At 43.2% G+C, this 286,467-nt stretch overlaps 11 protein-coding genes and 1 pseudogene across 17 annotated transcripts; 6 read left to right on the top strand and 6 right to left on the bottom strand.

Moving 5' to 3' along the window:
• Window positions 1-14,636: 14,636 nt before the first annotated feature.
• Window positions 14,637-25,639, top strand: PARP16 (poly(ADP-ribose) polymerase family member 16). Of its 2 annotated transcripts, none has more exons than XM_063314095.1 (7): window positions 14,637-14,738; window positions 15,232-15,441; window positions 17,285-17,422; window positions 19,694-19,900; window positions 20,152-20,323; window positions 21,035-21,176; window positions 23,148-25,639. In XM_063314095.1, exons 2-7 carry the CDS (start codon window positions 15,247-15,249, stop codon window positions 23,287-23,289), a joined length of 996 nt encoding a protein of 331 aa, XP_063170165.1. In that variant the 5' UTR covers window positions 14,637-14,738; window positions 15,232-15,246; the 3' UTR covers window positions 23,290-25,639. The 2 variants fall into 2 exon arrangements, with proteins under 2 accessions (XP_063170165.1, XP_063170167.1); XM_063314097.1 differs by lacking the exon at window positions 14,637-14,738 and adding an exon at window positions 14,750-14,915.
• An 8,994-nt stretch (window positions 25,640-34,633) lies between these two features.
• Window positions 34,634-63,789, top strand: CILP (cartilage intermediate layer protein). The gene is made up of 8 exons (XM_063314376.1): window positions 34,634-34,724; window positions 51,679-51,762; window positions 53,461-53,730; window positions 55,325-55,510; window positions 56,407-56,721; window positions 58,226-58,334; window positions 59,215-59,372; window positions 61,263-63,789. The coding sequence occupies exons 1-8, from the start codon at window positions 34,634-34,636 to the stop codon at window positions 63,569-63,571; spliced, it is 3,522 nt and encodes a 1,173-aa protein (XP_063170446.1). The 3' UTR covers window positions 63,572-63,789.
• A 3,721-nt stretch (window positions 63,790-67,510) lies between these two features.
• On the bottom strand, window positions 67,511-78,694 carry MTFMT (mitochondrial methionyl-tRNA formyltransferase). Its single transcript, XM_063314330.1, has 9 exons — window positions 78,487-78,694; window positions 76,928-77,140; window positions 73,829-73,951; window positions 71,569-71,671; window positions 69,878-69,953; window positions 69,453-69,544; window positions 68,789-68,870; window positions 68,266-68,348; window positions 67,511-67,869 (listed from the first exon to the last, which is right to left on the bottom strand). The coding sequence occupies exons 1-9, from the start codon at window positions 78,657-78,659 to the stop codon at window positions 67,678-67,680; spliced, it is 1,137 nt and encodes a 378-aa protein (XP_063170400.1). The 5' UTR covers window positions 78,660-78,694; the 3' UTR covers window positions 67,511-67,677.
• A 9,219-nt stretch (window positions 78,695-87,913) lies between these two features.
• Window positions 87,914-99,912, top strand: SLC51B (SLC51 subunit beta). 2 transcript variants are annotated; one of them, XM_063314408.1, is made up of 5 exons: window positions 87,914-88,090; window positions 91,725-91,823; window positions 95,610-95,750; window positions 98,077-98,167; window positions 99,038-99,912. In XM_063314408.1, the coding sequence occupies exons 2-5, from the start codon at window positions 91,784-91,786 to the stop codon at window positions 99,255-99,257; spliced, it is 492 nt and encodes a 163-aa protein (XP_063170478.1). In that variant the 5' UTR covers window positions 87,914-88,090; window positions 91,725-91,783; the 3' UTR covers window positions 99,258-99,912. The 2 variants fall into 2 exon arrangements, with proteins under 2 accessions (XP_063170478.1, XP_063170479.1); XM_063314409.1 differs by lacking the exon at window positions 87,914-88,090 and adding an exon at window positions 88,455-88,474.
• Window positions 99,913-100,625: 713 nt separating this feature from the next.
• On the bottom strand, window positions 100,626-123,365 carry RASL12 (RAS like family 12). Its single transcript, XM_063314410.1, has 6 exons — window positions 123,102-123,365; window positions 117,499-117,625; window positions 115,066-115,122; window positions 110,332-110,405; window positions 106,349-106,539; window positions 100,626-103,355 (listed from the first exon to the last, which is right to left on the bottom strand). The coding sequence occupies exons 2-6, from the start codon at window positions 117,614-117,616 to the stop codon at window positions 102,992-102,994; spliced, it is 804 nt and encodes a 267-aa protein (XP_063170480.1). The 5' UTR covers window positions 117,617-117,625; window positions 123,102-123,365; the 3' UTR covers window positions 100,626-102,991.
• Window positions 123,366-127,487: 4,122 nt separating this feature from the next.
• KBTBD13 (kelch repeat and BTB domain containing 13) lies at window positions 127,488-129,682 on the top strand. The gene has a single exon (XM_063314375.1). It carries the CDS (start codon window positions 127,488-127,490, stop codon window positions 128,829-128,831), a length of 1,344 nt encoding a protein of 447 aa, XP_063170445.1. The 3' UTR covers window positions 128,832-129,682.
• A 3,169-nt stretch (window positions 129,683-132,851) lies between these two features.
• On the bottom strand, window positions 132,852-148,743 carry UBAP1L (ubiquitin associated protein 1 like). Its single transcript, XM_063314225.1, has 5 exons — window positions 148,593-148,743; window positions 144,311-145,108; window positions 139,709-139,918; window positions 135,849-135,950; window positions 132,852-133,466 (listed from the first exon to the last, which is right to left on the bottom strand). The coding sequence occupies exons 1-5, from the start codon at window positions 148,722-148,724 to the stop codon at window positions 133,332-133,334; spliced, it is 1,377 nt and encodes a 458-aa protein (XP_063170295.1). The 5' UTR covers window positions 148,725-148,743; the 3' UTR covers window positions 132,852-133,331.
• A 3,291-nt stretch (window positions 148,744-152,034) lies between these two features.
• On the bottom strand, window positions 152,035-161,543 carry PDCD7 (programmed cell death 7). Its single transcript, XM_063313985.1, has 5 exons — window positions 160,733-161,543; window positions 156,541-156,679; window positions 155,491-155,727; window positions 155,056-155,143; window positions 152,035-154,111 (listed from the first exon to the last, which is right to left on the bottom strand). The coding sequence occupies exons 1-5, from the start codon at window positions 161,486-161,488 to the stop codon at window positions 153,994-153,996; spliced, it is 1,338 nt and encodes a 445-aa protein (XP_063170055.1). The 5' UTR covers window positions 161,489-161,543; the 3' UTR covers window positions 152,035-153,993.
• A 1,294-nt stretch (window positions 161,544-162,837) lies between these two features.
• On the bottom strand, window positions 162,838-189,925 carry CLPX (caseinolytic mitochondrial matrix peptidase chaperone subunit X). 5 transcript variants are annotated; one of them, XM_063314436.1, is made up of 15 exons: window positions 189,737-189,923; window positions 188,539-188,565; window positions 185,089-185,249; window positions 183,741-183,855; window positions 177,536-177,690; window positions 176,515-176,674; window positions 175,060-175,101; window positions 173,404-173,580; window positions 172,234-172,398; window positions 171,884-171,972; window positions 169,612-169,776; window positions 166,704-167,003; window positions 166,184-166,276; window positions 165,290-165,396; window positions 162,838-164,402 (listed from the first exon to the last, which is right to left on the bottom strand). In XM_063314436.1, the coding sequence occupies exons 1-15, from the start codon at window positions 189,804-189,806 to the stop codon at window positions 164,312-164,314; spliced, it is 1,917 nt and encodes a 638-aa protein (XP_063170506.1). In that variant the 5' UTR covers window positions 189,807-189,923; the 3' UTR covers window positions 162,838-164,311. The 5 variants fall into 5 exon arrangements, with proteins under 5 accessions (XP_063170506.1, XP_063170508.1, XP_063170507.1 ...); XM_063314438.1 differs by lacking the exon at window positions 175,060-175,101; XM_063314437.1 differs by lacking the exon at window positions 188,539-188,565.
• Window positions 189,926-195,703: 5,778 nt separating this feature from the next.
• Window positions 195,704-219,779, top strand: SPG21 (SPG21 abhydrolase domain containing, maspardin). Its single transcript, XM_063314054.1, has 9 exons — window positions 195,704-195,824; window positions 202,457-202,548; window positions 211,031-211,192; window positions 213,572-213,652; window positions 214,817-214,962; window positions 216,576-216,684; window positions 216,948-217,055; window positions 217,857-217,997; window positions 219,426-219,779. Exons 2-9 carry the CDS (start codon window positions 202,486-202,488, stop codon window positions 219,546-219,548), a joined length of 933 nt encoding a protein of 310 aa, XP_063170124.1. The 5' UTR covers window positions 195,704-195,824; window positions 202,457-202,485; the 3' UTR covers window positions 219,549-219,779.
• Window positions 205,773-205,858, top strand: LOC134505044 (U6 spliceosomal RNA; annotated as a pseudogene).
• A 2,503-nt stretch (window positions 219,780-222,282) lies between the features above and the next one.
• ANKDD1A (ankyrin repeat and death domain containing 1A) lies at window positions 222,283-258,009 on the bottom strand. The gene is made up of 15 exons (XM_063314242.1): window positions 257,908-258,009; window positions 254,134-254,237; window positions 253,051-253,149; window positions 251,545-251,643; window positions 249,322-249,426; window positions 246,984-247,082; window positions 244,667-244,765; window positions 244,034-244,132; window positions 235,398-235,496; window positions 233,232-233,330; window positions 230,067-230,165; window positions 227,643-227,738; window positions 225,148-225,349; window positions 222,980-223,111; window positions 222,283-222,869 (listed from the first exon to the last, which is right to left on the bottom strand). The coding sequence occupies exons 1-15, from the start codon at window positions 257,939-257,941 to the stop codon at window positions 222,805-222,807; spliced, it is 1,530 nt and encodes a 509-aa protein (XP_063170312.1). The 5' UTR covers window positions 257,942-258,009; the 3' UTR covers window positions 222,283-222,804.
• Window positions 258,010-286,467: the final 28,458 nt, after the last annotated feature.

The following is a 286,467-nucleotide window of genomic DNA, read 5'->3' as shown; positions in this document are numbered from 1 at the left end:
CCAATCAGAATCTGGCTTCCTATAACTAGTCCATTATTTTGTGTCCTGCCCTCTGGAACAAGAGACATCGGGTCTTGTGTAGCATCCTTTCAGGTACTTGAGAAATGCTATTACAGGTAGTCCTTGACTTACAACCACAATTGGGACTGGAACTTCCATTGCTAAGTGAGGTGGTTGTTAAGTGAGTCACACCTGATTTTACGACCTTTTTTGCCATGGCCATTAAGCGAATCACTGTGGTCATTACGTGCCTCCAGCTTCCCCCATTGACTTTGCTTGTAGGAAGCTGGCTGGGAAGGTTTCAAGTGGCGATCATGTGACTCCAGAACGCTGCAACTGTCGTAAGTGCGAGGCAGTTGCCAAGCACCTGAATTTTGATCATGTGATCGCAGGGACACTGCGATGGTCATAAGTGCAAGGACCAGCTGTAAATCACTTTTTTTTGGTGCTGTAATAACTTTGGTCGCTAAATGAATGGTCGTAAGTCGAGGACTGCCTGTATATGCCTTCTTAGCCTTTTCCTAAGATTAAACAGTCTGAATTTCTTCAGTCCCTCTTCGAAAGATTTAGCTCCTAACCTTCTGATTGCACTGGTTACTCTGGTTTCTGATTCAGAACTGGAGGGAGGGTCTCACCAGCACAGATTCCAATGGAACCGCTTTTTGTGATTTGAAAACAGTATTTCTGTGGATGCAGCCCACAGACGCATTTACCTTTGTGGCATCACAACACACTGCTGATTCACATTCAGCTTGGGGTCAACTATGATTCCAATATAACCATTCCCCCCACCACCACCATGTTTGATGGCCCAGATTGGAAATTGGTGGCGTCTTTAGAAAGCTGAAGCTTTCAAAAGAAAATTTAGTTCTCTCTCTTAAGTGGAAACACAGCTAGATTTAACTGTTCAGATTTAACTCACACTGTCAACTGCTACAAATGGCTTAGTTTACACTGTGTAGCTGAGAAACAAAAAGAAAGAAATGTGCATTTAGTTTGATTGTACATCTCTTCATGATGTTAAGATGCCTTTTTGTCATGGCAATCTCATTCTGTCACAGCTTGTTTTAACAGAATCGTAAAGCAATGTGAATACTTAGATATAAATAAAAAAACTTTGGCCAAAGCAAAACTACATAATTTTTAGATTAGCTTCAGCTCCAAATCCCCAGGGCTGTATGAACCTGCTTTTAATTTAATATGTTGTGCTACTGTAAACAAATATTCTTCACTGTTTCCTTTGATTAAAAGGGAAAATAATTGTGCCATTTGATTAATGAGATTACAATAGCCCATCACAGAGAAATGGTGTCCTTCCTCCCTCCTTCCCTTCCTGGTAAATGTATAGATTTCCTGTTGATATGAGACAACTGACATGAACCTCTAAGATTATTATAAGTATTATTGTACGTGTTATATTTTTATTCATTGCTTTTAGGTGATTAGCTTTTCCTTGGTTGGGAGGGGGTGGTCTCTCTCTGTTTTGAAAAATTCTGTGACCATAGAAATTTCTAGCAGACCAAACCTCAAAATGAGTTTTTTTTTTCCTGAATGTATCCTTGATCTTGACCCAAGGAAGTGTTTGTTTTCAGTCTTTTTGGAGATGGTAAATTCCGCTGCCAATTCCATTTATACTCCAAGGTCAGGTAAACAGAACAAAACTAGGCGAATAAATAATTAAGATTCTGGTGGAATGTTCCTTCCTGTGTTTTAGAAAGGAAGGGAGCAAGATTCTGCAAAGGAAACTGTAAGTCTTCACTAGAGACCAGGCAAGATAGTTGGGTGGCTTCATATTTAACCACACAGTGCTTTATTAGAGTAAAGAATGCAGAGGAATCTCATTGTGGTGCTGAAAAGTCACCTTTCAAACCTTACTTTGATTTGGCTGCCACTAGCTAGATCTAGGTCCATTTCTGATAACATTGTCCTCTATATCAGGCTGTTGTGGGATGTTGTGAAAAGTAAATTGGACACTTTAGAACTTCAACTCCCATGCTGGCTGGGGAGTTCTGGGAGTTGAAGTCCACACATCTTAAAGTTGCCAAGGTTGAGAAACACTGCTTTAGAAGGTGCTATAATATTGCAGTCAGTTCCTACCGTTGCCTTTCATTTTCCATCCAACGGTGTTTTATTTGCTTGATAATAAGTCTGACCAGTTTACTTTCAACAGAGATGGTTGATATCTGAGATGGAAAAGGAGGAGAAAAGCCTACTTTGGCCATAATTTTTCCACCTAAGCTTTTTGAAATGAGAGTCCCACCATCCACATAACACCATGTGCTTTTTAAAAAGGTCTGGCTCGTTAGGGGTTGGGGCAGCATTATGGTTGCCAGCTCTGATCCAACTGAACATCCAGCACACTAAGTCTCACTTCATATATCTGGGACAAGTTAGTTCAAGTCTAACTTACAGACTTCAGTTCAACAGGAAGTGACTTTCCAATGTTGCAACAGTGTCTTTTCATGCCATCAGGACGAAACCTTTTCTTTTGCAGGACACAATCGGCATGACTTTTCCTCTTCTTTTTGTACAGGCGACGGGATTTGTTAAAAGCATTGGGGTGCAAAAGGTTTGCATTCTGAGCCAGCAATAATAAGGAACAAAAAGCAGATAAGGACCCAAATGATATTAATCAGGTCTTTAGACCTGATCCAATTTGACGTATTTTGCAAATGTAAGGAATTGACAGAAACCAAATATCACTTAGTCACAAAAACTAAGTTGAGTTCCAGAAAAGTGGGCCAGATGTTCTCAGGCAGCTACCATCTCTCCTTTGTGGCTTGTCCTCAGCATCATATGGTTCTCCTCCCCTGTATGGAAATGGAACTTTGCTTAGTTAATGTAGCTAACAAACCTGCAAGAACTTGGTCCTCCTTCAGTACCACTGCCTCTTGTGGTAATGCACCCTGTAACTGGATTCGGCTGGCACTGCCTTCTTTGATCTGTCCCAAACACACCACTGATTGGTTCCATTGCTTGATACCAAGTTATAGTCTAATTACTTGGTATTATGCAGTGAAATCCATCAGTGGTGTGTTTGGGACAGATCAAAGAAGGCAGTGCCAGCCAAATCCAGTTACGGTCATCTTGCATACATAGAGATAGACGTGGAGAGAGAGAGAGATTTAACACTTTCAGAAACTTAGACCATGTCCACCTGCATGAAAGGAGAAGGTTCCAAAACTGACATATTGTCCTAATAACATTATTACTGTTATATCTCCTTGGGCCCTTTTTCATGTGTCTTACCACCTGTCTGAGATGAATCTTCATCTGCCATATCTTCCTGATTGAAACAACAATTAAGAACACAGCTGAAGGATTCCCACCAACGCAAGCTTGCTGATGGACTTCCCTGGTACCCACTCCATGCTTTGGATTTGTGCCAGCTGAATCCATTTCTGCTGTGTTCTCAGAACCCTTTGGGCACGTTGCACTTCCTGGCATGGAAAATTCCTGCCGGCCTCCTATTGTTCTTGTGTTCACAACAGACCTACCAAGAGATGGTATTTGGGAGGATTAATATGGAGGGAGGCCATTTGTGGAAAGGAGGTGGGAATTTGGACAAAAGTTATGGGTGTAAAGCTTATTGAGTCCACTGAGTGGCAGCACATGGGAAATTTTGGCTGATTTCAAAAGCACTAACCTGGTTAGTATGTGGATGGGAGACCACCAGGAAATTCTTGGGCTGCAGGGCATCCTGCTGAGTACCTCTTATGTAAGAAGATTGGGCAAAGAAGTAGCTGTGTGAACTAAGCCGAGCCACTTGATGAACTTTCCATTCCTAAAACCTTGACTCTCCTTTCCACACACGTCAACATTAAAGATAATTATTTGGGTCTTCTTCAGAATAATGCTGACCACCGAGCACTTTTCCCCCCTTTATTTTCTATCTTCCCTTTCTTGCCCTTTGAAATCTCACTGACCCTATGATTGTTAGTTCTGTACTTACAAACAAACAAATAAGAGGAGTTTCTAGATTTCTTTTATCTTTTTTCTTTGATAGGATGTTCTGTTTAGTGTTTTAGCTTATGGTTATTCATACAAAGAAAAAGAAATAAAAGCTAGAATAAATTAGATCTACTTCTCTGTGTGACCCTTTCTTTCTCTGGCGTGCGTTCAAAATGTCTGTTTGCCATTAATGACACCAGTGGAAAATAGATGCCGTTTCTAAATACTCTGTCCTTACTTTAAGACAGCAGGCAGCAAATCACCAGGTAAGTCCTAGCTCTGCTCTAGTGGCCCCATTGCCTGTCCATGGCTATTTTTCTCAATTGCCATCTTCTCTGGGGTGGGTCATTGTGAAGCCTATAATGTGTTGAGCTAAGAAACCAAGTTTGTTTTAAGCTTCAGTTGGCTGGGTTCACACACTTTGCTAAGCCATCAGTTGACTTCCTGCAAGACCTACAGATTGCGAGGGAGTTAGCCTATTAAGGGAAACATGTAAATCATATGGCTTAGGCCAATGTGTGAACCCATGAATTAGCACCATATGATTTGTGGATTTTTAAAATGATGATATTGTTGCTATTGTGCAGCAGCAGCAGCAGCAGCCACAACAGAAACACCATCATTTCATTTCATTTCATTTATTTGATAATACAGCAGTAGGAATATCAGTGAAAGCCAGTCTGGTCTAGTGGTATAAAGCACCGGGCTAGAAACCAGGAGATTGTGAGTTCTGGTCCCGCCTTAGGCACAAAGCCAGCTGGGTGACCTTGGGCCAGTCCCCCTCTCTCGGCCCTAGGAAGGAGACAGTGGCACACCACTCTGAAAAACCTTCTCAAGAAAACTGCAGGGGCTTGTCCAGGCATTCGCCAGGAGTCAAGACTGACTCAGAGGCACAAAAGAGTGAATAATACCACCATCTTAGCTTGTGCTTTTGGCTCAAGAATCCCCCCCCCCCAATCAGTTTCTGCCATGGTACATAAACTTGGGTCTGGCCAGAAGATCTCAGAAAGCCTACAAAGCTATATGTGTGTAGTACATGGATGGGAAGCTACCAGGGAATTCCAGGGCAGTAGGCTGGACTGAGAACTTGAAAAAAGTTAGTGATAATCCACTTTTTATCATTGCCAAAAAAAACCCACTATATGGACGTCTATGCAGTCACTGGGAATCCAGCTTGACTCAGAGGAGATTTTATTGTCCTGCAAAGAAGTGCACTACTGTTGATTCTGTGCCAATGCCTCATTTTTCCCCATCAATCTCCCTTTTCCCCCCCACACCACATCACTTGCACTATAGTCCACCCCTTTCTTCTGTTGAATTCAAGCACTGTCACACTGTAGATGACCTTCAGGTGAGGGATCTGTTCACAGCACACCAAAGCACCAGGCCCAGTGATGGAGATGTTTAAATATTTATTAGGAGGGGTAACAAGTGGGCCAGCTGTGAGACCTCTGATACACTCATTCTGGAATTTCTTCCCCTGGAAGATTTGCCTGGTTTTATCCCTTTTAAGTGAAGAAAATTCCCATCTATCCAAAGCTGCATGCCCTCCTCCATTCTGTTAATCTTTGGATATCTGTATCTCTGTGTGTGTGCATGTGCATGTGTTTGAGTGTGTGTGTATGTGTATGTGAGAAAGAGAGAGAGAGAGAGACTAAAATAAACTGAATCCTGACAGCAGAAAAAGAAGAAATATCCTTGAGAGGGTATTTTCCTTACACTGAGCCAGTTGGTGCTAAGATTCACATTTTCAAAATGGTTGTTTTAAAACCTAATAAAATGTTCAAAAACAAATGTGTTTCAAGAATATATTACATCCTAACAAAAATCCAAGGGAACTGTGGCCTTCTCATTCTGCTCTAATATATAACCTAGAGAATATCACAGTTTCACAGCTATTTATAATTGTTTTTAAAGGAACAAAATTTGGAGCAGGCAGGATATTGTGAAATCAAAGCTGGAAAGGTGTTGAAAAGTGCCAACAGGGGAAGTGTGAAAATCCATTCATTTAGTTGCCAAAAATAACCACTCTCCTTTTCTTAAGTGCCTATTTTCTTGGTTACCCCTGTAGGAAACATGGAAACTTGAGATGACAAATTTAAGTGGGAAAGATGAAAACCTCCAAAGATAGAACTACTTGCTTTTAAAAGGTGGGGGTCTCTGTAAAATGAAGGTGGGGAGAATTCAAACATGGAGAAGCATCTTAGACATCAGAGAGGGTAGCATTTGGGTACCAAAAGACAGCCTTAAAATTGAGAGAAAAAGGATGGACCATGAGAGTGGGGCTGACTAACATTTTTGGATGGTGCTGGGGGTTTCCTATTTTGGGGTGGAAAACCTGAATGGTTTCATTTTTTCTCTCCCTCCCTGTATTTCTTTCATATGGTTCCCCTTCTTGCAAACGCAACTCTGGGCAATGGACAACAATTTAAAACCCATAGAAACTAAACCATACCCAGAGACGAGAACCAACTTTCTATGGCAACCGAACAAACCAGCAACTAACTCACCTGGGCTCACCTGCCCTCCTGATCCCCCTACCTGGGCAAAGCACCAGGCCTTAAGGGAGTTTGGAACAGCCCACAGGTTGGGGCTAACCTGATGTCACAGGATACGGTGCTCCAGAGGACAGGCAGCGGATAGAAAAGGGGGCTTAACGGGGCAGTTTTAAAGATGCTCAGCCTAATGTAGGGCTTATGCTGCTACTGTCATGGGTTTCCCATCTCAAAGCTGCAGGAACCCACTTCGCTGATTCACACATCCCACTGTTCCCCGGAATGAGTCAAGCAGGAACTGGAATGGACTTTCCCATCACTGGTGTGGAGAACAAATTAGGTCTGCCTGTACAGTGAGGTTCTGGTCATGGAAGGGGACATCCTGATTTGGGGCTGCAGCTCAGGTTTCTGATTTGCCAGGAGACCACAGAAGACAAGAGGAAGAGGAGGAGGAGGAGGAGGAGGAGGAGGAGGAGGAGGAGGAGGAGGAGGAGGAGGAGGAGGAGGAGAAACAGTAGATAATATACTCAGCTCATGCAAGAAGATCGCACAAACTGACTATAAACAACAACATCACACAGACACCAATATGATTCACTGGAACATCTGTAAAAAGTATCATTTGCCAGCAATGAAAAATTGGTGGGAACGTATAGTCGAAAAAGTAGTCCAAAATGAGCAGGTGAAAATATCGTGGGATTCCTGAATGCAAACTGATAAAGTCTTGGCGCACAACACACCAGATTAACTGTGGTTGAAAAGAAGAAAGTGTGGATAATTGATGTGGCAATGCCAGGGGATAGGAGAATAGAAGACAAAGAATTGGAGAAGATCATAAAGTATCAAGATCTGAAAATCGTTGAAAGATTATGGCATAGACCAGCTGTGGTGGTCCCAGTGGTTATTGGCACACTGGGTGCCATACTAAAAAAAACCTCGGACAGTGCTTAGAAAATCTGCGCATTGACAAAATTTCCATCTGCCCATTACAAAAGGCCTCATGGCTTGGATCCTCACATATACTGCACCAATACATTATGACATCCTAGGCTGTAAAAAAAATCACTACTGGGCTGCTCCTAAGGCAAAATCTGGACACTACCTTCAAAAGTAGGGGGGAAAAAATCAAACTGGGATATTTTTTTGTCTCCACTGTGAAACTGACAAAATTGGGTTCTCTGATAGTTATGAAATTGGCTAGAAAGTGGGTAATATGTAAAGGATGCTGGAAGGACAAGGTTTTCCTGGCGTTCAGCTTTCCTCAAGGGATTCATAGACAGTTCTTACAACTGCAGGAACAAAGGTGTATGCTTGTGCATGGTTGCAGTCAGAAATCTGCATAAAAAAAACCCTAATTGTAAACACTAATTTCTCACCCAAAACGCATTGTCTTTCTAACACCTCCCCCTTGTCCCACTATTATGAGATGTTGCTAGCATGCATGGCTTAAACAGAGCAGATTTTGCCCCACTGTACTGTTTTGTTTGCCATGTGCTATTGCTATTCAAACAACATGAGTTTGCCAGCTGGGAAATCTACTTCTATAGCATGCCAAATGCATGCATTGATTTCTCCCAATCATATCTGCCTCTTTTGCTAGTTATTGCTAACTAAGAAATCAATCAAGGGTGGAAGATATTGAAGCAGGCTTTCTCAACCTGGCCCCCCCTGCTATATAGGTTCCACAGCCCCCAGAATTCCCAGCCATCATGGAGGGTGCCAGGTTGGGAAAGTCCCTGCTACACCCTTGAGTGCAGCAGGCATCAACGCCACAAAGGTTGTCAGTAGATAGCCACCAGCGATGCAATGTTTCATAACTGGCGTAAAAGTTGAGCAATCTGAACAGTAGTTTGGGCATCTTCAGGGTTGCACAGGGGTTTCAGACTAATGTACGGACACATTTATGAATCCGTACTTAATTTCAACTGGGAGGCTATAAACCCATTTTATATGATGTTTGCCACGCTGAAAAACGACTGGTAAAAATCAAGAGATGGAACATCTTCATCAGTTGCACAATGTTGATTTCCCAGTTGAGATCACTTATTTCTCCACTCCTCCGTGCTTGGCACCGAAGGCAAGAAGGAAAACAATCCCTCCCCCCCCAATTATGCCTGGCATTGTTCCCTGAACAATAGGAAGGCTGCCTCCATGCCAAACTTGTAACCTGGGGACGGAATTAACCCATGTTCTGCGTTCACAAAATATGACCTATCCAATAATCAAAGAGGCTGGGTTTACCCAACCAGCTTAACCACACACAAACATACAATTAATCAAATTTAGTGTGTTGTACAAATGAATCTTCCAAGTTTTAACCTGATCTGGTTGTGCACGTTATGTGAACAGAGTGGAAATCTAATAGAACAACTAGCACATTTCTAGCCCTCTGCTATTCCCCCCTTTAATTTCTGAGGCCTTCTGAAAAGTGCATCTGGCACTTGAGAACATCATTACGTACATTGCAGCTAAGTATTTGCTTTATTTATTTGTTTGTTTTATGAATCATATTTATATGGCCACCCATCTCACACAAAACGACTCTGGGGGATGTCCAACAATTGAATAAAACAACAAGTAAATAAAAACGATCATTAGAAAAGAAGTTATTAAAATAAAAACATTATCAAAAATTCTAAGTACGCTGTTCTTGATGGACTGGAAGGGATTGGCGTAGGGTGGTCAGTAGCAACATCATTCTGTTTATTTAGTCTGGGCTTTGCGTGTTGTGTGAATCCAGCCACTGTAATTGCAAGCCGTGGTTTATAGGTTAGTGCCAGGTATGAAGGCTAGAAACAGGGAGACCGTGGGTTCTAGTCCCGCCTTAGGCACAAAGCCAGCTGGGTGACCTTGGGCCAGTCACTTTCTCTCAGCCCTGGGAAGGAGGCAATGGCACACCACTTCTGAAAACCCTTGCCAAGAAAATTGCAGGGGCTTGTCCAGGCAGTCTCCGAGAATCAGACATGATAGAATGGATTTTAAAAAAAAAACACCACTCAGGGCAACGTATGAACTCAGCTAATTCTGGTAGAATTTAAGAGGAAGGGGATGTGAAGAGATAGTGTAGGGCTGGGAACATGATTTCTCAGAATCCTCCGTCATTTATGTTTTCAGTCCCCCTTTCGGTCCTACAGCATCAGCTGTCCTTTTTCCTGGCAAGCAGTCAAGAATTAGCAACAAAAATATCTCCAAAGGAGCCCAAAATGCGGCTGTTCGCCTTTGTTAGCTGCAGTCCTCAGCCAGCATCACCTTCAAAGACACCAAAGTCGCACAGCCCAAGGTTTTGGGGTTTGTTTGCAAAACTGCTGGGGAGAACTGAGAATGACTGACGTCTGTGCCAGACAGAAGGCCCAGAGAATAAAACTCTTATTCTCTCGCACCTATCTATTAAGCAATCCCTGTTTATGGGTGGAAAAGCCTTCCAGGCACGCTTGGCTTAGCAGCAAAAATAAAAACGGTGCCCTGTTTATTGGACTATAAATATAAAGATACAGTCACTTAATTAATCAATTCCTAAACGTAGCCACTGGGAGTGACAGCTTCCAATATCCAATTGAAAATAACATGAATTTTTCACAGGCTTTGCTTTCCCTCAGGCTTCGTTTAGCTTTCCAGCCAGTTTTCTTTCCCCTTTTCTTTCTTTTCAGCCTTGGGATGTATTCTTAGGGGGGGGGTGCAGCCTGTTCTAATTTCGACCTGAAAAAATTGCACTCAGCTTTGCAGGGGCCCATTTGTATTGCCAGCCACCCCACCCCTATAAATCACGGTAGGACTTGTCATCATCCAAAAATGCTTTCCAGAATGTCTCCTTAACAGCCCAGAACCTACCCAAGGCTACTGGGGGGCTACAGATTCCTAATCCTACGGGGGTCTCTAATATACATGAGGTGGAAGCTATGGAAATGTGGCTGTTTCAACAATTGCCGTTTAATGGAGCTTTAATTATATGCCCTCCTTTTTCTTAGCTCAGGGAACGAAAGGACTGCCCCAGAGGATGGTGCCACTGAAATTTAGCAGCAAATCCTGTTTTTACAGCAGAACAATTTACTTTGGTTTTGTTTAAAATCAAAATATGGCTGAAAATAGCTAGGCTAGGTCTCTTGTCAGCCTAACATCTGTTCTGAGTAAAAGCACCCATTTCCAAAAAGGCTGAAAACCCTCTCTCACCCGGGATGGGTCAGCACATCGTGACATCCCACCCCCCCACCCCGCTTTGCTTTTATAAAACATAGCATGGATAGTGGTGAGTGGTGAGTTTTTAATGCAAGATTTTTATCAGCCTTTGTGATCAAAATGTTAGCCAATTAGGAGTTTCTGCAAGGGGAGGGTCGAAAAAGTCAAGATGGCAGCCTGCAACCAGGCAAGAGATGTCCCGCCCTTTTCTATGCGCATTGCAAATGTAATGCATGTAAAAAAAAGGGTGGGGCTTCAATCTCACCGTGGCAGGTACCATCTTGACTTTTTCAACACTACCTGCAGATGTCCCTCTAAATAAGGAATTGCCACGAATGCTATTCAATGGATTCAGTGAATGAAGGGTAGAATATTCAGGGGGTAAAAAAGGAATGGGGGCTTCAATCGTAGGGCTGAGGCCACCATCTTGACATTTTTGAATGCCTCCCTCTGGACACCCCTGGATAGGTAAAGTATAGCTTGACCTGACCCAGTGGGACAGGACAACAAATTGTAATTAATGGAAACTGGGAGGCAGGGAGAAAATGCTAATTGATTCCCCCAATGCTAAACTTTGGTTTCACAGTACATTTGAACCAACCGGTTTACAGGATTCTCTGTTCTTCCCCCAAATCTCTGCCTGCAGGTCTTGATTCCTCTGAGGCCAGTACAGTCTAGGCCCATTGGAAAGATCCAGTAACACACTCTCATTGGCATTCCCAGAAAGATCCTCTGCCAGCATTCTAGCACCAAGTCTACCCACATTCACACATGACACTATGCTCAGCAGGTTGAGTCCACACCCAAAGGTTCGAATGCATTTGGTTTGGTGTAATGAACTTTCGAATGCCAACAGCTTTCTTTATGGCTTTGCACTATCGGTCGACCAGGCAACCCAGAGAACCGTTGCTTGGAGGTCTGGGTTGCATCTGGATTTTAAAAATGGCATTCCGCATTCCCCATGCCCAAAGCCAGCTTCAGTCTCCTCTCAAGAGAGGCAGGCCGTGCAGTTGTTTTTCTTGCTTGCCTGTTTCCTGCCTCATTTTCTCACTTTTAACCCCATGTGACCCAGCCTTACTATAATGGAAAGCAGCTGTTTTTTTTGTTTTGTTTTGCACTGGTCTGCTTCCCGCACATGATTCCTCCCTCCTGCTACTGGTCAAGCCTAAATCTCTTCCCGCTCCTAAGCCATGGGCGCCATCGGCTTTGAAAGATTCACTTAGCTTGGAGTCCCTTCCAGGGTGTTCCAGTCAATTCTTCCGTTAATCACCGCCTCCAGAGCCACATAAGTAGGCTGACCATACGTCCCGTTTTGAATGGGACAGTCCCGTTTTTTTAACATTTCCAGACTGTCCCATAATTTTAATATACATGTCCGTTTTGCCCCGTTTTCTTAAAAACCTTACTTAAAAATTTGAAAGTTCCCGCAAACCTGTCAGAATGCAGTCTGACTTTGAGTGGAAGGGGGGGGGGAGCTCAGCAGAAACGGAGGGAAAAAAGCCGCAGAGCTCAACCCAGTGGGAAACCTAAAAAGAAAAAAGCAGGATTGGCTGATAGGCGGTGATCAAAAGGCGAGCTGATTGGCTCCTGCCTTGAAACGGCGGGAAGAAAGGAACGTAAAATCATGGCCAGAAGAGGAACGGCTTGTTGGGGACAACCGTTCACTAGGCTCTCCAGCCCAGCCTTGCCTCTCACAAACGAAGGAATCCGAAGATTCCCAGCCCAAGAAAACCGGAGAACTTCCTGCCTGCTGATCCAGCCCGTCGCCCAGCCCGGCCCCATTTTGCCATCCCAATGCCCTGTTTTTAACCCTGTCCCGTTTTGCCATCCCAATGTCCCGTTTTTGTCTCAAGGAAATATGGTCAGCCTACACATAAGCTTCTATTGTGGGACCCAGTAGATTGTGGTGCTTAACTCTGCTGGCTGCCATTTCCTATTCATTCCTTAAATTATTATTTTGTTTTAAAAATGGAAATAATGTCCTCCTCCTGGAACTCACTTCCTGGTTTCCTAGATGTTCCTTGGGGTGCATTCCAGCTCCATCATTTGGTGACTCTATGATCTGCACACTAGCCATCTTTATGGGGAGAACACCTACAACTTCTCCATGCAAAAATGCACAGCAGGAACAGGCTTCCTCCAAGGACCTGTCTTAGGAAAGCAAGTGATCCCAGTCCATTGAGAGCCTACACATTTAAGACTTCCCCCCTTCCATCTCCAAATTAACTCAATTCATCACCAAGAAGATGGCCCCAATTTTTACTGCAAATTCCTGACCTCTTGCACAAATCTCTCCTAAGGTTTTCAGTCCTGAAATATAATGGAAATGATTGAGAAAGAAAGAGAAACACAGAGAGAGAGAGAGAGAGAGAGAATTTAATGACAAGAACAGCTATCCAAATAGCTTAGTGGTCCTGAGAAGATTCCACACAATTATCAGGGCAATTGGGGGCCACATTCCATTGCTGTGACAACTGCAATCTGGAGATGGTTATGCTGAGAACACACACGGGACTGTGACAAAGGGCATATTAGGATCCTCTAAAAATAATCACCCGTGATGTTCATCACCCCCAAGCAGTTCAGACCAAAATGGTCACAGCAATTCCTTCTGCCTTGTCCAGAACCTTGACTGATTGATTGATTGATTGATTAAATAGGTGGCCCAGCTCCTAAACAACTCTGGGTGACTTACAACTAACAAATCAACATATTAAAAGAAATGCAGTTGACCAGAAAAGAAAAAGAAAAAAGAAAAAAAAATCAAAGCCAAACAAAAAACAAGAAGGGGGGCTCCACAACTACCTCAACCCCAAGTCCTGGGAGAACTATGAGGTCCTCAATTAGTTCCTGAATGACAGAAGGATGGGAGTTAAACAAATCTCTGGGGGGGATGCAATTCCAGACAGCAGGAATTGCAACAGAGTAGGTGCATTTCCTGGGTCCTGCAAGATGACATTCTTTAAATGATGGGACCTGGAATGAATCCACTGTGCTGGATTGACTTGGATGGGCAGAGACAACTGGAGATAAGGGGTCCCTTATTCTTTCAGTCCTTCTTAAAGGAGTCTCAAGTTGCAATCCTAACGTGCCCAGAGGCTCCCTTGAGGCATACTAGGGTGGCATCCACTGCCAAAGAAAGGAGGTGTGAATGCCCTGGCAAAAGGGGTTCAGAAGTTCTGATTCTTCCTATTCAGTGCAAACAGGAAATAAAATAAATAGTTTGATCCCAGCCAGAATTCTGGGAGTTGAAATCCACTCATCTTGAACACTCCTTTATGTTATGTGCATTTGCCTGGTTAAAAGAAAAGAAACCAAAATCTGGAAAGAAAACCAAAATCTGGAAAGTTCCTACGAGGGGGATGTCGACCCACCAAGCCGCGGTTCCACAAAGGCTGAAACCTATCTCTTATGCACTCAAGTGAAGTCACTGTATCAAGAGGGGACCCCCGCAGGTGTGGCAAGAGAGGAAGAGAGCTGAGGGCAGGACGAGGAGATAAGGAGGGCAACAGGAGAACAATTGAACCAGGAGAGTCTTTTCTTAGATACCAACTTCTTCTAGCTCAGATACACCTTGCACTCAACGATAAGGCTAAGCCACACACTATGGTGTTGCCTTTGCATTATGTGTGAGCCTGGCAGTTGGGATTCATTCAGCAAACCATGGTTAAAATAATCTATGGTTTAATGCAGTGCAGCGGCTGGAATTGGGAACCGAAAGCCAGCACAGCCGGGCGCCGCTAGATCGAGCTGCGGTTCCACGTGGAAGAAAAACGGCAAGAGCAAACCTACACTTGCTGCCACTGAGCATGCTCCAAATAAGGTGGCCTTCATCTCCTTTGTGCTTCAGTTGCTGCTATTGCGCATGTCCAAGAATGCCTGCCATCGGTCAGGCTCGCAATGAAACGGAGGCTAGTAGGGGCACTCTGGGGGCTTCAATTGGCAGTACTACGCATGCTCCTAAGGGAAGGGGGCAGAGCGTGTGGCTTCGGTGGCTGCTACTGAGCATGGCTGAATTTTACTGCGCATGCTCAGTAGGGACCTGGGACGATCCTGGAGGGGCAGAGCTCTGCCTCTTCCAACTCGGAGCAAGTTCCTGCCCCCCGGGCAGGGGCCGAGGTAGGCCGGAGTGTTGGGGTTGGAGGAGACGAGACCCCGGTCCTCAGCAAGGGGACGGGGAGCCAAGCAGACAGCCTGTGAGCTCAGCCACCGACAGGCAGAAGTTCGGCGGGGGGAAGACGTGTCGGTGGAGACTTGACCGATTGGATTTCTTCCTGTAACGCGGTTATCAAGGATGTAGGTCTTGCAGAGCTGTGGGGTGGGAGAGGGGAACCTTAAGATACTGATAGCCCCACCCAGTAATGGATGGGAGGGTGGGCGCAACCTTACCTGTTGAATGTCTACCTGTCAGTTGGCTTTCTTTTAGAAAGAGAAGGAGCCTCTGCCAGGCAGTGCTAATGGGGCGATAGAAACTCTCTTGGTCAGAGTGTGATGACCAGGAGGGGCTTTTCGTGGGCCCAGGAACTCTGAAAAGTGCGCCCCCCAGTGCTGGGGGGGGCTACTGAACGCAGCCTGCCTTCTGTGCTGACCCCCTTCTCCTCCCCCTCCTTAGCAAGGCCTCCTGGGGATGCCAGCACCAAGCGCCCACGATGTTGCCCCCACCGGAGAGGGGGTGTGCGAGACCATCCAGAGGGACCTCTTGGCCGCCGACCTGAAATGCAGCTTTTTTGCTTCCGCTCTGCAGAGCTACAAGCGGGACTCCATCCTCCGGCCCTTCCCAGGACACTACACTTCCAAGGAGAGCAAGGATTTTGAGGCTCTGGTGAGTTGGCACTGGCGGGCACTGGGGCGGTCCTGAAGGGTAGGAAGTGGCGGATCAGGCCTGGTGGAGTGGATGGTCTGCTGAGCAAGGACGGCTGCAAGTTGTGGTCCCACCAGCCTGGGCTGGGCTGGCAGGAGGCAGAGGCTGAATGAACAAGGGTTGCGGGGCAGGTGTCGGGGGTGGGGGGAGGCAAGGAACTTTTTTTCTCTCCCCGTATCAGACTGTTGTCAGGCATGGGCATCAAGTAGAGTCATGGGCATATTATGCATTCATTCGTCCTGTGGTGCTAGCAGAAATTAGCTTAATCTATCTGTGTGCATCTATCTGGCAGAAAAATCCATGAAAATTATGCACTCAACCCCATTCCCACCCATCCACCCAAATTATGTCTTTCATAGCTGTTCTGTTTGGATGCCTGGAAGTACAGTAGTTATCAAATTGCCACAAATAAACGGCTTGCTAGTTCGTCCGGGGTCTGGTTTTACCTAGTGATCAGAGGCCAGAGTTTTCAGCTTTTGGGTTGAGAATTTGGATCATCCGGTGTCAGAACCTGCTGCTTTGCTGAGACCAAACAGGGTCCACTGCAGTAACAGCGCAAGATGTCAGCAGCTCTTCCCACTGAGAATCGGCTGGCCTGGAAGCCTTTGTCAAGTGCACAAGTGGGGCGAAAGATGCAAGATTTGAACCTGGGGGCTGACATATGAGGCCATAAAAGGCTTGAAACTTATAGTTGGCTCTCTCTATTCTAATTACAGCTTTTTTAGCACATGGCACCAAACTAGTTTAGGAAACTGGTGTGTCCTTGAGCCTGTGCCAGCCAACCTTCATGTTCAAGTAATGATTTGGATGGCCTTCCAAGCAAATTGTTGAGCCTGCTGCTTGGAAGAGAGCCAAGGAGTTCTTTGCCCCTTTTTTGTCATAAAGTTCTTAGTCCGGTTAGATGACGCAGAATTTTAGAATTCCCTTTCGGCTACAGATGTTAGTTTAATTGGCACTGGGCACACTTCAGCCGCAGAGTCGACTTGTTCCCTATTGACAGATGGGAAGAGAATTAGGAGCTGCGTTCACACAACACTCTGAACTCTAAACGGGGATTAACAAAACACAATCTGTGTGCTTCCCCCAGTAAATTATATAATGGCTTAACAGTACAGCCTGATTCACTGTGCTAAAGCAGGGGCTGGTTTCCTGCAGGATGTTAAATCTCATGCACAGCCCAATTTTAGCTAGGTTATGCTGAATAAGCCCAACCAGTGTGTTGTGCAGAAAACCAGGTTTTCTAGTGATGCTCGATAAACTTCTCTCTGGAAGGGCGAAGTTCCTGTGGAAAGTCTTTCCCAGAATAGTTGGCTGTATTATTAGGAGATATTTGTTCATGATAAAAATGGAGTCCTATTTTTATTATCGTTTTCCTGTTGGGAGAGATTTGCCTAATTTTTGAGTGGGAAATTCTCAAGTCTTTCATCATTAGTATGTAACCCTGCCAACCAAATCATAACAGTGGCAGGCGATTCTGCAAAAGCTGAGCAGGATCAACCATGGTTACTTTTTGGATGGGAAACAGCCACAGAACACCAGGGTTTTGATTGGGAATTTGAAACAAATGCCTTGGAAGATGACAATGGCAACCCCCTTCCATATTTTTGTCAAGAGAGCTGCCTGGATGTGTCCATGAAGCTCCGGCAGCTCAGCTTGACTCACAGAGACTTTATTTTTTAAAGCTGCATGCTGTTGGGCAGTTAGAAATATTTTTTGCTTTCTTGTCTTAACCACTGGAGGGCTCTTGGCATGCAAGAACATAAAGAAAATCTCAACCTGTCCCTTCTCTGTGTTCTTCTTTCAGCTTGCAGATGCAGATGCACTGGGGAGCCTGCAGGAACTTCTGGATTCTCCTCAAAATCCTGACCAAAGAACCTTGCAGCTGCTCCACTGGATCTTGACCCCCAGGGCTTGGTGCATCCACACCACCCACAAAAACGAGGTGAGGATTTCCTAGGTGGGGGGAGGAGTCCCAACTCTGAGAATTCAAATGAAAGGCTGCCTTGAGAGCTGAAATTCATCTGGGGAGAGTTGAGTTGTTCCCCCCTCCTTTTTTTTTCATTTTAGGAAGAACAACAACAACAACAACAAAACCATTTCTTTTGGCTTTAGGATTTAGTTAAAAATTAAGCCCTAGCAGTGGGCTATAGTCATCTGTGCCAGTTACAGAGACAAGAGTGAAAGCCAATGAAAAGGACTGGCATCACATTGATTTAAAAAAGGGAAATTGGATGTTCTCTCAGAATCTGAGGCAAGGAAGAAAGGGCTTTGCAAAAATTCAGTGGGAAGGGGCAAAGGTGTGTTTTTAGAAGGCCAGGCTGACAACGTTTTCCCTTGGGATCCAGTATTTGGAGGAGCTGGAAATACTGCGGGGCAGCTGAAACAAATGCTGGGTGTGTCCAGCTCCAGAATGCCCTTCATCAAGGCTCCTTCTTTGATCCATTAAACAAACACGCTCTAAATCCTTGCAGCAGTTTTTCCCCATTTGCCTTGTGTTGTGGCCAAAGCCAGGCTCACTTAAAGCGATCAAATCACTTTATTTATTTATTTATTAAATTTATATCACCGCCCATCTCCCCCAATGGGAGACTCTGAAGATACAGGTAGCCCTCGCAAATTCCAGTAATCAGGACTGGAATTTCCATCGCTCAGCTAGGCGGTTGTAAAGCACGACATCACATGACTTCATCGCTTAGCAACAGCAATCCCGGGAGTCCCTGTTGCTGTCGTTAAGCTAGGATTGCAGGTCGTTAAGTGAGGACCTCACATGATTGCAACTTGCAGGTTCCTGCCGGCTTCCCACAAGCAAAGTTGATGTGGAAGCCAGCTGGAAGTTGCAAGTCCCGGGCAGCTTGCAAGCAGACCAGAGGGTGGGTGAGTACTAGGAGTGAAGTGGGGAGGATGCTGCGGTGAGTGTGTGCAGGCTGGGGTGGGGTTGCTGCGGCATGAGCGCTCCCTATGGGGTAGCAGGGCTTCTCGAGAGAAAAAGCAGCGGAAGCAACTTGTGACCTTCCCTGCCAGCTTCCCCATCAACTTTGCTTGTGGGAAGCCGGCAGGGAAGGAAGGTTGAAAATGGCGATCATGTGACAACAGGATGCTGGAACCGTCGTAAGTGTGAGCCGGTTGCCAAGCACCTGCGTCACAATCGGGTGACCATGGGAGCGGTGTGACAACCGGAACTTTGAGGACTGGTTGTAAGTACCAGTTGTTCAGCACTGCTGGAACTTCAAACGGTCGCTGAACGAGTGGTTGTTAACTGAGGACTACCTGTGCAGCATAAATTTATTTAAGCATGCAAACAGCTGAGGTGTACACCGGGCTCCCAGCAAAGCATTGGCAGCTTGCTGAGCAGCCTTGAGCAAAGCAGAACCACAGCTTATCTACCTTTGGCCTATTACATTTGAAAGACAAGACAAAGAAAAAGGGGGAGATGGTGTAAATTAAAGCATGACATTGGAAAGTTTTTGATAAGCCCATCTGGGTGACCTTATTGCTTGTCCCTTCCTACTAGGTCAGCATGCTAGCTATACCAGGGTTCCTCAATCTTGGCAACTCTAAGCTGTGCAGACTTCAACTCCCAGAATTCCCCAGCCAGCAAAGCTGGCTGGGGAATTCTGGGAGTTGAAGTCTGCACAGCTTAGAGTTGCCAAGGTTGAGGAACCCTGAGCTATACTATCTTGGAGATATGATCAGTGAATATAAACAATCTGGTTTACTGGGCCTGACTCAGTCTTCTCCCTGTTGCCACTCAGGGTCAATTCAGCTTGCTGTGAATGTTTTCTTACAAGGGCACTCCCAGCAATTCACATTCACTGGGTGGGAAGTGGGGAGGCATCTCATAGGTTTAGTAAGGAATGCAGCTGAAATCTATGGGGGGGGTGTCTTTTACCACCACGCTTGTAACTCCTCTTGTTTCATCACTGTCCAGTTCATGGAACCCAGGAAGGTTGGAGAAAGGCAATGGGGAATTCTACCACCCCACAGGGTGTCAAGGCACCCCAAAAAGGATGCCACTGTCGTTCGTGGCAATTATGTCATTGACATGCTCCCCACAGGGGCCCCAGTAACCGTTGCCCCCCCAGTTCCTGGGAGAGGATGCAGATCTGTGGCTGCTTCCTTGACGTGCAATCTCAAGACATTGACGCTCAAAGGGCTTAAAAGAGAGACAGATGTTCTGTGTCAGTAACTTTCCTATGTTTTGGTATCCTTCAAGTATGAGAAGATCCAGGAACTGACTGGAGCTCCCAGCATGCCCGTCCCTGTGCCTGACTTCCTCTTTGAAATCACCTACTGCGAAAAATTGAATGCCAAATTTGAGGAAACTCAGGCGGGGAGAGACCTCATCTATGCCTTCCATGGAAGCCGCTTGGAGAACTTCCATTCCATAATGCACAACGGGTTGCAGTGCCATTTGAACAAGGTAAGGGATGAGCTGGGTTTGCACCCAAGGAAGAGAGAAAGAAAGGCTGATCTCTCTCTGTCCAGATGTCTCTGGGCCAGCATCCTCTCTGCTAGGTTAGCTTTCTGAAATAAAGGACTGTCCTGTATAATAAAGGATGTGTGGTCACTGTAATTATCATTGTCATATACAGATCCAAGAATAAAGTATAGAAAAAGTCCTAGAATTCCTTTTAGGGTAAGGAGAAAGCAATCTTTCTGGCTTTTTTTCAGACCTCCTTGTTTGGGGAAGGCACCTATCTGACCAGTGACTTAAGCCTGGCCCTGCTCTACAGCCCGCACAGTCTGGGCTGGCAGCGAAGCATGATGGGCCCAATTCTCAGCTGTGTTGCAGTTTGCGAGGTCATTGACCATCCAGATGTCAAGTGCCAAGTGAAGAAAAAAGGTGAGTCTCAGGAAGCAGTTTTCTTCCCAACTTGGAGCCCTCTTGATTGTACAGGTAGTCCTCGTTCAGTGACCACTTGTTCAGCAACTGTTCAAAGTTACGATGGTGCTGAACGAGGGGGGCTTACCCTTTCAACTTTCCTTGAAGTTGCAGCCGTTGCAGCATCCCCACGGTCACATGATCGTGACCCAGGCGCTTGGCAACTGACTCACAATTCAACAGTTGCAGCATCCCGCAGTCAAGTGATCACCATTTCCCTCCTTTCCTCCCTCCCTCCAGCTCTCTTACTTTCTCTCTCCCTCTCGTTTACACCATCCCTCAATTTCCTCCCTCCCTCCCTCCCACAATACAGCAGTGACTGAGAATGTGGTGTTTCAGTGTGTTGGCCAAACTGGGCTATTGTTTTAGCATGGCTCTCCGCCTAACCCATGTTGGTTTATTTTTTTGAGCATAGCATGTTGCATGAATATAGCCATAGTGACTTGCTCATCTGGATTTAGGGGTTTGTGTGCCGAGTGTCCATGTGCCAGGATCTGTCCTGCCCCTTCCCCTTGCAAGGCACTGCCCCCCCCCCCGGGGCCTCATGCTGGGCCCTCCATGGCCAAAGAGCCACAGCGGTGTTGGTCCTTCTGTCCTCACACGCACGGCTTGATCAACCCACCTAGGCTTGCCTTTTTCTCAGTTTTGAAGAGAACCTTCTTTTTTTGGCAGACTCTAAAGGAATTGATAGGAAGAGAGCCAGGGTGAAGAACAGCGAAGGGGGTGATGTCCCTCAGAAATATTTTGTGGTTACAAACAATCAGCTGATACGGGTGAAATATTTACTGGTATATTCTCAGAGGCAGCATCGAAGGTGAGTGTCCCTTCCTGCTCCCTTGCAGAGTCCACCATCCCTGGAGGGAAGATGCTTCAGTGGATGGTCTGAAGCTGTTCCTGCTCCCCGTGGTTCAAAGATTCAGAAAACCAGGGAAGAGCCACCATAAGGGCGACAGCAGAAGGGACGGGTGAAACCGTAATGGTGATAGAGTTTTCATGCAGCTGCAGAAAACCTGCAGAATTGAGCTTTCAAGGAATCGGGTTTCCCCCTCCCCATTTTAAATCAAGCTGCTAGTCCTTATGGCTGCAAAGGTGAAAGTGTGCCTCCAAGGAAGCAGCATCAGTTGGTGGAGCAGAATAGGGCTTGTGCATGATGGCTAAATAGGATCCAGTGATGAAACGTGCATTGTAACATCAAGATGCAGACTCTGCCCCTTTTATCCTCATGTTGGAAGAACGTAAAGGTGAATTCTTGTGTAGTGGTGTTGCAATAATCGTCTTGTAACGTCTTTCCATCAGCAGTTCTTGAGGGCAGATACAAGAAGGTCCCCCATGCAGAGAGACCATGCCCAGGTGGCTCAGGGGCCATTGAATCTTTGACCCACACCCTCTTCTTTTTAGTTACTATTGAGAATTTGGATGGAATCCCTACTCAAGATATTCCCTGGTCATCCAGATGAATTGCGTGTTCTATTAGATAAAGACCCCAAACAGCACACCCAGTTCCTAAATTTGCATTACTGGCATTAAAGGCCCTTTCCTTCTGGCTGGAGGCAAGATAAACGGGATGGAGGGCAGGGACGCACCCTCACACGCACTCGAGGGCACATGGAGAGGCCACCCAAATGGCTTGTCCAAAGTTGGATAAGAAGGGGGGCACTGCAGGACGAGGCCAGAGGGGCCGGGGATAAAGCAGCAGGAGGTTCCAGCAGTGGCTGGGGAGCAGTGAGAGGCTGTTGTGGGAAACAAAATGGAGAAGGGGGGCACCAGGGCTGAGGGGTGCTCAGCTCAGGACCGTTCCTCTTCCTCCTCTGCATCCAAGAAAGGAAGGGCAGGACTAGAGATCTCTCCCCATCCTTTCCCTCTCCCTTTAGGCGGTGAACAAGAAGACGAGTGGACTAACACATGTGCAGGCAGAAAAACCTCACCTGCAAAACACACAGCTGTTAGTTACAGAATGAGCTATGGCAGGGAGAATGCTTTAAATCTCACCTTTCATTTACATGGTTAGCCCTTCAAGGTAGTCCAGACCAGAAGCACCACTCTGAGTACTAACTCTGTGTTTATCATAAGGTTGCACTAACAGAATCTTGCGAGGCCGGAAGTATTTGTAATGGTGTGTGGGAAAGACCTTGGGAGACAGGAGGAGGAGCCGCATCCTAGGCAATGGTCCAATAAATGAAATTTGAGTCCGAAGGAGGAATGGGGGTCGTGAAAGTGTCTCAGAAGGGACCCTCCCTAGTTTTCAGGAGAGTAAAAGTGAGGGACGGGCGGGGTGCTTTCAGACTTGCAAGATTCTGTTAATGTAATGTTACAATAAAGATAGGGTGAGTATGGCTATGCTTGTCTGGACTACCTCGCAAAGCTAACAGTATTTCTCCCCTCCTCTTCTTTTACTCTCCCGAAAACTAAGGAGGGTCCCTTCTGAAATGCTTCCCACATCACCTCTCCTTCTGGGGCTGAGTCATCTTTTACATGCCGGTTGTCCAGTCGGTGGCTCTTCCTCCCGTCTCCCAAGGTCATTCCCACACACCATTACATAATATGCATACAACACTCCTGCCTCCTCTTTTTCTCCGCAGCAACCACCATCTCTAGTAGACTGAGCTGAGAACGTTGCATCAACTGAAGTTTTAGTGTATTGACATTAAAATCAGCCAAGGGTATCTTTTAAAAAATCCACCCCCCTATTGTTCATACGGGATTGGGAACAGAACTTTTGGCCTGCAAAAGATTCACCCTTGAGGTGGAAGGGTGTGGTGACCATCTGTGCATTTTCTCCCTGTAGCCTTCCAGGCCAGTCGTGGCTCTCCAAGCATCGTTTTGCGGTGATGATGAGTCTCTACCTGCTGCTGCTGGTTGTCATAGGGACTAGCAACTCGCCAGCCTTCCTCTACTACTGGAACCGGATTTTTGACTTCAAGCAATGACATCTTGGGGGTCTTGGGGCTGGGGGGGGCGGGGGGGCAGGGCTGCTGACCTTCACCAGGTGCCTTAACAGGGAGAGATGTCCAGCTTTTGTGAATCCCATCGCCCTGGAGAGCAGAGCAGGGTAGGGAGGGGGGTGGAATGGGGATGTTTCAGATGCCTTAATTTTCCTGGTACGTTGGACCTCATTAAAAGGTCTCAGTGACATCTTCAGAGGGAAAGGATGGCAGAACAGGGACTGTCGGCCGTCAAGGAAGAAACTTCATCATGACACAGACATGTCTCCTACAGTGTGGCTGGTTCTAAACCCCAAGGAGATTTTGTAAGCCGCCTCTGACCCAGACCTTGGAAAACCACGGTGGCCCATCCATGTGTTTAATGCAAGTGGCGAAAGAGAAAGAAGGAAGAACTTGCTCTCATTTAAAGTGCATTTCTGTGTGTGTGTGTGGAAATGACCAAGCTGGATGTGGACACCCCTGGGTAAAATAAAGGCTGCCAAGCACTTTATCCATGAACACCATCTGCGGGAAGGAAGTGGTTTTTCTTTTGCCCAAGATGGAACTGACGGCAAGTGAAAAGGCTGTGATGATACCATGAACTATCTGATGAAGTCCCTCTGTTTTTTCTTGTTCCTCTGCATTGGTTCCTCTCCAGTCCATGTTTCCCAGCAGCTAGGTTAAAAAAAAGCTAGGATAAAAGTCTCTAATAGCATGTGGGAAAGACTTGGGAGACAGGGTGAAGAGATGCTGCCTAGGGAACGGTCAGATAAAAGGCAACTTGGCCCGCAACTGGACAGTGGGCAGGGCAAGAGGCTCAGGAGGGATCTCCCTAGTTTCTCAGGCTGTAAAGGAGACAGCAGGAGATTGGTACTTTCAGACTTGCAAGATTCTGCCAATGTAGCTTTACAATGAAGTAGAAATAGCTCATCTGATCGTGTTTCCTGTCTGGTCTATCTGGTAAAGCTGAAAGTCTCTAGGAAGATTGAAAGCCTGTTTTGCTCTTTGCATGATGGATGTCAGCCCTTCAGGGTAGACCAGATCAAGAAACACACACACCAGGAAGACCAGAACTTTGCTTTACTGAGATAGACTATAGTAACAGCATCTTGAAAGCCTGATTGTGTTTTACTTCCCCTCCCCTTTAAACCCCCATTGAGCCAGGGAGGAGCCAGCCTGTCCCTTCATAATACTGTCTCCCTTCCCAGGACTTAAGGAATGATTCCGTCTTGTTTGTTCACAATGGTTTCTGAATGTTTGCTTCAAGGCTGTCTTCCTGGCTCTCCACAATTGACTTCTTCTGGACCATTTGTGCTTGCTGGTTGGCTTCACTAGCTCAAAATGTCTGGGCTATTTCCAGGGGCATTTATTGGTGTGGGGGGCAAAAAGTCAAAATGGCAGCCTCAACTACATGGCTGAAGCCCCAGGGTGGGGCTTTGATGGCATTGGAGCTACTGCCATTTTGACTTTTTGACCCTCCCTGTGGACACCCCTGCTTAAGCCTCTGATACATTCACGGAGCACACTTAACCAGGTCACTGGAAGACTAGCAGATGGACTTGCACGACGGTGGTTTGATTTCTGGGCCTTGGCACACTATGCAAACCCAGAAAATAGGTTCATTCAGTAATTGAGTTAAATGTGTTCGTTCCATGTGCCTCACCACAAACAGTTAAGTACCTTGCAGTAACCTTGGTTGGGGCTTTGTTTGGGTTTTGTGGGGGTTAGTAGGTTACGCAAATCCCATTTGGCTAGTTCATCATCCCTGCAGGGTATTGTGCCAAGCCAGAAAATGGATTAATTGGGTAACCAGGCTCGGTATAGTTGAATGCAGGCTTCAGTCACATGGTTGCAGCTGCCATCTTGACTTTTTTGACCCTCTCCCCAGCATCCCTGGGTCTGTGCAAGTTGGCAGTAACAGGAGGGGGTTGACTCCTTCCAGCATTCCACTGATCAAGTCTAGTTAGCACGTTCCATTAACTGCAAACAAGTGTTCTGAGATCATCAAATCCCTTTGCACAACGAGTAACAGGAGATGGGTAATTTTACAGCATGGGGAACTCAACCCCTATCTTAGCATACTGTCTGAACCAAGCCAGCATGATACACTATGTGAGCAGACCAGCATGTTATGTGAGCCCAACCATGTACTTCATTTTTTTTTAAAAAAAAGTTTTTACTAAGTTTTTTGTTTTTTAAATGTTTCCTTTTGTTTATTTGAACAGAAGATGAAGAGAACAACATAAAAAGAAAAGGCAGGACAAGAACAAAATTATAGATGTAAGGGCTTCTCAAATGTGTATATATGTGTATAAAATTTTACACAATGGTTTCAATAAAGGATAACCATAATCTACATCTCTAAGTAACTTTCATGACTAAATACTTCATGAAAGTGACTGGGGTGGAAGACGATTAGAAAAAAAAAATTGTTTGCTTCCAAGAGCTGCAAGGGACATGGTGGGGATGAAACGGTGATAGTTAGGGGCAAAAAAATATCCCCCCCCCTTCCATTCATGGGGATGTATTTTTAAAAGGACGAAACAGGTGCATTTAGACTACCGCAGTTATTCATTTAACTATTGCTCATTGTGAGTGAGTGCGGCATTTGCCTAAAATGTTCATTCTGATTATCAAATCAATCCATTTTCTGGGGTTGTGCAAGACCTTTTAAATTTAAGAATAGTAAAATTAACAGATAAAAATAAAAACAATATAAACAATAATCTGGGGGAAAAAGAAGAGGATCCATATAATGGGTTCCAACGGGGAATATTAATGTACAGCTAGCTCAACCCTTCAACATAGTATTGAATTTAGACCATAAATAAACAATGCTCCATCTATAATAGGTGGACTTTTCAAAGATAGACAACACATCTCTAGAATCTACACTTTAACCTCTAAAGTTTTTCTTTCTTTCCAGCTGGTTATGTGCCATCAAGTTGGTATTCACCCTTAGTGACTGTATAGATAGATTTTCTCCTGGACAATCTGTCTCTAACCTGATCTTTTAGTTCTTCCAAAGGTGCACCCATCACCATTGTACGGTAACTTGAGTCTACCCAACTGATATCCTCTTTTTTTCTTCCACCTCTTCCATCATTAGACCCTTTTCCAGAAAGCTGGGTCTTTGCAAAATGTGTTCAAAGTAGGATAATTTGAGCCTGGTCATTTGTGCCTTGAGCAAGATTCTTTCCACCTTCGTAAGATTATTCTTTTAGCCAATCTCCCTTCTCAGTAGAGCCAACGTTCTTCATAAAATGTATTTATTGGAATGTAGCTCAATATCATATTTACATCTTTAACAACAATGTTCTTGCCCAAAATTGTGTTACCGTATGTAGAAATTTGGGACCAAAAAGGATCCATGAAGAGCCATGACTAAATTATAAGAGTCAAAGAACCCTCAAATTTATTAGAACATCAGTAGAAAAAGTCTGATAGCCATACTTTTTAAAACATCCTTTGGGGAAACCAATAAATGTAAACAGAATTTTGGGGTGGACTAACGTCATTAAATCATGAGAAGTATTTAAAATTTCTTAAACTTGGGCCCATTGATTTTCCAAAATCAGATATTTTAATTGATCAGTATTACCAATGTTAACTTCATATTCTATAATTCCTTATTTAAATGAATGGTCAGTTTTACTTCATATACAGCTTCTCTTAAACCTTAAGCCAAACAAATGGAATACTTCAGTTTGGGTTCTTCAACTGAAACATCGGTGTCTCAAGCTCCCTCCCAATTCTGTGATTTTATGTATTATGGAGAGTGCCCCTTCAAAATTCTGGGACAATCCGCTCACCCCCTCGGTGTCTGACAGAGACAAGAAAGTTGTTGAATTGCTTCATTTTGCATTGCTCCAAGTCCCTCCTTTAGCACATCCAGTGGCCCAAGTAGGCACGCACAAGGCAAGTCAACTCTTCAAAGTCTTGGATGTCTTTTCCCAGTTACTGGAACCACCTGGATGTGGCATTGGAACAATGCAATGTTCCTTGTTGAGTGTCAGCCTTCCCAAGTAGAGCAGACAAGAAACACAACCAGATGAGCTAATTCTACTTTATTGTAAGGCTACCCTAACAGAATCTTGCATGTCTGAAAGTACAAATCTCCCGTCTCTTTTATAGCTTGTTAAGTTAGGGAAGTTCCTTTCTGAGTTTCTTTCTCTGCCCATTATGCAGCTGTGGGCTATGCCCACTCTTATCTGATCATTCCCTTGGCTGCATCTCTTCCCCCATCTCCCAAGGTTATTCCACATACCATTAGAGGTAAAGGTAAAGGTTTCCCTTGACGTAAAGTCCAGTCGAATCCGACTCTAGGGGGCGGTGCTCATCTCCGTTTCTAAGCCTTGGAGCCGGCGTTGTCCATAGGACACTTCCGGGTCATGTGGCCAGCATGACGACTCGGAACGCCGTTACCTTCCTGCCGAAGCGGTACCAATTCATCTACTCACATTTGCATGTTTTCGAACTGCTTGGTGAGCAGGAGCTGGGACGAGCAACGGGAGCTCACCCCGCCGCGCGGTTTCGAACCGCCGACCTTCCGATCGACAGCTCAGCGGTTTAACCCGCAGCGCCACCGCGTCCCTTCCACATACCATTACAGTGAGTCAAATGTGAAGGAATTTTGGAAAAATTCTCCTGGGTGAAGTTCTCAGGTGTCTGGATGTTGTCTCCTTCATGGTACAATTCTCTCTGAGAGGCTATCAACTCCCTTCCCATGTTTCAATTCATCCCAAACAAAGCCTAACAGAATTTTTTTATAGCTTTCCCTGGAATCGACTGGAGAAGTTACTCCCCAATCTGTTTGCCCACAAATGATGGAGAAGAGAAAGCCCAGCTTTAGCTTATGAGACTTGAAACAAGCTGAATCAACAAATCAGGTTAGCAGTTGTAATGACCAAAAGTGGTTGTGATAAATAGTTTTGGGGAGGCAGTTCTTGGATTTGGGGTCCTGATCATGGGCTTCCCAGAGCATCTATGTGGCTAACTCTGGGAAATGAGATGTTGGATCAAGTAGACGTTCTGATCCAGCAAAGTATACTTTCTTAAGTTAATTACAGAAATTGTGCATGGAGCCAGGTAGGGTGTAAACAGTCATGAGTACAGCCTGGGAAGATGTGCCTGTTGCTTTTTTGAATACTGTTACTAAATGGAAACATCTACTAAAGATGCAGCATTCCTATCCATTGGCCCAGGAAACAATCTTTGAAACTTGGTGGTACATCAAATCCAGGTAAAAGAAACCAGGATAGAAGCATCTTTAGTCAGGGTTAGGGTTAAATTAGTCCCAAGTCAATAGTCAAAGGCAAGCAAGACATCTCTGCTACTTTTCCAAAATGGCTTTTTTGGAAGAGCTGTCTGTTGGAATAGTTGACAAATTCCTGGTTCATTTCAAAATTAAGCAAAGTATATAATGATGTTTGCTAAAACTTTTGGGAAACTCCCAATTCTGCTGAAGACAACATGCCTATAATAACAGTAGTAATCCAGGAAAAATTGACATAAAGGTTGCTTGCTTCCAGATGAGGTCTATCAAAACATGGCTATTCTAAGATTGTAGTTGAAAGTAGAACTAAAATTGATTCAATTCAGAGTAATTGAATCAAACTGATTCAGTTCAGGGCACATGACTAAATTAGTGCTGAATCACCCAAGAATGCCTACCTCCATGGTCAAGTTCCTTCTATAAGTATTTATCTCCTTTAACAATTATTTCTAATTTAATTAAAATTTCACATTCGAAAATTCTTTATGGTTGATCACAGCTGTAGATATTTTAATTGCCCCCTGGATAATAGAGCTATGTAGATATTCCAATCAAACACCATTCTGTTGAATCTCCTAATCACATCAACTTCCCAAACTGAATCAATTTATTTCAAATTAAGTTTACTCAATTGTTCCTGGGCATACAAAGAACCACAATTTTCTTCACCAATTTTACAAAAAATGGCATTGACTATTTGAATGGTGTTTCCAGTCGAACTGATGTTTAAAATCAAAATTACAATCAGACCCTGTTGAAAGTTCTTTTGAGCTGCTCTATCTGTTGCATTCCCCTATAAATTTGGTTAAAAGCTTCCTTTCTGAAGTTTCTGCTTTTGATTGCTCTATTTGCCCTGGCATCAACACCTTGGACAGAGGGTGACTTTGGGACAATCGCCATTCACCCAGCCTACCTCAAGTTTTGTTGTGGTGTGGCAAGAAATTAGAGGGTGGAAAAAACGGTGTGTCTGCTTCACTGGAGGAAAAAATGTTAGTTGTAACACTAAGACATAAATACTTCAGGAGCCCTTTGCAGATGCTTTCCTTCTTTTTCTGCATTCACACAACACATTTAGCCAAGTAGTTAAATGATTTAAGAAACTGGCTCCTGCATTCATGCAACATGCTAAATTTGGTTAGATTTAAGCTTGGTTGGGTTTTTATATTTGTCTGTGTCTTAGTAGGTTGTGTGAACACAGCCTGTTTAGTTAGTTTACAGTTTTGTATATTGGGCAAATCCAAAACATGGGCTAATTCAGTGAATACATGAAGCTTGCTATGTGAATGTGGCTTAGCCTTCACTGGAGCACGGGAGGTGTCTGTAAAACTAAAATTTTCAACTCTTCTTCCAAACTTTTGCTTCAGATAAACTTTTAGATAAACCTGGTTTGCGGGACACTTTCTCTCGCCATCAAATGCCTGCGTACATGCAAAAGTGTACACGCCCCCACGCACACACGGTCCAGTTTCTTTGGAGGAAGTATTTTAAATCAGCCTTTTCATTGACTTGATGGTTTTTCTGTCTAGAAAAGCTTTCAGACGTTTGACTCCCCCCTTTCTCCCACTTGATATCTGGCAATACCTAGATCATCCCTCCTTAGCTGGTGGCCTTCAAGGGCACTGGATTACAGCTCCCATAATTCCTAGCCAGGGAAACCTCAGCAGGAAGGAAAGTGCTTACTACAGACCTAAAGCAGAGAAAACTAAAATCAAGTCCTGTTTTGTCTCATCCAGAGAGCAGGGCATGGAAGAAAAGCTTAAATTACAGAAAGGTGGGTTTTAGTTGAACGTTAGGAGGTGTTTGATGGCTGAACCAATGTTCTAGAGCAGGGTTTCTCAACCAGGGTTCCGTGGCACCCTCAGGTTCTGCGAGAAGCCACTAGGGGTTCCCTGGGAGATCACGATTTATTTAAAAAATTATTTCAAATTCAGGCAATTTCACATTAAAGAGGTAAGTTTCATTCTTTATTTTTAGCTTAAGAACACTGTTAATGCAGATATACAAGCCCACCCATAAAACAAATAGAATAATTTTGTAACTTCTGGCCTATATTTGAGCCTGAATGTGCAAGGGTTCCCCGAGGCCTGAAAAATATCTCAAGGGTTCCTCCAGGGTCAGAAGATTGAGAAAGGCTAACCTAGAGAGATGGAGGCAGGGTTATTCATGGTATAAATAAATTTTAAAAATTGGTGGTCAAAACCATGCAATTGAAGCCTCCCTCCCTTTTTAAATGCGCATTGCAACATGTGTAAAAAAAGAGCAGGGCCTGCAGCCTCCATCTTGACTTTTCTGATGCACATACAAAAGTATGGGGCTTTGATTCAGTGTTGTGGCTACCATCCTGATTTTTTTGAACCCCCTCCTTGAAGACATCCCTGGGTGGAGGGTTTCTCTTCATTGGATGTGTTCAAGCAGAGATTGGGGAGCCCTGCTTTAATTTGGATTCCTGCACTGTGCACAGTGGTGCTGGTGGTGGTGCTGGAGGCCTTCCAGTTCTGCAATTCTGTGATTCCAAAAGCTCAGATAGACATTTGTTTTAATGCATGGGTAGGAGTTACATCTATCTATTTCTATGAAAACAGTTCCTGGGAGTTACCCATTTGTCTCCTTCCACAAGTTTTGGACTAGATGTCCCACAAGCCGTGATGGCTAATGCTGTTGAGAGGGGTAATCCAAAACATCTTCCTTGCACTTAGCAGCAGATGAAGCAAAGAATACGTGGCCGGAGGAGTCTAAGGGGGAAACATAGGAAGCATTCTCCTGGGGAATTCAAAGTGTCTTCTCTGGGTCATATGTTTTACATGCTTAAAAAGACTTTCCAGAACAAGTAACCCTGGGAGAATATTTCTTGACAGCATATATTTTTTCAAGCCAGATTACTTTGTTGTGGAAGGTGATCGGGCAAGTAGAACATCTGCTTACAATGAAGAGTCTTTGGGGATCTGCAAGAAGTTTTGGAACAGCCAAATCTAATAATCCAGAGAGAGAGAGAGAGAGAGATGCTAGATCATGGCTTGACAAGCTGGAAACAGATGAACGCTGTCTGTATTCACCATCTCTGCCCCTACCATTTAAGTCTGGCTCAATTTAAGGAGTGGGAAGTACAAATATACTCCTGGAAGAAGGCAATGGCCAACCTTCTCCCCACTGCTGCTAAGACTGCTTGATGGACGAGTCCAGGATGTCACTCAGAGTAAAGTTTGACTTGAAGGAACCTTTAGCTTTTCATAGGTGTTAGCTTTTATGTCAGCTAAAATGGAACCCATCTCCGAAGCACAAATTCTGAGGACCAGTAACAGTTGGAGCCATTTCTTGAAGGCAACCATGGTTTAGATCAGTTTTTGCCAAGCTGGTTCTCTTCAGCTCTGTTGCACTACAAATCCCAGAGATTCCAGGAGTCAAAGCATTATGTAGAGCTTGGTGTGTGCCAGGAAAAGATATTTAACTGTTTATTGAGCTATACATTATAGCAATAGGCTTTCCTCAGCAGGTGACAAGTGCAGGTATGAGGACCAACATGTTAGTTCAGCTCAGTCTCATGATGAAATTACACACATTCCTTCTAGTATACCAGCCAAAATTTCTCTCCATAGAAGTCTGCTCATTATAGTTTGGTGACAATGCTGAAATCATTAGTAATCCTTCTCAAACTATAATATCCATGGTTTGGTGGGCGAAAAATCACAGCTCCAAAAAGCCCTTACATCTACAAGGTGAATAGAAGGCAAAACCTCCCCCCGCCCCCTAAAGAGACAGGATTATCACTGCTGACATTTTAGTTTTGCCATTACTTTCATGTTGATGTTACATTTGAGCTCGCCATCTTTTAAATCCTTTTTCTTTTCAGGTAATTGTCAAAAACAAAAACCCTCAACACACAAAACCTAATGAATGTGTTAACTGGATATCCTGCAATTTAGTTAAGTGATTTATGTTTTATAAGGCAGGTGGATTTCTTGTATAGGGCGGAGTTGATATATAACCAAGATCCACTGTCTAATCTGTTTTTGTGCTAAGTTTTGGTGGCCTGAGAACCAGCAGTTCTGAGGACAGATAGAACTATTATGAGGAAAGAAAGAAAGAAAGAAAAAGAAAGAAAGAAAGAAAGAGGGAGGGAGGGATTTTGATCAATTTTTTTAAAGACAATGGAAACAGGAATTTGCTTCCTTTGGCATAAAGGCTTTACCTCCAGAGGTTGATAAAGATCTGTGATATTTTACACGCAGCACTTGCTTTCCTTTTTCCTGAAGCGTTGTAACTGTGCTCATTACTTACTTCAAATTAAATGAGTTTTATTGTTTGTTTCTTGCTCTCTGGGTGGAAACGATTTTCTTTCTTTATGCTTGCCAAGCCAAGCCCTGCAAACAAAGACAGTTGTGTTATTGTCATCTGAACTTCTTCATTCTTGCCTGAGCATTTGTGAGAAGAAAGCATCCTTTTATTTACAGTGGAGAGGCATCCCATTTTCTCTTTAAAGAACAGATGGCATACAAGTCATCTTAATTTGGAAAATTCCTCCTAATCTGCCAGAAAGCAAGAAGGATTAAATAAACATTCAACGGTCACAGGCATTTTCCAAGTTTCATTTGAAAAGATGGGCAAATGTGAAATCAGTAATCTGTTTATTCCCCAAAGAAGCCCCTCTGACTCCTGCTGCCTTTCAAATGCGCTGGATTACAGCTTCCATCACTCCCAGCCACCCAGCAGAGGTCCCAGGCAAGATCAATGCCTAAAGGCAACCTCGAGAATCTTTTTCCCCTGCCTGTTGATCTTTCAAATAATGGTTCTCTTCCCCACCTCGTTGGAGCCAAGAGAAATGAATGTAACAAATTAGGAAAGTCTCTTTGGAGGCTCAAATAACCTCATTCTACATGGATGGGGAGAGATGGTGGTGATAAACAAAATAATGAATTAGTTAATTTGTTTGCGAGCTGGACCTAGCTCTCTCATGCGTGGGCAAATTCTCTCCACCTCAACCTGCTGCTGGTGGCAAAATGTCACTCTTCCAAGGACATTCCAGTGAAGGGTGTGTTGTTTTATGGAATTTAATCTCGCAAGCCGCCCAGAGTCACTGTGTGTGGGTTGGGCGGTCATATAAATTTGTCTAATAAATAAATAAATAACCCTGTTTCCATCAAATGGATCTACCACCTTATGCTTCCTTCAGCCTTGACGCCTTTTTTCATCCACTTGCATCCCATGAGTATGGAAAAAACTCTTTGAAAAGGCCGTTGGAGGGGAGTCTGTTGTTCTGGAATGTCTGTTAAATACAGAAGTACACAGCATCATCCGCAGGAAGCTATGGGTCAAAATCGGCAAGATGGCGGGCAAAGCGCTGTGATACAAGCCCCGCCCCTTAGTTACATGCACTGACATGGACCACACGTTCAAAAGAGAAGAGGCTGGCATTGTGACACTTCATCTGCCACCATCCCCAACCTTGCAGGCAACCTCTGAAAGTATGTCATTGTGGTGATTTCTGCAGTCTGCATCTATGTCACTTGTGTCAGGTTGCCATTATGCACATGATGCCTAATATCACGAAGCAAATGATATAAATTGAGGCTGGCCAGGGATGATGGGGGCTGTAATATAAAACATCTGGAGGGCATAAGCTGGCAAAAGTTGCATTACAGCATGCTAAGTTATCCAAACAGTTTTTGTTTTTTGCCAGAATGAATGAAAAACATTCCAACTGTATATTTTGGTGGAGAGAAAAAGGTATTTATTATCTTTGTTTATTGTCCCATAATGGTTCCTTTGGCTGGCACTGGGTTGGTTTAGCAACACAAGACAAGGTAAATTACTTTGCATGGAAGGGAACACAAGGTCCCAGTTTCCACCCCCACTGAACTCACATCTGCCAATGTGTTTCCCAGCTGTCCTGAACATAGTTGACAGATGTGAACATCCACATTGATCAACAACTTAGCCCCGAAAGCTGCTTTCAGTGATTCAATTATTCACTTGCACAGGAGACTAGATAGGAAAGCAAAGCAGAGCAACAGGACCAGGCTGAAATGCCATAACTGTTAGCCAAGCAAATGTTGGGGGAGTAGCTGGTGCGGGCCAACGATGAGCAAGACGGAGTGTCTGAAAAGCATCGGTCTCTTTGCAAACTGCCCAGATGGCTTGCTCGAACCCTTGCCAAAAAGGATACAATGCTGTAATCATCCAGAAGTCTGCCTCCAAAGCACCTTCTTAAATGTCTTTCCTGACTTTCCACTTTCCATGCTGAACTAAAGAGTGTGGCAGCGTGGCAGAAATGTGGCACTCAAGGTGCCTGAAATTCATTACACTTGGGCAGAAACTGTAGATCATCACCATATTTTTTATGGATGTTTTGACTTTTCGCATGAGGTCTTGTACCATTTCAAAACCAATTTTGCACAGTTTCTAAAACCCTTAACAGCCCCCAGATCCTGCTCTAAAAGCATTTAGAGATTTTCCTACAGAACAATTTTCAACATCTGCTCTGGCCTTGTCGTTATTCTCAGGCTGAGGATATTATTATGATTATGACTGTGACTGTGATTGTAATTGATTGCACAGTCAGCCAGATGTTTAGGCTGGATTTGGCATTTTTGTCCACCTATTGAGTCCTTCCCAAGGCCCTGGGATAGGCAGATGTTGTTGTTTAACAATATTAAAGGTATCGTTGCAGGATGTGAGCTGTTCCAAATAAAAGCTACCTTTTGCAATTTGACTGATGATGATTTTGTCAGTGCCGATGGTATATTATTATTATTATTATTATTATTATTATTATTATTATTATTATTATTATTATTTCCCACCTTTTAAATATATATTTACTGCATTATCCTTTACACCATCAATTATATTTATTGGTCCATCAGAAAGAAATTGAAAAACTTGGACAATCTCTCTGTTCTGTCCAGATGAAGAAAAAATATATGCTCCCCTTTGCTTGTTTTAAGCTGTGTCACAGTGTGCAGCTTTGTTCATCTAAATCATATAGAAACAGTAGGAGGTGTGCAGCTGGCATGAATTAAGGTATCTTGATTTAATTGTATTTTATTTTATTTTTAAATGAACTGCTTTCATTGATTTTTAACGTTAATTAGTGAAATGTCAAGAGCTGAGCAGAAAAATGGACTGTGATTTCTCTTGCCAAACTCCACCATCCCAACTACTAGACTGCACCACCTCCCAGCTGACCCAGAGCTTGTATCCAGGATTGCCTGCAGGTGCTAAACCCACAATAAGCAGTTGCTAACAGACCAGAGTTCATGTTAGCAAAGCTGCTGTTGGAGGCTTCTCACTTGGAAATCAGTGCTTTTGGATTCACAGACATTTCTGGCCTCACTGTCCACTTGATCCCATCTGGGGTTCTCCTGAACTTTTGCACCAGGGAGAAAAATAGCTTGGAGTTGCTGAGTATAGCAGGAATGAATGAAAAAGGACACACCATACTTTGGGGGCAGGAGAATTGTCACTTCCGTTACAAAGGAAAACAAAACATAGATCAAGCAAATCTTAAACAGAAGATGGGCTTCCAGATTTTCTTGAGAATATTCCATTTCCTTAAGCAACTTCGGCACACAATTGCAGGAGGCTGCTGGACCTCACAAGGATTTCCCAGCAAGAAAAAGCAGCATGAACACAGAACCGTTATGCCATATGATTAAAAAAAAAAATTATCAATGAAGTTTACACACACACACACACACACACACACACACTAGTTCCTCCATTTCTGTTGATGAACACCTCCCCAGAACTACAACTGACTCCGTGCAATATGGAAATATGGCCTTTGTTTCAGCCTCTTTCAACAAAATGTTGTACCTGCCAGTTAATCAACAAGAGCTTCATTGATTTATCTACTGGCCAGATTGAGAATTAAGGGAGCCTTGCAAATGAGAGGTTTCCTGGTGGGAAAAAATGGAATATCCCGCTTGTAATTTGCAGACTTGGTAAACCTGTTGCAGAAAATATTAGGTAATTGATTCTGAAACTGAAGACTTTGTGACTGGCTCTTCCCTCCCCTTCATTGGGATACATACAATATATGTGTGTTTATTACCATCGTTGACTTGCACTACAAGCAAAAGGAAGAAAATAAATTGCTGCAAGAAACCCATTACCAAGGAGATTATCATAGAACAATAAAACATCACAAAACATCACATCTGAACTAGAGCTTTGCACAGTTGTGTGGCTCAGTAGAAATCTTTTGCTGTCTGGAATATAAATGAGGAGTTAACTTAAGCACATACCATGGTCAGTTGGCGTTAGGGTGTATAATTATGATTGAATGAATATACCAACTTTTCCTTGGTGTTCCCCTTGTTATAAAAGTTGAATCTGGAGAAACAGGATTTCTGCCTTCTATTCATTCTGGATATCAGGGCATGGGCAACCTCTTGTCCCAGAAATCTTGGAACACAAGACGCATAAAACTAGGATTTCTAGTCCAAACATCTGAAAGGCATCACAAGACTGTAGGAAAGGAATGCCTAAAATAGCCATACTCAAGCAAGTATCCACTAGCTACAGTAAATGGGACTACAGATCTCATAATCTCTAACTACACTGGAGGTTCCTGCTGACAGGATAATGGGAGTTATAGTCCAATGCCTCTGGAGGTCTTCTAGCTCTGGAAGGCTACGCTGAAGCTTACTTAACTGCCGCATGATGTGAAGGAAGAAAGAACAGCTCCCATTTCCTTTTGGAGATCCTTCTGCAGGAAATGGTAGGTAGGTTCCATTCATGCTTTTGTAACTTGAATGTAAACCATTCCCAACAGCAGAAATGTGCCAGATGAGTACTTGGCCTGAGAAAAGAACATTTCTTCCTAAGCAAAATTAGGTTAAATTTGCTTTGCTCTATTTAAGAGGGAACCACAGACTACCAACGTTGCTCAAACAGGGGGGCAAAGAGATTATTAGAGAAACCTGATGATTCCATGCATGCAGGGGTCACAGGTCATGGGTCTGCACAGACAGCATGAGTCTAATTTTCTCTTATGTAAAGGGGGAAGAAGTGACTCACTCTTGGCTGGGGTGGTTCCTTCTAATTTGGCTGAGGAGCAGAGACTGACCTATAGATGCCAAAGTAGCATGGAGAAGCTTGCCCGGTTGTGCACTTTGAGTAATGGATTCTTCTGTTGAGAAGAAGAAGGAGCTGGATGTATAAGGAGAAGACCGATATTGTACATGATCAACCAAGGAAGGTGCCGGCCACCCTTCCCCAAACTGGATACCCTCCTGATGTGGGAATTCCACAGCCAGCATGGCCACTTCTAAGAATTCTGGGAGTTGAAGTCCACCCATCTAGGAGACAGCTAGATTGGGAAGGCTACTGTCATGTTCACCGTTTCAATGTGCTTGGTACATCGTAACGTTTCGCATGTCATTAGCTTGATGCGTGTTTCATCTTTGCAGGGAGGACGGTTCCTGTTGGGAGTATGTTTATCTCTTGGCTCTGAGCTCGGAATGTATTTGGGTTATCTCATGTGTTCAAGGTTGCTTTCCCAGGCTAGAAGGGATGACGGTTGCCAGCACCTGGGACGGGTGGCTCGGCTGGTAGGGAGGCAGGGTTACGTTTGCAGCGAGGGTTTTTAGTTTGTATTTGGCGCGCTTTCTGTCATTCTCAGCTTTCTCTGTACTTGTCATAAGTTTCCTAATAAATCAGATTTCATTTAGCAACCTCTTGTGAGTCTGAGTATTTGGACTAGGCAACCATTACAGCTACAAACAGATCTATATGAAACACATGGTGCATACTCCAATTCATTCTTTCTGGGGCTACTTTCCCTCAAAAATCAATTTGTTTCCATAGGCATTTTTATGACAAGTCTTTTGGTCTAAGACCCCTTTCACATACAGAAAAGATTTCAGAGTTTCAATTTTATTGGTGGGATGATGCTAGGAGAAGATTCCTGCTATTTGTCTAAGCAGGAAAAATCAAGCTGGGGAAGCTTCCTCTAAGCATTAGGATCAAGCTTACTGAAAGATTTGGGCTATGAAACTGATTTGAACATGAGCAACTTGATGGAGTTTTTAAAGGTTAATAAAAGAACTCCAAGCGGCAAACAGCAATCTTGCAGAGTAGAAGCATGAACCAAAAAAGGAATTTGCACATTAAGCTTAATTATGTTCAGAAATAAATTCAGTCTTCACACTGTAGTTAGATGAAGAAAAACAATAGAGATAGCTTACTTTTATTCAGTAGATCTGGATACAGGTAGATTCATAGTAGAGAGCACTTAATCATCACTGGTTCTTTGTAAACACTTTATATGTGGAATAGAAAGTCTGCGTGCAAGCGAGATGGTAGGGGGAGGGCTGCATTCCTGCAACACCTCCTGCTTGCAGGTCTGCCAGAAGGGTAATCAAGACTGTTAATCCCCAAGCCCAAGAAGAAGGAGGAAGTGGAAATCAGGTGACCCATGTGACATCCCACAAGCACAATAAAGATGTGATTTGCTAGAGCGACCCCCTTATGCTTATGAGACAATGTTGAGTTGATCCCTGATAATTCCAATACAACTCATCAAGGGAAGAAAGAGATGGAGTGGGGGGGGGGTGGCAGGAGAGAGAAAATACCCTTCTTTCCTTAAGGGGATACTGGTCATTAATAGACTGGTTATATCTTATGCTAAATGGTTAGGTTTGGGGTCCATTTGCAAACAGAAATTTGGAGTAAAAGAAAAAGATTGTAACCAGGAGCAACTGTGATGCAGTGGATCATTCAAACCATGCGACCTTTCTAGTAGCCAAATTTCTCCTACAATTGCATCTGTACTCACACTCAAGTTGTCCAGAGCTGACCATTCACTGTTTCCCATATGGCTACTGTAGAACAACTGGCATCATGATATCACATGCATGAAGGGGTTCCTACCTCCACTTTCTCTCCTTCTGTTTCTAGACCAGTGTTTCTCAACCTTGGCAACTTTAAGATGTGTGGACTTCAATTCCCAGAATTCCCCAGCCAGTGCTGGCTGGGGAATTCTGGGAGTTGAAGTCCACACATCTTAAAGTTGCCAAGGTTGAGAAACACTGGTCTAGGCCATTCCAAGGGTGAGCAGAGTGTGTGTGTTCTCAGCCATGAAGCTCACAGTCTCTCTGCTTTAAGTACCTAGTAATTAGTTTCTCGCAGGCTATATCCTACTCAAAATCATGCACGTAGACTTTCTCTCTACAAGGCATGTAGAGGGAATAAAAACACCTCAGTACAGAAGGTGGGCAGTGTTTGAAAATGTCTGAGCAATACAGCTTCAGCAGAACATTTCACAGTCACCTTTAGTGCTGCTTGGAGAAATTAAAATGTAAGGAAGTTGCTTAAGACACATTTGTTTCCTGTACAGCAGCCAGCCTGCCTTTCTGGCCATGGGATAACTTTTTTAATGCGAAAGAAGCCAACACGTTTCTTTTTGTTATTTCAGTAAAATCCAATGATCTCATCTGTTTTTGTTCTTCTACTGTGCAAATATATGCAATCAGAGGCTAGCTATTATATATCTGTGTCAACTTTGCAAACAATTTTCCCTTTGTCTTGGCTCACCTTGTTGCAGAGTTGGAAAGCTTAAAAGCAGGAGTAGCTCTGAATTTGATATGCTTCCCAAATTGTATTCCTTTCTCCAACTCATGCTGAAACACTACCAAGAGGGACTACTGGCTGCTCTTGTTTTCATAAAGTGAGGTCTTAATCCTACGGAGGAAGGCAATGATAACTTTAGACAAGATCAGGAAGGACATTTCAATGGAAGCAAAGACTGGAAAAGTTAAAGCAATGGTTTTTACAGCTGGGAAATCTGGACACTGAGAAAGAGTGAAAGAAGGGAAGAGTCCTTCAAAATATAAATCTGGAGATGTTCTTAAGAATACCATAGACTGCCAGAAGAACCTAATCCAAATAAAGGCTGAGAAGCAAGCAAGAACTCACATACTTAGGCATGTTGTGTGAATGGATGATTGTCAGCCCCACCGGGTAGATCAAAGCTGGAAATCAACTTCCATCAGAAGGCTAAAACTACTTTTACTTTTACCAAGACTGGCTTTAATAACAGAATCTTGCAAGTCTAATTGTGCTGGACCTCCTCCTCCTCTTATACTTCTGTGAATCAGGGAGGCCTCTGCCTGAGCCACTTCCAAATGTTATCTTCCTTCCCAGGACTTAAAGAATGTTTCAGCCCCTTTTGTCTAGAGAAAAAGGTCCTTGCATATTTCTGTCAAGGTCATCCCCCATACTATGATGGACTAGGGAAAACAATTTGGTTTAGCAAGGTTGAAGAAAATAAATGGAGAAGGTAATGGATGAGGGTGGATAGATGGGATCAGGCAGATTAATGGAAAGCCCTTGGTTGTAGGGGTGTCTTCAGGGTGTGGTCAAAAAAGTCAAGATGGCAGCTGCAGTGCTATGATTGAGACTCTGCCTGGATTTTTTATGTGTGTTGCATTTGTGATGTGCATAAAAAACAAGTGGAGCTTCAGTTGCTTCATTGTAGCCATCTTGACTTTTTAGACCACCCTCTGTGGACACCTCTGCTTAATAGAGTGGCAAGTTATTTCTAAAGCCAGGTTGAGATGGCAAGTGTTTGCCCTGCAGGGAACTCAGCGGCACCCAACTAATTAACTACCAGGAATTGAAAAGAGTTTACAATAGAGGAATATCTACTGCAAATCATAAAGATGGATTTCTGCTATAAAAAGAACCAATAAGGCTGCACCCACTGCTATGAAAGGTTGCAGATGGATTTTCTATTTGTGTGGGGCAGTGTTTCTCAACCCTGATAGCTTAAGATGTGCTATGCTGGCTGGGGAATTCTGGGAGTTGAAGTCCACACATCTTAAAGCCACCATGGTTGAGAAACACATGTGGGGGTAGCCCTGTTTTTCAGGCCTGCCACCGCCTTGTGCCTTTGTCCAAGCTGCACCTGAAACCCAGGAAGGTTTGTCAATTTCAGCTTGAAACCTTACAGTGCAGAAATCCATGAAGTGCCCCTGAAATCACCAATCTCTCACCAAAGGTGGCATTCTCCAGTAAGACTAGCCATTTCTTTAAACATGGCATTCATTTAATTTTACAATTTGGGAGTGCTAATGAGCAACACCTCCAGGAATTTTGTTGCTGGTCCTAGGGTTGGGGACCATTATCTTCTGCCCTGAAGGCTTTTCTAGGCCTTCCCTAAGGGGCAACAGAGAAGAAACATCAGCAGCAGATGATGGACATGAATTTTTGGACCTCAGCCTAGTGTTTAGGTGCCATGTGAGCCAACTGGGAAAGAGCTGGGCCTTTGAAAGCACAAACAGCTTTGTTCGATGATTTGATTTTTAAAGTCCCAAAAACTCAAGGGCTGTGCTTGCCCAACATACATAAACTGGTTGCCGAATTAACCCATTTTTGGTTTTGTACAATATTTCAAATTATAAACTAACCCAATGACCCAGCATCACAAAACAGGCTAAGCATCCCACCCCCTCAAAAGTTAACTTATATGAAGTTAACTAAGTTTAGCAGGTTATGCAAATGCATATAATCTGGTTAAGCACATTATGCAAATCGTGCCAACATGGGGGCCCTCGGGGGGATCAAAAAAGTCAAGATGGAGGTTGCAATGGCACCACCAAGGCCTCGCCCTTTCTTCACACGAATCATCTTGCAGTGCCATCTTGACTTTTTTGAGCCCCCTCCCACCAGAAAGCCCCTGGATGCTGCACAGGAGAAGGCAAAGCCTGTTCTCTGTTGTCCCAGAGGGCAGAGCATGGAATAAGGTGATTTAAGTTTCAGGAAGGAGATTCTGATTGAATGTTAGAAAAAAATTCCTGAGCGGAAGGGCAATCTGACAATGAAACCAATGGCCCAGAGAAGTACTGGACTCCTGTTCCCTGGATGTGGTCAAAAAAGGCTGGAAAGGCATCTGGTAGACCTTCATTGGTGTCAGACCATCTCCCTCTCTCTCCCTCTCTCTCTCTCTCTCTCTCTCTCTCTCACACACACACACACAGGGGATGCTTTAATCCAGATTCCTGCACTGAGCAGGTCCAGGTGGCTGGTTGGATGCCCTCATGGGTTCCTACCAGCCTCTAAATCAGCGTTTCTCAACTTTGACAACTTTAAGATGTGTGGATTTCAACTCCCAGAATTCCCCAACCAGCAAAACTGGCTGGGGAATTCTGGGAGTTGAATTCCACACATCTTCAAGTTGCCAAGGTTGGGAAACGCTGCTCTAGATCCTCTGTTTCTTCCATTCTGAGATCCCCAGCCCTCACCTTTTAAGAGCCCTAAAAGAAAGTTGTTCTGTTGATGGACTTGCTTGCAGACTGAGAGCACTGACCTCCTGCTCGTGACAAGGTGTGAACAGCAGAACGATTGAAACTGTGGGCCTGGGGTCATTAATGCAGCCGCAGCCCCACCCTGATGCTGCCCCCAGCTTTGGAAAACTTCCAAGTGGTCCCCTGAACATGGAGGATTCCCCCCCCCCCCCCAGAACTTGGACATCAGATGACGATTTTAGAATCTTTCCAACTTGGGGATCAGCCTGAGAGCCAACGGACACAGTTGTCTGGACTGTGCAAAAAAGCCTGACTCCACATTCTCTCCATTACAGGCATTTATAAAGGCTCTCGTTTCCTCGCTGTCAGAGCAGGTTTTCCATCTGTGTGGCTCTGTGCCACCCCCTGAACTCCACACAGAGCTATATAAGGGACCCCCGGCCGTTAGAAAATGCTGAAAACGGATGCCTTGGGCAGGACTTCAGAAAAGACAGAAAAAGCTGGGTAAGCTCAAACACTTTCTTTCCCTTGGAACTGTAAAATTTCCTAGATTTTGACTGAATGGAACAACATCGGCACCACAACTCACAACCACGAGTAATATGATTTCCAGTATTACTTGGTTTAGATAATGGTATAGTATAACATTATTTTTATTTTGCAAACGAAGACGTAGTATAACAGTATTGTTAACCCAGCATTTATTTAAGGAAGATGTTTTGGGCTCTGCATACGTATTTTGACATGCAACGTAGAACAAAATATGGCACTTTGCATGGTGCTCTATCAGCCTGACCAGTGTGTTAGGATTGCAGAATTATTTTAAATGGGAAGCAGCTGAAGGCATCTCAAGGCAGGAGGTCAATAGGTTTCATACTCATGAAATTTTTGCAATATGATGAATGGGGAAAGTTATGGGGTTGCTAACCAGGATAGAACAATTGTTTCTAACTTGTTCATGTAGTGAAGGCAGCTTTAGTTCTGTTCTTCCCACTAAGTTTGGCTTACCGCATATTTTTCATGGTACACATGCTAAATAAAAAAATTGTTAAATCTGGTCTGCCGTTCTGTAAAGACACACCTAGGAATAAATGCCCCTGAAGTCCCTGATTCTTATTTCTGAGTAGGGATATGCTGTCGGGGTGCAAAAACCAATATAAAGATTGGTCAAAGGAAAGCAAACGGCACACTGAAGAAAAATTCGACAATATGTTTAATTCAGTACTTTGAAGTCCAGCTGTTTCTCCTTGGCGCGATTCTCTAGTTCTAGACATATTCCAGTCCAGACTTTTGACCCATAGTATGGCAATGTATAATCGTATGGAAAATTTACAAACATATTCTCTTCTTTGCATCATGTTGCTGACCTGTTTTTTCCCCCCAGCACGATCAAACTGTAGACAGTGTGTGTGTGAGTGTGTGTTTAAACGTCCTCACCTTGGCAAGTTACATTTTGCCCATATATTTATTTATTTCCAAGTACTTTTGTGCCCCTTCAATCTTCCTTAAATTTACCTGTAAGATTTTAAAATAACAGCCTCAAAAGTCTCCTTCAAAAATTATCTAGCTCTGAACAAGTCTTGGTTTTATTCCAGTTCATGGGTTGATTCACACAACATGCCTACTCAGGTCAGAGAAAGCAATGATATTGTACATTTTAAGTTTTGGGGGTCTGGTAGTTTTAACACAGCATAAGAATATGGCTGTTTGGTTAGTTTATGATTAAGTGCAAATCCCCCCAAGTTAATTCAATAACTAAGTGAACCCTGTTCTTCAAACCCACTTTTTACGTATCATCTTTTCCAATCTGACACTGGGGATAGAAGATAGCATCCTAGGAATTATGCCATCCTTTTTGTAAAATAAAAACTTTCTAGTATTCATGGCTATGATGTGAGGCTTAAAACCATGCAGACAATGCTGTGTGAAATCCAACAATGCCAGTGCTTGTGAGATGCCATTGTAGCTCTTCCAGCTTCATATGTCCTTCTTTTATAAAGCTTAGTAACAGTTCTTTACTCAGTGACTAATTATTAAAAAGACCAAATGAGGACTAGACATTTATTTCAAAATTAAATGGAAGTTTGTGTTTATCAATCATACGGTATGCGGAGATGCATCTGTATCTTGAGAACTGAAGTGAGAACAGAGTTGGGACCTTGGACATTTTTATTATAATGCCAATTTTTGGCTAGTTTCCTATCTGATTGTGAATAATATTGGTTATGGGGGGGAAGGCTGTATTTTTCTTAGCATAAGCCTCAAAGCAAGTCCCATCTTAACAGGATAGCTATGAAACAGTCCAGTTTGTTCAACATTCTTGAATCGTCCTGGTTCTGGAGGCATTTCATCCTTCTCCAGAGGGACCTCCTATAAGATTGCAGAAGGGACCATCTGCAGAAGAGATTAAGGACTGGAGCTGAAGCAGGTAGACAGAGAGAGCTACCAACGACAATGCGTCTGCTGCAAGCTTCTCTGTTGTCATACTTATGCAGTTAATGCCAGGAGTTTGGGGAAAACATTTCCCCTTGTTCCTGTAAGTTATAACAGGGCTGGACGACTAACTCCCTAACTTTAGAGGTGGTACCATCTCCAACTGAGATACCCAAGGAGCAGATTCCCTGGTCATGATACCACTGTTCAATTTGCCTACTGCCAAGACGGTAGTTAAAATAAGGTGGGAACAGTGTCTTTCTAGATCAGGTCCATATTGATGTAAATGTTTCTTGTTTTCTTCTTCCCAGGTTCTTCTTCCATTTGGAAGCCCAAGGAGACTCTAAAACCAGAGTGTGGGATGATCCAAATGCATTTGTACTGCTTGGAAATTAGTGTCTGAGAATCCCGTTCTGGAGCCAAAGGATGACTGAACAACAGCGACAGCTTCTTCCTTCCTTCCTTCTTCTTGCAACTGTGTGCATTTCTGGTGAGCATGGCTGACCGTTCTCAAGTTCAAAATGGTGGGGTTGCTACACACCTTGTCTTGTGTTGCAGAACCATGTTTAGAGGGGAAAGAAATCCATTTCATTCAAACTGGAGCACAAACATGCCAAGAGAATGATGGGTTTCCTACAACATGTTCAACCCAACCCTGTTGAGCCTCTCTAGTGTTATGTGTGAATCCTACCTATGTTTTTTCAGACTGACCTTTAAACCCACATTCCTGTGTGGTTGTTGAACTGATTCCCCACAGTTGGGAGCATAAAGAATATCACACTTTTCATGCAATACACTTAATCTATTTTCTGGATTTGCACAATGCAAAGAACCATGAATGAACCAGAAATGCTGAGTTCACACAATATACTAAGTCACCAAAAGACAAGACAAGATGTTTCTATATATTTTATTATAGATTGTGGTGAGATGAACAAACAAAAATAAAAAATAAGCAGTAGATAATACAATAAAAATCATACATACTGGTAATTAAAATGAACTAAAACCTAAAAAAGAAGGAAAGGAAGGAAAAGAAAAAATCATTAAAGTATTAATGTAGTACTAATATACAACTAGCTCAGTTCTTTAATGTATTCTTAAATCTAGACCATCTGGGAACTTATTTTTCCATCTTCTAATTTTTACAATATAAAGACAACCCAAGAGGAAAACTAACCAAGTTTAATATCTTGGGTGAATGTAGTGCCTAAAGATTTCACTGATTTGGTTAAGTTGTCTGAATACAACTTATGTCTCCTTAGTCGAAAGAATTAGGAAATCTTGGACTGGGAGGAGAGATGGTAGGGTTGACTCAAGAAGAAGTTTTTGCCTTTGAATAAACATTTTAAGTTGGAAAAGGTGCTTCCAGAGTCCTGATTCCGCCCCCCCCCCGTACACAATACAGCTTTCTTCCTACTAAATCCAATTCATACTTTTGTAGGAGACGTAAAAGACTGCCTGCTGCATCATTCATCCCTCCAATTCCTTGCAATGAATAAATAAATGCAAAGATCATAAAAGAGCCACATACATCCCTCACCCAAAGGGAACCAAATCAGAATGTTGGTTTTTACACTGTATCTATCTATCATCCATCCATCCATCCATCCATCCATCTCCCTATCATCTATTATCCATCCATCCATCTCCCTATCATCTATCATCCATCCATCCATCTCCCTATCATCTATCATCCATCCATCCATCCATCTCCCTATCATCTATCATCCATCCATCCATCCATCTTCCTATCATCTATCATCCTTCCATCCATCTTCTATTCTATCATCTACCTACCTACCTACCTACCTACCTACCTACCTACCTACCATCTATCTATATCTATCTATCATCAGTTATACTTTTGATATATAGTTGGCTTGTCTGTTGTTCAAATGAAAACAAATGACCTCAGTTTTATTGATGTTGGGTTTTAGCCTCCAAATTTCAAAAAACTTATCCAATTCCTTTAAGTCATTTTCAAGGGCTTTTTCAGAGGTGTTGAAATCTTCAGATCGTTTAATCAACCCAATATCATCAGCGTATATAAACTTTATATATATAAATATATATACAAATAGTCCTATATTTTATATACTCTTACATATTGTTTTTGTGATTTTTATGCAACAATGCTGCATTCTGCTATGCCATACAAAACAAGTAAATAAATAAATCAGTTATACTGCACCGCCCTTAGCTTTTATGCAACTTTTTTTACTTCTATTGTCAGTTGCGGTTGGGGGCATCTTGGTACGAAATATGTCCTTATTGCAACACGTGCAAGCAATATCTTTTTGAACATTTTAATTTACATTTTCTCAGAGTCAACTATACTTACAGTGACATTACATCCTTTATTATAAAAGACAGTCCTTTATTTCAGAAAGCTGTCCTTTAGATTTCATTATTTTTCAAAAACCTTTGTCCTTTATTTTGGTCATTTAACATTTACCGTACAAATGGTACCACTTAATGCACACTCTTTCATATTTATGTGAAAAATAGGGAAATTGAATTGTCATTTTAAAATAAATTGACATATGCTGTTTGATTTTAGATATTTTTATTAGAATATGCGTTTTTGTGAATTTTTCTTGGTTTTGCGCTTGCATTTCCCTTTGTACAACAAAGCTATAAACAATTAAATCTTTTTATCCTTATGAACCTCTTTCAAATTTGCCCCTTTTCCAGGTTTGCCATTTTATCCAAGGAAATATGGTCACCTTAACTATCCTCTCCCAGCCTGTATCAGTTGCCTGCCTTTCTGCTTTGATTAGGTTCAGTTGATTATTATTATAATTAATTATTAATCATCATCGTTATTATAATCACTAGCTGAAACCCATCTTCTCAGACATTTTGCAGGGTTTGGGAGAGGTGAGCATGAATCTGACCTGTGGGTTTACTCCCCAGTTTTGATTCCTTTGGGATTGGTGAGGGCCAAAGCAAGTCTTAGCCAACAGTTGCATGACACTTGTCCAAAAACATTAATCCGCGTGTGTTTTTGCACACTTCATAGCTGCAGGACTTGCAACTGGACCTGTTCCAGCCATCAGGACTACTGGAACAAAACACTCCTACCTATTTGGAGAGGATAAGATAAACAGACAGGACCATACCCCTTTTGGTCCACTCTGGTTTTATACAATGCCTCTTTTAGCCCAAATGATGAAAGAGGTTTGTAACTGAGTTCTTCCCAGAGAAAATAATGCCGAACCACTTCCATCCTACTGTCAAGAAAACTGTATAGATATGTCTGATAATTGTTAGGAGCACGAGTATCTGCAGGGATAGGTCAAAATCTGCCAAATGGTGGGCACAGCACTGCAACTGAAACCCACCTGCACATATAAAATGTGAGAGGCTTCCATCGTGATGCGATGCCCACCATCTTGCAGAATTTGACCCACCTACAGATGCTGCTGACTTGGAGCCAAGATCAACTCGAAGGAGATCATTTTATTAGATATACAATGCCTGTTCCTGTCAACAAAGATGGACAGGAACAAAAGGCAGCTAGAAAAGGGATGGCAATTTTTAAAAAAATCCTGTTAAGCCCAGTGGGAACTTTGCCCCTGGTTTTGCTAAATCCTTGTAGCTGGGTTGGGGCAGTTCTTGAATTTTAGACTTGCTTGGCTTCCTGGGGTTGGAGAAAACAGCAATGCCAACCCTGTTCTGTGCTGCGGCAAGCGTGCAAAACCTCCACTTGGGAGGAGATGGAGCTGTGTCAACTAATTTTCTCCTCTTCTCCCATCTGGATTTTGAGTTTGTGTTTTTGTCTCCTTTGTCAGCTGCTTCGAAAGTTGAGCCTGATGTCTGGTCCAACTCAGAAGGATGAGGAAGGTCTTTAAAACCTTATTTGGTCGTCACTTTTCCAAGTGCTGATCTCTGCTCGCCCCTTTCCACTGTGCACACACACCAGATTTAGGGGAGGGGGGGGGTTCAAAAAATTTGCCTGGCAGCTGTGGTTACAGTTATGTGCCGAGCATCAGTGCTGCCAACGAAGCTTCTGCCAATCGGAGTGGTAGCAGACAGCAAGTTTAGGTGCAGGAGTAATAATATTGATTCTTGAAAAAGCCTCTTTGGCTACTTTTGCTGAGAATGTTGTTCACTGTGGTCCAAAGCAGCTCTGCCTGAAATGGCAAGGCCTGGTCTGACCCCTCAGAGCTATACAGCTTCAGAAAGTCTTTAGTACCAAACTGCAAGTTTTAATCGGACGAAAGAGAAAAAAAAATTATGTAGATCCAATAGAAGAGAATCTATGTAGCTCAGGGTTGAACTGTGGAGTCCTTGGTGCTCTCTGAGCTTGGTTGTTGGCTTGCAGACATTTTGTTACCCGACTGGGCAGCATCATCAGTGTGAGTTAGTGTGGGGTTTGCTCCCTGTTTATATACAGTGGCTTGCCCTGATGTTGATGGGTGTGGTTTTCTCCTTGGTACCTTGAGTACCTTGGTTCCTTGGCACCAAGGAGAAAACCACACCCCCATCAACACTGGCAGGGCAAGCTACTGTATATAAACAGGGAGCAAACCCAACACTCACTAGCACTGATGATGTTGCCTAGTCGGATAATGAAACGTCTGCAAGCGAACAACCAAGTTCAGAGAGCACCAAGGACTCCACAATTAAGTAAATGCCTGGACAGCCGGGCATATTCATTCTATTTTCATTTGGGCACCAATGAAATCAAACTAGACTTAGCCTTTGTCCTGGCTTTTTCCAACTACCACTTTGAGGACTGGGGACCTCAAGACAGTATCAAAGCCAAGGTTGCTGCAGTCCTAAACAAATTACAGACATCCTCTTATCCCCCCCTCCAAAAAAATCTGGAAACCCCTTGCATTGGATTGATTTGAATAATCCCATTTTTAAGATCGATATATTTATTGTTGAAATATTGAAACACAAAAAAAGTAGAAAAAAGCGAACACTGAAAAACAAAGAAAAAACAGCCAGACGATACAAAAAAGACTACTACATCTGAAATTTTAAAAAGCCATAGTGAAAAAAGAGAAAAAGTAAATTACTCTGTGGTGATACATCCTTCCTGAACCACAGCGAGCCACAGTTTAGATATAGGAATTTTGGATCCAACGTTAGCACGTACTTGTTGTTAGTTTCTATTTGAATCCTAAGAACTAAACTCCAGATGTCTAACTCTACCTTGCTCGATGATATATTGCATATAAAGGAACCATTCCTGCTTGAATTCAGTTAAACTTTTTTTGTGGATATATTGATATATTGATTTTATATTGTATTGTTTTTTACTGACTGCTATTTTATTTGTAAGCCACCCAAAGTCATCATGTACAAGATGGGTGGCAGAGAAATCCATGAAAGAAAGAAAGAAAGAAAGAAAGAAAGAAAGAAAGAAAGAAAGAAAGAAAGAAAGTCAATTTTGCCATTGCAGCATATTCTCCAATTTGGCAGTCTGATATCATAGGCAAGGAATCTCTCTTGCAATGTGGTGCTAGGTTGAGATTTCAAAACTCCCTTGGGCACCCAGGTCAGCTCACCGACACTGACTTCCATAGGTTCCATTTGAGGAATCTCTTTTTTAAAAACCTTATTCCAGGGTTTCTCCACCAGGTTCCATGCAACCTTAGGTTTCTGCAAGAGGTCACTAGGGGTTCCCTGGGAGATCACAATTTATTTAAAAAATTGTTTCAGAATTGGGCAACTCCACATTAAAGAGACAAGTTTCATTCTTTATTTTTAGTTTTAAAACACTGTTATTGCATATATAAAGGCCTGCACAAGAAATGAATATAATCATTCTGTAACTTCTGGCCTGTCTTTGAGCCTGAATGTGCAGGGGTGCCCCAAGGCCTGAAAAATATCTCAAGGGTTCCTCCAGGGTCAAAAGGTTGAGAAAGGCTGCCTTATTCTGTATTTTGACTGTACTCATATGGGAGTCATTTCTGACTCTTTTTAGGAGCAATTGCAGTGGATCCGAGGTATTTATTTGTTAGTTAGGTTGGTTTGTTTATTTAAACATGTATTTATATTTTATGGTTATTGTTTTAAATGATTGCTTTTATTGTAAACTGCCAGAGTCCCTCTTGTGGGGGGGAGATGGGCAGTGGCAAAATTTGAAAATTAAATTTAAATTAAATTAAATTAAATTAAATTAAACAATTTATATGCCCCCACCCATCTCATTCTCAAAACTCAGGGTGGCTAATGGTACATCAAAAAAACTAACACAGAAGGCCAAAACAAAATTAAAAATAGCAGTTAAAAACAACAAAACCAACTAAACAATATTCAGTGTGCCAAGACTGATGACAAGCGCCATATCTCATTCAGCCTACAAGCTGGCCTCGCCTAATTTCTTGGCTCCAGCATTTGGGGTAGAGCCAGGTTTTAAAAACAGCCTTTTTTCTTTTTCACTTTCAGCATTTTTTTGTCTCTGTCTTTCCTCTCCCTAAGGTGAACGGATTTTAAAGCAATCAGTGAGCAGGATCCAGACTGGACGAAAACCCTACAGCCTTTCCATCAAACACGATTCACACAGTAAGTCATTTTCCACCCCCGGCAGTTCTGTTTTAAGAAAGAATTAAGATGCCATATGCTTGTTATTAGGATTTAAAAAACAAATTAAAATGGCTTAATTTATGAAAGATCCTGGCAGTTTGTTTCTATAACCTTCGATAATGGAAAACAGGTTAATTCTTGCCATGGCCTAACTGATTTTGGCTAACACCATGAGAAGCAGATTGGCTTCTTCTGCTGCCAGCTAAAACTGTGTCTAAAACTGAGTCAATATCTCTGTCCAGCTTACAAGGCAGACATTTCCTGCCATTGTGAATCCCAAATGAGAGTCTCAGTCTTGCTATGAAGTTTCACCAGGCAGTTTACTCAAAAGATTAACGTTAGATTAATTGCCCAAACACAAAGTGTGCAAAATAACAGATAGCTTTAAAAGCATATGTGCAACCTTAATGCCCATCCTGGACCTTAAACACAGGCAGACTAAAGAACTGAAATATGCAGGTTCTCCTAACCAAAAGTGCTGTGGGGAGAACAAACTTTCTCCTGATTCCATCCTACATCAATGTGTTTTTCCTCCATCACCTTTAGTGCTTGAAAGCAGAAATTCCAAGAAATGCTCAGGAAATAAATAACTTGTAACTGATAAGTCTGGCGGCTTTGGGGGAAAAAAAAAAGAAGAACATTAGACCTATCCTATCTTTGCAAATCATTGGGTGGGGGTCTGTCCAAGGATGCAGTAATTTCTACCTCCAAACCCAAAAGCTCAGCCTTGCTTCAGGAAGGACTCCTGGAACTGCAAAGCCCTTATTTTTATTTATGTATATGATTTATAGAGCTGCCCGTCTTACAGAAGCGACTCTGGGCAGCTGACGAAGGTCAAAACACAGAAGACCCAACACATATAACCCCCGCCCAAGGATAAACACCAATCCCACTGATTGGAAAAGCACATCAATAACAGAACTCATCTATGCAATTGACCCATATGTTTGGGGAACTTAGTGGATCTGAAAAAGGAATTGCCTTAATATATGTTGGATGCATCATCACCAAATTGTTTCCTTCATGGTGCAGAACAGAGGGATCACCTGGTGCCTACTTCAACCTCTATCCTGCAGCTATTATGGATTTAAAAGAATTAAGGCTGGAATAGCCAGCAGTTCCTAAACATGCAAATGTGAGTAGATTAATAGGTACCGCTTCGGCAGGCATTCTGTTTAGTCATGCCAGCCACATCACCACGGAAGTGTCTATGGACAAACGCCGGCTCTTCGGCTTTGAAATGGAGATGAGCACTGCCCCCTAGAGTCGGACACAACTGGACTTCATGTCAAGGGAAACCTTTACCTTTACTAGCCAAAGGCCATTTTCCAATTCCCAATGTTTGGGACTTTGGAACTTACTGGGGGCTCCAGCTGGTGAGCCTCAACCCCAGCGTGGTCCTCATCGCAACGTAATTCAGGGTCCTCCTTGCACTGATGAGAATAAACCTACTTTCTTCCTCATATAGGTGACCCTAGTCTTGGAACACTTCTGAATGGTGGTGGGGGAACTTGGGCAGCGTAAGCAGCTTTGCCTTCTCTCTGACAAGCAAGCAACCGGAGAACAAGAGGGCTGTTTTAGGCAGTTAATCCCTTTCCCATTCAGGGCTAGGCTGCCTGAAGGGGTTCCCTTCTCTGCAGCCATACACCCTGCCGTGCATCTTTCTCCCTTCTTCAGACCATGAAATGTGGACCAGCTGGTTCAACATTGACCATCCTGGAGGCAACGGAGATTATGAGCGCTTAGATGCCATTCGCTTCTACTACCGGAACAGGGTGTGTCCGAGGCCCATCAGCATCGAAGCCCGAACCACCGATTGGGTCCCTGCAGCCAGTTCAGGCCAGTTGGTCCACTCCAGTGTCCATGAGGGGTTCTGGTGTCTGAATAAGGAGCAGCTCCTGGGGCAAACCTGCTTAAATTATGCAGTGCGTTTTCTCTGCCCTGCAGGTAAGAGCTGTTTTTGGCTTTTCAGGAGGGGTGTTCAAATGAGCAGAAAGCCAATACAGATAGTCCTCACTTAACAGCTATTTGTTTGGTGACGGTTCGGACTTATGACCAGTTGGCTTCTGGCGAGCAAAATCAATGGGGAATTGCATGATTCACTTAACAACCACTTGGTTCACTTAATGCTCATGGTAATTCGCTTAATGACTGCGGCAAAAAAAGGTAAAATTGGGTCAGATTTGCTTGATGACCACTTTGCTTAGCAACCAAAATTCCTGTCCCAATTGCGGTTGATAAATGAGGACTACCTGTATGGGATTTAGATGCAGGTTGGAGAGAGAAGCTCTGCAGAGCATTTTGGAAGGAAGATGCTAGTACTTGACTGCATTCACACAACATACTTAACCTGGTAATGCAGCTAGCCCATGTTCTGAATTTGCGCAAAAGCTTTAGCCACCAGCTAAGCAAATAGGCTGGCTTGGCCAGGGCACGGGAAAACTAACCAACAGGACAACCGTAGTGCATGGAGAGAAATTCTACCCTCAAGATGTTGAGGCAGAAGACTTGAACTTGATCTGTCAACCAGATCTCACTTGCCAGTCTCGATAGCAGGCAGAGATTATCAAAGGTCTGGAAAATTAAACTCAGGCAACCCCTTAGGAACCAAAAGGTTTTCCTATTCAGCTTAGCTTAAAAGAGATAAAGAGGTCAGGGTGTCTCCTGAGAAGTCAAAAAAGTCATGATGCATGTTAAAAATGGGGGTGGTGCTTCGATGGCACGGTTGTAGCTGCCATCTTGACTTTTTTGACCCCTTCCTTGCAGACGTCCCTGGAAGGGGAATTTCTGATTTGCCTTTGTTTATCTTTTATCCCATGAAAGGAGCTGAAGCGCTTCCTCTCAGGCTGCTCAGACATTTTTCTTACTGAATCAGCCTTGTAATTCTGAAAGGAGGCCAACCTTTTGCCCCTTAAAACTGGGGGGAAAAATGAAGATGTTGGACATGCTTCCTCTGGGTGTCCCTGGGACCCATGTTGGCATGTCCTGTTCTCCCAGGCCTTGGGTTTAGGTGGTTGGGGCCCCTGTTGGATTTGTTTGAAGGTGTGGGGCTGTTAACCAGAGTTGCCATCTGTTGTTGTTCTCTTTTATAACTTTATTATGCTGTATTTCCAATATTGTTTATTGTACACCTCCCAGAGTCAGTTTGGAGCTGGGCTGTGCCTAAATTGAATCAGTTGAATTGAATTAAATGCCCATCCCTGCCTTAGAGTGCTGTGTCCCCTGTCAATGTACGAGCAAGGGGCACACAGTCAGACAAAACAAATAAACTCCAGTGTCACCGGCACACTCAAAGGATTCCCGTGGTAGATTGCAGCTAGCCAGGACACACTATGTTTGAACAATCACTGTGGTGAATCAACTCATCATCTTACACCTTGCTGTCAGGGTGGTGAAGCAGAGAAGCTTCTTCTCAAAGCCATCACTGGATTCCTCACTGAACAAGGAGAAGGCCATTTGGGTCCGGCCTTTCTTTTCAAATCTTCTTGGAGTCATCTTGCTCCACCTTGTAAGATAGCTGCTGGCTGTGTCTTGTTCCCAGGCTCTTTGGCTGGCAATTCCAAAACGTTCTGGTCTTCATGGTCAACGTGGAGCCCGTGTTCTGGAAAATGTGGGCAAGCTGGTATCCAGAGTCGGAGCAGGACGTGTCTCACAGATAGCATCTGGGATCCGCGCTGCAGGGAAATCAGTAAGGAAGGGAGGGGCTGCGTGGGCCCCCCTTGTGCAGGTACTTTCCAAGAACTTGATGACTGTGAAATTGACTTTAGCAATATGCATGGAGCCAGGGCATCTAAAGGGGGGCTGCTGTGGAAAAAAGAGGGGGCTGGCTTTGACTGGGCAAGTGAAAGAGGACTTAAGCCTGCCTTACTCAGGGGTGGGGATATGATAAAGGCAATGTCTTGGGGACACAGCAGGAAAGAGGTTGCCATAGCTGTGCTTGTACCATGAGCAGTTAGCAGCACTTGGGGAAAGGTCCGTGTAGAGTTACCACATCTAGAACCTCCCCCTAACCAGGCATCTGTGGTTGGGGAGATGCCATCCTTTCTCCCCTCTCCTGGGTGAACTTAAACAGGCTGCCTGGATAGAGAAGAGAAGTCAAGGCTTTTCCTGAATTCCTAGCTGCAGCCTAATATCATCATTATCATCATCATCATCATCATCATCATCATCATCATCATCTGTTGTGGGGAGGACACAACATTTTCATTGCTTTTGGGTGATTCAGATAGGCATTATGGTAGGCATTGCTTTCAAAAGGCATTTGATATTTTCAGAAACGCAGTTTTGGAAATACGTTCTTCCTTTGTCTCCTTGATGCATGATGCATTAGGGACATCTCTCTCTTTAGCTAAACTGTTTTTCACCAATTCATCTTGGAATGGAGAACCTGTGGCTCTCCAGATCTTTCTGAACACCAGTCTCCAGCATTCCTCAGCACTGGTCATGCTTGCCAGGTTGCTGAGATCCTTCTGATATTTTTGTGATGTTTGGAAAGCCATTATCTAGAACACGCACAGGTGAAAAACTGCTGGTTTGTTTTTTGATTCCTCCTAATCTGGCTGATTTTAGAGAGAAAGAGAAAACATAATTTGGAGTAACTCATGCTTTTCTTACACATCTCAGTTTGCAACATGACTTGCTCCCTGGGTTGGGTGAATACCGAGTGCAGCGCATGTTTCTGCCAAGAACATTTACTCCGTGGCAATGTTTTCCTGCAAGATGGTGCCCCGGCAGCTGGAGCCCACATCTATCTGCAAGCCAAGCCAACAAAGTTATTAACTGAGACAGACCACAATGGGGCATTTCAGGTTCCTGGTGTGTGCCCTGATGGAAAAACCACTCTGCAGATTAAAAAGCCCAAGTATGCAACTGCCGTGCTCACTTTGTCTGAGAGCGCCAAAAATTCGTCAGCCATTCACATCTACTTGAAAAGAGCAGGTAAAGAACCACTGGGCCCCAATTCAAGGGGAGGATGGACTTCATCAGTCCTACAATTCCATCATGCATAACCCCCACACCTTCTGCAAGGCATGTCCTGTGCAAGCAGGTCTATGGCTCCCACAGTGCATGCTCCTGCACCATGATTATGTGGTCTTTCTAACAGCAGGGAACAGATCTGTCAAAGATGACATTATCGGCGGAGCATGGAAATAGAGATGGTGCATTGGGTTTCCCATGGGCCAAATGCTTTACCTATATAGTAATCTGAAATAAACAGCTCTCTTCTTACAATCCGGAGTGCTGCGCACATGAGTGGGTGATTGATGATTATGTGCCATCAAGTTGTTGCTGACTCTTAGCGACCACATAGATTTTCTCCATGATGATGCCTCCCTAACCTGGTCCTTTAGGCATGAGTGGGTGGGTAGAAAATAATCTTGCTTCTATGGCAAATTCTGCAGTGAAAATCATTGTTTCTGTGCTGTTAGCTGTCTTCATTTTAATTGCTAAAAATAGGCAAGCTTGAAATTTTCTCTGAGATCTGTGTGTGCTCAAGTGTGACAATTCCTTCACTTTGAAGCAAGTACTGTTCAAGGTATCTCAATACTGCAGGTGGCACCTGATCAGCTTACTATATTCTGGCTGTATGCTTATCATGTAACCCACTAAAGACAATCATTCTGGCCTCAGGTCATAATGGTAGAGAGCATATTGTATACAGTATATTGTGAGAATTCTGAGACACACTTAATTGACTGCTTATTTGCTTAAAAAGAAAAAAAAATGACTATTTGCTATTCCATTGGGGCAAAGTGACCCTGGGAAGTTGCTGCTGCAGAAGCAAGCTGGAATTGAACATCTCGGTGTAGGGAATCCTGATCTAGATGCAGACTTGGCCTACCAATAGACGAAGTGAAACAATGCACTTTAGAGTTGTGTGTGTAGAGGGGAAACGTCACACTTTCCAGCACTCTCCCTGGACTGCAGGCTGTGACTCAAGTGAGGGGTCATTGGTGGGATCCCACCAGTGCATAATCACTGCCCTTCTGTTGCCATTTTAGGTATCTAGGACTGGCTGTAAGAACTGCCCTGCATTCCCAGGACTAGCCTACTACTTTCAGATCCAATAAAAGAGGATTTGAAGTACTGAAGCAAGATTCAGCTGCCAATCGAATCACACCCTGTATCAGCCTTCCCCAACCTGAATTCCATGTAGTTGCATGGACTTCAACTCCCAGAAATCTCAGCAATGATCATGCTGGCTGGGGAATTTGGGGAATTGAAATGCACATTTCTGTAAGGGGTTGAGGTTGGCAAAGCTGCTATACGTGTCCATCGCTGTTTCCCTCCCCACCTGCATTTCTCAGCTGATTATTCGCTTAATTAGCACCCACATAGGCTCTTCCAGTAGATTAATCTCTACAAGGTACAGAATGAAACCCACAGGGCAGCAAAACTGACCATTCCAATCGGTGAGGGATCAAATGCTTTTCTCTTTCAGAAAAACCATACGTGACGATGCATCCAGAAAACAAAGCCAGAAGAGAGGGACAAAGTCTTTTGTTCTGTTGTCATGCCACTGGAAATCCAGCACCTGGTAGATATTTGTGGTAAGAAATTTGTGTGTGTGTGTGTGTGTGTGTCAGAAGCACCTACCAAGGCGCTTCTGTATTGAGAGGATTTCCCAGTGCTGTCACTGTTGCCCGGGGGATGCCCATGGGGGCTCCTTTCATGTCCCCGTTATTTTCCCACCGAAGTGGTACCTATTCATCTACTTGCATTTGCATGCTTTCGAACTGCTAGGTTAGCAGGAGCTGGGACAAGTTGACGGGAGCTCACTCAGTCACATGGCTCGCGCTGTTGGGTTTCGAACTGCTGAGCTGCCGACCTTAATGGTCCTCTGACTCAGTGTCTTAGCCACTGAGCCACCACAGCCCCTGGTAAAAAACCTAAAATGGGATTACAAAATGAAATGAACACCAATTGCCTCCGAAGTAGTTCCAAATGGTGCAAAGCTAGGAACGTCTTCATGCTAGGAACGTCAACCTGGGTACTCTCCCAGCATTCTCATTAATAGCTGTGCTGGCAGCGGAATTCTGGGTTCTGAAGTCCATACACTTAGAGGGCAGAAGGAAACGCATCTATGTTCAAAGACATATTTCAAATCAAGGCTAGTTCCAGATTGGTATTTTAATGTTTCATGGAATATCTGAATCTCTACTAGACTCAGACCCTATTTCCTTTCCCTTGGACCTCTTCCTTCTTGGATAACCTCATTAGACCGCAAAACCTGGAAGAGAAGTGCATTTAGTGTGGCAATGCCTTGTTGGGGAGAGCAGGGAATGCTTTCCTGGTGGGACAACTGTTTATCGCAGCCATTTTCTCCACATTCTGAATAATGGAAAAAAAATCTGAACCCGCCCCCCCCTCTCCTGTAGACACATAGGCACAAGCTTTGTTTCTGAGTTGCCAGTGTGATCTTTCTGATAGGTTCCACAATGACACGCTGCTGGACCCTGCCCTCTATAAATATAAAAGCAACTTGATGTTAAAGAATCTGAAAATGGACCAAGCTGGATGGTACTTTTGTAAGACCAGCAATGAAGCCGGTTCAGTCAAGTCACAAAGCGCAAGCCTTTCTCTCATAGGTGAGCTGCTTTGGGGAAGACCTCGGATGGAAATAGGATAGATGGTGGTGGGTACTATTATTAGCCTTCAAGTGAGAGACACAAGTCCATGCAGTTTTCTGGGCAGCATTTTTGAAGGTATTTGCCCATGCTTTCTTCTTAGGGCTGAATGTGATTGACCCAAGGTCACTCAGCTGGCTTCCATGCCTAAAACAGGACTAGAACTCAGGCGTCCCTGCTCCTAGTTCAGCACCTTAACCACTACACCAGACTGGATCTCAGGATAGGTTCTGGGGTTTCCCAATTAATCTCTACAAGTTACACAAAGAATGGTTCTAGAATTATGCAAACACAGCAGGAAGAAGTGGGAATGGAGTGATAGAGTTGACATCACCCATTTTCATTCTCAAGGACCAGTAGACCATCATTTTCTTGTGTGGGAACAACCACAAGCTTTCAACCAAGCTTAATGCTGCAGAAAGGTGGGGATGGTCTGTGATGCCATTGTCCTCTATCCAGTTCCAGCCTTCGGAAGAAGGCTGGAACTGTACAGTAATCATGTCTCCTAGATACTCAGGATGCCTCAACCATTGATTCATAGAATTGTGGAAGGAACCACAAGGATTAACTAGACAGTCCCCTGCAACATGCAGGAAAACCAATTAAACCATCCTAGAGGGGTTTCTGTCCAGGGTCTAGGCACTGTCTGAGGAGCAAGCCTTCTACATGTGCATTTTGGGAGCAACTGCAGGAGATACATGCTTGTATGCAATACCTCAACCTATCCTACTGTGCAGGAGGTGCTAATTACTTATTTTCCAAGTGTGACTCTGCACACTTCTCTTCACTGCCATTAGCAACACTTTTTGTGTGGACCTCCACAGCTAGCCAAAATCCCCAAATCTTTCGACAGCTTCACACTACAGCAGGGCTGCAGTGTGTGGTCCTCCAGGATTTCCTGAACTACAACTCAGACCCCAGCAGAGTCCACCCATATGGCCCACAAGGAAGGACACCAAGAGCTGTAGTTCAGCGATGTCTGAAGGGATCGGTTTCTCCACCCTCATCCTACAGGCTGCCCTGTTTATGAATAAAGGACTCCCTGTAGACAGAAGGTTAGCACATCAGGGGACGTGTTTGACGGGGTTTATGAGAACTGGAATCCAAGGTTCTGAACGGGTACCAGTTTGAAGGAAGTGAATTCAAAGCTGTCTAAGATACTACAGAATCAGGATTTTATACAGGAGTCTTCACAACTTGGGCACCCTCCATACATTGGACTTCAACTTCCAGATTTCTCAGCAAAGGTCCTTCCAGCTGGGGAATACTGGGAGTTGAAGGATGCCCAGCTGGAAAATCTCTTATAGAAGGCCCCGTAGTAATAAAGTTCTTACTGAGTATGAACACAACATGAGGCAACTTTCACAAAATGTATAACATACTAGATACATATTTTTCTACCTAACTACTACTGTTAGGGCTTTTCTTATCACTTAAACCAGGGTTAAATCAGGGTGGGCAATCTGAATCACCAGGGTTGGATGTAGCCCCAAATCCCTTTTCGTGGCTTTTGGAGACCTTTCTCCATGCAAGGAGTTTGCTCTTTTGAGGCAGGAAATGCAGAGAAACTGTTGGATAGGACCGCTCCCCACCCTAGGCATAGCATGTTATTTTTTAATGGGGTAAAAACCCAAGATGCCCTTTTCCCCATCTAGACAAATCAGGAAGTCCTGGTCTCACCTCAATGCATAATGTTGCCCATTTGCATCCTCCTCCTGCTCCCTATTGCGATCCTTTCCCTTCTAAAATGTCACACTACCACCACCAAAAGGTAGCACATCCCTGGTTTAAAACAACTCTGTCAGCGAATTGGCCACACTTGATAGTAACCTATGGAATTGATTTTAACAGCAAAGAACAAAGCACCCTGTGACTCAAGGCCTGAGAGTTATCTTATCCGACTGCCCCATGACTGCTTTCAGAACTCAACCAATTCTTTCTACTATGATGTTGGTAGATGTTCATCCAGGACATGCTCTGGAATGTTAGCTGAGGGCTTCCGGTGCAAGGACACAATTACTCACTGTTGTGGGGCCTCCAAAATGGAAACGCAAGAGATAACGTGTGCTGGATACACACTTCCTGTCAAGGTGACTGTGGAGTGTGGCTGTCAGAAGTGCACTGAGGCCAAGGTCACCGTTCGAGGAAGAGCTGTGGCTTCTGATACTGGAGAGCCCATGAGGTTTGGTCATATCTATATGGGGAATAACAGGGTCAGCATGACGGGTTATAAGGGTACTTTTTTTGTGCAAGTGCCCCCAAACACTGAGAGACTGGTGCTCACCTTTGTGGACCGCCTGCAGAAGTTTGTAAACACAACCAAAGTGTTGCCTTTTAACAAAAAAGGTGGGGCGGTTTTCCACGAGATCAGGATGTTAAGGAAAAAGCCACCTATCACAATAGAATCCGCTGAGACCAATGTGATTTCCTTGGGAGAAATGGAGGGAGATGATCCAATTGCCGAACTTGAAATTCCTCCCAATACATTTTACAGACTGAATGGAGATCTCTATGCAGGGAAAGTTAAAGCCAGTGTGACTTTCCTAGACCCGAGAAATGTCTCCAGTGCAGCCACAGCACAGACTGACTTGAATTTTGTAGATGCGGAAGGGGACATGCTCCCTCTGCGGACATATGGCATGTTTTCTATGGATTTCACAGATGAAACAGCCACAGAATCACTCAACGCAGGCAAAGTGAAGATCCACCTGGACTCAGCTCAGGTCAAGATGCCAGAACATCTGAAAGGGATGAAACTTTGGTCTCTGAATCCACAAACAGGTTTATGGGAGGAAGAAGGTGATTTTGAACTGGACCAGAGCAGGCGTGGAAAGCGAGAGGAGAGAACATTTCTGGTGGGCAACATGGAGATACGAGAAAGAAGGCTTTTCAACTTGGATGTCCCAGAGAGCAGAAGGTGCTACATCAAGGTGCGTGCTTACAGAAGCGAGAGATTCCTGCCCAGTGAACAAGTTGGGGGTGTGGTTGTCTCTGTTATCAACCTAGAACCAACCCCAGGATATTCTACCAACCCTAGAGCTTGGGGGCGCTTTGACAGTGCCGTCACTGGCTCTAGTGGAGTTTGTGTCCCAGCTTTCTGTGATGACCAAAATCCAGATGCCTACAGTGCCTATGTCATGGCAAGTCTTGGGGGAGAAGAACTTGAAGCGGTTCCCTCCTCTCCTCAGCTTAACCCTTTTGCTGTGGGAGTGCCACAACCATACCTCAATAAGCTCAACTACAGGAGAACAGATCATCAGGATCATAATGTGAAGAAAACGGCATTCAGGATCAGCGTGGCCAAGCCTACTCCCAACATTGCTGAAGAGAGCAATGGCCCCATATATCCTTATGAAAAGCTACATGAGTGTGAAGTTGCGCTCCCCACAGCTGCTCACTTCAGGTTTTACAGAGTAGAAGGACACAAATATGACTATAACACCATTCCTTTTAATGAGGATGACCCCATGAACTGGACAGAAGATTACTTGGCTTGGTGGCCCAAACCAATGGAATTTAGAGCATGCTATATTAAAGTGAGAATCAATGGGCCCCTTGAGGTGATTGTGAGATCCCGCAACACAGGGGGCACCCATCCATGGACTGTTGGCAAGTTGTATGGCATCAGAGATGTGCGGAGCATCCGTGCTTTAGACCATCCTAACCTTTCAACGGCATGTCTAGAATTCAAGTGCAGTGGCATGTTGTATGATCAACAACGTGTCGATCGGACGCTGGTGAAGATCATCCCCCAGGGGAACTGTTACAGGGAGAATGTCAACAGCATGTTGCATGAATATCTGGTAAACCACCTCCCAGTTGCAGTTAATAATGACTCCAGCGAATATACGATGTTGGCTCCTCTTGATCCTCTTGGTCACAACTATGGGATCTATACCGTTACTGATCAAGATCCTAGGACAGCCAAAGAAATAGCTCTGGGACGATGTTTCGATGGGACCTCTGATAGCTCTTCAAGAATTATGAAGAGCAATGTGGGCCTAGCGTTAACTTTTAATTGTCAGGAGAGAGAGACACGAGAAAACGTATTCCAGTCCCTAAGGAATGTGCCCAGCAGGTTTTCAGCAAGCCCTCTTAGGGAGAGAACTGGAGTAAGACGACGAAGTGAAAGTCATCAGAGTGGGAGTTCTTCTGGTTAAGGTCCCACAAAAAGTCTGAGCAGCTTTGGTACACTTGCTCCTGAACGGGCAGCTCTGTGAGAATCCCAGCCTCTCATATTAATTCATGTGCTAGAGACGACGCCACGTGACAACACACATCCTTGTCGATGCTTTTTAGAGTAGTTTTTATTAAAAGATTTTACATATGTAATAAGAAATACCTTCAAAGAAAAAAACAGTAAATGTGAAAAAGAAAGCAAAAGAAAGGGACAAGGAAAAAAGATCATCCATGCAGATACTGATGTGTATGGCAAGGTTCTGCTCATGTGAAGCTTTACATGTCCTTCACAGTTTCACTGACCTTCAGAGGTCCTCCAAGAAATGCAAAGAAACATTTCCAGACAGCCAATAACGGATCAGGTTAGGCTTTCCCATCTAGTGCCATCCAGGTGTGTTGACTTCAACCGTATTAATTCCAGATAGCATGGAAGTTGAAGTCCTTCATGCCAGGCAGATATCAGATTGGAGGCATCCAGACTGTACTGTGGCCTAAAAAACTAGGCAGCTGGTAGCTAATTATACCTTTAAAAAATTGAGTCAAGTCATTTGTATTTGGAGTATTAAAAGCCATGATTTCTGGGGAATCACAAGCAGCCATACCTGTTGGGTTGGATTCTCAGCAATGGTATGCTAAAGATGGTTCACTGAATAAACCACCATTGGTTGTGTTTGCACAAGATGTTAAACCACAATGCAATTACTTTGGTTTGGCTTGGCAAGTTAGATGGCACAGTGTTAACAATTTACTTCCTGAAAGACATTCTTGAATTCAGCAATAAAATTAAAGATGCTGATCTCTGAGATGTTTCAGTTTCCAAGTTTTTTTATATTTTGAACATTTTGCAAATGCTTTTAATGTGGTCATATATCTGTAGATAGAGGTGTGTCCCTCTCTTTCAGCCCAGGTAAAGGTAAATGCTTCTGAATCAGAATTTGCTGTTCTGAACCCACACGTTTTAGGAGACTGTGTTTGTAAATGAATTGCTGGCCAGTTGCTAAAAAAAAAGCTGAAGTGTTAATACCTATTTCTATAATTATGGGCCTGTATTTCTCTAGACAGTTAAATGTTGTACAAAGTTAGCAGAAAGGATGGGAGAAAGAATGTGCAAAATAAAGGAATGTATGCAAACTGTTTGCCTGATAAAGACTCCTGCACACTGTAAGAACTGTACTGTACCTGAACTGTAAATATTTATTTCCCTCTTTGTGTATTCATTCTTAAGGCACTCTTTGTCGATCGCAAAAACAATCTTAGGATTTGCTCACATGGCATAGAAGGCCATTGTTTCGCTTTCGCATCACAACTCCCTGACGTAGATTAGCAGTTTGCTTAAAATCACCCAGCTAAGTTTTGCCTCTGAGCAGGAATCCCATCTCACCAGCCGGTAAACATTTCACTGATTGGACAACTGGTCTGAGTCCTTCAGTATGAACGAGAGTGTGGTTGGTCCAGAGACGTTACATTTCCAGTCCTTTTCCAAATTAGAAATGGAGTGGCCGGTTCATTATATGCTGAACTTTCATCCCCATAGTTCTTATCTTGAGGGTTAAAATAGAATTGGAAGGGGGTTCTGTTGCAAAAAGCTGCAACAGACGAGTCTCTCTGGCTGACCAACAAGCTGACGGGCGGTGTCTGTATCAGTGTGGTCTGGAAAGACCCAGGTGAGTCCTCTCAGCCACAGAAGTTCACCCACTCAGCCCAACCTGGCAGGGTCACTATGATGGAGAAAAAATTGAGGCAGGACAGTGGGATACCCTGCCTTGAACTTTTTGGAGAAAAGGTGGGATGTGAATCTAGAGCAGTGTTTCTCAATCTTGGCAACTTACAGATGTGTGGACTTCAACTCCCAAAATTCCTTGGAATTGGCTGGCTGGAGAATTCTGAGAGTTGAAGTCCACACATCTTTTAAGTTGCTAAGGTTGAGGAACACTGCTCTACCCGCTTGATCCCAGTCCCCAGGCTGAAAGGAGCCTTGATGATACAAACCAACCGTTCACCTTTGTCAAACAGAACCAGGTAATATTGCAAGACATTGCTTCAGTCACCACTTCAGAGTCTGCCCAGAGTCAAGATTACAGCCAACGGGATCAACTCCACAACTAAATGTGCCAAGTCATAGGACTCAGGTGGCAGCTCTTCCTCCCTTTTCCTAGCAGGGCACAGGCAACCTTAAACAATCCCTCCCATCATGCAAGCTCTTAGCAGCTCAGTGTAGATTCAAACATGAGCTTGGACCTGGGCTTGATCAGGCTCACTTTTCATCCTCCTCCAACACATTCCAAGTATTGCTTCTGCCACTTCACCCTACAGAGGTCCTTGAGAAACAAGGAGTCCCACCCCCGTGGGATTGGCTGCAAGGGAGGGCACTGGGGAGCAATTAGCTCAAGCAATCAGACTACCTCCTAATTTCAGGAGTCCCCCAAGCACTCAGGAGAATTGTCTGGTAAATCACAAGGAAACCTCCGAAGCACCTTCTGGAACCCATCAGGATATGAGAGTGGACCATCTTAATCGGCCCATCTACCTTCCATAAGTTGCAGGTAGTGAGAAATCTCACCTGGACCAGGAAGTGATCTGACCATAGCGGAGAAATCAATCTAATGTTCTCCATATCTAGATCATCCAGGATCTGCTCCAAGTAAAGATATGTCCACCTCTCTGAGTAGGTCCATATTTTTACCTGAGACAAGCCTGTGATTGCCATGGAGACCATTAATTCCTTTACTGTCCTCAAAACCACCCCCAAAACAAGAGAGAATGAAGTTCTCCAGCACCAGAAGCCATGAGAACTCCCAAACCACTCTGGGAACCAGGTCCAGAAGCTCAGGAGGGGATCCTGCTGGGCAGCAGATACCTCAGGAGGATCCCCAATTTGGCCCTACTATCCAACTTCATAGCATTATCATCCCAGGAGCCAAAACTATGATCACAGGGAAGATTTCTCTTAAAAGCATTGCTGTTCTCTTTCATCCCTGAAACTGAGGCCACTGAAGGACCCAAAACCAAGCCAGGTATCAGACCACCTGGGTTACAAGGACAAGTAATTGGTCTTGGGGTAAGGCAGCATCCTACATCCTGGAATCCTAAATATGATAGGCTATCCAGCCAGAAAGATGGTGAATTTCTGCCTTCATTTTGATACTATCCCAGGAAACAGAATTTTACTTTCTTCTAGGTTAGGTACTGAGTCCATCTGGAGGACATAAAACATTAGAAGCATGGTTTTCTGGCAGACACGTATGTTGGCTCCTCTCCTAAGTAAAACACAGAAATGTTCTTTGCTTAGCTGCAGGCAGAAGTATCCTGAAGATCATACAGTAAGCTTAAAACAGTGTCCAACTATTGCCTAGTTGCACTGCTAGGGTAAAGGAGTAGATTTGGAAAAAGGGATCAGTCAGGTACATGTATTTGTTGAAAAGCCATCCTTTGGCCTTGCCAGATCTTAGGGTACTTATAAGCTGTCACAGAATCCTGGGGGGAAATATACAAGTTTCCTTGCAGCTGCTAAAATTGCTATGGGTAAGGCCAGCCATTGTACGGAAAAAAAAACATGCTTATTTCTGAGCACTCACCTTGGTGATTCTGGATTCTGAAGGGCATTACGTACGGACTGATTTTTATGTGGATCCAATCACATGACAGAAGTCAGCATTCTATAATGTCAGCCATAGCAATGATTTGTGTGACACACTTTTGCAAACATATGTACAAAAATCATTTATTGTTCAATAATACAGTAAGTGCGTCCTTGGCTTAGTTAACTCTGCTAAACTGTATTTTCAGTTGGAAAAAGATGGATCCAGAAGCAAAAGATACCGTTCCTGGAAAGTTAGACTTGCACGGCTGATGGTGTTTTGAATTTTTAAGTAGTGAGAACAAACACACTGTTCAGGTTGCTTGTCCTTTGTGTTATCCACTCCACAATATCAGCTAGACAGCACCACCTTTGCTGTATTTGTTCTCTTCCATCACTGTTTCCCAAACGTCAACTCTGGGACAAATTTCATACAAAACTGAGACAATTCCAACTTTGCTCCTCAAATAGAGTTGCTACTTTCACATTACTGAGAATCGTATCAGTGGTTTATATACTCTGCACATGCAGTGAACTTTTCAGATGCTTTTTCACTGTGGTCAGCTTGAGTGTCTGAAACTGGCAGTTCTTGGGAGCCGCCTGAGAATTGTGCTGTGACCAAGAATGTAAGTAGCCGTTGTAGAAGTCGGTTGCTGACAATTTCTTCTTATGTATGATGGTTTTGACTCCAACCCAACCTTCCTAAAAAGGGGAGGGGGAGAAAGAATATGCACAAAAAAGTTCAGCAAAATCTGCAAACCTGCCAGGAGGCTGCCCTTGGGTGGAATCTAATACAGGATCCAGCATCCTGGCATTGTTAAATTCCAATTTAAAAATCATATTTTTGACTTGTGAACGTCAACTTAGAAAATCTATGGACACTATTCAGGGAAGACCCAGGGACTGGGTTGATAAGATTTTAATATGGACAGTTTGTTTCTCTCAGCTGTGAAAAGGGACAGTGTAACCAAGGAAATCCAAGGAATATTTGATTGGCATCTCTCCGCCACAGTGGAAACAGTGCACATTTCGAAAGCCTATCTGCCTTAAAAGAGGAGTAAAACTATCACACGTACACAGATTATCACACAAACTTACCTTGCACCGGATCACCAGGATCTTTAACTGTTTGTGATATATCACCAACCCTGGAGTGGCGTCTTTTTCAGCTACAACCTTATCTGCTGAACAGAGACACACTGTCAGGTCACTCTTTGCCTCTGCAACAGTGAAATCCAACTTCCAAAGTGTTACTAAGATCACATTTTGGTTATGTCTTATAGGGGAAGGTTGCATAACTTAAATACTACAAATAATTGAACACATTCTCCCTTTCCTACAGACTGTCACAGAGGGCAACCCAAACAGGATATTCTTCATTTCTCTTTACAGACAGTAATTCTTTTCATACATCACTTTTTTACAGACATTAGAAGATTTATAGATTAAAAACAAGGGCTAGAAAGAACAACACACTCAAGTGCACTCAAGAAACAAGAGGATTCGCAACAGAGGAAGTCAGAAAGTGTTCAGTTTTGTTTCACAGACCCTCTATTGTTGCTTAGGGACTGCCACTGTCGAGATGTTACCAATCAGAGTGCTAAGGGATTCACGTAAGTACCAGTAAAATCCAGTAGCATCTTGTCTTCTACAAAGTCCAACAGTTTTACTCTGGAACCCATCCACAGCGTTTTTAGAGGCATCTAAAAGCATACACGTAAGTTATATTGTTACAGAAGTTCACAATACATTGCAGTTAAATTATTCTTGTTCACTTAGAACATAGGCAAGAATACAAGCTAATTCTCACTTATGTCAAATTTAACAGGTTTCTTCCAAGGGCAATCAGAAGAACCAAGCCAGGTTTTCCTCCCAATCCTGAGAAAAGACAAATGCGAACATTTTACACTGAAATGAATTTGGTTTTCGTAGAAGGCTAATCTACCAAATCCTGTATTTTAATTAGAAAGGAGCCATAGTAGAACAAAAAGAATTTGCATTTTGTCTTGGCCAAGCTAGATTCTGAGAGGGAACCAGCTCCTCTTACTCATCTGTGGGACGTATTTTTTACGCACGTTCCATTTTATTCGTCTGAAGGTCCATCAAAAAATCCAACAATATTTCCTTTAAAAAAATACGCCGTAATACCAGAATACAGTTCTGTTCCCACCACCAGCCCAGTTTCATCCAAGGGCTGAAAATAAGATTATTTTTGTAAAAAGCTGTATTTTTAAATTTAAAAATACAATTGATACGCAACCTATTCTCTGCAAGGCTCGCCTTACCATTGCTCCTAAGGCACGATGCATCCTTAGGATCTGCTCAGCAGTTTGTTCTTCCCACTGAATGCAGCTCATTGCAATAGTGGCTTTAGGAGCTTTAGAGGAAAATAAAACAAAATCGACCTCTTTTGGCCCTGCATCTTTAAACATTTTAAATTTTGTCTTCCAATGGCCCCAGTAACGTTTCGAAGTTATTCTTTTCTATTGGCACAGCAATGGGTGCTCCCTATTCTTCCCTCCTCAAATTAAGGGGCATTCAGCTTCCCTGACACCCTCAAATTACAAATTTCAGCTTAATTACAAAGCGTTTGAGTTCAATAAAACTGGTGGGAAGAATCACGGGGAAAGTGTAACAACTGTCTACTTAGCAATGTCTCATATCATAGCTAGTTAATATCTATATTACACATGAAGCATGCAATAAATACCATGAGTTACTCCTTCTTTGGTTTGCTCTTTCTTCTTGCTTAAACTCTCAGGTAAGTTTTGCAAAACGGCAATCAGCTGAGAAGAAAATCCAGGAAGTATGTAAGCCGAAATGAAGAACAGATTCTCATTCTCATTATCACTGATTGCCAAGAGGCAGTACATGTAATGGTTGCCCACCCCAAGTACTCAGACTCACAAGAAGTTGCTTAAATGAAATCTGGTTTATTGAGGGAATTATGGCAAATACAGAGAAAGCTGAGAATGAGCAAAAGCGCGCGAAAATACAAACTAAATCCCCTTGCTTGAGGAGCAACCCCTCCCTCGCCCGGCCATGCAACCGCCCCTTCCCAGGTGCTAGAAACCGTTAGCCTCAGCCTGGGAAAGCAACCTTGAATCCATGACCTAACCCAAACACATTCCAATGTAGCAGCCAAGAGATAACACCTCGTTAGCGTGGAATCAGCCACCTGCTCCTGCGAGTAACCCCCTCCAAGGAAATGGCATGCGAGGGGTTACGATGTACCAGGCACATTGAAACGTTGAACATGACAGTACATGACCAGTTTCATCCTTATTAGGACTTATAAGATGAAGGTAGCCAGATCTTAATTCTATGGGGTTCAAACCCTCTACTGGGAATTGAACTCATGGACTTTTGCACTTTAGAGGCTAAAACCAGTGCAATAGTTTCAGGCGCTATCCAGGTCTTGGGACTCACCTGTCTGTCAGAATGGTCTATCCCAGGGTTTCTCAACCAGGGTTTCGTGGAATCTGGGGTTCTGTGAGAGATCACTAGGGGTTCCCTGGGAGATCACAATTTATTTAAAAAATTATTTCAAATTCGGGCAACTCACATTAAAGAGGTAAGTTTTTCTTTACTTATAGCTTAAGAACACTGTTAATGCAGATATACAGGCCCACGTATGAAAGGAATAGAATAATTTTGTAACTTCTGGCCTATCTTTGAGCCTGAATGTGCAGGGGTTCCCCAAGGCCTGAAAAACATTTCAAGGGTTCCTCCAGGGTCAACAGGCTGAGAAAGGCTGGTCTGTACCAATGGTGGCTAGGGAATCCTGGGAGTTGAAGTCCACACATCCTAAAGTTGCCAAGGTTGAAAAACACTGGTCTATACAGTCTACCTTCCTTAAGCCCCCAGAGATCCAGACGTTATTATGCCATGCCCCCTATTTGAGGTTTTACATTATACCCACCACCACCCTTCTGGACAGGACAGGGGGCAGGGGGGAGAGAATGCTTTATTTTACATTGTGTAACAACTGGGTGGTGTTTTCAGTTACAGTGACCATCAAGAGGTAATATGTGACCAGTTTCACCTTCACTGGGATTTGCCAGATATGGACAGGGAGATGTTATTAAATCGGGTTCAAATCTACCAGGTATTAAATTCACAGATCCTTTGCCCTTTAGATGATAATATGTCATGCATTAACTTCAGGAGCTATCCAGATTCTGCACTCATCAGTCTTGCAGGAAGGGAGAAATACTACCCATGTAGTAGTATTTATTCACTCTCTTGATAATCAAAAATGTCTCGGTTTTCATACTTTTATTTATTACCAAACCAGTTGCTTCAACCCTCCATTGACCTGTTTCTATTACATTTATTTCTACCTCTCATAATTGTTTTCACTGGGGAAAAATGCCATGGGAAAAAAAGGTGTTAAATTACCAGGTTTGCACCTTCTTTGGATAACAATGGCTCCAGCTCTTTTGCTGAGCAACGGGCTGGAACAGCAAATTCTTCTTGTTTAATAATTGGACCTACATCGAACCTGGGAAGAGAACATACTGCATTAAGCGTTTTGTCAGATTCTAGGTAGGACCTGAAAACCTAGCAAGAGGAAGTGGGACAACTGGACAGGGAACCTGACTGCTGTATTGATACAGTTGGTTAAAAAAAAAAAAGGCTTTCCGTAATGGACTTTGAATCTTAGAATCATAGGGTTGGAAGGGACCTTAGAGGTCTTCTAGTCCAACCCCCTGCCAGTGCAGGAATCCTCAGACCAAATGGCTATCCAGTCTTTTCTTGAAAACCTCCAGCGATGGAGCACCCACAACTTCAGGAGGCAGGCTGTTCCATTGCATAATAGCTCTCAAGGTCAAGAAACACCTCCTTGGTTCAAGTCTGGATCTCCCACTGTAAAGCTTCCACCCATTGGTTCTTGTCTTACCCTCAGGTGCTAGGGAGAATAAATCTACTGTCTCTTCCCTGTGACATCTCTTCACGTATTGGGAGACTGCTATGTCTCCCCCTAGCCTTCTCTTTTTTAAGCTAAGCATACAAAATTCCTTTAACTGCTCTTCATAGGGTTTAGCCTTCAATCCCGTCACCATCTCTGTTGTTCTTCTCTGCCCTCTTTGCAGTTCCTCAGCAGCCTTTTTGCATTTTGGCAACCAGAACCGGACACAGTATTCCAGGTGTGGTCTGACCAGTGCAGTGTATCTTGGCACTGTACCTCTACTGTTGCAGCCCAAAACCTCATACGCTTTTTGGGCAGCTGCAGCACACTGCTGGCTCATCCTTAATCTGTGGTCTACCAAGATCCCCAGATCCTTCTCGCAAGTACTACTGCTAAGCCAGGTATCACCTATCTTGTACCTGTGCATCTGGTTTTTCCTGCCTGGGAGTAGGAAAAAAATTCTCAACATTCTCAACCTTACATTCTCAACATTTTGATGGATAGGGCCCAACGTTCAAGTTTATCACGATCCTTTTGAATCTTCAGCCTATCTTCAGGGGTATTAGCAGTCCCGCTCCAGCTTTGTGTCATCCTCAAATTTTATGAGCATGCCTTCATTTACGAACATGTTGAATGTTGAACAGTACTGGGCCCAAGAGAGAATCCTAAGGAACCCCACTGTATACCTCGCTCCATGTGGGCATAGTCCCATTAAGGATCATGGGCTGGCTATGGTTGTTCGGCCAACTGTGAATCCATCTGGTAGTGGGACCATCCAGCCCATATTTTTCCAGTTTACCAAGAAGGAGACTGTGGTCTACCTTATCAAATGCCTTGCAACATCACTGACAAGACCACTGCATGTATTTAAAAACCATGACTTTTAGAGGCAAAATTAAAAGCTATGTTATTACTTTTGCAGTGAAATAAATGCCTGACTTACTAAAAAGATAATTGAGTTGAGATGTCTATATGCCTCAGAAGAAAGCATCATGCTGAACAGTTTTGGAAAAAAAAAGAAATGTTGCAAGGTGAAGTGCTTCTCTTCAAATTTCAAACAGCCTATTCTCTTGGGGGGTTTTTCCCCCTTACATTTTCACCAACTTGGATTCTGCTGCAAAACATACTTCAGCTGGCCAATCATTTTTTCTTCTATAAATAGACCTTGTTTGGATATATGAAGAACTAAAGAATTAAGCTCTGAGGTTTACCCACCTTTTTTATCTCCTTGGTTAAGGATACTCCCCTATCTTGGACAACCTAAACTTATCACCTGAACAGTGGTGGGCAAGCTTTCGTTAGATAGGGGCCAAAGTTAACAATGGGACAGGGAGATATGTAGTGAATGGATTACTGAAATCAGGCTAGACTGTGTAACACACTTTGTCCAGGCCTAGTTTATCTCCCCACTCCCAAGGGTTTTGGGATGGAGAAATTAAGTTTTCTTCCCAGTTTTATTAAATAGATCTAATTCAGGACATCCACTACAGTTGTTGTGTATTCTAAGTTACAATGACAGACAACTGTGCCACTAATTTTTGACAGCTGTGGTAGTATGGAGGCTCTGAACGCCTCAGTTCCCCATCCATCCTAAAATTTACCTTCCTTTATATCATACCTGGAATGCTTTGATAACCGCATAATGTAACTTGAGAATGCAATAGGAAGATCACTCAATAGCCGTGTAACTATGATTTCGAGGAGGAGGTGTTTGCATAGACTGGGTGATGAATGAAACAGCCAACATACCTCTTGGGCCTGATCTGCATAATTGTGACCCCGGTAACTGTATCTCCATGGAGCACGGTGTGGACGATTGGTGCAGGGCCACGCCACCTCGGAAGATAGCTGGGGTGGACATTCAGCACGCCACTGAATCAGAATATTGGGAAATTAGAACAAGACTGGCAATCTGGTAACATTTTTATGTATTATATTTTTATACTATTGGTTTTCAAAATGACTCCCAGAAGTTTCTGTAAAACAACCAGTTTAAAAATACAGCAATATAATAAGTGCAATATATAATGCAATGTGGAGGCAAGAAGTAATTTTTGACAGTGTTTTTCTTTACTGTTATCTCAACATTCAATGTAACTAAAACAAAGAAAGAAAAGATAACGTAAAAACCTATTATATCTTTATACAAAAAAAGAAAACCCACAGCACAATTCTTTGCCTTCCCCAAAGTAGAGGCAGCCAGGTTATTGGATTATAACTCCTGTAATTCAGCACCACTTTAGGAATCCTGCTATAATCAATCAATCAATCACTTTAGTTTTATCATTTTTAAATTTTGTTTTGAAATCTGTGTGATTGCAATGGTATGTAACATTATGCTAGAATGTTGCAAAGTCTAGTTTATTGTTTATGAACTGCATGCAAAAGATAAATGTATTTCTCAACTAGAATTTGGGGATTGCTGCTCCCAAACAATCCACAAATTGTAAGCCAAGAAACTTGGTCAAAGATTTCAGGTTCTTTGGACAGCAACAGGCCAGGAATTTCAATTAAGACATCACATCATCTTTTGCTTGATCATGACATCTTGGCTTAGCTACTCACATTGGCACAAGACATCCAACTGAGCTTTTTAGCAGCATGTACTGGGAGAACATTTGTAAAGAATCCAGATTTCATTGCAACTCTGGCTTATTGCACTAGCATGTTTTCCTTGACAATGTAGTGAATTGCAACAAATTGCAGGTAGTCTTCATTTAGGGAATGCTTTGTTTACAGACTGTTACAATGGTGATGAAAAACTAACTTTGTGACCAATCCTCACATTTGTGGCTTTTGCAGGTCTGTAAAACAAAGGAAAGCTGAAGTGAGATCGTAAGTATAGTTGTGGTTTTGCTTAATGACCACTTAGTTTAACAACCGAGTTGCCAGTTTCAGTTGTGGTCGCTAAATGAAGACTAGCTGTAGATTGCTTTTATGACTGTACTCTTAATTTGACTATGCATATTTTACTCAAAAGCAAACTGGTACTTGTTTTTGAGTAAAACAGCAAAGAATGGAATCTTAGAGGTTATTAATAACACTATACAAAATATTTTAGTACACCGAAGATGACGACATCGACACTTTGATAGAAAAAAATGAGAATCGCACATTAGCTGAATTTCTGGCAAAAATATATGAACGTTAAGACTCCAAGCATGAGGCAGAGTCTGTGGAGATACCAAGTGGGGGAGAGATCCGACCCTCGACCTCTCCTTTGTGGGGTGCCGCAGGGTTTGGTTCTCTCTCCTCTCCTATTCAACATCTACATGAAACCGCTGGGCGAGATCATCCGTCACCATGGGATGAGGTAGCATCAATATGCTGATGATACTCAATTGTATATCTCCATCCCCGGTGAGGTAGGTGATGCTGTGACTGCCCTCTTTCGGTGCCTGGGGGCTGTAGGGGTCTGGATGGGGAACAACAGGCTTTGGCTGAACCCTGCTAAGACGGAGTGGCTGTGGGTTAAGGGTTCCTCTGTATCCCGGACTTCTGTTGTTCTGTAGTTCTGGATGGGGTTGCACTGCCCCAGACAGACCCGGTGCGTAATCTGGGGGTCCTCATGGACTCACGGCTCCTGCTCAAAGAGCAGGTGGCAGCTATGGCCGGAAGGGCCTTTGCACAGCTTCGTGTTATGCACCAGTTGCGCCCTTTCCTGGAATCAGGAAGCCCTTTGAACGGTCACTCATACCCTTATCTCTCATATAGACTATTGCAATGCGCTCTACATGGGGCTACCCTTGAAGAGTATCCAGAAGCTTCAGCTGGTCCAGAATGTGGCTGCACGGGCTATTTTTGGTGCCACTAGAAGGGTGCACATAACACCTTTGCTACGCGAGCTGCATTGGATACCAGTTTGCTTCCGGGTCCAACTCAAGGTGTTGGTTATCACCTTTAAAGCCCTACATGGCATGGGACCAGGTTACCTGAGGGACCGCCTTTTCCCTGTATCATCAGCCTGTCCCACCCGATCATGGAGAGAGGGCATGCTACGGACCCCATCAATAAGAGAATTCCATCTGGCGGGGTCCAGGAGGCGGGCCTTCTTGGCAGTAGCACCTGCCCTTTGGAACATCTTGCCCCCGGAGGTGAGATTAGCCCCATTGCTCCTAGCCTTCCGGAGGAAGTTGAAGACCTGGCTCTGCCACTGGGCTTGGGGCAGGGAGGAGAATCGACCTACTTGGGGTTGGCTAGTGCCTTGAAGTGCCCTTCCTACATAATGACTGAAGGAGATCACAGCCATCTGGATTTTATGAGCTGGGGTAGTTAAGAAATTGTTTTAGTGGGATTTTATTATAATTTTATTGTATATTTATTGTTCTGTATTGTAAACCGCCCAGAGTCCATCCGGTTGGAGGAGATGGGCGGTAACAAATTTGATAAACAAACGAACAAACAAACTTGAAATTGTTACTATTCTTGATCAGAAGTAGTCAGTGTGATGCCTGATTTGAACAACTCCCATCAAACTCTATGACTAGGGAAGCTGAACCAACATGTAGTACTTAACTGTAACTCTGAGCTTCTTGTGTCACTCCTGAGAAACATGTGCAATTTGTTTATACAGGTTCCTCAATTCACCTATATTTTGCACTGGAAATTTGTTTTTAGATGCATCAGTAAGCTTATGGGCAAATTTGCCCATCTGATGACACTGCTTGCAAACAATATAACAAATTGGATATCTATGCAGGAATTGTCTTAAGGAATTTGGCCCTTCCAACTCTGTACTATCATCAACCATTATGGAAGACAACCTTTCCCTTAACCTAAAATCTGGAATTAGTTGCCTGGTAAATATAGTAGAAAATATATATGGCGTTTTTTTGTGATCAGTCTTACTAGGGGAACTTCAGGATGAGGTCCTCACTAAGCAGACGTCCAAAAGATGCCACCACGCCAACGTCAAAGTTCTCACATACACCTACATCAGGCCAGATGTGGATGGGGAGCTGAAACTGCTCTGCATACTTCTTCACAGGAACTCCCTTTGACGGACTGGGTGGCAAGGTCACCACCTCCAGGTGGTCCACAAGCTGATCTGGCCTAGGCATTCTGCCATTGCAAGGGATCAAAAAGAAGCCATGTACATCTTTTAAAAATACTTAAATATTAAATACACCATCCTAATTTAAATACCTGGATTCCCAAAGAAAGACAGGAAGCTGCATTTTATCACAATAAAGTGCTTATCTTAGGAACTTTTATGAATTCACTTGGAAATTTAGGGAACCTTAAATTCCCCATTACCCAGACTTGATCTGCCTAATTGGAAATTCCAAGGATTTTAATGGACTTTCTATATTCAAAGTACTCCCCACAGTGAATTTCAGTTCTGTTCCTATCTGTGCACTCTTGTTTTGTATCTTCGACACCTCCTATGTCCCTGCTAATAGTTTATAATTCTGCTTTTGATATATTGCCTTTGCCCTTCAGGTATATGAGGGTTTCTAGCTCAGTGACTGAGCACGCACTGTGACTGTGAAGATTTTAAGTTCAGGCCCAAGCATCTTCAACTGAAGATGGTCAAGGCTGCTGGAGAAAAGAAAACCTCTTCCTAGATGCCTGTGCCAATTAAATCAGCTAATACTGGGATTGATGGATGAGCAGCTCATCAAGTCAAAGGCAGCTCCTAGAGTTCCTTCCTAGGATTCCAGGTGCATCCAGGTAAGGCTTTTGTTATGCGATCACCCACCTCTAACTTGGTGTCCTGTGCTTAACCAGTTTACTGAATAAATCACAACTGGATGGATGGGTTCACTCGGGAAAATACTATGATTTACAAGGCTTATTCTCCTAATTGGATGAAATGCTAAAAATACAACAAATAATGTGATTTATCAATATGTGTGAACCCTGTCAAAACGTTATACCAAGAGTCCAGGTATAAGTCACCTTTCACCTGGAACCCCCAAGTTAACATCTCCTTTGGGTCAAGCTCAACTCCTAAATCTACAATAGCAAAAAGGCCTAGGTGGTTTGCTACTGTCTTCTTCCCATTCCAGCCTAAAGCCCTGCATTCGCGGATGATCTTCCATTCCTGCGCTAACCAAGTTCAACCCTGCTTAACTGATTGGAACCAGCCAAGGCTGGTCAGGAGCTACTGCCTGTTGTAGACTTGGCACCCAATGCCTGGACCTTCCCGCTGATTCATCCCATTTGCTCTCCATTCATAAACTAGTTAAAAAGGGGGGGAGGCAGATTTCTGGTGGATTACGCGAACCAAGATTTTTTTTAAATCTCCAGCACTGGCTGGGGGATTCTGGGAGTTGGAGTCCACACTTCTGAAAGTTGCTGAGGTTGGGAAACACGGGCTTGGCGTGACCCTCCACTTTCGCCCCCCGCCCCTCCGCTCTCATACCCTCGGCCCCCACTTGGGCTCCTGCACCCGAAAGACCCACCGGGCCGCCTCGAGCGCTCGGAGGATCTCTGCGGAGAAGTGGTCGGTGCCAAAGAAGAGGACTCGCCAGGGCGGCCTCTCGCGCCTCGGGGCCTCCCCGGCGGCGGTCGCGTGGGCCCGGCCACAGCCCCGGCCCCACCCGCCCCGCCAGGCTCGCAGGAACCGCGCGCTCATCGCCGCCTCGGCAGCCGCTTCCGCGGCCCGCTTCGGCGTCGCTCCCTGATGACGTAGATTTTGAGCATGTGTGTTGTTGCACACGGTTTGTGGGTGGGCCCAAGAGGAGTGGGCGGAGCAAACAGGGCCATCCCCGAGCGTGATCCAAATAGAGCTCGCCGCGAGGGGTTCTGGGATTGGTCGAGCCTGGGGTTTGTCACGTAGCCCTAGCAACGGGGGCTCGCCGTAACCTTGGCGACCTCTTTGAGCGCAGTTAGGGAGGCTGTCCAGTTGAGCGTCCAAGAGGCTACGTTCAGAGGTCACGCTCGACTTGGTGACTGAATTCACCTGTTTTCTGGATTCCTGCAAAGATTATGTACCAGTTGCTGCTGTCCATCACACTGAGCCTCAAATAAACTAACCAAAGTTAACACTATCCTGCTTTAGCCTGCAGACAGAAGACTTGCAACTGGTTAGCAGGGTAGTGCAAAGTGGAGTGGAGCTGGAGTGTTAATGCATCTTTGCAAACAGGGAGAAAGTTCTGCCCATGATACCAACTACTGCACTGCACTGCAGGCAGAAATTCTACAGGGACAGCTTTGGAACTGAGCAAAAAATGGTTGTTGGGGGGGGGGGCAATATGAGGTGCTGCCTGCTGTTTCTTCCTGAAAGCACAACAACCCACATTCAAAACAGTGGCAGCTGTCCAGCTGCCCTGGAATCTCCCATCAGGGTCACAGGTCAGGCTCCTGAGCATATCAGAGTGCAACGCCCCCTCCCCATCCAAAGTATTTAAGGAAGACAACTGCCTGTGGACACTTTTCAAACCCTTGTAAAAAATAGGAATCAAACAACATTGACAGGGGAAAGTGTGGTATATGAAATAATACAATTTGTAAAAATAATAATAATACCAATTATTATTGATATTATAAGGCAATATCATATAGATCTTGGTTGGGAAAGATTTTAAGGTGTAAATACTAATATTAGATAATAGCAAAGAAGCAGTATGTGTAAGCTAGTGAGTAACACAATGATAAATAATTAAACTAACACGGAGACAGAAAGAGACAGTTAACACAGGTAAAGGTTTACATGTGTAAAAGCCTTGGGCTAATGAGGTGGCTTACAAGTAAGAACTCTTTCAAAAGAAACAAAGGGAAGCAATTGGTCTCTAACTAATTAGCCTAACACTGACCAACAGAGGAGACATATGAACAAAGGCTCCTCCAGGGTGTGCTAAGCAAGGAGATAGAGTAAATGTAACCATATGAGATATTGTCCTATGAGGATTTCACTGTGTGAAAACCTTGGAATGTTTCAAATGCTTCAAAATAGGCTTTTACAAGCATAAGCAAAATAAGATAGAGGGGTCCAGGGAATGAGGCGGTCGGAAGATTGTGCGTCTGAGTGCCCAGCCAATGGGTAAACAGGCCAGAAAGGAGAGGGGGGAGGCTGGACAGGGAAAGGTATAAGAAAGTGTGTATTTGTAATTTTGTGTGTGGCATCTTTCCTTTTGATCGGACTCTGCGTAGCCTGGTCAAGGTGCCCACCGCGCTTTGCAAACCGCTTCAAATAAAGTAAGTTCCTTTTCAGAAATCTCTGGTCCAGTTTCCGTGATTTTCATATCTAACAAAAGGAAAATGGTTTGGGGAGGTGATAACACTCCTTAAATATTTAATGGGCTCCCACATAGAGAACCCCCACCTAGTCAAGCTTGGCTGATCTAAAATAAAAGCTAAAGTGGATTGGAATTGGATGGGACATCACCAGGAAATCCCAGGGTTGTGGAACAGATTCAGGAAAAACATCCTGAAAGAAGGCAACTCAAACCACTTCTTTCCCAGTGCCAAGAAAACTGCACAGACATATCTGTGAAATCACCAGGAGCTGAGTTTGAGCCGGATGGCCTTCTTTCCCCTTTATGCTTCAGAGAGACAAAAACTAGGCTTAAATGCTGAGGTTTTCAGAAGATTTTGACCAAAACCTTATCACCTTCTCCATCTTCTTATACAAACTTTTGGCATTTTTTTGCCTGGCAATTTGGGATTTTAAGACCCACATGGCTAGAGAGCCCCAAGTTGGGGGTAAGCTGATCTATCAGGAATAGTCTATCTGGATTTTCTGCATCAAGCAGGGCTTGGATTCCCCCCAGTTTAAAAAGAAATTATTTTGATTAGATACTTGGCAGTGATGATGACAGTGAATCCTGAAGAGGATAGATATGATATGGGTTTATTCTGTGTTTAATTTTGGTGCATCTGTATTTAAATTGTAGGTCTGTTTAATAACTGAGTCCTGTTTTTAAGTTTCATGCACATAAGGAACTGAGAACCAAAGTAATAACTTCAAACTTTGATCTCTGCTTTTTACATTCCTAAAACAAAATTATCAGGTTGCAGAACTTTGGGAACTATAAAAAAATTCATATCCCTGTGCTGCTTTTTGAAATTGTTTTAAATTACTTGGTAACCTATGAGTGCATTATAAAACTATAGTTCAGAACTGTTGCTTATTTCCATTATAGAAATCCAATGTCTCTTGGGTTATAAACTAATAAAAGAAACAAATGTTTAAATCAAGATTTTTTTTAAAAAAAATGACTTAACTTTTAGGGTCAAGAGAGGTGACTCAAAGTGCAATCCTACAGATGCATCCTGAAACATAAATGCTACTGAGTGTGCTGTGTGTAGGTTTACAACCCTAGTTATTCTGTAACCAAGAGTCAGGGTTAAAGACCCTGCAAAAAGAACACTTTCGAGGGCAGATAAACCTAAGTAAATATACCACAGTCAGATTGCACTTTCTTCCAAGGAGTATCAAGGGCAAAACGGGACAGAAATAAAATCACCAAGGATATTCCTGGCAGGATCCCTGCTGCTTCATCAAGCAATGATGCAGTGCAGAATTTGCAGCAGGTTCTGATTGCCAGGCTGAGAAAAATAGAAAGAGAAATGGATCTAAATGGATATAACCTTCTACCTGTGTTCTTGAAGGAGATAACATGAGCGGAGAACAGTGGTCATCAGGGAAATGACTTAATGATGATGTTGAATATACATAAGTCTGTGCTGATGTCATGATTACCCTGTTGGCAGTTTGAGTCAGAAATAAAGAGATTCAGCAAGTGAATATAATCTTTGGGGGGTGTTTTGTACAGTGGCGTCGTTCTATCATATCACACAAAACATAGCAGGGAAATTCTTCTGCCCAGCTCCCATTCTTTTAGGAAGGCCTGTGGTCAACTGTGGGTCCATTTCTGTTTCTCGTCAAGCCTTTGACACTGAAATGAGATCCTCTCCATCCCTCCTGAAGCTGGCAGGAAATTGACATGCTCCTTGCCCAGAGTGCCCACAAGCAGTGGTCTAAAACAGTGTTTCTCAACCTTGACAACTTTAAGATGTGTGGACTTAGACTCCCATTCTCCAGCCAGCAAGATTTCAAGAGGAAATCGATCAGACAATTAGACTAGCAGAAAGTTGTGGTTAGTTGTGGTTTTTAAAATCTATTTTAAACCTTTTGTAACCAATCATGTTATATTGTTGTTTGCTGTACACCCTGTTTTCTTGTATCAATGTCTTGCCTATGAAATGTTGCTGATCATGTTGATGTGTGCTTGACCTGGCTTTGCAAACCCATAATAAAGTATTTGGAGACTGAATTACTCTTGTGTCCTGCTTGAATAAACAAAACAATCTCCTCTTGAGAAGGGAGAGAGAAACTTTAAGTTGAAAATGGGATAAATAAATCAGAAGTTCCCTCTTAGAAATTTTTCTCCATCATGAGCAGAGGCTCTCCAGAGACACCCTAAAGGAGTTTGCTACTAGTTCTTTATTTTCCTTTAGGAACTGTAGAAGGATGAAATCACCTCCAGGAGCTTTTCCAGGTTTCAATTGTAAGATGAGATCCTTAACCTCTGCTCTAGACACAAATGGCTTTTCAGGAGATACATTACAGTGGGGGACCACCACTGGGTTATTTAATAATTCTACGTTGAAAATGCTTTGAAAGTAATTCTCTCAAATCTCTGCAGGTATTGGGCAGACAGGACTCATGGACAGCAGTTAAACAGGGACCAGAACAAGGCAGGATTCTTAAAATTTCACTGCTGCAATTAATCTCCCCCAATCCTCTCTCAATTCTTGGTCTGTTTCTGATTTTAAAATAACGTTATAGATCTTCTTATGCTCTTTGATGACTGAAAGGAACCTAATGACCTGTCAGATCAAACAGTAATGAGGGTTTTTTGTTTGTTTGTTTTAGAACAATCTGCATCAAACCAAGGCTTGGATCTCACACGAGGGGGGCTTGAGCGAGTTGATGGAATGATAGGCTAATAATGTGATAACCTGTTCAGAGGGACCAGCTAAATAAATTTGGGAGCAGAGTTGAAGGAGGGGTTCTGAATTCAACAGAGTTTTTTGCTGCTTGGAAAAAAAAAATCTAAATGTGCCCTTTTATTGTGGCCATGAGGGGACGGTGAGCTACAACTAGAAACTTAGTCATTGTTTTAGGATTCAGCTGGCAGATGAATGAGAAATGGTCATCATCAGGGTGATTTCCAACCTACAAATAGGTTATTCAATTAGCGTAAATACATAGAACTGTAATGCAGTCAATCACACTGTCTCTTTTGGAGCCCCAGGTTAGTTCAGCATTGAAGTCTCTCCTTTTTTTTTTTTTTATCTGTTCAATCCTGTCAGATTCTCGGAGACTGCCTGGACAAGTCCCTGCAGTCTTCCTGGCTAGTTTTTTCAGAAGTGGTTTCCATTGCCTCCTTCCTAGGGCTGAGAGAAAGTGACTGGCCCAAGGTCACCCAGCTGGCTTCATGCCTAAGGCGGGACTAGAACTCACAGTCTCCCAGTTTCTAGCCTGGTGCTTTCACTGCTACACCAAACTGGCTCTCAAGTCTCTCCTTGCAGAGCCATTTAGCATAATCCAACCTAGACTATCTATAAACTGGGCCAGTTGGAAGCCTGCCATCTTACAGTGTTCATCTTTAGAATGTTGAGTGTGTAAAGGGCAAACTCCTTCTTTGGGGGGAGGACACAAATTAAAACAAGTTTGTAAGAAAGCATCTGACTCCCCAGTGGGAGCATTCAAATCACCAGCCATAATCACTAGTGCATCTGGGTACTGGCAAAATGGCCAGTAATATAATTGTCAAGAAGATCTCAGGGATGATTAACTTTATTATATCTGTGTAATGGGGGAAGTTATATATTGATCAGTAACATATTGTGTGGCTTAAGATGAGACTGAAGGGCTAGAACCACGCTGGCACATGGCTCCAACATGGTCAAAGAGATGTTAAATGTTGTGGTAACCATTATGTTCAAACCTCCTAAAGGTCTTCCATTTTTTACACTGGGTAGTGCCTTGAGTGTATAGAGGGTATATCCAGATAAAAATAAATGGCGCACATTTCCTGGAGCAATAAGATACCAAAGGCACTAATATACTGTATTTCAGAAAGGAAGCACCCATATTCTTCACTTTCCAGCCAGCTATGTTCCAAGAGAGAATGGAAATTGAACCATTATCACTGGAGAATCAGTTGGTGTCAGTATCTCAACTGATGATCTGATCAGTCCTGTGGTGTCTCCAATTACAGCAGATGGGGGCTTTTCAGGAGTTTGCTTTGCAGCAACGGAGACCTGGGAAAAGCATGGGCTCACAGGTGGAACTGCCTCAATTGTTGCAGAGTTTAATGCCCTTTGAGACTAGCAGGTAGCCTTCAGTTGGAAGATTGAATGTGTTTCTTTAAGGACATTCAAATTTGAAGGAAAAGGTACAGGATGGGTGGGCTCAACAAGATTTGAGACTGAGCTTCCATAAGGATGCTTATTAGAATCTAGGAAGTTCTGTTCAGCGTTATCATGAAGGCTCCATCTTCTGATCATCTGGTAAAGCCAACTCCTCATCTCCTGAAGAAAGATGATGACACAATGTTTTAGGTGACACCAGCTCCATGAATGGCTCAGCAGGAGCAATAGTAGCTAATGAAGTTCTCCTAAGGTTATCCAGCCTTTATAAAGTATCTTCTTGCTCTACTTTGAGCAGGGATCCAACGCCACCGGTAAGTACCACTTCATCAGCTTCATAGACATTAACTTGACTTCATTCTGCATATCAGTTTTACTCCCATGGCCTGGCTTAATTAAGGACAAATAAGGAGAGGCACTCCTGTCATTAACAACAGGTTTATGATTTGGAGGACTGTGCAGTTCAAAAATAACCCAACGGGTTGCCATTCCACCACAAAAATCTCTAATTGGCAAGAAATGGTTTCATTTTAAGCAGCATAGGAGGTATCATAGCTTGCTTGAAAGTCAGTAGGATTCATTGGCCACCATACATAAATCTATTGGTGGCAGAGAAGAAGGTGTCCCGAAGGGCTTATGATTGTTCTTTGGGAGAATCAGTGACAGGAATTATGGCTATTCAAAGATAGATGAAGAGCCACCTGATTTAATTGCAGGGAGCGAGCAAGCTTTGATGAGGAACCTTTACACCTTTATTAGCCTGGGATTTATTAGCTCTCTGTCCTGAGGAATGTGGCTTTTCTAGGTTGTCTGCTTCGGCTTCCATAAAGACAGGGGGACTTTCTGTTGGAGCAAAATCCTCATCGCTGCTTTTTCATCCAGCCAGATTCTTTTTAAGGGATACTCATTGCTCAAAGGCTGAGATGACAGTTTATGTTGTCAGCAAACATTGTTTTGCCATACTGTACATTCAACTGAGCCATCCATGAGAGCAGCTGCTCCTGCTCCTTACTCTGTGCAATCTTATTCTTATTTTCTCTAGAAAAAAAAATGCGAGCTAATGGAATGGATGGAAGAATCACGAGGGGACCCTGGGGCAGAATCGGACCTTCCTTTCTTAGATAAAGTTCATCAGTTTTGGTTGTTTCACTGTCTTGGAAGAATGTTGAATACCAGGACTGGATCTGTGACCTTTTCCGTATTCTCCCAAGCCAAAAATCCCCTTTCTGTGTCTAATTCCTTCCTCCATTTTCTCTCCTGGGAAGTTACAGAAGTATAAGTTCAACATAAAAACCCAGCAGAGCTTCAATTGCACCATGGTGGCTGCCAACTTGACTTTTCTGACCATGAGAGCCAGTTTGGTCTAGTGGTTGAGGCAATGGGCTAGAAACCAGGAGACTGTGAGTTCCAGTCCCACCTTAGGCATGAAAGCCGGCTGGGTGACCTTGGGCCAGTCACTCTCTATCAGCCCAACCCACCTCACAGGGTGGTTGTTGTGGGGAAAATAGGAGAAGGAAGGAGTATTTGGTATGTTCGCTGCCTTGAGCTATTTATGAAAATAATAAAGGTGGAATAGAAAATAAAATAAAGTAAAGTAAAATAAAATAAAAGTCTCGCAGACACCCTGTCCTTGCCAATGCCTCTCCTGCCTCAGTTTCCCTGCAGTCCCTAACTTCCCTGCAAGGAAACGGGGGATGAAGCTTCATTGATTTTACACATGTTGAGGCTGTCCTTGGAGGGTATAAAAAACCTGGGACACCACTACTTTGAAACTGGTACAGCTATGGATGAGTGAAGTTGGGCCCCTCCTTGGCCTGGGAACGGTCTGAAAGCAACATCAGCAGGAAAAGGTGACATGGGCATGTTTGTTCTTGCTTAGATACAGTATAAATGGGGAGAAGTCCTTTATTGGGCCCTGAAGGCATCAAGAAAGGAGCTGACTACGTCTCTTGGTCAAGTGACAGGGTCACCTTCTCTTCCCCAGGAAATGGCTTCACAGACATTCTGAATAGTATTTCATTTATAGTTTATACTTGCTCTTCTAGTAGAACAATGTTGTCCAGGGACAACTTTGCCCCTACCCCCAGATTTCTTTCTTGGTACTTACCAGGCTTCCTGTCCCACCACACCTTTTTTTAAGTTAAAAAAAAAGGAGATGAAAATAAATAGGAAGTTGGCATGCTGCAAAGCAAAATGCCAGCATCTAGCATTATATTTCTTTATGTGGGCTATGCCTAAGTCACTTTAGCATGATGGAAAGCAGCTAGGGGGTCTTGTAAGTGGGTGTTTAGTGTCTGACCATGCCTGCCGTTTTGTGAACGTTCGTAATACAGTCTAAATATGTCCCTGGTCCAACAAGTATCCTACGCTTCTACAAATGCAACAAGGCATTCGGAAATCTCCCAATTCTGACATTTCTGCTAGTGCAGAGTACAGTCTTTTGCGGGCTGAAATCCATTTTTGGCTTTGAGTGGCATGGGCGTGGGGGACACACTCAAAAAACTTCATTGGTGACCCTAGGCAACGGGCAAGTGATGAAATATGTGTCCCTTCATTGTGATGCAAACTACCCCTTATGTACTTGTTTGCAACACCATGACACAAGTACAACTAATGGAGCTTGTGTTGTGATGTCACAATGCGTGTTTCAGGATTTTGGCATCACTGTGGCTGGGAATGGAGGCCTACAGTAGATACAAGGGTGTCCCCAGACTCCTGCTTTAAACAAAACGATGAAAGCAGTTTTGCACTGCTCACCTCAATTTCATCTTTTGGACACGCTGTGATACTGTGAGACAAACAGTACAAAAGGGGTCAGGGTTGTGTCATGATGGCACAGTGCTGCTTTCATCAAACAGATTAGTTTGACACCGCCTCCCCCCCCCCCATGGATAGCAATGGGTGGGTGGATTGATGGATGGATGGAGATAGAGAGAGAAATGATAGACAGAGTTGATATCTAAACAGAGATAGAAGAATAGAGATATACTTGTATAGATGAGAGAGAGAGAGAGAGGATAGATAGAGAGAGATGGAGAGAGAGAGAGAGAGAGAAGGAGAGAGAGATCACATGTATGTAAAGAAATGGAGATAATTTTTGTCAAATAAAATCTAGGGTCAGACATGACTCGGTGCTTGCACAGGGGACCCTTCACCTTTCACCTTTCACTCTTGTTCTGGAGCATCTTAAAAGAGGAGTTCAGATAAAAGACAGTCTCACATGGAAGGCTATGTGTCTAGCTGTGAGCTGGCGGTGAATTTTCATTTTGTGACCATGGGAAAAATGCCATTGATAATAATGGCATCATTGTTAATTAAAGAAACACTTTCAGGAGCAGAATGGCTTTTCCCGCCTACGGCATTCTCTGGGCCGAAACAGAATCACGCCTCCCTCTTTTGACAAGGGGCCAAGAGGCTCTGATTGGGAAAGAGTTCACTCACCTTTGGCTGGAAGCTGTGTGGGTGTGACGGGTGCAGAGACTTTGAAAATGCCTTTCCCCTGGGTGACAACTTCTCTGAGCCGCAAGGAAGGGCAATGAATTACTCCATCTCATAAGTTGCAGCGTCTGAGGGTTCTCCCAACCTGCCAGGTGCTCCCAACGCTTCAGGGGCACACAGTCTTCCGCCACTGGGGATAACATCTTGCAGTCTTCCATTCGTCTGGACCAAGCAGCAGATCTTTTGGTGAGTTCCTTCTTAAAGATTGGTCAGGAAGAGCAAAATGAAGCTCAGAAACTCCATGGGGCCAAGAGGACAACGGCTGCGTTTTAAAAGAGGGAGAGGGAAGTGTAATCGTTGTGCCAGGCATGCGAAAAGCGCTGTGAAGAGCCTCTGTGTTGGCTGCTTGTGTTGATCTTCTCTTTCACTTGGCCTGAGACTCCAGAACTTTGATGGAATCTGTCTCAGTTCAAATTCAGATTCATCCCTAGCGTGTACACCTGCGTTGGCTTGCGCCTGCATCAGTGTGCTTTGGTGCATGGACTGGATGTGCTCCTTAGAAAAGGAATAGGCAGAGTGTAATGATAAGCATCAGCTAAAGAAAACAGTAGCTTACCGAAAGAAGGTCAGGTAAGCAGTAATGCACCGTTCACCTGCTTCAGATTTTTTAAAGGGGAGAATGTCTTTGTAAATCACTGTCTTCCCTTTGTAATTTATTTGTTTATTTATCTATCTATCATATTTTTATTACCGCCCATCTCCCCCATACAGAGGACTCTGGGAGGTTCACAATAAAACAGTTTAAAATTCTATCAAATCATGAATAATATCATTCATCCGTCAATATTAGTATCAACAAATGTAAATATAAAATGTAATGAGATCCAAGTAATACCTGTGTGATCTCTTGCTTCTTCTGTTTTTGCTGTGTGTGTGTGTGTGTTTTCCCCATTCCATCCAAAAAATCCATTAAGGAAGGAAAGAGACTGAGAGCATTAAGTTCTGTCGGGAAAATCCCCCAGAGCAGGATCAGATATGGAAGTGAAGTCTGCTGCATCAGGGAAATGGAGGGAGGAAGCAGGACAGATGAAGATTTTGGCATATCCCTATAACGAACCATGCTTGATATTTGACTTTTCAGGCTTGTGCAATACACTGAATCAGGAGTACACCAAATGTGTGGTCTGCCTCACATGCTCAGCCAGGGGAAAACCCCACCAAAATTAACAGAAATCAAGCTTAGAATATTGTGTATCTGACACTTCAGCTCTTTACCTGACTGTGTTGTGTGAACACAGCTTTTTCAGTGACTTTTTTTTTTTTTTTTACTCTGGATACTAACTCTTAAGAGCTGCAGAGGCAGGCCACAGCGGTTCATACTCAGGGTAAGATGTAGGCTGAAGATCATCCTTGCAGATGACAGTGGAATAAAAATGTAATGAATCAAGGAAGGCATAGATTAGAATTAGACTTACAGAAGAAGAGAGAGAACGTCATGTGCCTCTTTCAGTTTTGGTTTTTGTCCAAGGGACAATTTTTTTTTTAGTCATGCAATATGAACTTTGAGTTGTAAAGAAGGTAAAGTCGAGGAATGTAGCAAGAATGGAAGTGATTACAGAGGTCACTGGCCAAGAGGATCTGTGGCTCCCTGCCACAGGCAGCAAGGCTGAGATGGGGGGAGTGTCCTTGAAAGGCACCCCAGGCAGAATTCTCACTCAGAGCAGGCAAGGAGGGCTGGGCCATTGTCGACTGCAGAGAACTGCACCTAAAGCAATGGCCAGAAAAAAGCTTGAACAACTCTCTTCCTCCAACCCCTTCCCTTTCCTTGTCTATCTCCTCCTCCTATACATTTCTCCCCTCCCCTCCCCCTCCCTTTTCTCCTTCTCCTTCCCATTTTCCCCTTCCCCTTCTCCTCCTCCTCCTCCTCCTTTTCCTTCTCCTCCTTCCCCTTCTCCTCCTCTTTCTTCTACTTTCTCATTCCTCCTTCTGCTCTTCACCCAAATTTCGGCTCGCCACAGTGGCATGTTTCTCTCCCTTTCAAAATTGCTGAAGATGGCATGTCAGGATTTGTGATTTTGGTTCTGTGTCCAGTCCTGCCTGTGCTAAGATGGGAGAACAGGAGCCAGGAGGTGGACTAGGTGAGAACTCCAGTGAATCCAAACATTTGGGTCATGGAATTTGCTGCAATACAATGCTTCTTGCCCTTTTTTCCTGAAAATAGACAGAAAAGGAGAATGTTTGATTTGACAAACTTTCGGCTATGGCGTCCTCTGATTAGCAGAGGCAGGGAACCATCAGCACTGTCTGAAAGTGCATTAATCGCTTGGTTCAGGTCAAATAAACTACAGTTTGTGCCACATGCTGTTATAAGCCAGGGTTAGACTTAGACAGCCAAAAGTGTCCACAGGGGGTTCAAAATAGTCAAGATGGAGGGTCTGGTTGTATGATTGAAGCACCACCTAATTTTTACCTGTGACACACATTAAAAAGGGGCAGGGCTTTGATAGCACTGCCATCACCACCATCTTGATTTTTTTGGCACTCCTGTGGATGTCCCACTCTTGTGTCCAGATGAAACTGCTGCTTGTGGATTCTTGCACTGTCCTTTCTGCATTAGCTTGAGTGTTCAGGTCTGCCTGAAAAGGAAAAATTATGTTTTCTATTAGATGATCACGCCATTAATCTCTCCTTAAAGGTAGCTGAATTACTTATGCGTGTTACCTTTTTTTTTTTTAATCTGGTCATGTCCAATTCTTGGAGACTGCCTGGCCCAGTCCCTGCATTTTTCTTGGCAAGGTTTTTTGGAAGTGGTTTGCCATTGCCTCCTTCCTAGGGCTGAGAGAGAGCAACTGGCCCAAGGACTAGAATTCCCAGTCTCTGGTTTCTAGCCCGGTGCCTTAACCACTACACCAAATAAGGACATCCTAAATTGTAATTAATATTGATAGATTTTTTTTTCTTTCCTTTCTCTATTTTCAGTACTTTAAGCTATCTAAATAATAGAATGTTAATAATCTCTAACCATATCATATAAACATCATTGTATTGAAACAATACAATGTATCAAGATGTGTAACACTATAACAAAAAGGAAAAATAAAATAAAACAGTTGCTGAATTGCAGCCTTTTCCAAACATGATCAGGAAGGTCTGGGTTTGAATTTGACTCAGGCGTGGGAGTCTGCAGGCTCCTGCTGCTTTCAACACAACACAACACATACAGCATTGCACTGCGAGCTCCGCCCCTTTGGGGGGCATGCATATGACATCTTGTGACTGTCTCTCTTGGGTAGATTTCTTTTCTCTCTCTCTCTTTCTCTCTCTCTTTTTATAGCCTTTGGCCTTCTATAAAATCAATCAATCAATCCAACCAACCAGCCGATCAATAAGTCTGGTTTCATACATTGTATTAAGCTCCCCAAATTTAACTAAGATTAGCCCTAACTATATTTAATATGGTGTAGGAATGCAGCCACTGTGTTTTTAACTGACCTGGTGAAATGTGATTATGTTCCTATCTAGAAAGTAATCATTTCCAAGGAAAAGCAGATTTGCTTTTGCAAGCCTTGTGGGTTTTCTGCAATAGAGAGAGTCCATTGCAGTAGTTCTTAAACTGGGAGGAATTGCCCTCAAGGGAGAAATTGCGGCATATCTTGGGAGCAATGGAGCCATTTGTAATGGCTTGTTCATGGGTTGAAGATCCAATTTGGAGTTGCGACAGCTCAGATGCTTGTGCAAAAAAAGTCCGTTTTTTATTTTTTGTGGGGGTAATGGCATTATTTGACACCAGGAAAAGGGGTAATGGAGTCAAGAACCACTGGCCTATTGCTAGGCTGACCATCCTCAAGGACTGAGCATCGTGGTTTCTCTCTTTCCCCAGCTTCCACTTGAGGATCCTTTGAAAGAAGAGCTTCCCCTTGAAGGGTGCTTCAAACCATCATGGGGATATTTTGGACATCCTTATGTTTCCTGGTATACGGTGAGCTCACTGCGTGTCAGCCCTTCAGGGTAGACCAGATCAAGAAACACACACACCAGGAAGACCAGAACTTCACTTTACTGAGATAGACTATAGTAACAGCATCTTGAAAGCCTGATTGCGTTTTACTTCCCCTCCCCTTTAAACCCCCATTGAGCCAGGGAGGAGCCAGCCTGAGTCTCTTCTTAATACTGTCTCCCTTCCCAGGACTTAAGGAATGATTCCGTCCTGTTTGTTCACATAATGGTTTCTGAATGTTTGCTTCAAGGTCACATCTGTGACTCTCTACATATAGTGATAGCAGAAATATGGAACTGTATATGCTCCCTTGCAGGAATACTTTCTACAGGTAGTCCTCAGCTTAAGACCATAAGTTTAGCGACCGCTCAAAGTTACAAAAGCACTGAAAAAAGTGACTTAAAACCACTCCTTGCACTTATGACCATTGCAATGTCTCTGTGGTCACATGATCAAAATTCAGGTGCTTGGCAATGGGCATGTGTTTACAATGGTTGTAGCATCCTGGGTTCACGTGATGCCATTTGCAACCTTCCCAGCTGGCTTCCAACAAGCAAAGTCAATGGGGGAAGCCAGCTTTGCTTAACAACCATGTGATTTACTTAATGACCATGGCAAAAGGTCATAAAATTGGGTGTGACTCACTTAATGACTGCCTCACTTAGCAACAGAAGTTCCAGTCCCAATTGTGGTTGTAAGTCGAGGACTACATGTACTTTTCACTCTCCAAGGCGCTTCAGCTATTGGGTATTGTAAAAAAAAGTGCAGTCAACCAATAAACCCATCAATAAATCAGTAATTGTAAAGAGAAGTATATTGAGGCATTGTGGTAGCAATCAGATGAGTTCTCCTATGCAAGTCTCATTGAGGTACAAGGTTGATGTGTTTCATTTTGAGCTTGTTCAAGGAAATGCTGCAGTGATTGGACTCTTACTCATCTCCCTGTATACCACAGATGCACTAACTGAGGCTGAAGAGCTGCATGTAGACCTCACCCTTGACCCAAACTCAGCTCGCTTTGAGATCTCTTCCCAATTTCTCCCTGGCTCTGCCCACATGAGTTATCATCCATCCATTCCCAGTGTGTGGCTCCTATAGAGTTCCTACCCTAAGTCAATGAGTCAGGGTCTGAAATTCTTTGCTCTTCAAAAGTTATTGGCTATCATTTCCTACAGTTCAATGGTCAATGCTGAAAATGTCACGAGATCTGACATCTCATGACCTTGAGGTTCTCCAAACATGGGAACACAACTCATAAACCATGTCATAAAATTTTTCAGCCTTGCTGTATATCTAACTCAGCACTTCACACCCAGGGCTTCCTGGACTATAATCACAGTGTTCGTTTGATTAGAGTTAGCTAGAGTTTCACAAATCTCCAGGAAAGAAATACTTGGTACCAAAGGCCAACATGATCCCCAAGATCATGTGGGGACAGTTTGAACTATTACAGTGATATAAAACAAATATAGATTTGCTCAGACCACAGAATATGGTCTCTAGATAAGGATGGGCAAGAAGTTTGTATAAAGTCCCAGGCATCTTCAGTGCCTTATAATGGCATAGCAGGTAAGGACCACTTCGGAATGTTTGTGCACTGGAACACAAGATGGGTATTTATTTTTATCTGAGATTGTTAGAAACCTGGTCAGAGAGGAGAACCTTTATTAATGCCATTATTATTTGTGCATATTTTTAGTCTTTAATGCAACCAATAGTATTCTAGCAGTACAACATGAATCCTGCAATAGAGAAATCGGTTACAGAAAACAGCTCCAGATCTGTTCACATGACACATTTGTCCAAGTCAGTGAAAGACTCACAGCACAACAGACTAAGCTCAGTTAGTTTAAATCTTGGTCAGCCTTTTTGTGTCTTATCCTGTTGTACAAACCTAGCACTTTAAGTTAGTTTAAGATTTACTGTATTTGCAAACCCAGTGAATGGATTCATTTAGGAAATGAATGAAATGTGTTAGGTAAATGCAGAAGTCCAGCACACTTTTTTTTTTTGGTTCTCTCACTGGCCAAAGAGCGAGGGACAAAATTCATTCCAAAATTAATTACAATTGGACAAAATGTATATTTCTCTGCCAAGTTCTTTTTCTGTCTTTTCTCTTTTAAACATATTTCCCCCCTTTTCTTTGAAAAGGAGGTCAACTTGCCCTCTTGGCTTCTAGCAACTGGCTTTATCGTTTAGTCTGGAAGGCACATTTCATATTATGACTAAACAGGAATTGTTTTCAAGAGCAAATGGATCCCCACCCCTAAATTAAGAGAATAACAGACTTCCTGGAGTCCATGCCTGTCAGTGTGTTCTGGGATAAAAGAGATGGAAGTGTGCAAATTGTTGCACAAGTCTCTTCTTCATCCACACATTAATTGGACTAGATGACAGCTACAACTTGTTTGCCTGCAACTTTTTGTGTGGTGGGAGGGGAAGACATCCTGTAGTCCCCAAGGCCTTATTTTGCAATTCTTGCACCCCTCCGAAGCATTTGTGGTGCAATTTCTCACCAGGAAAAAATCTGTCTGTCTGTCTGTCTGTCTGTCTGTCTGTCTGTCTGTCTGTCTATCTATCTATCTATCTATCTATTTATCTATCTATCACATTTTTATTACTGCCCATCTCCCCTGCCCCAAAGGAGGGACTCTGGGCAGTTTACAAAGAATACTTAAAACTATAGTCTACAACCTTAAGATGTTGGACTTCAACTCCCAGAATTCTGGGAGTTGTAGTCCACACGTCTTAAAGTTCTCAAGGTTGAGAAACACTAGTCTACAATAAACATTAATGGTATTTTAAAAATGACAAAAAGAAAGAAAAGCTAACCCCACTGTCAGATCTTTGAGGTACTCCAGGGCAGGAAACAGACACCATAAGGACTACTGGAACTCTACTTCATTCTTGCAGGTGTATTAACAGAATCTTGAAGGTCTGACAGAGTTTCCTTTTCCCTCCCTTTTATACCAAGGAGAGTGAAAGTGGTGCAGTCTTGAGTTTCTTTCTCACCTCCTCTTCCCTTCCGGGGCCAAGCTGATGTTTATATAATGGCTGCTGCATGCCTTCTTCAAGGCTATCTCCATATTCCTCTACACCCACCTTTCTCCTCCCTCCCCTGTAGCCCGCAGGTTGCCCCCCAGAGCTTCTTACATTCTTATTCTGATAGCCTGTCCACTCAGCAGTATATAGAACAGCATGACAGAGATGGGACATTTCTGGAAACCTGGCTGAATCTGAGCCACCATCCAAGGCCTTCGGACCTGTGGGATCATGTGCAAGGGCGCTGTCCTTCTTTTCAAGCTCTACGCCTTCTCTGAAGCTAGTGTTCTCTTCTTTCACCTACAGCAAGAGCTTTCGGGGAGGTGCCTCCCAGCTGTTCTGTTGGCCAAGGTTGCTCAGTTTTCACAGAACCATTAAAAGTTAGTGCAGGGATGTCATAAAGAATAGAGAGAATAATGAAGCACCTGTCAAGAGAGAGAGTTTTATTAAGAAGAGAATGAAGAGCTCAAAAGCAGATCACTCATATTTTAGCGTGCCAGGTTCCATCAAGATGCTAAGTCTGAGTGTTCATTCCATGTGCAATGTTCAAATAAATAAAACTTACAATGTCTTAAAGAGATGGCTTGTTTGGAACAACCTGCAAAGGTAACACTGGGTTCCCCCATCCCCCACCCTCTACCCCACCCCATTTTAGCCTAGACTGGTGTGTTGTGTGAATCCATAGAAGCACCATCAACACTTACCATGTCCTGGTTTCTAACCTAGCATTGAACACAGAGCTGGGTGTCCTGGCTGTGATCAGCTCAGAACCCCAGAAGGACTCGGAAGGCCTCACCGGTCCTCCAGAAGACACCGTGCCTCCAGAGATGCTGCAGGAGATGCTGTGGTTTTTCCGAAGAGAAGACTGTAAGTCCTTCTAAGACTTTAACTACAGAATTTGTTTTAATTAATTAATTAGGCTGAGTCCTGTTAGCTTAGGCTTTGGATCTGGAGTGGGATCTGTTAGGGTTATGGGGAGCATGGTGGGTGTTTCAAAGAAGCCATGAAAATGAAAGAATTTGCAGCAATTATCGACTTGGGCTGAGAGCTTATTCCACTGGCTGGACTGACCCATAGTACCAGGCTGCCATGTTCCTGCATTCACACAAAACATTTAGGCATGCTAAGGTGAAATGTGCTATCTGAATACTGCCGTTGTTTGCTCAGTTTTGACTTACTATGCTGTGGAAACACAGCTGCTGTGGTTGGTTAAATCTTAATAGCTGGGCATGCTGCATGAATTTGTGGTTGATTCAAAAAATGGTTGAACAAATTGGGGCTTCGCACCATGTGCAGGTCAAAGGGCAATCTCTTATTTTAGCTGGAAAGCAAAAGCACTATAAATTAAGTTGCAACCATATTCACATTTAACACTGAATCAGGATTTCTTAAAGCCTTAGTTTTGGAAAAAGCCACCTCAGCCTGAGTCTCACATAAAATTAAGTCACATTAAGTGATTTTTACACTTCAGGGCTAGTTTTAATTTAATTTAATTTAATTTAAAAGTTAAAGTTAAAGTTAAAGTTAAAGTTAAAGTTAAAGTTAAAGTTAAAGTTAAAGTTAAAGTTAAAGTTAAAGTTAAAGTTAAAGTTAAAGTTAAAGTTAGGGCTAATCCTAAAGAAAAGAATTCACATTATACCTTAACATGTGAGATGAATCTAGCCGTTCTCTAGTACAGAGTTTCTTAACCGTGGCAACTTGAAGATGTGTGGATTTCAGCTCCTGGAATTCCCCAGTCTTCAAGTTGCCACGGTTGAGAAACATTGCTCTCATATAAGATATGAACCTACAAAACCGCCACTAATATTATGGGGCTGATTAGAAAGTTCTTACAGAGTAATGGTTTCCTTTTTTCGGCTCACAGAGTTTCTGCATGGGCAGATATCTAACAGGTATATCTGCCCCCTCCCCACCCTGCAATTTTTCTGGGTCAAGCTGTTAAGGGGTGTCATCTTCCAGGGTTATCATGTCAGGACAACAACATGCCATACGGCTACAAGACGGCAGCAAAGAGATTCAAGAAACTAACTCTTAACTGCTGACAGGGCCATCAAGATTTTTGCAGCCAAGATCTGCCTATATGAAACCACGTGGAATAATTAACCCAAGTTGCTGCAGTGAGAGCCAATTCAGCGAAGTAGTTACTGTAAAGTGTTGAACTAGGAGACCCAGATCCAAATCTCCCCTCCACCATGGTGGCCCAAAAGATGCTTTGGACACTTTCATTTAGATGAACCTACAGGGACATCCAGAGGCTGTCAGCTCTTCAAGGGAGGCCAGGTCAGGAAAGACACCCCAGAAGGAATCCAAGAATTCTACGTACTTTATTGTGTATTTATTTATTATTCAAATTTCCACTACTTCCCATCTCCCCCCAAAGAGGGGGACTCTGGGTGGTTACAATAAAATTATCCCTTTAAAACCTCAACATATAAAGTCAACATCCAAAATACTAAAATAATAAATAAATATAAAATCCAAGTGGGAGAATATACATTCGGTAGGGAGAACTCTATGCCACCAGCCACCCCCAGGAAGAGCTGTTTCCCTTCCCATCCCAGGTGAGGCGGCAGAATTGTTGTAGGTATAATAACAGAATCTTGAAAGCCTGATGGAGTTTCCTTCTGCCTGCTCTTATACCAAGCACAATGATGTTCATAGAACCACAGAATCACAGAATTATACTATCATACTATCATAGGGTTGGAAGGGACCTTGGGCGTTTTCTGGCCCAACCCCCTGCCCAAGGCAGGAATCCTCATACCATCTCGGACAAATGGTTGTCCCATCTTTTCTTGAAAACGTTTGAATCTTTTGAATCTCCTCCTTGTGCTATCTCCTTTCCCAAGGCTGAAATGCCATTAAGTGTCTCTTATCTCCTAACAGTTCTTGCATTCCTTTGCCAGCTTTACCTCTGCGTTGGTCTACAAGGGGCAAGTCAAAAAAGTCCACAGGGTGGCTGCAGCCGTGCGATTGAAGCTCCACCCCAGAATGGAGGGCACAGCTATTGTGATTGCAGCTGCCATCTTGACTTTTTTGACTTCCCCCTTGCCTTCCACAGATGCCCTACCAAGATACCTCCCTAGTGATGGGGGTGGGGGCAAAATTGGAAATGGGAGCACTATACAAATTGCCTTAGCCCCTGGACAATATTAACCGGTCAAAATGAATTTCTTACTATTTTCTCTTTCAGCATCTGCATGGAATTACTGCATCCTGTGCCTTTCGTTTCTCGTTCTGCTCATTGGCATAGTCCTCTTGGGAGCAAATATCAGGGCCAATAGGTATGAACAAGTCAGATTTTGGGGTGGTAAGGCTGGGTCTTGGCTGGCATCCATCAGGTCCCTCAGCTTCTGAATACAGGATTCCTCAGTGGCCAAACGAATCCACTTTCTGAGTTTGCACAATGTATTGAACTGCAGGTTAGGGTTAGGGTGGGCAGAACAGACAAAGGCACAAAACCCACCATGGTTAAAACTAACAAAACTTTGCATGTTGTACAAGTAGAGCTGCAAGTTCTTTTATTAACTTAGTTAAGTTGCACTAACCTGGCCAACTCTGCTTATCTTTACAGTAGAGTTAGAGTATACTGGAAACCATTCTCCCTCCCCAGGAAGCATCATATGTTATAGTTTAAGAGGAATCCAGCCAAAGTTCATAAAGATGAGAATATTCAACATGCGCAACTTCTTCTGAGCCAGTCTGGTGTAGTGGTTAAGGCACCGAGCTAGAAACCGGGAGACCCTGAGTTCTAGTCCCACCTTGGGCACAAAGCCAGCTGGGTGACCTTGGGCCAGTCACTCCTTCTCAGCCCTAGGAGGCAAGCAATGGCAAACCACTTCTGAAATCTTACCAAGAAAACTTCAGGGAGTAGTCCAGGTAATCACTAGGAGTCAAAAAACAGACTTGAAGGCACAGAGAACTTCTTCTGGTAGAGATTGGACAGATCAAGCCAATACTATATTTGTAGTGTGATTACGCTAATGTAAACCCTGGTTAGTTCCATCCTGGCTTCCAAACTTTCCCCATGTGTTTGCATGCTTATTTAGGGAGGCTTTTAAGTCCCCCTTACTGCCAGCCATCATATCTGGAGGGCATTGCTTGGAGAAAGCTTGCTGTGGTCAATTGACATTATTGTTTTCCCCTCTCCACAGAAACCGGAAGGACCTGCTCCTACACAAACAGGGCTACGTAGTCAGCCTGCCCAATGAGGCAGAAACGAAGCAAGCATTTGTGCTGTTAAACAAAGAGAATTTGGATCCTGCTGGAAAAGATTTGCTTCCAAAAGGACCAAGCTCAGGAGAGGTGATGATACGCTGGAAGGACGGAAACACAACAGCCCTGTATGCTGATGCAAATGAAGAGGAGGCATAGCACCTAATGTCAGCATTCTGGATTTTGTGAGACCAGTCAGGACTCCTGGGCTGTCACCATTTTTGGAATGCAGGCCTCAAAGCCAAATTCATTAAGCGGGATCAAAGAGCCGCAAAAAGCAGAGACACACTGGCTCCCTTTGTGTTACAAGTTACACAAAATATGTAATCCACCACAACTTTTCATGTGCCGGCTGCTGTTTTCACACATGTTGAACTAGGACAGCCTAGTGGCTTCATACAATATGCTAAGCCTGGTCAGTTGGTTCACATTAGTGTTAACCTTGATTGGTTTGTTGGTGTCTAGTGGTACTGTGTCCAGGGTGCCGGTAGGGTCAAACAAGTCAAGATGGTGGCCGTGACAGGGCGATCCAAACAATGCTCATAAAAACCAGGCAGAGCTTTGTTTGGACAGTTTTGGTTACCATCTTGATTTGCTTGACCATGCTTGGGGAGACCCCGATGCCAACCTAGCTCAGTTAGTTATTTGAGTAGTGCTTGAACCCCAAAAAAGGGCTAATTCAATAACCAATTAAGGATACTGTGTGAAAGATAGCCTGGGTGTGTGACCAGAATTGCTTTGCTGTGTTTCACTGGCTTCTCCAACAAATCTGTCAGATGAGCTGGAAAGAAGTTCAAGGTCTCTCTGATTCTGATTCTCTCTGATTCTGTCAAGTATAAGTTCCCCTACTGGGTGCCCTGCAAATGAGGTGCATCTACCACTCCCAAAATTCCCACTCAAGATGGGTTTTAGTTGAGAATGTAGAAGGCAGGAAGGGTGATATACATCGTGCCATTTTAAGGTATCCTGGGAAATCTAGTCTGGAAAAGGTGGAGAACATTCTTTGTTAAGGATCATCCCCCCCCCCCCATGCCAATTAAGAAAGATTGAGCTATTTATTGATTTTCAGGGTTCCTGGCAAGACAAACTTTGAACCCAGGCCTTCCAATGCCTTGTTCAACTTTGATTCATAAATTTGCTGGCTTGAAAATCCAGTCAACTCTTTTTTCCAAATAAGCTACAGCAGATTCACCTAAAGAAGGGTGTAGAATTTTAAATGAACTTATAAACAGCCAGCAAACATGTACATGTACACAGCTCACTCCCCCTTGCACGGTGTTATGTAGTTGGGTCATGAAACGTCTGCAAGGAATCAGCCAAGCCCAGTGAACCCCAAGAAGCCAACTGTTCAATCCTGAGCTACAGATATTCTCTTCTATAGGTGATATGGGTATGGTGTCCAGAATAGTTGAAATGCAAGTCTGTGCATGTGGTATGAATTATTTCAGGATCGTAGAGTTAAACCCTAACCAGAGAAGGGAAGCAGCTGCTGGGCGAAGAAGCAGAATGAAAGAGTAAATGCAGAGCTTGGATCACCCCATTTATTGAAGAATTTTCCACTGCAGCTGAATGCAGTCGTGATGCTGTATCAGAAGATCATCTCTTAACCAGAACTGTAACATGAGAAAGAGCAGGAAGTTGCCTCTACTTCCATCCCAATTTGCCTCTTTTCCACACCACCACCAACAAAAAAGGAAAGATAAAGCAAAGTGGATTTTTTCCCCCCAAGAAGGAGTTTTAAATAATGAAAGTGCTATATTTGCCTCCTTAACACTTTAAGTTTTTGGTTAACAGGGGTGTCAGCATGAGACTTGGGGGGGAGCAAAAAAGTCAAGATGACTGCCACGACAGCATGATCGAATTCCACCCTTTTTTACCTGCAGTCACAGCTGCCATCTTGACTTTTTGGAATCTTTCCTGCAGACATCCTTGGTGGTTATATTATGCCAATATTAGCTGCATTATAGTGGGTAATAATTTGAGACAATTGGGAACCTCCAAATTTTGAAACAAGGAAAAGTTGGGGGGAGGGGGGACAGACAATTTAGAGAGCTTTGGACAATTTTTGGCACCCAGCCCAGATGTCCTCCAGATGTCTCGACTTCAACCCTCTGAATTCTCTGGAACAATTGTCCTGGCTGGAGTTGGCTGCTTCATATATTTTAAAAAAGGAAAGGTAAAAAGGGGGAAGCCCATGTTTTATGAGACCATATCGGCCCCATGGCTGAGTTTATATTGGCTAATTGTAATCTCCCCTAAAATAAGGAGTGAAGTAGATCAGGCAAGTACGGTTTTAGTTTTTTCTTCTCTAAGGAGCAGTCAAGCAGATGTTTGAGCAGCATTGTGACTTCCAAAGAAACTAGGTTAATATTTTCGCTACCAGTCCAAGCCAAAGCCCATTAAAAAGGCTTTTTAAAAGGATTATCGTGCTGCTAGATCTATAGATCAATCTCCATATAGTATAATGCCAATCTTACTAGTGAAAGCCACAGAGATCCTTTGTCTTTCCTCTGATGCACAGCAACATGTTGACTGGAGTGCTGGGGAAATAACTAATAACTAAAATCTGCAAGATGCCGCATGATACTGCCTCTTTTGCACTGCATCGCACACACCCCGCCCCCAAGGAGTCAGGCTTTATTGCAACGCCACACCTGCCATCTTCCCAATTTTGAGCGGCTGTCTTGCTTTCCTACCTTGCATGATTTTGTACTGTCATTTTGTATTTATGACACTGGTGGAGTTCAGACATGAACATTCATTTTAGCTAGGGTTTGTGCAATTAGCCAGGGCCTGGTTGACATATATCACAAAAGTAATAATCCTTGGCAGTTGGGGGTCAGTGAGTAGATTCGGAGTTTGGAGGGAATGTCTTAGGTTGGCAGGGGTAATAGAGCCTGGTCTGCTCAAGACAGTATTTGTGCAAATTAGTGCCCAGGGGCACCATATCAGGAACCCCAATGCCAAGCCACAGATTGTGATCCAATGCAGTTTCTTGGAGTAGATCAGGATTCTAGCAAAAAGGACAAATGACTGAAAATGTTTCATTATCTGTCCAGGAACACTAGGGGGCGCTGTGCATCTTCACAATCTACATTTTGGCGCTGCAGGGGAAGCATCACAAAACCCAACATCCCTCCATCATGCACTCACAGTCACATTCCCAGAGACATTGGTGGGCTTCCTTGTGCTTCTGTCTCTTGCAGCCTTGTCCATTTCCTTTCCCCTCAACTTTGTCCTTTTAAATTTTAATTTTACAAAGTGCTCATCAAAACATGGGAGGAAAACATATGCGCCAGTATGCTGCGTTATTTCTTCCACTGGTTGAACAATTCTCCTGTCTTTTGTTTTGTTTTTTCCAACCAGCTCTCTTTTACTGATGAAAGAGAATTTAATCTAGAAATTCTTTCAGTTGAGAAAAGAGTGTTAGTGAAATCATTACGTGGCGCATGGTTTTCTTAATCATTTAATGACATGGAGGCCATGGGGTGGGTGTGAATGCCTTCTCTTTCATGGTAGAACCCTTTCTTTGGCTGGCTTCTGAAATCTCCATTCAGTCCCCAGGAATGACCTTAAGAGCAATCTCCTTCCATGGGCCTCTTTCATCAGTTGCTCAAACTAAATATGGCAGAGCCCTCCACATGTTTATGACTGAGAAAAAAGTCTAAAACCACCTTCCCCACATGGTGTCCTCACCCATAGTTTGTCCACTGTCTGATTCTCCGGTCCTTCCCCGAAATGCTTTGCTGCATTCCCACCAGACCACTTGGACTGCAGGAAAGGCCAGGAGATGGACATTCAAAATGGCCCCAAAATCGCTTGGGGGATTCAACCCATCCCAGCAACGGCTGTGTTCCCTCTTCTGCCTTGTAGCCATCCCGCAGAATCATCGCTTAGAATATCTTAAAACCCTTCAGTAAAGTCAGTGCTGGAGCCTTCCTTTTGCTTTGAGCTCTTGATGATTTGACCGTGACCAGCTTGGCCCGGGCAACTGATGGGACCTCTTTATAGTTGACAGTTGAGAGCGAGTTGTAAGTGGAGGCAATGGTGGCGGTTGGGACCAGGTGGGCCGAGGGCTTCTCCTCGATGATGAACAAGGGCCTGACTGCCAGAGGTCTCTCCACCTCCCGCCTCACTTCACGCACCGCCTCATGGAAAATGTGCTGCACAGATTCAAAATCCAGACACGCTGAGACTTCATGGAAGGAGCAGCCATACTTGGTGGCAAGAGACATCCCCTCGGCTTTGGCGACTTGCCTGGGAGAAGAAGCCAGGAGAGAACATCACAAGGCATATGAAAAGGAGCAACCCAAGGAACTGACCCATGTCTGCCAAATATAACTGCAACGTACTAGAAAACTAAACTATATTTTAGTTATGCGTGGTTTGTTCTTTCTTTAGTAGATAAGAACTCTGTTTTGGGGTCCAGCTACCCATGCATAATCTTTAAGTCTGTACTTGTATAACTGACATGAATGAAAAAGCACTCCCCCACTTCAGAACTGCCTTCTACCCAACAGTCTAAGCATGCAAGACTGGGCCAGTTCAGCGCATAGTTGATGTGCGTCTGAAGCTCATAGAGTCCTGACAGAGAAGGACCAAGACAGTTTGAAGTTTTGAGTGAAGCAATCTTGTGAGAACCAAATCTTTTACACCAGGAGTTGGCAAAGCAACATCTGTATCCATCAAGGCATCCATCCTTCCATCCATTCCCCAAGATAGTGCCCAACCCTTCCAAAATTTAAATGAATTAAAATGCAAAACACTTGTGAAATCACCACATCTTGTAACATTTAGTGGCCTCGTGAGAGCTTGGGCAATTCTGCTTTTTGGGAGGGAGGAGGGATACATGTGGACAATTGCACAAGACTGCACGATATCCGGGCCCTGAAAAGGATACCAAACTGCTTTAACCAAATCTTACTGCAGTCTTTCAACCTGTGCTGTTGCTTTCCCCAATTCTCCCTAAGGTCTGCCCCTTGAAGCAGGAGTGTCTGCAGGATGGAGTCAAAAGGTCAAGATGACAGCCAGAACTGTGTAATTGAAGCCCCACCCTTTTTAATGTGTCCCATGAGGCCACACCTTGACTTGTTTGACCCCCTTCCCTGGGGTCATCCTGTTTTGAAGCAACCTCTATTATCTAGTTGCAAAGTAGGGTTGGTTGGCCCTACCAGGAACATTTACAAGTCCTGTTCCTCCACAGCTCATCTGCTTTCCACAAACTGCTCCCCCTTTCTCCCTTGCTGCCCTGCTTAAGCTTTTGAACTGCTTCCTGGGACAGCCAGGACAGCCCCTTTTCTTCTCCCCTCAAATACCTTCCCCAAAGCTTGGGATTGTCCCCCTAAATCCACACACCTCAGTCATGTCTTGTAGAGAGCCACAGAGATGCTCTGGGAGAAACCAGGCAGATGCAACAGCTCAAAAACATGCTTTAAAGCTGGGAAACAGAGAAGATATGAGAAACAAGCCCAGATTGATTCCTCTCTAATTCACTAGAGCAGTGTTTCTCAACCTTGACAACTTGAAAATGGGTGGACTTCAACTCCCAGAATTCTGGAAGTTGAAGTTCACACATCTTCAAGTTGCTGTGGTTGAGAAACACTGTACTAGAGTATGAGAGGGACGGGAAATCTCAGTGAGGCTTTCAAGACTGATGTCAGCCCTTTCAGGTGGGCCAGGTCAGGAAGCAGACCACGTAATCTGACTGGAACATTATTGATTGAGGCTGTAGTAACAGACTCTTGAAAGCCTCCAAGGTCATGTCCATGGTTCTCTCCATGTCCATAGCAGCTTTGATGGGTGAGAAGGAACCTCTGTGCTTCACTGGATCATTCTTTTCTTGTATCCTTAGTAGGATAATGTGTTCACCCCAAGGCCAAGCATTAATGCAGGTAATATTTGCTCTTCCCGAGCAAGCAAGCCAATACAATAGACCAAAAATCATGCATTCCTCTACAGCTGTTAGCCATGCTTTTGTCAGCCAGTTTGGGTCAGATGGGCTGGAGGCACACAGAAATTGTCCCTATAGCATGTGTGTGTGGGTATTTACTGGGGGTTAGAGGCCACACCAATCCAGCAAGACTCTGAGAGGCTTACATTCCTATCTAGCTGCAAGAAGATTAAAATAATAAAACAGGATAAGAAAATAAGAGAACTCCAATCACACAAACAATCACAGAAGATTCCAGAAAAGATTACGTTTACATGGAAGAATAACATCCAAGCAAGATCCTGGGTTGAACTTCCAACTTCTACCAATTTTTTTGCAGCTCATCTAACACAACAATGTAGGGTCTGCTCTCAGGAAATAACCTATTCCAATGAAGAGGAGTTGCTGTAGTTGTTACAGCAGTCTCTGTGCCCCCTCGTCTCCATGATGGCTGAGAATTATGGGAGTTGGGGTCCCCATAGAGTCTGGAAGGAGCCGGGCTGGGAATGGCTGTGCTCAGAGATGGTTCCTAGGTGCAGAGATGACCCTAAGAGGTTGGAAATGGGAGAGCTGCCTAAGGGTGGAAAATGGGTGCATGTCAATGGTTGTGTGTTCACACAACACATTTAAGCAGATCAGGTTGCACTGACACTTAAGAATACAGTTAGGCTTGGGGATTTTTAAATGGTAGCTTAGTATGTTGTACAACCCCAACCAGGGCTGTCTGTGGGAGGTGGGCAGTCAAAAAGGTTAAGATGGCAGCTGCAACCACCCAGTCAAATCCCCAACACTATTTTACAACACATGTAAAAAAGCATCAGGGCTTTGATAGGGCACTTGCAGCCACCATCTTGACTTTATTGACCCCCTGCGGACGCCCCCTGACCACAGCACTTGCTCAGTCAACAACCCAGCATCCTCTGTGAGCTGAGAAAGGGATTGAAGGGACCAAACCAAGACCGTTTTGCACCCGAGAGGATGAAGAGCAATCCAAGAGGAGAAGTCAGAACTGGAGCAGGCGAGGTTGATTCCTTTCCTCCCTTGTTTGCTTGCATCTCTTCGCCTCCCCTTGAAACCTTTCTTCTATCCCTGAGACAACCCCCTTCCCATTTTGGATCCAGCAGCCCATGTAAACCTGGATTCTTGTGCCTAGAAGAAACCTAAAGACAGGGAAGGGTGACCAATGGGTGGTTGTCCCATTATGGTGCTTCTGGGGGACTGGCACAGCTAGGGAGGAAGGGGTAGGGGTAGGGCTGCCCATTTCCCTGCTAATATGAATCAACCCACTCCCTCCTTTGGCCACAGCTGCTAACCTCCTTACCTGTACTGTTCCATATCCAGCTTGTTCCCGACCAGGAGAACTGGAGATTCATGGAACGTGTTCTTCAAGTGGAGAACAATGAGATCCAGGTACTGCTGGCATCCTTCAAAGCTCTTTCGGTTGTCAATGCTGTAGACGACTAGAAAGGCATTGGCCCAGTTCAGGTACCTCTCACAGCCCACTGGTGTGTCCTGGCAGAGAAGCATGTGGGGATCAGTCAGAAGACCTGGCACCTGCCTCATCTAACAGCAGACACAACACATCCCTCTTGGCAGGAATGGTGGCAAAATGGAACCAGGGGACAGGTGGTGGCAAGGTCGTCACAGCTGAGGGAGCCCTGAATTTTGCAGGCATGCAACACCAAATTGAAACCTTTAGACTGTTAAAGAAGAGGAAGCATTGATGCAACCCCCCCACCCCCTGTCCCCAGAGATGGGGGAGAAATTTGTTTCACTGCCCTCTGAAGGTAAACCTTTCTAATGCTGTGTTTTTGAACCAATCCCCCTGCCAAAACCTGATCCTTTGAATTTGGCAGCTCTGAAGTTGGCAATGCAGTTCACCAATTCAGAAAAGGTGTAGGAGTGAAGGTCTGGGTGCAACTGGGTGCAAAAACTATTACAAAAGTACACACTCAGTGAAATAGTTTGAAAAGATGTATATACTGGCAAAATTGAAAAGCAAGTGTGTTCCCAGCATTTAAGGCATCTTATATATGAACATGGAGGTTTTGTTATGTAATTTATTTATCGCTTTAAGGTGCCCAAGGGAGTATAGTCATACAGTGCCCAGGCTATGCCAATGCGACTTTGTGCTCTGTGACTTTAGCAATGGTTTGGACTTATGACGGCGCTAAAACTTGACTTACGACCGTTGCAGCATCCCCACGGTCACGTGATCAAAATTTGGGTGCTTGGCAGCTGGTTTGCACTTACAACTGTCACAGCATCCCACAGTCACGTGATCGCCATTTTCGACCTTAGCAGCTGGGTTCAGCAAGCAAGATTAACGGGGAACCACATGATTCACTTAACGACCACATAGTTTGCTTAACAAACATGCAACGAACATGTAATTTGCTTAACGACCACTGCAAAAAGGTCATAAAATTGGGTTGGATTCACTTAATGACAGCATTGCTTAGTGACCGAAATTCCAGTCCCAATTGTGGTCCTCAAGTGAGGACTACCTGTAGTCAGGACCTAGTGCTGGATGTTCAATGCTTCTTTCATGGATTTTCTAATTTCCTTTGCAGTGATCCAAGTTTAACACACATCTTGGGACAATGAGTTCCATAGGTTTATTACACATTAACTGGGAAAAAGCTTTTCTTGCCTGTTGTGCCTCAATAACCAATCAATTTATTTAGGCAACAATGAAATCATAAAGATCCACCATATCCCTCCCTCCTCAGATATTGATGCTGCTGCTGCTGCTGCTGATGATGATAAAACCCTTTCCTTACATGGAAGGCACTACCTCCTTTGCCAGGTTTTGTCCATTGTTTCAAATCCCTTTTGGACCCCAAATAGTTGGACGCTGCCCTTGGCACTGCATTAAAAAAGCCATTGTGAGATTTGACGAAGGGAGTGAAGATTGTTGCCCCGGGCCACGTAACTTTCGATCTTATCTAAAATCAGTGTATTTCGATCTTCCAGTGAGAGGGGGGAGTCGCATACCTTCTCTGGTCTTTAACCTTTTAATCTGCAGCTCTGCTTTAATTTTAATTAAAAGAAACTTTGTTTTCGGTTTTCAACGAAATACTATTCCATGTATTTGACTTTGCCCTTAAAACATTCTTTTAAACACACCCTGAGAAATATTCTAGAATGTAGAAGACACATGAAACTACCAATATCCAAAGAAGAATGCAGTGCGTATTCCTAGGGAAACTGATTTGGAGAAAAAAGTAAAATAAAATAAATAAAATAAAATAACTGAGTCTTGCTCCTGGCGTTGCCAAAGTCAAATGAGAAAGACTACCACTCAGAGATGGAATATTAGACTTTTTTCCCATGGCTACTTGCAACTTTGGCATCTTAGTGCCTTTGGGGCAAAACATCATGCATCCTGGCCACTTTCTACAATACTGCACATTTTTAAATTATCTACATCAAGTTTGCAAATCACTCAGGAGATCTGCAAAGGAGGCAAGGCAGGTACAGATCACCGAATCACAACTTGCCATATTTTATGTGAACCCAGGACCCGGGGTTAGTTCATGGTTGACCAGATTTTATAGCCCCAAGCAAAATGGCTAAGTGAGAAATCCATGGCTGAGTGACCCATGGCTAAGGAGATGTTGCACAAATATTGATACAGACCTTTGCTTAGTTTCATCTTTGCAGGAAAAGATTTGTCAAATGTCCATTTTCAAACAGTGTTGCTGCAAAGTCTGGCTAAATCCAGTATCTTAAATTAAAACTCTAGCCATTCCTGACGGGTTGGCTGGGATTTTTAAGTATTCCGTCCACAAATCTTGAGGGCCGAAGATTGCTCATAACCAGGAAACTCAAGGGGAACAGTTCCCATATGAAATGGACGCTTAACATCAGAACTATCATCAAAAAGGCACAACAAAGGATGTTCTTCCTGAGTCAGCTTCGGAAGTTTAATCTATCTCAGGAGCTTTTGGTACAGTTTTACAGAGGAATTGTCGAATCTGTTATCTGTTCGTCTGTAATTGTCTGGTTTGGTTCCGCAACCAAGCAGGACAGATACAGACTTCAACGGACAGTTAAGTCTGCAGAAAGGATTATTGCAATCCACCTGCCTTCTATTGAAGACCTGTGTATTGCAAGGGTTGAAAGGAGGGCGGAGGAGATATCTGCAGACCCTTCGCATCCTGGACATAAACTGTTTCAACTTCTACCATCAGGACGGCGCTACAGAGTACTGTATGTCAAAACATCTAGACATTGAAACAGTTTTTTCCCTTGTGCCATTGCTCTGTTGAACTCCTAATTCATGTAGCCTGGTATAATGATTGACACTGTATGGTAAGACATGACTGCTAAGATGTGACCGGTAATGCTCTGTTAAATGTGAACATATGTTAGACAACAGGTGCAGTATATTAATTCTCCCTTTAAATATGAGTGTGTGTTAGTTAATAGCTGTAGTATTATTTTCCTTCAATTTTTTTTCCTTTCTTGATTGTATAGTTTTAGTAAATAACATTATTACTTTACTATCGTTTATTTTTGATGTTATGTAAATATATTGAGAGCTCTTGCACCAAAGTCAAATTCCTTGTATGTCTAATCATACTTGGCCAATAAAGTACTCTATATTGTACTGCTAAGCAGAGTATTTAACTGACTTTGGCTTAGCCTGTGGCATACACTCAACCATTGTGGTTTATAGAACCATCCATGGCTTAGCACATGTATGAACCAGGCTATTCTTTCCTGCTGACTTTTCTGACTGCTCTAAACTCAACTTTTAGGAGAAAGGGAACCCAAAGGAAAAAGACATCAGTATTGTCCCAGATATATTCCAGCACCTGGGACTTCACATCTGCTTGAAGTGTTTGCGTGTCAAGAATGTCTCTTTGAAGTGGGGAGGAGCTGTAACCCATCTTTCACCCTGAAGATGTAGAATTATTATTTATGAGTTACCCCATTAATTGTAATGAGTCTCTATCTGGGGTCTTCCAAATGTGCATACTGACTAAGGATGATGGGAACTGAAGCCCAAAATCTTTGGAGGCAAGAGGGTGGACAAGGCCACCTTAGACCTTATTTTCCCAAAGCAGCTAGACAGAACCTAAATCAAACATCAGGAATCCATTGTACAGTATTTGCCTAGAAACTCTGCTCTATTGATAAAAAGTGGCCTTCTGTCACTCTTGCTGATGGGACTCATCTGATTCACAGCTGGCAAATGATACTTGTTCCTTCCACCTGTGGCATGAAGTCAGTATTTAGGAATGCAGAGATTGTATTGCAGCTTGTTCGACAGCATTTTGCTCTACCTGCCATTACCTGATCGGCTGTATCCATCACCTTGAGCAAGACAGGCTGTTGGTCTACTACCTCTTCCGAAGCATAAGTGTCTTCTGCAAAGCAAAGGTTTTGAAAGTAGATAGATGATTTGGGGAGAAGTCAGTATTTTTTGCCCCTAAACCCAAGCTGTGACCCTCAAAGGAGGTGCAAAGTGTGTCTCTTTCTTGAGCAAGGCAACAGTGCTTCTAGATGGCCACTGGACTGAAATAAACAAAGTTCATGCATGTTTGTTGAAACAAGAAGCTCTTGAGATATCTTTCCAACTATCCAAGCAACTCCCCTGGAGTTCATGCTCAGCCCATGCCCATAGGATGGAGGTAGAAAGCAACAGGCCTTATCCTTCAACCTATTCTTAAACACATTAAAATAATAAAAAGTCAGTGCTAAAGTGACTGTCACGTGCTTGCCCATCACCCCATCACTTTTGCACTGATTGGCCAAAAGGGAAAAAAGGGAATCTGGAAATTATGTTGCTATTTCTTATTGAATATTGCCCGCTTAGATATTGCCTGCAGTTCATTTTGCATACAGTAATTAGTTCAGTCACTGGACCCTTTTAAATGAAAGCTACAGCTTCTGAAAAGAAATCTCAATATGTGTAATGAATGGACAACATCCTCGCAAAAAAGGATCCAGAATTCATTCTTTCATGCCTTCCCTGAAAGCCGCCTCTGTCGTTCCTCAACTTCGATGTGACTCAGAACAGCTACCTGCCAAGAATTGCAACACAATTATATCCCAGTTTTCTTGTCCCTGATTGATGAAGCTCCAAACTGTCTTTCTTCTTGCTCATAGTTCTCCCTAGATGCACCAATAAACAGAAAACAAAGGGAAATAGATGCCATAGATAAAGTCATAACCTTGGTCTAGCTCACTGGTAGAGCACTCCAGGATTTCAAATGTGGATTGTCTGGGGATGAAAGGGCTGGAAGCTGCTTCATGCAATCTGACTGTTGCTACTGACCTACAGTCTGTTTGGAGACACAGGAAATGGTCTTAGAACTCCCTCTGAGCATTGTGCCTTCTCACTCAATATTGTCCACACTAACCAGCAACCTCACACTAACCACTAACCTCAAGATTTCAGACCAGGGTCTTTTTCAGTCCTACTTTGAGAGGCCAGGGACTAAGCTTATGACCTACTGAAAACAAAGAAGAGATTCACCCAACCTCACAGAGTTCTATAAAGGTAACAAGGCCTCCAGGGCAAGTTGCCCAGATTTATCTCAAAGTTCTCTTCTTTCTCTTTCTTTCAATGGATGGGTTTGCACAACACACTCAGCCACAGGGAGGAGTCGAAAAAGTCAAGATGGCAGCCACTGCAGTACGATTCAAGCCCTATCCCTTGACTTTTGTCACCTCCCCCTCATGGACCCTCCTGCTCAATCAGGCAAGTTAAAGACCAAGAGGTGCGTTTTCCCAACAGGCTTAATTTTAACCATGGTTGGGTTGTTTGTGGCTTAGCCTGTTGGGCAAACCCACCCTGGTTGGTTGGTTCAGTTTATTATGCAAAAGTAGAAAATAGTTTAATTCAGGAATCAAGCGAAGTGTGTGTGATGCAAATCCAGCCAATCTCTCACTTTCTCTTTGTTTAGACCAGGGGACCCCAAATTCTTCAGCTCATTGACCCCTTCATGAAGATTGTTCATCAACCCCCATACTACTTTAACTAATAGTACTACGAATAATAATAATAGTAATAATAATAATAACATTGACCTTAGATAGTCCCATTGACCCTTGGGGGGTCAATATTGACCACTTTGGGAAACCCTGGCATAGTCATTGTGGTAAGCCACAATTTAATAGACCACAGTTTACTGTGGTTTATTTGCTGAATAAACTACCATTGGCTCAGTTTGCACAACATGCTGAAACCAAAGCAAAGAAATCATATGATAGCTTAGTGCAACATGTATGAACTCAGCTACTAGTTCTTTCCTTAACTTGAATGCTACTTTCTGAGTGACTCAACCCTCCAGCCACCATTTCACAATGGCCCAATAAAATTTGACCCTAAATCTGAGATCACATTAAGCAGGACTAGATTTTAAAACAACACTTAGGCTGAGTTCACACACAGCCCTACTCCAAAAAGCAAGCACTGGCATCTCTTACTTAGCACCTCATTTAAACCAGGTCTTAATTACAGAATGTTTAGCAGACAGCAATGCAAGTGATAAAATACATGAACCATACCAATACACACATTTTCCAGAGTTTTAGAAGCCAGGGCAAAGCAGTATGGTTTCCAATTCTGGTTTGCAGAGAGCAAAAATGCCCCCGCTTAGATGCAACAGTAAACTATGGTTTCCCATCAACCAGAAATCCAGGGAGCAAACATAGGCTGAAGGGAGGACAGCAAAAAACCTTTAAGGTCCCTTTGACAAGCCTTGTCGCCCTTGGCTCTTGCGTCCTAATTTGGCCTTGGCTTCCTGTCTTTCCAATGGGGATTTGTGGGATGCCAAGGGATCTGCGTCACAGCCCATCACCTTTCTGAAGATTTTTAAGCCCAGAAGCCTCTTCTCGCCCTCCTATGCCATCAGTGTCTTCCATCTCTACTTTCCCTGGTATGTGCTCTAAATTTGGCAGCTTGTTTTGAAACAGCCATGAAACAAACTTGCAAGCAGAACTTGGAAGAGCTTAAAAAACCCCGGAACATTTTTGGAAAAGAACTCCTGAAGGGGGCTGACATCCTCCAGGGACCCAAGGAGCAGACCCATCTCTTTGCTTACTGAGGTCTAACAGGATTGTTTTTCCTTCCCACCCCCACCCACCCCTGCTTTTCACTTTGTTTCTGGTGGGTGATTGCTGATGGCCTGTGGATCTGAACTATTTGCTGCTACCCAAAGCAGGATTTTCCTAGCCTACTAATGACCAGCCTGAAAATCTCTCTTTGGTATCCCAACTTCCAGGTTCTGTTCATGGGAATGAACAAGCCTTTCAAGTGTGTGTTATCTAGATTAAATTTGGATTGTAAGTGGTTCTCTCAACAGGTGGCAGGCCCTAGTTGACTTGATCTGGGATCAGAAGCTAAAGCTGGCCTAAAGCTGTTTAGTCTGGATGGAAAACTACCAGGGAATCCCAGGAGAATAGGCTAGACTGGGAATTAAGAAAAAAATCCTGGGGAAAAAAAGTAGCAAGCCACTTTTGTATTCGATATGATTTACTTTAGGCCTGGCCCATCTCTTCCTCCAAAGCCTCCTGGCTCAGATCTCCAGCAAGCGTGGCTTCCGAAATGACATGTTTAAATGTCTGAACAATGATTCAGTGTACGGGGAGGGATTCTATGCCCTGCGTTTCCTTCATTCTGTGTTGAATTCCATTCCAATTCCATCTCATTCAGGTTTAGATCATCCTGGGGAAAATATAACTGTGGTTGCTAGGAGTCAACATCAACTGATGGCACATAATCCATCAATCCAGTTTAGATCTGGCCCTGGCTTTGCCCATTCCTTTCTCCTAGCTCCACCCAATTTTAGGGGGTGGCCTCCAGGTAAGCTACTCAGACATGCACATGGTCCTCAGCTGGAAGCAGTTCCATGTGGCTCACCATTAGCAGCAGGAGTTCTTGCTGTGGGCTTTGCTGTCAAACTTATCAGTGGAGGAATATTGATCAGAACAAGCAGCTTTGGGGAAACCACAAGGTCCTGGGGAGGATGCCCTTGGACTGAATATCCACAAGTTGGGATTTCTTGAGCCAGTTTTCCCTGGGACTGGCCTTCCCTGCAATATGAACTTTATGCTCCCAATGCCTATAGGAGTTCTAGAAAAAGGCAGGAACTGATGGATCACCCTTGAAGATCTTCTGTTCTTCAGGAAGGGAGAGAACGTAGATGACTCAAGGGGGCTTAAAAGTCTCATCTGAGCTCCAGACTGTATTTACACAGCATGCAAAAGTAGTTTTCCTTAACCATGGCTCACTGAAAAAGTCACAGTGGGCTGAGTTGACCCAATGCACTAAGCCATAAACCCTGATATACAGTACAAACCATAGCAGATAACCTTTGTACAACACTCTAAGCCCAAACTAAACAACTTCCATGATGTTGGGCAAGCTGGATGAAGTCTAGCTTTCTTTTATTGTGGTTATTATTTTGAAAAAAGATAGGGTGCCCTTCAAAACCAGGCTTTCCCAGGGTGACTTTTAAACCCTGACTTGTTGAACAAACTGGTTTACAAAATTGTATCTTAGCAGATTGTGCCAACCTGGGCTTTACCAAAACTTGTAGTCTGCTTGGAGAAGTTCAGGGGACAGAAACTTCAGCCTGATGTTCTCTGCTCCCTGACCCTTGCATGCCCATAAGATCTGGGGAGCCCAACCACGATCACAGCTGGACACATAAAGGCTGATCCTTCTCATACATGGTGCAACCCGTCTCTCATCAGGGGTGTCCACAGAGGGGTGTTTAAAAAAATCAAGCTGGGGTCCGTGATGGTGTGATCAAAGCACCACCCCCTTTTTATATGTGATGCATGTAAAAACAAAAACAAAACAGTAGGGCTGCAATTGTGTGGTTGCAACAGCCATGTTGACTCCCCCTCCCCCATTGGCATTCCTGCTCTAATTCCAAGCATCCCAGGATTTGTGACTGATTCAAAAGAAGATGGTTTCTTTTAAAAAGGAAGAAAACCAGAAGCAGCAGCATGAAAAGGGGAGTTGAGATTGCAAAGAGCAGGATGGAGGCATGAAGGAGTTATACACAGGCTTACCCAGATTAGGGTCGTATTCACTTATAAACCTCTTGGTAAGAAACTTCACTGTCAGTGCTGCAAGAAAAGAGAGAGAATTACTTCATTTCTGCAGGTCCTGTCCTAACTGTAAGACCTTTTGCTAGATCAGAGCCAAATCATCCAGTTTCCACAGACAGACCAGATGTTTCTCCTTCAGCTTATTTTGGATCCTTTCCTGGCAAAGCCTTTTTCATCACATGTTAGATCAGGCTGAAATGGGGTTAGGTGGCTGTGGGTGAAGCCAATTTAGTGGCCTACTAGGGCCAACTGAATTGGAGCAGAGCTTATAACACAGCTGAGAAGTTGGCACAGAAAAAGATTATCTTTAAAATAGCTTCAGTGAGCATGCCAGAGAAATACAGGTTATGGATCTTATACATTCAGCCCTCCCAAGCATAAAGTACCACACGCTTAGACACATTAGGTTGAGATAAGTAAAATAATTTCTTACTGACTTTAATGTTGCTTCTGCTAGATCCATCTTGGTGGAAAAGATGAAGTTCCTTTGTTCTTCTTTCTTTTCTAAATACTTAGTTTTGCCCTAAACTCTCAGCCCTACAGCTGCCAAGAGCTGCATGGAAGAAAGGGGAATTCCAAGCCCTCCACATGGTGCCCAGAATGGAGGAGAACAGCACACATCCCTGTGCTTGCTTCTGGTGGAGAAGAAGGAAGAGAGAAAGAGGAAGTGGCAGTGGCAACAAACAGCTTCCTCAGAGTTGCATTGTGGGACAACCTAATTTACATGTTAATTCACATGCAAATGAGGCATGCTGGATTTGCCAGAACTTCCAACAGTGGGAACCCATCCATAGTCTTGGATCTTGTATGAACGAAGACATCAACTCAAGCTGTAATACCCTTGTTTGCTATGACATGTCATGTGAACAGGCCACTGTGTTTTGTTAATCAATGTTTAGGTTTTAGGGCATTGGAGGAACCTAGCCCAGGGGGCTGGTTTAGACTGGTCCACCCATATTTTGGATCTTTTGTCTACATCTTTCACAGCTAGGGCTTGGACTGCAACCTCCCCCAAACAGATGGACTTCCTCCATGCTGACAACTCCTACCAACCAGTGGAGGTCACCAGGTTGGGGAAAGTTACCACACACAGAGGACTAAATCCAATTCTATCTGGTATCTCTTACCTCGCAGGAAGAAACAACTCTTTTTTCCACTGCTCAGAGCTACATACTGTAGATGATTGAGAAACAGGAGACCGATTGGGCTCCGCGTTACTAAAAAGAGACTGCCTTTTGTCCTGACCCATAGATTGGTCAACCATGTTTTACTGAATGTTCCATAATTGGCTGGGTGCACACCACAGGCTAAGCCAAAAGCAAGCCAATGTAGAGAGTAAGGAAGATGACAATGGTGGAGATATGCAAGGGGTTGAAACATTTTTTAAGTCCAGAAAAATGAGATAACATTTGGAAGCAGTTCAAGGAGATGCTTCCCTGACTGACTGGGGTACAAGGAGAAGGAGGAGGTGCAGCACAACCAAATTTGCAAGATTCTGTTATTAGAGCCAATCTCAGTAAAAGTAGTTTTAGCCTACTTGGGAGTTGATTTCTGAGTAGACCCCTAACCCTAATCAAAACCCTAACCCTAATCCTAACCCTGCTGGTATTCCAGAAAACCTTGAAGACCTGACTGTTCTCCAGGCCTTGGGGAAAGTGCAGGAGATCCTCCCTTGTTGAAAGTGATTGATATTTTTTGTTTTTGTGTTGAAGTTGTTGTCCAGACTGCCATTGTGTTATGTCTCTTACTGTAGTTTTTTTTTAAATTATTATTTATGATGCTATATCTCTATTCTGTTTTATATTGTGAGCCACACAGAACCATTCTGGAGTCAGGCGGTGCCAAAATGGAATTTAACAAATAATCCAAATTAAAATAAAGTCTTTTTCAAGTCAAGGTTGACTCTCATGAGCTTCATAAAGACATCCATACATGTAGTTTTCTTGACAATTACTGTATATGCAAATCATTTGCCATCCTTCTTCCAGGTTCTTTTTTCAATATCCTTGTCTAGTGTACAATGTTGGCATTTCCTGGTGGGATCCCATCCACTTACTAACCAGGTGTGATCCTGCTTAGCCTTACAGATTGTGTGAACTCAGCCCACTTGGCCAGTTTATGCTCAGTGTGTCTTGACAGCCCAGACAATCAAGTTAACTGAGCAAACCATTATTAAATATATCATAGGTTAGCAGTTATCAGGTCTACTTGAGAGCAGATGAAGAGGGAATGTCCTCTCCTGGACTCATCTAGGCCTCCCCAACTTGGTTTTCTCAAGAATATTTCCAAATTACAAAATGGTGAATTAGGATAGCCAAAGCTACAGAGAACCATTTTAAGATTAGCACATGGGGATTGAGAGCTGCCCCAGCAGGAAGAGTCTCATCTCCTAACCTGATTTCCCAGATCCTTGGCAGCCCAGGATGGCCACATTACACTCCTGCAGAAGGCTCGGGAGGTGGCGCTCGTTCGCCCAGGGGACAGCCCGAGGTTTGCCAAACATGGAAGACATCTTCCAACTCTGTAAAGAAAAGCCAGCAATGAATATTTCTGTTCTTTATTGTCAGCCCCACCACACAGATTAAAACAGCACATTAGCAGTTCTATCCAACTGTCAGCCTTCCCAGGCAGACCAGACAGGAAACACATCCAGACAAGCTAATTCTGCTTTATTGTAATGCTACATTAACAGAATCTTGCAGGTCTGAAAGTACAAATCTCCCACCATTTCCTTTACAGTCTGAGAAACTAGGCAGGGTCCCTTCTGAGCCTCTATCTCTGTCCATTATGCAGCTGTGGGCTATGCCCTCTCTTATCTGACTGTTCTCTAGGCAGCATCTCTTCCCTGCATTTCCCAAGGTCTTTCCCACCTACCAGTACACCAACCCAAGTTTCTGATTTTGGCAAAGTTCTTCCATATCTGGTTCTGGAAGGGGTGGCACTGCCCCAGAAAGACCCAGTGTGCAATCTGGGGGTCCTCCTGGACTCATGGCTCCTACTTGAAGAGTAGGTGGCAGCCATAGCTAGGAGGCCTTTGGACAACTTTGGGTTGTGTGTCAGTTGCACCCATTCCTGGACCAGGGGGCTCTGCTCATGGTCACTCGTGCCTTCATGACCTGCCATCTGGACTACTGCAACACACTGTACATGGGCTGCCCTTGAAGAGCATTTGGAAGCCTCAACTGGTGCAGAACGTGGCAGCATGGGGACTTAATGGCGCTGGTTATTCGGCGCATGCAACACCACTACTTCGTGAGCTGCATTGGCTGCTAGTGTGCAATTGAAGGTGCTGGTTGTCACCTTTAAAGCCCTTCATGGCTTGGAACGGATTATGTCTGGGACCGTCTCTCCCCAGTTGTCTCTACCCAGACTACATGATCCAGCAGAAGAGGCATGCTCTGGGTCCCATTGGCTAAGGAATATCGGTGGGCGGGGCCTTTTCTGCCATAGCTCCTGCCCTCTGGAACATTATCCTTCTGAAATCAGGTTGGCCCCAACCTTGCTGCTCTTTCATAAGGTCCTAAAGACCTGGCTTTATGCCTGGGCCTGGAGCCCCAAGTGTATGAAGGGACCTGTCTCCTGGGTCTGTGGGTGATGGTAGGTTTTCTCAGCTGCTATGTACATTTTAATTTTTGTATATGTATTTGTTTTATTATTGTTCACCACCCAGAGTTGCCGTTGAGATGGATGGCTATATAAATAGATTAAACAGATAAGTGAAGTATAAGCTGTTCTTGCTTGATAAGAATCTCATTAGAGTAACCTTAGGAACGACTCATGCTTTTCAAAAAGTTGGCCTGAAGTTTGACAGAAGAACCGTAATTCCATTTTTTAAAATGGTGGTTATTCATGTGGGGGATGGGTCCACACATTGCACAAAACCTGGCTTGTTGAATTGTGATTCACGAAACAGCCACTAACATCATGCTTCACTTCACATTGTTAAAAAAAAATGAATGGTTAAATGTTAATTTTAACAATTCAACATGACTTTAATGTGTCACAAATCCATACTAAAAAAACAACAACAAAATAATTTGGTTACTGGCTCAGCATGTTATGTGAAACAGCCAAGGGTGATTTATTCAATAAACCACAGTTTAGCAAAACTGTGGCTTATTTAAAACCCCCCAGAGTTGAACAAAATTGGCTTAACGTGATGCAGGAGTTCAGTCACGGAATCAATAACTGATGGAGTTTAGTGTTAACTAAAGTTACAGCAATTTGAGTATGCGTTTTCCCCTCCTCAGCCAGAAATGTTTCAGACTGAATCCATGACTTTCTGAATGTAAGCAATGACTCTGTGACAAGTTAATTGGGGTTTCCCACCTGCCCAAATCTGAAGACGGCAAAAGAACGCAGAGGTATTCACACAATACCTAAGAAATCATGCCTTTGTTTTTAAATAAAGCAGTATGCTAAACGATAAATCTTGGTTTACAGACCATAAGGCTCACCCAGCACAGTAAGCCAAGCCACACAAATTACAGGATGACATGGGGTGTGCTGCCAGCCCAGCCGAAAGGAAGCTGTTCTCTGTCTTTGAAAACACTGCCTGTCAAACTACTTTCACTTTGTCCTCCTGAAGCTGAAGAAACCCTTCTCCGCATGAACACTGAGATCAGGAGATATCTGGGATTCGAAAAGCAACAAGTAGCTTTCTCAAAGCTCTTCTCCACTTCTCAGGAGTTAGTCTTCTGCCCTTTCAGGAAATAAATCCTGTTCTTGGAAAATGGTGTTTTGGTCGGGTTCTGGTTCTCCAAGTGCAAGAGGCATACCGTCACCCATACCGTCACCCCAAACAAGATCCTTTGGAGCATCAGTGATGGGGTACTTCAGATGGAAGGACTTCTCTGGTCCCACCAGGCTGGTGAGACCCAGCCTACTGAGCCTTGATAAACCTTCTCCCCAACTTGGGACGGTGCGAAGTAGGGGTGTCTGTAGAGGATGGTCAAAAAGCTCAGGTTTGTGGCCATGAAGGGGTGATTGAAGCTTCACCTGTATTTTATAGAACTTTAGTTGAACCATCACAGCTACTGTCTTGACTTTTTTTGACATATCTTGTGGACACCTCTGGCACAAACTCCAGGTGGTTCCCCCTTCCTTAAAGGAGGAAGCCACTTATAACCTTGACTCATCTCCATCACAGAGATAAAAACAAGGTTCTCCATCTCCGTTTCATAAAAGGTGTCAGGGTTGCAGCTTAATGGAAAGGTACTACTTCTGACACCATCCTGCCCACTGGGACACCAAGGCCAAATCCAGTTCCCATCCTTGGTCAAGTTCAATGGTGCTTCTCCCAGTCAACTCCAACCAGTATGCAAAGGTGGAGGGCCTCTCTGCCTGGGTTCTATAAACTCATTATTCCTCTGACTCAGAGACCTTTCACTAGGTGGGAAGAGGTCAGGACTCTGCACATGCCCAGAAGCATTGTTTGCTTTATCGGCTCAGCAGCAGCTGGCTTTTGATTTTAAAACATTGCGGCTACTTGTTTTAATTGCTAGGGTGTGTAACCTGTATCACTGTTTGCTGTTTTGTTACTTTATGGTCTAATTGTATGAAATGCTATTGTTGTAAGCAAATGGGTGAGGGGGTGAGCTTCTTTTACAGGCAGCGCAGGAATATTTAAATAAATACATGAAATAAAACTCTATTCGCTGTTGAGCCCTGGGGCTCAGACTAAATTCCAGGGCCTGGTAATCCTGGTCTGGAATAGGACTGTATTTGGAGTCGAGCTACTGATGTGCCCCTTTTCTGCTTTAAGCCTCTTAGCACATCTGCTTTTGATTCAGAGAGCCCTGAGTTGGGATAAACACATTTCATTCATGGGGCAAAAGTCAGAAGGGCCTTTGGACTGTAGGCGAGATGAGCCAGCAGAGAGGAAAAGAGAGGGAAGGTCACCCCAGGAAGCAACATTACGTGGGCTTCACGTAACTCAGGTAATGTGCTACTAAAGATCAGAGGTAGAGTCCTACTGGGTTAAACAAAGGCTAATTTGTTCAACATGCTGTTCTAAAATCTGGATAGCTTACTGTAGGGCTAGTAGATGGTCTGGCAAGTTGTGATATCCTTATCAGTTGCGTTAATTTTAACATACTGTGGTTGAAGAAGCCATGATTTAGGGGATTTTTGCAAAACACGGTCCAAAAAGATTTACCATCTTCCTAGTGTAGTATTTTTATTTAGTACTTAGACCTAAGCACAGGAGAGCATGTTTTCCCACAAACAACATCCACCCTATGAGGTAAGTTGAGTTAAGAGAGTATTTGGTCTAAAGTCCCCCATGGAGCTTCTGTGGGGGAAAAGGGTCTAGAACCTGAATCTACCTGCTCTTAGTCCAGCACCTTCTCCACTGGACCACATAGGCTCTGGGGCTGAGAGAGATTGACTGGCCCAAGGTCACCCAGGAGGCTTCCAAGGCTGAGAAAGGTCTAGAATCTGGGTCTCCCCACTGCTAGTCCAGCATCTTCCCTACTACACCACCTTTCTCTGTCTCATTTTATGCCTGCAAGAACCATTCACAAGAAGCTCAAAAGTAGGGTAGGAACAGATGAAACGCAGATGCAGATTCCCCCGTCAGGAAAACTGGAAACAATTTTTTTAAAAGATTAAGATCAATATAAAAGGAACATTTAATTGTATGTCTATTTATTTGGGTCCACCACAGTCAGTGGCCCAGTAAAGAGAAGATGGACGTGGGAGGAAACCCCAAATGACTCTGGGATTAACTGATTACCAGAATGTTTCTTGCCTTGGTTAAATTGATCCATGTGATCCTCTCCAATATTGAAGATGGATCTTCTGCAAGTATCAGGACAGGGGCAGAGACTCCCATCCCTTTTAAAAAAGCTGGCCAGGTTCACACAAATTTACAAACCATCCCACCTGGGTTCATACAGTACACAAAGTCAGATAAGGATTTTAGAAGAACGTGTGAACCCAGCATGAAATTCACACAGACCTGCACCTTGGAATGAAACCTACTTAAACAGGGATAACACTGAATTTTGGGTTTTGATGATTAAATGGTTTGATTTTATAGAAATAATGTTACTTAAGGTTTAATTAATGGTAAGAGGTTATATTTGTATAGTACGCTTTTATATCTGTGTTGGAGAAAGTCGGAAGTCACTTTCTTTCTATATTTTCTATCTGTTTCTGCACCTTTATAGTTTCTCTTTTATTTAGTTCTGTATTCTATCTCTTCTGTATTCTATATTTCGGATTTTAACTATACTTTGAAAATTAATAAAGTTATAACAAGAAGCAGGGATAACACTGAGACCAAAAACGTGGTGTAGGTATAAAAAAAGAGCAGCTGTGTCTCTAAAACATCTCATCTCATCTCATCTCAATATCAGGACATATTTTTCTTTGCTTCTGGTGTCAAATGCAACATCTTTTACTCCTTCCCATTAAACATAGATTGGCTGTATTCACACAACACAGTGAACCACAAACTAGCCAATCCCATTTAGCCTGACATCTTGTGCAAACTCAGCCTGTTTAGGGTTCAGGATGTCATGTACATCCAGGAAATAGGATTTGTTGAGCCAATGCAGCCATGGGTTGCGCAAACACAGACTGTAAACATTACCAGGATATGTCTCCATATTTCCTGTGTTCACCTGACTCTCAGCCAACCAACATTTTAGTCCTGTATGTTAGAAGAATCCTGGTTTATTGTGATTTTGCAGCTCAGTGTGTTGTGCAAACCTAGGCAGCAGTGTTAATTGAATAAGCTGAGTTAAGCAGGGGAAGCATGTCATTCCAGACACAGCCAGAAAGACCCCCCCCCCTCTTTTGGGGGGTGGGGATGCTGCACAGCTACAACCTTGGGGCTGATGCCCATGGCCCTACTGAGCAGAAGGAGCCAGAGGATGCCCAAGCAACCAGGGTTGGCTTACCACGTTTCAAAGTCAGTGGAACCATGCCCATCACCACATTAAAGAGGGGAACATTTCCTCCTGAGCCTTAACTGCCATGAATCAGCTTACCTTTAGGTTAAAACAGGAGTCCCATCAAAGAATGCTGGAGAAATTCTGGCCAGTTTAGACATCCATATGTCCAGGCTAGTCTGCATCCGGCTGCCTGACAGCTCCCTGGTCCCACCGCACCCGACCTGGGGGAAGAAGCCGGAATGAACCCAGGTCTCTGCTGCTGCAAACAGAGAGGCAACAGCTCACTCTGGACAGCTGCTGGTCGCCTGGATCTGACTTGAATGAATGAGGCTGAGAAAGGGAGCAGTCCCATCCCTGGCAATTTTTGCCAGCTGAGTTCCAGCCAAATTCCTTGTAAGGAAAGCTGCTGCCGCGTTTTTGGCCAGGGATGGACACGTTTTCCCATCAACAAAGGGCAGGGCAGAAGCGAAGGCCTTTCCTGCTGGAGTGGTGGGGGGGGGACATAAAGGATGCCCAGAGGCAAGGGGAAAAAGTGTTTCCTGCCTTCATTTTTCAAGTGGAAAAAATGAGTTGCAAATCCGTCTTGGGTCTCCTTCGCCTTGTCTGGGGATCTAAAGCAATGGATTTTAAAACTGGCACAGTGGCTCCCCACAGTGAGCAAGGGATGTTGTTTGTTTGTTTGTTTCTGGGAAAGGGACTTTGGGCAAAGGCTGGCATAACCCTGTTCTTGGGATCAGTATAGGCATCAAGAAGCATCCCTTTCAAGAGGCATTGCAGGCACCAACCTTTGGCATCTTCAGACAATAGCTAGTGTCCAGGACTGACACCTAATTTGGCCCCTTTCTAATTCCACCTCCCGCCCCAGCCTGGCTCTTTAATTTGTGAGCCCAGTGCTGAATGTAGCGTCCTGAAGCCTTGCAGATAACCTAGAACTTCTCCAAACATTCACAATCAAAGGAAGAAACTTGGCTGTTTAAGGGGTTCCCAAAAGGGCCCTAAATGATCTCAGTCCTGCACCAGCGGCAGTGGTCAAGTGCCTTAGAGAAGCACTATCTCTGATAGGACCACAGACTCTGATTTCTCACCCACCAGCAGTTCCGGGTAAGAGATGGGATTCAGCCAACACACCAAGCTGTTGTTATACTGAATGAACCATAGTTGACTGGATTTACACTATACACTAAAGCATAAATCATGGTGGAGAAACCACAATAGTGGGTTTAACCAACTTGTTCATCCACACCTGGCAAATGACATGACTGCTCCGATGTTGGATGAATCCATCCACAATGCCATCTCCTTGTTTTTGGCTTGGCTGGTTGTATGAACCCAGCCAGATTATCCTTTGAGACGCATCTCTTGGTAGAACACATGGCAAAGACAAGGAGCTTTTCCATGGAAACAGCAGATGTCCAAAGGTGAACCAAATCCAGTGTGCTTCAGACCAACTCGTTTATTTTTTTCTCTTCCGCCCCTGAGCTGTTTGAAAATGGTGGGCAGTTCTGTTGATCTACTAGAGAAGTACTTCTGTTGGGAATGATTAAAACCATCATTCCTAATCTGGCACTTTCCAGATATGTTAACTCCCACAATTCCAGGCTACGGATGGTAGGCTTATGGCAAGAGTTTGAGTAAGTTTACTCAGCTATAGTTCCCATTTAGTTTTGTAGGATTTATGGCGTGCTTTTCCAGTAATGATGTTGGCTCTCTAACTGCATTAGTTATATTCGCGATAGGCAGGAAAAGAAAAAAAAAGTTTTTTTGCGGAAAAGGGGTGTGCATGTGAAACTCTGATCTTTCTTCCAAATAAAAAATATGTTTAAGACTCTTGCGTTGCTTAGCAGCATGACAGCTTTCTGCACCCCTACCGATACACACACACAGATATGAAACTTTAAAAGTTCAAGTCAGGTTGGCAGGAAGCTCTTTCTGTGCATAATAATGCTGGATTCTGTGTTATGCTTTTCCTCTGCATACATCTATGGCAGAGATGTGAGGGCCTTCAAAAATTCAGCTCATGATCATTCCAGGAGGCATTAGAGCCAAAAAGAAATACTGCAGCTAAATTATCAGGGTAGATTTTTTAAAAGTTAAAAGAAAGACATCACTTAGCCACCAAGGGAGGGAGGGAGAGAGCAAAGGAGGGAGACAGAAGGGAAGGGGAAGGGAGGGGAAGGGAGGAAGAGAGAGAGAGAGAGAGAGAGAAAGGAAGAAAGGAAGAAAAAGAAAGAAAGAAAGAAAGAAAGAAAGAAAGAAAGAAAGAAAGAAAGAAAGAAAGAAAGAAAGAAAGAAAGAAAGAAAGAAAACTTGTGACAAATCCTAGTTGGACTTTATATGTTCATTTTGCCATAAATTCCTCAGGGGCAAAACTGCAGATCCAGTGCCAAAGGAATACTTTGTAGAATTCTTTCATATCTGAACACCCAACTTCATGTTGTGTTCGGCAGGATCCTGAGCATTATTCATCTTTTTTTAAGGGACAGGTTTTGACCTGGGTCCTTGGGATGATCTGACTACAGCTCAATACACATTAGCTACTGTGAGCACAAATACACACACACACACACACACAGACACACACAGCTGTAATAAAGGAGGGAGGAGATTTGATGGGTTTCAGAGTAAACAAGTAATGTGGAAGCAGAGAAAGAGATGAGAGAAAAGAACAGGTCTTTATTGCACTTTGCTTTTCATAAACTTGGGTTCTGGCAAATGTCCACCTTTCTAAGCAGGAGGCTAAACACTGGAAGATTTACATGACTGTGTGATCAGGTTGCAACCATAAAACTTCCTTGTATGAGTGAGATGAAGCAGGGACACTTTATCTTCTTCCCTGCAATGAGAGTTTGTGGAAATCCAGGGAAAACAGTGTAGTGAAAAGAAAGAGAGCGAAGTTGAGTCATTTGCACCCTCAGCATAATCTGGACAGAGAGAATGGGCAGGAGTTTTCAAGTTCTGGTCCCTTAGATTTCTTTCTCCCTAATCTTAACCCAAGATTCTTCACTAACAAAATCAATCATGGCAGAGGATGCTGAAAGACAGCTGGCTTGCCTATGTCAATCCTGCCCTATAGGTGCTCATTTTATGCCATCCCGCACTTTCTAAGGGTCAGTGAACAAGGATTCGGCCAGGATAGGCTTTCTGACTAGAAATCTCCGCTCTTGCATTTTGGAAAGCTTTTTTCAGTAAACGTCAGCCCTATGAGGTAGACCAGACTAAGAAACCAATGCCATTTAGGTCAGGACCACTTTTATTGTAATAGCTGCAGTAACAGAGTCTTGCAAGTCTGAAGGTGCTTCCCTGCTCCCTCCCTTTATCTTCATGTGAACCAGGGAGGGGCCTGTGTGAGAGGTTTTCTCATGTTACTTTCTTGGCCCGGGCTCAGGATCCACTTATCTGGCCATTGCCTTGGTAGCAGCTCTTCCTCCTGTCCTTCAAGGCCGTTCCCTCTGTCTTCTTCAGGGGCATCCACAGGATGTGGTCAAAAAGTCAGGATGGGGGCCATGATGGTGCAATCAAAGAATGTATGACATACATAAAAAACAGGAAGAGCTTTGACTGCACTGTTGCAACTGCCATCTTGACTTCTTTTTACCCTACCCTGGTCCTGCTCAGCTGCTCAAATAGCTGATGTTTAAAAAGTCAGTTCTGAAAAAGCCTCCATGGAACTGCACTGCAAGGCTTTTGGTGCTCATTAGTCTTCTCTTATCAGCAGGAAGCCAAATTAAGCCACCCAGTGCATTTGATGCAATCCTAGATGCCCCTAGACTGTCCTTCAGGGTCCCTCTCCAACAGCAGAAGCATACAAGAGGAGGCCCGGTGGTCGTATGGAGACCCCTGCCCCTCAAGGCTAGGGCGCATCCCCCAGAGATCTTCAAAAGCGACATCAAATTACAATTTTTGGTCTGAGAGAGGGGAGAAATCATTAAACATGTGCCTGGACACGAAACGAAATTTCAATTAACCTTAGCCAGAACGTAAACCAATTGAAATCAGATTTAGTGTTTGCCCTGTCCCCCATCATCCACTGCCCACATTTTCAAAGTGTGGCCTCTGGCATTCCATTCACGAGCGAAGTGCAGTCGTACCCCAGAATGGCACTCCCATTCTAGAGGCTGCGAGGGCCATTGTTCTCAGCGCCACTGTCCCCTTCTGTTGAAGGTGACCTCTGCTGATCTGTCCGATCCAAAGTATTCCTTTTTTTTTTCTTCAGCCGCCCTCCTTTGCACTGAACCGAAGAAATGCTACTGATATCAGCTTGCAAACTGCACTGGAAAGATCTGATCCTGCTCATGTTGCTGGCTTCTCTGGTCACATGAGCACCAGTTATCTTTAGAAGGAGGTATTTATACACAGAGCATGCAAGCATACCTTAGCCGCTCAAGCCAACACAGAACGGTAGAAATTACAGGGGGTGCCTCTTTGTCCTTGGCCACACGCTTATAGATGGACTAGTGAGAAAGCGATCCCGGCAACGAGACGATGAGTGTGCAGATCCAGGTGGAGGATACGTTTTTCTCCGTGGACAAGGCTCTTTTGATGGAACACAGTGAATATTTCCGCGCTCTCTTCCAGTCAGGCATGAGGGAGAGCACGCAAAAGGAGATCCAGATCAGGAATCTGAGTGCTGCTGGATTTTTCATCATGCTAAACGTCCTGGAAGGAGAGCATCCTATCCTGAGCTGTGAGGAAAACCTCAAGGCCGTGGAATGTGCCTCCTTCTTGCAGGTGAAGGCCCTGGCCAAGTATCTGATTGCATCCATCAATTCTGACAACTGCATCATCCTATACCAAGCTGCTGCAATGTTTGGCCTTCTGGACCTTTTCCATAGGACTGCCCTATACATAAGAGATAGCTATTCTGATCTGGAGGAATATCTGGACTGTCTTTCTCCAGATCTTTTGGATTATGTAGAGTCTCTTCTCCCCAGTCGCTTTGTGGCTGTGGGAGCTCACACACCCACTTTCGAGTTTTTGGAGGATGTCTCACGAACCATTTGCTACCTGGATGAGGAAACCAACACCTGGAGGACACTTTCTTATTTACCACTCACCGCCAGCACCTTTCTAGCTGGCATGACAACCCTAGATAACAAAATTTACATTGTGGGTGGGGTCTATGGGTACCACAAGCAGGTTGTGGACCACAGTTTTTGTTATGATCCAGTAACCAACATCTGGAGTGAATTTTCTAGTCCTCAGCAACTTCGGTATGATGTCACCCTGACAGCCCTGGAAGATAATCTTTATGCTATTGGTGGTGAATTTGGGAAAACGCCACTGAAATCAGTAGAAAAATTCAACCTATCAACCAACAAGTGGAACTTTCTTTCAGATCTGCCACAACCAGCAGCGGCTGCACCCTGTGCCCAAACAATGGGACGTATCTTTGTTTGTTTATGGAAGCCTCTTGACACCACAGTCATCTATGAGTATCTGTCCCAGAAGGATGAATGGCTTCCCATCTCAACACTTAACCGGCCTCAGAGTTATGGCCATTGTATGGTGGCTCATAGAGACAATCTCTACATCATGCGCAATGGGCCCTTTGATGACTTCCTGCGATGTATGATAGACTGCTTCAATCTCACTACGATGCAGTGGACATCTTTACCTGGCCAGTACATGAACAGCAAAGGAGCACTCTTCACTGCAGTCATCAAGGGGGACACTGTTTACACAGTCAACAAGATGTTAACCTTATTGTACACCATAGAGGACAGCACATGGAAATTCAAAAAGGAGAGAGCTGGTTTCCCAAGAAGTGGTTCTCTGCAAACCTTCCTTCTCAGGTTTCCAAGAACAGATCACAGGATTGCAACGTAAATGTGGCAACTCCATGGATTATTTAGTGGTGGCCATCTAACATCACATCTGGACTTTTCTGGTTAGTCTACTTTTTAAATTTTTCCAGACTTCCTGAGATACAGCCAGATCAAACCAAGTGTTATGAGATCATGATGGTTCATGCAGAGTGAACAAAGTCCCGAGAAGATGCTCAGGGCAAACTTCAGCAATTGCAACAGAAACCACGGTCTTATCTTCTTGGTACTGTAGCTAGGCTTGAGGCATTATGAATGGTGAACGATGGAGTTTTCACCTATCCATTTGGGGCAACAAGATTATCCTGATAGGCCAGGCCTTTGTAGAGGTGTAGACCTGCAAGAGAAGAAGCCACTAATACATCAGAAGGCCGGGGATGCCCAGGAGAGGAAATATGGAGAGAGAGAGGCATCTAGGTACGTTTGGAATATGGTCTCCTGAAATTCAGGACAGATTATTGGCCCTATTTGTTTAGCCCCATCACCTGGTCAGCAGAAGCACCTACTGCTTTGCTGGCTAACCCTGACTGGGCTCATGCAACACATTTAATCTGCTTGTTGAATTAATCCCTTTTCTAGGCATGCATAATAATGAGTCATAAATTAACCAAACGCTGGGTTTGCACAACTCACTTAAAAATGAAATTAAAATTAACCAAATTTAACATATGTGGAGATGCAGTTCTCTTTTCCTGGCCTGTTTAAGTGTTTTATCTGAACTTTAAGCTTCTTATAGCTTAAGGCTGCAGCCAGGTTCATACTACACCGTGGAGGTACCTAGAACATTTGAAACCAGCAACTACTGATCTCCATTTAGCATGTAGTGCAAAACTCAGCTGAATCGTCACATAGGAAATGCCCTGGGATAATCCACACTCTCAGTCCAACTACTTCTGTCTTCTCTACATGGACACTCTGAATCTTTCTGGGGATATTTCCAGATGCTGCCAACGATGCTAGGGGTTAATCCTGAGACTTTTCCTGCCAAACATATCTTGTACCCCTGAAGGACACTGAGAATAAGACCTCAGCATTGCTAAATGGGTTTTTGCAGAGAAGAGACCTTTCTTCCTAGACTGGAGTAAGCATCTCTTGACATGTTCTCCAGATGGAAGGATGAAAGGCCTAAGTAGATGAGAAAATGCCTTCTATAGTCAGACCACAAATCTATTTGTCTCAGCAGTGGATGCAGCTGTCTTCACAGGCAGGAAACTTTCCCGACTTTACCTGGGGGATTGAACCAGTGACCTTCTGTCAGTCCTTTGCCTCTGCTGAAAGGTGAAATGGATTAACTGCCCTGGATTCTCACCAATGAATCCCACCAACACTAACACACCACTTTTAGAGCAGGGAGAGTTTCAGGCATTTTAACCAGACCACGGGAAACATAAAATATTAATCCTTTAATTCAAAAATGCACCAGAAAGAAACTGGCTAAACTTTTGGGAAAGTTAAACCTGTTTTATTCCTTTTGAATGCAGCATTGGACTTAAATTCCATGGGAAGTATTTAAGTCTCGTTGCTTCAGAGGAAAACACTTGTCCTTGCATGGCGTTGGGAGTCTCTTGCCAAGATTGTTCCTTCAGCTAGCAACCCCTGTTTCCTGTGGTGATATAAACAAGTTCTGTGTATGTGTTTATAGAATTTATATTCTCAGCAATTAAAGCTGAGACAGGCTATAAATAGACCCTTGGTAGGGGATTAGTGCCTTCAAAATAAGTACAGATTGAGCCAGTTTGGAGATGAATTTAAAAAGAATTTATTCTTTTGCACCAAATGATTTTTGCTCAACCCAGATGGTCTTCTTTAAAGAGCATAGTTAATTCTATCACCTTCTAATGCAAGGGTAAAACTCTAATCATGTGCTTTGCCAAAAGGTAAATAAGAGGTGAGAGGAATCTAGCCATGGCATGAAACATTTCCATGGGAATCTGTAAGACAGGCTTGCTAGTGAAACGTGTAACAGCTAGACTGTTTTGAAGTCAACTATTTGAAAATCTGGGGTCCGAAAGCACTGCTTGTGTTATGGTGATTGGAGTCACACTAAGCTATCACCAGCCATAAATGGTCATTAGCTAATTCACACAAGGTACTAACCAACAGACCACAGCTTACAGACCACTATGGCTCCATTCAGACAATACACAGGGCCGATTTTAGGCAGATTACATTAAGGTTTGTTTAGTCCAAAGGGTGATGGATCCATCCCAGGATGCCTGGAAGCTAAACGTATTGACTCAGCTGTGTCCCACCCAAGTTGCCCTTTTGCAGTAATTCAGAAAGACACTGGTAAATGGCATCCACTCTTACCAAAATTCAAAACACACACAGACACACACACAGACACACACACACACAAACCAGCAACGGTGTACGTGCCATTTTATTTGAGAAAAGCATGATGTTTTAGGGGTCTACAGATCTACAAATGGTGTGTGTTTCCTCCTGTGACATTCAGCCAAATATGGACTTTTCTGTTCCTGCTTCCTTTGTTTATGAGATGCACCTGCTTTTTGACTGGATGGAAAATGGTACCCGAGAAGCTGCTAACTAACAACCGTATTGCAGGGAAAGATAGTCATTTCTATTCACGGCGGTAATGAAGAAAAAAGAGTAACTTTAACAATCCTCTCATTTTATTTCAAGGAAGTATTTGTGCTTGGCTGTAACAAGCTTAGGGTTTGAAGTCTCAACACAGTCAGGAACCTCTTTTTCAAGACAGAGCTAGGTGGAAATAAGACTGCAGGAGGCTTGGGATACCTCAGTACAGAATGGGATTGATCACCTTTTCAATTACCCCAAACAGAAATATTTTTACATGCCCCATTAAATTTCATTTCTATCTATCTATCTATCTATCTATCTATCTATCTATCTATCTATCTATCTATCATCTATCTATCTATCTATCTATCATCTCATCCTAAAATCTTGTGAAACGTGTCTTTGCCAAAATCCATGTGAGAAACAGACATTTCCCAAGATTTGATGTTCTTAAGATTTTGGCTTCTAAAATTTATTTATTTTAGGGAGCTGTCTAGGAGCATGGAGTAAGTATGTGCTCTGCTGCTGACAGCTCTGGGAAGTTGGTCCCATTGAACAGTCTGCAGGGAGAAGAGACAGGAGCAGACTGTTCAATGGGACCAACTTCCCAGAGCTGTCTTCCCCACGTGCTATACACACAATGAGCTAAAACAGGGGCAAGCATTCTACAGCCATCCAGATACTGCTGAATTACAACTCCCAGCATCTCTCACCATTGAGCCATACCATCTGGTGCTGCTCAGAGTTGCAGTTCAGCAAATATCCAATGGCTCACAAATTGCTTACCCTTGATTTAGTGTTTAATCCAAAGAACAGGGCTTGGTTGCTTAGCTGCATGGATCAAGTCCTTATCTCCCTGCATGGACTGATGTTCCATAAAAAGCCAACATCTGCTGAAGAACAGACAATGTGGATATGCACTTAAACAAGTGTAAGACAATGCCTGGTTTCACTTAGCCTGGGTCTAGCCTGCATAGCCCTGATCAGACAATAGCAAAATTAAGTGCCCAAGAAACTGGAAAATATTGCAGTGTTGTTAAATGATCAAAGTATCCCATTCCACATTCACTGGGGGAATAATTAACATCATCAGGAACAGGTTGCATTTGTAAGAACCACATCTGGTACAGCCAGAAAAGATTGTTACTGTACTTACCTGATTCTATTCCTTACTTCTCTGTTGTTGTTTTTATATACATTTTTCTTTTTCTTAAAATATTTAAGTGTTGGCTTAAAATGTTAGATAATAATAATGAACAAAGCCTTTCAGGCATCGTACGAACCAATTAGAATCAAGTCTTTCATGCTCGTTTGTACATTCCTATGTTCATCCAGGGCTGGTTCGCTAACAAGGGGCTTTTTAAAAAAATGATTAGAATACATCAGAGAGGGTTAGCTTCCCAAATGGTGATTAAAGAGGATCATAAGATAAATTTTTGAGATAATACAATCTTTACCGACGAATTTTTTTTTAGAGTAATAGAGAATCTCTCAATAAAGATCAGATAGAGCAATAAATAGGTTATAAGTTACCATGGTTCTTCTGGTATCAACTCTAATCTCTTTTGGGCAATGGAAATGTCAGAGCTTCAGCAACATGGCCTTATACCAACTTTGAGAATATAGTTTTGAGAAGGAAGATGGTGAAATGAGCTTCATGCCCTGCTCAGACATTGCCCGAAAACATCTGGCTAGCCACTACTGAAAATGACGTGCTGGATTACATGGGCTTTGTCTGATGCACTAGGTCAGTCTTTTTCAACCTTGGCAACTTCAAGCTGGGTGGACTTCAACAGGGCTGGCTGGGGAATTCTGGGAGTTGAAGTCCACCCAGCTTGAAGTTGCCAAGGTTGAGAAACACTGCACTAGGTTCTTACATTCAAAGCCTGCCCTAGTAGCAATGTGCAGATTGGGCCCACTCTTGGGACCTCAAGGCTTGCTTGCTGGGCCTGGAACACATTCATTGGCTTCGTGTCATGAGCTCCTCGAGGGCCCGATCTCGGTGGTTTTCACACAACAGGAGGACCTCTTTGATGTCAGCTTGCTGGAAACCCATGTCGTTGAACTGTGCTAAGAGGCGAAGGAATTCTGCTGCCTGCCGTGGGAAGGAAGCATAGGAAAAACGAGACGGTCAATGGGAATGAACAGTGCATTTCCATGAATGCTCTGAAACTCCCCTAAGAAACAGACCAAGTTTTATAAAATCATGGGGACTAGAGCCTTCAGTATCCAGAATAACAGAACATGACATATGAGGCTGTATCTTGCCAGGACTACCAATCTGTATCGCAATACCAGCTGCTAGACAACAACTAGCGTTTTATGAGCAGGGAACTGATCGGTATCATCAATGAGCTATCAAGAATTCTAACGCAAGTGTCCTAACAGTCAGAAATCACGCTGAGACGAGGAGTAGGTCTCTAGTGTTTATTACTGCTACATTAAACAGAATCCTAACAAACTGAAGAAGCGTGGGAAAACCCCAGACAGATAAACCCCGAAAGTTAAGGCGGGTCTGATCTGTGTCTCTTTGAATGGCTGCTTAATTCCTCAGTACTACGCATGCGTTTTCCACCCTGGATAGAGGCCCCCTCCTGCTCGCCATCAGTACTCATGACATCAAGCATGGAAAAAACTCAGCCAGCATGGCCAAAAGTAAGGGATGCTGGCAACTGGGTTTCAGCAACTAATGCTGTGCCCCTCCCCACAAATATCCTGCATTGTATTTCTAGCATTCCCATGGTACATGGGAACCAGCAAGTTTTCTGAAAGACCTAACCTTTTGCAAGATTAGAATAGCACTTTTTAGAGCTAGATTTAATATCCTCCCATCAGCACTCCTGCCACCTGTCCTCTGTGCCCCGATCAATGCACATTTGAGGACCTCATGACAGTGCGACAGAACGCAGTTAATGTTGCCAGTTTCTGGGCAAGATCGGTTTAACTTTTATATATTTTAACTTTCACATCTTATATTTTAAATTCTCGAAGCGAATATTTGTAGCTCAGGGTTGAACTGTGGAGTCCTTGGTGCTCTCTGAGCCTTGTTGTTTTCTTGCAGACGTTGCATGGCCAGACTAGGCAACATCTTCAGTGCGAGGAGGGAGTGGGCCTTGCTCTCGGTTTATATACCGTGCAACGTCTGCAAGAAAACAACAAGGCTCAGAGAGCACCAAGGACTCCATTTTAAATTCTGTGTTTTACAGTACGCCTTATTTTAATTGTGATGCTTCTGACATGAATAAATAAATAAATAAATAAGCACTCCTGCAAGGTAGGTATAATAAAACCCCCTTAGCAAAGAGAATTTGTACATGTGGCAATAAGGAGGTTGAAAACATATCTCATGTTTTATTACGCTGCAAATATTACAGGGATATCAGATCAATATACGTTTACCCCCTAATAGAAAGATTTCCAGGGAGACCAGATAGTTTTTATGAGAACCATCTTCTTCAGGACTCAAAACAAGCCATCACATGTGCAGTAGCTAAATTTGTGCTGCCGCAGTGATAATAAGGCAAAACCGGTTAAAGAAGTAGGGATTTTTGCTTACTTTTCTATTTTATCAATATTTTGTTTAGGTATCTTTTAATAAATTTCTGAGGATATATTTTACAATATAGTATTAATATATTGGATCTACTAATGTGAAGGTAAATAAATATGTCATTATTATAATAGGGATCTATAGATTATAATTGTTTTAATATACAGTGGTCTATATGTAATTGTACTCATTTAACTTATTTTGATTTTATTTGCTGTTTTTATTAATTTTATGTTGCTGGGCATTGACCAAATAAACATTATTACTTACTTACTTACTAGTATTCCCATGAAAAAGAATCTGCTTTCAACTTAGGGCATCTCTGAACCATTACCTTCCAACCATCTGCAGCCTCCCTGGCGTCTCACACTTCCATTACGTTCAGAAGATGTCCTCTCATGGCGCTTCTGCACTTTGAGAAGAGTGGGCAGCCAGAGAGGCTGCAGAATGATGGAAAGACGCAAGATAAAAAACCATGCCCACCAGTAGAAATCCCCTCCAATACTTCCTAATAATGCCACCTTTAGAACTTCATCAAGTCACTTTGGAAGCAAGCCTCAAGCGCTTTGTCAAGGAGCTAGAAAAACTGCCTCCATGGCTTCCCATCCTGTGGCAAAGGCCATTTCTCCCAAAATCGTTGCTTTCAAATTTCTCCCAACAGTGGTGAGGCCAGAGGCTGATTTTTTCCCATCTCCCCAGGTAATTTTTAAAAAGTAGTGGTTCAAGCTTGGTTCTTTTCTGCTTCTGTTTCCTTTCTTTTCTACATGTTACGGGATCATTTTTCGGGAGCCGTTTTGGAGTGGCCATTCTTTTTCTTAAAAAAGAAACTGTGCAGACGGGGACAGCCACCTTCCTTCATCAGTTCGACCGATACTGCGCTGTAAGCAAAGGCAGGTGATCACTTTCCCACAAAAGTTGGGCTCTGACCTTTTTCTCTGAGTTCTGGAACATTTCCATTGCTTCCACCACCTGTGCCTCTTCATGACCCTGTTTCAGAAGTTTATCGCAGGCATTGAGATAACTGAGGAACTGTTATGCGAGAGCAGAAGAGATGGGAGCAGTGTTAATTAACCAGGCACAATTTCAGCAAATAGGCATTAACCCACCTCCTGAATCAGGACATTTCCCAACCATTCTCCCTTACTTTGCAGAACCAGTGGTTTGATCTAGAACCCTGGGATCACCACTTGCAAAGGCAAGCAGATCCATGCAGCCACACTAGTCATGGCAGCCTCCCCACCCAAGTAATTCTATTGGTCACAGCATGCTGAGGATAATGGGAATCACAGTCCAATACATCTGGAGGGTACCATGCTGACTATCTGACCAAGCCTGGGAAGCAGGCAAAAGGGGATCAAGATTTCAGTCTCAGGAAGGCAGATTCCAGTTGAATGTTAGAAAAAAAAAACTTCTGGAGTGTAAAAGCAGTTCAGCCGTGGAAGCTGCGACCTGGAGAAATGATAGGGTCCCCCTTTTTGCATGTGTATCTTTTAAGAATACTTAAATTTGGATTCTCCCAATAAGCCGAATTCTCCGAATTAGTTCCTTTCAATGTGACGATTCCATGAAAACTCCTCATTTTCCAGGAATCGTGTTTGTGGTTCACGGACAGCCTAACTTTCCTCATGATATTTTTATGAATACAAAATGAGAAAGGGAGAACTAGATATGCTGTGCTGAGCTCTTTTCAAGAGAAGGTGGGATAACCGCTCTCTTTGCAAAACAATTTGCCTTCCACTGGAGCATGTGGCTTTGATTAAAAAAAGGGATTTCTCCCAGACTAACTCTAAAAAGACTGGAATACATGCAAAGCCGCTGCTGTGGAGAAAGGAGAGCCGATGGGTAGTGGCCATCAACAAGAGTTTTGGGAGCACAGATGCAGAATCACCAAGTCACACTCAACAACAACTTTTATTTGCTAGCTCCACTAGTGATCAATTTCACATTTTTTACTATTTCCCTCTAGTTCCTATGCAACAGTGCTTATGTACAATTCTTTCCTAGAAGTTTTTTAATGCTTTGCCTTCAAGTCAATGTTGACTCCTGGCAACTGCCTTGGCTAGTCCCTAGTTTTCTTGGCAAGATTTTTGGAAGTGGTTTGCCCTTGCATTCTTCCTAGGGTTAAGAGAGAGTCACTTAGAACAATACTTCATGCATATGATTGGAACTGTCACCTAATAAATTTATTTCTGGTCTTCAAGGTGTTGTAAGTCTCTTCTGTCTTTTTTTAGCAGAAAAAAGCATGAAGCACATTTCAAATACATAATCTTGACTACAGAATATCAGAACCAGCAGTATCAGAATTAAGTTCCAGCAAGCCATGGCTGGCATGGAGAAACACTTTCTAAGCCTTGTAGTTCTGAAGAAAAGCTCCGATGTTTCACTGTTGGGATCATGTAAAGTAAACATTTGGCCTTCACGTAAAATTTTAACAGGTAGGGAAAAGACTAAAACAACAATAGGAAACCTGCAGAAGCTTTATAAGTGATTCAGTGGCTTCACAATAGCTGAATGAGCTTCATACATACAGGCTGTGTTTGTATGTCAAATTAATCTTCAGTTGTTGAATAAGCCATGTTTGGCAAGGTTCACCCAAATGGACTAAGGTCTAAAATATGCCTACTGAAGTGTGAGGAATCTGAAGACCAGCATATTAACTGATATAAATCTAATCACTGCTTCTTGAAATTCTCTCTCTGTCTGTCTCTCTCTCTCTTTACAAATTCCATCCAGCTTTTCATTGCAAAGATAGATGAAGCTAAGGCTGCTCAGTTGATAGATGTCTCTCCAGATCTAGAAAAGCTTAACTCGGCACCTTGGGAGAGGCAGAATTCTCCTTATGGCTTTGAGAAATTGACACTGTCATGGAAAAGCTTAGGATTATTTTTGACTTCTTTCTTGGAGAACTGGCTGCATATTTCCCCAAAGCATTTCCCTTTAAATACCACAGGGGCCATTCATCCCTTGGGAATCCGTGATTGGCCAGAAAAGTTCTCCGTCCTATTTTTAAAACCCCGTTTCCATGAAAACGGCACATTCCTCCAGGTCTGAAATGGGTACAGCTGGTGAAGGGACCCAGCGATCAGCCCTCAGATCAATGCTTGCACACGACTCCACCCTCAGTCCCAGAACTGGTGGATAAGTTGTGGGAAAGCTCCTGTGTCTCATTCTGGGAATTGGGAATTAAAAAGCAGCCTTAAATTCAATGGCTGTTGAGGGGGCCAAACATGTGAAAATTAAACGTGGCAAAAATAAATAGCATTATAAGATAAATGATGTTGATATTGGAGAGGAATAATTATTAGAAGGCTAAGGAGAATTTAAGAACACCCAAAGTGTACAGCTGTTAGGTTAGCTTAGCTCTTTCCCCTTTAATTGCAATCTTGCTTTTATATTTGTTTTCAATCGAGTGGGATCGGCATCATTTTGAGGGGCATGCAAATTGTTTTTGGGTCAAAATGTTCTGACCTTGGAACATTGCCCTTTTGTTGCATGATAGCAGAATTAAAAATTAAACTGTCCCTTCTGCAACAACACATTTGGTGAAATTTCTGCACTTCTAGAAGATGTTAATATAAATAATAAGTATAAATGTAAATCATATGAACGCAAAGATGACTCTGGTAAAGGCGACATTTGGAGAATCTGACTTTGGATGCAGGTTTATTTGTAAGTGTGTGAAAATATGCCCCCTTGAATGCAAGGCCATCGGCTGCCTTCACCAGGAAGAAGACCTGGCTTCTAGCCCCATTTTCCTAGCCCCAGAGCCTCCCAAAACGTTTATTGATTATGCTTTTGACCATGCTATTAATGTTGGTCACCAATTGATTGTTGCAAACCACCACAACCCAGCTTGGCTGGGGGTTGTGCAGTATGTATGTTTGGTAAATATAGACATACATAAAATTGCACTACCAAAATGTAATGGCAACACTGATGATTTTTGATCTATGCTTTGGGTGACAAACCAGAAGTGCCTGCAGGAAGGTGTCAAAAAAGTCAAAATGGTGGCCATGGCCATGCAATCAAAACCCCTCTCTCTTTTTACATATGTTGCCCATCTTAGCTTTGTTGACACACACACACACACCCCAGTTGCATTACATCTCTACAAGGTTTAATGCATTATTGTTGTTGTTGTCATTATTTTGAAGAGCTTAGATTTTATGTTCCGATAAGGCTGAGGGAAACTGACTAACCCAAGTGAGTTTCCATGGCTAAGAACTGCTCCACAAAATCTTCCAAGAATGAGCCAGCAATGTTGTTCCTAGCACTTGCAGAGTCATCACATCAGAGGCCACACCCCCACTGGGCCTCAGAGCCCTCTCCCCAAAATGTGGCACCATAGGAAAAGCATTCTCAACTCTGCCCTAAGCCCAAGTTCAAAAGTCTTTGGCCAACCACCAATTTGAAACAAAAGTGTGACCAGTCTGTCCAGCATCTGGGTGGGCAAGGAAGGAGGTACTAGAGAGAAAAATACATGAAAGGGATGGTCCCACCCAACATATAATGTAGTCTTTATTTCTGAGGAAGTTCTTCAGCTTGACTTAACAGTCTGGAAGCACCTTCCCCAGCTTTGAGGGAGGAATTTAGCCCAGTCCTATCTGGAGATGTGAAACTGAACCCCAGATCCTCTGCAGATCCTCTTCATTCTTTCCACTTTTGACAATCAGGTGAACCCATAACAGCCTGCTGGAATCAGCGCTGCGTCACCTGGAGAGGACACACCTTCTCTCACACCAACAAAGAGTTCCCCTGTGTGGGAACCAATCCTAGTTTTGTCTGACCTGTCCTAAGCTTTGTCTCCCAGTCTTCTGCAGAGCAAGGATCGCTCGCCGTATTGGATAACCCAAGGCTAAAATTGGTTCAATGAGGTCACGCTCCTCTTGGCTGAGCACCGAGAGCAGATCAGCTGTGGAGTCAGGATGAGCTCTGTAGGGACTCAGAGGTCGCTGGACCGCCGGAGGGCGCGGGAGGCAGGAATATGGGCTGAGAGACTGAATAAATAAATAAATAAATAAATAGAGCAATTAATGTCAGTTAATGTGCAGGAATCTTTATTAGCATTCTGGTCCTGCATGAGACTCTTTGAAAGGATTTTGTTCTCCTCTGGTATATGTGCAGGAATTGTGGGTACACCAAGGCACTACAACTTTTTGTCATATTAAAATTAATTCAGCCCAACCATAGGGCGAGCCAGGAAAATTCCCACAGTGAGAACAATCTCCCCCACCCCCACACCTATTAACATCCTGTTTTCATTTCTGTTTTTCTGAAGCTTTTTCAGAACCATCCTGATTTGGAATAACAATTATTATGTTTCCAGGGAGATGACAAAGGCTAGTAGAACAACAATGAAGCCAAGAAAGTTGTGTCCTGGGAAATAAAACACTGAAACTTTAAACTTAAAATGACATCTTCATATCATTCAAAGATATGCTTGATGTGCTGTTCAGAAGCTTTTCCCTTGGTGAAGTTGTCAGATGGTGGTGAAGCCCTTCCATGACTGCTTTCCTGTAAGCATAATTCAAACCCTCTCTTAGGCTGTCTCTGGCTATGATAGTCATGGTACATTATCCCCAGCATTTTGTGCAGTTGGCATCAGAATATTAGTTGCTGGAAATACATAAATGGGAAGGGTTATTCAGCTCTTGGTCTGCATGTGGACTGTGTGGTGGACTTCTGATTTCATCCCACCAAGGCTCTTTTTAGGAACACTTCTCACATGTCCCAGGACCCCACCAAATTGACTTGGCTGGAGCCCATAGTATAAGTTCAGTCTAAACCATTGCGAATTTATACAGCAAAGGCTGTAAAACATGTGGATAATATAATAGAAAATTCAATTTCATTTGGTCTGGACACCTCTAAGAATGTTTAAGAGTTGTTGCTGGAGTTGCAATTGAGAAATTGGAACATTAACTTATATGGTCTGGACTTGTCTGACTATTGCTACATTTTGGGCTGAGATCCATAGGATTGTTAACATGAATTTAGATTGATCTTGGTTGGTTAAAGAATGGTTATGTTTTGCTTGGCTATATCCCCAGCATTTGGAATCTATCAAGACATCAAGAACTGTGGATCTTTTGTGCATGGGAGACAGCCAAAATAATTATTACACAACAGTTGGAAGGGCAAATAGGTACCTGACTTGCAGCAATGGATTTCTGATATGGGCATTTGAGTTACAGTACTTTGATTTTTATATGAAAAAGGGCAAGGAAGGGGAATGAGCAATTCAATCGACTTCTAAGGGTAGTTCTGTACAGGAGATAAATTTCCAGACCTTTTCTCTCTGTTCTCCTTAGACAGGTCTGTCTATATAATCTGTTTCTGGGTGGTGGAGATACATGCAACCAAATGAATTCCATTTCCCTTGATAACATATTTCAAATTTCTAATATGCACTAGGAAAAAATAGTGGAAGAATTTTACAGAGAGTGACATTTGCAAAACAGCATTCTTTAAAGAAAGCAAGCCAAGGACCTTTGCACAAATCAAATCTTAAAATGCAAACTCTATAGGTGTTTAGATCCTCTCCCTCCCTCTCTCTCTCAAATACATAAATAATATATTATAGGACTGAAGCATTAATTCATTTATTCTTTATTTATCGGCTTTGTTAACCGGGCTTCAACAATTGCATCCCAAAGAACTCTTCCATAAATCTTAACAGCCATTCATTCAAATTAACAACAATCAACGCAGCCAAATGCTCATCAGATAAGCCACACGAAACAAATCCTCAACAAAATGAAAACAAAACCTTTTGAATGATAGGACTTACATTGAATTAAAACATTCCGTTCCACTCATTCTCCATGCTAAACTGACAAGAGTCCATGAGAGTTTCACCATACAAAGATTGTATCGTTTGGAACAGACAAATGATGTTTATATTACCTTAACTCACTCTAGTTCGATTCTTGCCTCATTCCAACTATCCTACAGATAATTAAGCTACTTCCCTTAGGGATATTAAATGTCATAATAACATGAACAAAAAATAGGGATCTCCAATAGAATTTTTAGCATATACAGAGGGTTGTCAGAGTTATTAGGTGAAAGTCTCAAAAGTTACTCAGATGGTTAATGTGGATGGAGCTAAAATTAAGGCCATCTTAATGCTATCAAAACCATTCCTAGATGATGTGTTGAATAAGTTGTTTCCAGGCATAGCTTAAGAATAAACCCTGCATCTTGGTTGGAATAGGCCAAGGAGGTAAGGACAAATCAACAAGGGAAAGGAAGCAGCTGCTGAATCAGCTCCTGATTTTTTTTCAAGATTCTGAAAAAGCCATCAAAATGCAAAGCCTCTTTGCAACTTTGGGACTTACCTTGTTCGTGGAGTTTTGAAACAGCAAAAGGATAAAGGCTCAGTAATAAAGATGACTCAACAGCAGCTATTTTGCTGCAGAATGAACTCTTAATTAATGGCTTAAAAACAGGAAGCAAAATACCAAGAAACAATATTCCTTTCCCAGGGAGAATTCTCCTTGAATAGCATTAATAGTGACTAGATATGATACATTACAAATTCTCATCCTTCCCTATCATGTGATAATCAACCCACAATATGCATATGTGGTAATGAAGCATACAAAATGAAGCATCCTGAATTTTGCATTGAAGGAATTCCCTAGGTCAGGTGTATCACCCACAGTCACCAAGCTTGGGGTCTGACTTTAACTTCTTTGCATTTGTTTTAAATAATAAATAAATAAATAAATCAGGAATTTGGAATGCTGGAAGGCAAGAGGCCATCCTTAGCAATGTTTGTATTTAGACTAATGCCTCTTAGAAAATAAAAAATGGTAGATGGTCACAGCCCAGTGCTTTATTTGGAATGTGACCCCCAGCTCAAGAAATAAGGCAATGTTACACTGGGATTATTTCGAGGGCTAGAAGGGATGGTAGAAGGCAACTTCACTGGTTTTTGGTAAATGGGTATTTTGTGACAGGTCAAACCCAACAAGCAGCCATTTTGGGGTGCTGAAATGCCATATATGCCCATCGGTCCCCAGTTTGCCCATCTCTGTCTTTAAACTATGTCCAAGTCAGTAACCTTCAAGCCTTTTTAATACGGGTTCTGTCAGGTTCCATATCCAGGCGAGGCTGTAAACTGTAGTTCTCCAGACACTTAATCCTTAGTCAGCTCTTGGCTAGACTTTTCAGAAAGCTCCCATATATCACTTGGATTTTTAAAAAAAATTATATTCCAGAGAAGAATGAAGCTTTAGCACAATGGCTGACTGCTCATAGCAGTGCAAAGAAACCAGAACTTTCATACGTTTATCCTGCAGCGTTTAAGTTTCTTCCTCTTGCCTTGCCAAATTCATTGATACTTGGTGGCCTTGGGCAGTTGAGATGTTTAAACAATGATCCTCTTTAGCCTGGGAACCGCTGGTTTTCACCTTGCCACTTTCAGCTTTCACTGGGTCCCCCTTTAGTACAAACAGTCATTTTGATTATATTTAACCATATATTTGCACAATAGTAGTGATGCTGGATCAGACTGTGATTTAGCCATAATCTCAACCTAGTATCTGAATTTTGAGTAACCTAGGGGCTGGTTCATTCACGCACACAATGTTTATCAACACTGTTTGACACTGCATGATAATCCAGAATGCCCTTTACATTTCCCTCACATCAACTTTAAAGCATTATTTTGCAACATTACTGCATTTGGCTGCTGTTCAGCAGGCTTGAGAAATCAAACAATTTATGTCCATATTTGCAACTAGGCTTCACTTTTGCTAATTTGCACAGATCTGCTTATTTTATGCTGTTTTTTCAGGGAAATCACAAAGTATTCCATTCAAACAAAGACTGTGTCCCTGTGGTGAAGGGGTTGCTAAAACGTTAAGCCATGTTTTGCTATGTTGCCCTTATTATAAAGATGCCCGGTTGCTGCTAATAACCCCCTATCTAGTCAGATTTGTAGGCCATCTGGATTCATTTTATTTAGTTGATGTTGTCTGATCAATGCGATTTTATTTCTCTGAGTGTGGTTACCGTTTCCTTCACTGTTTGTAAAACGTACTTTGACCACATCAGTTTTACAATTAAGTTTTATTACAATTTTTAACTGCTGTCTCAGAATTTGCTTTCCCTTTAATTGGTTAATGACTGTAATAAAATTTATTGCATTATATTGCTTATTTTAGGTAGCTTGGTTTCCCTCTAAACTGCTATCTCTGAATTGTGCTGAAATTAGAATATGAAGTAGGGCCCATAAGCCACTGTGTCAATCCGACCACTTTAAATGCATGGTTTATTAAAAGCATTCGGGGGGGGGGAGACGTTCAGGTCCCAAATCCTGTAATCCTTTAACACTGTGACTCAGGAAGGAGAAAAGGAAGGCAGGAAAGATCGTTACTTACTGCCACAGTAGGCTTATGCTGTTGGAGGGGACGGATGAGCCCCGCGGCATGAAGCAGTCTTGGCTTACAGCAAGAAGTAGGTGGTGGGGTGGGAGTTAAAGTTCTTGCTAAGGGAGCAGGAGAAGTGGGTCCATATCTCAAGTTCCTGCTGCTTCTGGAGTGCTGGTGGAGAGAGAAAGCCTTAGAAACCAAGGCGGATTCTGTCGAGGTTTCATTTAAGGGATGCATGATAGCCATCAACTTCTTCTTGGCTCCTTCCAACTCATTCTTCATGTTGTTTAAAAAAATCATTGATTGCCTCTGCTTGCCCAAAGGTGATTTTGGGCGACTGCTTTCTGACACAGCAGTTAGATGCCCTGGTGAAGTCCTCGGTCTGCTTTGGGGAAGACTTAACAACTGAGGTAGAGTGCTGGGCATTCGTTTGGTGATGGATAAAGGTTCTTCACTATCATGTTCTAAAGAGGGGGCTGAGGAAGATTCCTTGCCTTCTGAACATTCCCGCTCCTCAGGGCACTGGTCCACATTCCCCCTTTTAGTCATCTTCCCTCTTTTCCCAGTGCTGTTGAGCTTCTCACACGTTGTGCCCAGACTCATACATCTTCGGACAGGTGTTGTATCCTTGGCTTTCCAACTTGTTGCCTCATGGCTGTCCGCCATGTTTTCTTTAGAGTCCACCAACAGAAGCCAACAAGGAGGGGCTGTGGGGTACACATTAGCTGTCACGTTAAACCAGGGAATGTCTTGCCGTGAGGCAGAGTCTATCCAGTAGAGGACTTTCTTCTCTAGTGAAAAATCATGCTGTCGAAAGGCAAGAAATTAAATGTTAGTATCTCCCCAGCCAAGCTAAACAAGTAAAGAAGATGAGATGAAATATATAAGCTAATTTCAGATCCAGTGTCACAACATCTGCAGCCTCTCCTTCCCTGAGCCAACTCCTAAACTATATATGTCCATCAAACCCATTGGGGTCATCTTAAAAATATGACTTTGATAAAAACTTAAAAGGAACCATTTTGACTGAGATCTAAATATACCTTGAATTCTGCTATCAACAATAATTATCTTGGAATGCTTACAAGTAGATGATGATGGTTCTAATCCATCCAGTATCTGAAATTCTCCTGGAAGATTAGAATGTTAATGAAAATACTAAAACTTTCTACAGATATTAAAAATGAAAAACAGTAAAACAGCTAATACCATAAAATGCAATTAATAAATAGTGCAGCAAACGCAAACTAAAAATCCACCACTTCAGTGTAGAGTAGGCATCTAAAAGCAATCTGAAAAAGTATTCTGTCTGTATGCATATTCAGAAATTTCTTGAGTAGGCAGGGATCCAATGAATTAATTAATGTTGAACTGTGACTACAGGTAGTCCTCACTTAACGACCACAACTGGGACTGGAATTTCAGTTGTTCAGCGATGCAGTTGTTAAACAAATCCAACCTGATTTTATGACCTTTTTTGTGGCAGTTGTTAAGCAAATCACATGGTTCCCCATTGATTTTGCTTGCTGGAAGCCGGCTGGGAAGGTCAAAAAATTGTGATCACATGACCATGAGGACACTGCAATGGTTGTAAGTGCGAGGACCGTCGTAAGTTGGTTTTTTCCAGCACCATCATAAGCCTGAACCATCACTAAATGAATGGTCATTAAGTGAAGACTACCTGTATGATCCCACCTAACACAAACTTCTTAAGCCAATGATTATAAATGGATCATAACAAAAATTAAGGTTAACTAAATTGAATTCTGCTAATGGAAAGTCAATATATATGAAAATATAAAATGCTAAAGCAGGATAAAATAGTTATACCGAAGCTGTATATATGTGATAATAAAAGAAACTGTTTCAATCTGAAATCTGACTCAGGTTTTCCCTATTACTACAAAGCTCCCAAAATTGGGATATTGCTGCAGCTACATAATTTCCCCGCTTACAATTTTACTCAAACTTCTTTCAGAAAAGAAGTTTGACTTTTTCTTTCGGAAAGCTTTTTAAATTGGATTACTAATTGTTTCAGCTGTTTTCATTGGGTTTTAGCTACTTTTGTTTATTCTTCATACTGTTAGTTCAAATTACTTTTGCCCGTGCGACTGCCCTCTATTGTAGAAAAGCAAATCCCAAATGTTACCATTCTACCTTCACATACCGTCCCACTTCACACTTTCGATGTCCATTTCAACCTGGACTGATAATTAATTTCTTTGGGTTAGGGCTGTGAAGATAAATATTTTCCAGCTGCAAATTCACCCAAATAGACAGCTCCACACACAAAATATTGGGCCACTGAAAATGCCAGTTCTTTCCCTATTTTTGTGTATCAACAGGTTTGGCTGTTTTAAATAAGAAGCATGAGGAACCTAAGCAAATACACACACAAAGTGACATGAAGAGGTGGTTTCTGAAAATCTTCACTATTGTAGCAAACAGGATTTTAAGATGATTTCTGAAGAAGCCTCATTCCAAGAACGCAAGGATGCTCTCTGCTGGTGGGAATGTTCTGAATACAGAACACAGTAGGAAAAAGCACAGGATTGAAATGTTCAGACTCAAGTTTCCAAGTTACTGAAGACTGCCTCTATACAGTGTCAGAAATCTCTTGGCAATAACTGTAACCTAGGATGGGTGATGGACGGATGGATGGGTGAATAGAGACAGACAGACAGACAGACAGACAGACAGAGATGGATGGAGAGAGAGAGAGAGAGAGAGAGAGAGGGATGGATGGATGGATATAAAAGCATTTTATTCTGAAACAGTGCTATGAGGATTGTTATGGAAACACACTTCAAAAAGGCGCAGGAGAAAGTTAATTTTTCGCAGATGGACTTGCATATATAATAGAGAAAAACAAGAAAAATGCACTGCACTGATAACGATCTAGCAATTACATTTTTAGGATTAGTTCAAATACAATATTGCTGCTAAGTGAATGACACTTTCGGCTTGCACAGACTCACATCCACCTCCCCTTGGCAATTCAGCACTCTTTTCTTGATTTTAAGGCAAGCCAAAATAAACTAGTTATTTCAACCCTACAAACTGTGACTGGAGTTGCTCTGCAACTTACAAATAGAATCTGAGATTCTAGTTTTCTGTTTGTTTGTAAATTTGGACAAATGGGAAAAGTAGGCTTTGTTGCCTAGCAGGGAAAGAAAATATCACCATCAAAGACTTAAGAAAGTGCAGGTTGGAGGCTCATTCTCATAAAGGTCTACTGAAACAGCCTCCGTAGTAATGTAGCTCCCCATCGTAAGAGAGGCTTGCAAAATGTTTAGGAACACCAACTTCAATCCTATGGCCAAATAATAAATATCACAGGAGAATTAAATTATTGTATGTACTCAGTTGTATGCATGAACTAGAAAATGTCTTTTGTTCCATAAAGAAAGACAACATGGCTTGGAGGTCTCAAGTGGGTTGTGGTTTGGCCAGACCAGAATCTGATTTGCTCAGGGTTCTGGCCAAGACAAATTCTGGAAGGGTCTGGTGGGGAGAGTAACACAAGACGGGTGAGCCTTGCCCTCCCCAACCACATACTTGGACTGTCACCAGCCTGTTCCCCAATCTTCCCAATGGCTTCCTTGCCTATAGCTGTCATCACGCTTGAATTCAAGAGCAGCATACTCAGCTTACCCCTTTCTAGTGTCTACCGAGTTCCTTCCTTTCCCTTAGCTGAATGCAAGTACAGCATAAGCCTGCTTCTCCCCAATCTTCCTAGCACCTTCTTTCCATGGCCACCAATGGCTTTGCTTTTCCCAGTCTTCCTAGCACCTTCACCACTACACCAAACTGGCTCTCACTGCCATTCTTCTTTTCTTCTTCCTTGTAATTTCTGATGGAAGGGGGAAAGGAGATGGTGGGGTGTGACTGTGTCCATACAGTGTTGCATAGAGAGTATTTACTGTTGCAAATAGTGAAATTCAATCAGTAATTATTAATTCAATTAATACTTTTGTCATGATCCTGCCCTTTGGGGGAACATGGATTCTGTTCAACATATCTCATACATATACATTTACATTTTTGGAGAAAAGTGCCGTCTAGATTGGCTTCAGCAGGAGGTGGCAACCAAAGTTACAAGGAGGGGAAGCTTGGCATTACAAATTATTTGTCTGGTGTGCTTACAGTTTTTTCTGTTACGTTCCTGCTTTTTAGAGGACTTGTCTTAAATTCAGGGTTATCTCCTTTTTCAGTAAATGTGTATCCTTTTATACTCTTGTAATTATAAAGTATAGTAATTGAAAGGAATGAAAGCAATTCATCTATTTACCATCGTGCACATTAGGACCTCAGCACACTTGGGCAGCTCAACCTCAGGGCAGTGGGCAAGGTTGTCTTCTCCCACAGGATCATCCACAAAGCTTATGGTCATTCTGAAAGGTACATCTTCCAAGCCACTCATCGCGTGTTTTATTAGGTTAATCTGATAAAAAGAAAAACAAGAGAGATTTCTTGGATTTCTTCTACAGTCATTCTGTTTCAACTCATCCTCTTTGGGGCTGCTCTGAGGAAAAAAGTTGGCTTGAGGAACCCTCTTGTACAATCTTGCTGAAACACAGTGTTGCATTATTCACTTGGATCACACCCTATGGATAATGCAACCATTAAAATCAAGTTGCCACAAAGAGCAACAAATAAAAGACAACTTTTGCAGATGGCTTCATAAGAACCCACTTCAGATGTTCTGACACTTCCTTATGTTTGGCTGAATGTGAACTAGTCCTGGCATTAGCCAGAATGCAGTGATTACCCAGGTGAGAGATGCTTGAGAAGTAGGGAAAAACGTTGGCAAATCCTCTTTTTGAGCCTCCACCTGCAATGAATGATAACCTCCATCTTCCTCAACCTTCTCTACATTAAGGTGGTTCTCGCTTAACAACCATTCATTTAGTGATGGTTCAGACTTACGGCAGTGCTGAAAACCCCACTTACAACTGGTTCTCACACTTATAATCATCACAGCAACCCCGCAGTCATGTGATCACGATTTGGACACTTGGGAACCTGTTTCACATTTATGACTGTCACAGCATCCCGTGGTCACCATTTTCAACCTTCCCAGCTGGCTTCTGGCAAGCAAAATCAATGGAGAACCACATGATTCACTTAACAATAGTGTGGTTCACTTAATCACCATGGTGATCTGCTTTACGACTGCCGCAAAAAGGTTGTAAAATTGGGTTGGATTTGCTTAATGACCGCTTTGCTTAGCAACCACAAGTCTGGTCCCAATTGTGGTCATTAAGTAGATGTAAACTATATTTTGCTGTTGAACAAACTTGGTGCAGGGTAAAGTAAGGACTCAGTTGCTGAGTTCATTCTCACAGACTCCAGCTAGTTTACCAAACCATTCTAAATTATGATTTCATTCTGTGAATTATGGCAACCATAATTGTGTGTATCCTCTCCTTAGATGACATGTTTAACTACTGCCAGACCAGAGGGGTTTTAAACCAGGGTGTGTGCACAACACTAGCAAGGTGTATTTGCCACTTTTAAGACCCATTTAATTGCTACTGTTCACTTCAAAGGACTTACTGCCAGATGTCTAATGCAAAGATTAAACCACTTAGTGCTAACACAGAAGCTAGGTGGATAACAGCCAGCTTTAACATGCTGCAAATGTATTTTTGTTAATTCATTCCAACACAGCACTTTTGGGAGTGTTCCCAGGGCATAGGCCATCTGCGGCTCTAACGTAAGACATAAACCAGATGTCATATGAAGGTGAGGGATTGAACAAACTAAGCAGGAAGTGCTGAATCACGTTATTTTGCCCAGTCTTAAACTGAGTAAGCTAATGGACGGCAGTCACCATCAATATACCTGCTTTGATCAGTAATTTTAACTGTGTATTTCAATTTAGATGTAGAATTAAAAATATATATTTTACATAAGATATTGGGGACTGCTTCAGATCAGAAATATGGGACAGAAATTACAAGAAGTAGCACTGCAGATTATCTGTTACTTACATTGCTACGTTCTGTTTGGTAAAAGGGTAAAAGATGTTGTAAAAGGGAAAGTTTTGCAGGAGTTGTGTTCAAATTCCTTCCCATCCACAATGTATCTGTATTTGTGAACAATCTAGGATTAGACACTCCCAAATTCTAGGGTCCTGGCACGGCATACTATTTCCAGTTATTTCAGAGCAGACAGACTAACATGCCACATTCTGCAACCACTTCTGCAAAACTAAAAGAACCTGAGACAAGAGAACTTGCTTTCCTTAAGTCCAGAGAACTCCATAAATTAACCGACCCCAAATGCACAAAGCACGTAAGATCTGCCTTTGAGTTAATCAACTGTCATTTTAAGGAACATTTAGGCATTAAAATCACTAAGATTATTAATTGCTTCAGATGGAAGTTATGATTAGAACATTCAAGGTGATAAAGCAAAATTGTCGATTTCCAGAAATCTGTTTCCAGGTATCTACTAAACATTGTAAGTCCTTATAGGTGCCAATGACAACTTTCTTTAATAAAATGTTTAACACGTAGTATTTTTGTACCTGATTTGTAAAGCAGCACAGAACAGAATTCATCAATCTCGTGTCCTCCCAATGTTCAGGACTACAGTTCTCCTAACTCCTAACAAGAGTGGCGTGAAGGACATCAAGTTGGGAAAAACTGCCTAAAAATAATTGACTGTAAAAGCTGAAGTTATTCAGTGCTAAAATGGATTTGAAGTGCCAATTAAAGCTAAGCAGGCAAGAGAGTCCTTTGTTCTGCCAATCTGAATTAAGGATGTAAGACAAAAACCTGTTTTAGCAATTCCTAGTTGGAAAAAGATAACAGATTTCATGAACATACCAGAACTGTCTAGGCCAGTGTTTCGCACCCTTGGCAACTGCCAGTGATTAAGACATAATCACTAAATAAAATGTTATAATTACATACAATGACTGTTTTTAATTTTTAAAAATGCATCTATTAATCATTTTTTTAAAAAAGAAAAAAGAACAAATGAGCAAGCAAAAGGAGAAAAGAAAAAAAAAAATTGACAAGAGAAATCTGTAAGTGGAGAAAGGAATTACCAGGATTGTGCAGCTAGTGCTTAGTAATATCGTTAATGAGAAATTAACAATAAAAAAGTACATTATTTTAACAATTTAAGGGTTTAAATCTCTGAGCTAAAAAAATATATTTAAAGAAAACTTAGGTTTTATCTTTAAACCTCTGTCTGCACATAAGAGGCGCACCTATGAACCTCAATCTGTTTCTTCAGCTAAACTGACAACTTTCCATTTTGCACACCTTTTTTTCTCATGGAAGGGAAAACTCACCTGAGCAAGGAATCAGAATGGCACCTGCCAGAAGAAGACAGAGACTTCTTGTTGGCTGTAACCTCCAGTGTTGACAGAGGAAGTCAAGGGAGCCCCAGATTACGCTTCTCAAGCTGACGATTAGAGCTGCTTGGGCGGGTAAGCTTCTATTGTCAAGTGTTCCAGTGGGCTAAGCAGCCTAATCTGCTCCAAAATTATTATCTAGGTCACTGTGCACAGTCAAAACACAAAACCAGGACAGTCTCAATTTAAAAAGTCTGGAAGCGAGAAGATGCTTTTTGGGTCTGTATTTCCTGTAATACTAAGCAGAAAACTTTCCGACACTTCTGTCTCCAACAGCAGCCATGGCCTTTGCTGAGGGGGTTCTGCGAATTCCCACATGCCAGAAAGGAAGCAAAAGAAATGCCAGGTACACATTCAAGGGTGAAACGGTCATAATTTATTAAGTTCAAACAAAAGGCAACACACTTTCATTTAACAGGACTATAAATCATTCTGACAATTGACTGTTTCTCATTACAGCATCCCCAACACTTCAGACAACTTTGTTGCAAAGCTTTACAGGGCAGTAAAGCGCACTTTACGCAACTATTTGACAGTTACCTTGAAACAAGAGGTTAACAAATCTAGTTAGTGAACACATGTACCAGACAAAGGCTACGGTTTGTACTAACAGTTTGGGTACAACTGCTCTTTTATGGAATTCAAGAACAGCCATGCCTCAGGCTTCATTTCTTCTTAGGTCCGAGAAAAGATGCTTAACAGTGTTCGCTGGTTTTAGTTATACAAATATAACATGTTAAATCAAACTAAAATAATAACAACAGTATACTTTTCTTAAAGGAATAAAGTGAAAAGTATGAGATTAGAGAATATCCCATCTTTCCAGTATAAATAATGCTAAACTAAAACAACTGGTATTAAGTACCTCTGAGTTTGTATTTCAGAAGTAAACAAATCTGCAGGAGCAAGTGAGTGTAAAATAACCAAGCATCAAAATGGCATTCGCCACACAGTGGACAAATCCACCAATGAAAACTTTTTTTTTTTTTTGGTCAAGAAGAGTAACTTTTAGTTTTCTGCAATTTATGAACCACATAATTTGTGCAGAATGTGCTATTGTTTTTAAGAACTTTGTATAGGAAATCTGTGTAAGCACATACAGATTTCCTGAGCAGCCAATAATTCACAGGTAGCATAAAATCTTTGCCTGCTTCCTCTACCCACCCATCCCCCTTTACATTCTCTCACGTCAATGAATGATTTCTGCTTCTGTGGAAACTACAGTTGCCATTTATTTAAGCTGAAAATGTGCCATTCAACTAGGGTTGAAAATGGCACAAGGCCATTTATTAAAGCACAGAAAGGAGAGCAGGAGAGTACACAAATTCAAGACTCTTTCCCTAAACACCAAATTATGCCTTGATGTTATTGTGGACGTATAAATCGACACAAAAACTTCAACTTATATTGCTATTCTAGTTATCCTACTAGAAAAACAAACCCTGCTTCCCTAAGTATGTGTATCATGTGTATAAAAATGAAATGCAGTTTTTATGACAGCATGGAAAAGCTACTGTTAATTCACTCCATACAACTCCAGTTTAGCACCTTAATTTTTGAAAGCACTAACTCAAACTTCAAAAGAGGTGACTATTGCCCACATCTGTCAATTCACTTAACTCATGCCATGTAAGGCCAAGATAACCAGAGGTGTTTTGGAAGATAACTGGAATTTGAACATCTGGGTACTGTTCCAAAGAAATCATCTCTGATGTTGCCTCAGGTGATTAATTCTGACTTCCCAGTTTACTTTAGATTAAGAACACATACAATAATATTTAGCTGATGCATTAATTCCATGGTCTCTGAACTATATAAACTCCATAGATAAGCCCAGCTTTATATCTAGCCTCTATTAGCCAATGTTGTCCTGCAGGTCCATGGCATATTTATTTCTCTATCACTGGGGATTACACATTACTGATTTTATAGCACTTACATCCCATTTAAGGTAAAGCCAGATAAGTTTCTGAGGAAAGTTGTTTTAAAGTGTGGGTCTACCCCACACACTCCAACACATACCCAGCAGTAATTCATTAATACTTCCCTCATGATCAGAATCCTATGATGCTGAAGTATAACCAGATGCTAGAGAGGACTTTGATACTTATTATAGTGCACATAAGTCATACTTTTAACAATATATTTAAGGACAATATCTGTCTTATCAATCAACATTTTGTGAGATCCTTGGGCCACCTATAATGCATTTGGAATTCAAAGGAACTCTTGTAATGTGAGTTATCAGTCACACAATATTGTTGCAGCCTTCCCCTGGTAAATTTTGCCATGTCTTGGCTTCAATGGGACTTCGAAGGCATCACCTGACAGCAGTAGCCCACGTGTCACTGGAGGGTGGACTGGGAAGGATCCATCCTGGGGGGATGAAATCTCCTTCAGGGTGATCTGCAGGCACCAAGTATTGATCCCATTCATGCCTTTAATAGAAAAAGTTAGGCAACACACTGAGCACCATATTTATTTCTTGTCTGAATTATTCCATCCATAACATGTACTCAAGACAATTACAGTTGAAAACAGAATTCACAAGTAGGTACAAAATATTGTAGAAACTTGGTTACAGGCAATTTTAATGAATTATAGTTACTCAAGGGACCATTAAAAAAACTATTCTATCATAATGTCCCATTTTCCTTCCAACAGCATGGAACAGTATAGATTAGACCCACTCCAATTTCATCCTCAGAGTTACCTTGTGAGGTAGATTAATTTAAGAGATTGGCTGCATTCACAGAACAGGTTTACCCTTTTACTGAATTAAGTCATTTTCTGGCTTTGCACAATAAACCAAATGGCCTGCATTTGTACAACGTTCTAAGCCACAAATAACTAGCCAACATGTTGGGCAAATGCAGCCATTTGGTTTATAAATGATTTGGTTCAGTATATGCTGTAAACGCAACACTATTTCTGAGTGAGCTGCTAGCCTGAGTGGTAGGTTGAATCAGGATCTCATCTGCGATGGGTACCAATACCAGTGCTACTATGGCCAGAAAGGCTGGATCACGCTAGATGGGTTTTGCATCTTTCATTAGAGCAATGCTTATATATTGAAACAAATGACTTCTCCTAATTTAAAGGGAAACAAAAAAGCACACAAGGAAATAGTTTGGATTAGGTGGGAAAGAAGACACAGGAAAGTGGTCTCTTGTTCCCGCTCATTCCAGTTTCTGGGTCTGGTTAAAACCTCAACAGTTGTGCGGACTGATTGCAACTGAACATTCAGATCTGTAGCAAAGGGATTCAAAAGGAATTCATATGGCACCCTTAATTCAAGACAGCTAAGAATTTCCAGGTTTTTATGCAAAACAACGCACCCCAACAACCCAAATTGTTTTATTTACTAACACATGACTCTTACCTGATCTGGATGAGAGCCGGCAAGGAATATTCAGCTTGCAAATAATACTGTGTGAATGGCTCCAAGACATGGATAAGTGGAAATTCTTCTAAAAATATAAAAGATAATTAAGGAAGTCTTTCCAGCCACAGACATAAAAGCCTCCACTAATTGTGAGAATAGATCTCCTAGGTCACTTATTAATCAGATGAAACTTTATTTTAAATTCAATTAGTCAGTTCTTGTGTTGACGTAGAGAAACTACATAAATAAAAGATTTGGGGAGTAGTAACTCCTTTTACTTTACTTTATTACTGAAATAAAAATTTCTAAACACTTCTAAAGTAAACTGTTCCTGCCCCAGTGTGGCCCAGTGTAAGTCAAGCAGAGCATTCCTGGATTTCCAGTGGAAATCCCCTTCCCCCAAAACATGAGCATGAGCATTCTGAAAATTACCTGGATCCCCAAACAGTTTGGAATCCATGTCCCGCTTCTGCTGCAGGAGCTTTTCTTTTTCCTTCTTCTGCTTCTTTTCCATTTCTCTTTTTCTTTCTTCTTCCTGTTCTCCTTCCAGCATGACTCGGAGAGCTCGTTCTTCGGCTTCATAGAGCTCAGTGCGCTTTTTAATCAACAACTTTAAGTTCTGAACTTCACTTTCAAAGGCTTCATCTGCTGCTGGTGGTGGACAAACACCTGCACCCAACACACACAAGTGTCTGTTGCTGTACCTTTTCTGTTTCAGACGAACCCCACAGCTGCCTCAGGTCAGCGGTTCTCAACCTTTCCAAGCTCAAATCCCATCAAACATTCTGTCAAAGAACCTAGGTCCAACCATGAAACGAAAAAAAAAGTCCATTCTTTCTAAGAAGGACATTTGTATAGTTTACGGGCACATTTTTATCATGTACAGTAGGTTTTATTTCAATAATGTGCTTTGTTTCCCATCTAGATTATTTCTGAGATTGATTGAAATCAATGCCTTAGAAAAAATGAATATGCTATCTTGCATTTTTACCCATCCCTTCTCAGTTCCTCAATTACTTGCAACAGAATAAATGTATGCCTCTTACTTTCTATCCTCCAAGATTTGATTGGTTCACAGTCAAGGAAGGAAGGAAGGAAGGAAGGAAGGGGAAAAAAAACCCAGAACCTGCAGTTCATTCCACAGAAATACGCTGGCTATTTATAGGAAACAACCATGAAGCCAGAAAAGCAAGCCATTCCATTCCAAGGCTCTTCTGGACAATGCCTGTCCAGGCCTGAACTCTATACACTTTTTTATGCAAGTCTCCTAAGTTCATAATGACCATTAATATCTAAAACACATTTTAATAGGGAAAACAGAAAAGGAAGCAATGTAAGCAAGACACACTGGTAGAAATATTGGGGCTTTAACACAAAGTTTCCCAACCATACAGAGCACACCAAAAGGAGTAAGCACAAAGTAAAACACACACACACACCAAGTCACAATTATGAATGGTAATAGAAGTCCAGAGAACTTACCTTTCCTTCCTGCTGCTTCTTTTCTTAGTTTCCTAAGTTTTTCTAAGCCACGCAGAACTTCTGCCATTCGCTTTGTGTCTGCTTGCTTTTTTCTCACTTCAGATAATACACTATCTGCAGCAGCTTTAAGTTCTTGTTCCTAAATGAAAGGAATGTAATTTTTTTTTTTAAAAAAAAGCAATGCAGGAAGGAACACAACCACCTTGTAAACAGTAGATAAAAGTGGGTCTGTTGGGTTCTTGGTGCTGAGCCTAGTTCACTGACACCACATTCTCCCTCACGCTGGTGATCTTACCTAGCCTCGTAATGAAATGTCTGCAAGAAAACAAGCCAGTTCGGAGAGCCCCAAGTACCCGACAAGTCAACCCTGACCTATATATGAACGTCCAGCCAAGCATTCTGCCACCAGATGCTTCAAAAAATTCACTAGCAGGGCCAAGACAGCAACAGCCCTTAACCCTGTTTTGTCTCCAGCCCCTTTTATTTGCCAGATATGGTTATTTTATTTTCATACTGCTGTTATCACATCTCAAAGCAGTTTACAATAAAAAACTGTTAATAGAAGTATTAAAGTAATAATTAAGTATCAAAATGGTTAAGTCCATTAACGATTAAAAACCTCTTAAAATTTGAAAGATCCTTTAAAATGCCAGCAAAAAAGGGTTCCCCCCCCCCAATTCAAAAGGGAGTATATTTGGGGCTGCTGCTAAATGAATCTGTAGTAACCATGAATGAATTTCTCCAGATGAACTGAATAACCTGACCATAACCCAGATCCAAGCCAAGTTTGGCTTTAAAGGTAATAAACATTAGGGCTGTGCAGAACATTCCAAAGAGGTGCTTCATAAAGCGTGTGAGCATAAGAAAAGCATTTCTCCTTGAAGTGTTCCAGTTGCTGCATCCTTCGGAAGGCTCCATGTAGCTGTCTGGAAGGCTGTCTCCAGCTGTGGATCTGAATTTATGTACATACCATTCCACTGGTGGTCTGAGTAGAAACGTTGCTGGTGCACGCACACACAAGTATAGATAACAAGGGACAGCCTTCAAAGGAGCCACACAAAACTTTCCAAAGTGGTTAAGGGGCTGGGGCTAGAAACCAGGAGGCTGTGAGTTCTAGTCCCGCCTTAGGCATGAAAGCCAGCAGGGTGACCTTGAGCCAGTCCCTCTCTCTCAGCCCAGCTCACCTCACAGGGTTGTTGTTGTGGAGAAAACAGGAGGAGGAAGGAATATTTGGTATGTTCACTGCCTTGAGTTATTTATAAAAATAATAAAGGCGGGATAATAAAGAAAGAAGGAAAGCAAGCAAGCAAGCAAGCAAGCTAGCTAGCTAGCTTTAGGGATGGGTTCTTCTTTTGCAGAGCCCCTCTTCTGAATGTTTTGTAAATAAAGCAAGCAAGCAAGCAAGCTTTAGGGATGGGTTCTTCTTTTGCAGAGCCCCTCTTCTGAATGTTTTGTACAGCCATTAAAAAAAAAAAAGTCATACTCTGATATTCCACAACTTGAAAGTTTCATATCACCTGAAGCTTCCTAACAAAATTTAATTTCATGCATTATTTTACAGACACCACTCCCATAATTAAAAAAGGCTTTACAACTCAAAACAGAATTATTATGATTTGTGATCTTATCAGAAAGTACATCTCAACTTTTGCCTCAACATTTCAAGGTTTCAGCCTCTTTCTTAGGGCTTAAATAAAGGAGGGAGAACTCAGGAAAAGGAGCAAATACAAACAACCAAACCATTTCATTTTCTTTGTAGTGTAGGTTTCAAGATGCTAACTAAGCTAAACCTTCAATTTTTTTAAAAAATAGGCTACCTTCCCTTCTGAACCAGACTGAAAACCTTCGAAGGGTTCCACTTGATAACAAAACATGACTTTCATGGATCACAGTCTGTTTCAACAGATGCAAAATGCATTCTTGAAAAATGATTTACAGGTAGTCCTTGTTTAGCAACCACAACTGGGACCAGCAATTCAGTTGTTAAGTGAAGCGATCGCTAAATGAAACCACAACTGCGCTTATTATCTTACTTCAGCTTTCCTTTGCTTTACAGACCTGCAAAGGTTGTAAATGCGAGGACTGGTCAGAAAATCACTTTTTCATCACCTTGGTAACTGCGACCAATCGTTAAACAAAGCAGTCGCTAAATGAGGATTACCTGTATATAAAAACCAGGGTACTTTTGTCTCTCCCTAGCAACAGCTCTATATGGGCTGGCAAATGAGACTAACAGAGCTACAAGACTTTTGTTATTTTTGTTTAAAGATTATATTAAAGATAAATATATTTACCCTTCTGAAAACTTACAGGAGCTAATCTAAATGTCTCAATATATATTTTTTTGCAACCACAGGGCCATCATAGCTTCTCTCTTAACATAATGTTCAATGAAGTACACTTCCAGGGATGCAGTGCAAATCCCACCTTGTTAAATAGGAACTTTATCCTCAATAAAATAAGCACAGGATGATCCCCTACCTATCTACTTAGCCTGAAGCAGATACAAAAATCCCATGGCAGGTTAAGTTAATGGAAAAGGGAACTCAAGATGGATGGGAATTCCTAAAGGACATATTAAAAGCACAAGTCTAAATAAATCCAGTGAAGAGGAGAAATGCAGGGCTACACAAAGAGCACAGTGGCAATCTAAAAAAAAAAAACCACATACAGGAAATGCAAAGAGACAGACTGTCTGAGAATGTACAACTGGTGTCTAAAGGGAAAGCTCAGAATGACCTGAGGTCAGCAAAGGATACTAATAACCACAAGAAGGGCTTCTTTAGTTATGTTAAAAGATTAAAAAAACCAGCTGGCCCATCTAAATGCTAACAGGGTAAGCATTAACAAAGATGAGTAGAGGGATGATTGAAGAGAAGACAGGAGAACAGACACAGAAGAGAAATTCTTTACTCTGAATGGGCTTAAATCTCCAGGAACAGCTGAGCTGTATCCTAAGGCACCAAAGGAACTAGCTGATGAACTTCTACAAACTGTTCGAGAAATTCTGGACAAAAAGTGAAATGAGGGACAGCAAATGTCCCTTTTTTCAAAAATGGGAAAAAGGCAGATCCACAAAATTACAGACCTGTCACATTGACATTGATACCTAGGAACATTCTAGAGCAAATCCCAAAGAGATCAGTTGGAAAGCATCTTGAAAAAGGTAATCACCGTAAGTTAACATAGAGTTACCAAGAAGAAATCTTGCAAGACTAACATCATTTTTGATTTGCACTTCTTTAATAGATTTTGGGAATGATGTAGACATAATATACCTTGACTTCTGAAAGCATATGACAAAGCATCTGATACACTGATTAACAAGCTAGTTAAGTGTGGGTTGGATGGCCCTGCAATAAAACCACCACATAGTTGTCTCAAAAATTGCACAGAAGGGTGCCCATCTGTGGCAGATTGAAGTGCGTGGGCAAAAGAAAGCATTTTGTTTTAATGATTTAAAGAAGGCAGGCCTTTTCTGCCCTGGCACCTGTCCTTTGGAACATCATCCCCCCCACCCCAGGTGAGATTACCCTGATCCTACTGGCATTTAGTAAATCACTGAGAAGTTGTTTTTTTCAGCAGACTTGGGGATCCCAGAAAAATGGGGAGCCCGCAAGATGGTTACACTGTTTGTAGGATGCTGGTCCGTTTTCCCATGGTTTTATTTATATTTGAGTTTAATCATTTTTTGCTGTTGTTTTAATTGGTTGTTAACTGTATGCCACCCAGACTCTGTGTGATGGGTGGCTATATAATGAATGATTAAAAAAGTAAATTTGATTGTAATGTCTTTGATTATTGTGAGCCCTCCCTGCCCCCAGTCATTGGGAGTCAGGCAGCATACAAGTTCAATAAATTATTATTAATACTCATATTAATAAAGGGAGTGTCACGGATTGGGGGTGCAACTCACTGGCAGGCAACAAAGGAACCAGAGCCGCCCCGCAAGCCAGGAATGCTTGCAAAAAATGTCTTGGAATAGCAGCTGATTCCAAAGGGAGTTCAAGCCACCAGCGGGCTGCCTCTATTTTCTTCGCATTGCCATACTGGAAGCATCAATACCCCAAACAGGGATCTATTGGGCTACCTCTGCCAAAGCCGGCATAAATGCTGGAGCGCACCGTCGTTTCCAAACCCCGGTCAGCCGCTGCCCCTCTCCCCTCTTCTCCGGTCGGGCTCCCACACCCACCCGGTGCCGGTCCTCCACCTCCTGGGCGCGGCGGGCCCTCCAGCGGTCGATGCGGGCCTCGCGCTCGGTGCGGCGGGCCTCCTCCTCCTGGCGGGCGGCGCGGGCTTCCTGCCTCTGCTGCCGGCGCCGCAGCCGCTTCTGGCGGCCCCGCTCCAGCCGGCGCCGCAGCAGCTCCAGGGCGCGCGGGTCCCGCAGCGGCCGCACCAGCGCGCGCAGCTGCTCCAGCGCGGCCTCGCCCTCCGCCAGCTCGTCCGCCGCCGCCTCATCGCCCCGCCGCCGCCACGCCGCGCACAGCGCCGCCACGCGCGCCACCGCCCGCAGCGCCTCGCCCGCCGCCCGCGCCGCCTCGCCCGCGCCCAAGCCCCGCTCCTGCGGAGCGACCGTGGCGGCGGCCTCCGCTCGGCGGCGCGCCAGGAAGCGGCTCAGCCAGGCCGCGTGGCGGTCGCCCGCGCTGCCCTCGCCGCCGGGCGCGTCCGAGGCCTCGGGCGCCGGCCGCGGCGGGCCCTCCGGCCTCCATGGCAAGGGCGGCCGCTCCGGCGTTGGCGGTCGCCACTGCGGCGGCGGCGGCGGCAGGAAGGGCGGGCCCGCGGGAGACAGCAGGCCCCCGCCTGGAAACGGCGGGAAGAGCGGGCGAGGGAAGGGCTGAGGCGGCGGCCCTCGGAAAGGCCCCGGCGGAGGAAGCGCGGGCGGCGGGAAGGCGGCAGGCTGCGGCGGCCCCGCGAAGCGTGAGGCGAAGGGAGGCGGCGGCTGAGCCATAATCCGGGCAGGCTGCGCGGCCTAGACCCCAGAGGCCTCTTCCCGCGCGGCGCCTCCCTGCGGGGAAGCGGAGCGGCCTGGGAAGAGCAGCGCCCCCTGCAGCCCTGGAGGGGCCTGTCCCGGCTTGCGTGGGCGGGGGGATCCTGAGGAAGACGGGAGGGGCGAGGCGGGGCCTATTCCTCAAGCGGAATATTTGAGGTCGGAAAAACGGGTGATGGGCGGGGATGGTGGGGTTCTTTCTGTGCTGTTTGCACTCAGCCAGAGAAGCAGGGATTCAAAGCAAGGGCAGCCCTCCTTTGGGTAGCGCTGATTCAGCCCGCGCAAGCCTTCCCGAGTCACAGTCTTCGGGGTGGCGAGGGGCCGCCCTGCAGAGTTAGTAGGGCAGGGCAAGACGCGTTTCTTCTTGGAGGACGGGATGTCGCTGCTCGAGACCCCCGCTGCACCTCTTCGAAACACGCATCGCCAGCCTGGCTTCCTGCATCCAAGCGGTGGGAACGCATCGCCGGGCGGCGAGAGTCGTTCCGTGCAAATTCAGCCGTGGCCAGGGGGAGCGCCGGAATTATTCGTTGGATTTATCACAACGAATACGCAGATATAGTGAACACTTACACAAATATGTATTGCAGGGTAAGGTGGCAGAGCAGGGGCAGAGTTGTCCCATGGCAGGCAACATAAAGGCACGGCACTGCTGGGTGTGCCTGAAATTCACCAAGTACTGTATCTTTAGGGCACTGTTTCTTAACCTTAGCGACGTTTAAGATGGGTGGACTTCAGCTCCCAGAATCCCCCAACCACACCGCTTTAGGGCAACGATTCATTGTCCTGCACGATTACAACACTGCTGGTCACTCCAGTATCCTGCCGATATATAAAGTCATATGCCCCAATTGGAAACCTACACAAACTAGACAGCGTCTTTTACAATATCCTTTGTAATAGAACCCTCTCTTTTCTGCTATTGTACATTAGCCCAGGCAGGAGATGTGGTCAGAAATTTATGGAGAGAAAGCAACAGACACAGGCTGGCAATCCTGTGAGCCAACGGTATTTCCTCTTTCACAACTTCACACTAAAAGGCGAGGAACCGTGCATAACAAAACCTGCAAAGCATTGAAAGTCAGTTCTTCCAGACTCATACAATCTGATGACTATTTGATAGCTTCAGACAGGGTGAGGAACCTGAAGTCATTTAAGATATTCCATAACCACCAATCATTACTAGTTGTGAAATCGATGGAAATTCCCGTTTTAACCAACTGGTTAAAATAATAACCCGTTTAATTACATGCTTAAACAGAGGTATAATTCCGTACAAGATTCACATCTCAACACAGAGGAAAGACATCAAATTTGTAGGTACAGATTTTAATTTTCAGAAATGAATCAAGAACATTAGCGGTCCTTTTTCTGTGTTTTTACAAATACTAAAGCATCAAGTTAACTGGAAAACAAAAGATTTAAAAGTAACAGGATGCTGTATCTATCTAAGCTTATAATTTAAATAAGGATTTTGTGCAAACAGTGCCTATTGACATGAAAAATATACAATTGTGTTACGTTGTTTTGTCTCTTCATGGTATAAGAAGGTAGGCTGGGAAAAATATCTGGCACCAAAAAATTGATGCGTGATGCTTTTAATATGTTCAATTAATGTACAATATTTAAAAAATTGGCATAAATTTTTAAATAGTCTATGGGCTGTTCCTTTAACCTTTATTCTACTCACAAGAGGTGCAGCACCTCATTTGTTCACCTGTTCTTATATCTCATTTTTTTTTCTAAATGGCATATATATTTAAATAATATTAAAAAAACCCTTTGGTATTACATGTAATTATTTAATGCATTGCATTATGTTTTTAGGAAAATGGGATGCAATGCTCTAAAATATGGCCACAGTGTACAGTCTGTTTACTCTAGAGCAGTCTGGGTGCTTGTCAATAACTACTATGGAGTTTGTGGACAAAAATACAGCCTCTGAAGCTTGGATATCCCATTTTTAGTGATGGCTTCCATAATAAATGTAACAAGTAACTCCAGCTCCCACTGCATTTAAAACATGAGAGCTGTTAACCCATACTGAATGATCTTCAAACCAAGATTCATACATGAAATAGCTTCCCCTGCCCAGTTTTGCAGTTTCCTTGCTGTAAAATTACCTAAATACTTCTGATATCAGCACTGCATTTTAACCTAGGATTGAGTGATTGAGTGAAAGTAACTGGGTTCTTATAAAATGTGACTTTATAATTTATTTGCCCAATGACCATCCAAATCTTTTCATGATGGTTCACAAACCAGACATCAATGTTTTGTTTGTTGGCAGCAGCTATACCTGTTAATGAACGTATTCTTTAACCTCAGTAGGGAATTGCTGAAGTCACTTAATCTTAGGTTTAGGGAACACTGCAGGCTGCCTAAGATTACACATGTCAAGAGCGCTTGAACATTGGTTCAAAGTTTCCAGTTGCAGAGGAACTTAGGGAGGAGTGGGAATTAAAGGGGAAAATGTACATTATGTAATCATCCCTCTTCAGCAATTTTAAAAAGCATATCTTTGTGTGTGTGTTTTTTAATTGAAGAAAACGTAATATACAATTCAATTTCTGAACATTATATCATTTTTAGTCCAAGTGTCCACTGAACAGATCAGTGTTATGTTACAGAAACTCATGATCTGATTTCCCATTAGAGAAGTCAAAGTTTTCAACCATGTGTCCTATTCAGGAGAAATCCAATTTTAGCACTAGGTTGCAGAGCCAGGTATGGTCTCAAACAAAGACAGACACACTGAGTGCTTTTGCTGCACAACATTCTGACTGTTTAATTGTTTGCGGCATCTGCTTGACGGGCCCAGCTTTCTTCTTCTACTCCCGAGTCGTATTCTTCCTCAGAGGAATCTTTAGTTGGAGTCCTATAATTAAAATGGAAGTAAGGTCAAATGTCTGAAATAAACAACAGAGATCTGTATCAGAAAGGAAAAGAAAGCTGGACTATTATGAATACTGAAATGCAAACTTGCCAGTATTGAGCCTAGAAAGAAAGAGGTGTTTAAGCTCATACAAAGTGCTTTTTGTGCCCAACAGAATATTAGATAACCTCAGCATTAAATATAAAGGATACAAATATAATCTTCTGTGATCTTTGAAGCCTTTTTATTTTATAATACATTGCTACAATTTCTGGGGTGGGGGGGAAGTTTAGAAGGGAGGGAACCTGTAGTCTTCATGATGCTATTGGATTTCAACACTCAGTGTCCTTCCCAATTAACCATGCTGCCTGGAAGCTAAACCTCGGCAAGTTCTGCAAGAGCACAGGATCCCTACAATGTGAGAGATAAAGATCTATTTGTGCAACATCTCCTTCTTTCAGTGGCCAATTAGATTCTTTCCAAATGCACTAGCTGCTCTTCAGCTCCCACGTCACAGAGAAGCAAATACGTCAACCCAGCTACAGAGGGATAAAACTATTCTCCACAAAAAGAAATACTGTACATTTTCTGCTGTTTTTATGTTTTATACAGACAAAGATTCAAGCCTATCACACCAAGCTACAATTTTTTTTCTTTATAGGATATCAGCCATTGATAGAGAATGCCCAGCTCAGTTCTGTATATTTAATGAGTCTCCAAATAGAGATTCTGAAGTAAATGCTCAATAGTTAATCTAAACTGCCATTAGCAACTTCAGACTTAATTACAGAGTAAGCACTTACCTGGAAAATTGCCTGGAAAGATCTTGAGAAAAGTGTTTTGTCTAAGTTGGCAACCAACCCAATCTAACATTTGAAACTCAACATTACCTGACATATCCTGGTTCTTTTTTCCCTTCCACAACATCTTTGTTAACCTCCACACATACTATGTCAGAGTTCGGTACTTCAAACATTGGTTCCAGCAGTAACTTTTCCTAAAGTTGAGGGTTGAATAGAACAGTTCAGATTTTTTTTTCCCTAAATCATTCTACACAATTCCTGTTTTAACAGCTACCAAACAAAAGGCAGTTGTCTGGCCTGCTTCTGTGTCTGAACAAAATCTCAAAAGTTCGTCTGTCATGCCTGTGATTGACAGAAGGTGTGCACTTGCCAAGGAGCCTTACCAAAATGGTGCTCCCCAGTTTTATGAGTAAAACCATTTCCTTCTAATCCTTATAACCGAAAATCAGTGCTGTTACCACAAGGCAAAGTGAGACAGCTATTAGAAGGAGAAAGGTTTTGGAAATCAGAAAAGAAGGCACAGACCAAAAGACAAGCATATCTGACCCATGGCAGACATCCCTCCTCAAATGGAAAGGATGAATACAAGAAGGTAGCAGTTGCCTACACCACTGTTCATTGAGGTGATGCAGGCATCAATATGTTTTTCATAAACCAGATTTTGACATCATTTTGCCTACCGTGATAGCCAAATATGGACTCTCTTCATATTACAGATATATTTAAATTCACAAAGAAGAATTTGAGAAATCACATTACCATGGGATTGTCTCCTATCAAGAAGGAACTTTTCAGTTTGGTCCCTTCTCCGATACACCAATTACATTCAGAGATTTTATACACAGACATACTCCCTTACATACAGAAAGGGGGAGGGTGCGAAAGTCTGGACTGAACACAGCCAATTAAATTTATTATGTGGAGAATTAATGGCTGCACTCTAGGTGATTAAGCAGCAATTGGGAAAAGCCATACTCTTACCATTATAGATCGAAGGCCTCTAGCCCCCGTCTTGCGGTCTAGAGCCAGTCTCGCTATTGCCTTTAAAGCATCCTCCGTGACATTTAATTCACACTGTAACAGATAAGATTATAGACACTTTACAACACTGCATTTTCCAATACTTGATATTTTTCCTATGAGAATTATGTTTAGAGAAGTGTAATGGACTTAAAGGCAAAACAGATAGATACCGTCTCTCATGATACAAGCACAAGCTTACAAGAATTCAAAGAAGCAGATACTGACAGGCAGTCCTGGAAAAATGATGTCTCTCAGTTCACGGACAGTCAGAATCAACAGAAAATAACAGCAGCAGACTTACAGATAAACCTAAATCATGTTTAGATTTGTTTTGTTTTTGCATCTGTCAAAACAGTATGGCAACAACACTTAAAATCAATTCACTGTTTTAGCATACCCAAGTTTGGTCTACAGGAAATAACACGCTGTCACAAGAAAACACCCCGAGAGGTGTCAAGAGGTGAAACGGAAGTCAAACCTTGTCCATGCTGAATAATGCCTGGTATTGGGGAATCACTGCATTCCGGGGCTCCGTAAGAATCCGCACGAGAGTCTTCTCATCCAGGCTGTGCAGGGGAACTACTACTGGTAAGCGTCCTACAAATTCAGGGATCATGCCAAATTCGATCAGATCTCGTGCTTCCACATGTCGAAGCAAGCGATCTTTCTCTTCCATTTCTTGCTCAGAATCGGACTCGCCACCCAGATTAGCCAGGTCGGCGGCTGCAGCGGCTCTTCTGCCTTTCCCTAGATTTGATGATGCGCCAAAGCCAAGATACTGCAAGACAAAACGTTCTGCATTTAACAACAAAACCAAGTTGACATTTCATTTTGTGGATGAAAATGCACAGCAGGGGATTATACAGAGACAAGTACACATGGTAGGAATCAGCATTTAGTTAAGGGTTCTTTCCAAAACTGAAGGAATATAGGAAAACCTCAATTTTATGGCACCTCATTCAGTAGACTTTGAACGCAACACACAGAGTCTGAAGTCAGACTGCTTTGGTGAACCATAAAATCCCTTGCTTTGTAAATTAGGCTGGATGTTTGTACATTTTATATAATTGGTAAATTTGGATACAGCAGATAATTCAGATTTAATGCACAATCCTTTCCTCTAGCTGGTTTGTAAAACTAAAGTTTTACTGTATTGTCATCCCTCTTCTTTCACTCATTTATTATTTAATGCATAGGCCTTTTATATTACGTATACACACACACACCCCTAGAATAAACTAATTACTTTATATATACTTGAATAAACTACTTAAGGACAGTTTTGGTAAAAATGCACAAAAAGAGCAGCACTTGTTTTGCCCTCTGGAATTCTTCCAACATTTTAATACATTCTATCATACTCTTAAGCTTATCTTTCTGCATGTACTGACCCACAAACATGTAACGATCTAATTTTTAAAGTATTTTCAGTATCTTTACAGTTAGGAGCTCTTCATTTTAACATTTACATCCATTTTCCATGGAAAACTCAAAGTGGTTAACCCGAAGAGGTGTAAAGTATCAATATAAACTATTGAGTAAACTAATCAAAGTAACAGTATTTCAGAGTTTCATCATCACTACGTCTCAATATGTAAAAAGAGAAAGACAAAAGGAAAACTACAAAAAGCACACGGCTTGCATAATAATCAAAAGAAGACATAAATAATGCCTTGAATACTTGATTATTATTCACAGTTTGGCCAGTTGACTTAATAGGAAGAAAGGGGAAAATAAACACACGTAAGTATGTGCAGTCTAACATTTCTAAGCAGTCCTCCAGTTGAGTCTCCCAGCAATAAGGTACTTGTTCAAGACTTCAAACTACTCTATTATTGATAAAGAGTAGGTACCCTTTCAATCTCAGCACATCAGTTATTCTGGCTATTATAAAAGTGCACCAGATGCATTCGTTTTCCTCCCATTAGTTTCCGACCCCCTGGCTGATCTTTCAAAAGTAAAGTAGCATCTGCAGATATCTAATATGATAAACAACCTGTGTTGTTACAAAAGAAGCCATTACAGCAATCAGAGTCATTAACAGCTATCTAGGTAAAGGTAAAGGTAAAGGTTTCCCTTGACGTAAAGTCCAGTCGAGTCCGACTCTAGGGGGCGGTGCTCATCTCCGTTTCTAAGCCTTAGAGCCGGCGTTGTCCGTAGACACTTCCGGGTCATGTGGCCGGCATGACTACACGGAACGCCGTTACCTTCCCGCCGAAGCGGTACCTATTGATCTACTCACATTTGCATCTTTTCGAACTGCTAGGTGAGCAGGAGCTGGGACTAGCAACGGGAGCTCACCCCGTCACGCAGATTTGAACTGCCGACCTTCCGATCGGCAGCTCAGCGGTTTAACCCACAGCGCCACCGCGTCCCTAACAGCTATCTAAGTAACAACTAAATACCACTTCAAAAAGGCTTCATGTAAGTAAAGGCTAACTCCTAGAACTCTGATGAACGAACACATGGTTACAAAAAATCAGAAGGGTCTGGCAGTGCTAGACTGACGAGGATTTAAACTGGGATGAGAAAAGGGCGGGGTGGGGGGAGAGGAAGGGAAATCCAGCCACTCCATGCATCTGGTGGAGTGAGGTGCAGCTCACAAAAGCTTCTGCTTTTTAATAAAATTTGTTAGTCAGAAAAGGCACCGCCAGACCCTTCTGATTTTTTGCTATCATAGACTAACACGGCTCTCCTCCTACAACGGTCACAAAGTTACAAGTCCTTCAAATTTATCATAAAAAGAAACAGAACAATTAAGTATACACGGAAGTGGTTACGTTAAGTGCTTCTAATACAAAATTATTATCTGTCACTAAATTCAAATTGCCTGTTTGTTTTCAGCGATCAGCCACTTGCCCCTCTCTTAGGCTACCTAGCCTTCTAGCATAAGAGGAACTCCAAAATCTTCACACACGCCCTTCTTCTCTCAAGTGAGCTAAACTGAATGACACCTCTGACTTTTAATGGGTGACCTCTGGAAGGTATACCTGCCAGTAACCATATGCAACCACATACAATAGGGTGAGTATCTTTCACAGAACAGTGACTTTGCTGTTTTCCCGAATAGGTCACACCAAGTACAACTCTTTATACAGCTAAAAGGTGCAATCTAAACACATTTCTTTGTTGTTGTTTATTTGTTTAGTCGCTTCCGACTCTTTGTGACTTCATGGACCAGCCCACGCCAGAACTTCCTGTCGGTCGTCAACACCCCCAGCTCCCCCAGGGACGAGTCCGTCACCTCTAGAATATCATCCATCCATCTTGCCCTTGGTCGGCCCCTCTTCCTTTTGCCCTCCACTCTCCCCAGCATCAGCATCTTCTCCAGGCTGTCCTGTCTTCTCATGATGTGGCCAAAGTACTTCAGTTTTGCATTTCTTTACCTTTTCATTTTTCCGCCGACTGATGATTCTATCCAGACCATTAAAAGCACCAGAAGCTACGAATAGGATGTTGGTTGTATCAACCTGCACTGTCTCACCACGTAACTTGCGGGAATTCTTTTCTGGAACGTTCACAATGGTACCTTCCAGTAATTTTAACAACCCCTATGTAAAAACAGCAGAGGCATAAGCAACACATTCATTCCTAAAAACACAGATCAGAGAGTTCCAATAGAAGAGAATGCATGGTGCTCTCTGAGCTTGGGTGTTGGCTTGCAGACGTTTCATTGCCCGACAAGGTAACATCATCAGTGCGAGTGAGTGTGGGGTTGGCTCCCGGTTTATATACAGTAGCTTGTCCTGCTGGTTTGGTGGGGGTGTGGTTTTCTCCTATATAAACAGGGAGCCCCACACTGACTCGCACTAATGTTATCTAGTTGGGTAATGAAACAACTGCAAACAAACAATCAAGCTCAGAGAGGACCAAGGATTCCACAAATCAGAGAGCAGATGTCACCTATAGCCATCATGACAAGTAACCGCTATATGCACCCAGGGGGTGGGGGGATTTTACAGCCTTTCCTCCATCTCCTGATCGTTTTGGCTGTCCTTCACACCTCCACCTCTGCATTATTTTTGAGACTCTTCTAAAGCAAGGCAGCTGTAGGGGGGTAGTAATTTTTTTAATCTATCTATCTATCTATCTATCTATCTATCTATCTATCTATCTATCTATCTAAATGGAAATTAACTTCCAGTGATGATTATCAACAGGAATTACTTTCAGATTCATGATAGGATTATTAATCAGTAAGCCTTCCCTAGTTCACTGTGAATTATATTAAAAAAAATCAGAAAGAATGCAGGTCATTTTCTGAGCTGATTTAATTGTTGAGGCCAAGATTTCTGCAACCTCCCGTTTTCTGGGAGACCTACTTCAAAATAGACACTCCCGCCACCACGGTCTAAATGTCTGCATATGGCACAGTGGGGGCAGGCCCTGGAAACTTTCTTGCCTCAAATTTTGATCCAATCTGCAGTAAGAATGGCAAGGCTTCTAATGCTTATCCTCCCTTTGGGCAAGGACTGCACTGATCAAAAAACTAATTTCCAGCTCAGAGTTCAACAAACTTTGCCCATAACTTCAGAGCGGTTCTGCAACAACTTTGTCACTCAAGATTGTAAGCTAACAAAGAGACACCCTGCCGCCCAGCAAGATATTTGTCACTGGCTTAGGGAGTGGTATGAACCCATTGGATGAATTTTTCTTTGCACTTTATGTTTTTGTGTGTAAAAAAAAAACACATTAAAAAAATCCAATAAAACAATACAACAATGAACAAAAAATAAAAAGATGGCAAAGATGGCCAAAACTGGACAGGAGCAAAAAAAAAAAAAAAAACAGACCCACACAATCACCCTCACCAAAGGCCTGGATGAAGAGTTGCCTCTTAGAGGCCCTTCGAAACACCAGCAGGGTGGGGGCCATCCAAATCTTCAGGGGAACTTCATTCCAGAGGGCAGGCGGTGCTACAGAGAATGTGCGCTTCCAGGGTTCCAACAGAGGGCATTGTTTAACTGAAGGAACCCAGAGTGCGCCAACCCTGCCAGATCGAATCGGCCGGGCAGATAATCTGGCTCTTTGCCAAGTAGGGCTTTATAGGTGACAACCAGCACCTTGAATTGCACCCGGAAGCAAACTGGAAACCATTATTTGTTTACTACACATGGATTTATTGCTGTTTATTAATGATGCACACTAGCCTGAGACATGTGCCGAGCAGATGGCTACAGAAATCAACCAACCAAGCTAGCAAGCCAGCAAGCCGGCAAAAAAAGAAACCGAGGAGCCCAAAGCAGCAATATTACGGTGACTCCTAAGTGAAAGGGTCCCTGGGGACTGCAGGGAGCTGAGTCAGTGAGGAACAGAGTCCCAGCTGAGGCCTCTTGGGGCAGAAGAGATGGAAGACGACCCAGTGCAAGGGGGCAATCTCTTCAGAGTGGGAAGCCTGGAAGAATGCTGCTGCAGGCGCTGTTAAGAAGGGGAGCGAGGGACTGCCACAAGCAGCATCAGTGCAAGATTTGCATCTCGTGGTGTTCAGCCCCACGAAAGTGTAAGAAGAGAAAACTTTACAGATAGCTTGGAAAGTAACTTCTCCTCGGCCTTGCGCCTCCCAGGGAAATAAAAATGGCTCTTCTCTCAATCAGCACCCGAGTCTGATAATTACTGGGAATAACTCCACTGTGAGAAGCAAAAGCTCTCCATACTTACTTGCTGAACGCCCTCTCCTCCCACATCCCGTAACTGGTGGATGCCTGGGACGCTGCCAATCTTATCCACTTCATCCAGGAAAACAATGCCTGCAAATTAGATTATTTACTATAATGAAAGAGAGGAGCTTTTGGATCACAAAAGTACAATTGGCACACAGTAAACCCCATTTTTTTCCTAGGGTGGCAGGGACAAGGGGAGAAAAATGTTCCCTGGGACATACGCTTGATATAAAAAGGGGAAGACAAATGCAATGAAAAACCCATTATCAATCTGCTTTAATAATAGCAAAGTTATAAGGAGCAACCCTTAGCTATGCTTTTAGGGAAGAGCATGGAAAAAGTTTTTACCTTGTTGGGCCTTTTCTACGTTGTAATTGGCATCCTGCAGAAGTTTTGCAATGACAGACTCAATATCTTCACCGACATAACCAGCTTGAGTCAAGGTAGTGCAATCACAGATTGCAAAAGGGACATCCAGGCACTTAGCCAAAGTCTGGGCGAGCAGAGTTTTACCTATTATTTAAAAAAAGAAAAAGAAAAAAGTCTGTTAGTGCAAATCACAGAATTGACTTTTTAAATGCATTTTATTTTCCCATGGAAAATGATTACCAGCTAGGGGGTGGGGCTGTTCTAACTGAAAAAAAAATAGACGTATTAAAACATTCTGGTACCAGCACAAACCAACTTTTTAAAAATTTACAGGGAGTTATAAGTGATACACACAGAGTAGGATATGTAGCAGTATGCCTCACATCAAAGTTCTTGAGCTTTTAGTTATCACAACCATTTTGGGTGTCAGGAAGAATGCTTCCTCCCACGCTAGCCAGCCATGACAAGCTTACAAGGTTTATGGGCTCTCTGTATTAAATCCAAATCAGCTTTTAGAAGAGCAAATTCTAATTGGGTTCCTGGAACAAGATGTGTTTAGAATGAAAGCTTTAAAGGAGATGGTATGATTTACAGGCACAGAAACACAGGAAGGCAGAGGGGGCTATTATTCAAGAGGCAGACTGCACAGGAATGTAACATCATAGTACTAAGCGGCACAGGACTATTCTTCAGGCAGCAGAAATAACCTTTCTTTCTGTATTTTTGCTAAAGAGGAATTTTATTCAGTTTGAAGGTATTTATTTTTTACGCCTCCAGGAGGGGCATAGTGTCTGCATGGGTTAATATCATTATAGGTTAAGTGGACTGAAACTTTCCAATCCTTTCTTGTGACTGGGGAGGGAGGGTGCCCAGCAGCTGAGGGACTTTAAGGGACAATATGGATGCATGAAGTTTCAGAGAGCGTATGTACGTATGTATGTAAGAATGAATGAATGAATCAATCAATCTGCTCCCAAGTATCAACAAGGCCAGTTGAGTTGCTTAAGGGCCAGATGACCCACTCAGGCTACAGGACAGATGCTGTTCCTTTCTGCCAGTTCATTCAAACTTTATTGGCTTTATGTGCTTTCAACTAAATATGCTTTATACTTTCTATATTTTACATAAAGTGCAACAGAACTTACACACCTGAGCCGGTTGGTCCAAGCAGCAAAATATTGCTTTTTTCGAGCTTGATATCATCATGGGCAGAATCTAATACTTCACCTCCTCGTTTTTCCTGAGGCATCTGTTGATTCACCTGCTGCTGCATGGATGCCCCTAAAGCATTGCCGTGGGGACTAATACCAGCAATCTGGAGAAGTTCTGAAATACACAAGCAATCCCTGACTGAGAAACAAATTCACTTGATAGTCTGCACAGTGTGCACATTTGCAATTCCAAGCATTCTTCCACCTGCCTGAAAGGTATCAGAGAGAACGGCATTAGAAGACAGTCTTGCAGCACAGTGGCTTGGTTAACACACCTCATTAAGCCCTGGATTGCTTTAACCTTGACTGGTTGATTTAGAGGTAACAGTGCAGTTCACACACAACACTAAGCTATTAACCACGGTTTATAAACACAACAGCTGCACTTGCACAGCACGTTAACTCACAGACAAACAAACAACATTTGGATTTAGGTTTTAACAAATGGTTTAGGGTAAGCAGCACAAGGATATTCTATTTATTTACATTCTATTCTATTCGCTTCGATTGATATTCTATTTAAATTGAATAAGGATTTTCCATTTCCACAAAAATTACTTCTATATATTACAAACTATATTGAAACATTTATTCTGCAGGTAATTGAAACACATCCCTGGTTTCTCTTCAGATGACATACATCTTTCACGGTAAAGTTAAGGGGCACATTTTAAAAAGTCAGATAATTAAACCAATGACCCCAGAACAGCTTGGTATTACCAAAAATAATCCCCCTTTTTATGTATGCCGATTAAGGGAAAAAAAGGCTTTTCTTCTACAGATACCTCATTTTCTTTTGTCTATATTTATAAAGCCACACTTCTGTACCTATGTATGGCAACCGTACAAATGCAATATTACATCTTTTTTTTTAAAAAGGTTAATTTAGAACTTCATGCCCTTCCATTCATTCATCACAACTCCTTGGAATGTTCTCCCACTCTAGGTTGGGCATCTTTAATGTAAAATAAGAAAACAGCAACAGGAGGAAAATACATTCCATAGCCTGCATAGAAATAAATACAATTCTTACAGATTTTAGCCACTGTTAGTATCAGATGTAAACCGGAGGAACTCTTTGTCTTCACTCCCCTTAGTATTTACTATGTATTTATTTATTTATTCCAAGTAAGCTTTTACTACAGTGGGGTAAAGAGGCCAAATCCTGATACACACAGAGAACCTTCTAAAAAACAGAGCTCAAATCATCACTGGAGCGGCTAACCTGTGTCTCAATAGTACCACGGCAGTCTGCAGGTAAAGGTTCACAATTAAATGCTTCTCTAGCCAACAAGTGTTTCTTTATACACAGAAACTAAGCAATTAAGTAAATAATCTAATCTCCTTGTATATATGAATCCTGAGGAAGCATTCTTCACATCAGTCCCCTTTTACCTGCTACTTAAAAGTGGCAAGGTAGAGACGCAAATTCACCCTCACAGTGAAAACGAGGCCCAAGTATCTGGTTGTAGAATGAACACAGGATGGAGTTTTAATGTTCTTGAAAGCTTCAGTTCAAATGCTACTCAGAGTTAAAATCAGAGGGGGGAAAAAAAAGATATTGCAGAGGAGGCCATGAGGAGAGACCACTTACTTGTAAATCTGTACTCATCCTCCCGTCTTCTTATTTCTAATTCTAAGAGACAGGATGAAAATAGTAATATGATGGAGACAGAATAGCGATATATTAAAAAGCACTACATTTTCTTCACCTCTTGCCCTCTTCTGAATACAAGTTAATGGAGCAATGGATTTCACTGACAGCAAGGAAAAGACATGCACACGCCCACACACGTACACACGCACACACACACACCAGTGAAATATTTATAATTTTGCAATGCAGCTTATAGTGACGTTGAAGACTTGCTAATACAAGCAACTACAGTTTTGCAAAGGAGTAAGAAAAGCAAATTCTGCAGCACTTTTCTGTGTAATAAGTGTCTACCCAGATGAAAACTCTGCTGAATTCAACAGGATTTCCTCCCAAGATTGCAGTCTGCAATGTGGCATAAAAACGGGAAGTATTATTGTATAGTGATATCAGATAACACCACGCATCATATTGGAGTGTAAAGAACTTAGCAGTTCCACTTCTGTACTGTAACAAATCCCTAATACCTTTTTAATATTAGCATTGTTACCACAGGAAATCAGATGCTTTGATTTATCCACACTGACCCTCCAGTAATACAGTCATCCACTCCCATGCTGCAACAACTCCATGCATTATAAAAATGGTAACACTGTTTTTTGTCCTTCCTTGTGGCTGGAAAGAACATTTGTATTAGTCTCTCTCTCTTCTTTTGATTTGCTAATAATAGTACGTGTGCCACACTGAAAATAGTGTGTTGCCTTTGGCTGTATACACTTTTTGTTACTGCTTATAGCAGAATCAAAGACATCTGAACTGCTTGTCCAGTAAGGAAATAGTATCCTATTCAACATTCTGTACCCATAAATTTTTATGTGAATTTATTCCCAAACACCTGAAAGAATTCCAGCTGTAAGAGCCTATGTGTTGAAAATGCAGAGAATATAGAAGCGGTATACATATTTAAAGCAGCTTTTGAAAGATTTTAAAATAATGGAAAAGAAAAATTGCAACAGAGGAAGATAGCAAAAGACTGAATTGCTCTCATTCTATCCAGCCATTTGAAGAAATATGTCTTTACCTCGAGAATGTGTATTTTGATTCGATTTTTTAAAAAACTTCTCCCCTCATTTTCTTTTCTGCCACATCTTTTAGATTATAATCTTTTGGCAGGGACTGCCTTATTTTTCTGATATGTTTTTCTACTCACAAGTTATTGAGGAAGTCTTAGGACTGAACAGGGGGACAACTGTTTTCACAAACAAGCATTATTAAGGGCCAAGTTGCAAAAATTTCAAAAAAAAAAAAAGATGAGTACCAATTATCTGTCGCTTGTGTAAGTAAGTTGTTAACACCAACATAATCTGAACTTTTTAGCAGTCATTTGCACAAGGACAACAGTAGGAATGATTGTGTCAAACTGTCCCCAAATGCAACAAAAAATGCTATACCAACCTCTTGGAGTTAGAGAAGCTTGCTTTTCAACTTCAGCTTGTTGCCTCAGATTGGCAGGGATGTTGTTGTAGATTCTCTTATAGTGATTGTATACAGCAACCGAAAGGACCTTCTTTGCAAAACACTGACCAACAACATACTTGTCGAGGTAGTTATAAATCTGGCAGAAACAGCCAACAGATCCTCAACATCAGAAGGTGCTTCATTAGTACAAATAAGCAATAAAAACTCAGGATCAAAGGGGGGTGGGAGACCTTATTGCTAAGGCCTTGTGACTGCATGTACTGCTCAGCTTCTGTTAAGATTCAAGAGTCTCCCCAACTGCTTTTAGACTGTGGGCTTTTAAGATTCCCTGTCTCCACCATGCAGCAGTTTGCTTCTGGGAGTTGACAATGCAGAGTTTTAGAAAAGTGATGGAGGCTTTCAGATGCAAACTGCATCAAAGACTCTTTTTCTAAAGGTTGCCAACCATACAGAGCAGTGTTTCTCAACCTTGGGAACTTTAAGAAATGTGGACTTCAACTCCCAGAATTCTCCAGCCAGCATGACTGGCTGGAGAATTCTGGGAGTTGATGCCCACAGATATTAAAGTTCCCAAGGTTGAGATATAGAGCTTAAAATATTTCAGGAAAGGTGTGGGGACCTATAAAACTATGAAAGCTAAGGTTTTATGGAAACTAAGAGGCGTGATTGTAGCTTTCCTTCTTCTTTAAGTGTAATTCTTGGAAAAAGTGAGAAAATGTGGGATGGCGCCAGTACTTTAAAAGGACCCTGAGAATGTAACCAGTGGCCTTGGAAAAAGTGAGGAACTGCGACAAACCTTTGGATGGACGTGAAGAATCACACAATTAATCTAGGGGAAAGGACAGATTTGTGATTTCACATGAGATGGGAGATTAAGGGCCCAACTAATGGTGATGGATAGCTACAGACCTTGGTAATTTAGCTGTTCCATTAAAATTAAAAAAGCCTACGACACGAAAGAGGTGAAGTCCCCTCAACTAAGGTTAGTCGACTGTACCTTCTTGGGCGGAGGTGGCGGCTTCTGTTGGAAGGCCAATTTTACAGCTTCAGCGGCTGTCTCTGGCTCTTTGAGGATGGTCTTCTTAGAATCGGCTTCTGACAACACAACGAAGAAGTGGTGGCATTTTTCACATTTCACAAAGCGGGTGGAAGCTGCAAAAACAACAGAATCAGAACCTGCATGGCAACAACAGGTTTACCAACCCAGTAGTTAAACAGCCAGTTTGAAAGACAGTACTTGTAAAACGAGTTAATAACGAGTTACAATGGGTGGAGGGAGGGGCGTAGGCCTTCCCCTGCAGGTGACCCACTTTTGGTGCCAGAAACACTGGTTTTTGGTAGTATGAGCCCCCCCTTTAAAACTAAAATAAGGGCCAAAATAAGGGGCACCGTCTCCTTTAAATGCCCCTCTCAACAGGACTGAAATTTTCTGTGTCATCATATAGCTGGCCATATCATTTGCAGTCTTCAAAACTCAAAATTATCTTTGAAAAATGAAAGAACAGCATAATCTTAATTAGTTAGTAGATTTAGTCTACTAACTTAGTGATTGTAGATATTAAAATGTTTCATCAAGTTATAATATCTCCCTTTTCTCCATACAAATCTCAGTGAATAAGGCAACGGGCTGGAAACCAGGAGACTGTGAGTTCTAGTTCTGCCTGAGTCATGAAAGCCAGCTGGGGGACCTTGGGCCAGTTCCTCTCTCTTAGCCCAAGAGCCAATCATGCATGGTAGGAGAGTTCTAGTCCTGCCTTAGGCATGAAAGCCAGCTGGGTGACCTTGGGCCAGTCACTCTTTCTCAGCCCAACTCACCTCACAGGGTTGTTGTGAGTGAGGGAAAACAGGAGGAGGAAGAAGTATTAGGTATGTTTGCCACCCTGAGTTATTTATAAAAATAATAAAGGTGGGATAGAAAATAGTGAAGTGAAATGAAATAAAATAAAAAACACAAGATCGGTGTCAGGTTTTACTCTTATCTATGCAGTATGAAAGAAACTATAGGTGGGAAGTTTTTAAATAAATATATCACTCCGATTAACTATTCTAAATCTACTATCTTATTTGCATATGTTGTATTCTCAATGCAGGAAGAAAATATTCCTTCACTTGTATTACTATAGTAGTAAATATACCCACAGTTCTAGACAGGGATCTAAAAAGGGTGATATGGTTTGATCTAACCTGGGTTCCAGGGCCGTAGCACATTGGACTATCTCTTGAGCAAATGAAACAACTTTATCCAAGAATCTAATGATTTAGTAAGCAGATAGCTATTGATTTCTCTCTTCCAAGAAGAAATTGCACACTCGCCTTTTTGTGTGCCTCCACACCAGAATTTATGCTGAAGGTACTTTCTGGGGCAAAAGGCACTCCCACAGGACACAAATCTTACTGTAAACCTAACAACCGGCCTTTTCTCAACACTCTCAATGTCTTGCATCATTTTTATGGAACAACCCTTTCAAAAATTACTTTTTGGGTTTTTAAAAAATTAAATTAATTAAAAAAAATTAAATTAAATGTATTTAGAAGGCTGTCCAACTCTGTGTGGCACACTGTAATAAACAAACAGTAAAGCAATAAAAAACAATGTACATCAGAAAAAACAATCCCTTGAACAAATGAAGTCCTATAAGGGATCAACGCCCAACCAAAGACCAGGGGAAACAGCTAGGTTTTCAGAGATTTCTTGAGCATCATCAGATGAGAGCCATATGAATCTCTGGAGGGATGCTGTTCTAGAGTGCAGCTGCTGTGACCGAAAAGATGCACCTCCTAAGTCCCATCAGTCGACACTGTTTAATCGAAGGGATGTGGAGCACACCGACTCTGCCCAATTATACAGGACGGACCAAAACCATCAGAGACAGGCAGTCCCTCAGATAACCATATTTTTTAACTTTAGTTACAGTCATAGTAAAGGTAAAGGTTTCCCTTGACGTAAAGTCCAGTCGTGTCCGACTCTAGGGGGCGGTGCTCATCTCCGTTTCTAAGCCTTGGAGCCGGCGTTGTCATAGACACTTCCGGGTCATGTGGCCAGCATGACTCACGGAACGCCGTTACCTTCCCGCCGAAGCGGTACCAATTAATCTACTCACATTTGCATGTTTTCGAACTGCTTGGTGTGCAGAAGCTGGGACGAGCAACGGGAGCTCACCCCGCCGCGCGGTTTCGAACCGCCAACCTTCCGATCGACAGCTCAGCGGTTTAACCCGCAGCGCCACCGCGTCCCTAGTTACAGTCATAGACCAGTACAAATAAAAAATACGTGTCCGATAAAAATTCTCAACTAAGCAAAAGAATTGCAATCCCTGTCAAAAATTAGTTAGACAGGGTAATTACCATTTATGCATAAAATCAAAAGTGCAGCCTGTATTGCAGTATATTAGTACTTAGAACTTAAGAAGGGCCTGACAGGTGTTAACCAATACCATGAAGTCCACCAGAAGCAACTGGCAACCAGTGCAGTTTGCAGAGCAGCGGTGCCCACTGCTGCTCGTTTTGCTGCACTGTGGACGAGCTGTAGCTTCCTACTAGTTTTCAAGGACTGTAGGACACGCTGCAGTAGCCCACAGGTGAAATGATCTCAGCCCTATGGGATAGACAGATGAGGGAATCGATCCCACAGGATGACTAGAACTGTACGCACTTTACTGAGATAGGCTACAGCAACAGCATCTTGTAAGTATGCCTGTGTTTTCTCTTCCTTCCTTCTCATGCCCCAAGGAGTCAAGAGGGAGCCAGTCTGAGTCTCTTTCTCATTCCTGGACACCCCCACCCACCCCCATGCTTAACCCACACTTCTTCTGCACCTGTTGTTGTCCTAATCGCTTCTGGATGCCTTCTCCAAGGTCATCTCCATGGCTTCCTACAGGTGATTAGAGCACAAGGGACTATCTGAAGGGCCTCCTGATCTGGGAACAAGCACACCTGGCACACAAGATGAATCTGTGCAAAGACCTTCCTGGTGACAGCTGCCACTTCCTCTTTGAGCAGGAGCAGTAAGTCTGAAGCCTCCCCCCCACCCCATTGCACACCACAGCTGAATGGGGAAGTGTTATCCCATCAAGGACTAAAGGTGGAAGATTTTCAGAGTTAGGGAACTGTTTGGTCTTGCTAGGATTGAGCCAACATCTGTTCTTCCTCATCCAGACCCTTACAGCCTCTAGATCCTTGGAAGAGGCATCAGTAGCATTGCTTGGGCAGCTTGGTATTGAAATGCATAATTGGGCATCATCAGCATACTGTACTGATGACTTCTGGGGGAGCTCTGAGAAAGCGGAGCCGACAACCACAGCAAAGACCAAGGCGCTGGTGAGTAGACCAGTTCCTTGGAATCTCATCAGATAAAGGGAGGATGGGAGGTCACCCACATGTGCTCCAGATAGCTGCTCATCGTGAGACCACAGGACAGCAGTTTTCTGTGGGTTTGAGCTCTGGGAGATGATGGGATCAGCCATCTTGCTTGCAACCGCAGCAGAGACTTTTAAAGGACACTAGCTTCGCAAACCTCACTTTCTAATCGCTTTCTGAAATTGCTCATTAACTACTTTTAAGCTATTAGAGACACTCAGATTGACAGGTTTGAAAATACCAGGTGAGTCTGCTTTTAATCCTGAATGAAAGAAAAAATTCATCATAGGCTTAAGAATTTAAACAGCATAAAGCTAAACGAGATTTTGATCTTAGAAAGTTATAAACAGACTAAGGATCCAGATAAAATTGCAATATTGAAACTTTTACAATAAGGTTTTGGAATTAATTCTAAAGAACAAACAGCTTCTCAAGGGAAACAGATTCTGCTTTGGTTTTTTACAAGACATAACAAAAATAAGCAATTTCATGATTTCAAAAACCAGGGGGGACTAAAGTTTTTAGGTAAAGATTTACAAGCCTGTAAAATGTTGCAAAACGTTATAACAATACAAATACTGAAGGAGACTTTTGAAGAATGGAGTCAGAAAATAGTAGTCACAACATCAACAATGTCAATACTGATCTCTGCTTCTAAGATATTATTGAAGAAATGACAAATGTAGAACAAATTCTATCTGACAAGATAGAGTGGTATTGAAAGAGGATTTACAACTGACAGGCCAAGAGAATGACTTAGAAAAGGATGTTTCACTGGATCTGCCTGAAGTTTTAAAATTTAAAAGGAAAATACAAATGACAAATCAAGATAGTGACCTGGATAATTTTTTCCTATTGGATTTATAAAAGAGGCTTGTTAAAGCCTTGAAGAACTCTGTGTGATGGGACAAAGAAGAAATGAAGAGAAATCAAACCCTATGACAATATTTGAATGAACCAAAGATTAAGACTGTTAGAAGGAAGGAATATAAAGTTGGTTTATTTGATCAAGGTTAAAACAAGGTATGTTGTTACTTCTGGCAACCCTTTATGGACTTTCTGCTGACACCAGGACTGAAAAGATGTTTTATGGATTTGTTTATAGGTAAGAGATGGGATATGGGATGAAAAGATAAATGTTTGTAACCTTAGAGGGGGTGAAGAGTCACTAAATTTGTTTATACTTGTGATGAAGGTTGGAAGTCACTTCTTTATATATTTTTCTCTTTTTTGATATTCTCACTTTTCTCTTACAAAAGCTGAACATAATAAATGACAGCTATCTAGATTTTGCTTAAATATAAGGGAAAACTTCCTGACAGTTTTGAACAACAGGGGAACACTCCACCTACAGAAGTTGTGGGTTCTCCATTTCTGGAGGTTTTCAGGAAGAGGCTATACAGCTGTCTCTTGAGGATGGTTTAATTGGTTTTCTTGCAGACTGCAGAGGATTGGATTAGATGATCTTCAACATCCCTTTAGCAGTTATATGATTTTAAGACTACACAGGGAACAATAAAACTGGTAAGATACAGAAAAACTCTGGAAGAGCAAAACCCAGCAATTAATGCTGCACAGAATCACAACAAAACAGCAACAAAATAAGCCTCTCACTTTTGCCTTCATGGAGTCAATTTCACAAACTTCTAATAATACACAAAGACTAAGTTCCAGCCACACAGGTGCCAATTCCAGCTTGTCCTAGAATGCCCCAAGCCCTTATTCCAAAAGGGACTGGTGAAAACAAAGGTCTCTGGTCACAGATCTCTGCTGGAAACTCTGTATTACACCAAAATGCTGCATGAAACTAGCTAATCCCCAAACCCTGCTTTTCCCTGTTAGCCCCCAACTACTGGTGTGGAGCTTTGGTTACTGCAGATCTGGACCAAGGAGATTGCATTCAGCTACAAAGCTCTTACCTAAAAATTTCTTATTTGCTTCTTGATAGGAGGCCATGATAGCCTTCTACCCAAGCCATTTAGGTGGCTGTGATTAGCACATTTTCTTTTTTTGCTGCTTGGATTAGTAGTAATATTTATGACATGCTTTTAACAAAATCTGGTATGCTTTAACATTATTTTTAATATGCCTTATTAGCCTCTTAGAGGACTTTAGCAAAAGAAATCACATAAAGATCGTTTTCTGGCCTTGTTGAAAGAATGGGTAGTGAGTAAGCATTTGCAGTGATAAGGCACAATTCTGGGGCATGTGATACATGCCCCACCCCTTGGGTGGAGTAAAACTGTCCATGTATCAATTAATGCAAAGACACCAGCAATTAGGGCTAATAAACACAACTCTACCAACGCACAATGTGTCACACAAAATGCAGCATACAGAACAAGATCACTCTAAAGTTGGCAAGAAAGAAAAAAATGATTTAAGAGATCAATATTCAAGCATATTATTAAAACTATCCAACATCAGGACTCCCAATGCGGGTTGCACTAACAACTTTAAGTGGTGATCAGATGGCTGGTGAGTATTAAGCTGAGAAATAAGCTTTACTGTTTATCCACCATTAAGCTCTTTGATTAGAACCTGGCTGAATCAGCAAATAAAACAGGAATTTCCTTTCTTATCTACTTCATTTGCTCAAAACAGCACAAGGACATGGTTTGTATGTAAACAGTAATGCGAAGCTGTGTTGTTTGTGGTTGTTATTCCAAACCCCGGGTGTTAAGTTCTGGGATACTCACTTCTAAAGCATTCAAGAATCAATACCTAAACGCACTCGCAAAGTGATCTAAATTCAGGAAGAACTGATTTAAGAGCAGCCAATTGAGCAAATAATGTAATTTTTACAGACATGCTGAAAGTCAGAACACACGTCTTCTAGAACTTACAGACAAAAGTCTCCACATGTGTGCATAAATCACCGCACTTTGGGCATCGCAGCTGGCTTCCACCTTTGCCAGAGTTTCCGGAGCTTGACTTTTTACTGCCTTCTCCAACGGCTTTCTAATAAAAAATTAAATTAAATTAAAAAACAGGATCTTGAGAGTCAGATTATAGATTTATAATTAGCTTTTGCTACTTTGAGATCAGTGGTTCCCCTCCCCTCCCCTCCCCACAAAGGGTTGGGATCTCTGCTTGTAACCTTGCCCTCCCTTTCTCACCCAAACCGTGTGTTGTGTTATTTGAAATCCAAACAGGACAGCCAAATGTTCACAGTGAAGCAGATACCCCCACACATGTCACTGAAACTGGCATGCTCAGTGAAAGTTTAACTGTAATCATTCACTTGAAGATATTTCTGATTAAAATGGACAAAGAAAAAAAAATCCTAAGCCTGCAAGAAATTCAACAATTCATGTTCTGTAAACATAGCTGAGTTTAAAATTCAGAGTTTTTTAAACAATAAATCTTTAGGGGATCTCCTTCATTTTCCTACTGTTAATGCTACTCGTTTGCTTCCTCCTCAAGTCAGTCCCCAAGCTGTCAAAAGGAGGGCACAGGACAAGTGGAGAACACTTCCCCATTTTATTTTTCAGTACACAGCAACTGACAGCAAAGTGAAACGGGGTCAGGAAACTCCCATCATTGGCAGAAAGCTCATGTTCAGGGTACCAACTGTAGCAGATGTCTGATACTGTTGCTTCCTCTGCAAGCCAGCCATATTGGTAAACCAAAGGTAATCTCCATGCAAAACATACCAAGCATTTTAATCAGAAAAGTACCTATGTTGAATTTTAAAAGGCACCAGTTGCTAAACATGAACATCTGTGGTTCAACTTAAGCATTACATCCAGTACTCAAACATAATTTAGACTCCAAATCATGATTTGTACTTCTAAAAACACAGACAGCAAGTTGGGTTTAAAGTAATTTGTCTGTGTTTAGTTTTTCATTTACTTAGCTTTCTAAGATCAAAAGTCCTCTGCCACAGCATGCATAAACATATTGCTTCAATTCAGACAACTGCAGTCCAAGTCACAATTAAATTTCTTTATCAGTGACTTAGTTTATGGCCTCTGACCTGGTTCCTGTCTCTCCACATCAATGAAAGATACTCAGTTAGAAAGGAGATGACATGAATTCAAGATATCACTCAAAACATGTACATTTCTTACCTTTAGTATGTTTTTTAAAGTTTCATGGTCGCAAAACTATTTTTAAAGCAATTAAAACCCCCTCAGTAATGGACATGTGGAGTGGGGGGGGGGTGTTTTTTGAAGCACAAAAGGTATATACCTTACTGCCATCTCCTGAACCATCTTTGCTTGCACCATCTTTAGAAGCAAAGTATGCTGGTGTTTCAGAAAAAGTTCTAAAAGGAATAGTTCTTAGAGACTGAGTTTCACAAATCCCAATTATTCCTAAAACAGGGAAGCAGGTACGGCCGCATGTAATTCCTGTAAAAGAAACAAAAGACTTCTGATTATTCTGTGTACATTTTCAGTAACTTACCCCCTGACTCCCCGAAGATGACTTGTTGAATCTTCAACTAACGAAGTCACTGAATCTTATTCCATTAAGCTGTACTAAGTGATTCTTCGCCTCCTACTGAATCCATGCAGTAAATTCTTGCTCACTGACTTTCCTCTCCAATATGAAATATTCTTTTTAGGACTAGAGTGTAACTATGCTTAAAATTCAGACCAGTTTATACAACAGACTATGAGGGGTATTTCCACAGTGGAATCGGTCCTGAGGAATGGCATCTGTGATATATTAAGCCCCAATCATTATTTCCCTGTAACATATATCTTGTAAAAGAATATTTTATTTTGGAAAATTTTAAGATTACAAACATGCCCAAAGTGATTTATCATAACAAGAGCAGCAGCATACATACTTCAAAAAAATTACAAAGAACAAAATGCAAAGGAGTGTAACCTTGGCCTTGTCAAATGGACAACAGTGAAACATCAAGGATATTGAAAAATTTTTGCCTAGCAGAATTCTGACAGAATTTATTTACCTCAATCATAGCCTGGTAACTGGAATTGTATAACATTAGCATTCAGATTATTTGAGTTTCAGGATAACCCAGAATAACACAATGGCTGTCTCTGCAGAATAATAAGCTACATTTCTGTTTTCCTCTTGAATGGTGCTCTGTTTATGTCTTTTGACCCTTTCTAGCAAACACAAATCAGGAGCCTGGCTCGTTCCCCTTTGCATTAATTAATTTCAGAAGCCTGTTTGTCTGCATGAAGGTAGCTATTACAGGTAGTCCTCGACTTACAACAATCGGGACCGGAATTTCCATTGCTAAGCGATGCGGTCGTAAAAGGTGACCGCATCGCTTAGCAATAGCAATCCCTGCAGTGCCAGTTGCCATCATTAACTGAATCCAATGGCCATTAGGTGAAGCAACTTCCAGCCGGCTTCCCACAACGTCAGTGGGGGTGCATCAATGGGGAAGCTGGCAGGAAGCTGCAAGTCCCAGGCCCGCAGGCAGGTAAGTGGTTGCAGCTGGGTGGGGGTGGAAGTGAGGGGGTGCATGGGGGTGGGTCAGAGAAGGTGTACAAAGGTGCACAGTAGTTCACAAGAGGCACGGCACAGGTCAGGGAGGGGTGTGTAGGGGTGCGTGGCAGTGTGCAAGAGGTGGTACGCAGGCCGGAGAGGGTGTGCAGGTGTGTGTGAGAGGCACCGTGTGGGTCGGGGAGGATGTGCAGGGGTGCACGAGATGTGCCACATGGGTCAAGGAGGGTGCGTGGCAGATCACAATCACATGGCCACTGGGGTACTGGGATGGCCGTAACTCCAAGGACCAGTTGTTACCACCATTCATTCAGCACCGTTGTAACCTTGAAAGGGCACTGAATGAATGGTCGTAAGTCGAGGACTCCCTGTAATTCAGATCATGGTTAGTGCCAAACCACAGAATGTCATTATACAACATTCTTCCTTTGTTCTGACTCAATTTGCTACTTTGGCTCACCACAAATCAAGCCTTGCAGTGACATCTGTACAAGGATAGATCATGCCTACTGTATTCTCCAAACTTAACAACCAACAGTTCTGAATTCTGGAGTACTAGTACATATCCAACTGTGCTTGGAATATAAAGGAAGAGTACTAGAACTGAACTTGGCCAACATCTGCAATTCACAAAAAGATACTGCTTTGGACATTTCAACTTCTATTTTTCAAAAATGTTCACCTTCCACCTTTTTTTAAGAAATTAAGTTTGTTTAGCAAAAAGCATAGCCACTTGGTTACACAGAGTGGTAAGTTTGTAACTTCTCACACTTTTACCATTTTTAGTGTAATGAGTAATACCTGTATTTGAATATTTCAAGTGTACAATTATAATATATCTAATAATACTATACTGGTGTATAATTATAACATCAGATAATCATATATTCAAAAGCCAGTTTGGTGTAGTCGTTAAGGCATCAGGCTAGAAATTGGGAGACTGCGAGTTCTAATCCTGCCTTAGACCACAAAGCCAGCTGGGTGACCTTAGGCCAGTCACACCTTCTCAGCCCTAGGAAGCAGGCAATGGCAAACCACTTCTGAAAAAAACTTGCCAAGAAAACTGCAGGGGACTTGTCCAGGCAGACTCCAAGAATCAGGCACGATTGAATATATATATTTTTTCAAACCAGAACAAGGTTAATTCTTGGCCCACTGGAATGTGGCAGCAAAACACAGGTAGGGAACCTGAGAACAATGTTTATAAGTACATAAAGGTAGAATAAAAGATTGAGGGATAGTGATAGAAAACAGTGTTTACTTTCAGCTTTGGTGCAGTAGAAATCAGGAGTTAACTAATCAGGGCAATAATTCAAGACAGAATACTTTGGGATAGAATATTTCATGTTGTAGTAAGTTGCTCTTTTAATTGAATAAGCCACAATGGCTGACTAAATACATCAAGCTCAGACAATATCAAGCCAAATCAAATTATGGATTTGTGTGAAATGTGGACCAGGCCATTTTTTTCCATATAGAAATTATGAAGACTTGCCAAAGAGAAGACTTGGCTTAAGGGAGAGTGAGATCAATTCCAGTCACTAAACCTTGTTCAGCTGGAAGGATGACAACTTTTGGCAAAGGCAACTTTTTGTAAACTGCCCAGAGTCCCCACTTTGGGGGGAGATGGGCGGTGGCAAAAATGTAATAAATAAATAATAAAGAGTTTCTGTGCCTTGCTATAATGAGAATTCTACATTCCCACTTTTTCCTCTACATTTTCATGATGTACAGGCTGAATACCTGCATAAGGTTAGAGGATTATTCAAGACTGAAAGTAGGAATACACACAACTCTTTACAGATTGGGTAACTAAAGCATACACAAGCAGAATTTTTCTTCAAAATATTAAAAAAAAAAATCTTTGGAGATATTCCAGGCCAAGCAAAATATTTTCATTTCACCCAGATCACAGCAATGGTCAAGCAATGTCTGACAAGCAATGACCCAACACTAGATCCTAGAATAATCTTCAATCAGCACAACAGAGCAAACAGCTTACACAACAGTTCATGAGGAATCAAAGCTCAGGATACAGACTGGACATTTCTTTGCACTAAGCACGAACCCTGATCAACCTGAAGCAATATTACAAAGTTCTCCTCTCCTCCACATGTAGTATTCTGGCAAGACTATTTAAGACATAAACATTATTAAGGGGCAACTGGTATATACTTATCCAGGACTAAGTCCAGTGGAAACGATGGGACTTACTTCTGGGTAGATATGCATAGAACTGTCCTGTCAGAATAAAGTTGAGAGGAGAAAATACACAAATAAACAGAATATTTATGGCATCATTAAAAAAAACTCTATGAGGCTATCAACCAACTAAAACTGTGCTTGGTTGATGAGTGACCTTCCTTTTAATTTTGTTTAGCTATTTTTCCAAATCTGAAAGTAATTGCCAGTCAGGTAATATGTAGCTTTATGTGTTTAAAGCCACTAAAGAGTCTTATCATAGAGTTAACAGCCATCTAGAGTACATTTATCAGTTTTATGATAACAAAACAGTCAACAGCTGCAATAAGCAAGGAAGATCTCAACAAAATTAAGCACAGAGCTAGCAAAACAGAATACTACGAACAAAAACGAGAGAGAAGGGGTCTCTCAGAAACCGTACTGTGCAAACCTAGGCATGTCTATGGAATTGCAAGTTAACGGGGTTTAATTTCCACCCAGGAAAATTCAAACCTAAACCTATTTACCACAGTGGAAGTCTACTGGCCTTGCTACCCGGGGAAATGCACAGGTTGGAGCTTCATTGGCCTAGTGCGCCCCCGCCCTGAACGTAGTTGGACCATATCAGATGGACCATAGTTTTAGCTTATTGTTTTTATTGTATTTTTGATTGTTAACCACACACCGTCATGCATTTGAGAATGGGGCGGCCATAGAAATTTAATAAACAAACCAATAACCACCAACACTTTTTTGGCGGTCCAAGGGCAAACACAACCAGTAAGTAAACAGAAGTTGCAAGTTCGGGAGCCAGGAAAGAAGAGAGGGACTGTGCTGGGATCGCAGCGACCCCGCCCTTTGGGTCGAGCGTCCCGGCAGCGGGCAGACCCAAAGCTGTGCATGCACGCGCAAGGCACCCCTCTGAGGGCTCCCCCCAGGCAAACAGGTGCTTCCAACCAACAGGCTGCGGGGCCTCCCTCGGGGGCTGGAGCCCACCCCGAGGCGACCCGACTCGGGAGCCCCTCCTGCCACCCCAAGGCATGGGCGCAGATTAGGGCCGCCTTCCCCACCTGGGAGTGATGGGTGTTGTAGTCCCAACCTCTGAGATGCAGCAAGCGTGCCCGGGGCGGGGGGGGTACGGCCTGGAGGGACGCGGCCGGGCCCTGCTGTGGACGAGGCTGCCTGCTGAGGGGGGACCGCGGCGGAGGGGGGGCGGCCGCCGGGCGGTTACCTCTGCACGCCGACGGCAGCGACGAGCTGAGGAGCCGCGCGGCCGCGGCGCAGGTGCCACAAGCGGCCATGGCCGCGCTCCGCTCCCTCCGGCCGGGAGAGAGCCCCACGTCGAAGAAACGCCCTCCGCCGCTCGGCCTACTCGCCGACCCAGCCGCCTCGCCAGCGCTCGACGACCCGTGTGGCGTCACGGCCGCAGGCGCCGGAAGAAGAAGGCGGCGAACTACGCCTCCCGGCAGGCTTCGCGCCGCCCTTCCGAGCGCCCGGGTGGAAAGGGGCGGGCGCCGCCTGTCGGGAGGCGTAGTTCAGATCGCGCAGGAGAACGGAAATCCCGCGAGAGGAGGAGGAGGAGGAGGAAGGGGAGTGGGATTGAGTGCAGTCTTCTTCAGACAGTCGGAAGTGGGTAGCTGTAGGACTTCCCACCCCTGGGATTTCCTGGTGGTCCTCCGTCCATTTAGTCGCCAGGCTCAACCTTGCTGAGCTTCCGACCCCAAACTAAGTTGACTGGATGCAGCTACTTGCTGCATGTTAAACCATCATACTTTATGTATGGTGGGAACTGTAAAGAAAATTTACACTCTTGCACTATCGGTGTAATATATCTACCTGATCTTTGTTTGAGGCTTCCAGTAGGAGTTGTCAATATACTGAGCCTTGAGCCATCCTCCTATTACTTACGGTACTGACAGCCAGGAGCTCTTTAGGATTTCAGATACGAATCTTTCTCTTCCTGCAACTGAATCACTGAGACTGTCCACTTGCAAAGGCTGGGCTTTCCTTGAGTTATTGCCCCTCCTCTACTAAAGAGACAGGAGAAAGGCTGCTCTAGGATGACACCTGCATCGCTATTTTGTGCAAATGTGTGTGATTTAAAATTTAATTAACATTATTATTGAATTATTGAAATTAAATCTTAAAACGTGTGGGTGATTTAAAAGTGTGATTGTACAATACAAGCCAGGTCTGGAAGCAGCTCTGCTTGATTCAACAACTGTGGTGTGGAGATCTTGTGGAATAAGAACAACTCTCTTGGTAAGTAGGAAGACGCTTGTTGAAGCACACCCTCTCGAGGCTAAATAGCGCACCTCCCTATTTTTTTTTTCAAGCAAAGAATCTTCCAGTGTATTCGCCATCAAGTATGAAATAAGTTATTCTCCTTTATTCCCATCTGAGTAGAATTTGGATAGGGTAGAATCAATTTATTTCTGACATGTATAAAAAGCAGTTTAAATTTCAAAGTCAGTAAATCAGTGTTTTTCACCTTTGGAAACTTTAAGCTGTGTGGACTTCAACTCCCAGAATTCCCCATGCTGGCTGGGGAATTCTGGGAGTTGAAGTCCACACTGCTTAAAGTGCCCAAGGTTGAGGAACACTGCAGTAAATACTAACCTTCACCTCTGGGTGGCAGGCAGTGTCCAGGTTTAGCAAAAAAAAAAAAAAAAGCTGAATGGAATATGTTGGGAGAACAAATTTCAATCCACAATGAATTTCAGCATGGTACATTCTGTAACCTTACAGCAGTAAAACCAACAGGCTGCTTTAGTAAGAGAGCAGTTTTGGAACAAGCAGTTTAAAGGAGCATAGTTATATTTTTTTAATAGTAATTTTATTAAAGATTGCAGTTTACAACAATGAAAACTAATACCAACTTAAAAAAATAAAAGAAAAAGAAAAAATAGAAGGTGTAGAAAAGAAAGTGAGAAAAAATAGAAAAGCAGAAAAGAAAGAAAAAATTAGAATATAGTAAAGAAAAGCGACTTCCCATCTTTCTCACAACAAGTGTAAACCATTTTAGTAACTTACCACCTTCTCTTAAAATACAACAAATGATCTCTTCTTCCCATATCCTATCTTCAGTTCCCCATTTCTTACCCAAAAGTCTTAAGGAGCATAGTTGTAAAGTTATTTGGACTAATAGTGAACTTATAAATGAAATAAAATAGAGACATTTAACTTTAAAAAACCCAGGAAATCACAGAAAGGATTGGTACTTTAATACCCAGTTCTAACATCATCCTATTGCATTTTCAGTATAATTCACTATAAATAGGGTTTGTAAATATGTGCATATATATATGGATACGTAACATTTAGTGCATGGACAACAGGAGAGCCTGCAGATGTGGTTAAAAAAAAGTCAAGATGGTGGCCACGATGATGTGATTGAAGTTTCACATAAAAAACAACAGTCCGGCGGGCAGCCTCCACAGGACTAAACTCACTTTGAAAAAAATTCTCAGCAAATTCTTAAAACCAATCCTTTAGCTTTAGTTTGTTTTAGACTTCAGAACTGTGCCACCAATTCTGTAATCAGTGCTGTTAGCGTAAACTAAGTTCATTCACCCAATTCCTTGAGGTTTCTTAAAAATAGGGAAGGATAAACAGAGATGAAGATCTACAGAGAAAGCTGTTCTTTTTTGACCTGTCATAGTATTTCTTCAATTAAAAAAGAAACCATATAAGAGCCATATAAGAGGCATATCCTGTTGTCCCATAAAAAATAACCATAGCTATCACAAAGTAAATAGCATTGAAGTGCCATTCATTTGAAGTACAGCAGGATTTCTTCCTGTTTTTCATCTATTTTTGGAGGAGCAGGACAACCCCACCCATTCCATTCCACACATTCTAATATTTTTATTTTCATGTTCTTCATTGCTTGATCAGAGGTAAATATCTTCTCTCTAGCAGATATTCCATTCATGCAGAAGACCCATCCCGCAAAACTCTGGGACTTTCCCCAATTTCCTCTAACCCCCTTTATTCTGCTATGTATGACATTGCCTTCATTCCCAGCCCAAGTGAGATTGGCTTACTCTGTCCTTTGCTGCTCTGTTGTTAAAATACCCCCCCCCCCATATTTTGATACCATTCAAGGATGGCCTCAAGGTGTGTATAATCAGGTAGGTTTGTCACTTGTTACTTTGCAGAGAAGTCTGCAGGGACTTGAAAAAAAGGCCAAAGAGGTGGGAGAGAAATCCAGACCAGGGACATCCAACTCAAGGATGGATGGAGAATAACCATGAGAAAAAGTTCTCTAAAGTTATGGCCAGTTAGTGTGCAGGTAGTCGTAGCATAGATAGAACAGCAGCAGCAGCAGCAACAACAAAATAGCCTCTGCCGTGTTTCAGCAAACTTTTTAACACAATGCATGAATTTCCAGAATGTATAGAACTTGAACCATTGGTGTGCTTATTTATTCTATCCTGTTACTGAAGTTTTTTTATTATGTTAGTCACCCAGAGTTGTTCATGTGAGATGAGCTGCTGTACAAATCTTGTAAATAAATAAACTAACTAACTAACTTACTTACTGCATAAAAGAACTGTGAATATGGGAAGCCAGTTATGGAGTTTTTCTCAAACGTAGCCTATCCTACTTTAAAGAGTTGCTAGGATTGGAAAGACCCAGATTCCCATCCACCCTCAGCCATAGAAGATCACTCAGTGACTTTGGGCCAGACCCTCTCTCAATTTACCTGCAGAGAAAAAAAATAGCAGGATAGGATGCTAGGGATATCTTGAGCTCTTAAAAACAAAATCTAACCCAGCGTTTCTCAACCTTGGCAACTTTAAGAGGTGTGGACTTCATCTCACAGAATTCCCCAGCCAGCATGCTGGCTGGAGAATTCTGGGAAATGAAGTCCACACCTCTTAAAGTTGCCAAGGTTGAGAAACGCTGATCTAACCAATGCAATAAATTGTTGGAGAAGCAGAGTGTTTTAGACTACATCACATCCAGAAAAATGGACAGACGTTTTTGGACTTCATGGAGAAAAGGAGAATTGCACCAATCAGCCAGACAATGAGAAATCGTTTAAGCATTGGGCTCACATTCCTAGCAAGGACCATGCACAACCTTGTTGTTTATTCGTTTAGTCGCTTCCGACTCTTCGTGACTTCATGGACCAGCCCATGCCAGAGCTTCCTGTCGGTCGTCGCCACCCCCAGCTCCCCCAGGGACGAGTCCGTCACCTCTAGAATATCATCCATCCACCTTGCCCTTGGTCGGCCCCTCTTCCTTTTGCCCTCCATTCTCCCTAGCATCAGCATCTTCTCCAGGGTGTCCTGTCTTCTCATTATGTGGCCAAAGTATTTCAGTTTGGCCTTTAATATCATTCCCTCAAGTGAGAAGTCTGGCTTTATTTCCTGGAGTGTGGACTGGTTTGATCTTCTTGCAGTCCAAGGCACTCTCAGAATTTTCCTCCAGCACCACAGTTCAAAAGCATCGATCTTCCTTCTCTCAGCCTTCCTTATGGTCCAGCTCTCGCAGCCATATGTTACTACGGGGAACACCATTGCTTTAACTATGCGGACCTTTGTTGTCAGTGTGATGTCTCTGCTCTTAACTATTTTATTGAGATTGGTCATTGCTCTTCTCCCAAGGATTAAGCGTCTTCTGATTTCCTGACTGCAGTCAGCATCTGCAGTAATCTTTGCACCTGGAAATACAAAGTCTTTCACTGCTTCTACGTTTTCTCCCTCTATTTGCCAGTTATCAATCAAGCTGGTTGCCATAATCTTGGTTTTTTGAGGTTTAGCTGCAAGCCAGCTTTTGCACCTTCTTCTTTCACCTTCATCATAAGGCTCCTCAGTTCCTCTTCGCTTTCAGCCATCAAAGTGGTATCATCTGCATATCTGAGATTGTTAATGCTTCTTCCAGCGATTTTAACTCCAGCCTTGGATTCCTCAAGCCCAGCATGTCACATGATGTGTTCTGCATACAAGTTGAATAGGTAGGGTGAGAGTATACAACCCTGCCGTACTCCTTTCCCAATCTTAAACCAGTCCGTTGTTCCGTGGTCTGTTCTTACTGTTGCTACTTGGTCATTATACAGATTCTTCAGGAGGCAGACAAGATGACTTGGTATCCCCATACCACTAAGAACTTGCCACAATTTGTTATGGTCCACAGTCAAAGGCTTTAGAATAGTCAATAAAACAGAAATGGATGTTTTTCTGAAACTCCCTGGCTTTTTCCATTATCCAGCGGATATTGGCAATTTGGTCCCTAGTTCCTCTGCCTTTTCTAAACCCAGCTTGTACATCTGGCAATTCTCGCTCCATGAATTGCTGAAGTCTACCTTGCAGGATCTTGAGCATTACCTTACTGGCATGTGAAATGAGTGCCACTGTTCGATAGTTTGAACATTCTTTAGAGTTTCCCTTTTTTGGTATGGGGATATAAGTTGATTTTTTCCAATCTGATGGCCATTCCTGTGTTTTCCAAATTTGCTGGCATATAGCATGCATTACCTTGACAGCATCATCTTGCAAGATTTTGAACAGTTCAGCTGGGATGCCATCGTCTCCTGCTGCCTTGTTATTAGCAATGCTTCTTAAGGCCCATTCAACCTCACTCTTCAGGATGTCTGGCTCTAGCTCACTGACCACACCGTCAAAGCTATCCCCGATATTGTTATCCTTCCTATACAGGTCTTCTGTATATTCTTGCCACCTTTTCTTGATCTCTTCTTCTTCTGTTAGGTTTTCTTGATCTCTTCTTCTGTTCCACATGCACAACCTAGGGCTCTCCAAATGCAATGGACTGTAAATCCCACAATCCCATGCTTACCGGGGATTGTGGGAGTTGTCGTTCAACACCTCTAGGAGGCGTCCCAGTTGAATATCTGAGCGTTATATACGTCGGCAGGCGGGACTGAATAGATAATTCAGGCAGTATTAGGCAAAATTACTAAGAAATATAAGACCTCCTTGTAGCAAGGGGGCAATAGACAGATCTATCTCCAAGCTATGGGGAGCACTGTATTTCCACGTTCAAAGAGACAGATGTGCGCCTGCGCACATCTCCGCCCCGTCACGTGACGGGGCTCGTGCAGTCTTTCTGCTTCCGGCTCCTTTGTCACGGAGCTCGCTCAGCAAATCCGCTTCCACCGAGAAGCCCTTCCCCTTTTCGGAGTGACATCACAGATTGGCGTGCCGCTGCGTTCCCCGCCCACTGGGGAGGCGGGGCTGGGCAGCGTCGGGTTGCTTTAGGGCTCTCCAAGCGAGGGGACGAAGCTACCATTTTGATGGCAGAAGGGGGCTATCGTAGCCCTCCCTCCCTTCCGCAGGGCTGACGCACGCCTGGTAAGCAGCGGGGCTTTGCATGTTGCTTTCCCGTATTGAGGAAGGAATTTCGCGCTGCTCATAGCGGACCGTGGCAGGACCCTGAAATATACATGGGACTGGGGTAAAAGAAAGTGCTGAGAGTGGGATGGGGTGTCCTGTTGTCCCCAGGCTTCCTGTCTTGATTGGGACTGCTAAAGGGGTGCGGGGTGGCATTTGACCTGGGGAAGGAGTGAGGGCAGTTGGGTTCAGAGACTTTCCTCCAGGGTCACTAGGAAACCAGGCTGGGCCACGTGCTCCCAGCCTGGTCTACCTTGCAGGGCTATTGTAAGGATCACATGAACTACTCTATGAAGGCAAGGTGGGAGTCTCCTCAGTCACCCTAAAAATCTCTGCCAGGTTGCTGGTGTGAAAGTTGTGCAAGATCATGGGAGGGGGGACCCCTGGGAGGAAGGTGATGGGACTCTGGAAGTGGGTGCTGCCCTCAAAGAAAGGAAGGAGGGTGGAAGATGAGGAGGGAGGAGGAAGATGGGCTTCTATCCTTGTTTATTTACATCCCGCTTTAGCATTAAGACACCAGCATGCATTACGCTCTTGTTTCCTTCCCCACCACCACAGCATGATCCACCTTAACGGAAAAGCTAGTTTGCCAAGAGAAATGGGGCTTCAATCTCAAGGCTGTATTGATCTTGTTTTACCCTGAATATTTCATGCAGACCATGATTACTGTCGAGACCTGTTGTCGCTGGTTGCAAAGAGCAGGATGTGGAATAATCTGGATTCAGGTTAAAGGAAGGCCTTTTTGGTTGAACATTACGAAAGGCTTCCTCGCTGTTAGAGCCATTGGAGGGTGGAAACCCTAGAGAAGGGTTTGTTTGTTTGTTTATTCTTTTATTCTTCTATAGTTTTCATGTTTTTTTGTTGGGAGTTGGGCAGCGTACACATTGAATAACATCAATGAACAAATAAATAATAGAGAGTGGCCCTTCGCTGGAGGTGTTCAAGCAGAGATTGGAAAGGCATCAGTCAGGGATCCTTTTATGTGGATTCCTGCACTGAACAGGGGTTGGACTTGATGGCTTCAGAGGTCATTTCCAACTCCATCATTCCACAATTTATTATTTTAAAAATGGTTGGTTTCATTACGGTTGTTTAAAGTCTTTTCTTCTTCTTCTCATATATACTGCTCAGAGTTCCTCTGGGAAAATAGAATGATAGAGAAGTACGGTAAATACTACAGGGCCACAGCTGTTTCTTCACCATGTCTGGGGCTTCATCCCTATTGCAACTCAGCTGTTTTTCACAGGTTCTTCTCTCATTAATCCTTCCCTTGCTCTGTTGCCCTCACCTTCTCTCAAAAACTTCAGATTTGTAAGTTGCATTGGAGCAGAGGACTGTGTCCAGAAAAACTTATGTTGTAATAAGTGGGATGGGCTTCAGGATGTCACAAAACTGGGTTTGAGTTTACGTAGTACCCGACATGCTGCTGATGGGACAATAAATGTTGAAACTTATTTACAGTTACCCTGAAAGGATCTGTAGGAGTCAAAGTATTGCCTGATTAAATAAATCTTGGGTAATTGTCTTGGCATGTGAATAAAAGTTCAAATCCTGCTTTAAAACTTTGACTAAATACCTGGCAAGTCTGCTTGGTTTTGATGGGCTTGGATTTCAGAAAGAACAGGGAAGTGTTTCAACAGGAGCCTACTGTTATCATTGGAGGCCCAAGGGACTTTTGTAGCCAGAAGTCCCAATTATCAGTTTCAGTTGGAATGCCAAGAACTGTACTTCTTCTTGGACAGGGAAGGTGTATGTGTAGTAGTAGCCTCACACTGAGATTATTGTCATGTGCTTCATGTTTTATCTCAAGTTTTGTCTGGTGCAGAATAAGGCTGCCGAGTTGCTGTGTGTCTGCTGCACCTTTATTGGGGCAACTGGGCTAGCTATTTACCGAGCCAAATTCAGAGTTTTGCTTATGACGGACAAGGGCCTTTGGCCACATGATTGAAACCCTGCCTGTTTTTAATGTGTGATGCAGTCACAGCTGCTTTCTTGACTTTGTTGATCCCCTCCTTCTTTGAGGTTAGGATAAATGATGATCTGCCTTCCTGATGCAGACCATTGGCGGGGAGTTCTTGGGCACGTCAAGGACCACAGAGAGCCATCTGCGGTTGCTCCTTGGAGAGCCTTGTCTGTGATGTCCCCAATACTACTAACCCTTTTTTTGCAAATGTAAAACTGCTGAGCTGCCGAGCTTGCCTATCGGAAGGTCGGTGTTTCGAATCCGCATGATGGGGTGAGCTCCCATTGCTAGTCCCAGCTCCTGCCAACCTAGCAGTTCGAAAACATGCCAATGTGAGTCGATTAATGGGCACCGCTCCGGCGGGCAGGTAACAGCGTCCGTTCAGTCATGCCGGCCACATGACCACGGAAGTGTCTACGGACAAACGCCGGCTCTTTGGCTTTGAAAGGGAGATGAGCACTGCTCCCTAGAGTCGAACACGACTGGACTTCATGTCAAGGGAAACCTTTACCTTTAAACACCTCCTATTGCAACTTCTATGCCCTGTTAAAGACCTCTCTTCTCACTCAGGCCTTCCCTGTGTGTTCAAACAAATAGTTCTGTGTTGCTTTCATTTTTCCATCCCTATCATCTGTTGAATGAGTTATTTTAAGACATTATTTTAATTTATGTGTTTATGATTGCATTTTAATTTTTATTGTAAACGGCTTTGCGAGACAGTTCTGTGGGAAGAAGTATATAGAATATGTTGTCAGACGTGCTTCCAAGTAGAGATTTGCTATGTAAACAAATGTATTGTTGTACATTGTTTGGTGTATTTCATTCCTCTTTGATTTTGCTGTTTACTCTCTCTCCACTGTGTGTGTGTAGCTTAACTCAGTATAACACATTGTGCATCTGTTAAAGAGTTGTGGTCCATCAGTGCAAAAGATACAATGTCTGTGTTAGTGGTGCTGTGACATTCATAGGTGATTAAACATATTTGGAATGTGTCTTGACTACTGGATACTTTTCAATATGGAATATATAGGTAAATGAATTCAAAATACCCTTTAAATATGTAGTAGCTTTAGGGTTATAAGCAAACTCTATAGAGGGATGGAAAATAGGGTTATATTGGTGAGAACTGGAGATAATCCTTTAGTTCACAAATGTTAATCTGCATAATTTACTGCCAAATGAAACAGCTGACTGCGCTTTTCTCCATGCTTAGATGATCATTGAGGATTTATGGCCAAAGCTTGGGGATCAAAGGAAAGGCCCAATCATTAACTGTACTGAATATTTCAAATATATTTTCTGGATTCTTGGCTCTAATTTAGTACACTTCGCTATACAGTGGCATCTGAGAGATTCTTAATGGTTCAGTAAAATTATAAGCTCCTTTCCCCAGATTGTCTAGCATTGTCCACATCTTGTACTAAATCATGGTTTACTGAAAAAGCCACCATGATTGGATTCACACAGTACTAAACAAAAATAATAATTTACAAATCACGGTGGTTAGGTTTGCCTGTTGTTGTTAAATTAGCAGCAGTTGCAGACAGAGCAAAAGGCAATGAAAACTTATTTTAAATTCTGGAATAGGCAGAAGGGTAACATTGGCATCTCTCTCCGGCCCTTGGTACATCCTTCTGCATACAGCATTTTGATATAAGCTTTTAATACATTTTCTTGAACATAAGTAAGCTTAAAGTTAATAAGACAGTTCAAAGGAGAGAAAACCATAGAAATAACAAAGGAATTTTGGATAAATCATTTATCCTTTTCAGAGTGAACTGAATTAGCTTTGTATGTGCTAACTGCTGCAACAATATTATCTGCTTTTTACTGGAAAGTTTGTTTGATTTCCTCAGTAGAAGTATGGCTAAGTGTGGGAAGATGCTTCGATGTCTGAAATGGCTTAATATCTTAAATGCAAATCTAACTCAGAATTCAGTTCAAACTGGAATCCATTCCTAGAATACAACTGAATACATTGATGTGTATCACATCCACAATTTGCATTTCTTATGCACTCTTATGAGTATATATTTTAATTTCACAGTATGTCAGAAACAATTTTTTATTAATATGGATTGAATTTATTATAGACTGTAATTTTACTGGTGATTTATACTGTATTGATCATAGTTCTCAACATTCATTCTTAGTTTAAAGCGGTGTTTCTCAAACTTGGCAACTTTAAGATGTGTGGACTTCAACTCCCAGCATTCTGGGAGTTGAAGTCCACACATCTTAAAGTTGCCAAGTTTGAAAAACACTGGTTTAGAGTTTAATTGTGATTTTTTAGACTGTTAAACCAATAGAATAAATTCAGTTACTTAAAACTATGTTATACTAGAAAATGATAACTTGCATGACAGGTCTAAATCCATTTATATTTTACTTTTTATTTTCTCTTCTTGTTACCTTTTTAGGTTTGTTTATAACTTTAATGTTCAATAAAAATACAAACAGGAAACAGGAAAAGAAACAAGGACAGAGGGGACATCCTTTAGGGTTCAGAGGGTTGAGCTATCAGCTGCAGTCAAGGACAGGGCTAGATCCATGGTTCACAAGCCTTACAGATAGTTCCTCACTTAACAACCACAATAGGGACTGGAATTTTGGTTGCTAAGTGATGTGGTTGTTAAGCGAATCTGACCTGATTTCACAACCTTTTTGTGGCGGTCGTTAAGCAAAGCACATGGGTAAGCAAACCCCATGGTTGTTAAGAGAATCACTTGGTTCCCCATTGATTTTGCTTGCTGAAAGCCAGCCAGGAAGGTTGGAAATGGTGATCACATGATTGCAGAAGGCTGCGACGGTCTTAAATGTGAGGACCGGTTATAAGTAGGTTTTTTCTGATCTGTTGCTAAATGAATGGTTGTTAAGTGGAAACTACCTGTATTGAGATATAGGCTCTTAAGAAATGTCTTCAGTATAGACAGGAAGAATTTTAAACATATGTTTCCAATCAGGTAACTGTCAATCTTAGTTGAGCTCCATCTGAAAAATGTAATTTCTGAGTAGTGGGAGAAAGATCCACCTGAGCGTGGATTGGAATAACAGTGGAAAAACAGGAAAGGAAATTCAAGATTAGAGGAACAAGAAGGAAGAAAATAAAAAGTTGTTGTTTCCAAAAACTCAGGATGGGCATAAATAAAACAGGGGAAAACGAGAGGAAGCCTTTCTTCTTAAAGCTACAGTAGCAAGAATAGAATGGGACAAAATGTAACAGAGAGAAGGTAGAGGAATGTAACCATTTCTACAACTCAGTGAAAATCACAGGCAAACTACATCACGGCTTATGGTGAGGTGTAAACTTGGTCACTGCCATTTCAGTATCAACAGATGGCTCAGGTTGCAAGGTATGTATCCAGATTCATAAATTAGTGAATTCAGGACATACTGCTAGAGAAAACCTATATAACTAAACTTGTGCTTTGATTATAATGCAGAAAACAATGGTTTGTGGGTTGTTGCTTTTTTACTGTGTTTTGCAGATTGGTGAATGCTTCTGCTGTGTAAGGCATTTCCTTCAGTCACTGACTTTCAGATTTTACCCTGTACTTCTGTCTTGGTTATAATAAAATATAATAAAAGACATTCAAGTTCAGTTGATTTTGTTCTTACTGAATTAAGGTCCCACATAAGCTCTGCATTTAAACAGCTTGTGTAAATCCTTTCTGTAGATGAGCAGAACATACCAAAAATGTGTTTTAATTCACATTCTCCAGCTGATTAACAGACTTGGGAGTTAGTTGCAATGAAATATACCTTCTTTCCAAGCTACTTGGTGGGGGGGGGGCAGGGAAGAATTGGGGGGTGATCTAAAGGCCATGAAAGAGAGACAATTGTAAAAACACTTCTAAATGTATAATGTTTAGCGACGTCCTGAAAGTTAGGTACCACATACTCCATTATACATGCAGCTGTGGTCTTCTGGAAACTGATAAGATGCACAACTCCTGTTATGCTGTAGCTCATCTGAAGTGTTGGTTTCTTCTTAAAGTTTGCACTGTACCATTCTGCTTGCAGTGGTGTGAGTCAGACTTGGCATATGATCATGGGATTCAGTACTTCAGTTTCTGTTATGCACGCTTGCCCCACTTTAATTTTATGGTGGGGGGAAAAAAGCAGGTGGTCTTACCACTCCAAACTGTAGAAGAAGAGCCATGATGGTCTGTGGCAGTGTTCCTCAACCTTGGTAACTTTTAAGATGCGTGGATTTCAACTCTCAGAATTTCCCAGCCAGAATGGTTGGGAAAAAATCAGGAGTGTGGAAGCACCTTTCCCAACTAACAAAATTGGTTAAAAGGCAGCGCTTTCATCATGAAAGCTCATGACTTTTAGTAAATTTTGTTAGCTGAAAAAGGTGCTCCCAAATGCTTTTGATTTTTAACTCCATGCTGTTGGATTAAAGAATAGATCAGAATGCTTCCCACTTTAAATCTCCACACTTAGTTTCCACCTTCATCCCTTCTGAACATTTCTCACTGCTTTTAAAGCAAAACATTTTGGGAAGCAAGGATAATAGAATGACAGGATTGGAAAGGTTTACCCTGAAGGAATGAATCCCTTGCTTCTCTGTATTTTCTGTGATGCTTTCATTCTCCATCTGAAATGTTTTCTCTGTGTATTTCAGGTTTTCCTTATCTTGGATTTGTCACCATCATGGGAGAGATTAAAATCTCTCCTGACTACAGCTGGTTCAGAAGTACTGTTCCTCTCAAAAAGGTGGGTGTAGATTTACAGCATTTCTCTCTCTGCTCCAATTTAGTTTGGGAGTGTTGTTTTATACACTGCAAAATGCGAGCATAGTAAGCATAGCCTTAGAGCTGAACACACATATCATTTCCTTCAGACAACCAAGATTTTTCTGGGTTGTCTGCACTGAGTCTTCTGCAATCTGCAGGGTGGCTTGGAGGATACATTCCTCCGCCCGCCCTATTTCTTGTGGAGTGGCTGCTGGAAATTCACAACTGCTTAACGGCTGGCTTTCAGGAGAACATGCCATTTAGAAGCTTGCATAACACTTAAGTATTTTCCTAGTCTAGAAAAACTAAAAGGCATGATAGGAACTTAAGAGTCTTCTGCAATCTAATATCAGCTGATCCACGTGGATAATGTTTGTTGGAACTCACATGTTAGAGCCCACACTTACAGAGACATGCTTGAGCTTGTCCCATGTAAAGGCCCCTGGCCATGCATGAAAGAGGAGTAAACTGCACAGCAGCTTTTACTGTTCAATCTTTTGGTGGAGTGAATTGAACTTCCCCCTCTCCTTGGAACAAGCCTTGGACTTCCTCCTCTTTCAGTGGCTCTTCAGCCTGAATTGCAACAGTGCAAGTAACTGAAAGATCAGAACCCCTTAAAAGCCTGTGGCCAACTGCTTAAGCATGCTTCCTTAAAAATCGGGTCAAATGGTTCATTCTAGTGAATAGGCTGTCTCTCAGCAGCCACGCTGGAGCCAGATTGCTGCCACGCTGTGACTCAGCCGTGGTTCAGTTGTGCTGACCTTGATATGGTGGCTGGGTGGAGCAGAATGATGCCGGATGCTGATGATGGGAAGGAAAGAATACGGTTTCTGGAAGAAGGCTGTTTCTTGCAATATCAGTAGCGGAGCTGAGCAAAGGACAGATCTGGGTATTTATTTAATACGTTTACATGGCCGCCCATCTTCTATAAATGACTCTGGGCTGCTAACAATTAAAACAAAATAAAAACAGAGTAAAAACACAACCAATAATTAAGACACAAGTAACATAAAATAGCAGCCAAGAACAATCTCACCATCCCACAATTGAAAAAACCAAGAAACAGGCTCATCCGTGCTATCAAAGCCCCAGACTTGATGGCAGAGCCAAGTTTTTAATGCCTTGCAAAAGGCCAGCAGGGGTGGGGCAAGTCGATCCGGGGGAACGGGGATGATGTTCCAAAGGGCCGGTGCCATGGCAGGAAAGGCCCTCTTCCTGGGTCCTGCCAGATGGCACTCTTGCGGACAGGACCTGGAGCATGCCTCTCCTCCGGGACCTAACAGGACGGGTAGATACCACTGGGGAGAGAAGCCCCATGAGTAGCCCAAGCGATGAAGGGCTTTGAGAAGATTGGTTTCAGAACCAATGCTTGCCTCTTCTTTAAATTCAGGATTCAGTGGAGGACATCACCTGGCAGTTAACATGGAGACTTTGTTTTCTTTGAAAACCAATCCTACCCTTATAAGAAAAGTTGACAAATGCGTTGACATTTTTGTATTTCTGTTCTAAGGCTACCTTGTCCTGGCAAGTGGTGCCAATCCCTCCCAGTCACTTTCTGTTCTATCTGAGCACTGGGCTGCTCCTTCAGACCTGCACTAAAAATATTTAATATGGGTGGGAAAAGAAGGGGAGAAAACAGACAAGTTCATGATCTGCTCGAATTTAAAATGGGGAAAGTATTCTTTCTCTTGCGTCTCATGTCCCAAATCCCCCAACTAAACTTGAGCTGTTTTCTTTCAAGAAGAGAATTACACCTTTTTTTTTTTAACCCAGTACCACTATCTTTTGATTTTTATTTAAAACGTACTCGGTGTATTTTTGTCCATCCAGTTACAAAGAATCCTTAAAATCCCACAGCACTTTTCTTTAAGGACCTAAGTGTTGGCTTTACTTGGCTCATCTTCTAGTTTGGATAATGATTTTGTAATCCTTATTTTTAACCCTCTAGTCTCCATTTAATGTTGCTCAGTTGGGCAGGCTTATGCTGGAAATTCCCATTACAGCTGGAGAGTCACAGTAAAGTCTGCAGCTGTGGGTTGGTTTTGGCAACAACTGTAGTATTGATTGACTATAAAAAGTTAGTTAACTGGGTGTCTGTAGAAAAGACAACAACAAATGCCCTTTGCTTTCAGGATTTCTAGGGCATTGGACCTCCAGTGTTTTGCGTTTTGAGTTTCCTGTGTGGTTTTCCCAGGCTCATGACCTTCTGGTTACCACTTCTGTGATGTATTGAAGAAACCCCATATGGGAATTGAGAGAGAGAATGATAGAAAACGATGTCTCGGTCTCTAGAATTTAGACCTGGCAGGCAGCCTTTGAAAAGTGGTGACTATGTGATCCTTCACAGATTGGTTAGCTAAATTCAGGAGCAGTTGAGGCTATCCAGAATTGTCTGCGAGTCAACAGTACACATTCTGTGGCTGCGCAGAAGTCTTACTTCCAAAAATGTTGTGAACGAGTAACGTGTGGGGCATGGGGTAGCCTTTCCTTGCTTCTGCAGGTCCACCAAAACGTGAACCTGATGCTTTATGAACACACCAGAAGTTCAGCTTCTGAGTTTCACCAGATGACAAATGGCTCGTTTCATAGGATGGGGTAAGCTGGGATCTCACTCCTGGGGTGGATGTTGATAAGAACACTTGCGTGCTTCAAAGAGACCCACAAAAGCCGCCTGTAGGTCTGCATCAGAGAAGCTGGTTTTTGGTGGCTGGGTGGCAAGAGCCCCCTATCTATGGGGTGATGATGCTGAGTTGGTGGAACAGCCTCATGCAGGTGGTTCAAGCAAGGATTTCATTTTCATCTGTTTTTTGTGTCATGGGGCAGGGGGAATTTCTTTTTAGCTCATAATACACTTTCTGTCTGCTTCTGGCCTCCAGTAGCAGGAAGTGGAAAGTTAGAGTGCAGTTGCACTCTAATCTTCGGTGGCCACAAAAGGCATTTGGGGGCGTTGCAGGGAGATATGCATATAGAGCTAAAATAATTGCATGTATGTGGACAAATGCCCCCCCCCCGCCAGTGTGTTTGTTTTTCAAAATGATATCAGCGTCTTTGTTCAGGGTGTCTACTTATTGATCCTGTCGATAAGCACAGATTTTTTTTCAGCATGAATGAATGACTTTATTGATTAGTCAAATGATCATATCAGGAAGTTGGGCATCAGCCACTATAAGATATAAAATATAAAATACGATACCATAAAACTGCTTGCTTCGGCAGCACATATACTAAAATTGGAATGATGCAGAGAAGATTAGCGGGGCCCTGCGCAAGGATGACACGCAAACTTTTTTCAGCATGAAGGCAGGGGTCAGGCACTTAGCTGTTGGGTTTCTGGCACGTGGGCCTGTTCATCCTTTCCCGGGACAGTGGAGAGGCAGCCTAAGGTTTGAACTGGCTGACTGTTTCTTCCGCCATGTGATTTTTCACATGCTCCATCAAGTGCTGTTATCCATCTCCAAGGATCTGTGAGGTGGTCTGTTTTCCAAATGTCAGCTAAGGCATTCAAAGATGAAGGTGGAGGAAGAGAATACTCTTCCTGATGTTTCTGCAGAACTTTTATTAACAGAAAATCTTCCTCTAGCAGCCACGGATATTTAGTCTGTTATTATGTTGTCTAAATGGTAAGGACTGCCCTTACAACTTTCAGAAGATTGTAATAACCTTTCTGAGCCTGACGTCCTTGAGATGTGTGAGGACCACAGCTCCCAGGATTCTCAGCAAAGGCCCATGTTGGCTCGGAATTCTGGGAACTGAAGTCCTAGCATAGTTGCACCTGCTAATTTGGAATAGCTCCTGGATACTAGGTGCATTAAGGATACTAGTTGTCTGTCATTTTTTTAAAACCCTAGGAAGATAGTTGGGGTCATGGTGACCCTGAAAATGCTGCTCAATTTTTCCAGCCACTGTTGTAGTATCTTAGTGACCTATATTTATCAAATGTCCTGGACAATAGAAACATGCAATGTGCTGGGTTGAGTCTTGTATTTACCGAAAAGGAAGGTGACCCTGTTTTTAAGATAATCCCCACACAAAAGGAAGATTAGACAGGACAACCTCATTGGTCTCTATTGCCACATTGTATTAAGGAAATGCAAATGAACCTTAAAAAGTTGATTATTTACTTTCAGGTAAAAACAGCACCTTGTACCTTGGTGTGACCCTGTATGCATCTGACGGAGAAGTAATCATCCTCAATAAATATAAGTAAATTTTTAAAAATAAATAAGAAAAGAAGTAATCCATGGAAATTTAAAACATCTGTTAAGTTTTTAGGGTACTGCAGTACTTGTTTAAGTAAACTTCCAAATCCTCCTTTCCACACTAGAGCAGGTAAAGCTGCAGGGAACATTTCATTGAATTTTAGGAAAAATATCTGAACTATAGAAGTAGTTCAACAATGCAGCGAGCTGTTGGGTTCTATTTTGCTGGATGTGTTCAAGCAGTCACCTGTCTGGATATTTTAATTTCTCTTGCATCGAGCAAGATAAGGACATTCCCAGGTTTCCCCGAGAAACAATGAATAGCTAATATTTTGGCATAATAATAAAAAAGTTAATGAAATACTGGACTTCAGCATATTACACCAAAAAAGTCTTAAGTATTCCATGCTCATTTAGCCTGATGTCTGAACATCTGCATTTTTTTTTTTTTGGTTTCCAGAAGCTTTGACACTTACTTGTATATCCTGCCTGAGAAATAGTCACAATTCTCTTTATTCTCTTTATTTTATTTTATTTTATTTATTTTCTATCCCGCCTTTATAAAAGCTCAAGGCGGCTTTATATTTCTCAGCTGACAGTATCTCAGGGAACAGATCCAAAGTGAAGGGTAAACCCCTGTGGCCATGTGGTGTTCATATAATCAGTCTGTGTTTGCACCCTCCTTTGTTTGTTCTTGGCTAATAACTGTTGTTCAAAGATGAGCAAACCAGGGTTTATGATTTGTACTTAGCAGTAACCTAACTATGGAAGGAGCATCTGATTTAGTTCAGCCAGTTAAACAAATATTTGCTGTCCAGCATTTGGTTCTTTTACTGGGTAACCAGGTCCCTTGAAGAAGCTCACAATTCCTGACCATGTCATTTTCTTGCTTGTATGGCATTTAGTGACCTGTTGCTTTGGAAACTGAAGGAAAAGTAGATGGCCACCATGCCTAGAACCTGTTGTCTGGATGCACACATCATATTAACACCAGTTTTTTAGAGATATTGTTTGCTGAGCCATAGTTGGCTAAATATGTGCAACACGATAAGCTACCAAGTATACAATGGGTGGGTTCTGCCAATCCTCCTTCCCTGAACTTGGTGTGAACCTAACTATGAAAACATGGTCCTTTGTGAATATGGACTAATCTTGCCACTGCTATATGTTTCAGGAATGCCTTTGGTATTCTAACTGCTTGAGGAGATTTAAATGTTTGTCTGTTCAGCATCATTGGTTGATTCTTAGTTTCTCTATTAGAAACAGAGAGGAGGAATATCTGTAATGGTATGTGGGAATGACCTTGGGAGACAGGAGGAAGAGCTATAGACTAGGCAACAGTCAGGTAAGAGGCAGATGAGCCTGCAGAAGGAATGGGGGCATGGGAAACATCTCAGAAGGGACCCTCCCTAGTTTTCCAGAGAGTAAAAGGAGAGGAGGGGGAAAATACTTCCAGTCTTGCAAGATTCTGTAAATGTAACCTTACAATAAAGATACTGCTAGTACTTCTGGATGTGCTTCTTGTCTGGACTGCCTCCCAAGGCTGACCATTTCTTTGCTCACATTACTTGGTTGTTAACTCGTATCTAGCCACTAAGGGTTTTTTTCAAGCTGAACAGCTTTAAAAGCCATAACCCTTACAATGGAGTTCCACAGGACCGTTTTGATTGCCCTTCGCCATTTGTACAATGTCTTTCCTGAGACTCCTTGCCCTCAGTTGCAAATAGTATTCCATCTGTATATTCAAGTCACATATCTTCGGTAAATACATTGTGATATTAGTTTTATTTTGAGTTTCTTTCTTCATTGCTTGGCAAAGGCAAGTTGCTTTGTTATTTACCCCCACATCTCTCTTGGCAGCTCCTGCGAACTTATATTATCCTTGCCTCAGTTTGTAGGGCTTTAATTTAGCTTGAGTAAATCACACTGGTCATTTTGACAGTCCTTTTGGTTTAAATAGCCCTAAATAAGTTTTATGCACCCACTTTGTTTGTTTGTTTTACAAGTTATCTTAGTAACATAGTATGAAGAAACTAAATTACTGAAAAGTTTTTCTTTCTGTGCCATTGAGTTGTACTTTTGGGATGAAGGTAGCATGTCTCAGAGATGCTTCGGTCCTTTGTTCATTTATTTGTTCATTTACTGTTTTGAACTTGCCAGGTGATGGTTTTGCATATGGTCTTGCTGACAAAGAAAGTTTTCGACAAAGGCCGACAAAAGTTTTCTTGCATTTGGCATTTTGGGCCATGCCATTCTCCACCCGCTGGAGACCCTCAAGGTCTGAACTTTGCAATTCAGTCAGAACACAACTGGTATAAGCGACTTCTTCTTTTAATCTTCAGAAGTATGTTCAGAACAAAAGGCCAAAATGTGAAAAATGTAAATTGGGCTGCAGTACTACGCCAACTCAATTGGCAATATATGTTTTTGAATTGTTATGAGTAGACACATGTAGAATTGCTACTGAGGATGAAAATTAACTTCCTGGTTGCTTTCCTGCTGAAACGGTTTGAGGTTCAGAACAATGTACAGTGAGCTTGTGACTTCCTTGTTCAGTGAGAGGGAAGTGGGCTATTTCTGATCTCCCCTGAAGAGCAAAACCTTCACATGTCTTCAGACTTATGATTTGCCAGGGACAACAGCTGGGCAGCTGAAAAAAAGTTGTGTCCTGGCTATTTCGAGCCTGCTGGTTTCTTCTCTCAATATCTTCTCTTTCAAAGTGGAACCATTTGATGTTCATGTGATTATCACCCGTTCCAAATAGTGGGCAGATGCATAGCTTGCATTTGGTACATTAAGTTTTTGATGACTTGTAACCATTTCAGAAAAACAGAGTACTTGGATATAAAAAACAATGCAGGATGGAGGAAACTGATAAGTCATTGTGGCTGGGTGCAAGGAAGTAAATTCTTAAAACACAGTTGCAAACCGATCTGAAAAGCACATTGCAAATCATAATGATTTAATATTCCATGCCTTGTACTACAGAACCTTATAAGATAATGAGATACTGTCTAGACTGTAGATTGTTCTTAGGATTGGCAGGTTCTGTGACTTGAGTGGGCAGAGTTGTGGTTTCAAATAAAAAAGCAGTTGATCTTTATTTCACAACTTTGCTGCTCCCTCCAGGTAAGTGGTTAGGCAGCAGTGACAACTGTAAACTGCCTTGATTGTCTTTATCTGAGAAAGAAGACCAGCCTTTTCCCTAAATAATTCAATTTTAAAATGGAAGAGTTGTTTTAGATTCACTAAGAACATGATAACCAAAGCAGACAAGTTTTATTTAGTCTAATTTTCACTGGGGGCAAGTGGGAGGAATTTAATTAAGGTTCTTTTATTACTTGCAAAATAAAGCAGTGCAGATGGGATCTGAATGGAGCTTCTTTAATTCCTGCCATGTAGGAGCACCATCTTTCCCAGCCTTGTCCCTTTGGGTTTTATTCAACTACATTCCATACGCTTGACCATACCAACTGGGAAGAGTGGCCCAGCACATCCAGAAGACACTCAGGAAACATTGGTTAGCGCATGTTGGCAGTCTTTGAGGGCAAAATGTGGCTCAATTTATTTTAAGAGAAATAGAATGGAGATACTCAAGTAAATGTGCCCTACCACATGGCACTATGAAATCCCCTTTTTGCGAGGGCGGCTTTGGTAACTAATGAGCTGTGAATGTACTGGCACCAGTTGAATTTTGTCAGAGTGTGGCCATACGTGAGAAAGTTTCCAGGACATGGTAGGTCACAACTTAGTCATGTACCTCTCCCCAGCAATATCTCCCATGTTGTCAGAATAGTCTCAATGTACAATTACAGTGGATTTTCTTTTGGAACCACTCCAAGTTGTAGGGTTGGATCTAAAGTGATCCAAAATAATTCTTTTACAACCTACCGTTTCTTTTAGGAGAGCCATGTTAGTCTATCAGGAGTCTGGTGGCCTCTTTTCCTATTAAATGTTCTGAACAGGCATCAGCTCACAAAAGCTTATGCCTTTTAATAAAATGTGTTAGTTGGGAAAGGTGCTGTCAAGCTCCTCCTTATTTTTCGCACACCAGTGGGATTTTTTTTTCTTTTTGATGTGATAATAATGATAACTATGATTATAACAACTCTGTTTCTGAGAGAGAAGTAGGCAAAATAAGCTAGGATCAAGGACCACTTAATGGATGCTGTTAAAAGTGACTTCAGGTCTTCATTTGTACTTGTCAAGAGTAATGTTAGCTAAGGAACAATCACTTTGTCATCTCTGATTTTTATTTTGCAGATCATTGTAGATGATGACGACAGTAAGATTTGGTCCCTCTACGATGCAGGACCCAGGAATATCCGGTGCCCCCTTATATTTCTCCCACCAGTCAGCGGAACGGCAGATGTGTTCTTTCAGCAGATTCTCGCCCTATCTGGATGGGGTTATAGAGTCATTGCTGTGAGTGTCTTCAGACAATCCTGTGTTCTGGTTCTTGAACTTGCTTTCGAGGCAGGTGCAGTGGCTTGAGGTCATGCAGTACACCAAATCTGTCAGACATTACCTCAGCCAGAGATCCTTATTCTTCTATCTGGCAGCACCCAGTAACTGGGTCAGTCAGTGGCCACCATTTTGAATTCCTGTTGGCTTGCTCCAGTCCTGCCTGGTATCCTGTGAGCCCATGTGCCTGGAGAGTACTGGTAAAGCTTCGTTATATTCCTGGCCCCTTCCTTATTTGCCAGGGACGAGTGTGGCTTGAGTACTGCAGGAATCTGAGTTTGAGAGGCGTATTCTTTGGCCACCAAGCCTCAGTAGTATAGTTGTGGCAGTGAGTGTCATCCCATGGTGGTGGAGTGCCTGGCATTTTAAGCTACTCTTCTCTTCTGACCAATATCTGGGTAGGGCAATGCTGCCACCTCACAGTTGACTGAGTTCAGATAACGTGATTAACAGAGCAGTGTTTCTCCACCTTGGGAACTTTAAGAAGTGTGGACTCCAATGCCCAGAATTCTCCAGCCAGCCATGTTGGCTGGAGAATTCTGGGAGTTGATGCCCACACTTCTTAAAGTTCCCAAGGTTGAGAAACACTGGAACAGAGGAAAAGTAGCTGGAGTCACAACTGCCCTGGCACAATTTTGGATTAAAATTCTTATCTCAGGAATGACTAGTTGACAGGTTCACACAACATGCTGCACTGTTATGGGCTGGCTTGCTAAAAGAGCTCTCAGGTTGCTTTTAACACAGAGGCGGAGCAAACTGTAATACCTAACCCACTTTCCCTAGGCTGATTCCCTCCACAGCTCCAGATTTTTTTTTCCAGATCATTTCTGAGAATTCAGATTATGAATTTGTAGAGGTTATGATCTCTCACATAGCTGAAGCGTCCAGATTTTCCTAAAAGCCAAAGGTTAAACGTTTGGGCAGTAATGTTGGCGATCTGCCTTTTTATTGGTAGATAATATTGAAAGCAGACTGATCTGTAAGTTCCCACTTTCTGATGTGGAATTTAAGTGATGGGATGGAGGGGCAACTGCTGTGGGCAACAACGAAAGGGTCTCTGTGATGCTCACAAAATAGAATGTGAATACATTCCTGGCAATTCTTGCAATGAAATTGTTCTGAAAGAAGTGAATGGAGTGAATAAGGGAATTCTATAGTGTTGCTTTTAGTCTTTTTCAGATTATTCCTGCTGCCTTTAATTGTCTGCATTTTGATCCATTGGTTGCTAAATGCTTAAACCCTGAAATGGTTTTAAGATTTGGCTGGAAGTTGCATTCAAGTTTTCTGTTTTGGGAATAGGCTGAGATTTCTATATAAAAGTTACTCAACCTGAGTTACCTTAGAGGACACATCTGGATTTATGTTGTGCGTTGAGGTCTGCACTCCAAAAATAACATGAGCTAGGGCCTGACTTGGAGCAGGGTTCAAAGGATTTAAGGGGTATAATTGGTGCTTTAAGCATTGGCAAAGATTAAGGCACCTATTTTGTCTCTTTGAAACCTCTATGCAAAGAAGAAAAAGCTTGAATTTTTAGCCCCCACACTGTGGGGGGATTTTGAAGGTCACAAAAAGGATACAGGTAGTCCTTGCTTAACAACCATGCATTTAGTGACGGTTTGGACTTACGACAATGCTGAAAGACAACTTACAACCAGTCCTCACACATATAACTGTCACAGCATCTCCATGGTCATGTTGATCATGGTTTGGGTGCTTGGCAACCGGATTGATTTATGACCATCGTAGCGTCCTGTGCTCACATGATCACCATTTCCGACCTCCTCGGCTGGCTTCTGGCAAGCAAAATCAATGGGGAACTCTGCGATTTGCTTAATGGCCGTGCAGTTCGCTTAATGCCCGCAGTGATTTGCTTAACCGCTGCAAAAAGGTCATAAAATCAGGTCGGATTCTCTTAATGACCGCTTTGCTTAGGAACCAAAATTCCGGTCCCGATTGTGGTTGTTAAGTGAGAACTACCTGTACTGGGTGTACTTGTGGAATTGTGGTTTATTTACTTACTTTCTTATTTTGAAATTATCTGTAGATCACCCGTTTTAAGAACTTGAGGTAGTTTTGAATAAGAATAAGAAAGATCAGTGAGAAAACCCACATCAGCAACATCTAAATACGGTCAGAAAGCAGCCCAAGAACCACAGGATCCGTGAGGATTTAGAGTGTGCTGCAGCCTTGTACAAAACAGGATTTCCCCAGTTAGGCTGCAAATATGCCTCTGCTTCTAGTTTACCAGCTGAAAGTGCTCCAAGTTGCAGGGAATTAAATTTCTGTAATGGTGCACTGCATTTTTTCCGTGTTACTAATCTGTTTTTCTTACCACTTTAGTTGCAGTATCCGGTTTATTGGGAGATCTTTGAATTCTGCGATGGATTCCGAAAGCTATTAGATCACCTACAACTGGATAAAGTTAGTGCTTACAATAAAATGTTAGGTAAAAAGCCTAGAGTTTATTAAAGTTCATTGGACCAACCAAAAGACAACCTCTTTAGTCACTATTTAGTCACTAGCAGATTATTTATTTATTTGTAAGGTTTCTATACTGCCCCCTTCCTAGGTGATGGGCAAAGTCAAACACACTACCAAGAAGAATATAATCAGAAGCAATAAACATGTAAACGATTGTGAAGAAAAGTGGTGCTGTTTCTTCCTCTAGCTGTTTAATCCCCTTCTGGAAATCCAGGCTTTAACTATTCTCCAGAAAACTTTAAAAGTTGGCTGCCTTCTTGCTCAGGATATAGGCTGTTTGAAGAGAGGGGAACATCTTGGAATACTTGTTCTGACTTCTAAGTAGAACTAGTTCTCTCTTGTAACAGACCTGAGATCAAAGATGCTTTTTTTGTATGGGTTTGCAAAATGTATTAAATTTTTATGGCTCTGCTGGAGCACAAAACAGGCTCTCTTTGTATGTTAGTAGTGCTCCCAGCTGAAAATGGAGCATTCCTCACTTGAAACAGCTGTTTTGAGTGCAGACATTCCCCAAATATTGCAGTGGCCTGCTTTGCATTTGAAATGGGCTTTTAGATTTAAGATGGTTGGATTCAAAACATTCTGCCTGCCCCTGACATTTTGCGTAATGGTTTATAATACTTTCTGCACTGACGCTTGCATAAATGGTTTATTTTTAAAAAGCGCATATCAACTTAAAATGCTGTTTCTATAAGATCCAGGGTGGGTTTACTAGTCAAATGAATATATTTCCACCAAGCAGATGTTTTATATCTGGGAGGACAGTTCTGTTTGATTAGAAGTGATAAAACCTCAGAAAATATGAATGGAATGGGAAGAAATGTTTTTAACTGGAATGATGCATTTCAGGGGAGGGGGGGAACCCTACACGAGATGGCAGAGTCTACTGAATGAAAATGAGAGAGAAGTTGGAAAGTCCATTGCCTGAACCTTTCATCTGCTGTGAACTTTCCCTATGTAGTTTGCTGCAAATGTTTTTTGTTTGCCTTTTGATCTGCCAGTCAGTGGAAACAGGCCTAACTTGCAAATGGTTGGAATTTATCAAATGCGTTTGATAAAAAGAAAAACATCAAGGGTGTTCTTCTTTCATTGTTTTAATATTAGGTTCACCTTTTTGGTGCTTCCTTGGGGGGGTTCCTTGCTCAGAAATTTGCCGAGTACACCCACAAATCCCCCCGCATCCAGTCTTTGATTCTGTGCAACTCTTTCAGCGATACCTCGATTTTCAATCAGACGTGGACAGCAAATAGGTGAGATGCCAGTAAATAAATCGGTGCCTTTTTTAAAAACAACAACCCCAAAGTTAGATAATTGTAAATACATCTGTGAGGTTTGGAACTAGGCGACATGAGACGCTTGGTGGAAGTGGGGAAGATGGGTTGAAGCTAAGATCTGCCAAGCTTGTTCTGACCTTACTAGCAGGACATGGACGCTGTTCCCCTCCTTCCAAGGGGTTTTGAGTTTGAAGCATTCTGCATGCTGGTCCATCCCTGCCTTCACGGGACATTTCTGGGGTGTGCGTGTGTTTTAAACACAGAACCTCAGAATAACTGTTGAATCCATATTCCTTGTCTTTTAATAGAACATTTTCTGCAACTCACAAAAGCGGATTTTGGGGTGACTTCTGTTCTTTGGGAGAGTTGAAGGCCATGTGGTCGGGCAGGGGATATATTCTGCAGGCCACATCCATGCTTTTTGGAGGCCTGGACTTTCCAATTTGGTCTTGTGGAGCTTGGAGAGAGAGAGAGAGAGAGAGAGATACATACATACATACATACATACATACATACATACATACATACATACTATTTGAGGGCTTAATGGCACAGTTTTTGTTTTCCCTTTCAAAATCAAAAGTAGCTGTACTTTCAATTGCAGCAATTAAGTTCCAGCTGGTCCCAGGAGCCACAAAAAGGCCAGGACAGTGGATTCAGGCAGGCTGGTGGTTGCCCACCACCCTGTAGCATGGTTGTGTCAGCCAAGGCAGTTGGGTTTAACAATTCTAAGCTTTGATTCCAAGAGGCTGTAGTGTGCCCACAAACATAAAGGGTTTCTATTTCCATTTATTCAGCTCAGAAGACTATAAGACTGTTGCACTGTTACAAAAGCTGACCTCATTGGCCTTTCAGGACTTGAAAAGTTGGCTCTTCCCTCAGGCATTAAGGCTAGGATGTCAGTAGCACCCCAGTTTATACTTTTCCTCTGCATTTATCAAGGATTTGATTATTTTTACTGGGCATCTTGTTGTTTTTACTGATTTATCTGAATATTTTGGTTTCAGTGCTTTGTTAGCCACCCAGAGTGATCTGTTTAAGATGGGTGGCCATATAAATTTGCAGAATAAATAATCAATAAATTGTTTTTCTCCCACCTGGGTTTGGGGGTTGAAGACATTTAATTACCCTGCTGGACCTAAAACCAGCTATGGACCTAAAAGTCCAGCCATACAACATGCCAGCCTTGAGTTACACACAGTCACCACCATAAGACTATGCATGTTCAACTCAAAAGGAAAAGAGTAAAAGAAATTAAAATTAGAATACAAGGTACGGGGTAAAAAGCTTTGTTGCCCAGTGGTAATGTTCAACATTACATAGTCATTAACCTTTGAAATGACAAAATCTAGCCCCAGCTCTAGCAACCTTCTATGGATGATGTGTTTGTATATAATAATGGATAAGATAATGCAAAAGTCATCTTTGTGCCTTTGGGAGACAGATCAGCCTTACTAACATTGTGAAAGGAACACTATAAAGAGATGTGTGCTGAATGCAAAGACATCTTTTTATGCTTAACTTGACAATGCAGGGCTTCTCCTGAACCTGGAGTCCGAACTTACCTTTATATTCCTTTCTCTTTCCAGCTTTTGGTTGTTGCCTGCTTTTATGTTGAAGAAAATTGTACTTGGGAATTTTGCATCTGGTCCTGTAGATCCTGAAATGGCTGACGGAATTGATTTCATGGTGGATAGGGTAAAGATCCATAACAGTCAAGCGGATTCTGTTTGCTTGGTTGTGTTCTGATGGAATAGCAAATACTGGGTGTTTTTGTCTTTCCTCTTTGTTCCTTTGTCTGTTCAGTGGTGTGCGTGTATTAAGATTGTCAGTAGGTAGCAGCGAGAGGCCTTTTCAGCTGAAGAATGAAAATAGTTCATGCATTTGGGTATTTCTGGGCCGCCAGATTTCAAATCCAAATTGATGCGGGTTTTTTTGTGTTTTGTTTTAATTTCTGAAAGCTGGAAAGTTTGGGTCAGAGTGAGCTGGCTTCAAGACTCACTCTCAATTGCCAGAATTCCTACGTTGAACCTCATAAGATCCGAGATGTTCCCGTCACCATCATGGACGTAAGCAAACTTGGGCTTAGTGTCTGGGCTGAGGTGGGTTGACCAAAGAAGAAACACATTCTCCTGAGAGGGAAAGTGTGGCTGGTTAGACATGGGGCAAAGCCATGATTTGGATCCTTTGGTTTTGGCTCCATTTATGCAGTAAACCGTGGCTTGGTGTGATGTGTGAAGCCAGCCCATGTGCAAAGTGAAGTGGGGAGACCTTTGGCTCATAGTCCCCCCCCCCCCCCGGTGTGAGATGCAGCACCCTTTTCTGAATCTTGAGATAGGTCTCAAGGGACTTGTCCCTACCCCTCAAAAGGTTTGGAACATTTTGCAAAGTCTGATGGTGGATACATGCTGCATCCAAGGGTGAGCCATATCGTGATCCCTTGCCTGTATTCCTAATGATGATGAAGAGCAAAAGAGCCTGTTATTGCCTTGGAAACCTAGCAGTCAAGCATTTTCAGACTGAATAGAAGACACCCAGTCAGACTCTGTTTCACAGGAGGCTCAGGGGAGAATAATTCTCCAAATACTCCTTCCTCTCCCCCGTTTTTTTTCAGACAACACTGAAAACCCAGCCAATTGTGGTTTGGTCCATAAAAACTTAGCACAGGGTATATTCCTAGCTGATGAGGATGTGTTGCAGCTGGGTTTGGCTGAGTGTTTATTTGTGGGAAATCACCAGCCCAGGAGGACCTAGCTGTGGTGGTCACCAGCATCGTTTCCTGCACATATGGGGCCTTCTGGAAGGGAGAGACCCCGGGGTTGGCTGTTTGGGGTGGCAGAGCTCATGCCGATGCTTGTTCTGATGCTTAGGTGTTTGATCAGAGCGCTTTGTCAACGGAAGCCAAGGAAGAGATGTACAAGCTGTACCCCAGTGCCAGGAGAGCTCATCTTAAAACAGGAGGCAACTTCCCATATCTCTGCAGAAGTGCTGAAGTAAACCTTTATATCCAAGTAAGTCCTGCTGGTTCATTTTCCTCCCTGATGGTGAACGTGGAGTCAGAGGGAAAGAAAACTTCAGGCAAGCCCCGTATTTGATGAGTATTGTGTCCTTGCTGCACTGGGCTTTTCTCGTAGAAGCAATCTGAGGATTCTTTTAGTTGAAGAGTGCAGTAAAAAAAAAAAAGCAGCACACTCTCAGACACCCGTGTGGAGGTAAACATACTGAATGAAGGAGGAAAAAATGCCTAGAAATGCTAACTGTGGTTGTCTTCCCTTCTTTCCAATTGATTCATCTTTTTTAAATTACTAAACTGGTTAGAATTGTGTCATTGAACTAAACTGGGCTCACTGTGGTTCGATGGTCCTTTTTCTTCTTTACTACTAAACTGGTTAGAACTGAATTGTTAAATTAAGGCATAGCAGTTAAAACTAAAATTAAGAGGTAGCAAAACTAGCTTCTCTCCCTCCCCCTGACCCTAATAAAGAGTTAACAGAATGTGCCTCTTCTTCTGCAACTGGGAAGCTGAATGAGCTTTTTGGAAAGCAGCAGATCTGCCTCTTGTGGTTTCTAAAGATCTATATTGGGTTTTTTTTTTTAGAAATACTATGTTCCATCCTGTTCCGTTAGTCCGTTTGCAAATGTTTTGGTAAGACATCTGTGTGGAAGCCAGCGTGCTTTTTGCATGCAGCTTCTTCGAGTCTATGTGCTTTGTTTGCACAAAAGGTTGCCCTGAAAGGGCCAAAGTCAACAAACCAAATTTTAGCATACGACTTCTGAATTAGATTGGTTTGTGTTAATTTCTACTCATATCCTATATATGTAGGCTACGTATATAGGTAACTTTCTCTCACTTCCTCAGTGCTAATTACGCTTCAGAATTCGTACTGGAGTATGTTTCTTGAAGCATGTGAGAAACTATAGCTGAACAAGCGTGAAGTCATACAGGTAGTCCTCACTTAACGACCACAATAGGGAATGGAAAATTGGTTGGTAAGCGGTGCAGTTGTTAAGTGAGTCAGCACATGGCTGGACCCATTTTTACAATGGTCGTTAAGCAAATCACAGGTCATTAAGCAAATCACCACAGTCGTTAAGCGAATCCAGCTTCCCCAAGGGACATTTTTTGCCGGAAACCAGCAAAAAATGGCCGCAAATCGCAATCACGTGACCGCAGGACACTGCGGCTGGTCGTAAATGCGAGCCCGCTACCAAGTGCCCAAATTGCAGTCGTGTAACCACGGGGGTGGTGTGATGGTCTGCAACGATCACAAGTGTGAGTACAGGCCATAAAGCACTTTTCCCAAGGCCGTTGTAACTTCGCATCATCGTTAAATGAATGGTCGCTAAGTGAGGACTACCCGTGCTTCCTTTTGTTAATGTTTTATGGTTTCGAGAAAAGAAGGATGAATAGGTTCTACTTCTGTCAACCTGCCCTACAGATACACTTGCTTCAGTTCCACGGGACCAGATACGCTGCGATTGACCCTTCTATGATCAGTGCAGAAGAACTAGAAGTCCAGAAAGCTAATCTTCAACCCGGCGACGAACAACCGCCATCATAATTACTGACTGGCAGTTCTTTCACCTGGAGGGCCTTGCCTCTTTCCTTCTTGGCAGACTCCCCTTCCAGTTACACCTGACCTTCTTGTGTCCTCCTCTTTTCCCACTAAACCGGCTAGAACTGTGTCCTGAAACGCAGCTGGACAGGTTTCATTAAATGAAATAGGACTACGGGCATTTGCTCCCATTGCTGTTTCAAAGCTAAATTTGGATAATAAAGGTTAAGGATGCAACTTTGGAAGACTCGTTTAAAAAACAAACAAACAAACACAACTGTCAGAGACAAACTTTTGGTACCAAAGCCTTCATTATTGTGCTCGTACAGAGAATAATCTTTTTAATATATATCTATATATCTATATATATATCTCCATGCAGAGAGGGGTTACTATGAACAAATTATGGATGTCTAAAGCTCATTTATAATTTGAATATTTAGTTTTAAACTACGTTGGAAGTGTCAATGTTGCTGTTACTTTTCTTTATATACTGTTACTGCTTAATGACTTGAAATCAAAGGGTTGGTTTGTTTTTTTTTGTTTTGTAAAATTAACTTGCTATGCTATCTAACTTTGTTTTGAATAAAATTTTAACTGGGGGTGGGAAGACTTCTTTACTATTAAGAGTATGCAAGATAACAGCTCTGCTTCATCTTCAAGGTTTACCCGGTCTCGGTTTTGGCACAAATTCTGTAACAGCCTGCCTGATCTGGAGCCCTCCAGCTAGGTTGGAATTTTACAGCTCCCCAGAATTTCCAGCTACGCTGTTCATAATTCTGGGAAATGACACTCAGTGGAAGTTGGAGATGGTACTGCCATCTGAAATGATTCAGGTTTTCAGGAAAGCGACTGTTCCAAGTTTTGGTGAACTAAAAACAAATGAACTACGTAAGGAGGGGAAAAAACACATTTATTTGAAAACTAGATGATTAAACATTGCTTTAAAAATACAAAACTTCGTGACAAATTTAAGAAATGTATACTGACTGTAGAGAAAACACTGTCCTATCAGCACTGGCAAGAAGAAAACACTTCTGAAGTTGAAAGTGCATGCTTCCGCAGCCAGGTCGAGAAATGGGTGAATCCAGGGCCCTCCCCAGGACCTCAGGCTCAGGGCAAATGATGGTGGGGGCTGGGGGCAGTCCCAAGCTTCTCCCCTGCCATGGGCATCATCCACCTCCTGGGCAGGAGCTACTTCAAAGTGCAAGGAGTGACTTAGAATAACTTCTCCCTGGCAGAGCTGAGCAGCCAAAAGCCAAAGGCGCTTTGTGCTCAGTGCATCTTCGGGCTCCAATCTCAGAGCTGTATTCTCACTCTGTACCTTGAGATGCAGGGAGATCACAGCGTAGGGCAGCTGGTGCGTAAATCTCTTCCTCAAAGGGAATGGCCCAGGGCTGCAGAAGTCCAGAACGCTTCTGGTGGAGAAGGGAAGGGCCTGGAGGCAGAGGAAGATAAGCCAGCCACCCACCCTAGCTCCATGTGCATAGCTGAGATGTATAAAATAATAATAATAATAATAAAAAAATAACATGGATCACCAAAGTTTTGGCTGAAACAGTAGAATGGTTCCCCCCTTGCATTCCTAAGCCAAGTCCAACACCGAGTATTAAATGTCACATGAATTGAGCCCGCTGTCCTTCCAGACATGGATATCCAACTTTGGGATAATGCTCAGCAAAAGGATGCAATGAATTAGAGCAGAGGTTCCCAGGTATCCATAGTCTTGTGCAGGTAAGTGGTTTCATACACTAGAAAAAAGATGCATTGTTCTTTCAGCAGCTTCAGGGAGCAGGCATGAGAAAGCATACGATGCTTTAGGAGTGTTAGTGCAACTGCAATTTTTGCTTTTGTTTCCAGAAGACGTATTCCTTGACTCTGTTCACACAGCACACTGAGCCAAGTTAGTGAAAGCTAGCAGCTGCAAGTGCATTCCATTCTAAGGATGACCAGTTTAACCATGGTTGGTTTTTGTTTGATGCATTGCATTGGGTTAGTTGATGGTTTGGTTAACCCAGCAAATGAGTTAATAACTAGATGGAATGTGTTGTGTGAAGTCAGAGTTTCAGGAAAAATCCATTAAGTCAAAAGATGATCAGTCTGCTATAATATATGGTGAGAGCTGGACAGGATAGTCTCTGCCATCATCAAAAAAATTAGCCAAAGGAGACCTGTGAAAGCATTGAAATGCTGGGACACAATCTAAGGAGCTTTAAACTGCATCTGATTATATTGCACTGGAGTCACTGAGTTTTACATATTTAACTGCAGCTGGATTGTGTCCCTGGGTTCTTTTCTGGAGGTAGTGGAAGAAAGGAAGTAGCTCAAACTTAGAAGCAAAGTTTTGAACTGGAAAATTTTGCTATGCAAATGAGTATGATTCCAATTAGCATATTCATTGTGGTATCCCAAGTCTGCACAGGTATCTGGGCTGTGTTATTTGTTGGGAGGAAGAGGTATAAAAGCCCCGCTTCTCTAAATCACCTGAAAAGCAAGCATTGGCACAACTTTTGAAACAGACTAACCTGAAGTGGAATCGCCAGGCTAACCATTTTGCAGAATGTTCTGAACATCTCTGCCTACAAAGCATGCCCAGGATAAGGTGAGTGGGCAGATTCCACTGAAGGAAATGCATCTTTATAAACTATGATTTAAAAACGGAGATAGCAAAATGAATAGGATATACACAAGTTACTCTGGAAGGAAAAGAGGCCATTAGCACCCGAGTGATGGATGTCCTTAGCACTGCAGGTTTGCGCAGTGTGCAAGGTGCAGCCATGAAAATTAAGGGGATTTGGAGGCTGCAGTTGTGCTGCTACAACACAGATGCACTTAAGACAGCAGGAAGCTGCACACAAGGGGAGGTGCTGTACCTCACAGTGAGATTTTCCCATTTAAGGGTATGTATAGAGAGATGGAAGCCTGCCCTTTATTGTGACATTTCTTCAAGAAGTCACATCAATGTGATCTTAGGAAATCATAAGACCAGATAAAATGTACTTGTAAAGTAAGCTTCAGAGTGCACCCTCGTCTCAGACCTCGGAAAAAAGATCCGTATCCGTCTCTCCAGCTGAGGCCCTGAGAATGTGCTGCTGTGATTTAGAGTCTGGCAATAGACGGTTTACATTGACCTGACCTGAATTGGAAAAGGTTGCCATTAAGGATGGCAAGAAGCCCTTGGAAATGGTGGCCCTTTGATGCAAGTCCTGAAAGAAAGCTCTGGAAGAGTTGCACGTAGGGATGCTCTGCAGCACCTTGGACCTCACATTGCTGAGCACCTCCGTGGAGACGTTGGGGAATTTGCATTGGCTTGTTTCCTGATACTTTCTGTTTAAAGAGAAAACATACGTGTATGTCTAGGCTGGGCTTTGGCCTGCTCAGCTAACCTGGGCTGGACAGCTCATTGGACCAAAGAGAAGACCAAGGAATCATCATACCTGCTAAGTCACTCCTCCCGATGCTAACCAGCCCTTCGTACAATCCTTTGATTGGGTTTTCTCCTGCCGTGATCGACCCATGAAGCCAAATTAGCAGCATCCGATGGCCGTGTTCTCGGTAGCTTTTGGTGCCTGGTGAGAAGAGCAGCGGATGCAGACATAGGTGAAGTGAGATATTCCCAGACATCCAGTAAAAGCCATGATGATATCCCATGTGTCATGACATCATCATCCAAATAACACACACAATGTAGCTTCCATCATGATCTACAGTATGCAATTGGCATCATTCGCTTGACAACATCACGATGCACGGAACATCACTTGCCCACTTGTTGAAGCACATGGACATGCTTACTTTTCTTTTGTGACAGATGCGTTATGACTGGGCTTTGGAATCACAGAATGGTTGTGTGTCTTGTTGACTATTTGAGAAAGACTTACTATGAGTCAGAATTAGTTCCATGTTCCCTTTTTCTTTCCCCTGGCCATACTGACAGCCTTGTGTTGTTGTTGTTGTTGTTGTTATTGCCACCATCATAATTAAAAAAGCAGCACAGCAGCCAGATTATAGGTGGTTATGCTCACACAATGGGCTTAAGCAAGTTGGATAAAGTTCTGTTAAGATTCACACAGCCTGCTAAGCTTGGTGACCTTGGTAGCAGGGTCATCTGCAAGGGGATGTGTATCAAAATAAGATGGCAGCCACAAGCATGCAATCAATGCCACACCTCTTTTTTGCATGCACACTATACCATCTTGACTTTTTTACCCCTCCTTGCTGATGCTCCTGGCTTTTTTTTTTCTGGCTTAAAATGTTGTGTGAATCCAGCTCATGAGGTCAATTTATGATATAATGTATTGTGTAAGCCCTGAATACAGTAATCGAGTTGAGTATGGTGCATGAATACAACCATGATACAATGTGTGTGTGTGTGTGTTTGTATGTCTTACCCACCCGAAGTTGTTTTTTCTTCTTCTTTCAAGCATCCTCCCCAGTGCAGAAAGCTGAGTATCAAACCATTGTTCAACTAGGCAATGCGTGGAACTAATTGATCGGAGCAGTGTTTTCCACACCCCAATAGCCAAGCCAAGTTGATTTATAGGTTCTTGTGCTGCTTCTACTGATTGCGGAAGATTTTTTTCCTGAATGTGCCTCACTGGAAATGCACTGGAAATGCCAGCAAAAGGGAAGACCAGGATAGCTTGCAGTTTGCATACTGGAATTGGGTAGATGGGTGCTTGCTGCTTGCCGGTAGAGCCTCTGGCTAACAAATTTTATTGAATATGATAAGCCTCATGAAAGCTTCTGCCTTTTAATACAATTTGTTAGTTGGAAAAGGTGCTACTGGGTTCCTTCTAATTTTTTTTTTCTGCTAGAGACTAACACAGCTGTCCTCCTGTAGTGCCTACAGTTGGGACTGACGCTGTCAGTGCTAAAGGCTTTTGCTGAATTACCAGTATTCGAACTGTTTTTAATTTATTGCAACTGTTTTCAATTGCTGCCCATTTGGGGCTGTGTTTTTTTTAACACTGAAAATAAGGTTCTGGCTTTCAGTGGTGGTGATGAGAGGGGCAGTAATTCAGGCTCCCCAGAGCATTCGGTGCTCTCACTGATGCAGCTCTCACATCACTTCTCTGTAAAAGCTGCCCGGGGTTGCAAATAACCTGCGGGGAGGTGGGGGAACACGAAACGAATTCAAACATGCTTCATCCAGCTTTTTCAGTATGAATAGCTGGTCACAGCTGAGCCAGCTATCTCTAATATGGGCTGGATGGCAGCCAGGGTTAGGGGAATACTGACCAGCAAAGCAGTTTTCGATCTTTACTTCTTCCTTTTCCTTGCAACCCGCTTGAAAATTGGAGACTGGACCACTTATTGGTTTGGTCTCCTGTCTGAAACAATCTCCTGTCATTCATATTTCATAATATTTTTTCCTTCAGCGTTGGTCTCGCAGTCAAAACTCCAATGTTGCATTTTTAAAACGGAGGGCTACGGCTATTTTAGCCTGTCTGAAAGCCAGGCCCTCTTCACCATAGCCCTGATCCCAGGCTGAGGACATGGCAGCCTTCTCATGTGTCCAGGGACCATCAGGTTGGGGATCTTAGGCCACCTCTGGTCTGTTATTCAGCAGCAACTGGGAAGAACATCGACCTGTGCCACCTACCCGTCCACTGGTGTTCGATCCCTCTGATATGTGCCTCTGTGAATTTCCAATAATGCGCGAGCTTCTTCCACTCATTGGGTTTGAGGTATTTGGTAGCGAGCCGCCATATCACCGAACGGATATGTTGCGTTTCCAGCCGATGGTCTTGCTTGAAAGTTAAATGCTCGGCCACCCAGGAGTCAGAGTCACTGCTGAGGTTATCCTGGAAAAATGTCACAACCTGCTTCATGGTTGGTTTGTAAGGAGTGGCTGCTGCTTGGTTTTAGAATGGTTTCCTGCCCTTGCTGGAACTGCTGCTAACTTTGCAGGGGCTGATCTCAGCCTTCCATGCATCTCCAGCCAGCCTTCACCCACGAGGATTATGGGAAGGGTAATCAACACGCCTGTCAGCCACTGGGTTGGAAGAGTTACCTTTAATTGGTTAGGTTCACTCAACATACTAACTAAGCCCTTAACAAGGCCCTTTCCTCCAGCAGGGGGGTGGGGAGTGGCAGGGCATTAGCAGAGCCCGATTTGAGCTGTTCTAAGGTGCTTTGGTGTCAGCTCTTCAGGGTGGACCAGAGTAGGAAGCCAGAGTCATGCAGGCTAATTCTACTTGTTTTATAGAGCTATTGTTTGTTTATTGTGTTTTATTATAATTGTTTTATGTGATTTTAATGTTTATGTTTTATGTGGGATTTTATTGTAAACCGCCCAGAGTCCCTCTTTTGGGGGAGATGGGCGGTGGCTAAATATGAGTAATAAAGAAATAAATATTGTAACAGAATCTTGCAAGTCTGAATGCACTTCCCCCTTCCCTTCCTTTATTTTCATGAGAACTAGGGAGGGTCTTGTCTGAGACGCTTTCTCAAGTTACAGTTCTGGGCCAGGCTCAGGTTTCTTTTATCTGACTGTTGTCTTGGTAGTGACTCTTCCTCCTGTTCCTTAAGGTTATTCCTTCTGCCCATTACAATTGGTTATAGTTTGACAATCATTTTTATTGTATTTTGCACTGTTTTACAGGTAGTCCTTGCTTAGCAACCACAATTGGGACCAGAAACTCTGTCGCTAAGCTTTGCGGTCGCTAAGTGAAACATGGTACCATGACAGACTTATGACATCACTTCCCATTTGGTCATTAAGCACATCATTGCAGGTCATTAAGCGAGACATCATGTGACCACGACTTGCAATTTTACTGCTGGCTTCTCCACTCTGTTGGAAGCTGGTTGTGAAGCACACAAATGGCAATCACATGACCACAGGATGCTGTGTCAGTCATAAGTGTGAGGACTGATCATAAAGTTACTTTTTCAGCACTGTCATAATTTCAAACGGTTGCTAAACAGGGCAGGCATTAAGTGAGGTCTACCTGTATATTGGGTTTTTATTAATATATTTTGGTTTATGTATTGCCTACTAGTGCTCAGAGTTACTTGTTTAAGATGGGGGGCTTTTTCAAACAAAAAAAAATAATGTTGGATTAGGGTGATGTGTTGACCAGTCACAGCCTTTCAGTGTTCCAGCCAAATTGGGGACTATCATGGACCATAAGGGAGGATGCTTCCCACCACACTTTCCTGCTTACCACCTTCTTTCCCTTTTCTTTCATTCAGTAAAATCTCCTGCCCTTCAGCCCTCAGATCTCCCTTGTCCTGCTGCTCAGAGACATTCTCCTGCATTGCTTCTACCAGTTCTTATGACTCCATTTGATGAAAACAAAGAGGCTTTAAAAAAATCATTCAAAGAAAAGAGGATGTTGCTAAAATCCCCCAGGAAGGTGCTGCATGTTCTTGCAGCTGTTTAGCATTCAGGAGGCCAAGCTATGCATGTCCGCTAAATGTCCTGTCTTCTCCTGGCCAACCTCTCCCCCGTCTTCTGCAGCCTCCCTGGCTTCTCATATTTCCATCCATTTCATTGGATTGTTTTTATTTGTTTGTTCGTTTGTTTATTAAATTTCTCCACTGCCCATCTCATGCAACGATGACTCTGGGTGGTTTATAATAAATAAAAGAATAAAAATTCATTATAAACTATAAATATGAATAAATATAAACATGTAAAATGTAAAATATAAAATACGAAGTCCAAGATGGTCTTAATGAAATTTTACCTGTTGTGAGCCACCCAGAGTCGCTTAGATGAGATGGGCAGCTGTACAAATTGAACAATAAGTAAATAATAAACAATCAAATAATACATTCAGTCCCAGGACTTCTTCCAGTAAAAGCCACTAAGGGAGATTCCTGTCCTTGAGAAACAATTGGAGTGTTTTAGTTTCCTCTGGAGAAATTCTTTCAACAAGTTATTTGAGTCCAATTCCACTCTACAGCTACAACTTCCTCTTTGCCTATTTTTTCCTGCACAATTAACTGTTTTTCTCTAATACAGAGAACCTTTTGTGATCTACCCCCCCCCACCACACCCAGTTAATTTCTTTCCATTTGGGGCCCCGTATTTCCTGAGCCCCCAGCTTCCTTCACCTATGTCACATCAGAGCCATGAAGCCCACTTACTTTTTCCCATTTGTAAAACCTGTCTGCTTTGATGATCATATCAGCCAAATTGACATGGTTCCCACGGGCAGCGACATCCAGTGATGTTTTTCCTTGCTGCAGAAAGAAAAATAAATCCACTTCAAAAACTTCCGTTGCTTTTTAAAATTAATGGGCAGCAAATATTTAACTCCTGCAAGAGTGAGTGTGTTTACCCCACTGATCGATGGATAACAGTCCCAGCGTCTTTGTAAAAATTTATTTTTTACTTTACGGGAAGGAAAACTAAACTACGACTTTGTAGCTGATGTGGTGCAAAGTGTTAGATACCATTCTTGCACTGAGATTTTTTAAGCATGGAGCAGTTTGCCACCATTTTATATTTTCCTGCTGAGCTGAAATTTTGGAGGCCAGATTCATCAAAACTCTTTTATTGCAGAAGATAAAACACTGACGGAAACAAATCTATATGGGTGAGCCACTGACCCAACTTGTATTGATAGACGCATATAATTTCTTATTGGTAGACTCATATAATTCTGATATACTCATATAATCAGAAACAAATAACATCTGATCTGGTCCACTGTGGGCTCTTTCCCCATTATCTCTCTATACTGGGCTCAGATAAAACCTAGAATGAGGTTAAGCAGAGAATTTTTGAACTTGAGGTTCAGTGGGGTAGATTTAACCCACCACACCTCTGCTACAAGGAACTCATACTGTATATCCACCTTTCCTTATCCCCAAATACTTTTATTATATAGGAGGGCACTCACACTGGCATACTTAGATGCTTTGCCCTCAACAATATTGACCAGGAGATTCAACAATATCCCCTATCTAGAATGCTTATAAGTAGTGCCCTGCTGGATTGGAGCCCTGGCCCATCTAGTCCAGCAGTCTGTTCTCACAGTGGCCACCAATGGTCCAAGGAAGCCCACTGGCCTCCCAACAGGTGGCCTTCAGAGGCAGTCCCACTGCCATCAAGGCTAAGAGCCACTGATCTCCATGACTTCCCTGAACTGGTCCAACCCTTTCCGAAAGCCAGCCAAGCTGGTAGTTAGCACATCTCATGGCAACAATGTCCAAAGCTGAATTATGTGGTGTGCAAACAATTTTTCTTTTTTCTGTCTGTTCTCACAGTGGCCAAGGAAACCCACTCGCTAACTGATGGCCTTCAGAGGCAGTTCCATTGCCATTGATCTCCATGACTTCTGTGAATTGGTCCAACCCATTTTTGAAACTACAGCAGCTAAGCTGGTAGTCAGCACATCTTGTGGTAGTGAATTCCAAAGTTGAATTATACACTGAGTTGAAAAAAAAATCCTTTTGTCTGTCCCGATTCTTCTAGAATTCAATTTGCTCAGATGCTGAAACTGACAGGATCACACGTGTACTCCTGAAATGCCCTGCCTATCACTCTTGGAGGATGGAATTAGTATCTGCTCTAACCCCAAATTATATGGACTCAACATAAATAACCACAACTGCAAAGTAGCAATGACAGTCAGAAACCATTGGATCTAAACATGATAGATATACACTTAGATCCTGCTGCAGATATGCTTTTTATCCCAGATATTTTGCATTTTAACATTACTTTTTTTTTGCTCTGTGATGCAAATTCTTTAATAAAAATAAAAGTAAATCATAGAGGTTATGCCCATGTGGTTTAGGCAAAATTGAACCATCGGAACCTGATTTCCTACTCTTTATTCTGAGCTGAGAGAAGTGCAGCTTGAGCTGCTTTTTTAAAAAATTAAAATTGCCCAGTTGGAAAGAGGAATTTTACTTCGGGATAGATCCCAAAGTCACCTATCCAGTTACCAAATTTGGCTACCTAGCATCATAGATATGTTGTCAGAAGATCACCATCATGGGCCACGACGACTAATCTGGTTATCCTGATAACCATTTGGGTCTGTGTTAAGAGGATTACAGAAAATGCTTCTTTTTGTATTTTAGGGGGTCTGCTTTTTGCCTGAGAGAAAGTTCTTTCATTGTTGCTGTTGTTATAAAAAGCATTTATTGATTATAGCATTGATTATAACATTTATATCACCAGGAGTTGGCTTAAGATCCTAAATTAAAACTAATACTAATAATAAGAACAACAACGATAATAATGCCACCACCCCTGGCATTTAGCTCAGTGGCATTAGCTGCCAAATGCCCTCCAGGACAGTTCTATTTTGACTGTCCTAAGTAAGAGCGCCAGGGAGGGGGCCATCTGAATTTCTAGGAATAAGGGATACAACAGGGACAGAGTGTGCACTGGGAAACATTGTTTTCTTGCTCAAATGTGGAATGCATAAAATAGTTACCTTTAAAACATCCTCTGTGCATTCTCATTCTAAAATCCTGTTACCACGGCTGGCACAGGTTTGCAAAGAGGTAAAGTTTCCATGAATATGTATACAGACAGCAGCAAGATGACGTTACCTTATCGGTTAATTTTAAATTCACCCCAGCCATGAGGATCATCTCAGCAATATCCTGCCTTCCATGCTCTGCAGCAATATGAAGAGGACTCTGATGCCTCTGGGGGCAAAAAGGAGAATTAGAAATCAGCACAAAGAAGAATTTGGGAGAAGGATCCATTCCTTAGTGGTGAAGTAAACCCTGCATACAGACAGGCTTTTGACTCCTGCTAAAACTCTTCCTCTGGCCTCAGGGAGGCATCTTCTCCCATCTTGGCCCCTCACGGGACAACCAGCTCCAGCAGAAGGGAGCCAACTGTATCAAAGGGGACCAAGCCTGTTACGTGGCCTTCAAAGCGAGCTCCCAACCCCTGCTGAATTTCACCCCAGAAATGGTGATAAGTCCCTTCCGTGATTCTGCCTGAGCTCAGAGGGAAGTTTTCCCCAACCCGAACTGCGCAACATTCTTGTTAGCAGGATGCATTAAGACAAAGAGGGCTTCTGGTATAAGAATTCCAGCAAGTTAACTTAATTTTCAGTTTAGAACCAATCTATCTAGCTAGGGAGTCAAAAAGGCCAAGAGGGTGCTGCAACTGCACCATCAAAGCTTCACCCCCTTTTTACAACCTACACACAATGCATTCTACATGTAATGCCTGGCTGTGGCTGCCTTTTTTAAAATTCCCCCTGCGGACACCCCTGATATCTAGTGTACGTCAGGGTAGAGGTTCCCTGAGCCTTTTTCTCACAGCCTTCTGATGTACCAGCAGGGAAATTTTTATTCCCTGATAATAGAGCATCTGCAATCTCTTCGATTGGCATCTGCAATTGGCTGTTGATCTAACGGCTGCCTGAATCTTTATCAGTCTAAGAACCAACACTTACATGGTCTTCCTTTGGAAAATAAGGGGAAATTTGGTAAGGCTTGGAAAGATTTAAGTCTTTTATGAATTAAGCTTGACTCAGTTGATATCTAAGATATAAAAATTATCTATCTATCTATCTATCTATCTATCTATCTATCTATCTATCTATCTATCTATCTATCTTCATAGATATTTCCATATGGTTTCCTTGGCACCAATATGGAAGTGGCTGGCTGTAGCCCACTTCCAGGGTGTCCCTTTTAGTTTCCCAAGCTAGCCTACAGTCTTGGGATCTCCCAGTGGTCTCCCATCTAAGTACTAACCAGTTTCAACCCTGCTTAGCTTCTGACATCAGCCAAGGTTGGCTAGATGCTGTTACCTCGCTGGGACTGACAGGTTTAATTAGCTTTTAAAATTAAAAAAAGAAAAGAAACGTGAAAGATGAAAAAAATGGGCTAACTACTGTAAAGCTGTACAAAAAATTGGCCAAACACATAAAGCTATGATGATATCATCATCCTGATCTCTTTAAAGTCCTCAACAGTTGAAATAATATTAAAAAAAATTTTCTCCATGATTTATATTTACTTTTCATTTTTAACATTCTTAAAGAAGAAAACTATGGCTGCGAGAGCTGGACCATAAGGAAGGCTGAGAGAAGGAAGATAGATGCTTTTGAACTGTGGTGCTGGAGGAAAATTCTGAGAGTGCCTTGGACTGCAAGAAGATCAAACCAGTCCACACTCCAGGAAATAAAGCCAGACTGCTCACTTGAGGGAATGATATTAAAGGCAAAACTGAAATATTTTGGCCACATAATGAGAAGACAGGACACCCTGGAGAAGATGCTGATGCTGGGGAGAGTGGAGGGCAAAAGGAAGAGGGGCCGACCAAGGGCAAGGTGGATGGATGATATTCTAGAGGTGACGGACCCTTCCCTGGGGGAGCTGGGGGTGTTGACGACCAACAGGAAGCTCTGGCGTGGGCTGGTCCATGAAGTCACGAAGAGTCGGAAGCGACTGAACGAATAAACAACAACAAAGAAGAAAACAGCCCAGAACAATATATCTCAACATTCCATCATCGTTTACAACATATATCACTGAACTTATCAAAAGAGAAGTTAATATTGTCAGCGTAACTTATTGAAAGAACGTTTGAACCCACTTCCAGAATAACAGATTAGCCTCTGATAGCAAAAGGGCAACAGACAGTCTTGTGTGCGTTAAAGATGAACCAATCAATTCTGTCTATTTGTGTGGCTCAGTCTGTCTCTCTGTTGAGCTTCAAAATGCCACAAGATGATGATGATGATGTGCAGCCCACAGTTTCGATACCTTTTCACATAAATATATTCTCAATTAAGTTCAGAGGAGTAAATCTGCAAATAAGAGGCCCAGTTATTTTAAGTGTAGCCTGTCTGCCGTAGTGCCTGCCCAACCGGTTTGATCTGACAGGGTTGATGCACTCCGGAATCCTTCGATCAAGCAATGCCAGCTACGAAGATCCCTGAAATGCCCCTTCTCTGTTGTGGCACCTGCCTTCTGGAATGAGTTCCCCTTGAGAGCCAGGTAGTTTCCACTCAGACAACATTGCCTTCTCCCAGATATTGGGCTAGGGTGGCTGAGCCCCTTGCGGGGTGTGTCTGTATACGTTGTCTGTGTTGTTGGGCAGATTTGCCATTTTGTTCTCTATTTTTTACTTGTTGTCTATTTAGCTTGCTTTTTCTTTCTTTCCATATGTGTATTGTATTTTATTCGGTTTGTTACCTTGTGAGCTGACGTTGGCCTCACGGGTAGGCCAACAGGAATCACCACCAGATTATCTATTCTACTTCATTATAAAGCTACATTGACAGAAACTTGCAAGTCTGAAAGTACAATCCTACCCCCCGTCTCCTTTACAGCCCAAGAAACTAGGGAGGGTTGCTTCTAAGCTCTTGTCCCTCCCACTATGCAGCTGTGGGCTATGCTGTCTCTTATCTGACTGTTCCCTAGGCATCGTCTCTTTGCCCAGTCTCCCAAGGTCTTTCCCACATACCATTACAGCTGCCCAGAGGTGTCCTGGAGTGGTTTGGCCATTAAATCAATGAAATGAAATGAAATGAAAAATGATTGCAGCACTGAGGATCTGTAGGCAAGAAGATGCTTCAGAATGCATAGGAGTACACACACCACTCCTTAAACCAAGCATGTCCTTTCCCAGGATTGTTTCAACCTCATCCAAATGCCGTCAATGAGATGAAGAGCTTGCAAGCATTCTATCTGCTGCAAAGCTTAATTAGATCTTAAATGCTGGTAACCATAATTAAAAAGTCTTACTTTATCAGGGATGTCAAGGTCACATTCGGCATCAATGAGGATTTTTACAATGGCTGGGTAGTTCCGTAGCACCGCAATGTGCATAGCTGATGCATTTTGCTGTGGAAAGAAGCAATGTTAATACTTTTGTACAGGAGCATTAACAGGGGAGCAAATCTAGGTTTCTAAGCGGCATCCTGTTGATTGGAAACCCCACCTTGGAACTCTAGATACGTTATGGTTATTTGTTGGTCTTGTTTGCACAATACATTCTCCTGGGTCATGGGCAAAGAACAGACCCAGATGACTTAACTCAGAGGGCTCAGCTTTAATCCCAAAGTGCCCCACAGATTAAAACAATGCTCTCTGGTCAGTTGTGTATCTGAACAGATTACTGGTGGGTTAATGGTCTTCTCCACATTCCAAGACAGAGATAAAGTCATAGAGAAGCCCTGGGAAAAAACCAAAACTCAAGATTTCTCTAGAGCAGTGTTTCTCAGCCTCAGGAACTTTGAGCTGTGTGGACTTCAACTCCCACAATTCTGGCTGGGAGATTCTGGGAGTTGAAGTCCACACAGCTCAAAGTTCCTGAGGCTGAGAAACACCGCTCTAGAAACTCCATCTTGATTGCTCTTTGCAAGAGCTGGTTCTGGCAAGGTCAAATGCAAACAGCCTGACATCAGATTAGTTCATTAAATAACAACCCTTCCTTCCACCCAAAATGAGGGAGGCCTTCTGCCAGCTGTGCCATGCAGATGGGAGAAACAGAAACAGGAACCAAATCTTGATAGGGCTTGCAGTTTATACTTGGCAGATGCTGAGTTTCTTTCTTTGTGGCTTTCCTTGTTTGTGTAACAGACTTGTGTGTCTGGAATCACTGCCTACACAACCTCCAGTTCTAGTATCAACCAGGAGAAGCCTGACACTATTGGAGTTCTCAGCTGCCAGTGCCATGGCTGCACCAGAGGATGTGTCAAAAAGAGGTAGTAAGGAATGAGACAGCATCCCCAACTCTGTTCATCATAGCAACTATCACAGTTCTGATGTGGAGGAAAAGAAAAAAGAACGGGGAGGTAACATCTTGCCAGCCCCCACTGCAGAGACTGGGAACATGTAAAAATGACCCATCCTTGGTTAACCGAGTTGCTGGAGATCATGTGCTGTTGGGCCGTGCAAGTATCAGCTAACGAGGTCGACTCTTCTGGGTGACCATGGGCAGGAAAGCCAAGGCCTAAGGCCTCCTGCAGCTTGCATGCTCTAACCTCAGTCCCAAGCACTGGCTGTCCCTTGAAGCCAGTGGGATAACTAGAGCCAAGACACCCACAATCCAGAGGGACCTCAAGGGTCTCATGTTCCATGCAAGTCTCTCTGTTTTCCATCTACTAGTTTCCTTACCAGGGAAAGAAAATGGGGAACGATGGGAGCAGAGAATACGCCAGAGCTTGGACAAACCAAGAAAGGAAGAATATGTGGGAGCCCTCCAGAGGATTGCAATGTTATTCAGAGATCATAGTCTGGAGAATGCATAGCCAATTTTCTGACACCCATCCTTCCTTATTCATACCTCCCTAATCAGCTGCCTCTTCCCAGGTACGATAGATTGCAATTCTCTTGATCCTAAATCAGCACTGCAATAGTCACAAGGCTGGGAATTATGGGAGGGGCAGTCCAACCCATCTGGAGGGCTAAACTATTTTTCCTGGTAGCGGCTCTTCTGATTCTCAGGCAGAAGGGCCTTCCCCAGCCTGACTGCCTTGTAAACTGGATATGCCGGGAATTGACCTACGGAGGTCTTTTGCATGCAACGCTTGCTTATTCTGCTAAAGGCCCGTGGCCTTAATGGAGGAGGAGGATTTCTTGTATGAGGTTCATAGACTTTTCCTTTGTCTTTCTCCCATCATGAAATGGCATCAGGCTCTGGAGAAGTTCCCGCTAAAGGCAACAAGCAGTTGCAGGTCTGCAAAGGAGCTGCAGAGGACCACCTACTCAAGCAGAAGACACAGGTGCAGGAAGGCTGGGAGATTTGCACAATTGCACATCCTGGGCCAAGTCTTTGGTCTCTAACTTGGTTTCCCTTGGAGCATGACACGAAGAAAGGAAACCCAGCTGGATCAGGGGATGTACCTGTTCCCTCTGTTTGGAGGTATGAAGATGTTCTGGATGCAGTTGCTGAAATCAGTCACTTACGTAATTCAGAGCATCTCTCTGGATTCCTGCACCAAGAAGGGTTCGGGCCATGTCTACATAGCCATTCAGTGCAGCATAATGAAGGCAGGTCATTTTTTTCTAAAAAAGAGAGTCAGGGGTACACCTTCAGGCAATGTAAGCTCACATAAATTCTACTTTGATATGATACATTTTTGTTCTGAATGACCCAGTGGAAGCAGGAAGAACTTCCAGAGGGGCCCTATGAAATTTTGTGGCAATATACCATGGATAAAATCAGTACAATTCAAACTGGCCTGGACTTACATGGCCAGAGTTGGAGGAGGTGACTGGATCAAATTGAGATTTATTTTTGGCTTGTTGACCCAAGGAAGTGGATAGGGTGATCTCTAGGAGCAATTCTACTTGTAAGCTAGACCTATGTTCTCTCCCTCCTGAACAGGCTGTCTTTGGATCAGCCAATATGGACAATTATCACCCAATCTCCAACCTTCCCTTTTTAGAAAAAAATTGTTGAGAAAGTGTCAAGTCCTGCAAGGCTGGCAAACTCAAGAAAACAGAAACTTGGATTTTTGGAAAAACCTTTATTGCTAGTAGGGTAATATAAGAGTATCCCAAAAGCCTCCCATAGTAATTCTCCAGCACAAATTATAGTGTAATTAAGGGGGAGTTAATCTGAGTCTTTTTCTCATGCTTCTCCCATTCCATGGATTTAAGAATCTCTTCTGTATTGCCCTGTTTCCTCCCTTTCTGCCTCCTCCATGCTCCCAAGGTCTGTTAAGCACTCCATCGCTGAGCATGGGGATGTTCCAACTATAGATCATTCTAATGGAAACAGATTACTTGGATCTTTTTTTGGTTAGAATTCAGTCCTGGGCATGGGACAGAAGCTATACTGTTCACCCTGTTGGATGGATCTATGCTGAAACTGAATGGGGAGGCTGCACCCCTCCAGGCCTTCTCAGAAGCTTTCAGTATCATGGACCACAGTGTCCCCTTGGACAACCTGCAAGGATTGCAAGTTGGAGGGACTATTTTGCAGCGATAAATTTCTTAAATAGTAGTAGCAATTTGTTGTAATAGGGAAGAGATGCCATCCAGGTAGGGTGCTACAGGTTTGTTTGCCTCCCTCCTATAATTTAATATCTATTTGAAACTACTGGAGAGGTTATTCCTTGGTCCAAGATGTGGTTTCATCAGTATATGGATGATACTATCACACCACCCCAGACCAGGTTGGAGAAATAATGGAAGTACAGACCCAATGTCAGGAGACTTTTAGGGTCTGGTGCAGAAGAAACAACATGAGAAGGAATCCCTGAAAGATGGAGGAGATGTTACTCCAAAATCCACTGGTGTCATGAGTGCCGTTGAGCTAAAGTCATCAGCGCAATGGCACACATGACAATGACAAGGAAATAAGTGAAGGGGCACAAGTTAAGCAGCCATCAACCCACAACGACTAACGGCTAACAAACAATAGCTAAACGAATCACGGAGCCACCCAAGCCATCAGCGGCAATACAACGGGGATCGCCCAGCTGAAAGCAATCAGCAGAAGAATGGAAACCTGAGGATGGGCGATCCTGGAAACCCTCAACCAACGGCAGGGCAACGCATGGGACAAAGGGGGGTGACGTGACCGTGAGCGAGGGGGCGCTGACCGGCGCGGGGTATTTAAACCCCGCACCGGCGCGCTCCTGTCACTCTCAGCTTTTTTCTACCAACGTTGTACCTGCCCTGAAATAAACCAGAACCTGATTTGCAAACCAGCGTCTGAACGTTATTCAGAGGTAGGCAGCGCATGACATAAAGCTGAGAGTCATAAACTCAGCCTCGCCGAGCCCCACCGGACGACAACGAGCCGCGGGAGGAGTAGACGGCGAGAAGACCAGCAAGATGAGGCCGGAACGGCGCGGGCAAGGAGGGCGAGCCGCGCGGCAAGAGACAGAGGAGGACCGACCGAGGCCAGAGGCACCGCGGACTCCCGGAGCCATGGACGCCCACCCCACCCGACCCGAGCCTCAGCTCCAACCCCAAGGGGAGATGGCGACGGAGGCAACCCGACCGCGGGAGGGAGCAGCACGACTTCCGAAACCAGCGGAGGACCCCGCGCCCCACATCGCACCCCAGCAACGGGCGTGGAGCGACAGCCCCACGGTGCTCAACACGGAGGAGGACGACGGAGACACCCATCAGACGGAGGAGGAAGCGGACCCGCGGCGGAGGGACGATGAACCCCACCGGCAACCCACCCCCGAGGACGCGCCAACGGAACCGGCCCCAGCGGCGGCGCGGGCTGTGGACGAGGAGGCACGAGCTGAACTCGCGGCCATGCGGGCTCAGCTGACGGAACTCCGGACCATGCTCCAGGCGCTCATGCCCCCCGCGCCACCCAACGACGTCCCCGCACAAGCCCACACCCCGAGCGAAGCACCGAACCCACACGGGCCAGCGGAGAGCCAGCAGACGGCACAGGCGGCCGACACCACACCCCGGGAAGCGAGAGGCGGGGCCGCACAAAACGCCCGGGCCCCAAAGGACTTCCCCATCTTCTTCGATGGGACCCCCTCAAAACTCTCATTTTTCGTTACCAACGCTAGGGAGTTCATGGGGAGGCACGGACACTCCTATGACTCCGAGGCCGACAAGATCGCCGCCGTGGCGATCAAACTCCAAGACAGGGCGGCGGACTGGTACGTCCAACTGTACGAGTCCAGCTCCCCCGCCCTCGCCACCTTCCCTGCTTTCATCAAAGAGATGAAAAACTACTTCGAAGACCCCCTAGCTAAAGTACGGGCGAAAAGCGCACTCCAGAGACTTAAACAGGGCACACGCACGGTCCCTGACTACGCCCTGGAGTTCAAAGCCCTCGCGGGAAAGGTCTGCGACTGGTCTGAGACCACCCTGCTGGAAATCTTCAAAAGGGGGCTCAACCGCGACGTTCTCCAATGGGCCCTCTACCGCGACGACCCAGAAACGTTACACGGGTGGATCCACCTCGCGGGGAAAGCCGAACACGCGCACCGCACCTTCCTTATGACAACCACGGAAGACACAAACTATGTCGGGAAAAAGGTACCCGCACCACACGGGGGGATGGCCGGCCCCATATACCCAAAAAAGAAGTTCAACCGGGAGCCCTGCGGGAGGTGTGGCAAATTAGGGCACAAGACGGCGGATTGCTTCGCCAACCGACCGCCGACCAGCGCGCCCAAGCCCGCCCCGAAAATTAGCCCCAAACCACCCAACCCGGGGCCGCCCCCTCACCGCCGAATGACCGTGGCCACAGCGACACCGGAAGAGGGCTGGGACGCTTACTGGGGGGAAGAGGACAATACCGACCCCGACCAGCCGGCGGGAAATGCTCCCCGCTTGCTCTGAGACGCGTGGCGAGGCAGGCGGTGGGACAGCAACGCGGACCACCTCAACGAAACGACAAAAGCTCCGTAATATTGGCAGCAATTCAACTCTCTGCCGGCAACGGAGCCACCACGGCCGCGGCACTAGTGGACTCGGGGTGCTCAAAAAACCTCATCCACCCCGACCTAGTCGCCAAACTCGACCTCCGCTGCTTCCCCCTCCCCACGCCGCTGGCATTCCACCAGCTGGACGGCTCTACAGCGGGAGGGAAACCAGCCACGCTACAAACCGAGCCGGTCACCCTGCAAATGGGCACTCACACCGAGCGCACATCGTTCGTAGTCACGCCCATCGGACGGCCCATTGCAGTCCTGGGGATGCCATGGCTCGCGAAAAACAACCCGCGGATCAACTGGGCGACCCGCACCTTCACATTCGGCGACGGCGAGTATCGAGCACCAGTACCAGCTGGCAAAAGCAACCCCACGGTAGGACGAGCGGAGGCGACCACACAAGACAACGCCGCTACCACAGCAGACCTACCAGAACAATACGCCGACTTCTCCGAGGTCTTCGGAGAGGCAGAGGCAGACCAACTACCCCCCCACCGCAAGACGGATTGCCGGATCGACCTACTGCCCGACGTCCCCCTACCTAGACCAAAGATCTATTCGATGACCCCGAAGGAGATGGCAACCCTCCGGGAGTTCATCGATAAAAACCTAGACAGGGGATTCATAGAGCCAGCATGCTCACCGGTCGGAGCCCCCGTCTTATTCCGGGAGAAGAAAGACGGGACCCTACGGCTCTGCACCGACTACCGGGGCCTAAACGCGGCTTCCCTGTCCAACAAATACCCCTTACCCCTGGTGAAGGACATGCTCGCCCACCTGTCCACGGGCAAAGTCTTTTCCAAATTGGACCTTCGCGAGGCGTACTATCGCATCCGAATCAGGGAGGGGGACGAATGGAAGACGGCGTTTAACTGCCCCCTAGGCGCTTTCCAGTACAAGGTACTGCCCTTCGGACTCGCGGGGACCCCTGGGGTGTTCATGCAGCTCATCAATGAGGTACTGCATGAACATCTGTTTAAAGGGGTCCTGGTCTACATCGACGACGTCCTCATTTACACAAAAACACACGAGGAACACGTAACCTTAGTCAGGCAAGTCCTCGACAAGCTCAGAAGGGCGCAGCTCTATGCAAAGCCTACAAAGTGCGAGTTTCACAAAGAGCGCCTAGACTATTTGGGGTATCGAATCTCCGGGGACGGCATCGAAATGGACCCCGCAAAAGTCGAAGCGGTGCTAAACTGGGAGCGGCCCCGCAACAGACGGCAACTACAGAGCTTCCTGGGATTCGCGAATTTCTACAGGTCCTTCGCCCGGGGGTTCGCTGAGATAGCCCTCCCCTTAACGGACCTCCTCAAAACCAAAGGGGTGGGGGACACCCGACGCGCCAAGAACCCAGGCACAGTGCTGAATTGGACTCCCGCGTGCCAGACCGCATTCGACAAGCTGAAAGCGCTGTTCACGACGGAGCCAATCCTCGCGCACCCGGACCCAGAACGGCCATTCGTGGTCCAAGCCGACGCCTCAGACTTCTCCCTGGGAGCCATCCTGCTACAAAAAGACTCCACGGGGCTCCTGAAACCATGCGCCTACCTGTCAAGGAAGTTCTCCGAGACAGAGAGGCGATGGCACGTCTGGGAGAAAGAAGCCTTCGCGGTGAAATCGGCACTAGAGACATGGCGTCACCTACTCGAGGGAGCCACCCAACCATTCGAGGTCTGGACGGACCACCGGAACCTCGAGGCCCTACGAACGCCTAGACGCCTTAGCCCAAAACAGGTCCGATGGGCCCAATTCTTCAGCCGCTTTGATTTCCAGCTGAAGTTCATGCCGGGCAAGAAGAACTTCCTGGCCGACGCCCTCTCCCGGCTGCCCCAAGACGAAGAGCCCGCCCCAGACACCATTGGGACGGTCCTATCCGCCTCGCAACTGGGGATGGCCGTGACCACCCGAAGCGGCGCACGGAGGCAGCTCGACGCTACGGCGCAGCCGACGGTGGGACAACCGGCGACGGAAAGAAGCCAACCGCAACTACCAGGGGGAATGCGCACGGACCTCGCCGCCGCCCTCAAAACCGACCCCTGGTTCCTGGCAAACCCCGACAAGGTAACGATGGCGCAAGACCTGGCATGGGGGGAAGGCAGAATCTACGTCCCGGACTCGCAACGCCAGGCGATCTTGCATAGGTCACACGACGCCAAGCAAGCGGGACACTTTGGTTTCCTCAAGACCCTACACCTAACACGGCGCCAATTCTGGTGGCCCGCGCTCAGGCGAGACGTAAAAACCTACGTGGCGTCCTGCCCAACGTGCGCTAGGGCCAAACGGGCACCAGGCAAACCCGCGGGGCTATTGCAACGGGTGGCAGAACCCTCCCGCCCATGGGAGGAAATCTCTATGGATTTTATAGTGGACCTCCCACCCAGCCAGAAGAAAACGGCCATTTGGGTGGTGAAGGACTACTTCTCAAAGCAGGCCCACTTCATCCCCTGCACGTCGGTCCCATCCTCACAACAACTAGCCAAACTCTTCCTCATCCACGTGTACAGGCTACACGGATGTCCCGCACGTGTGGTGACCGACAGGGGCACACAGTTCACCTCCAAATTCTGGCGGGCCTTCCTGAAGCTGACGGGGACCCAACAGGCCCTATCTACGGCTTGGCATCCGCAGACGGACGGAGCCACTGAGGTTCTTAATGCCACCTTAGAGCAATTTATACGATCATATACGAACTACCACCAAGACGACTGGGCTGAACTGCTCCCGTTCGCCGAAGTCGCATACAACAACGCCGTCCACACGAGCACGGGGAAAACCCCGTTCGAAGTAGTCTCGGGGCGCGACTTCATCCCCATACCGGAGCTACCTCAACCCCCGGAACCCCAGGTGGACGCCAGCGACTGGGGACGGAAGATCGCGGAAGCATGGCCAGTAATCACGGCGGCGCTGAAGGAGGCACAGGCTGCTTACAAAGAGCAGGCCGACAAGCACCGGCGCCAACAACCGACGTTCCAGGCGGGGGATATGGCCTATCTCTCCACCAAGTTCCTAAAGTCAACCCAACCCTCGAAAAAACTGGGGCCTAAGTACATCGGGCCGTTCCGAGTCACGCAAATAGTGAACCCGGTAGCAATACGCCTGGACCTGCCACACAACCTCCGGAGACTCCACCCGGTGTTCCATACCAGCCTCCTAAAACCGGCAACCACCTCCCGATGGCACCCAAGCACGCCACAGCCCGCACCGCTAATGATCGACGGGCAACACCACTTCGAGATCAGGGACATCCTCGACTCCCGCAAGCAACGAGGAACTCTACACTATCTGGTCAGGTGGAAACACTTCCCCCACCCGGAATGGGTGGCGGCGCACAACGTTAACGCGCCTGACCTGACCAGAGCATTTCACCGGGCATACCCCGACAAACCGCAACCAAGGTCAGCAAAACCAACCCCCCCCCCGCAGGCCCCCCCCGCCTCCCGTGCCCCAAGGGAAAGGGCCCCCCCCAAGCCCGCGACTTGGGTGGACCTTCCCCCCCCCGGGACTCACTCCCCCCGCCCCGGGCCCACGGGGTGGTGACAAACGATCGCCAGCGCCCTCCCCCCGCCCCCCGGCCGCGGGGGAGTGGCAAGCAAGTCAACAGGGCAACCTGGGGGCAACGCCCAGGAGACACAACAAAGGCGACGCACTCTAAATAAGAAAAGAAGGGCCCTACCTGGAGCTGAGCAGCACCCGACCAGCCACGCCTCTCGCCTCGCCGAACTGAGCCAAACAAACAGGGTGTGGTTGGAGCATGCGCACGCCAGGTCAGAACCCGAGCATGCGCACCATGGACACACCCTGGGAAGGCACGTGGTAGAGGGAGGAGCAAAGGGAGGGGCGACAACTACTCCGGCGGGAACTTTGAAAAAAAAAAAAAAAAATGTGGCGTTTTGACAGCTCCACGGGGAAAACCAAGAAAACCGGGGGAGAACACTATTCGAAAAGGGGGCAGTATGTCATGAGTGCCGTTGAGCTAAAGTCATCAGCGCAATGGCACACATGACAATGACAAGGAAATAAGTGAAGGGGCACAAGTTAAGCAGCCATCAACCCACAACGACTAACGGCTAACAAACAATAGCTAAACGAATCACGGAGCCACCCAAGCCATCAGCGGCAATACAACGGGGATCGCCCAGCTGAAAGCAATCAGCAGAAGAATGGAAACCTGAGGATGGGCGATCCTGGAAACCCTCAACCAACGGCAGGGCAACGCATGGGACAAAGGGGGGTGACGTGACCGTGAGCGAGGGGGCGCTGACCGGCGCGGGGTATTTAAACCCCGCACCGGCGCGCTCCTGTCACTCTCAGCTTTTTTCTACCAACGTTGTACCTGCCCTGAAATAAACCAGAACCTGATTTGCAAACCAGCGTCTGAACGTTATTCAGAGGTAGGCAGCGCATGACAACTGGGCACTTTGTCTGCTCCAGTGATGATTCTAGAAAGGGAGGCCTTTCCCTGAAGAAATGGTCTGAAAGTGATGCTCCTAGAGTCACAGCTATCACTGGTTGGGCAGGTGGAAGATGGCTGGGGGTGCCTTTGCCTACCTTTGGATGGTGTGCTGGTTGTAGTCCTTCTTGGAGCATGATGGTTACCCTCATCACTGCTCACACCAACTACTGCAATGCACTCTGCATTAGACTGTCTTTGAAGACGACCGGGAAGCTGCTATTAGTACAACATGCAGCAGCTTGCCTGCTGGTGGATGAGACCACCAGTGCTGCATAACACCAGTGTTGTGGGGGCTACATTCATTGCCAGTAGGCTTCCATTTCAAAATTCTGGTCATAATCTAGGTATCTGAAGAGCTTCCACTCCAAGGAGAACTGATACGTCCCACACATTCAACCAGAATGGGGATATTGAGAATGTCTTCCCTTGTGAGATCTGAGAAGGAGGAGCAAGGACATGCTGCTTCTCTGTATGTGCCCTCATGTGCTGGAACACCCTACCTCCAGAGATCTGTATGGCACCTTCCCTTACAATGTTCTGGGGAACTCTGGAGACCCATCTTGTTTGCTGAACTTTTAATGGATAAGGAGAGAATTTCTATGGAGTACTAGATTAAGCCATGAGAAGTCTTGTTGGGGGTATAGAAATGATGCAGATAAATAGATAAACAAACAAAGATCCCTCCTATATCTCATGACCAATTCCTTCCAATCAGCTTCCCATACCTGAGTTTGGGCATTGACCTCACACCCAGCTTCCAGGAGTAGCTTAACGCAATCATTATGTCCTCCCTCAGCAGCCAAATGCAGGGAAGTCATCCCTTCCTGGAAAAAGAGAGAAGCAGCGAACTGTGGTTGTCCTCTTAATCATGTGTGAGAGTTAGTTCTCACACAGTCAGGGAAAAACAACAGAGTAGCATATCTGACCACTGCACACACAGATGAGAGCTGAAAACCAGCCCTCTCATGCAGAAGACGGGACAGGTAGATTGGTTTAAGACAGAAGGAGCACCAGGGCAGTTCAGGATGATGCAATCTGGGAAGACAACTAAATCACAACAAGGGGTCAAAAGAAGGGTAACCTTCTTTTGGAGTAGAGAGAAACTCTGGCAGGCTTCCAAGTTGTTGTTATTATATCCTACAACAGGGATTCTCAACCTTAGCAACTTAATAAGTGTGGACTTCAACTCCCAGAATTCCCCAGCTATTTGGTATGTAGCCATAGAGGTATTCTTCACATGTCATGCACCTATGTTACATAGCCTGCTTTGGCCATAACCAAACCTCAAGAAAAAGAGTTGGCCTTAAATTTCAATGTTTCCTATGGGAGAAAACATGTTTTTGCAGCTTTCTACTCACTGCATTCTTGTCATCCAGGTCCATGCCAGCTTCTATAAGTTTCTGAAACACGTCTGCATGCCCATTCATGGCCGCCAAATGAAGGGCCGTGTTCTTCTCCTGCAAACCAATATGACATTTCACATAAAGGAGAGGAGAGGAGAGGAGAGCTCTCATGGGGATCCAGTGGGAGAGCAGCTGGAAATGTTCCTCTAAGGCCACTTTAGCCCCATGAATTTTGGCAGGCACAATACCGCAAAGCAAATCCATTTGGGGCTTTCCCAGCAATCACACATTCAAAGTTACGGATCCAAGAAAAGAAAGGCATTAATGAATGTATTAATGCAGTAATTCCAAGTCTGGGATCAGTCTTCACATAAATAATTAAAAATGACATTGACTTGTGTTTTCCAATGCACTTTCAAACTTACTATTATTTGTATCCTGCCTTTTTGGCCCCAAGCCATCCAGGGACTTTTCATAGCAGAGGCTAGATTTGAACCTGGCTCTCCCCAGTCCTAAACTAACATCTTAACCACTATACCACATCAGCTTAAACACTGATCAAACAGTGACCCAGGGATGAGCAGTTGTAGAGGGATGTAACAGCAACCTTGATGAAAGGGGAAATAAAAGACATTCTGGGGAAGGGAGGGAGCATGAGAAAGAAACTCAAATGACCCCACCTTGACTCTGCTTGGTATAAGATGGAGTAGAGAGAAACTCTGGCAGGCTTCCAAGTTGCTGCTGTTATATCCTACAACAGGTTTTCTCAACCTTAGCAACTTTAATAAGTGTGGACTTCAACTCCCAGAATTCCCCAGCTATTTGGTATGTAGCCATAGAGGTATTCTTCATATTTACTTGCTAGAGAATTCTGGGAGTTGTAGGCCACGCATCTTAAAGTTGCTAAGGTTGAGAAATCCTGCCCTAAAACAAAATAGTAGCATTCCTTGCAATATCTATTCCTATCTTGGCCTAATTCTAAGTGCAGACATCAATCTTGAAAGTCTGCCAGTTTCCCTCTGCTCCCTCTTATCCCCAACAGAATCAAGGGGGGGGGGGATTATTTTCTTTCTCATGTCTTCCCAGCCTGAGTTCTCTTTTATTTTTTGCTTAACAGTTCTCAAATACTTTTATTAAGGTTATCTTTATATTCCACTACAGCATTGCCTTATATTGTTTGGAAGCTGAATGACTCATGATGAGGTGAAATCTCAAAATAATTCCCTTCCTAGTACATGTGAGTCTGAAGTTGGATCAAACTCTGACTGTTTGATTTGTTTATCTCTAGTGGTATACAAGCTCAATCAGCCATACTGAAGATTTCATTGTAAATGTGACTTCCTTAAACACGAGCAAACAGTGCTATGCTCATTTATTTACACAGTTTCTTTACCTCTTATCAAATCATGCATCTCCAGGAGGCATAGAACTTAACAATACCGTTTCTAAAATGTATAATTCAATAAGACATAATGCAGTTAACATAGATCAACAATAGTTTCTTACTTTTACTGTTCTGGCTTTTAAAGTGTTAGCCACCCAAAGTCATTTGGAGCTGGGTGGCTTCTATATTAAATTAAGTAAGTAAATACAAAAAAGCCAGTTTGGTGTAGTGGTTTAGACACCAGGCTAGAAACCTGGAGACAGTGAGTTCCAGTCCTGCCTTAGGCACAAAGCCAGCTGGGTGACCTTGGGCCAGTCATTCCCTCTCAGCCCTAGGAAGGAGACAGTGACAAACCACTTCCAAAAAACCTTGCCAAGAAAACTGCAGGAACTTGATGTATTGACAGCCAGTTTGGTCTCATGGTAAAGGTGGTGGACTAGAAACCAGGAGACCATGAGTTCTAGCCCTGCCTTAGGCACAAAGCCAGCTGGGTGACCTTGGGCCAGTCCCTCTCTTTCTCAGCCCTAGGAAGAAGGCAAGGGCAAACCACCGCTGAAAAAGTTGCCAAGAAAACTGCAGGGACTTGTCCAGGCAGCCACCAGGAGTCATCACTGACTCAAAGCCCACCCCCCAGCAAAACTAAATAAATAATATTTTAAAAATATTTAAACATAATAAACCAATGGCCATGGTTAATGGGATAGTGGTGTTTTGAGATTAAGAGGAATAACAAGGTTTTCTGCACACTCTTGAATTAAAATAAGGTTGGTGCAATCTCAAATGCTTTCATTGAGTATTTTATTTTATGGTTTTGGCAGAAACCATCTGAATCTGAAACCAGGCTGCAGTCAATTAGAGAGCTTAATAGAGGTTTATGAGAAAGCTGGAATGGAGGATCCAGAAGATTCCTAGATCTTTGGCAGGACAGTTCCCAACTCTTTTTCAAACCTTGTCTTTGAGGCTGCGAGAACAACCTAAGTCGAGGAGAAGCTCTACCACCTCCAGCTGTCCCTTCTCCGCTGCTAAATGTAATGCTGTCCTGCCGATCTTTAAGGAGAGAAAGAAGAGGGGGAAAAAGGGGGTGGGGTGGGGGAAGACAAAACCAGACTCTGATAATTGCTTATATTTAATGTTCATGTCATTGAAAGGTAATAAAACAGGCTTGTAGGAATTCTGCTGCAAGAGGCTTGTGCAACAGAAATTTATCATTGACTCAGAACTGATTTATTTTTTAAAATTTTGGTTCTGCTGGTAAGAGAGAAAAAGTTGGATCAGTTGTTTTTAAATTTGCTAGCCTCAGAGATTCTTTCCACACTGGCAAATTACAACCTCTAGGTGTCTGCCATGATAGCCCAGCGTGTCCAACGCAGAAGCACCTGCAAGATTTTGGTGTGATGCCGCATCACACCATTATGATGAAAACACTGCCCTTTCTGTACTTGGTTTTCATCTCATGACGCCTGCACAAAGAGGACACAGCTTGGGTGGCACTGCTGCAATGCTGTTGGGTCATTTGCCCCCTTGCCTGCTCCCTGCAGATGCCACTGGGGCAAAGCATTCTGGGAAGCTCTTTCTGGCATGCTGTTCAGTTGAGACCCCTGCTCAGCCAGTTGGGGCCCCACCACTTGGAGGCTATCTTAAAACACATTTATTTATGTTATTTATTTATTAGATTTATATTACCGCCCCTCTCCCCCAATGGGGGACTCTGGGCGGTTAACAACACTGCCCTGTGGCAAAGCATCAGATGGAAGTGTCTATGTGAGGAGATCTTTTTGGTCTGGTGGGGCCATCTGGAATTTTGAAAAGGTGATGGGGGTGCTCTCAGAAAATGGCCACCAAGGAGGACATAGCCAATTACCAAGTATGGATGATGACAGTGTTATCTGCCACTACGCTAGTCCGCAACTTTCAGAGAGCTTGCCTGCCTCAATTGTTGTCCTTTTTCTGGACAAGCAAAACATTAGATTGCAGCCATCTGCCATCTTTATTTTCTCAGAAAGCATATAGGGACCTGTAAGGATTGGGTATTGGAACAGTCACTCAAGCATGGTACCTCCCTCCCAGTTTATATTCCAGAAAAAGAGGAAACTGAGGAGAGAGGGATTTGGGAGGGGTAGGTAGAAGAATTAAGCCCTGTGAGGCTGGCAAACTCAGGACACAAGAACCAGTTAGATTCCTTGAATAACTGCGACAAGGGTAATGTAACAGAATTTTGAAAGGCTGCCAGAACGGTTTCTGAGTTCAACTTATGCCAAGTGTAATTAAGGCAAGAAAAAGTCTCTTTTTATGCTCCCCTTTTCCCCTGGACTCAGGAATCTTTTGTGTAATGGGGCTTCTCCCTCCTGTGTTCTCAGCATCTACTAGACATTCCTTCATAGGATGGATGGATTTGAGAGACTTTCTAGCTCCAGGAAATCTTGCTTGTCAGGGAGAGCAAGGACTGACAGCCTATGGGTATGATGTAATATTAAGACGATCTCTTTCCATCTCATTTTAACCCACCAAAATTAATTCAAATTCTTGTTTAAACATTAACCAACTGATTATGCTGTTCTAAATCTCCCCACTTTCCACCTAGTCATGACATGATGGATGATGGATGATGGATGATGGATGATGGATGATGGATGATGGATGATGGATGGATGGATGGATGGATGGATGGATAGATAGATAGATAGATAGATAGATAGGGGAAAATAAAAGAACTTGCTTTCAAAGAAAAGGTTTGCTGATGGCAAACTGGGTGAATTGGATGATGTTTCACTTTTTTTAAGAAAGAAAAGAAAAGAAAAAAGAAAAAGAAAGAAAGAAAGAAAGAAAGAAAGAAAGAAAGAAAGAAAGAAAAGGACTTCCAGAAACAGGAAGGATATGTGACAGACCCAGAAGCATTTGGGGAAATAAAAGTGATGCTGATGACTGGCATTTAATTTTGTAGCAGTCTAGCTTGTCTTAAAAAAATAAATAAAAAAGCTATTTTTAAAGTTGAAAGTTAACAGAAATATCTATGACACATATTGGAACTTCTGAACAACACAGAGTATGAGTACCACACAATCCCTATTTTTAAAATTAAAATCCTGGTTTGACAAATAAAATGTCTGATTGGGCAAGAAGTCTGGCAGGTGCCAACGAAGGATCTATGGGCACATTAGGACTCACAGACACCATGTTGGGGATCCCAGGACTATATGATGGCCTAATGGTCTTTCAGGGATCTGTTGGCCTTCCCAGTTCATCTAACTGGGGAAGGGGAGACTTCCTCTGCACATAGCTTGCTTACCTTATCTTTCTTATCCAGCTGCACATCTTCCAGATCTTCCATGATGAACTCCATCACCCTGAGATGACCTCTTTGGGCAGCACAGTGCAGGAGGTTGTGGCCATTCTGAAAAAGTAAGGGTGACAGATTCAAGATGTGGGGGAATAAATCAGCAATCTGCTCCATTTTGCTCTTCAGGTCCCAGATAATGCAATTGTTCGAAGTGTTACAAACTGTTCTTTTCTTTTTTTCTTTTTATATTTTTCTTAGTTTATATCAGTTTTTTATCTCCTGTGTTTTGTAACCTTTAATAAAAATTATTATAAAGAAATAAATGAAGGTATCTTGTGATATTGGGCAGGTGGGGAAGATATTGAGATCTCTAAGCAGGGATGTCCTGGGGGTGGGTCAAAAAGTCAGGATGGAGGCTGTGACTGTATGATTAACTGTATGATCATCGGGATGCCTGTAAAAAAGGAGTGGGGCTTTGATCATGCAGTTGCAGCTGCCATTTTAACTTTTTTTACCTCCCCCACCCCACCCCTTGCCACTGTCCCTGCCTCTAGGATCAGCTGTCTCTCTAACTTCATAGCCTTGCCTTAAAACAAGGATTGGGGAGATTGAGAGACACCTTCCAAGGCTGAGTTTTCAGAAATGGAGATCCTGTATGAAGAAAGCAGCTTCCCATTTTTTGGAATTTAGCTCCTTCTCTTGCCTTTTGCTAAGCAAATGAAAACCTGTCATGAAGGAAGTGCCTTCCTTCTGCACTTTGCAACTGTCAGATCATGTTTTATTCCTTCTGAGTTAGTAATTATTAAGAAATGTGCAGGTTTGCATTGCTGGTTATGTACAATATTTGGGATGAAAACAATTGCAGACTTTCCCCTTAAACAAACACTGCTGGCACGGGAGGCCTTAATGCCCCAGCCCAAAGATCTTCTTCACTGAAGACTGCCTGCAGAGTCATTTCCTCATAGCTGCATGATGTCTCAAAGCTAATTCAACCTAAATCAAGCCAATCCATCTCCTATTGCGCTCTTCCATTCAATACAGCCCCCACCTGGTTGCGTTCAAAAGAGCTCTGAAAACCTAGCTCCTTGGGTTCAGTGTGTATTTAATTGTCTTTCATGGTTGTTTTCCTTCTGGTGTTTGGCTTTTTTTTTTGTAAGATTGTTTTTATTTTCTGACACCCAGGGTTGTTGAAGAGTTGGGTGGCTTTGTACACTTCTAAATAAATATACAGGTAGGTAAAGGTAAAGGTTTCCCTTGACGTAAAGTCCAGTCGAGTCCGACTCTAGGGGGTGGTGCTCATCTCCGTTTCTAAGCCTTGGAGCCGGCGTTGTCCATAGGACACATAGGTCATGTGGCCAGCATGACTCACGGAACGCCGTTACCTTCCCGCCGAAGCGGTACCAATTAATCTACTCACATTTGCATGTTTTCGAACTGCTTGGTGTGCAGGAGCTGGGATTAACAACGGGAGCTCACCCCGCCGTGCGGTTTCGAACCGCCGACCTTCCGATCGACAGCTCAGCGGTCTTAACTACGATTCATTTAGTGACAGTTCAGACTTATGGTGGTGCTGAAAAAACCTACTTGTGACCAGTCCTCACATTTATGACTGTCATGGCACAGCGTCCCATGGTCACATGATCGCTATTTTCGACCTTCCCAGCTAGCTTCTGGCAAGCAAAATCAATGGGGAACTGCACAATTTGCTTAATGCCCATGGTGACTTGCTTAATGACTGCTGCAAAAAAGGTAAAATTGGGTTGGATTCGCTTAATAACTGCTTCACTAAGTAACTGACATTCTGGTCCCAGTTGTGGTCATTAAGCGAGGATCACCTGTACTGTGTAAGCAGCCACTATTTCTTTAATGGACCTAGCTAAATATGTTGCATGGACAAAGCATGGTGTCTTCAGATGGTCAAGGCACAGCTAAAAGGGACAAAGGTAAACATTTTTAGCAGATCTCACTGGCACAGAAGTCCATTCCCAATCCTACTGATGCCCCAATGACAAAATGTGCATTGGGATAACACGATGCAAGCTTTGCCCTTTCGTACTTGCTCATGTGAGTATGCAAAGGAGGGAGTTTGCATCCCAGCAGTGTGATACACATTTTGTCACTTGCCTCCTGCATCACTTGCCTCCTTCAGACAACCATGTCCTTCCATTCAACTCTTGCTATGGAGCCCAGCTTTGTCAGCTGATGCCCTCAAGCTAGAAAAAGCTACCGTACCTTATTTACACAGTTGATTTTAGCGCCAGCATTAACCAGGATCTGAACGATGCGTAAGTGACCAAACCAAGCAGACAGGAGGAGTGCACTCATCCCAAACTGGGAAACAGAAGGATAAGAAAAAGGAAGTTAGCTTATCCTAGGCCAGAGAAGCAAAAACTCACATGATCTTGATTTCTAGAGAGGCTGACATTGTTAAAGGAATACACATGACAAAGTAAGTCCATTTCCCCTACACCCAAAAAGTCAACAAAACAAGCTTTGAAATGAAATAGCGTGAAAACATACGGACTGATGTTTCTTTAAAGTTCTGGTAGTTTTTCAAAAAGAGTTACTCCGAAAGCAGTTGTGACTTTAAAAATGCACACGCCTATGCTTTAGAAGATACGTGTTTGAGAAGCTAGAAAGGTCCTCCAAGCTCAACTGATACTTTTTGGCGAGAAGGAAGACAGAAAAATAAATGTTTGTTTCTTCTTTGTTCTTTCAATACGTGCATCTTGCTTCCTTTCCTGGTACTCTCTGTCGCACTGGACATCCCTTATTTAAGGAGTGGAAGTGCAGGTTCAGTGTCCCAGCCCCCCTTGGTGGAAGCTTGGGTTACAACAAATCTCTGCCCTTGCGAAAAAGATATTTTAACCCAGTCTGATGCTCTGCCTGGGAAACTCTGTAGCTGTGATGCAGCAGCAGATTATGAGAAATGAAGCAGTGAAAAAACAGTCCCATGGGGAACAGTCCATTGTTCTGCCTGAAGAGTCCAATGTTCGGAGAAGATATTCGCCAGTACATCAGCCAGCATCATCCATGGGGAGATATCAAAACAGCCAGGTAGGGAATGCCTGTGGACACTGCTGAGACCAGCATTCCTTGTGTATAATGCTGTGGTTCCCTGTTCTATGCAGACGGTTAAAAAGTAAAATCTGCCATGGCCTGATCAGGGTTGAATCCACTGTAGGTGGGGTGGGGAAGGTTTAATCATCCCCATTCCCATCTGCCCACTGTTTACCACCTCCCTATCTGCAAAAGGATATAACTCAATTGAGATGAGTTGTCTAGAAAAGCTCCAAGTTTGCGGGGCTTCTCTAGGTTCTTGTCTCTGTGCCTAGCAACTGGGGAAAGGTAAACCTCTATTGACCTCTTGCACAAACAGCTGACTGGATGGGTTTGATCCAAACAACCCCAGGACACTTCTGGGTTAAAACTGATTTTCAGCTGCACCACAGTTGACTGGTTTTTATTGTCTGAAGAATACACTCATCCTGCCCTTGTTGCATATCCTGCTTAACTAGATCTGTTATAGACTTAGTACCTGTGATTGGCTCATGTGTGGTGCCTTGTTAGTGTTAACCTTAGTTCTTATTTATTTTGTCTGTGGCTTAGCTTGTTGCAGGAACCCAACCTGTTTGGATAGCTTATGGTTCCAAAAACTGTTTTGGAAGATGGCATGAAAATAAAGATATGTTGGTCATTATACCCAATAAAGTAAACAAAGCATGGGGAAAATCTCACACTGTCTTCATCATTCACGGAGGCCTCATGGTCCAGGAGAAGGCGGACTGCCTGTTCATGCCCAGCTCCTGCAGCCCAGTGGAGAGCGGTCCTGTCTATCTGGAAAGAAAGAGAAATTAAGCAGGGGAGGAGAAAGGAGAGGAATCTTGCTCTCCATGTTTATCTTTGCCAATATTGTGCAATGTGAGCCCTAAAGTCAGCTGCACTCTCTTTTTCATTAGCTTAGTCTTTCTGTCAACAGACACACTCTAAGAACAAACTAAAAGAGGCTACCTGAGCCTGGATCACCACATGGTGACATTGCCAGTGCCAGTTCCCCCTCCCAATCTCTGCTCCTATCCAACTGGGACAAATTGGAAGCACTCACTCAGTAGTAGCACTGGTGGATCTGAAGGAGCCCAGGAATTTGCTCAAAGAGGCCCCACAATGGCATTGAATCTGATGGAGACTTCTGAGCCACATCTACCTCTCCATTGTCTTTTGTTAGGGACAGCATATCTGGGCTGTAAATCCATGCATGGCCACTAGGTAGTAGCAATTAGATGCGGAGTTGAGATACTGAGATGAGATTTCTCTTTGCTACCATCTAGCGGCTGATCAGGTACCTGCAGCCCTGATTTTGTAGTCCATGGGGAGACATTTTTATAACCACACTTACATTCCACTTGTTTGTGGGTAGGGATGCTTTGGAAAGGAAAAAGGACCCCTTGTGTGTTCTCCAGGCTATAGAACTGCCATCCTTGTAATTTAGCAATCAGCTTCTTGGATTCAGGATTGGTTACCAGATCAGACCTGGTGCTTTACTGAACAGCTGGGGAAAGGCAATGGGTGGGGGTGGGATTGCCAGCAGTCCCCAAATAGAATTTGCCTCCTCTATTATTTTTTCTCATCTCTTTTTAAAGCCAATGGACACCATCCCATTTTGCAACAGTGAATTCCATAAGTATCACAAAGCTTCTATCCTCACTTAATTTGCCTGAAACCCTCCAGCATTTAAATTTTGAGGAGCAGGGACATGGAGAGGTACAAATCCTTGCCAAATAAGCCCGTTCTACCCCTCCCACACCCAATTTAAGTGCCCACATTATTCTTAGCTTTGACATCAACCCCTCTCTTGATCAGCTTCTCCATGTACGCCGTGTCATTTCGTTTGGCTGCATCATGGAACATTTTTTCTGAAATAAGCACTTGAGAGAAGAAAAGGACATGTTAAAGACTGTAAAAATAATAAAAAATAAATTCTAGGCGGGCTGCATGCAGAGCAGAGGGTCAGCATAGATAGCTTTCAATCTTAATTCAGAAGGGAGGGTGTTGGATGTGACTGGCAAACTGCATGCCTTTTGCAGTTTCTCTGAAGGATTATCAAACCCCAGAACAGGCAGTCTTCTTGGTGGGCAGTGATGTAGAATGGACGTTTTCTCATTGAGCATGTTCTTCCATGTCAAGTTTCCAACACTTGGACATTTATTCTTTTAGAAAGATGACTTTGTAACCACAAATGATCACAATACAGATTAAGATTAAGATGATGATGATGATGTTGATGATGGCAATGACTTACAGAGAGTTTACCAGATAGTTCTGATTGCCTTTGGTACTTCTGAGTATCAGATCCTTCCTAAGGATCTAGGACAGCTAATCATTTGTCATAATATATGCACAGTTCCATGTAGTGCCAATTAGCTCCAGTTTGGTTCCATAGCTGGCCTAATTTGGTACAGCATGTGGGTTTGCACTTTGTGTGAAACTAAACTAAAATGGGGTTAGGTACTTGGATGAAAGACCACGAGGAAATCCAGGGCTGTAGGCTGGACTGAGAAGTTGGAAAACATCCAAGAAGACAGCCAAGGCAACCCACTTTGGTACTGAGGCCAAGAAAATGGAATAGATGAAATCATCAGGATTTCAGCTCAATTTGAAGACACTTTTAGTTGGTTGCTTTGTGTACTGTGGGGACTGGACCATTCCATGAATACAGTTTATCTGCTTGAGACGTGCTTGTTTGATGAACACAGTAATTGTGTGGTGATAATCAGGGTTATATTGCCATTTCTTTGCAAGCGCTACTCAGGAAAATTAAGTGCCATGAAATACATCCTTTATTTTCTCCCAGGCATTTTAGAGCTTTTCAAGTGTAATGATTGCAATCCATCTCACATATTGTTTTGTACTGGTTAGCTTCTCATGCCTCCCTTGGTAATTCGTTCCCTACTGAATTGCTTTTTCTCTTAGGCTGTTTTTCCTAACATTCAATTAGGAAGTGCCTTTCTGTAACTTAAATCTCTTCCTCTGTGTCCCATCCTGTGGAACGGTAGAGAACAGGACTTGCCTGGTCTCTGTGGGGCACTTCAACCAAGGAGATAGACATTTCTCAAGTAATAAATAAGTCCACAGAACTTTTTATTTCATAAAGGGAATTTTTAAATAATAATAATAATAATAATTATTATTATTATTATTCTCAAGGTTTCTTTTTCTTCAAGTTACTTGCTTTATTGCATTATAAAATACAAATCATGCACTATAGAATACAGATAATAACTGAGTACAGTGGTATTTAAACAATAGAAATGGGAAGCTGTTAACACTGTGATGTTAATTTAAGATAGATTAAACCAGCGTTTTTCAAACTTGGCAATTTGTGTGGACTTCAACTCCCAGAATTCTCCAGCCAGCATGGGGAATGGGGAATTCTGCGAGTTGAAGTCCACACATCTTAAAGTTGCCAAGTTTGAAAAACAGTGAATTAAGCTTTTAAAGATGAAGGGGGGGAAAAAGAACCTATATCAATGTTAAATATGATTTCTAAAATATTTATGAACATAAGGTTGCTTAAGTGGTGCAATTAATGCTAAATATGATGATAAAAGGGGATGCAGTGGCGCTGCGGGTTAAACTGCCGAGCTGCTGAGCTTGCCGATCGGAAGGTCGGTGGTTCGAATCCGCGTGACGGGGTGAGCTCCCGTTGCTAGTCCCAGCTCCTGCCAACCTAGCAGTTTGAAAACATGCAAATGTGAGTAGATTAATAGGTACCGCTTTGGTGGGCAGGTAACGGCGTTCCGTGTAGTCATGCCAGCCACATGACCACGGAAGTGTCTACGGACAAACGCCGGCTCTTCGGCTTTGAAACGGAGATGAGCACCGCCCCCTAGAGTCAGACATGACTGGACTTAATGTCAAGGGAAACCTTTACCTTTACCTTATGATGATAAAAAATTGCAAAATGCATTAAATTACTTTATAATATGAAAAAAGTTTAGATGTTTGAGTTAATATTTAATACTTGATGTTAAAGTCTCCACTGTATTATCATGTATTGTTATTTATGAATATTAAAGGGAAGACCAAGGAGCTGCTTAGAAAAGTAGATAGGTACTTAATCTCTGACTTCTCCCTTCCCTCAACTCTGACCAATTTATCGTGTTTATAAACATTTAGACCTCCTTAAACACCAATTGTCAATGTCTGTGATTGCTTTGCTGCTTTCAGAGGAAGGAGGGTTGTAGCACAGAAGGAAAATAATTTTAAAAAGCTCACACAGAACATTCCCACCTCTGAAAACTCACATGATGATCTCATTCTTCCTTGTGTTTGAAAAGTGACATGAGGCTTGCCCAGGGAATAAATGCAGAAATATGACCTGTTATGTAAATCCATGAAGATCCTCTTCCTTTCAAGGTGTAATTTTTGGAGAAAGAACTGTTTATACAGCATTACTCATTGCTGGGTACAGTCTATCAACACAATAGTAAGTCACATCAAGACATGTACAAATGGACTCAGTGTTTCCTCCTTTTTTGTGACCTCCCAGTCTAGCCCAGTCTAACCTGAGATATTCTGGTGGTCACCCATCCAAGTACAAGCAGGGTATAAATCTACGATTACTGGTACTACTACTGTCTAAGACAACAGCAACCACAAAAACCAGTGGGACTCTAGTGAGATTGGCAGCCATATCAAATAAATACACGGGGAATGAGTGAGAAAGCAAAAAGAATGAAATAGTTATTGGAACTATATTTGAACTGATTAGATCAGTGTCTCTCAACCTTAGCAACTTTAAGAGGTGTGGACTTCAACTCCTGGAATTCTCCAGCCAGGCACCTCTTAAAGACGCCAAGGTCGAGAAACACTGGATTAGATACTGGGTTAAGCATGTTAATTCAGCCCCTGTGATTTGAAAACTAAAAACCCGGCTTTTATGCCTGATGTGGCAAAGGGACAAACAATTCATTTCTGCCCCTAAACATTGCCAGTGTGATCCCCACCCCCTTTATGGCTTTCTATCCATTGAAGTCAATGGCCTGATAAATAGGGTGGGGAGTTGGAAGTATGGGGAAAACCCCAAATACTGAAATTACTCATTATACTGGAACCAATGAGTTTTCACAATCCCTGGAGGATTTCGACCCTGAGCTAAAGCTGCCTCCCGCGTCTTCCAATTGCCCCCCCCCCCCCACATAAGGCTGTGATTCTGCCCTCGAGTTGCAGGAGTTCCTTGAACGGAGCTAGGCGTCGGTGCGGAAGACGGATCCCTAACCCCTTTCGCGGAAGGGCGGCAGGTTGAACGTCGCGGGGTGGTGGTGGAATCCAGCAGGGACCTGTCGCGCCTTCGGGCCACCTCCCTCCCTCCCTCCCTCCCTCCGTCCCTCGCGATCCTTTCCCACCGCACTCCCTTTGGAAGGGACGCTTTCAGGACCCCCCTTCCTGCCCCAGCCCCACGAAGTCACGCCAGGCTGGGCACACCGCTCCCTGCTCTCGGCTATCCGACCTGCAAGCGCCGCGGGGCAGGGACCATCTGCACCGCCCCGGCTCCTTGCCCGCGCCCCGCGCGCGCCTGCCTCGCCCGCTCCTTACGCGTGTCCACCTCGGAAGCCAAGTCGTCCTCCATGCCGTCTGCAAGCTCACCGCCCGAGCATCCCCTTCGCTCCGGAGGACGCCCCTTCGAGGCGGACGCCGCCAGAGGGCACGCGCTTCGTCCGCCCGGGGGCCGCCCGCTCCGGCGTCTGCGGCTGCGGCTCCGGTCTCCTCCCTTCCTCCCTCCCTGCCGTCCCCGCCAGAGTCGGGCTAAAAATAGCCTGGTTAACGTCGCCCAGGACGAGGCTGCGCCCGCGCGCTCCCCGCGCGCTCCCGTGGCCACGAGCGCGCCCCGGGCGCCGCCCGCGCCCCTCAGATGGGCGCCTTCTGGCCGTGTCCGCGAGACTCGACGGGCTAGTAGGGAAGGGCAGGAAGCCGAAGACGGCAGGTGGATGGGGGTCTCGCTTGTTCGCTTTTTTTTCGTTGCAGTAATTTCTCCGCCGCTTCTTCCCACGAACTATGTACAGTACATGATATGATATTATTTCAAAACACGCTGCATTATGCATTGCTCCCTTCCCTTCCCTTCCCTTCCCTTCCCTTGTAATTTTTGCTCTTTGCTCTGCTTTATTAAATACAGGCAAAAGACAATATTAAAAGCCAGGTTAAAAAGACGCCTGGAGGGCGGAGCCCGCCTAGCCTCTTCAGCTTTTAACTGAACTCTGCACGGGGTGATTGTGGGGCTGGAAGGAACGAAGGAACATATCTCTCTGCTGAAAGTTGCGGGGAGAATATTTATGCATCCTAGAGGGGGCAAATGGATTAATCTGCGCTTCCTTTTGGGCATCATGCACACTGCGGCATCGTTCGTTATTATGCACACACACTAATTTAACTGCAGCCGAAGGACCGGGTGACAGAACATCATGGAGAAAATCTATCTGTGTGGTCACTAAGAGTCGACAACGACTTGATGGCACGTAATCAACAATCATCAGTTTAACTGTATTTATACTCTTCTTGATTCTTTGACTCTCCTCCTGCTTCAGGGTCCTTGACTGACCGCTCAGCTCACCTTGTTTCTTTCCAACTCAAGGAAAACTAATTCCGCGTGGCTATTTTCCTCGCTTTCCCGACTCCCACCAAGCCCCGCCTCCCAGCCGTGCGCTCTCCAGGGTCCTGGACCTCGCAGGTTGAACCCTGTTCTACAGGAGTAACTCCTCCAGTCTTCCCCTATCTGGCAGCTCTCTGAATAAGTTCCCAAGTTCCTTATTTGGCAGCTGTGAGTGTCTCCTTCCCACCAGAGGGCAGGAAAGTCTGCAAAGAGGACGTTTGGAGATGGGAAGGCTGGTGGGACATGATGGACTCGTGCAAAGGTTTGGGCATGCTGCAGGCCAGATGGCCAAACTTCCAACAGTATTAAAATGCCCTGGTATTTCTTTACAGTAATCTGAGATTGTCTCATTCTTGAGTGGAGATGTATGTGTCTCTCTCTGTGTGTATCTGTAGCATGTGCACAAACACAGAGAGACACTAATCACTGAAAGGTGTGGATGGGAGCACATTTAAAATGAACTTAGTAGAAAACGGAAAGGAGTATAAAATACATAATTTCAGTTTTAATTTTTGGTAAATATGTATGGAGAGCCAGTCTGGTGTAGTGGTTAAGGCACCAGAAACTGGGAGACTGTGAGTTCTAGTCCTGCCCTGGGCGTGTGCCCAAGTTGGTGACCTTGGACCAGTCACTCTCTCTCAGCCCTAGGAAGAAGAAGGCAAGGGCAAGTCACTTCTGAAATCTTGCCGAGAAAACTGCGGGGACTAGACCAGGCAGTCGCCAGGAGTCAACACTGACTCAAAGGCTCCATAAACAAGCAAGCAAACAAACAAGATCGTTCAGTGGTTGGGTCTGCAAATTGCACTAAGCCAAAATGTGGTTTGTTTGGATTTGGCTTAGTATGCATGTGAACCTAGCCATTAAGGCTTGTAAACCACAGCTTCTGCCAGCTGATTGTGACTCACTTCACAAAGCATTGTCAAAGGAACTGTAGCTTAGTACAGTGTGTGACTAAAACCACCCTACTACTCCTTCTGTTGTTTCTCTTGCTTCCCACCACAAAAAGCAGCAGAGTCATACCGGGTATTTTAGATACACATTTTAGCCAACACATACTGCATCACTTAAGTCTCTTTGCAGAATCTCCAGAGAAAGTATTTCAAGAGCAGGCAGACAATAACAGAAAGAGATACAAAAACAAACACCCTTTAATGTTTTTAGAAGTTATAAACCTAAGATGTAAGTGCACATTGGGACTGTTCTTAAACATCCAGATAGGTATGGGCCAACTTCTTTGAGGGTGGGGGCCCCACAAAACAACCTCTGATCTTTCAGAGAACCACAGGAGGCAATCTGGTGATGCAGTTACATCACTGGAAAGTGTGCAGCCAAAAACCTTTGGCTGGATTTGAGGGAGGGGTTATGGCATCCCTTCTGTCCAGCTCCTTGAAAGTTGCCTAAACTAGAAGTAATCCCAAGTACTTTCAAAGCACAATTCCCACAGAGTTCTCTTTAACACAGTTTATTGAGATGGAAGCAAGGAGAATACAAGAATTCCAGCAACTGAACAATTTCCCATTTATAGCCAATATATTGAGAGTACATTAGGGTAAAGACTTCCTGATTCTCTTTCTAACAGCCTTCATGTGAACCATGAGGAGGCATGAGCTTGTACAGTAGCTGGTTCTTTATATACAGGTGGTCCTTGTTTAATGACCACTCATTCAGCAACCATTTGAACCGTGACAGCGAGTGGTAGTTACAACTGGTCCTTGAAGTTCCAGCCATTGCAGCATCCCCGCAGTCACATGACTGCAATCCAGGTGCTTGACACCTGGCTAGTAATTTTGATGTCACAGCGTCCTGCAGTCACGTGATCACAATTTGTGATGTTCTGCAGCTTCCCACAAGCAAAATCAATGGGGAAGCTGGCAGAAAGTCAGAAGCTGCAATCACTTATTGACCCACATGGTCCTTGCTTAATGATGGTAACTGGAGACTGCCAGAACTGCTGTCACTAAGTGGTGCGGTCACGTGATTTTGCACTTTATGACCGCACTGCTTGATGATGGAAATTCCAGTCCCACTTACTGTAGTTAAGTGAGGAGTAACTGTAATAGCCTTTGAATATCTGCCTGGGAACCACCTCTTGTACCTTCCCCATCACAGACCAGGTTGATCACTAAGAATATTAGGGGTAGTCCTCCTGAATGAGTTGAGGGTCAGTAATTGCTATCTTAGGATTGCTCATGGGAGGGTCTTCTCTGTAGCATCACCTGCATTCTTTAATGCTCTTCAACCTGCAATTGGTGTTGTGCCTCCATTTACACCTTTTGGGTACCTGTTGAAGATCTTCATCTGGACCTTTTCTCTATAAATGCTGGATTAAAACTTATTCATTCAGCTTTTGTTTTCCTGTTTCCACTCTTTTTTTTTTTTTTTACTGCATATAGCTTCTGGTATTATATTCCGTTATTAATTTTGATGTTGCGTTTTATGTGCTGTAAATGGCTTTGAGATGCCTTTGTACAGGGATCATATAAACATGTATCGAAATATGTAACAATAGCAGCAACAGTTAGGAATGAGAGCAGGAGGCCTTTGGGAGGCATACCGCTATCATTCCCACCACCCTAGCTGAACAGATGGTTGGAAACTGTGTCATCTCAGAATTGTACTTCCTGTGTGCTTAAATCAGAAAGTTCTCCTCCAACCCAGCCAGAATTCTTGAGCAGAAACGGCTGTCTCTAATCTTTCTATCTTCCTGTTTTTATCTATAAGTTAATGCTGCCCATTAAAGTAACACATTCTCTGTTATGTCTCTCCTGTGATATTTTAATCTTTTGGGGCATTTTTATATTGTTATGCAAACATTTGCAATAGTACTGTTGTGAAAGGCAGTGAAAAATGAATGTGGGTTTAAAACCAGAAGGATTGAAAACCACACCTGATTATATGGATCTTGGGACTGATAGGCACTGGGGGAGGGGCAGGTGTTCTGTCCTGGGAACTGAAGGGAGGATAGTCTGAAAGAGTCCTTTCAATGATCTCAGATGCTTTCACCACTATTGTCTGTGGTTTTCCTCTGGCTGTCCCATAAAACTCTGCTAGCAAGAAGGACTATTGCATGATGATTGGGCTGGAGGTTGTCTGTTTTAAACAAGGTTGAATGCAAGTTTCCCTAAAGTAAAATTTCAGTTGGCACTGGAATTCCTCACACCTAGAATTAATTTCTAGTGCTCATGAGCTGGGCCTGAAGTGAGCTTCAATTGTCCACCTTCCCTTTCAAAATACAGAGAAGAAAAATATGAGATGGCTCAGGGGTGTCTGCAGAGAGGGTAAAACAAATCAAGATGGTGGCCAAGGCTGGGCAATCAAAGACCTTGTAATGGAATGTGGGAATGACCCTGGGAGACAGGGAGAAGAGCTGCAGCTGGGGCAATGGTCAAATAAGAGGCAGCTGAGCCTACAGGAAGAATGGGGCCTGGCAAACATCTCAGAAGGGACCCTCCCTGGTTTCTTGGACTGTAAAGGCAACAGGGGAGATTTGTACTTTCGGACTTGCAAGATTCTGTTAATGTCACCTTACAATAAAGGTAGAGCTAGTGCTTCTGTAAGAGCCAGTTTGGTCTAGTGGTTAAGGCAACGGACTAGAAACCAGGAGACGGTGAGTTCTAGTCCTGCCTTAGGCATGAAAGCCAGCTGGGTGACTTTGGGCCAGTCACTGCATCTCAGCCCTAGGAAGGAGGCAAGGGCAAACCACTTCTGAAATCTTGTCAAGAAAACTGCAGAGACTTGTCCAGGCAGTTGCCGTGAATTGGGCATTTATTTATTTATTTCTCTCTCAAATTTGTACTACCACCCATCTCCCCACAAGGAGGGACTCTGAGCAGGACATGATTGAATGGCAAAAAAGAAAGTACTTCTGGATGTGTTTCTTTTCTGGACTACTCACAAGGCTGACCTCAATCAAACCCAAGGAGAGAACAAAACCTCCACCAACACAAGCTGGACAAACCACAGTATATAAACAGAGAGCAAGACCCACTCCCTTTTCACACTGAAGATGTTGTCTAGTCTGGCAATGAAATGTCTGCAAGAAAACAATAAAGCTCGGAGAGCACCAAGGACTCCACAGTTCAACCCTGAGCCACAAATATTTGCTTTGATTGACAGCAGTCTTGCAAATCTGAAAGTACATCTCTCCCCCTTTGCCTTTACAGTCCAAGAAACTAGGGAGGGTCCCTTCTGAGATGTTTGCCACACTCCCACTCTTTCTGTGGGCTCAGCTGCCTCTTATCTGACCATTGCCCAGGCTGTGGCTCTTCTCCCTATCTCCCAAGGTCATTCCCACAGACCATTACAGCCCTGCCCTCTTTGGCAGGGCTTTGACTGCCCAGTCGTATCCACCATCCTGACTTTTTGATCCTCTGAGGCATCCTCCATAGTGTTGCAAATTTGCATTGCATTGTTTTTGCCGTGCAGTTCGCATTGTATTGTGAATTTGTATTGCATATGGCTCTGTCGTATGGTGAATTTGCATGTTTGATATAGCTTGTGCTACTTATGATTTCTACCTGATTGATTCCTTTTTCTTTCTGTTTTGAATGTTTAAGGAATTTAGTAACTCTGCAATCCACCCTGAGATCTTTGGTTACTGTGATAATTAGAAGTAGAATAAGTAATAATTATGATATAGTTCCTGTATAATGTACACTGCATATCTGGCAACTGGCTCTATTCAGACTACACAGAGGTCCACACCAACTGCTTCCAAGGTGAGTCTTGGGCTGAGAAGAACCAGGCACCTGAAGCCATTAGTGGACAGCTAGAAGCACTGAATGGAGCAGAGCTTAACACAGCAAAAGATACGCACAGAAAAAGAATATTATCTTAAATAGCATTAATGAGCACATTAGAGAAATATAGGTTATTGATCTTACACACCTAGCCCACCCAAGCATAAAGAATTACACTGTTGGCAGAGTGCTAAGAAAGCATTTGGCCCAGGAGAGATCAAAAAAGTCACACACCAGGCATTTCTATAAAAATAATTTTATTTACAGAAAACAAACATATTCAAAGGCTGTTTGCTGAGAGGAGAGATTTCTCTCAGCTGCATATTCTCTGCAAGCCTACACAGAAGGGAAACTGAAACTAAAACAAGTTCAGGCAAGTTCCTCCCTTAGGCAATGCAACCATTAACACATGAAAAGGAGACAATTAAATTCAACCTCTTCACCTGGCCAAAATGATTAGTTACCATAGTAACCTTAATCTGTAGTAGAAAACATATTAACATACACATTTAGACAAAATAGGTTCAAAAGTAAGTAAAAAGAAAATCTTACTCATTTATTTCATCTAGGTACATCCATTTACAAAATTATCCTTATTTCTTCTTTCTCTTCCCTAAACTGAATTGACCCTCAGCCCTCATTGCTGCTGAAGGCTGCACAGAGAAAGAAACTCCTGGATCCAGGGCCATACATGGCCCAAGATGGAAAGAGCTGCAGCTGCATGTTTCTTCCCAGATGGTGAGGAAGAGAGGTAAGGGATGTGGAAGGGGCAACAAACAGCTTCCTCCAAAAGCACATAGAGAATTTGCATCCTAGAGCAAACTCATCCACATGCTAATGAGGCATGCTGATTTGCTGGGTCCTCCAACAGCACCAACCCTCTGTTTTGGTCTCTCCCTTCACCATTTTGCTCTCACAGGTGGATAGATGACAAGGCCCGGATTAATGGAAGCACCAACTCTGTAAGGTCACCCTGATGTGCAACTGGAGGTGACGAGAAGGTTGAGTGTCTGTGCCTCCTAACATAGCTGCCAGCTGAGGGGATTTATAAAGGGTGCTGAGAGCACAACATCAGGGAAACATGAATGATGAGTGCATCATACTGAGTGCATCAAACCTTGTGCCCCCCAAGAGAATTAATGGAGTCAAAGAATTATGACCCCAGGAAAACCTAGTTCAGCCATTCTTTCTCTCCAGAACTTTTCTTGCCATGAAATAAGTCAGAGAAGACAGCAAGCCTCACTCTCTATGCGTATGCTCATGCATGTCTGAATCAGGGGTGTCTGCAGGAAAGGGACTCCCATAAAAAGGGGTGGGGTTGGATCACATGGCTGTGGTTGCCATCTTGACTTTTCTGACCCCCTTACTTCAGACACCGATGAATATATTGGACTTCAGAGAGACCCAGGTTCAGGTTTCCTCTCAAAAATGGAGCTTACTGGGTGACTTTTGGCCAGTCACTTACTCTCAGATGACAGCAAAGGGTTGTTGTGGGGATAAGGGAGGGGAGACCCCAGTCTTGACTACTAAAGAAAAGAGAGGACAGGGCAGGCAAGTTTTCTTTAGCCAAAGGCCACACATAACATTTGCAAAGGAGAGAGACTGCAGTGTGGGAGGTGATAATGCAAAGCCCTTGGATTATGATTTATGGGGCGTTCTTGAGAGAGCATGAATATATTCCTTTTGTTCCTTTTAAATGGCACATCTTTTTGGATAACAGTAAAGTTTTTCTGCCTTTTTTGTCTCAAGACTGTAAGATGCCATGCCACTGGTTCACAGCTTTTTCTCTTTTCAGCCTGGGCTCTGCAGAAAGCCATGCCCATTTGCAATTTTCAGAGTAGTGGCTGGGGAGAAGGACTCGTGTGCTGGTAGCAGCAGCAACAGCAGAAGGGACTTCAGAGAAATGAGGTTGGTAGTGGGGTGGGGAGGAAATGGTCCTCATTCAAGGTACCTTGCCTATCTTCCTGATACCCCCCAAATCCTGACACAGCAGCTCCAGAAAGGGGACTTCTCTTTAGTTCTGCACTCAGCAGGGCAATTGGTACTTTGGATTTTAACCAACCTAGTGAAAGAGGTGAGGGCTGCATTTGTAGCACATTTCCTTAGTGTTAACCTAGAGGACTTTTCTGTATGGCTTGCGTATGATGCAAATGCAACCCATTGGTTTAGTGCATGTTCTGGTAGAGTGAGGCAAGATAGTCAAGGAATCCAAAAATCATTAGCAGGTAAAAGAGCATAAAGGACATCTCAGCTCTGGGAAAGAATCAAGTGTTAGGAAGAGATATGGTATAACTTTAAGATGTGTGGATTTCAACTCCCAGAATTCCCCAGCCAGCATTCTGGGGGTTGAAGTTCAAACATCTTAAAGTTGCCAAGGTTGAGAAACACTGATTATACTATGTCAAATCAAGGCAGGAATATTTTGAATCTCTTCCTAACACTTGTTTCTGATATAAGGGAAGGCAGAGGGAAACTCTATCAGTCTTTCAAGATTCTTTTATTCTATCCTAAAACAATAAAGGAAAATTCCTGTTGTCCTTAGCTTGTCTATTCCCTGACCTGGCTGGTCTATTTTGTCAGTCAGCCTATTTTGAAAGGCTGACTGTTTCAAAGTATTCAGATGCCCACTAGGGCAGAGGGCAAGCCATTAATGCACCCCACTTTTTTTGGTGGGTGGCATCAAACCAGAGGGGTATTTGATTTTAAAAATGCAAGAAAGGGAAGTTGCCAGCATTTGGAATCACCGCAGCTGGGTTCTAAGGGCCTCCCTCTTCACTTCACTGCAATGGCTCAGGAGGCAGTCTCAGATGTCTGAGGGCTGCCTCTTGTTTTCTGTCTTTTTCCAGTTCCAGTTAGGCCCATTGCAGGCCTAAATTGCAGCGTGGTGAAACCAAAGACCATGAAGCTAGGCTGCAGACCCAGTCCCTGTCAAAGGCTGTGTGGGGCAACAGCCTTCCCGTTTCACGATTCCGCTGAGCAGAGAGCAAGGGACCTTATAAAATTTGGATCTGTCTTGCTAACAGTTCCAGGTTACAGAAGTAAAAAAAGGTGCAAATCGTAATCTGCTGTTCTGCCCCAGTGAGGCTCTGGGTCTCAACTGCTTAGCCATCTGCTGAGGGGACCAGCACGTCCCTTCCATGCTTTCTGCAACAACTGACCATACAGAAAAAGGGGCAAGGCATTGATCACCTGGTTGTGGCTGCCATCTTGACCTTTTTAGCCCCCTCCCTGTGGACACCCCTGGGATAAGGGGTGGGAAACCATATACAAATTTGATAAATAAATAAGTAATAAACCATATAGAAACCAAGCACTAATTGCCAAGAAGCTGTCAGCCTTACTAGGTGGACCAGACAGGAAACACAACCAGATGAGCTAATTCTACTTTATTGTAAAGCTACATTGACAGAATCTTGCAAGTCTGAAAGTACAAACCTCCCCTTGCCTCCTTTACAGCCTGGGAAACTAGAGAGGGTCCCTTCTGAGCCTCTTGCCCTGCCCACTATCCAACTGTGGGGCATGCCCTCTCTTATCTGACTGTTCCCTAGGCAGCGTCTCTTCACCCTGCTCCCAAGGTCATTCCCACACACCATTACAGAAGCTGAGCTGTTCAGGATGCTGAATCAGAGCAGTACTTTTCAATATTTTATGCTGCTCTCTCTGTATGTAACAGAGATTTGGTATCACAGCATCCATGCTGAGAAGGATATCCCATCCAAGTTTTTGTTGTTTATTCGTTTAGTCGCTTCCGACTCTTTGTGACTTCATGGACCAGCCCACGCCAGGGCTTCCTGTCGGTCGTCGCCACCCCCAGCTCCCCCAGGGAAGGGTCCGTCACCTCTAGAATATCATCCATCCACCTTGCCCTTGGTCGGCCCCTCTTCCTTTTGCCCTCCACTCTCCCTAGCATCAGCATCTTTGCCAGGGTGTCCTGTCTTCTCATTATGTGGCCAAAGTATTTCAGTTTTGCCTTTAATATCATTCCCCCAAGTGAGCAGTCTGGCTTTATTTCCTGGAGTATGGATTGGTTTGATCTTCTTGCAGTCCAAGGCACTCTCAGAATTTTCCTCCACCACCACAGTTCCAAAGCATATCCCATCCAAGTAGAAGATTTATATATAGAGAGAGCACCCTAAAATATCCCAAGGTCCTCTGACGCATTTTGCATGACATTTTTTCAGCTGCCTTGTTCCTTGGAGAAAGATCTTGCTGGGTCTGCAGTTCAGCATTGGGTTTTTCAATCCTGGCTTAGGCAAGGTGTGAATTCAGTACTGACATCAAACAAAGCCATAAGTTCTTTTAATCATGGCTTGTGGAACAAATCCCAGCTGGCTAGGTTCAAACCATGTTTTAGAAATCACAGGGGCTGGATACATGCAACGTGCTAAACCCAAATTAGGGAAACCGCACCAAGTCTTCATATGATTTGTAAAGCAAGTTTACAAAACGAGGGTGGCAGGGCTGACTTTGCAGAAGCTGGATTGATTAGCACATCATAACCACAGGTTACGGTAAAAAAAAAAAGATGGCAGCTATGATGGTGCAGTCAAAGTGATGCACGTAAAAAAACAGGCAGAGCTTTGCTTTCTGTTTAATGACATCTTCTATCATTTCAGCCAGTAGAAGCATAAACTAAGAGTTTGTATTTCCTTGGGTCTTTCCCTTGGGTTTCCAGTTTTTATTCTAATACAGTAGCTTATCTGGAGGGACAAGACATAATTCTGCTCAAAGATCTGCAATTTTATATCTCAGTTCTTTTAGGAGTCTCATCTGGACCTGTTTGTTTGTTTCGTATTTATCAGCAAAGATTAGAAATCCCTGCATGCTTCCTGTTGTTGGCTTCAGCAGTTTGGATTCCTTTCCTGGAAATCTCAGCCCATGTACTGCTAACTGCCTTGCATTTTTGGAATTCACTCCCCTTGTCTGCAATCTCTAATTTGTGTGCCTTTGGGACTCCGGAGTGGGATAATGGAGAGAATGGGGCAGTGTTCACCCAGCATGCAAACTCAGCAGTGGGTTTTAATATTTGGTATGCAGCTGAGGGCTGCAAAGTGGATGGAGAGCAGATCCCAGGCATGGGTTGAGCCAGTTCTGCACAATAGGTTTGGAAATTCACTTTGTTTTTTAAACAGTAGTATGCATTACAGTATCCCACTTTAAAATGGTAGGAAACCATGCCTTCAGTTTTCAGCAATCATTGCCCGTGGGAGCTCTGAGAACTGCAGAGTTCTAATAACTAATATCAACTCATGGTTTATTTAATGCATGGTTTGCTAAATAAATCCCACTGGTGGCGTTTAGATATGTCCTGCTCCTGGATCAAAAGTCTTTCTCAAAGAAGGGAGACAACCATGAAGAAACAGGGAGCTACATGCAGTGGTGAGGCAGCATCAGGACCTGATCCTGCTGATCTTTGTGACTCAGACCTTGAACTGGAGGCTGATCCCCCCCAGCCCACAAGAGGGCTGTCAATTTTGTGCGAAGAGTCAGAAACCAGGCAAGCAGAGCAAAGCTGAGATGCCATGAAGGGGCATCTGATCCAGGAAGGTCTACACAGGCGCAGCTTGGTGCTAGAAATCAAGGTCAAGTCAGTGCCTGCAGGTAGAGATTTTCCTGAGTTGAAGATCTCTCCCCTGGATGTAGTCTGATATTGGATGGACTCTTGTGAGAAGTGAACCCAGCCTGCATGGTGTGTATTTCACTTTGCACTGTGCTATAACAGGCTATAGCCATGCAGCTTTCTTAACAATCTCAGCCTTTGCTGCATTGCCTTGGGAACTTTGCCAGCTAGAAAGAACTCTGTTGTCTTTGAAGCTAGATTTACAATGAGGCCTCTGCTTCCTAGGATCTTGGCCTTAAAATTGCTAGTTAATGGATTTAAGCCTGACAAAAGGAAGGCCAGTGAGTAAGCTAACTGATAGAAATACCTTTCATAGAGAGCCAGCAACAATGATGTTGTGGCTGCCGTTTCGTTTTTTCTGACCACACCCTGCAGACATCCCTGTTGCATTCTATATATTCTTTCTTCTCAGGTGCCTCCATTTTGCAAAACAGCTGTTAATGAAAGCAAACAAGTTGGAGCATAAAACTGGCTTTGATTGTGCTAAGACATGGTTGGGTTTAGATGCAAGTTGTTAAATGAGTCCTTGCTGGGTGGGGTCCAAGGAACCTGCTGTAAATGGGGGCTTCTGCGAGTTAAGGATACAGGGCCCATGGCTTATATAATACTTGTAAATGAAGTTGTGGGGCCATGTCATTGAATAACTTCTTTAAAAGGAAAATACTGGTTGTATCAAATGTCAGTTTCTTGCCCGAAATGTTGAGCAAGAATGGCAAAAGCCATTAGGGTCACTCAGTTAGTGTCAGTGCTACCAAGCTGACCGGGCATCAATGTTTTCCCATCATCATTTTGGTAAATATCTGCCCAATCTCTGTTAAGGTCCCCTCCCCTACTCTCTACAAGTAGACAGCATACAAATAGCTGTAATACATATACTCTGGTTCTCTTCAGATCGTATAAGCTTTTTGCTGTAATACATAAATACTTTCAACTGACTATGTTGATTTTCTGCCTTTTTTGCATAAATGCATAAGATAAATCCTGCTTCAGGTTGAACTTAACTCCTGTTGTCAGGGCCGCAACTAGGGTCTATGTCACCCGGGGCAAACATGGATTCCGTGCCCATTTTTGTGCCCCACCAGCACTCATTTTGGCGCCCCACTAGCATGGCGCCCGGGGCACATGCCCTGGTTGCCCCTCCACAGCTGCGGCCCTGCCTGTTGTCTTCATGGACACATCCATTTTCTTGCCAGCAGTGTGAAAGTGGTGTGCCATTGGCCCTTTCTAGGATGTCTTTTGCATTCCTAGTCTATAGTCCTTGGATTCCTACTAGCCTCCCATCCAAAGGGTTAGCTTTCTGAAGTCAGCTCAAGTTGGCTAAGTGCTCCCACAAAGCTGGGCAAACAAAGGAGCAAATAGAATGTCAAGATCTCATGATGGCATTTTGCATAGTTCAAGATCTAGAGCATTTAAAGAAATCTTTTGATTTCTCTTCTTTTTTAAAGCTGTGGTTTAAAACCACAACTGGTGGGCTCTGTTAACACCCAAAGCCAAAAACAAGTTGTTATTGGCAATGGTCTTTCTTGGCAGGAATCGAGTGTCAGTGCAGCAGGATCTTTCCTTCCTTCCTTCCTTCCTTCCTTCCTTCCTTCCTTCCTTCCTTCCTTCCGTCCCTTAAGCCTTCTGCTTGCTAACTCACTCTGCCCTCTTTAGTGTATTATCCACGTCTATGCTGATGCAGTGGTAATCCGCTCTGGAGGAGATTTCTGCAAGGAGTAAGTCTTTGAACTTGCCAGCAAAACAAGTGGATTTACTGAGGATGGGAAAGACTGTTGTGGGCTGGGCTGTAGTGGTAGTTTAGATTTCCAGCATAAACACAATCTTTATGAACTGCAGTTTCTGTTATCTTTAAGGACAACATGAGAACCAAGAACAGAAAACAATAGCTAGGTTTACACAGCATGCCAAGCCATGGGTTAATTTTTATGGTTTCTTGAATAAACTGCAATTGATTGGGTTCGCACAATACTAAGCTGCAAACAAGGAAACCAGACTGTAGCTTGGCATGTGGTATGAACTGAGCCAATGATGCTCACTGATGAGGAAAATGCACATATTTTATATGTGGTCAGAACCCAAATATTACAGTACATATAATACAGCTTTTTATAAATAAAACAGTCCAACTGAGAACTGCATATGTGGGCCTGATTGGGGAAAATTGTATGGGTGATCCAGAATATTGTTCTATTTTGTACATATGGTCTGATTATTGCCTTGTAAGTTGTATTCTGATAAGGTTTCATGGCTAATTTATATTATTGTTGTTATTACTACTATTTTATTTAGGGAAAATGCAGCATTTGCTGCATCTCACACCCGCTTTACACTGGCCAGACCCTGCTTCATCCCATTTTGGGGGGCAAAGTTGTGGAAGATTCAGTGATGTTATTCAGACAATGCCTGAATTCACTCACCCATTTTCTGAATTCATACGGTATGTTCAGCCATAAATTAACCCAACAAGCTGGTTTCACACAAGACCCTAAATCCGCCTCAAAGCCTAGCTGAGGTCAACCCATATCATGGTCAACGTGGGTGAATGGAACTGTTATTTTAAACTAATTGGGTTAGGTAACAGTCATTTGCACCATTATAACTCCGAGATGAAACCTGGCTGAAAAAGCTTCTGGATTTACCCCAGGTGGGTCACAGAAAAAAGAAGCCTCAAAGTACACTTGAGAAAGTATATTTTCAAATGTGATTTAAATCACATCATGCCAGAGTAGCCAATGCCTGCTTTTCTCCATGGATGAGCCCATGTAGTATCCTAAGCTATGGTTTGATTAATCATGTTAGGCTATAAATCCTAGTTTACAGACCATGATAGCAGGGATCACATAACATACTAAGCCAAAATCAAGAAACATAATGGAATGTGTGAACCAGGTTAGTATTAAGGATCCCATCCTCTCTGGAGTCACAGTTCCTGCCCTCCCCACCCCCTTCATGCATTGAAGAAAATTATTTGGAAGGATGGAGAGAGAAGAGGAGTTGCATTAAGCATAAAAAGTGATGTATCAGAAAACTGGTTATTGTTCAAGCCAGCTTCTTTCTCTGTATCGCTTAACACTTTTTTATTTTCATATAAAATTTTGCTATTTGCTTTTGCACACTGGTGGTGTCTAAAATTAAATTTGCAAATGATGAACTGAATCCTCTGATTTCATTTTTCATCCTTTGCAGAAAAGATGATAGAATTATAGGGGTGTCAAGGAGCCATTTAATGTTACTGTGATTTAAGTCTTGCCAGAAAAGGATGAGGACAAGAGACAGAAGGAAGAATGAGAGAAAGAAATGGGAGAGGGTGGGTTAAAGATGACCAACTCTTTGTCTTTTCTCAAGACAGTGATCTAAAGGCCAAATGCATTTTCCATATTTCATGCCTGTTCTCAGCTGTCAGGCACCATAAAATTGCTAGCATCAAATGGGAAAGGCATAGAATTATGAAGCATATCAGAATCTCTCTTATATCATCAGTCTATCTAGTTGAAGACTGAGGCCAGGTGGGATACCCCATGGCATGAGGGGTGCCTCAATCATCTGCAAGGTAAGATCTGATGCATTCATAAGACTCTGGTTGCATTGCTATTCTTCCTAGAGTAAATTCCCCAGGCCAAGAGGCAAAGAACTGTTCTAATTACTCTTTCAGATGAGCACATCTGTTTTCTCTTTCCACCACCATTTCTTCAAAGATAGATTGCAAAACACTGAACCTTGTTATAAAGGCTACAAGCTGCCCCCTTGTTTCCTCCCATTGAATCAGTAGCTCTGATTTCAAAAGACATGTATAAGTAGATAAGTGTTCTTTTAAAAAAAATCATTTTTTTAAAAAAAGGAAAAAAGTGAATAAACAAGCAAAAGGAAAAAAGAAAAGAAAAAGGAAGAAGCTAATACAGAAATATAGTATCAATAAATGGACAAAGGAATTACTGAGATTGTTCAATTAGTGCTCAGTATATCATTGATGAGAAACTAACCATGGAGAAAATATATTAAATTATTACAACAATGTGAAAAAGTATTTGACTGTCTGAGCTAAGTGCCAAAATCTTGAATATTGGTTGCTTGAATACAAAAAAAAAAAAACCTACTAAAAATTGTAGATATACATTATTTCCTAACTTCCCACAATGTACTATATTTATACACATTTAAATTTTTTGTCTGTTTCTGATTTCAATTTTAAGTCCATTCTTTTCTCCCTTAAACACCATACTCTAAATATTTACATTAGCCTTGCTGTGTAATATGTACGGAAGCCATGGCTGCTCCAGTACAGCTGATTTTACCACTGCTGCATATCCTCCAAGAAAAGTTCTTAAGGACAAATAAAATAAATGTATATTTATTTTATATAAATAAGGACAGAATCTCCTCCAATGCTGACTTATTAATCTGTAATCCAAAGGGCAAGTCAGTGTCTCGTTTGTGCAAAAAGCCTAAGTATGCTCGCCAGTCAGTTACTCATGCCCTGGTCATCTCCCTTATAGACTACTGCAGTGAGCTGTACATGGGGCTACCCTTGAAGAGTATCCGGAAGCTACAGCTGGTTCAGAATGCAGCTGTGCAAGCAGTCTTGGGTGCCCCGAGGATGGCAATTGTAACACCGCTGCTGCGCGAGCTGCATTGGGTGCCAGTCTGCTTCCAGGTCCAATTCAAGGTGTTGGTCATCACCTTCAAAGCCCTACAAGGCATGGGGCCAGGTTACCTGAGGGACTGCCTCTTCCCCATTACATCGACCTGTCCCACCGGGTCAGGCAGAGAGGGCGTGTTACGGACCCTGTCCATGAGAGATTGTTGATTGGTGGGGCCCAGGAAGAGGGCCTTCTCTGCCGTGGCCCCTGCCCTGTGGAACACTCTTCCCCCAGAGATGAGGCAGGCCCCCACTCTCCCAGCCTTCTGGAAAGGGGGGAAGACCTGGCTCTGCCATCTCACTCGGGGTGGGGTGGGGGTAATCAATCCTCGAAGAAGCCCCTGTGAATTACATGAATTTAATTAAGAATTTTTAACATCACCATCTTGGATTTTATATTGATATTGTTATTTAAGAATACTGTTTTTATTTTATTTTAACCTGTATTTGTTTTAGTTTTATTGTAAACCACCCAGAGTCATTCTTTGAGTGAGACAGGTGGTGACGAAATTTGAAATATAAATAAACAAACAAATAAATACATGTTTGCTGGGATCTTCAAAATTAGGGCATACAAGCACAATGCATTAAATTTGCATGCACAGAAGATGATTTGTAGTTCCTCAGATTCATGGAAATACATGTAGGAATTTTTATCTAAGATACATGAAAGAGACCACGGGACTGATGAGATCCGTATGGGTGTTATTTCCTTGGGATGTGTCAACGCCCTCACTCATGAAGCATGTGACATCTGCTGCTACTCATCCTGCTGATGCTGTTTTCTCAAAAAAACCTGTTTTCCGCCCAGCAGCTTTTATGATTTTTGGCGGGTAGGGACACCATCACAGGTTGCATTTGCTACCACAGATATTTGCGTTACAGGCCCATCAATTCCATTTGCAAGACATTGGTAAGAAAAAGAGTGCTCTATTTATAGAAGCAGGGAAAATGAAGTTGCTGAGTTTGTCTTATTGGTGTCATGAATCTTTTTTGGTGGGGCTAACACGGGGCTCTTTGACAGGATGGGCTGCTTGTCAGATTAATTCCAGAGCAAGCAAAATGCCAATAGGGAGGGTGGGAGAGAGGGGCTGTCCCCATCTTTGCTTCCCTTAAAGATTTTTGTTGTTATTCGTTTAGTCGCTTCCGACTCTTCGTGACTTCATGGACCAGCCCACGCCAGAGCTTCCTGTCAGTCGTCAACACCCCCAGCTCCCCCAGGGATGAGCCCCCCTTAAAGATTAGTGATCAAAAGAATATATATTTCTTTCCAATACTTTCTGGAAAGGGTGTGCCATCTTGCTTGGAGCGGGAGGAGGGGTAATCAATCCTGAGGGTGGTTAGTACCCTAAGGAGGCCACTGTGAATTCAGGAATTTAAATTAAGAACTTTTAATATCTCCATCTTGGATTTTATATTTTATATTTTACATTTACATTTACATTTACATTTTTATTAAGAAGTATTGTTTTTATTGTGTTTTAATCTGTACTTATTTTTAGTTTTATTGTAAACCACCCGGAGTCGCTCTGAGATGGGCAGTGATGAAATTTGGAATATAAATAAATAAATGCAATACAATACAATACTAACATATAGTAAATGTGCAGGAAACAAAGGAATCATCGCATGAATTTGTGCTAAGTTTTTTCAGAAAGAAAGTTGGATTTAAAAATGGAAAAGAAGAGGCAGTAACTAATGCTGATGATTGAAAGACCTGAAGAACCAGGGGCTGGGGACAGCTCCTCTTTTAAAAAATCTATCTATGTGATCACTAAGAGTCAACACCAACTTGATGGCACATAATCAAATCAAAAACAGGAACCAGCAATTAATTTCTTCTTTATTTAACAGATATATGTAGCCACCATCTACCCAAGGAACTTGGCATAATTTCTGGTGGCCTTACTTCTGCAGTTTTTCTAGCACCACTTGCTTTTCTTACAGTTATGTGGGGGTGTGCAAAACATACTGTTCTAGAAAACAGCAGAGTATTCTTTTCTTCTTCCTGACAATGCTGATCTGTTAATTCATTTGAGAAACTCTTGCAAAAAAAAAAAGAAGCACTGAAAGATATGGCAAAGCTCAACGTCTTCTCCCCCTTGTACAGAGGTTGGACACCAAGGGGCCCTGCAGGGTGTTATCAGAGAGGCCAAGATGGTGGCTGATCAAAGCTTCACCTGGGGTTTTGGCTGCCATCTTTACCTTTTTTGACCGCACCCTATGGACACCTCTGTTGGATACCATTGCCTGTGATTAAAAATTTAGAGAAAATGTATTTAGTATGACAAATCCAGGCAGTTTTATCTTGATGGGGATACACAAATGGAGTGTTTCAGGCCCCGGAATGAGACAGAAACTCCCTGTGCATGTGTGTGTCTCTCTGTGTATGTACACACAGCCAGCCATGAGAACTTCTCTGCCGAGAAGAGACAAAATACAGGTCTATATTTAGCTGAGGTTAGGATGGGTAATCCTTTTTGTCTGACATATCTCATTGGAGGGATTAGAGGCTGTTATCCTGTCGCCACAATTTGTCACCACCCCGTAAGGCCATTAGGAAAGAAGGTGGCATTTAGATATTTATGTAAAGCAACCATGGAGGCTTTGGATATAAAACGAGGCTGCAACTCGATGAAGCTTCTGGATCCGTATCAGACGTGGCTGATATGGGTCTGAGGTTTAGGCAGAAGCACAATCCTGCCCATGTCCCTAGGTGAAAAGGGGGAATCTTCTTATGATGGGAATTACCATTCAATCCAATCCCACCCATTAACTCTCCCTGTTTCTCTGTTACAGCTGATCAAGAAATGCACTAGCCTCTCCGCCCTGCTTTCTTCCAATTTTTGTGACTGCCTGGATTTAAAAGCAAAATTTGCTCCTTTGGTTAAGAGAGTGGCGTTTTCCCCAAGTCCTGTATACAGTATCTCTGCCTTCATTTTAGTCATTAAAATTATTTATGCATTGCTCATTTTAAAATTCGGAAGCTGTTTACAATAGTTACAGAGAAAATGGTGAAAAAAAGATGATAGTGGGATACAAGCAAAATAAAAGCAAGTATGGCTAGGGAAAGCAGACAGAACAAGGAAATGTTTTAGAAGATGCTTTGAATATATCACTGAGGCTGAGGGCTAGTATATTGCAGAGAGTAGCTGATCTGCCAGGACAGAGAAATTCCATCTGCCACTGCTGTGCAGGCCATGCATAATATTGTGGAATCAAATGCAAATAATCTAGGCTGAACTGCAGTATTTATTAAACAGTGCGCACTGGAGGGGTTCTCACCAAGAGGGTGGGTGCCTCCCCTGCAGGCTGAAGGAATGATATTTATACATTACAGGAAAAGGAAATGATGTAAGCATACATGTTCATATGATGATGCAGTCATTCATAAGCAATAGATCTCAAGTTACTTTCTGCCCTACTTATCTACTCTGAAGAAAGCCACTGTCTTAGTGGGAAGAAGGGAAGGAGCAAACTTCTTGAATACAGAGATTCATGGGCTGCTCTGGGAATGTCCTGATAAGACTGGTGTGAGAAGGCTGCTTCAAGGCTACAGCACATTCCTCATGTTCAATTTGGTTTCATTCCCTGAAAACTCTGAGAAGTCATTTTCCTCACAATATCATTGTGCTTTAATCATAGTTGGACAAAATTATCTCTGTCTGCTGCCCAGTAAAACTCTTACATCATTTTTATTTTTGTTTAGAATGGACTTTTCCTGCCTTGGTACTCATTGGTCATGCTAGTTGATGGTGGTGGAAGTTCTGTGGAAAGTGTTGGATGATATCCAGCTTCAAGAATAAGTCACATTATGAGAAAAAAGAGTTGACTTGCAAGCAAGCTAGAGCCTAGGACTTGCCTATGGACAGTTCATACACTAGTTGCAAGTTACCTGTTTACTGTCTTCTCTACAGTGGCCTCAGGTTGTGATGAACAGACTTGGGGAACTCATAAGTAAACCAGAATACAGTCATGTCAAGACCACCCACCCACCAGATTTCAACCTCCACCCATTCAAGCCCATTTTACAAGGAGAAGGTGGCCCCCTGAATAGGAAGCAGGATGGGACTCAGTCCCCAGCCTCACCTTGTGTTTCAGCTTGTGTTCATTTTTGCTGAACCCCAATCACAGAGGAGAAACAGGAAAAGAAGTCTGCTTACAAAAGAGGCTTGTTAAAGCCTTGAAGAACTCTGTGCGATGGGACAAAGAAGAAATGAAGAGAAATTAAATCCTATGACAATATTTGAATGAACTAGAGATTAAGGCTGTTAGAAGTAAAAGGAAGGAATAAAAAGTTGGTTTATGTGATCAAGGTTAAAACAAGATACTGGCTACCCTTTAAGGACTTTCTGCTGACACCAAGACTGAAAAGAGGTTTTATGGATTTGTTTATAGATATGGGATATGGGATGAAGAGATAAATGTTTCCAACCTTAGAAGGGGTAAAGAATCACTAAATTTGTTTATACTTGCAATGAAGGTTGGAAGTTGCTTCATTATATATTTCTTTCCTCTTTCTTTATTATATTACTTTTCTCTTTGTTTTCTGTTTCTTTTTCCTTGCAGTTTTTACTCCTCCTTTCTATTCTTTTTTAAGGTTTAGTTTGCAGTAGATTTTACTATTATAAACAACACTCTGAATAAAAAATTATATGTGCATGTGTATGTGTGTGCGCACATGCAGGTGGAGAGAAACCTGGGAAGAATCACTGTAAGTCACTCAAAGGCTTAATAAATAATAATTAATAATCAACTCACTATAAATGTGGGTGGGAAATTCCTTTTGCAGTTTCCAAGATTTCCTGTTTACCCTAAGACTAGCATTAAAAACATCCTTAAGTTCTGCATAGTTCTTGTGCCCTTGGCCTTGACTAGCCACATGGGGCTTGACACTGTTATTCCAAGCTTTGGCTGTAAACTGTTTTTAGAAATCATCCGCCAGCTTTCGGAGCAGTGAGTCTGGGCGGACCATTTCCCCAAATTTCTTCAGGAGCAGGCGAAATTTGCTAACCATTTCTAAAGTCAAGGTTCCCCGTTTGGAAGTGACTGTGACTAGATATGTCCCATGGAGGAGTTTTCCTAGTGTCCCCCTCTTGGGATTGAACAGAAAGTTGGGAAAGCAGAGAGGCTGCAGACCATCAGAGAAAAGATGGTACAATGAAAGAGAAGAGGGAACAGGCACACCGGTTCCACTCCACCCGTGAGCTTTTCTTCCATAAGCTTTTCTACTTTGACATCATTTCCCATTCTCAGTCAATACTGTAAGAAATTATGCGGGAGTATTTCTCTGCTTGGCACTAGTTACTCTTGCTTTTAAGGCTCGCTAAAGAGAGACCAGGAATGGCTGGTGCATCGAAACAGCCTTCCTTTTCTAATGCAGTCTATTGTCTCTCCCCGCCATTCCTCCCAACCCACCCGTGCTGAGCACCATCCATTTCCTGCATAAGTTCAAGGCAACACATCTGTTACAATTCCCTGCCGGTTCCCTCCCATCTGCTCTGCCAGCAGCCTCCTCGTTCTCCCCCCCCCCCCTCCAGCTTTGTTGGTGGAGTGGGAGTGGATCTGACAAGGATCTGAATCTCCTTTTCTCCCTCCAGCGAGTCGAGGGACTTGCTCATCACTCTTCCATCTCGCCTTACCTGGATGCGCATCCTCAGTGGGCTGATCCTCTCCAGATTTACTTCTCCTAATCTCTTCCCGGCTGCTACATCCGAACAGCCAACGGGTGAAAACAGAAGGAGAAACAACTGGGGAACAAATGAACGGACGGTTGGCTGTTGCTACCCAACCTTTGATACTTTGGGTGAGAAAGATTTCTTCTTCCATGGGCTGTGTTTTTGTTTCTTTTTGGACGGGCAGAGGCCGTTCAGACCTAGTTTGGGGCTATCTAGGAGGAGTGCAGCGGTGGGGGGGGGGCAGTGATTGAAAAAATGCTGAGGCAGCATGGTGGAGTGGCAGCAGAGGTGGATGTGAGATCGCCAAGTGCCTGAAGCTCATCCAGGACAACCCCTGGATAGCAAAGGTTCATCAATGCTTTGTGCTAATATCTGGTGGAATCAAGTGGTTTGGAATATAGTTTTAAATATATTTAAATATATGTATATAAAAGCCTTCAAGTGTATCTGGATTGTTAGAAAGGAGATGGGTGTGTTATTTGCTGCTTCCTTGCTACTCCCCAAGCTCCACTGCACAATGCATTTAGATGCCAGCATCAGGCTCCTAAATCACAATGCTGCAATTTGGTGCAGCAGCACCATGGTGGATATCTAGTTAAATGGCCATATTCGCCTCGGGGAAAGGTCATCTGTTAAGATCCTTGACAAATAGCACAAAGTTTTTTTTTCTTTTAAAGAAGAAGGATAACTTTCTGCTCTTGCAGCTTGGTTTCTATTTGGTAGAGATTTAATCTGTGCAGCATGAACTGAAAACAGAAGTCCTAGGGAAGCTGGGAGTCAAAAATGGCCATCCATCTAAGGAAACTTCCAATAAACTGAATGCCATTAAAATTAGATTAAAATTGCCACCAGCGTCCAATTGACTAAATTCAGATTTATTTTGGGGGCGGTGGTGGGGAAAATAATTACCATGCCCAGAAACCTAGAATGAGTGTTTAAAAATTGCATTTGAAATGAATTTGGTATTTGTGATTTAAAAAACAAACAAACAATATGAAAGTGAATGTTAGATCTGTCTTGAGAGGGCAAAAGGCTGTCTCAGTGAAGACCGAGCAGGCTTAAACCCAACAGAGAAACTGTAATTCCTCATTCTGACTCTAGAAACTGCAGTTGGCAGATTGTAGACCACTATAGGAATGGGGACAATCCTTCCAGAATCCAACAGACTTTTGTTCCAGGCCTGATCTGAATGAATGCGAGCCGTGTACTCACTCAAGGACCCATTTTGCATTTGAGGGCTGATAAAGGGTCACCTTTTAAATTCTGTCATGGAGAGGCTGCAAAGTAGCCAGAAAGGGGGTGGACCGTGATGATCATCTCAAAGCAAGTCCCACTATCCTCTTTTTTTTTTGGTCACCAAGCACGTTTTTACTGCTGATAGTTGAACCCAGCAGGGAAAATTTATGCTAGGTTTTCAGCAGGCGGTGTCAGGCAACACTTTTCCTCTGAGGCTTACAGGCTTGTAAGTTACAATACGCCTTCCTCTAAAATGTGCTTCTTTCTACCAAGCTGCTGGATTTTGCTGCTTCTTGGAGCAGTTATTTCAAATGGGGCTCTGCAAAGCAGACTTTGTACCTCTGCTGGGAAAAAAAAATCAAATTTTTAAAAAAGGGGGTAGAGAAAGTAAAGGAGAAAAGAACGTGGGCCATTATTTTACTGTGAACCAGATGGGAATGGTTGTAAGAGCTTCTTTTAACACTGATAAAAGGAAACCAACAAAGCACGGGTTCTATAAAATCATTATTATATATTTAGCCTGGGAGGAATGTATAGGGAAATTGCTTCATTTTATGAAACTTGTTTTAAGCATCTTCCTTGCCAATTTACAAGTCAGTCTTTATTAATTCCCCCAGACCACAAACACTACTTACCCACGTCATAAACAAACCTGCCAGCATAGAAAATATTGTGTTTCCCATTTTTAAAAGTTAGTTGTGGTTGTGGTTGTGGTTGTGATTATTATTGTTGCTATCTTATTGACTAATACCAGCAAAGTCTTGAATAACCAGAAATATTGTTGCTAATAGTTGAGTCACCCATGAGCAGGTCATATCAAAGATGGTAATGGTAAAAGCATTAAGGCCAACTCTGCTTCTATGGAAAAGGCATCAGTAAGCAAATATGTAGGCATCTGCGTAGGGATACACTCTGGAATGATTTGTTCAAATCTGTAGGTGGAATGTCTATTTACGGGGGCATCTTCCTTCTGGTGGACTGCTCAAATGTGTGGAAGATACAATGTGCATGGTGGAGAGAAAGTGTCTAATGGAAGCAGTTCAGATAGTGTTAGAGGAAATCCCCACCCCTTGTATTTTGTTGTTTTTTTTAACTGGTCTCATTAGATTGGATAAAAGAGCGTGCTTTTTACATTTCTTTCAAAGGAGATGACCATTTTGGAGAAATTCTCTGAGGTGGGGTAATGTTCTTCCACATGCTTAGTTAGAAAGTGGTTGAAGGCTGTCTGTGAATGTCCTGCCTTTCTTTAACTTATTCTCTTTCTGGGGTCTACCGCTGCTATTCAGTTCAATGGAAAGCATCCAGAAGGGACATTTGCTGTGGGGCATTTGAAGCACCTATTGCCTATTGCCACTAAGGCTCCATAGCCTCTATTGCCATCCCATCCATCCTTCCATCCTTCCATCCTTCCTTCCTTCCATCCATTTTCTGCCTGCCTGCCTGTCTGTCTCTCCTGTCTGTCTGTCTGTCTACCACCTAGAACCACCTGAAACCACCTGGACTTTAGGTCGCTGCCTCTAAATTGGGTGGAGAAGAATTTCAAAAACCCTTTTATACCCAGGTTGAATTTCAGAACTTTCTTCTGCTACCTGGGCATTAGTTGTATTGATTTTGTGAGGCTTTTCTCTGAGTCGGCATGTACAACATTGCACCATCAAGCATCTCTCTGGAGAAGAAAAAGTTTGGGGCATGTGATGAAATCAACTGGAAAATAATTCTTATATTATACAAAACTCTTCAGGTGAACAGGTAACAGAATAAATAGGACAGGCAGCTGCCAGGGAAAAGTTCTGTGTTTTTGATAGCTGTGTAGGAGCGTGAATTCCATTTCTGTAGTTTTAATCAATTACCCCTCTTTTTGACCCAATTAACAAAGCTGTAGGAGCTTTTCCTTTTTCACAAAAGGTTACTAAAATGTAGAATACAGTGAATCTCTTCCATACAAATTTCATAATGAAACATACAAGCTTTGTTGAACCAGAGCGCATATATTTTTATAATTCTGTGAAAAAAAGTTCAGTGTCAAATCACACCTTTGTCTTCAGATAATTTTAATCTTAAAATGAGCTCGAGGGGATCATTACAAACCATCAGGCTGATCTTTTGAATGTGTACTAGGAAGTCGATCCCTTGATTCATGTAATAATTTAACCATAACAATCTGATATTTGTATTCCAGTTCAGTAGGTTTAGAAACTGGGTGCTGTTTCATACTGGGTGATTCAGAACACATCGCTGCTTCTGTATTTCATTTCACGATGCAGCGTGACTCAACATGCAAGAATCTAAAGGATTAATCCAGAGCCCTGGATTGCATTCAAAAAGATCTGGATGGTTGTAGGGCTAGAGAGAATCATATTCCAAAGATTATTGTACAGTTTTAGTTACAGTTATCTTGAGGTCCTGGAGGAAAGGTAGAAGAGAAATCTAACGAAGAAAAAGGAATCTGAAACAAGCTATTGTCCACGCAGGAGTGCCTCTGAGCATTTGTACAGCGCCTCCAAAATTTCAGGATTTGGCCAAAGGGTTCTCAGGTGAGGGAGCTTGACCTCTACCCTTCTCCTCCTGGCGAGCTGAATTTTAGGAATGGGATCCTGCAGGGCTCCAATCCAACCAAGTTGGGGTGATGTTCCTCTGCAGCCAAGCACCCTTTTTTTCCAGCCTGTTTTTTTTTCTTTCCTCTCAAAGTGAGACTGGAGAGACAAATTAAAAATCCCTGTCCATTTTAGAATGGCAGAGAGCAGCTGGGCTGCCTCATTAAAGCTTGATCAGCCTGCCGGGAACATTGCCCGTCTGCATCACGGTCACATTGGGGGACAGTGAAGTAGGAGTAGGTCCTTTGCTTTTCCACTGCCTGCTTTATGTCTGGTTTACTCCTATGTTCCACCCCCACCCTGCCTTCTTGAAATGAAAGCCCTTTTGTGGATGTCTCAAGATGGTCCTGGCCTCCCCCTTCTTTCCTGGGCTGAGTGTTTTTCTTACCTGCCTCAGCCAGTTGTATCCAATGGCAAAATTGCTCCCCTTGGCCTGATTTGCATGTACTGCTAGGGATAGTCTGCTGTAACTATCCCTTATTGAATAAACCACCTCTGAGAAGGTTCAGCCTTTGCACTAAGCCCTAATCCACCAAGCCCAGTGCCTGGGGCCATGCAGCACACTAAATCCCAAACTCACCCCAGCTTTGCCAAGGCAGAATTCAGCCTCTGATCCAGCTTTGGGGATGCTGCATCTGTAAGGGGGACATGCCCCTTGATGTCTTTGTGCAAGTAGGGCAACTCATATAATTTGCATTATCTTCTCGATGACAACAGGAGGCATTGTGCACCATGTTGGGTCTTGCTCTGGGGGCCTACAGAGGTGACCTTGTTTGGGGAGAAAAAAATGGCTGATCTCCCTTTGGCACATATGGTTGAGTCTCCACATTCTTTCCTCCTTAGCCATGAATCAACTTTATGGCTGTTTTATTGTTTTATGAGAAAAGGGGCAGTGCCCTTAGGATGTGCAGAATCTGGACTCGATCCCTGGAGAAGGGGTGGTGGTGGGAAATGACAAGTCAATTTTTACCCTGTGCTGGCTGGGCTCTCATTGCAGAGAAAGAATTCCCTTGAAGGAGTCAGTGTGAAGCTGCCAAGAGCCTAGATAATATAGCTCCCTAAACATTTTTAAAAACCCTCCCTTAATGGTTCTTGTTTTAAGTCTTATTTGATCTTTGGATTTCATCCCCCAAGATCCATTTCCCTCCCCAGAAAGCATAAGTGCTGAGACCCATCACTGGGAGATTAACCAATTTGTTAAGCACGCTGAAGAACAGTGTCTCAGCTGCAAGAATTGTAGAATGGAAGGGATCTTAAGTTGCCCCTTGGAATAGCCTTCTGCCCGACTCTGCTCACCTTTCAGAAAGCCTCAAAGACCTGACTGACTTCCTGGGCAGAATAGCTGAGCCCACGCTGTTGGTATGGGGTCTTCGGCAGCTGCTTTGTGTTTTATTTGGTTGTGGAATGTGTTTTCTATATCTGTCTAAAAAATCTATAGGGATTTTTAAAATCTTCGTCAACCACCCAGAGTTGTATTTCTGAAATGGTCAGCCATATAGATTGAAACAAACTCAGTGGACCATGTTGGCTTAACACAATAAGCCCCAAGGAACTGTATCAAAGTTTACCCTAACCCAACATAACCTGTTATGCAAATGCCTCTGTGGGTCCTGATCTGGTTCAGTGTGTTGTGTGAACACAGCCTCTAGGGGGACTGGCTGTTGGATGGCCATCAGGAGAAGACGAGGCCTGGTGAAGCCGGCCTCTTGAGGCACAGATGGTACCCTTCCCCCTTCTCTGCCCTAGCTTTGCTTCCCCCTTTGCGCCGACGGAGTGGGCTCTGATCATCGCAGAAATAATTTATTGTCCTGTATTTCCTGTTCCTCGGTTCCATTTAAAATAGCACTATTGATTGGCTTCTTGTACTGCAATGAGTTAAGTTTTAGCGTGTCCTGCAGGCATCCAGTCTAAATTATTAACAGAAGTAGGAATTGCTGTAACTCTATATTAAAAATATTCCATGATAATATTTATTAGACAGCAAGTAAACTTATGTTTGTTTTTTGTTTTACTAAGAAATCAGACTGCCAGTCTGCTGTCTATTTTCTATCATTCATAATTGAAATTATATGATGCTTGGCCTCCCTCAGCATCTCCCAGCTGTTGATACCATGAAATGTATAAACCCCCTTAGTTTTATCTTCAATACCTGCTGTCTGATGAGTGGCTTAGCTTGTTTAAATGTCTGCAGAATGCAGACAGAATGGACCAATAAGTATTAATGTTATCTGCTAATTGATGTTACTAGTTTTAGTATTTCCTCCTTTAGTTCTATGAGTTTCTGAATTTGTTTAGGCTAGCCCAGTTGTCTTTTTATAGTATGTACTTTTTTATCACTCTAATCATTGTAGCTTTTTAGACTCCACTTTTATTTTATTGTTTTTACATAGTGTTTTATTTTAATGGTAGTTCTGTTTTTACTGTTTCCTGGTTTTATTATGTTTTGTCTAGTCAGGTTTTACAGCTAAGATTGTCTATTGAATTGGCTGCAAATTAAGTTATATATGGCTTTTTGTGCTGGTCTATGACCTTAATAAAAACATCTGCCCATCTATTTGAGAATGCTACTTTCACACTGGTACAGCTAAGGATAACTTAAGCCTCTCTTACTCATGGGTGCAACATGAAAGGCAGCGTCCTGGGGGAAAACGTTGCCAGGGCATGAATGCGCTGTGGTTAGGTGCATGTAAGGACATAGCCCAAGTCTCTCTGGCCTCACTCTGCCCTCATGGGATTTCCTGGGGAGCTTTACAATTCAGAGAAAAAGCACACCCAGAAGCAGTAAAGTCAAAGCTCTCTAAAATTGCTTCATAAAACCATTCTCCCTCTTTGGCAGTTTGAATGCAGAGATGGTCTTGAGCTATGCGTTGGATCTGAAGCAACAGATGGAGTCAGTCCCCAGTGGTGGAAAAAGTATTGCTGCCAAAAGAAAGCAGGAGAAAGGGTGGAGGCAACAGAACCAAATAGAAAATATAAAAAAGGAAAGTTCCCTTCAACGTAAAA

This window comes from Candoia aspera, chromosome 13 (assembly GCF_035149785.1).
Source record: "Candoia aspera isolate rCanAsp1 chromosome 13, rCanAsp1.hap2, whole genome shotgun sequence".
In the NCBI taxonomy this organism is placed as follows: Eukaryota; Metazoa; Chordata; class Lepidosauria; order Squamata; family Boidae; genus Candoia; species Candoia aspera.
Note: the sequence above shows the minus strand (reverse complement) of the source record. Positions and strands in the feature narration are given on the sequence as shown.

Bases quoted from the DNA above. Each gene is read 5' to 3' on its own strand.
- SLC51B (XM_063314408.1), top strand. From the start codon at position 91,784: ATGGGGATATTTTGGACATCCTTATGTTTCCTGGTATACG. The intron at 91,824-95,609 runs GTGAGCTCACTG...TTTCTAACCTAG, and splicing joins CTTATGTTTCCTGGTATACG to CATTGAACACAGAGCTGGGT. The intron at 95,751-98,076 runs GTAAGTCCTTCT...TTTCTCTTTCAG, and splicing joins GTTTTTCCGAAGAGAAGACT to CATCTGCATGGAATTACTGC.
- CILP (XM_063314376.1), top strand. From the start codon at position 34,634: ATGAGCAAGACGGAGTGTCTGAAAAGCATCGGTCTCTTTGCAAACTGC. The intron at 55,511-56,406 runs GTACTTTCCAAG...TACACATCTCAG, and splicing joins CGTGGGCCCCCCTTGTGCAG to TTTGCAACATGACTTGCTCC. The intron at 56,722-58,225 runs GTAAAGAACCAC...TTTCTCTTTCAG, and splicing joins CATCTACTTGAAAAGAGCAG to AAAAACCATACGTGACGATG.
- UBAP1L (XM_063314225.1), bottom strand. From the start codon at position 148,724: ATGAGTGGCTTGGAAGATGTACCTTTCAGAATGACCATAAGCTTTGTG. The intron at 139,919-144,310 runs GTAAGTAACGAT...TTATTTATTCAG, and splicing joins AGCATAAGCCTACTGTGGCA to TCTCTCAGCCCATATTCCTG. The intron at 133,467-135,848 runs GTCAGAGCCCAA...TTCCCACGGCAG, and splicing joins TCCAGAACTCAGAGAAAAAG to GCAGCAGAATTCCTTCGCCT.
- RASL12 (XM_063314410.1), bottom strand. From the start codon at position 117,616: ATGTCTTCCATGTTTGGCAAACCTCGGGCTGTCCCCTGGGCGAACGAG. The intron at 106,540-110,331 runs GTAATGGCAGGT...CTTCTCTGCCAG, and splicing joins TGATGGATACAGCCGATCAG to GACACACCAGTGGGCTGTGA. The intron at 103,356-106,348 runs GTAAGGAGGTTA...TTCTTCTCCCAG, and splicing joins CTGGATATGGAACAGTACAG to GCAAGTCGCCAAAGCCGAGG.
- KBTBD13 (XM_063314375.1), top strand. From the start codon at position 127,488: ATGAGTGTGCAGATCCAGGTGGAGGATACGTTTTTCTCCGTGGACAAG.
- MTFMT (XM_063314330.1), bottom strand. From the start codon at position 78,659: ATGAGCGCGCGGTTCCTGCGAGCCTGGCGGGGCGGGTGGGGCCGGGGC. The intron at 69,954-71,568 runs GTAATTTAACAC...TTTTCTTCTCAG, and splicing joins CCAAAGAAGGTGCAAACCTG to CTGATTGCCGTTTTGCAAAA. The intron at 68,349-68,788 runs GTACTTACGTGA...TCTGTTCAGCAG, and splicing joins GATGCTACTGGATTTTACTG to ATAAGGTTGTAGCTGAAAAA.
- SPG21 (XM_063314054.1), top strand. From the start codon at position 202,486: ATGGGAGAGATTAAAATCTCTCCTGACTACAGCTGGTTCAGAAGTACT. The intron at 213,653-214,816 runs GTTAGTGCTTAC...TTTTAATATTAG, and splicing joins ATCACCTACAACTGGATAAA to GTTCACCTTTTTGGTGCTTC. The intron at 217,998-219,425 runs GTAAGTCCTGCT...CCTGCCCTACAG, and splicing joins AAGTAAACCTTTATATCCAA to ATACACTTGCTTCAGTTCCA.
- PDCD7 (XM_063313985.1), bottom strand. From the start codon at position 161,488: ATGGCTCAGCCGCCGCCTCCCTTCGCCTCACGCTTCGCGGGGCCGCCG. The intron at 156,680-160,732 runs GTGGGTGTGGGA...CCTTTCATTTAG, and splicing joins AGGTGGAGGACCGGCACCGG to GAACAAGAACTTAAAGCTGC. The intron at 155,728-156,540 runs GTAAGTTCTCTG...TGTTGGGTGCAG, and splicing joins AGAAGCAGCAGGAAGGAAAG to GTGTTTGTCCACCACCAGCA.
- CLPX (XM_063314436.1), bottom strand. From the start codon at position 189,806: ATGGCCGCTTGTGGCACCTGCGCCGCGGCCGCGCGGCTCCTCAGCTCG. The intron at 173,581-175,059 runs GTAAGTGGTCTC...TGTGTATTTCAG, and splicing joins GGATGAGTACAGATTTACAA to AACTTCTCCAGATTGCTGGT. The intron at 167,004-169,611 runs GTAAAGAAATGC...TTTGTCTTGCAG, and splicing joins GTCGGCGGAAAAATGAAAAG to TATCTTGGCTTTGGCGCATC.
- ANKDD1A (XM_063314242.1), bottom strand. From the start codon at position 257,941: ATGGAGGACGACTTGGCTTCCGAGGTGGACACGC. The intron at 253,150-254,133 runs GTGGGCACTTAA...CTTTCTTTCCAG, and splicing joins ATGTCAAAGCTAAGAATAAT to ATAGACAGGACCGCTCTCCA. The intron at 251,644-253,050 runs GTGAGATTTTCC...TCTGTTTCCCAG, and splicing joins CCGTGAATGATGAAGACAGT to TTTGGGATGAGTGCACTCCT.
- PARP16 (XM_063314095.1), top strand. From the start codon at position 15,247: ATGCCAGCACCAAGCGCCCACGATGTTGCCCCCACCGGAGAGGGGGTG. The intron at 15,442-17,284 runs GTGAGTTGGCAC...TTCTTCTTTCAG, and splicing joins GCAAGGATTTTGAGGCTCTG to CTTGCAGATGCAGATGCACT. The intron at 19,901-20,151 runs GTAAGGGATGAG...GCTTTTTTTCAG, and splicing joins TGCAGTGCCATTTGAACAAG to ACCTCCTTGTTTGGGGAAGG.